At 40.6% G+C, this 288358-nt stretch overlaps 10 protein-coding genes and 1 pseudogene across 20 annotated transcripts in view; 3 read left to right on the top strand and 8 right to left on the bottom strand.

Moving 5' to 3' along the window:
- The window catches only part of osbpl3b (oxysterol binding protein-like 3b), a 147950-nt gene extending 145661 nt beyond the window's left edge, over positions 1 to 2289 (top strand). For all 3 annotated transcript variants that reach the window (XM_034174991.1, XM_034174993.1, XM_034174992.1), the window contains one exon: positions 1938 to 2289. In XM_034174991.1, the coding sequence (XP_034030882.1) occupies positions 1938 to 2034 (97 nt within the window). In that variant the 3' untranslated portion in view covers positions 2035 to 2289. The remainder of the gene's footprint in view (positions 1 to 1937) is intronic.
- Positions 2290 to 4630: 2341 nt separating this feature from the next.
- On the top strand, positions 4631 to 16970 carry LOC117514498 (gasdermin-E-like). Of its 2 annotated transcripts, none has more exons than XM_034174989.1 (10): positions 4631 to 4762; positions 4983 to 5212; positions 7058 to 7250; positions 8103 to 8274; positions 11421 to 11541; positions 11633 to 11752; positions 16062 to 16189; positions 16273 to 16429; positions 16516 to 16589; positions 16679 to 16970. In XM_034174989.1, exons 2-10 carry the CDS (start codon positions 5008 to 5010, stop codon positions 16889 to 16891), a joined length of 1383 nt encoding a protein of 460 aa, XP_034030880.1. In that variant the 5' UTR covers positions 4631 to 4762; positions 4983 to 5007; the 3' UTR covers positions 16892 to 16970. The 2 variants fall into 2 exon arrangements, with proteins under 2 accessions (XP_034030880.1, XP_034030881.1); XM_034174990.1 differs by having other exon boundaries at positions 4651 to 4762; positions 4971 to 5212.
- Positions 16971 to 18348: 1378 nt separating this feature from the next.
- Positions 18349 to 23185, bottom strand: LOC117513491 (MAGUK p55 subfamily member 6-like; the record flags this gene model as incomplete). The annotated part of the gene is given in 7 exon segments (XM_034173666.1): positions 18349 to 19295; positions 19297 to 19386; positions 22507 to 22592; positions 22595 to 22634; positions 22738 to 22880; positions 22883 to 22939; positions 23020 to 23185. Coding segments are annotated over 7 exon segments (669 nt in total), but the record flags the coding sequence as incomplete, so codon positions are not given.
- Positions 23186 to 29349: 6164 nt separating this feature from the next.
- LOC117513490 lies at positions 29350 to 41617 on the top strand (annotated as a pseudogene).
- A 1381-nt stretch (positions 41618 to 42998) lies between these two features.
- On the bottom strand, positions 42999 to 72491 carry LOC117514497 (MAGUK p55 subfamily member 6-like). Of its 3 annotated transcripts, XM_034174987.1 has the most exons (14): positions 72368 to 72489; positions 66965 to 67044; positions 62100 to 62213; positions 60702 to 60820; positions 59034 to 59186; positions 58321 to 58470; positions 57863 to 58090; positions 48355 to 48486; positions 48117 to 48219; positions 47945 to 48016; positions 47675 to 47836; positions 47392 to 47594; positions 47160 to 47288; positions 42999 to 44031 (listed from the first exon to the last, which is right to left on the bottom strand). In XM_034174987.1, the coding sequence occupies exons 3-14, from the start codon at positions 62128 to 62130 to the stop codon at positions 43855 to 43857; spliced, it is 1659 nt and encodes a 552-aa protein (XP_034030878.1). In that variant the 5' UTR covers positions 62131 to 62213; positions 66965 to 67044; positions 72368 to 72489; the 3' UTR covers positions 42999 to 43854. The 3 variants fall into 3 exon arrangements, with proteins under 3 accessions (XP_034030878.1, XP_034030877.1, XP_034030879.1); XM_034174986.1 differs by lacking the exon at positions 66965 to 67044 and having other exon boundaries at positions 72368 to 72491; XM_034174988.1 differs by lacking the exons at positions 62100 to 62213; positions 66965 to 67044; positions 72368 to 72489 and adding an exon at positions 60213 to 60262 and having other exon boundaries at positions 60702 to 60777.
- Positions 72492 to 79195: 6704 nt separating this feature from the next.
- Positions 79196 to 80272, bottom strand: LOC117514496 (peptide YY-like). The gene is made up of 4 exons (XM_034174985.1): positions 80140 to 80272; positions 79773 to 79955; positions 79598 to 79687; positions 79196 to 79331 (listed from the first exon to the last, which is right to left on the bottom strand). Coding segments are annotated over exons 1-4 (300 nt in total). The 5' UTR covers positions 80142 to 80272; the 3' UTR covers positions 79196 to 79306.
- A 7443-nt stretch (positions 80273 to 87715) lies between these two features.
- On the bottom strand, positions 87716 to 94339 carry malsu1 (mitochondrial assembly of ribosomal large subunit 1). Of its 2 annotated transcripts, none has more exons than XM_034174983.1 (4): positions 93942 to 94339; positions 90598 to 90776; positions 87979 to 88060; positions 87716 to 87896 (listed from the first exon to the last, which is right to left on the bottom strand). In XM_034174983.1, the coding sequence occupies exons 1-4, from the start codon at positions 94246 to 94248 to the stop codon at positions 87742 to 87744; spliced, it is 723 nt and encodes a 240-aa protein (XP_034030874.1). In that variant the 5' UTR covers positions 94249 to 94339; the 3' UTR covers positions 87716 to 87741. The 2 variants fall into 2 exon arrangements, with proteins under 2 accessions (XP_034030874.1, XP_034030875.1); XM_034174984.1 differs by having other exon boundaries at positions 90598 to 90773.
- A 4248-nt stretch (positions 94340 to 98587) lies between these two features.
- smpd5 (sphingomyelin phosphodiesterase 5) lies at positions 98588 to 105543 on the bottom strand. The gene is made up of 8 exons (XM_034174982.1): positions 105385 to 105543; positions 100496 to 101715; positions 100335 to 100410; positions 100108 to 100248; positions 99583 to 99672; positions 99443 to 99506; positions 99175 to 99334; positions 98588 to 98948 (listed from the first exon to the last, which is right to left on the bottom strand). The coding sequence occupies exons 2-8, from the start codon at positions 101594 to 101596 to the stop codon at positions 98859 to 98861; spliced, it is 1722 nt and encodes a 573-aa protein (XP_034030873.1). The 5' UTR covers positions 101597 to 101715; positions 105385 to 105543; the 3' UTR covers positions 98588 to 98858.
- A 1276-nt stretch (positions 105544 to 106819) lies between these two features.
- Positions 106820 to 129834, bottom strand: grinab (glutamate receptor, ionotropic, N-methyl D-aspartate-associated protein 1b (glutamate binding)). 2 transcript variants are annotated; one of them, XM_034174980.1, is made up of 7 exons: positions 129692 to 129834; positions 120867 to 121160; positions 120659 to 120771; positions 119486 to 119686; positions 114097 to 114225; positions 113864 to 114007; positions 106820 to 107543 (listed from the first exon to the last, which is right to left on the bottom strand). In XM_034174980.1, exons 2-7 carry the CDS (start codon positions 121156 to 121158, stop codon positions 107394 to 107396), a joined length of 1029 nt encoding a protein of 342 aa, XP_034030871.1. In that variant the 5' UTR covers positions 121159 to 121160; positions 129692 to 129834; the 3' UTR covers positions 106820 to 107393. The 2 variants fall into 2 exon arrangements, with proteins under 2 accessions (XP_034030871.1, XP_034030872.1); XM_034174981.1 differs by having other exon boundaries at positions 107394 to 107543; positions 120888 to 121160.
- Positions 129835 to 140726: 10892 nt separating this feature from the next.
- On the bottom strand, positions 140727 to 160510 carry rbm24b (RNA binding motif protein 24b). The gene is made up of 4 exons (XM_034174979.1): positions 160212 to 160510; positions 159861 to 159984; positions 155904 to 155958; positions 140727 to 143467 (listed from the first exon to the last, which is right to left on the bottom strand). Exons 1-4 carry the CDS (start codon positions 160377 to 160379, stop codon positions 143104 to 143106), a joined length of 711 nt encoding a protein of 236 aa, XP_034030870.1. The 5' UTR covers positions 160380 to 160510; the 3' UTR covers positions 140727 to 143103.
- Positions 160511 to 165216: 4706 nt separating this feature from the next.
- LOC117514491 (kinesin-like protein KIF13A) lies at positions 165217 to 286545 on the bottom strand. 4 transcript variants are annotated; one of them, XM_034174974.1, is made up of 40 exons: positions 286222 to 286545; positions 285924 to 286014; positions 233726 to 233738; positions 228040 to 228100; positions 223739 to 223831; positions 222256 to 222436; positions 217291 to 217378; positions 209929 to 210063; positions 209710 to 209822; positions 209498 to 209609; positions 207851 to 208063; positions 207645 to 207755; positions 207410 to 207544; positions 200693 to 200823; positions 200208 to 200294; positions 198769 to 198944; positions 196926 to 197145; positions 195550 to 195712; positions 195258 to 195401; positions 192732 to 192881; positions 192419 to 192583; positions 189655 to 189828; positions 189414 to 189565; positions 189196 to 189328; positions 188966 to 189112; positions 184882 to 184914; positions 182392 to 182491; positions 181946 to 182072; positions 181805 to 181860; positions 178910 to 179034; positions 177839 to 178015; positions 177634 to 177726; positions 177360 to 177512; positions 177197 to 177265; positions 177035 to 177085; positions 175635 to 175722; positions 175393 to 175544; positions 172056 to 172208; positions 169173 to 170352; positions 165217 to 166748 (listed from the first exon to the last, which is right to left on the bottom strand). In XM_034174974.1, the coding sequence occupies exons 1-40, from the start codon at positions 286274 to 286276 to the stop codon at positions 166615 to 166617; spliced, it is 5934 nt and encodes a 1977-aa protein (XP_034030865.1). In that variant the 5' UTR covers positions 286277 to 286545; the 3' UTR covers positions 165217 to 166614. The 4 variants fall into 4 exon arrangements, with proteins under 4 accessions (XP_034030865.1, XP_034030866.1, XP_034030868.1 ...); XM_034174975.1 differs by having other exon boundaries at positions 169173 to 170349; XM_034174977.1 differs by lacking the exon at positions 172056 to 172208.
- Positions 286546 to 288358: the final 1813 nt, after the last annotated feature.

Below are 288358 nucleotides of genomic sequence, written 5' to 3'. Positions count from 1 at the left end.
ATATTACCTCCACCGCATGCAGCAGTTTAATTTGATGTCTGCTGTAAATTCACACAATGCACCCAAAAATAGACACACTGCAAACAACCACAACACAACAGAGATATTAATACCACCAAAAAAAAAATTATAATAATTTCTGCCCGAAGGACTTTTCTGACTTCTACTGTTCAGTTTATTGCAAACAAATAAAACACAAAAATGTGGCCTTCTTAAGTGTAAAATCATCAATAAAGTAAATGAAAAGTCAGTGGTACATTGACAAGTCTTGTCAAAAGGTCTTTTTGGTCTTTTAGTTTCAGTTTTCACTCCTGATTCATGTCACAATCCAAATCCTTAAAAATTATATCCATTTTGCTCCGTGACAATCATTACTTTGGACAGTCGCCTTTCTAGCATAATTTGCCACCAGATGGCCTGATGTCGATTAAAACAAGGGTAGAAGTCCCAGCCTGACCGGAAAATCACTAAGGGCTCTTGAGCAAGGTCCTTAATCCCCTAGTTGCTCCCGGTGTGTAGTGAGCACCTTGTATGGCAGCACCCTGACATCGGGGTGAATGTGAGGCATTATTGTAAAGCGCTTTGAGCGTCTGATGCAGATGGAAATATATAAATGCAATCCATTTACCATTTTACCCTAAGAGGCCTTTTGATTTGGGGGTCCAAAGGTCAAGGTCACTGGAGCGTACATTGTAAAAATCTTCTTTCCTAACTATCTTATTGTCACCAACCTTGGTTTATGACACCAAGAAACCTATTGTTCCTGTGATAGATTGGAATCCTGTCCAGGGTGTACCACACCTCACGCCCTATGACTGCTGGAATAGGCTTAAGCACCCCCGTGACCCTTAAGTGGAGTAAGTGGGTATAGAAAATGGATAGATGCATGGAAGCCTGTTCTCTTAAAAGATCAGTGGTCAAGCTCACTGGAGTGTAGTTTGTAAAAATCCTGTGAGTGCAGTCAGTTCTTGGTATATTCATTCATTCATTCATTCATTCAATCGTTGTCTATACCCACTTCCTCAAAAAATAATAATATGAAGCCTGGACTGGAGCCTATCCCAGCAGTCACAGAGCGAGAGGCGGCGTACACTCTGGACAGGATGCCAACTTATCACAGGGCTGCATATACAACCCCAATTCCAATGAAGTTGGGACGTTGTGTAAAATGTAAATAAAAACTGAATACAATGATTTGCAAATCCTCTTCAACCTATATTCAATTGAAAACACCACAAAGACAAGATATTTAATGTTCAAACTGATAAACTTTATTGTTTTTGGGCAAATATTTGCTCATTTTGAAATGGATGCCTGCAACACATTTCAAAAAAGTTGGGACGGGGCAACAAACGACTTCCAGCTTCATTGGAATTGGGGTTGTAAACAAACAATCACATTCATACACTCCTACAGTAAAACTTGTAAAACTTGTAAAGTTTCCAAGTCACCGATCATGCATGTCTTTGGAATTTGCACGTGGAGGGAACTCACACAAACATAGGAAGAACATGCAAACTCACTAAAGAAAGGACCAGGGGCTAGTGATTCCAGGACCTTCTCACTGTGAGGCAACAGTGCTAACCACTAAGCCACCATGTCACCCCTAAACATGTGTTAGGTGTAATGACACAAAGATGCCTATTGGCTTTGGGATCCAAAGGTCAAGGTCACTAAACTGTACTTTGTAAAAGCCTTCAACAAAAGTGCCACTTGTCACCGTTAGACTATCAATGTTTGCCTATGGCAGCATGGGTTAGTGCAGACTACACACTTGTTTGTATTCATAAGTGCTTTGTGTTAGTGTTGTCTTCATGTGGAAGTGGTGTGACCTCTCTCAGCCACCGTAATTTCTGAGCATGCAGTTTGTGTCAACGAGATCTCTCCTGCTCACACCCATCACTGATTCACAGTTTGTATCACTCTTGCCTCCACAGAAAGTCAAAGAACGACAGCTGGGTCAGTAACAACACATACTGGGAGCTGAGGAAAGACCCCGGCTTCACTCACATAGACTTTCCTGTACTGTGGTGACGTCTGAGCTGTGACTCATCCAGGCTGGTTCTGGAGACAATGACGCCGATGATGATGATGATGATGCCTTTTTCCAGACTTTTACCATTCACATTCAGTACCGTTCTTACCTATTGCAATTCATCAAAGCTATGCCTTAATTGCGAGCGCTTATCTCGGTTTTGAAAGCATGTTTATGCAAGTGTATTTTGTGTTTACCTGTTACTGTACACCGTACTATTAAAAAAGTGACTGTCTGTGTAATAGAAAAGGAAAACCTTTTGGTACTTGCTCCACGGTAGCTTCAAATGTACTGAACAACCGGTTACTTTAGCTGTTGACTTATAAGGAACATTTTCTACCTCTGAGAAAGCTTTGATATAAGTGTATGCCTCCGACATTTCTGCACCTGCCTGATGCCTTACAGGTTTAATTTATTTCTGTTGCGTCTTTTACATGTTTTTTAAACAATATCATTTTGCAAGGACTTCTTTACAACATGAACTGCTGCAATGATCCTGAATTCCTTGCTGGAATGTTTGTCTCATAACAGTGTAATTAACATTTTTCACTATGATTGGGCAACTTTTATCGACAGCAGAAAATTGCGAGTCCAGCTGTCTTTCTCTGTAACTACTGCACCATTGTCTTTTGGTCACAGGGCTTTCTATTCTATATTCTAAAGCATTCTATTCTATTCTATTCTATTTTGGGACACATGTATCCAATATTATGCTCCATGAGCTCTAATAAAACGTCTAATCCTTAGTTTTTGTCATTATCATTGAGCCACTTATGTCTGTGTCTGCAAAACAGTGACAGATGGCAGGTGCACACCATTTGTCTAATAAAGGTGGTTGAGAATGACTGACCTCTTACCAGAAACTGAGGTAAAACGTCTCCACAGAGCAAGAACCTTCTGGTCAAGTATTCTTACAATGAAAAGTGGAAGATCTGGTTTACCAGTGTATGTGATCTACAGTACTCTATCTCTCAACAGAGGTTTTACCTGCCATTTATATGATTCTAATATTTTATAACATGAAATACATCAAAGTTAAACAGGAAGGGACACTGAGACGGCGTAACACCCGCACATTACATGTTTGATGTACAGATGTGATTCAGTGATGCCATCGTATCTGGTTTTGTGTGGCATTGAAATTTGATCAATTCTGTCCAAACCTGAATCACTTTATCCTCAACACACAACCCATCCACCGTGTTTAAACGTTTTTGGTTCCAAACTGTTTGAGATAAACATTTATAACCTTGAGTTTCACCCTTCAAGGTCACCTAGTGTCAAAGACTATGTGATCAATAGAAAGGTTAGATATATGGCTTTATATTAGAAATCTAGGTATAAATTTCCTAGAAGGCACACGGGTAAGTTTTTATATAATGCTTTTTTCTCATTTTATTTAGTAATAAGTTACACTGCTTGACATTAAAAAAAAACTTTTCACTTTATTGTATTTTAAAAAATGGATTTTCATTTCCTGTCACAAAACAAAACAACAAAGGCCAGCTTTAATATGTTTTATATTGACATAAAGGTGAAAGATCAGTTATGGAGTGACGTGCTGCAGGTTTATGGTGTGCAGTGTTGGCCTGCCCGTACAATCACAACATGTTACTTTGCTCTGTAAGTCCAGCGTTTGTTGCTCTGGGTGTTGGTTTGGCTTTGATTTGTGTGTCATGACACTTTGATAACGGCGGTTTAATTGCTGACATGCACTCAGTCAATTAATAAAGAACTTTAAAATTCTTTATTTTAAATATTTTAATAAAATATTAAAATTAAAATTATAACAATAATTTAAATAGAATTCTAAATATAGTTATAATAGTCTAATTTATATTATAAATTAAATTATATTTATATTATACATTTATGATACATCTATATTATAAATATAGTGTAATAATAATTAATAATTTAATAACAGGATTTAAATATAAATATGTTATTTAAATATAAGTATATTATAATATAATATATAAATATTCTAAAAAATAAAATGTCATTATTGGGAGGAGGCCCCGGGGAAGACCCAGGACACGCTGGAAGGATTCCATCTCGGCTGGCTTGGGAACGCCTTGGGGTTCCCCCGGAGGAGCTGGGGGAGGTGTGTGTGGATCAGGAGGTCTGGGCGGCTTTGCTTGAGCTGCTGCCCCCGTGACCCGACTCCGGATAAAGCGGAAGAAAATGGATGGATGGATGGAAAATATCATTATAAATTATAATATTTCATGTTATAATAGTTTAAATATTCATTAGTTTATGTATTTGTTTGTTTTTTTATTTATTTTTGTTTTGTTTTTGTTTTTTGTTTTTTGTTGTTGTTTTTTGTTTGTTTGTTTTGTTTTGGTTTGGTTTGAGGTTTTTTTTTTTTTCCCTCATTTTTACTTCTTTGTTCTGAAATAGCCTGTTCTGGCATTATGTTAAACTGGAGAACTAACTTTTGTTTACGCCATATTTTGTTGTAAATGTTTATTTTGCATAATTAATTAAGTTTTAAAAAACATTTCTTCTTCTTGATTTTGTGTAGGTGAATTAAATGGCAGCGCCTTCTCTGACCACGCCCCTAAAAATGACTGCCTATATGTTGTGGGAGGGGCGTCATTCTCAACAACTTCCGTCATTTGTCGGGGCATGTTTGTTTAAAAGTTGTTAAAGCAGATGCAGCTCGTAAACAAAGTTTTTCGTCCTGGAAACACGTCGCTAAAAGAAGAAGTCGAGGAAGCGGTAATAATTTTATTCATTTGTTTCTGCCATAATGTTGAATTGTATTGTTTAAGCTAGCTGTTATGTAGCAGAAGAACCTGCGTTAACTTTTTCAGTTTGCAGATGTTTTTCCAGTTTGATGACTTTTCTTTAAGATGCAGATTTGTGCTATGATGATTTTATCTTGACAGCTTTCAGCCCCCTGACTCGTCCTTTCTTTGCTGATTAGTATTTTTATTAGGTTCCTGTGGTCCTGCTGCACCATCATGCTTTCCACAGCCACCAGAAACTTTGTGGAGGAGGTGGATCGTGGTGGGTTGTTGGTCCCAGTTTGCAGTCTCAATGACACTATTAACCTTCTGACAGTGGTGGTGAAGCGAAAGCGTAAATGGGTCTGGCAGAAGCCCAGGTATCTTCCCACTGACTTTAGCCTCAATGATATACTGAAAGGAGATCCACCCATAAAACCAGGTAAACCTATTGGCAGCTTCTATATTGTTACGACGAGTCATAGAGATTATTTTCTAGCTATTTTTTAGAACATGATGATGCATGTAAATTCACGGGCCGTACTTCTGCAAAACAACATGGATGAACGGATAGAAGATGATGAGATTGCAAATCTTGAATTACTACATGAAGCTGCATAGTTTGAGTCTTTCTAGTCCTTAAAAGTTGCCGAAGCTGAATGGGAGGACCAAAACTATGTAAATCTGTATAAGAAATGTTCGCAAAAGAAAAGGAAAAAAAAAAAAAAACAACAAAGTGGCTATTGATACGGTACCACATTCTGATACTTCGTACAGTATACAAACAATGAATGTTTATGAGTGCAATGGTAAGAACATTTCATTCGCTGAAAGATGAAATGTTCGGAACATTTCATCTTTCAGCGAATGAAATGTTCTTCCCATTCGGTACTTTAACGTTTCCCATAATGCCCCTGCGCTTCCCAGAATGCTCCGTGGTGCCAGCAGCGTCCTGGCATTTCAAAGCCATGTAAGCAGTGGCTAGCGAGGATGTGGTTGGTGCCAATTCAGCGAGTTCATGAGCGATTATGATGATGACACATTCTCTCACATTGAGTGGGTTTTCTAGAAGAGGCGTAGCACCTGTGATGAACTGCTGCTGTGCCCTGATGTTGTCTTGTCCATACTTCACGAAGTGTGTTTACATTGTGCCCTAAACCAGAACTCTGCTGAAACCGACCTCTCGCATGAGTCACAGACCGCGAGACAGCATGAGAATCACAACTGTGAAACAGTGAATTACACAAATGAAAAAACATTCATTATTTGTTTTATATAACTCCTTAAAACAGATCCTTGTCATTTGATATTTTATTACTTTATAAACAAGAGAAAAGGGACTTACCTTTTGGTGTGCGTCGCTGGTCCTTTGAGGTTAAGAGGTTCCAAATAGCCCAACACGAACTTTAACAATCCAAAATTGTTCTCAGTCAAGTTGCAAAAACAGTCAGATAGTTCAAAAACAATCCTGATGATGCAGTCCATATCTGATGCCGTGCACTGACTTCTTTGTGTACAGACTGCCGTCCGCTTTCCTCAGTCCAGCGGAAAGTCACAACAGAAATTCGTCGAACTTTTTGTCCATCTGCGCTTGTACTTTAGCTACAGATGTAAATACTGCAAATGCCTCCAGATGGTTTACTACGTCCTAATAATAATAATAATAAGCTCATTCAAATTGCCATCAGTCACCAAAACAAACCCCCCATGCTTGTTTTTAAGCTAAGGGCCATCGCCGCTAGTGTGAGTGTGCCCGGTGATCGCAGCATGCAATAGCACAAAACATATAGTATCAAAATGGCACACTAAATAGCACCACAATTGCATGGTAAATGGAACACAATGGCAAATGGTATGAATAATCCATGTCACGGGACACACACACCACCAGTCAAATGACAAGAATCTATTCAGGCATTATCTAATATCCAGTAACAAACTGCTGTGTTCATAATCACAGTGATTATCTTACAGCAACATGCACCCCCTGACCACCAGCGATACATGAACACAGCGATTGCTGAGTGAAATAACATCAGCTGTAAATAAAATCACTGGGAACTGTGATATTTGTAAGAAGGCAATTACAGCATGTTCTTCTAAAAGTACTCTGCGCACGTGTCTCCAGAACTTGCCCCATGTCTTTAAAGATAGCTAGAAAATAATCTTTGCAGCTCATTGTAAGAAAAGCCACTCCCAAACCTTTATTTGTTGGATTTCCTCCCAATTCATTAGGCTTTTTAAGCGTGACATTCTGCTTCACATCAAAATGTGTGACTGTCCACAGCTGTCACAGAGACAGACTTCATCAAGTACAACGGGACATTCGGGGGCAACCTTCAGGCGAGCGTGGATGCAAGTTTTGAACATTCCACTGTGAAAATACAGGGCAAAGAGTCTTCCAAACTGCAGTCATCCTTTGGTAGTTTGAAGAAACAAGAAGTGGACGTACCGTCGCTCCTTCGAGATACCAACGACAGGTAATGCCCCCACGTGTGTGACAGAACTACACACTGCAGCGGTGATCTTTGTCCAACCATAAAGTTGGACACAGCAGGAGGTGAGGTTGAATATTAACGTGTTGTTTTGATGTAATTCTTACTATTTTTAAAACCACATTCACAAAATACTTCAGTCTGTTGTAGCATTTCCTGACCAAAATAAATATTCCACTTTTGTTTTACCTTTTATAGTCTTAACAGAGCTGTAATAATTAATCAGTTATTAAAGTAATTGTCATCTATTTTGCGAATCAATTAATCATTTTGAGTCTTTTTTAATGTCCAAATTCTCTGATTTCAGACATTTAAAGACATCATTCTTTCCTTTGGGACGCACTAAAAGATATTTTGACATTTTTATGGACCAAACAACTAATGGATTAATGCAGAAAATAATCAACAGATTATTTAATAATGAAACTGATAGTTCCCTGCAGCCCTATGAAATATGTTAGGATTGTATCTTCTGTGTTTTGTGTCTCACAAATAGGCAAATCTTCCATGTTTTTGCCATCTTTCTTTCTTTCTTTCTTTCTTTCTTTCTTTCTTTATACCCTTTATATATTGATATTTTTATTACTATTATTGTAAAAACACGTTTTATGACAAAATATTTGAACACAAGGTTGAAAGTTATTGATAGAAATTATGGTTATGATTTACTGGTATATTAACCAAAGGATAATTGATTAATCAGAAAATAATCAATAGTATTTTTAAAAGTTAGATTAATTGATTAATCAAAAATAATTGGGAGATTAATCAATTTAAAAATATTGCCATTTGCATACCTAAATATAACCTTTGCTGTTTTCATTAATTCAATCTCAGGATGCTGGACATGTCCCACTGTCTGATCCAGCAGATGAAGGAGAAGCAGAGGCAAGTGTTTGGTGTTGTGAAGGAGCGTATTGTGACCACACAGCCCTGTTCTGTCATAGAGGACATGCAGCTGGGAGGACAGTGTGGAGGAGGTCTGACCTGCGGGCCCAAGATCACTAAGGTATTATTACTTTTTATGTTGTACTTTGAGTGTCACTTTTGGAAGAGAAAGTCTCCTGTGATATCCTCATTTCTCTGTTGAAAGGGGTTGAACATGACTGACATCTTACCAGACTTTGGGGCACCATTTCTCCAGCACACAGCAATAATGTACTTGAATAGTCTGTAATCTAGTTTGTTCTTGTTGCTGCTGAAAGTGTAAAAAAAAAAAATTATAATAATAATTTTAAAAAATTAGCTTTTAGTGTCACGCACCCTCACAATGTGCCAGTGGCACTTTCTTGGCCAGAGGTGGTAGAATTCTCTTTCATCTTCATTGAAAACAATGGATTAAACAGTTTACTGTACTGCCAGCATTTAGTTTTGGTAGCGTGAGTACTTTTTTGGGATCGTTTATGCTGTGTTTGTGGAGAAGAGTCTATCAGCTCTCCTGATCATCTACTAATCTGTAATTCTGCTGGAAAGTGGAATTACCTCTAAACCTGTACAGTAAGTTACTCCTTATTGTTAGCATTTTGTAACCCATATTTCAGCCCAGCAGAATGATCCCCAAATGGATTAATTAACCTTAGAAATTTGATTCTTCATAGTCTTTAACCATATGACGAATGTTTCTTGTTACGCAAACACATTTAACAAATTGATTCATTCAGCTGATGTTTTGTTGAATTATTTGTCTGACAGTCATGTACTTTCACTGCAATAACTCTGTACCTCCTAGTTGAAGAGGATTTGCTGGTGTACAGCATCGCAAAACAAGACCTCATCCGGTCATATAAGGGAAGCTTTGCTGAAAACATTGTAGCAGATGCTAGCAAGGGGAATGCAGACTTGAGAATTCCCTGTGGATGTGAGTTTGCAAGAGACTGGTGTCCTGCTGCAAAAACAGCAGTTTATGCTGCTTCGCTGAAATTAGCCTATGTCAAACAATCAAAATGTGTGCCTTATCCAGAACCAGAAAATGCAACACTAATTCCTTTATCAGTTTTCGTAATTGTGGCAGAACATCAATATTTTGCAAACTATGATGTATCTGGGTCTTCAGCCTTTGAGATCAGAAGATGCCTGGGAAGAGCTTCTGGGGTCATGAGGTCACTGGATGTCTTTGGACCTAGGTCTCTTTGGTGAATCCTTTGGTACTGTTGGAATGACTTTGTGTCAAATGAGTGGTTACTTAGAGAGACGCTGATGAGGAGCTTCACTTGTATTGTGAGGGAGTGTCAGCTATGTCATTTTGGTCATGAACATTTTGCCTTTAGGTGTAAGAGAGGCACCATCATTGGCCATTTTTAGGCATCATCTTAAAACCTATCTTTTTTCCTTGTCTTTCGACCGCACTGAGACTTAGATTTTAGATTTTTGGGTGGATTTTATAGGTTTTTAAATTTTATAGGGTTTTTTATTGTTTTATTTTTAATTTATTAACTTGTTTAAATATATGTCTACATGTTTTAACTTTATGTTTTAGTGTACAGCACTTTGGGTCAGCTCTGGCTGTAGTAAAATGCTTTATAAATAAAGATGGTATGTGGCATGTTTCTCTGTGCATAATCCAACAATGAGGAACAAGGTGCCCCAGTGTTGAGGACCCCGGTGGGCAACCAATGGGACTGATGCCCACATTTCGTCCAGCTACAGTACATAGATGTGTACTATCAAGAGGTTGAAATGGACTCGTCGTCTGCTTGATGATTACCAGCCAGGACCCAGACTGAACATTCTGCCCCTAAAAATTGGTTCACCCTGCCTCCACTCCGCATGCGTCATTTCGGACCACAGCGGCTCGTCTAAGACGTTCTCTTCACCCAAAGCAAAGTCAGTTTTAAGCAGAAACGAGCCGATAATCGGTGACCCTTTGAAATGACAGATGCGCAGTGAATGCAGCAGCTAGCAGCTCGTCGTGCTCTGATCACTTCCTCCTTCTTTTATTATGATATAATGCTGAATTTATCAATCAATCAATTTCAATCAATTTTTTTTATATAGCGCCAAATCACAACAAACAGTTGCCCCAAGGCGCTTTATATTGTAAGGCAAGGCCATACAATAATTATGTAAAACCCCAACGGTCAAAACGACCCCCTGTGAGCAAGCACTTGGCTACAGTGGGAAGGAAAAACTCCCTTTTAACAGAAAGAAACCTCCAGCAGAACCAGGCTCAGGGAGGGGCAGTCTTCTGCTGGGACTGGTTGGGGCTGAGGGAGAGAACCAGGAAAAAGACATGCTGTGGAGGGGAGCAGAGATCGATCACTAATGATTAAATGCAGAGTGGTGCATACAGAGCAAAAAGAGAAAGAAACAGTGCATCATGGGAACCCCCCAGCAGTCTACGTCTATAGCAGCATAACTAAGGGATGGTTCAGGGTCACCTGATCCAGCCCTAACTATAAGCTTTAGCAAAAAGGAAAGTTTTAAGCCTAATCTTAAAAGTAGAGAGGGTGTCTGTCTCCCTGATCTGAATTGGGAGCTGGTTCCACAGGAGAGGAGCCTGAAAGCTGAAGGCTCTGCCTCCCATTCTACTCTTACAAACCCTAGGAACTACAAGTAAGCCTGCAGTCTGAGAGCGAAGCGCTCTATTGGGGTGATATGGTACTACGAGGTCCCTAAGATAAGATGGGACCTGATTATTCAAAACCTTATAAGTAAGAAGAAGAATTTTAAATTCTATTCTAGAATTAACAGGAAGCCAATGAAGAGAGGCCAATTTATGTGGAAATGATTGTTGTACAAAAGCTTCAGATATCTGTTGCTGAGATAGATGATGACTGGAGTGCAGTTTGAAGCAAAAATTAGGTGATAATCGGTGAACCGCTGCTGATGACGCATGCGCAGTGAAGGCAGGGTGGAAAAATTTTTAAGGGGGACCATTCAGTCTGCAACACCTGTTCCAGATTTGATTTGTAAACACTCTCTCCTGTTTGTTGTATATGTTTTTATTTTTCTCTCTGTCTCTCTTTCACACATATGTGTGTCTTGAAATTAGCCCAGCAATTTTTTTTTAATCTTCATCCCCAGAAGGACAGGGATTAAACCAACAAAAGATTCATTGTGACCTGTGGCTAATCAGCAATTCAGCAGTGACTACATCTGGTTACTAACATGTTTATTGGAGTTCAGTGCAATTAATATTGTGTCAATGTTCTGCAGATTTCCTTGAAAGAAAATGGAAGCCTGAACAATGACAGTAATGTTACCATGGAGATACCCCCTCACACTACCATCGCCTATGGCCTCGTCGAACTGGAGGTCAAAGCTTGTGGACGGTTTGGTGAGAAAGAATTTATGTTTCTAGATTAAAAGTCTTTTCTGAGTTTCATGAATGTGAAATGGGATTGTAACAGATGAAGTGTTGTCCACAGAGCTGTGCGTGATGTCGGGTATAAGTGGGGGTTTTGAGGTTGATGGATCTGCAAAGGAAGTGGGCGTGAGTGCCGTGGATGCTGGTGTGCATGCATCTGAAGATAGCTGTGTTACACATGGTAAGCGAGTGTTTTCAGTTTTACGCTCTGCTACCACCAAACTCTTGACACAAACTGAACAAATGTATGTTGTTAAGTTAAAAAGGCTTCTCAGTGCTCCATTCTGTCATATCAGAATGTGAGCCTCCATTTTTGTATATTTATTTTTTCACTTTTTTGCCTCCAGTGTTCAGATTAAATTGATAAAAGTGATCAAATTTGGGGGTTTAATTTTTTCCCACTGCAGTAAGCAGGGCAAGCATAAATTAATGGAGTCAGTCAGTGGCCATTGAGTGGGTCCTTAAACTTTCTGTAAATAACTGTAAAAAATGCTGCATATTTCTGCATATATATACAGTAGTGTTCAGAATAATAGTAGTGCTATGTGACTAAAAAGATTAATCCAGGTTTTGAGTATATTTCTTATTGTTACATGAGAAACGAGGTACCAGTAGATTCTCACAAATCCAACAAGACCAAGCATTCGTGATATGCACACTCTTAAGGCTATGAAATTGGGCTATTAGTAAAAAAAAAAAAAAAAAGTAGAGAAGGGGGTGTTCACAATAATAGTAGCATCTGCTGTTGACGCTACAAACTCAAAACTATTATGTTCAAACTGCTTTTGTAGCAGTCCTGTGAATCACTAGTGTTTAGTTGTATAACCACAGTTTTTCATGATTTCTTCACATCTGCCTCTTCTGCACATGTCTTTTATTTAACAGAGGGAGTTTGCGGGGGATTCTTGCAAATAAATTAACTTCACACAGGCATCTTCTAACTGTCACAGCACTTACAGGTAACTCCAGACTGTCTTTGATCATCCTGGAGTTGATCAATGGGTGAGCCTTTGCCATTCTGGTTATTCTTCTATCCATTTTGATGGTTGTTTTCCATTTTCTTCCACGCGTCTGTTTTTTTTTTTTTTTTTTTTTTTGACCATTTTAAAGCATTGGAGATCATTGTAGATGAACAGCCTATACTTTTTTGCACCTGCGTATAAGTTTTCCCCTCTCCAATCAACTTTTTAATCAAACTACACTGTTCTTCTGAACAATGTCTTGAACGTCCGATTTTCCTCAGGCTTTCAAAGAGAAAAGCATGTTCAACAGGTGCTGGCTTCATCCTTAAATAGGGGACACCTGATTCACACCTGTTTGTTCCACAAAATTGACGAACTCAGTGACTGTATGCCACACTACTATTATTGTGAACACCCCCTTAATTTCATAGCCTTAAGAGTGTGCATATCATGAATGCTTGGTCTTGTTGGATTTGTGAGAATCTACTGGTACCTTGTTTCCCAAGGTAATCTTTTTAGTCACATAGCACTACTATTATTCTGAATATATATATATATATATATATATATATATATATATATATATATATATATATATATGCACATTTTAATATGAAAAATGACCCTAAAATTAAAACAGTGGTGTTGTTCTGAATTGCAGTGTCCTGGTGGCCGTTAAGGCACCTGTTGCTTGCTGGATATTGAAGAAACCGCAGTCAGCACTGATGTCACTTGTGTGAAAAAGTAATTACTGTACCATAAAATTAATGTTGTGACTGCCTTCTACAAACATTTCTGACAAGTTCTAGCGAGTCATCCACAGTCCTTGATGGACTGTAATGGCATATGCATGTCCGACTGAGCAGCTGCAACGTGGGAGTTTAAAGACCTTATAACTGCTAAAAATTCCAACTTCAATTGACTAGAGTATTCAGATTGTCTCCTACAGTACAACTGGATACAATCTGAATGTCGTATCACCAAATTCATCTGCATATAATCGTGATCTGGTTTATATTTGCTTTGAATAACTGTGACTCAAGAGATTTGTGCATTGCTGTGAACTGTACCATTACACACACTGTTTCCAATTCAATGTTATATAGTGGTGAGAGCTTATGAGTAAGAGGAGAAACATCATAATGCAAGCAGCAGTGGCCACTAGGATCCAGGTGCAACCGACCCAGCAACAAGGCTTCATAAATCGCATGCCAACAAAAGGCCTACTTTACAGCCCGAAGTCCATACATGTCCCACTGTGCCATCGTTCTTATTTCTTATAATAGTGTATAAGAGTAGCTGCAGATTATGTGAAAAGCTGCCAACATGGCCTCAAACAGGAGGTTCACTAGTCCTCACCTTATCAATCAACACAAATGATTACTTAATCTACTAAAACACTTCCTACAAATTACAATAAAATCTCCCTTCATACAAAATTATAATCTACATAATACACTAACCAATAGCTGGACAATTTTAAATGGAATTAAATACAAGATCCAAGAGAACACTATTTTTAATTTGTTTTTATGCATTTAGCCACTAGATGTCACTGTGGTGAGATGTTTTGATCAGTTCAAAAAGATCAAATAATTTTCTGAATACTTTTAATTTGATTTTTACAAACATTCCATTTCTTGCCGTCACTAATAGTCATGTTTGTAACTGTCAATCTGTGAAAAGACCGGTCCATTGGTCAATGTACAGTAAATATTTAAACATTTTGGGTAGAATCTTCAGGAATGCATTTAACTTATTCTTAGTAGCCCATTAAATAGAAAAAAAAGCTTGTTAGCAGTTTTTCTGAAGGGGTTTGGCATATTTCAGGAAAAAAGGGTTGAATCAGTTTATTTTAATGAATGATATGTTCAAATTTTTGTCATGATGTTTATTTATTGGCATAATTTTCCATCATCACTAAATTGCAGTCTAATTATTTTAGTGATAATATTTTCCTTTCCTCTTGTCCTTTATAAGGCCTTTTAACTCATGTTAGTTCTCCTCATCGCCTTCCCTCTTATCCTCTGATAGTAGGAAAGTTGAATTTGCACAAATATCCTCTTACAAACCAGTATCCAGCTGGTACAGTTTTCATTGATATTTGTTTGCAAACTGTCAGAATATTATTTGAGTAATGTACGAGGTCTGTGAGAAAAGTATCGTACATTTTTATTTTTTTCAAAAACTATATGGATTTGATTCCTATGTTTTTATGTCAGCCAAGCTTGAACCTTCGTGTGCATGTGTGAGTTTTTCCACACCTGTTGGTTATTATTGGTATACCTCGTATTAATCTTTTCCCCCATTTGAAGCACACGTGTGGAAGATTTTGACTTTGTAATAATCCAGTTGAATTCAAAATGAAAAAAAAAAATTGAAATTATCAGCAAACCATGAGAGAAAATTGGCATCATGGCATTGGCGTCTTCATGAGAGAAATTGGCAACATCAAATTCTGTGTTCTGTATATTTCCAAGGATTTACTGCTGCCAACATTTTACCCAACAGTTTTTATCTGTACTTGCATAACATTAGCAGATGGGCTCGACAGACACATGCAAATATCAATCTTGTTGTAGTATAACTCAGGAACGCAGTATACACTTCATACTTAGAACATTTGTACATTCTGGGGAGAAGGTCATTAGATTTTAAAGTTGTTTGGTGCGTATGTTAGCATGCAGGGGTCGTGGCCAAGTGGTTGGGACGATTGGTTTCAGTGCGGAAGGTTCCCAGTTCAAACCCCACCCCGCCATATTTCTTCATATAGTGTGGAGTTGAGTCAGGAAGGACATGCTGTGGCGACCCAGAGTGAAAATAAGGGAGCAGCCAAAAGGACTTTTTTTGGCACATATAGAGGAGGAATCTTTTTTTTTTTTTTTTTTTTGCCTGTCAGCTATTACTTGAGAATGCCATTTGCCTGAGAATTTATTCCCTGTGCTGGCGACAGTGTGTGGCTCGTGGTGGGTTAGTCATTCTCAGGTTTGTGTAAGCAACAACTCAATAACAGTAAATGCTATTGTTTTGGAACTCACAAACTTAAAAAAACATATAATGAAGACAAACTGATTAGATGGTAAACTTATGATGCTCCAGATCAGCTGGAAAAAAACAATTCTGTTTTGCCTGTGTAATATCTCATAGCTGCATTCACCACCTACTGGATGATCGGTGGCTGCTGGTTGGATTATGAAAAATTAGGAACCACTGTGGTTGAACTTTTCTTCTGTACTGTAAATTAGTGATGGAAAAATCAAAACGCTTTTTTCAAAACCTTTGCAACACTCGTATTCCAGCAAAGACATCACTTGCTGCAATTGTTATTGTGTGTTGAAAGATATGACATGTATATATTAATTAGGCTCCTCAATTACAAATACATTTTTTATCAACTTTCTGGGATGCCTAGAACTTGGTGGAACTCTCATGTAGTCTATTTTATTCATCTTGGTGAATGAACGTATTTAGTTTTTTGGAGGTGAATTGTGTCACATTCTTTTTGTGATTTTTATTTTCCATTTGCAGAACTGGAGCAGCTCAATCATCATTTCCAGCTGCTCTCAGACCTTCCGGCCTCCACGCGCTCCTCTCTACTCTGTCAGCTTACGATGCTTATGGAGGAGCAAGGAGCCATTAGTGCGCTACAGAATGTGGTGGGTGAGACCAAGATCTCAAATCCGCACTCAAGAGTTGTTGTACTGTGGTGTTAGCCCTTGCACGTCTCCCTCTGCCTCAGCTGGAACGAATGTGCCTGAGTCCGAGTGCTGCACCGGTTGACGTTAACGTGGTGTCCGAGAAACAAAGGTTCAAGGACTTTTTGAATCTTGTGGAGTCGGCTGAGCCAGACCTGTCGGTTCTCGGGGCCGTGCACCTCCTCACGAGTGCTTTGGATGGTGAGAACGCTCTGTCTTTAGAGATTTTAATTTCTGTTTTGAAGTCTTTTTTTTTTTGGCACCATGTAATATGGACACTCTTTCAGAAATGACAAGCGATGGTCTTGCTGTTTTGGCCAAGTGCTGTCGTCCATCTGTCTTACAGATCCTGGAGCTCCTGGTTGGTAAAGTCTGTGTTTACATGTTAACTGCGAGTCTTCACAGTGATTGAGTTGGGCTGCATGTTTCTGTTTTGAACACCTGTTTAAGGTGCAGTGTGCGGTGGGAAAAGGACAGAAGCCTGTGAGCAGCACTGTGCTGACAGACCATGACTCTGGGATGATCGAACATCTGTTGGTCTCCTCTAACATGTCCCTGAAGAGAGACGGGGACACAGTGAAGACAGAAATACACCAGCAGCCAGGAAACCTTCATCTAGTCTGCTGCATCGCTGTCAGAGGTCTTAGCACATTGGCACAGTGAACTTGAAAGACTACGGTGACCAAGAGAGGGCACAACAGTAGCAAATGTGGAAAACACCTGCAGCAGTTTGGCAACAGGTATTAGTATCAAAAGATGTCTTCATTGTTCATTCATTCTTCATTCATTGTTTGCTGCAAATTCAGTCAGTGCGCTTTGCAAAGCTCCACAACACAAGCACTACCCACACAGTTTTCTGCCCAGAGGAATTTTAATGATTTCTGCAGTTCAGAAGTTCAGTTCAGTCACAAATAACATCAGGAAGAAAACAGTTTGTCAGTCAGTCTCCCATTGCTGATTTTTGACCCCACTTTACATCCTGATTTCATCATTGAGGAACTTGGGACAGATTTTGCTTTATTTCAAAATTCATATTACCTACTATTTTATGTTCACTTAGATATAAGACTGATTATTAATACACTTGTATGTACAATTCCCATTTATCAATTGCTTTGCACCCAACACTACTATGAGCCCCCCCCCCCCCTTTCCAAAAAGCCATGCAGTCCTGTTAACATCTCAAAAATGTCTTCTGTTGAAGAGCACAACATACTTTTCATGAGTTTCATGCTGCAGATCAGGAGGCTTCTGGTCAGAGTACAGGTGGTCCCAGTTACTTCAAACTGTACCCAACTGTCCACTTTCACCTGCTTTTACACTAGATTACTCCCCTGCAATCTATACCAATTTAAAGTTCATGTGGGAATAAAGATCTCAATTTTTTTGTAAGCATTTAAAACTTTTTCCAATTGCTGTTATTCAATGCTACTTTTACCATTGATTAAAGTTAAGACCGTTATTGGGTATCTCTCCCCATCCATATTTTTTTCATGACTGTGTGGACAATCTGATATCAAAAATCCATTATGGCACACTGTTTTCAGAGTAAAATTGCCAATAGTTATTCATCTCTGCTGACCTGCACTGGGCAGAAACCTTCACTCTCAAATTGTTGCATTTGCTGGAAGTTATATTCATGTTCTCTGATTACAAACTTTTTTCATATTTGCAAGGTAATTTTTATGCAACCATCTGCAGATGAATTGATGCAGAAGTTTTTTTTCTGAATTTGCTGTTGTCTTAATTTGGAAACATAGTGGTCTCTATCAGCCACCATATAAGACATCTTTATGCTTTGCATAAGTGCTCCAGTATTGGTGGTCAGAGTGAATTTCAATATTGGTGGTCAGAGTGATGAATTTCTTTTTGTTTGTGCAGAAAAATGTCCTGTAGAAACTTTTAATGCAGTTTGTGTTTGAAGAATTACACCCCCAAAAATTCTTTAAATCTCTGTAATGTGAACTCACCTGCACCAGACTCATTTTTAAAGCACTTTGGTATATGAATTTTAAAGAGACATAAAAGTTGACCAAGAAAAATTCACTTCCTGGTCCACCATTCTTCTTCATTGAGCAGCAAAACCGATTTGGGAAATGTAATAGAGTGATCATGAATCAGATCGTTACAAAACATGTTTATTTGACCTCTTAAAATACATGTCTGGAATATTGTAAAATATACCTTTGAATTAAATGATTTTTAAAGGTTAGGTGCTAGTAATCACATCAAAAGGGATATTTTTACCCTGTTAGTCCTGTGGAAAAGTTATTTCTTAGCACGGCAGTGACGGCTCTAAACAGTCATAAATGTATGAAGTGACTTATGATAATACAAGCCTGTGGTGCCCCAATTGGCATTAGATAAATCGTATAGTATTTTCTTGTATATCTGTGTGATATTTTCTCTTCCATCATTTAACTAATCCATGTGCAAGGAACCATTTTTCCCTTAAGGGAACAGAGAACGTGTCTCCCCTGTTGTTTTCTCCAAGCAGTTATGTAGTGAAGTAATACTTGATGTATATACACTGTAAACTGTAACACTGAGGTATTATTCTTTTGTGGAACAAGCCCTCATTTTTCCAGAATAAATATGCTTGTCCTATCTTGCATACAAATGTAAAATTAAAAACATAGCAAAAAAAATTTTTTTTTTTACTCTTAAACCTTCCTGACATAATGGTAAGTTGTTGTTTCCAGTCACCCTGAATCAAAACCATTTGCTTAAAACCATTTTTCCAATAAATAAGTACACTTTTTTTTGTTTTGATTTGCATAGTATGCTAGAACGTATCTGGAACGTCAGAGCAAAGTGACTCAGCTGCGGGTTGGAGTGGAACCCACATTCTCGCTGGTTTGTCCCCCACTTTGTCCTTGTGTGCAGCAGGCTGTTGGATCCCTGTTCCCTCTGGCTGCCCCATCTCTTCCCAGGCTGAGCATCTTGGGACACTTCAGTCTGACCAGTCAGGAGCAGAGCATCAGTACACCCAGCTGACGGGTACCCACTGCGGCTCTATGAACAATCGCTCGACGGCCTCCTGCAGTTTGTCAAAGGCCTTGTCCAGAATTGTCGTTGGTAATGGTCAGGTCAAAGTAGTGGCTGTACGCCCGGCGGATCCTGGCACTCTCATCCACGGTCTTCTTTAGGTCGTTCTCCTGTTGCATAAACAGATTGTGCTCGTGAGGATGGAGATGGCACCATGTTAGTTCCTAACCCCATGCGAGACAGTTCCAAAACACTGTATCTGAGCTGTCCTTGTAGCTCATTTTAAAAGAGAAATGTAGAGTAGTGATTTTTAACAAATAAATGATTTTAAATGTCTTTACTGGTTATTTTCCTGGCAGAAGCATTCAATGCACATGGTTAACTCAAGGACTGTCAAATGTGAAAACTGTTTTTACAGTTTGAGTATGATAAACTGTAATTTATAAGAAAACATCCGTTTCAGATTCATCGACAGGTTGTGGAGCTCAGAGGGCAAAATGTTAACTGGCTGTAAACCACTAACTGTAGACCAGTGGTTCTCACACCGGTCCTCTAGGACCTCCTAACCTACACATTTTCCATCTCTCCCTGCTCTGTCACAAGCTGATTAGTTTACACTTAATGATTTCATCAGCTTGTGGCACAGCAAGGAGAGACGGAAAATTTAGGTGGTCCTTGAGGATGTGTTTGAGAACCACAGTATTTTAGACATGGTAACATTTTAGACAGTCAAGTATTTTAGAAGTTTGAGTCATAGTGTAATCCTTGGTACTGTTTAAAACTAATCAACACTTTAAAAGAAACAAAAGGAGAAAAATTCCCCCCATTTGGAGGCTAGAATCCTCTTGGTACTGAAATCATTTATCACAATGTTTCTTTGTGTGTAGGCTTTCAGTTGTCCAGGTGGTTTCCATAGTAGAGAAGCTTGAATCTTCGACTGGACTGGGTTGCTTGACGCAAGGACGTTTCGCTTCAAATCGCAGAAGCTTCCTCAGCTAAAATTCTTGCTCTGGAAGTCCTGACTTCTGTCTGACTCTTGTAGAGAAGAATAAAACAGAAGCCAACAAAACTCTCTACCTCTCTATTCTACTCTCTACTCCTTTCAAGTCTCTACTTGAAAGGACCAAACTCAAACCAGACCACATCTGCCAACTCTTGGAGATCTGCCTCAACACCACGTATTTCCTGTTTAGGGGGAATTACTACAGACAGATTCATGGTTGTGCGATGGGGTCTCGGTATCCCCCATTGGGCCAATCTGTACATGGAGTGAGTGGAGAAGACAAGCCTTGACATCTTCACTGGCATCTCTTCCCAGTCACTGGTTAGATATGTTGATGACACATGGGTTAAAATCAAGCAACAGCAAGTTGAGGATTTTACAGAACACATCAACTCGGTGGACGCCAATATCATGTTCACACATGAGGATGCCAGAAATAACCATTTAGCCTTCTTGGACTGTGATGTTACGATTGGAGAGAACAGGCAGCTCCAGACAGGGGTTTACAGAAAACCAACTCACACTGACCAATATCTGCTCTTTGGCTCAGACAGAAGTCAGACTTCCAGAGCAAGAATTTTAGCTGAGGAAGCTTCTGCGATTTGAAGCGAAACGTCCTTGCGTCAGGCAACCCAGTCCAGTCGAAGATTCAAGCTTCTCTACCATTTATCACAATATGTATTTTTCTATCCACTGACTAAAGCCCCTTTCAAACCCAGTTGCTTCCTGTGGTGTCATGACGACGCAGGAATATCTGCGTCAGGTCCGCGCACCAGGAGGCAGACAAGTGAGGATGCAGTCTGCAGGTTCCCTGAACACAGAAGTCAGAGTGCACAGTTTGGCTGCAGACAGTTTGGCTGCTGTTCTGTTATACAACCCCTGGCAAAAATTATGGAATCACCGGCCTTGGCGGATGTTCATTCAGTTGTTTAATTTTGTAGAAAAAAAAAAGCAGATCACAGACATGACACAAAACTAAAGTCATTTCAAATGGCAACTTTCTGGCTTTAAGAAACACTGTAAGAAATCAAAAAAAAATAAAAAATTGTGGCAGTCAGTAACGGTTACTTTTTTAGACCAAGCAGAGGAAAAAAAAATATGGACTCACTCAATTCTGAGGAATAAATTATGGAATCACCCTGTAAATTTTCATCCCCAAAACTAACACCTGCATCAAATCAGATCTGCTCGTTAGTCTGCATCTAAAAAGGAGTGATCACACCTTGGAGAGCTGTTGCACCAAGTGGACTGACATGAATCATGGCTCCAACAGGAGAGATGTCAAATGAAACAAAGGAGAGGATTATCAAACTCTTAAAAGAGGGTAAATCATCACGCAATGTTGCAAAAAATGTTTGGTTGTTCACAGTCAGCTGTGTCTAAACTCTCGACCAAATACAGTAGTTTCTTTCCTCCCTTGACCGTGAGATGCACGCGTGTGAACCATCCTTGAGCAAATGTGGAGATGTCTGGAGTTCTACTTGATGTTGACATGTCCTGGACTTATGTCCTTTTCCTGTGATGAGAGAGTCTGAGGAGAGAAAGGAACTAACTGCCTGAAGACAATTTTTTTCCTTTTCTTTCCTCCTTTGACAGCGAGATGCGTGCGCATGCGTGCGAACGAACCATCAAGCAAATGTGGAGATGTCTGGAGTTCTACTTAATGTTGACATGTCCTGTCTCAGGACTTATGTCCTTTTTTTTTTTTTTAACTGTGATGCGAGAGTTTGAGCAGAGAACAAGGAACTAATGCCTGCAGCCAGACTTTTTTTTTTTTTTTCTTTTAACTGTTCACATGTGCGCGCGTGAACGAACGTCCATGAGTGGACTAGAGATGTCCAGACTTTTTACTGGATATTTCTGGCAATCAGTTCTGAGGTCTTTTTTTTTTTCCAATGTGTAGTTTTTACTGCATTGAGGACACGGTATAAAAACAATCCTGTGTGATTTATACTGCGGGAACAATGGAACACAGCAGGAATCATAAATTGGCTTTGAGTCACACTGGGTAACGCCTCTTTGTCCCGACTTGCCCTGGAACCACTTCCTTTCTGCGTCGAGCACAGGACGCCACAAAAATTAAACAAGTTTAATTTTTCGGCGCCCGACTTGCTTCCTCCTTTGTGTCGCCGAGCTGCATCGTCTCGGCACTGAGTTGCTTCCACGCGGCGTCGTCATAATGATGCACGGCGCAACCGGGAGCACCCCCGTGGGTGTGAAAGGGGCTTAACAGACTAATTATTTTGGCTTTTGTAGGCTGGTTTATTATGCCAACTATAAAACCTACTGTGAGCAGTTTGGTGGTCAGTCCAGCGTCGACCACGGCTTTGTGCATAGCTCTTAGTGTGTCCAGTTCAGGAGCAGCAATAAACCCACAAATGGCATGAACTCAGCAGTCTTCAACATTTTCAGGGCCTGGACAGAAAACATCAAGAGCATATCACCGAAAGGTTTAAGAAGGGAGGGAAGAAAAGAAAAACAAAAACTAAATCTTGACCGTGTTCAACATTCAACTCACCTGAGGATTGACATCGAGGATGCAGGTCCGGCTCGTGTCCACCACTTCATGGATGGAGTCTATCTTGGTGCCATAAAGGTTGCCGTCGTATTCGCCGTGCTCCAGATAACGGCTGTCCTTGATATCCTTTTCCATCTCCGCCCCGTCACAAAGCAGTAGTTCTGTCCGTGTCTTTCCTCTTCCCTCGGAGGCCGTGAGGTGACTGGAGGGAAGATGTGAAGAAACGTGTTACATGCGCTCTGGCAGGACATCTGGGAGTGACCTTTGACCTTGCACACTCACAGGGTACAGTGGTTCCATATCGCAGTGGGTTCATGACAATCAGTCTGTTCTTCAGGCTCCGCCTACCAACACCCTGGGCTCCGATCAGTACGAGCGTTTTCCTCTGAAACGGCGGCATCTTTGCTACCTCTTCATAAATCTGCAGCTCGTAACGGTCAAATTCTGTTCAGAGCAACACACGGGCTGGGTGAGCAGCAGAATTTCATCTGTGTCTGATTCACTGCAGTGGCAAAAAACTACGAGCGACGGCCATTTGGAACTCTATTATAAGATAACTTACTTCTCCCTCGTATTGATTCTGTTGCAGGCAAACGTGAGCAGGCAAAGTGTACGTGCATGTGAACCTGCTTATGTAAGGTGCATTTGAGTGTTGTGCTGTTTATATGGCACTAGTGCTGGACAGGTTTTTGAAGTTTTAAGACATGAAAGCTTTTTGGTGATGTGATGTGCCAGCTTTTTGCCGGACAACACATAATTTTTTGACCAACATGTCCACATGAGCTCAAATGGCAGTCTTATTCAGAGTTTGCGAGCCCAGAGGGTAAAAATGACAATGATTCTTACACTGGACTTTGCGCTGCTTTATGCCGGATGTACGATTGAACCCCATTTTCTTTCTGTTCAAAACATCAGGCAGACAAACGGGTATTTTCATGATACCTGAAATGGGGTTTTTAGTGTCTCTGAGGTACAGTATTTTATCTGCAAAAATTACTATGTTTTTAGGACACCTGATGGTCCACAATAGTTTTCTTAGCAGATGTATAATAAGACCTCTTTCAAGGTTTAAATTTCTTCAAGTGTGCACCTGTCACTATCAAGGGGCGAATCCAAATCCAGATCTGAAGTTCCAGTGAGTTTTATTGCAGCTTCCAGGGGAAAGAGAAATAGAAAGCAAATGACCTGAGGAGATCTGCCACCAAGGCACTGAGCAGGCTTTGCTGCACTCATCTTCTGAAGGTGACTAGAGTTGCATGTGTGATTACATGGCTGACTGGAAAGCAAACAGACCAACGCAGAGGGTTGAGGGATGCTGGAAGTGGACAAAGCAGGAGTGATACTGAGGTGGAGGGCAGAGCTGTAGGTGTGGCTAAGCAGCAAGGAAACAGGTGATCATACAAGCATCCAAACAGATGGAGACAATGACCTGGTGATGAACATGTGAAAAGCCTGAGTGGAACTCCTGTTTGTTTGGCAAGCAGGTGTGTGGGAGAGATGAGCAACACACATGCCACTTTCTGCTCTGCTCCGTCTGCTTCTCGCCACGTTTAGCTGGTTTATTCATAAATTATCTTTAAAAATCTAAGTGAAAATTACTCTGCTGTATGTCACATTAATGTTTTAGCATGCTTTCCAAAGTAAATGTGCCTCACTGGCAGATTGCTGGAGGAGGGGAACCTGGAGGCTGCTGAGCTGCAGAAACAGAGGATAGAACAGTTGCAGAGAGAGAGGAGGCGTGTCCTAGAAGAGAACAACGTCACACACCATCCAAAATTCTTCAGGTGACCTAAATTTCTGACACCATTTTAAAAAGTGAGAGAGATTACTATGGTGGCCGAGAGAGGCCACAACACTTACACATGAAGACAACACAAGCAAATGCAATAAATACAAACACACAATCACCTGCATCAGTTCAACCACAGGTAGGTGCATCAAAAGCATATTGCAAATTCAGAAAATTCTTGCAAACATGGAGGACACAAATATTACCTCCACCGCATGCAGCAGTTTAATTTGATGTCTGCTGTAAATTCACACAATGCACCCAAAAATAGACACACTGCAAACAACCACAACACAACAGAGATATTAATACCACCAAAAAAAAATTCTAATAATTTCTGCCCCGAAGGACTTTTCTGACTTCTATTGTTCAGTTTATTGCAAACAAATAAACACAAAAATGTGGCCTTCTTCAGTGTAAAATCATCAATAAAGTAAATGAAAAGTCAGTGGTACATTGACAAGTCTTGTCAAAAGGTCTTTTGGTCTTTTAGTTTCAGTATTTCACTCCTGATTCATGTCACAATCCAAATCCTTAAAAAGTTATATCCATTTTGCTCCGTGACAATCATTACTTTGGACAGTCGCCTTCTCTAGCATAATTTGCCACCAGATGGCCTGATGTCGATTAAACCAGGGTAGAAGTCCCAGCCTGACCGGAAAATCACTAAGGGCTCTTGAGCAAGGTCCTTAATCCCCTAGTTGCTCCCGGTGTGTAGTGAGCACCTTGTATGGCAGCACCCTGACATCGGGGTGAATGTGAGGCATTATTGTAAAGCGCTTTGAGCGTCTGATGCAGATGGAAATATATAAATGCAATCCATTTACCATTTTACCCTAAGAGGCCTTTTGATTTGGGGGTCCAAAGGTCAAGGTCACTGGAGCGTCCATTGTAAAATCTTCTTCCTAACTATCTTATTGTCACCAACCTTGGTTATGACACCAAGAAACCTATTGTTCCTGTGATAGATTGGAATCCTGTCCAGGGTGTACCACACCTCACGCCCTATGACTGCTGGAATAGGCTTAAGCACCCCCGTGACCCATTAAGTGAGTAAGTGGGTATAGAAAATGGATAGATGCATGGAAGCTGTTCTCTTAAAAGATCAGTGGTCAAGCTCACTGGAGTGTAGTTTGTAAAAATCCTGTGAGTGCAGTCAGTTCTTGGTAATTCATTCATTCATTCATTCATTCAATCGTTGTCTATACCCACTTCCTCAAAAAATAATAATATGAAGCCTGGACTGGAGCCTATCCCAGCAGTCACAGAGCGAGAGGCGGCGTACACCTCTGGACAGGATGCCAACTTATCACAGGGCTGCATATACAACCCCAATTCCAATGAAGTTGGGACGTTGTGTAAATGTAAATAAAAACTGAATACAATGATTTGCAAATCCTCTTCAACCTATATTCAATGAAACACCACAAAGACAAGATATTTAATGTTCAAATTGATAACTTTATTGTTTTTGGGCAAATATTTGCTCATTTTGAAATGGATGCCTGCAACACATTTCAAAAAGTTGGGACGGGGCAACAAACGACTTCAGCTTCATTGGAATTGGGGTTGTAACAAACAATCACATTCATACACTCCTACAGTAAAACTTGTAAAACTTGTAAAGTTTCCAAGTCACCGATCATGCATGTCTTTGGAATTTGCACGTGAGGGAACTCACACAAACATAGGAAGAACATGCAAACTCACTAAAGAAAGGACCAGGGGCTAGTGATTCCAGGACCTTCTCACTGTGAGGCAACAGTGCTAACCACTAAGCACCATGTCACCCTAAACATGTGTTAGGGTAATGACACAAAGATGCCTATTGGCTTTGGGATCCAAAGGTCAAGGTCACTAAACTGTACTTTGTAAAGCCTTCAACAAAAGTGCCACTTGTCACCGTTAGACTATCAAGGTTTGCCTATGCAGCAGGGGTTAGTGCAGACTACACACTTGTTTGTATTCATAAGGGCTTTGTGTTAGTGTGGTCTTCATGTGGAAGTGGTGTGACCTCTCTCAGCCACCGTAATTTCTGAGCATGCAGTTTGTGTCAACGAGATCTCTCCTGCTCACACCCATCAATGATTCACAGTTTGTATCACTCTTGCCTCCACAGAAAGTCAAAGAACGACAGCTGGGTCAGTAACAACACATACTGGGAGCTGAGGAAGACCCCGGCTTCACTCACATAGACTTTCCTGTACTGTGGTGACGTCTGAGCTGTGACTCATCCAGGCTGGTTCTGGAGACAATGACGCCGATGATGATGATGATGATGCCTTTTTCCAGACTTTTACCATTCACATTCAGTACCGTTCTTACCTATTGCAATTCATCAAAGCTATGCCTTAATTGCGAGCGCTTATCTCGGTTTGAAAGCATGTTTATGCAAGTGTATTTTGTGTTTACCTGTTACTGTACACCGTACTATTAAAAAGTGACTGTCTGTGTAATAGAAAAGGAAAACTTTTGGTACTTGCTCCACGGTAGCTTCAAATGTACTGAACAACCGGTTACTTTAGCTGTTGACTTATAAGGAACATTTTCTACCTCTGAGAAAGCTTTGATATAAGTGTATGCCTCCAACATTTCTGCACCTGCCTGATGCCTTACAGGTTTAATTTATTTCTGTTGCGTCTTTTACATGTTTTTTAAACAATATCATTTTGCAAGGACTTCTTTACAACATGAACTGCTGCAATGATCCTGAATTCCTTGCTGGAATGTTTGTCTCATAACAGTGTAATTAACATTTTTCACTATGATGGGCAACTTTTATCGACAGCAGAAAATTGCGAGTCCAGCTGTCTTTCTCTGTAACTACTGCCACCATTGTCTTTTGGTCACAGGGCTTTCTATTCTATATTCTAAAGCATTCTATTCTATTCTATTCTATTTTGGGACACATGTATCCAATATTATGCTCCATGAGCTCTAATAAAACGTCTAATCCTTAGTTTTTGTCATTATCATTGAGCCACTTATGTCTGTGTCTGCAAAACAGTGACAGATGGCAGGTGCACACCATTTGTCTAATAAAGGTGGTTGAGAATGACTGACCTCTTACCAGAAACTGAGGTAAAACGTCTCCACAGAGCAAGAACCTTCTGGTCAAGTATTCTTACAATGAAAAGTGGAAGATCTGGTTTACCAGTGTATGTGATCTACAGTACTCTATCTCTCAACAGAGGTTTTACCTGCCATTTATATGATTCTAATATTTTATAACATGAAATACATCAAAGTTAAACAGGAAGGGACACTGAGACGGCGTAACACCCGCACATTACATGTTTGATGTACAGATGTGATTCAGTGATGCCATCGTATCTGGTTTTGTGTGGCATTGAAATTTGATCAATTCTGTCCAAACCTGAATCACTTTATCCTCAACACACAACCATCCACCGTGTTTAAACGTTTTTGGTTCCAAACTGTTTGAGATAAACATTTATAACCTTGAGTTTCACCCTTCAAGGTCACCTAGTGCAAAGACTATGTGATCAATAGAAAGGTTAGATATATGGCTTTATATTAGAAATCTAGGTATAAATTTCCTAGAAGGCACACGGGTAAGTTTTTATATAATGCTTTTTTCTCATTTATTTAGTAATAAGTTACACTGCTTGACATTAAAAAAAACTTTTCACTTTATTGTATTTTAAAAATGGATTTTCATTTCCTGTCACAAAACAAACAACAAAGGCCAGCTTAATATGTTTTATATTGACATAAAGGTGAAAGATCAGTTATGGAGTGACGTGCTGCAGGTTTATGGTGTGCAGTGTTGGCCTGCCCGTACAATCACAACATGTTACTTTGCTCTGTAAGTCCAGCGTTTGTTGCTCTGGGTGTTGGTTTGGCTTTGATTTGTGTGTCATGACACTTTGATAACGGCGGTTTAATTGCTGACATGCACTCAGTCAATTAATAAAGAACTTTAAAATTCTTTATTTTAAATATTTAATAAAATATTAAAATTAAATTATAACAATAATTTAAATAGAATTCTAAATATAGTTATAATAGTCTAATTTATATTATAAATTAAATTATATTTATATTATACATTTATGATACATCTATATTATAAATATAGTGTAATAATAATTAATAATTTAATAACAGGATTTTAAATATAAATATGTTATTTAAATATAAGTATATATAATATAATATATAAATATTCTAAAAAATAAATGTCATTATTGGGAGGATGGCCACGGGGAAGACCAGGACACGCTGGAAGGATTCCATCTCGGCTGGCTTGGAACGCCTTGGGGTTCCCCGGAGAGCTGGGGGAGGTGTGTGTGGATCAGGAGGTCTGGGCGGCTTTGCTTGAGCTGCTGCCCCCGTGACCCGACTCCGGATTAAAGCGGAAGAAAATGGATGGATGGATGGAAAATATCATTATAAATTATAATATTTCATGTTATAATAGTTTAATATTCATTAGTTTATGTATTGTTTGTTTTTTATTTATTTTTGTTTTGTTTTTGTTTTTTGTTTTTTGTTGTTGTTTTTTGTTTGTTTGTTTTGTTTTGGTTTGGTTTGAGGTTTTTTTTTTTCCCTCATTTTTACTTCTTGTTCTGAAATAGCCTGTTCTGGCATTATGTTAAACTGGAGAAACTAACTTTTGTTACGCCATATTTTGTTGTAAATGTTTATTTTGCATAATTAATTAAGTTTTAAAAAACATTTCTTCTTCTTGATTTGTGTAGGTGAATTTAAATGGCAGCGCCTTCTCTGACCACGCCCCTAAAAATGACTGCCTATATGTTGTGGGAGGGGCGTCATTCTCAACAACTTCCGTCATTTGTCGGGGCATGTTTGTTTAAAAGTTGTTAAAGCAGATGCAGCTCGTAAACAAAGTTTTTCGTCCTGGAAAACACGTCGCTAAAAGAAGAAGTCGAGGAAGCGGTAATAATTTTATTCATTTGTTTCTGCCATAATGTTGAATTGTATTGTTTAAGCTAGCTGTTATGTAGCAGAAGAACCTGCGTTAACTTTTTCAGTTTGCAGATGTTTTTCCAGTTTGATGACTTTTCTTTAAGATGCAGATTTGTGCTATGATGATTTTATCTGACAGCTTTCAGCCCCCTGACTCGTCCTTTCTTTGCTGATTAGTATTTTTATTAGGTTCCTGTGGTCCTGCTGCACCATCATGCTTTCCACAGCCACCAGAAACTTTGTGGAGGAGGTGGATCGTGGTGGGTTGTTGGTCCCAGTTTGCAGTCTCAATGACACTATTAACCTTCTGACAGTGGTGGTGAAGCGAAAGCGTAAATGGGTCTGGCAGAAGCCAGGTATCTTACCACTGACTTTAGCCTCAATGATATACTGAAAGGAGATCCACCCATAAAACCAGGTAAACCTATTGGCAGCTTCTATATTGTTACGACGAGTCATAGAGATTATTTTCTAGCTATTTTTTAGAACATGATGATGCATGTAAATTCACGGGCCGTACTTCTGCAAAACAACATGGATGAACGGATAGAAGATGATGAGATTGCAAATCTTGAATTACTACATGAAGCTGCATAGTTTGAGTCTTTCTAGTCCTTAAAAGTTGCCGAAGCTGAATGGGAGGACCAAAACTATGTAAATCTGTATAAGAAATGTTCGCAAAGAAAAGGAAAAAAAAAAAAACAACAAAGTGGCTATTGATACGGTACCACATTCTGATACTTCGTACAGTATACAAACAATGAATGTTTATGAGTGCAATGGTAAGAACATTTCATTCGCTGAAAGATGAAATGTTCGGAACATTTCATCTTCAGCGAATGAAATGTTCTTCCCATTCGGTACTTTAACGTTTCCCATAATGCCCCTGCGCTTCCCAGAATGCTCCGTGGTGCCAGCAGCGTCCTGGCATTTCAAAGCCATGTAAGCAGTGGCTAGCGAGGATGTGGTTGGTGCCAATTCAGCGAGTTCATGAGCGATTATGATGATGACACATTCTCTCACATGAGTGGGTTTTCTAGAAGAGGCGTAGCACCTGTGATGAAACTGCTGCTGTGCCCTGATGTTGTCTTGTCCATACTTCACGAAGTGTGTTTACATTGTGCCCTAAACCAGAACTCTGCTGAAACCGACCCTCTCGCATGAGTCACAGACCGCGAGACAGCATGAGAATCACAACTGTGAAACAGTGAATTACACAAATGAAAAAACATTCATTATTTGTTTTATATAACTCCTTAAAACAGATCCTTGTCATTTGATATTTTATTACTTTATAAACAAGAGAAAAGGGACTTACCTTTGGTGTGCGTCGCTGGTCCTTTGAGGTTAAGAGGTTCCAAATAGCCCAACACGAACTTTAACAATCCAAAATTGTTCTCAGTCAAGTTGCAAAAACAGTCAGATAGTTCAAAAACAATCCTGATGATGCAGTCCATATCTGATGCCGTGCACTGACTTCTTTGTGTACAGACTGCCGTCCGCTTTCCTCAGTCCAGCGGAAAGTCACAACAGAAATTCGTCGAACTTTTTGTCCATCTGCGCTTGTACTTTAGCTACAGATGTAAATACTGCAAATGCCTCCAGATGGTTTACTACGTCCTAATAATAATAATAATAAGCTCATTCAAATTGCCATCAGTCACCAAAACAAACCCCCCATGCTTGTTTTTAAGCTAAGGGCCATCGCCGCTAGTGTGAGTGTGCCCGGTGATCGCAGCATGCAATAGCACAAAACATATAGTATCAAAATGGCACACTAAATAGCACCACAATTGCATGGTAAATGGAACACAATGGCAAATGGTATGAATAATCCATGTCACGGGACACACACACCACCAGTCAAATGACAAGAATCTATTCAGGCATTATCTATATCCAGTAACAAACTGCTGTGTTCATAATCACAGTGATTATCTTACAGCAACATGCACCCCCTGACCACCAGCGATACATGAACACAGCGATTGCTGAGTGAAATAACATCAGCTGTAAATAAAATCACTGGGAACTGTGATATTTGTAAGAAGGCAATTACAGCATGTTCTTCTAAAAGTACTCTGCGCACGTGTCTCCAGAACTTGCCCCATGTCTTTAAAGATAGCTAGAAAATAATCTTTGCAGCTCATTGTAAGAAAAGCCACTCCCAAACCTTTATTTGTTGGATTTCCTCCCAATTCATTAGGCTTTTTAAGCGTGGACATTCTGCTTCACATCAAAATGTGTGACTGTCCACAGCTGTCACAGAGACAGACTCATCAAGTACAACGGGACATTCGGGGGCAACCTTCAGGCGAGCGTGGATGCCAGTTTTGAACATTCCACTGTGAAAATACAGGGCAAAGAGTCTTCCAAACTGCAGTCCTCCTTGGTAGTTTGAAGAAAACAAGAAGTGGACGTACCGTCGCTCCTTCAAGATACCAACGACAGGTAATGCCCCCACGTGTGTGACAGAACTACACACTGCAGCGGTGATCTTTGTCCAACCATAAAGTTGGACACAGCAGGAGGTGAGGTTGAATATTAACGTGTTGTTTGATGTAATTCTTACTATTTTTAAAACCACATTCACAAATACTTCAGTCTGTTGTAGCATTTCCTGACCAAAATAAATATTCCACTTTTGTTTTACCTTTTATAGTCTTAACAGAGCTGTAATAATTAATCAGTTATTAAAGTAATTGTCATCTATTTTGCGAATCAATTAATCATTTTGAGTCTTTTTTAATGTCCAAATTCTCTGATTTCAGACATTAAAGACATCATTCTTTCCTTTGGGACGCACTAAAAGATATTTTGACATTTTTATGGACCCAAACAACTAATGGATTAATGCAGAAAATAATCAACAGCTTATTTAATAATGAAACTGATAGTTCCCTGCAGCCCTATGAAATATGTTAGGAATTGTATCTTCTGTGTTTTGTGTCTCACAAATAGGCAAATCTTCCATGTTTTTGCCATCTTTCTTTCTTTCTTTCTTTCTTTCTTTCTTTCTTTATACCCTTTATATATGATATTTTTATTACTATTATTGTAAAACACGTTTTATGACAAAATATTTGAACACAAGGTTGAAAGTTATTGATAGAAATTATGGTTATGATTTACTGGTATATTAACCAAAGGATAATTGATAATCAGAAAATAATCAATAGTATTTTTAAAAGTTAGATTAATTGATAATCAAAACTAATTGGGAGATTAATCAATTTAAAAATATTGCCATTTGCATACCTAAATATAACCTTTGCTGTTTTCATTAATTCAATCTCAGGATGCTGGACAGTCCCACTGTCTGATCCAGCAGATGAAGGAGAAGCAGAGGCAAGTGTTTGGTGTTGTGAAGGAGCGTTATTGTGACCACACAGCCCTGTTTCTGTCATAGAGGACATGCAGCTGGGAGGACAGTGTGAGGAGGTCTGACCTGCGGGCCCAAGATCACTAAGGTATATTACTTTTTTATGTTGTACTTTGAGTGTCACTTTTGGAAGAGAAAGTCTCCTGTGATATCCTCATTTCTCTGTTGAAAGGGGTTTTGAACATGACTGACATCTTACCAGACTTTGGGGCACCATTTCTCCAGCACACAGCAATAATGTACTTGAATAGTCTGTAATCTAGTTTGTTCTTGTTGCTGCTGAAAGTGTTAAAAAAAAAAATTATAATAATAATTTTAAAAAATTAGCTTTTAGTGTCCCGCACCCTCACAATGTGCCAGTGGCACTTTCTTGGCCAGAGGTGGTAGAATTCTCTTTCATCTTCATTGAAAACAATGGATTAAACAGTTTACTGTACTGCCAGCATTTAGTTTTGGTAGCGTGAGTACTTTTTTGGGATCGTTTATGCTGTGTTTGTGGAGAAGAGTCTATCAGCTCTCCTGATCATCTACTAATCTGTAATTCTGCTGGAAAGTGGAATTACCTCTAAACCTGTACAGTAAGTTACTCCTTATTGTTAGCATTTTGTAACCCATATTTCAGCCCAGCAGAATGATCCCCAAATGGATTAATTAACCTTAGAAATTTGATTCTTCATAGTCTTTAACCATATGACGAATGTTTCTTGTTACGCAAACACATTTAACAAATTGATTCATTCAGCTGATGTTTTGTTGAATTATTTGTCTGACAGTCATGTACTTTCACTGCAATAACTCTGTACCTCCTAGTTGAAGAGGATTTGCTGGTGTACAGCATCGCAAAACAAGACCTCATCCGGTCATATAAGGGAAGCTTTGCTGAAAACATTGTAGCAGATGCTAGCAAGGGGAATGCAGACTTGAGAATTCCTGTGGATGTGAGTTTGCAAGAGACTGGTGTCCTGCTGCAAAAACAGCAGTTTATGCTGCTTCGCTGAAATTAGCCTATGTCAAACAATCAAAATGTGTGCCTTATCCAGAACCAGAAAATGCAACACTAATTCCTTTATCAGTTTTCGTAATTGTGGCAGAACATCAATATTTTGCAAACTATGATGTATCTGGGTCTTCAGCCTTTGAGATCAGAAGATGCCTGGGAAGAGCTTCTGGGGTCATGAGGTCACTGGATGTCTTTGGACCTAGGTCTCTTTGGTGAATCCTTTGGTACTGTTGGAATGACTTTGTGTCAAATGAGTGGTTACTTAGAGAGACGCTGATGAGGAGCTTCACTTGTATTGTGAGGGAGTGTCAGCTATGTCATTTTGGTCATGAACATTTTGCCTTTAGGTGTAAGAGAGGCACCATCATTGGCCATTTTTAGGCATCATCTTAAAACCTATCTTTTTTCCTTGTCTTTCGACCGCACTGAGACTTAGATTTTAGATTTTTGGGTGGATTTTATAGGTTTTAAATTTTATAGGGTTTTTTATTGTTTTATTTTTAATTATTAACTTGTTTAAATATATGTCTACATGTTTTAACTTTATGTTTTAGTGTACAGCACTTTGGGTCAGCTCTGGCTGTAGTAAAATGCTTTATAAATAAAGATGGTATGTGGCATGTTTCTCTGTGCATAATCCAACAATGAGGAACAAGGTGCCCCAGTGTTGAGGACCCCGGTGGGCAACCAATGGGACTGATGCCCACATTTCGTCCAGCTACAGTACATAGATGTGTACTATCAAGAGGTTGAAATGGACTCGTCGTCTGCTTGATGATTACCAGCCAGGACCCAGACTGAACATTCTGCCCCTAAAAATTGGTTCACCCTGCCTCCACTCCGCATGCGTCATTTCGGACCACAGCGGCTCGTCTAAGACGTTCTCTTCACCCAAAGCAAAGTCAGTTTTAAGCAGAAACGAGCCGATAATCGGTGACCCTTTGAAATGACAGATGCGCAGTGAATGCAGCAGCTAGCAGCTCGTCGTGCTCTGATCACTTCCTCCTTCTTTTATTATGATATAATGCTGAATTTATCAATCAATCAATTTCAATCAATTTTTTTTATATAGCGCCAAATCACAACAAACAGTTGCCCCAAGGCGCTTTATATTGTAAGGCAAGGCCATACAATAATTATGTAAAACCCCAACGGTCAAAACGACCCCCTGTGAGCAAGCACTTGGCTACAGTGGGAAGGAAAAACTCCCTTTTAACAGAAAGAAACCTCCAGCAGAACCAGGCTCAGGGAGGGGCAGTCTTCTGCTGGGACTGGTTGGGGCTGAGGGAGAGAACCAGGAAAAAGACATGCTGTGGAGGGGAGCAGAGATCGATCACTAATGATTAAATGCAGAGTGGTGCATACAGAGCAAAAAGAGAAAGAAACAGTGCATCATGGGAACCCCCCAGCAGTCTACGTCTATAGCAGCATAACTAAGGGATGGTTCAGGGTCACCTGATCCAGCCCTAACTATAAGCTTTAGCAAAAAGGAAAGTTTTAAGCCTAATCTTAAAAGTAGAGAGGGTGTCTGTCTCCCTGATCTGAATTGGGAGCTGGTTCCACAGGAGAGGAGCCTGAAAGCTGAAGGCTCTGCCTCCCATTCTACTCTTACAAACCCTAGGAACTACAAGTAAGCCTGCAGTCTGAGAGCGAAGCGCTCTATTGGGGTGATATGGTACTACGAGGTCCCTAAGATAAGATGGGACCTGATTATTCAAAACCTTATAAGTAAGAAGAAGAATTTTAAATTCTATTCTAGAATTAACAGGAAGCCAATGAAGAGAGGCCAATTTATGTGGAAATGATTGTTGTACAAAAGCTTCAGATATCTGTTGCTGAGATAGATGATGACTGGAGTGCAGTTTGAAGCAAAAATTAGGTGATAATCGGTGAACCGCTGCTGATGACGCATGCGCAGTGAAGGCAGGGTGGAAAAATTTTTAAGGGGGACCATTCAGTCTGCAACACCTGTTCCAGATTTGATTTGTAAACACTCTCTCCTGTTTGTTGTATATGTTTTATTTTTCTCTCTGTCTCTCTTTCACACATATGTGTGTCTTGAAATTAGCCCAGCAATTTTTTTTTTAATCTTCATCCCCAGAAGGACAGGGATTAAACCAACAAAAGATTCATTGTGACCTGTGGCTAATCAGCAATTCAGCAGTGACTACATCTGGTTACTAACATGTTTATTGGAGTTCAGTGCAATTAATATTGTGTCAATGTTCTGCAGATTTCCTTGAAAGAAATGGAAGCCTGAACAATGACAGTAATGTTACCATGGAGATACCCCCTCACACTACCATCGCCTATGGCCTCGTCGAACTGGAGGTCAAAGCTTGTGGACGGTTTGGTGAGAAAGAATTTATGTTTCTAGATTAAAAGTCTTTTCTGAGTTTCATGAATGTGAAATGGGATTGTAACAGATGAAGTGTTGTCCACAGAGCTGTGCGTGATGTCGGGTATAAGTGGGGGTTTTGAGGTTGATGGATCTGCAAAGGAAGTGGGCGTGAGTGCCGTGGATGCTGGTGTGCATGCATCTGAAGATAGCTGTGTTACACATGGTAAGCGAGTGTTTTCAGTTTTACGCTCTGCTACCACCAAACTCTTGACACAAACTGAACAAATGTATGTTGTTAAGTTAAAAAGGCTTCTCAGTGCTCCATTCTGTCATATCAGAATGTGAGCCTCCATTTTTGTATATTTATTTTTTCACTTTTTTGCCTCCAGTGTTCAGATTAAATTGATAAAAGTGATCAAATTTGGGGGTTTAATTTTTTCCCACTGCAGTAAGCAGGGCAAGCATAAATTAATGGAGTCAGTCAGTGGCCATTGAGTGGGTCCTTAAACTTTCTGTAAATAACTGTAAAAAATGCTGCATATTTCTGCATATATATACAGTAGTGTTCAGAATAATAGTAGTGCTATGTGACTAAAAAGATTAATCCAGGTTTTGAGTATATTTCTTATTGTTACATGAGAAACGAGGTACCAGTAGATTCTCACAAATCCAACAAGACCAAGCATTCGTGATATGCACACTCTTAAGGCTATGAAATTGGGCTATTAGTAAAAAAAAAAAAAAAAAAAGTAGAGAAGGGGGTGTTCACAATAATAGTAGCATCTGCTGTTGACGCTACAAACTCAAAACTATTATGTTCAAACTGCTTTTGTAGCAGTCCTGTGAATCACTAGTGTTTAGTTGTATAACCACAGTTTTTCATGATTTCTTCACATCTGCCTCTTCTGCACATGTCTTTTATTTAACAGAGGGAGTTTGCGGGGGATTCTTGCAAATAAATTAACTTCACACAGGCATCTTCTAACTGTCACAGCACTTACAGGTAACTCCAGACTGTCTTTGATCATCCTGGAGTTGATCAATGGGTGAGCCTTTGCCATTCTGGTTATTCTTCTATCCATTTTGATGGTTGTTTTCCATTTTCTTCCACGCGTCTGTTTTTTTTTTTTTTTTTTTTTTGACCATTTTAAAGCATTGGAGATCATTGTAGATGAACAGCCTATACTTTTTTGCACCTGCGTATAAGTTTTCCCCTCTCCAATCAACTTTTTAATCAAACTACACTGTTCTTCTGAACAATGTCTTGAACGTCCGATTTTCCTCAGGCTTTCAAAGAGAAAAGCATGTTCAACAGGTGCTGGCTTCATCCTTAAATAGGGGACACCTGATTCACACCTGTTTGTTCCACAAAATTGACGAACTCAGTGACTGTATGCCACACTACTATTATTGTGAACACCCCCTTAATTTCATAGCCTTAAGAGTGTGCATATCATGAATGCTTGGTCTTGTTGGATTTGTGAGAATCTACTGGTACCTTGTTTCCCAAGGTAATCTTTTTAGTCACATAGCACTACTATTATTCTGAATATATATATATATATATATATATATATATATGCACATTTTAATATGAAAAATGACCCTAAAATTAAAACAGTGGTGTTGTTCTGAATTGCAGTGTCCTGGTGGCCGTTAAGGCACCTGTTGCTTGCTGGATATTGAAGAAACCGCAGTCAGCACTGATGTCACTTGTGTGAAAAAGTAATTACTGTACCATAAAATTAATGTTGTGACTGCCTTCTACAAACATTTCTGACAAGTTCTAGCGAGTCATCCACAGTCCTTGATGGACTGTAATGGCATATGCATGTCCGACTGAGCAGCTGCAACGTGGGAGTTTAAAGACCTTATAACTGCTAAAAATTCCAACTTCAATTGACTAGAGTATTCAGATTGTCTCCTACAGTACAACTGGATACAATCTGAATGTCGTATCACCAAATTCATCTGCATATAATCGTGATCTGGTTTATATTTGCTTTGAATAACTGTGACTCAAGAGATTTGTGCATTGCTGTGAACTGTACCATTACACACACTGTTTCCAATTCAATGTTATATAGTGGTGAGAGCTTATGAGTAAGAGGAGAAACATCATAATGCAAGCAGCAGTGGCCACTAGGATCCAGGTGCAACCGACCCAGCAACAAGGCTTCATAAATCGCATGCCAACAAAAGGCCTACTTTACAGCCCGAAGTCCATACATGTCCCACTGTGCCATCGTTCTTATTTCTTATAATAGTGTATAAGAGTAGCTGCAGATTATGTGAAAAGCTGCCAACATGGCCTCAAACAGGAGGTTCACTAGTCCTCACCTTATCAATCAACACAAATGATTACTTAATCTACTAAAACACTTCCTACAAATTACAATAAATCTCCCTTCATACAAAATTATAATCTACATAATACACTAACCAATAGCTGGACAATTTTAAATGGAATTAAATACAAGATCCAAGAGAACACTATTTTTAATTTGTTTTTATGCATTTAGCCACTAGATGTCACTGTGGTGAGATGTTTTGATCAGTCCAAAAAGATCAAATAATTTTCTGAATACTTTTAATTTGATTTTTACAAACATTCCATTTCTTGCCGTCACTAATAGTCATGTTTGTAACTGTCAATCTGTGAAAAGACCGGTCCATTGGTCAATGTACAGTAAATATTTAAACATTTTGGGTAGAATCTTCAGGAATGCATTTAACTTATTCTTAGTAGCCCATTAAATAGAAAAAAAAGCTTGTTAGCAGTTTTTCTGAAGGGGTTTGGCATATTTCAGGAAAAAAGGGTTGAATCAGTTTATTTTAATGAATGATAATATGTTCAAATTTTTGTCATGATGTTTATTTATTGGCATAATTTTCCATCATCACTAAATTGCAGTCTAATTATTTTAGTGATAATATTTTCCTTTCCTCTTGTCCTTTATAAGGCCTTTTAACTCATGTTAGTTCTCCTCATCGCCTTCCCTCTTATCCTCTGATAGTAGGAAAGTTGAATTTGCACAAATATCCTCTTACAAACCAGTATCCAGCTGGTACAGTTTTCATTGATATTTGTTTGCAAACTGTCAGAATATTATTTGAGTAATGTACGAGGTCTGTGAGAAAAGTATCGTACATTTTTATTTTTTTCAAAAACTATATGGATTTGATTCCTATGTTTTTATGTCAGCCAAGCTTGAACCTTCGTGTGCATGTGTGTTTTTCCACACCTGTTGGTTATTATTGGTATACCTCGTATTAATCTTTTCCCCCATTTGAAGCACACGTGTGGAAGATTTTGACTTTGTAATAATCCAGTTGAATTCAAAATGAAAAAAAAAAATTGAAATTATCAGCAAACCATGAGAGAAAATTGGCATCATGGCATTGGCGTCTTCATGAGAGAAATTGGCAACATCAAATTCTGTGTTCTGTATATTTCCAAGGATTTACTGCTGCCAACATTTTACCCAACAGTTTTTATCTGTACTTGCATAACATTAGCAGATGGGCTCGACAGACACATGCAAATATCAATCTTGTTGTAGTATAACTCAGGAACGCAGTATACACTTCATACTTAGAACATTTGTACATTCTGGGGAGAAGGTCATTAGATTTTAAAGTTGTTTGGTGCGTATGTTAGCATGCAGGGGTCGTGGCCAAGTGGTTGGGACGATTGGTTTCAGTGCGGAAGGTTCCCAGTTCAAACCCCACCCCGCCATATTTCTTCATATAGTGTGGAGTTGAGTCAGGAAGGACATGCTGTGGCGACCCAGAGTGAAAATAAGGGAGCAGCCAAAAGGACTTTTTTTGGCACATATAGAGGAGGAATCTTTTTTTTTTTTTTTTTTGCCTGTCAGCTATTACTTGAGAATGCCATTTGCCTGAGAATTTATTCCCTGTGCTGGCGACAGTGTGTGGCTCGTGGTGGGTTAGTCATTCTCAGGTTTGTGTAAGCAACAACTCAATAACAGTAAATGCTATTGTTTTGGAACTCACAAACTTAAAAAAACATATAATGAAGACAAACTGATTAGATGGTAAACTTATGATGCTCCAGATCAGCTGGAAAAAAACAATTCTGTTTTGCCTGTGTAATATCTCATAGCTGCATTCACCACCTACTGGATGATCGGTGGCTGCTGGTTGGATTATGAAAAATTAGGAACCACTGTGGTTGAACTTTTCTTCTGTACTGTAAATTAGTGATGGAAAAATCAAAACGCTTTTTTCAAAACCTTTGCAACACTCGTATTCCAGCAAAGACATCACTTGCTGCAATTGTTATTGTGTGTTGAAAGATATGACATGTATATATTAATTAGGCTCCTCAATTACAAATACATTTTTTATCAACTTTCTGGGATGCCTAGAACTTGGTGGAACTCTCATGTAGTCTATTTTATTCATCTTGGTGAATGAACGTATTTAGTTTTTTGGAGGTGAATTGTGTCACATTCTTTTTGTGATTTTTATTTTCCATTTGCAGAACTGGAGCAGCTCAATCATCATTTCCAGCTGCTCTCAGACCTTCCGGCCTCCACGCGCTCCTCTCTACTCTGTCAGCTTACGATGCTTATGGAGGAGCAAGGAGCCATTAGTGCGCTACAGAATGTGGTGGGTGAGACCAAGATCTCAAATCCGCACTCAAGAGTTGTTGTACTGTGGTGTTAGCCCTTGCACGTCTCCCTCTGCCTCAGCTGGAACGAATGTGCCTGAGTCCGAGTGCTGCACCGGTTGACGTTAACGTGGTGTCCGAGAAACAAAGGTTCAAGGACTTTTTGAATCTTGTGGAGTCGGCTGAGCCAGACCTGTCGGTTCTCGGGGCCGTGCACCTCCTCACGAGTGCTTTGGATGGTGAGAACGCTCTGTCTTTAGAGATTTTAATTTCTGTTTTGAAGTCTTTTTTTTTTGGCACCATGTAATATGGACACTCTTTCAGAAATGACAAGCGATGGTCTTGCTGTTTTGGCCAAGTGCTGTCGTCCATCTGTCTTACAGATCCTGGAGCTCCTGGTTGGTAAAGTCTGTGTTTACATGTTAACTGCGAGTCTTCACAGTGATTGAGTTGGGCTGCATGTTTCTGTTTTGAACACCTGTTTAAGGTGCAGTGTGCGGTGGGAAAAGGACAGAAGCCTGTGAGCAGCACTGTGCTGACAGACCATGACTCTGGGATGATCGAACATCTGTTGGTCTCCTCTAACATGTCCCTGAAGAGAGACGGGGACACAGTGAAGACAGAAATACACCAGCAGCCAGGAAACCTTCATCTAGTCTGCTGCATCGCTGTCAGAGGTCTTAGCACATTGGCACAGTGAACTTGAAAGACTACGGTGACCAAGAGAGGGCACAACAGTAGCAAATGTGGAAAACACCTGCAGCAGTTTGGCAACAGGTATTAGTATCAAAAGATGTCTTCATTGTTCATTCATTCTTCATTCATTGTTTGCTGCAAATTCAGTCAGTGCGCTTTGCAAAGCTCCACAACACAAGCACTACCCACAGTTTTCTGCCCAGAGGAATTTTAATGATTTCTGCAGTTCAGAAGTTCAGTTCAGTCACAAATAACATCAGGAAGAAAACAGTTTGTCAGTCAGTCTCCCATTGCTGATTTTTGACCCCACTTTACATCCTGATTTCATCATTGAGGAACTTGGGACAGATTTTGCTTTATTTCAAAATTCATATTACCTACTATTTTATGTTCACTTAGATATAAGACTGATTATTAATACACTTGTATGTACAATTCCCATTTATCAATTGCTTTGCACCCAACACTACTATGAGCCCCCCCCCCCCTTTCCAAAAAGCCATGCAGTCCTGTTAACATCTCAAAAATGTCTTCTGTTGAAGAGCACAACATACTTTTCATGAGTTTCATGCTGCAGATCAGGAGGCTTCTGGTCAGAGTACAGGTGGTCCCAGTTACTTCAAACTGTACCCAACTGTCCACTTTCACCTGCTTTTACACTAGATTACTCCCCTGCAATCTATACCAATTTAAAGTTCATGTGGGAATAAAGTTCTCAATTTTTTTGTAAGCATTTAAAACTTTTTCCAAATTGCTGTTATTCAATGCTACTTTTACCATTGATTAAAGTTAAGACCTTTATTGGGTATCTCTCCCCATCCATATTTTTTTCATGACTGTGTGGACAATCTGATATCAAAAATCCATTATGGCACACTGTTTTCAGAGTAAAATTGCCAATAGTTATTCATCTCTGCTGACCTGCACTGGGCAGAAACCTTCACTCTCAAATTGTTGCATTTGCTGGAAGTTATATTCATGTTCTCTGATTACAAACTTTTTTCATATTTGCAAGGTAATTTTTTATGCAACCATCTGCAGATGAATTGATGCAGAAGTTTTTTTTCTGAATTTGCTGTTGTCTTAATTTGGAAACATAGTGGTCTCTATCAGCCACCATATAAGACATCTTTATGCTTTGCATAAGTGCTCCAGTATTGGTGGTCAGAGTGAATTTCAATATTGGTGGTCAGAGTGATGAATTTCTTTTTGTTTGTGCAGAAAAATGTCCTGTAGAAACTTTTAATGCAGTTTGTGTTTGAAGAATTACACCCCCAAAAATTCTTTAAATCTCTGTAATGTGAACTCACCTGCACCAGACTCATTTTTAAAGCACTTTGGTATATGAATTTTAAAGAGACATAAAAGTTGACCAAGAAAAATTCACTTCCTGGTCCACCATTCTTCTTCATTGAGCAGCAAAACCGATTTGGGAAATGTAATAGAGTGATCATGAATCAGATCGTTACAAAACATGTTTATTTGACCTCTTAAAATACATGTCTGGAATATTGTAAAATATACCTTTGAATTAAATGATTTTTAAAGGTTAGGTGCTAGTAATCACATCAAAAGGGATATTTTTACCCTGTTAGTCCTGTGGAAAAGTTATTTCTTAGCACGGCAGTGACGGCTCTAAACAGTCATAAATGTATGAAGTGACTTATGATAATACAAGCCTGTGGTGCCCCAATTGGCATTAGATAAATCGTATAGTATTTTCTTGTATATCTGTGTGATATTTTCTCTTCCATCATTTAACTAATCCATGTGCAAGGAACCATTTTTCCCTTAAGGGAACAGAGAACGTGTCTCCCCTGTTGTTTTCTCCAAGCAGTTATGTAGTGAAGTAATACTTGATGTATATACACTGTAAACTGTAACACTGAGGTATTATTCTTTTTGTGGAACAAGCCCTCATTTTTCCAGAATAAATATGCTTGTCCTATCTTGCATACAAATGTAAAATTAAAAACATAGCAAAAAAAATTTTTTTTTTACTCTTAAACCTTCCTGACATAATGGTAAGTTGTTGTTTCCAGTCACCCTGAATCAAAACCATTTGCTTAAAACCATTTTTCCAATAAATAAGTACACTTTTTTTTGTTTTGATTTGCATAGTATGCTAGAACGTATCTGGAACGTCAGAGCAAAGTGACTCAGCTGCGGGTTGGAGTGGAACCCACATTCTCGCTGGTTTGTCCCCCACTTTGTCCTTGTGTGCAGCAGGCTGTTGGATCCCTGTTCCCTCTGGCTGCCCCATCTCTTCCCAGGCTGAGCATCTTGGGACACTTCAGTCTGACCAGTCAGGAGCAGAGCATCAGTACACCCAGCTGACGGGTACCCACTGCGGCTCTATGAACAATCGCTCGACGGCCTCCTGCAGTTTGTCAAAGGCCTTGTCCAGATTGTCGTTGGTAATGGTCAGGTCAAAGTAGTGGCTGTACGCCCGGCGGATCCTGGCACTCTCATCCACGGTCTTCTTTAGGTCGTTCTCCTGTTGCATAAACAGATTGTGCTCGTGAGGATGGAGATGGCACCATGTTAGTTCCTAACCCCATGCGAGACAGTTCCAAAACACTGTATCTGAGCTGTCCTTGTAGCTCATTTTAAAAGAGAAATGTAGAGTAGTGATTTTTAACAAATAAATGATTTTAAATGTCTTTACTGGTTATTTTCCTGGCAGAAGCATTCAATGCACATGGTTAACTCAAGGACTGTCAAATGTGAAAACTATGTTTTTACAGTTTCTGAGTATGATAAACTGTAATTTATAAGAAAACATCCGTTTCAGATTCATCGACAGGTTGTGGAGCTCAGAGGGCAAAATGTTAACTGGCTGTAAACCACTAACTGTAGACCAGTGGTTCTCACACCGGTCCTCTAGGACCTCCTAACCTACACATTTTCCATCTCTCCCTGCTCTGTCACAAGCTGATTAGTTTACACTTAATGATTTCATCAGCTTGTGGCACAGCAAGGAGAGACGGAAAATTTAGGTGGTCCTTGAGGATGTGTTTGAGAACCACAGTATTTTAGACATGGTAAACATTTTAGACAGTCAAGTATTTTAGAAGTTTGAGTCATAGTGTAATCCTTGGTACTGTTTAAAACTAATCAACACTTTAAAAGAAACAAAAGGAGAAAAATTCCCCCCATTTGGAGGCTAGAATCCTCTTGGTACTGAAATCATTTATCACAATGTTTCTTTGTGTGTAGGCTTTCAGTTGTCCAGGTGGTTTCCATAGTAGAGAAGCTTGAATCTTCGACTGGACTGGGTTGCTTGACGCAAGGACGTTTCGCTTCAAATCGCAGAAGCTTCCTCAGCTAAAATTCTTGCTCTGGAAGTCTGACTTCTGTCTGACTCTTGTAGAGAAGAATAAAACAGAAGCCAACAAAACTCTCTACTCTCTATTCTACTCTCTACTCCTTTCAAGTCTCTACTTGAAAGGACCAAACTCAAACCAGACCACATCTGCCAACTCTTGGAGATCTGCCTCAACACCACGTATTTCCTGTTTAGGGGGAATTACTACAGACAGATTCATGGTTGTGCGATGGGGTCTCCGGTATCCCCCATTGTGGCCAATCTGTACATGGAGTGAGTGGAGAAGACAGCCTTGACATCTTTCACTGGCATCTCTCCCAGTCACTGGTTCAGATATGTTGATGACACATGGGTTAAAATCAAGCAACAGCAAGTTGAGGATTTTACAGAACACATCAACTCGGTGGACGCCAATATCATGTTCACACATGAGGATGCCAGAAATAACCATTTAGCCTTCTTGGACTGTGATGTTACGATTGGAGAGAACAGGCAGCTCCAGACAGGGGTTTACAGAAAACCAACTCACACTGACCAATATCTGCTCTTTGGCTCAGACAGAAGTCAGACTTCCAGAGCAAGAATTTTAGCTGAGGAAGCTTCTGCGATTTGAAGCGAAACGTCCTTGCGTCAGGCAACCCAGTCCAGTCGAAGATTCAAGCTTCTCTACCATTTATCACAATATGTATTTTTCTATCCACTGACTAAAGCCCCTTTCAAACCCAGTTGCTTCCTGTGGTGTCATGACGACGCAGGAATATCTGCGTCAGGTCCGCGCACCAGGAGGCAGACAAGTGAGGATGCAGTCTGCAGGTTCCCTGAACACAGAAGTCAGAGTGCACAGTTTGGCTGCAGACAGTTTGGCTGCTGTTCTGTTATACAACCCCTGGCAAAAATTATGGAATCACCGGCCTTGGCGGATGTTCATTCAGTTGTTTAATTTTGTAGAAAAAAAAAAAGCAGATCACAGACATGACACAAAACTAAAGTCATTTCAAATGGCAACTTTCTGGCTTTAAGAAACACTGTAAGAAATCAAAAAAAAATAAAAAATTGTGGCAGTCAGTAACGGTTACTTTTTTAGACCAAGCAGAGGAAAAAAAAATATGGACTCACTCAATTCTGAGGAATAAATTATGGAATCACCCTGTAAATTTTCATCCCCAAAACTAACACCTGCATCAAATCAGATCTGCTCGTTAGTCTGCATCTAAAAAGGAGTGATCACACCTTGGAGAGCTGTTGCACCAAGTGGACTGACATGAATCATGGCTCCAACAGGAGAGATGTCAAATGAAACAAAGGAGAGGATTATCAAACTCTTAAAAGAGGGTAAATCATCACGCAATGTTGCAAAAAATGTTTGGTTGTTCACAGTCAGCTGTGTCTAAACTCTCGACCAAATACAGTAGTTTCTTTCCTCCCTTGACCGTGAGATGCACGCGTGTGAACCATCCTTGAGCAAATGTGGAGATGTCTGGAGTTCTACTTGATGTTGACATGTCCTGGACTTATGTCCTTTTCCTGTGATGAGAGAGTCTGAGGAGAGAAAGGAACTAACTGCCTGAAGACAATTTTTTTTCCTTTTCTTTCCTCCTTTGACAGCGAGATGCGTGCGCATGCGTGCGAACGAACCATCAAGCAAATGTGGAGATGTCTGGAGTTCTACTTAATGTTGACATGTCCTGTCTCAGGACTTATGTCCTTTTTTTTTTTTTTTAACTGTGATGCGAGAGTTTGAGCAGAGAACAAGGAACTAATGCCTGCAGCCAGACTTTTTTTTTTTTTTCTTTTAACTGTTCACATGTGCGCGCGTGAACGAACGTCCATGAGTGGACTAGAGATGTCCAGACTTTTTACTGGATATTTCTGGCAATCAGTTCTGAGGTCTTTTTTTTTTTCCAATGTGTAGTTTTTACTGCATTGAGGACACGGTATAAAAACAATCCTGTGTGATTTATACTGCGGGAACAATGGAACACAGCAGGAATCATAAATTGGCTTTGAGTCACACTGGGTAACGCCTCTTTGTCCCGACTTGCCCTGGAACCACTTCCTTTCTGCGTCGAGCACAGGACGCCACAAAAATTAAACAAGTTTAATTTTTCGGCGCCCGACTTGCTTCCTCCTTTGTGTCGCCGAGCTGCATCGTCTCGGCACTGAGTTGCTTCCACGCGGCGTCGTCATAATGATGCACGGCGCAACCGGGAGCACCCCCGTGGGTGTGAAAGGGGCTTAACAGACTAATTATTTTGGCTTTTTGTAGGCTGGTTTATTATGCCAACTATAAAACCTACTGTGAGCAGTTTGGTGGTCAGTCCAGCGTCGACCACGGCTTTGTGCATAGCTCTTAGTGTGTCCAGTTCAGGAGCAGCAATAAACACCACAAATGGCATGAACTCAGCAGTCTTCAACATTTTCAGGGCCTGGACAGAAAACATCAAGAGCATATCACCGAAAGGTTTAAGAAGGGAGGGAAGAAAAGAAAAACAAAAACTAAATCTTGACCGTGTTCAACATTCAACTCACCTGAGGATTGACATCGAGGATGCAGGTCCGGCTCGTGTCCACCACTTCATGGATGGAGTCTATCTTGGTGCCATAAAGGTTGCCGTCGTATTCGCCGTGCTCCAGATAACGGCTGTCCTTGATATCCTTTTCCATCTCCGCCCGCGTCACAAAGCAGTAGTTCTGTCCGTGTCTTTCCTCTTCCCTCGGAGGCCGTGAGGTGACTGGAGGGAAGATGTGAAGAAACGTGTTACATGCGCTCTGGCAGGACATCTGGGAGTGACCTTTGACCTTGCACACTCACAGGGTACAGTGGTTCCATATCGCAGTGGGTTCATGACAATCAGTCTGTTCTTCAGGCTCCGCCTACCAACACCCTGGGCTCCGATCAGTACGAGCGTTTTCCTCTGAAACGGCGGCATCTTTGCTACCTCTTCATAAATCTGCAGCTCGTAACGGTCAAATTCTGTTCAGAGCAACACACGGGCTGGGTGAGCAGCAGAATTTCATCTGTGTCTGATTCACTGCAGTGGCAAAAAACTACGAGCGACGCCGGCCAATTGTGAGGACACACCTGCATTCTTTGAGGTGAGGTACATCATTTTTTTCTTCTTTTTCTTTAAAGTTTGAGTTCCACAGAGCATTCCTGGGACAAACACAGGGGGATCACTTTCACCACAAGGAGGCGCTAAAGGCAAATACTTCACAGCTAAACAATGGATGGTTGTGAGGTACAACGGTCTGACCTGCACCAGACGTATCACAGTCTCTTCTCACAAAAGCTTTCCTCTTCTCCTCCAAGAACTGGCTGGGGATCAGACCAGTGGCTCCTCCAGCAACGTTACGTGCCTACAGGAGAAGTCAGGGTAGCTGAGAAGTGCTTGGCTGGGATATTTCTACCCCGCTGAATAAAATGTTGCTGAATAAATGCAGTCCATGTTTCCATTTTACACAGCCTGCTTTCTCAGTGCCCTGCCTCCTCACTTGCCACCAGTTGGGGTCCTCCTTGTTAACGACGTGAAGAATGTCTCTCTTGGAGAATGCCAGCCCCGCCTCTTTACACGGGATCAGGTTGTCTGTTGATGGGTTGTAGTTGAAATGAGCCTTCAGATAAACCTACAATTTGTGGTTTGAACAAAATATGAAGCAGGCAAATTATACTGACAATCCAAACACTAGGACTGAACAGCAACATTTTAAATCCACATTAAGATATAGCCTCACATTCAGTTTAGGAATGTTATCAACCATCAGCCATCCCAAAGGTGATTACTTACTTTATTTACAACGTAGTGCCTTGGTAAACTGTTGCATCGCCAGTCTTAATGGTTTAGATGATGTATCGGTCATTATATGTTTATTACAGCTGTGACAGCCCGTTCAGCAGCGTGCGCTGATCCACGGCTGTGTGATGCATATGGACTCACAGCAATACATGGTATTTTTGGTATGACTGCGCAATGTTCACATCTACTTCACATCTGCGTGCCACAGACTTTGCACATTACATTATTTCCTTTGCGCACCGCAAACGGGATGCACGTGGGTGCAGTCCGGGACATGTTGGCAAGATTAGACGTGCCTAACCATGGCAACTTTCCCCTCAAACACGATCAGACTGTTTTGAATGCTGTTTTGACACCGTGTGAATAGTTAGAACATAGTCAGAGTCCACCTCGACTGTTTTGAACATGAGCTAAACATTGGGGCCGGCCACATGAAGTTGCCGACTTTAGAATGCACGCAGAATGCTGTTGGAGGGTTTCGATTGCGCCTCAACTTTGCCCGTTTGGAAGAATTTTCATTCGGACGGCATTTGGGCTGATTTGGCCTCTAGTGTGACGGGAATGGGTGCAATTTGGTGGGGGGTGGGGGGGGACATTTCCCCCCCCACTAGGGCTGTCCCAAACGATTATTTTTTTAAACGATTAATCTATCGATTATTTTATCGATGCATCGATTAATCTAACGATTAATTTTTTGATTCGATTTCGATTAACGATTATTTCACCATTACTTCACTAATATAACCATTTATACATGTTGATTTAAATGTCTGAATGAAAAAACACATTCCTTAACATTGCAAAACCCAAAATTACCCCCCCCCCCCCAACACCACCTGCACGACAATGTTTGAATTCTAGAAGCTCTGAAATGCAATCTAGGACTATTCCAGACGATAAACTGGAGTGAGTGCAGCATCCATTTAGGTGAGAAAAAAACAAAACAAAACAACTTTCCTTATTCAAATTCATTCCAGTAGTATTCTGCTCTTAACTAGGATGCAGCCGTTTTCTAGCTTGGCAGATAGTTCTGGAGGAAAACACTGAAGAAATTAAACTGAAAATATGGTTTGACCAAAACAAACAGTCATTAAACTTAAATAAGACAGGGATGAAATGGAGGTGTAAGAGTCACTAGGTGTTCACAGGAAACATTTATTTCTGTGTGTATTTATTTATTTATTTATGTTCATTGTTAGATGGTTTTATGTTTTCTGTTGTGTTTGTATTCAGGTTCTTTTTGTCTCTTTCTCTAAAATTGTATATAATAAGTATATATTGTATATAATAATCATTAGATTATTAATATATAAACAAAACTTTTAAAAAAATATTACAATTTGAAAACAAATGCATCCGAACGTGATGACAGCTGCAACTGCTCAAAGTTAACTTAACATTGAAAATGCCATAGACATGCTAACGCATTAGCATCGCTCCCGTTTTTAAGTTATAAAATACATCTATCAACTGTTTCAGAAGACCATAACAGGTCGGTTTAACATAAAAAGGTAAATAATACTCAGATGTATGCTCTTTAGGGTTTTAGCGGGGGGAAATTAAGCGAAGGAAAGAAAGAATAAACAAAGCAACAGGTCGAAGCACTGTTTCAATCTGCGAACCACTGCTTCGATTGGTTCAAGGTTCAAAGCAAAGCCGCGCTGCAGAAAACCTGCTGCAGTGTCTGTAATCAATGTAGAGAAATTATCATTTTCCTGACAAACACCACCCAAAATAACGGCCACTCTGAAGGACCGATAACAGAATCATTAAGCAAAAAGCTTATTGATGTCGGTGGATTGAATCATTTCTTAACGATACCCGAGAGGAACTGGTTCTCAATACCCATCCCTAAGCGCAAGTTATCTTTTCAGACATTCAGTAAACGACTACATAATTACACAGAAAATCAACAGTAGCCTAAAACACTAGGTGTAGACAACGTATTGTAGGGTACGTGCTTCAGAAGAGCCACTCGCTGCACTACTACCACGACTCTCCGGGGCCACCATCTTTGTTGTTGATCCGTCGACGCGTCGGCATGCAAATTTTGTGTAGATGCATTTTTTCACCGATGACGTCGATGTATTGCCCCACCTCTACCCCCTACCTTTTCAACCAGGGGGGACAGAATATGGTATGTCCCCCCCACCTTCTGACATATGTGTGTACTTGAAACATGCTATGCCAGTCTTATGTGCAAACCATGTCAGAATAGTATCTTTGTTTCTGCAAGTTTGTATTTTTAGCAGCATTAACTTGTGTACAACACCTGTTTCTTGTTTGTCACATTCAGAATTTTCTGGGACTGCATTTGCCCAGATTTGAAACCAAAAATAGTTGCCTCTAGGGACTAGCGTCTACACATAAGTATCAATAGACCGTATGCTAATTTACTCAATTCTGAAAGTTAGAAAAGGAAATCAGAAAAGCTATCTGGGACCTCAGAAAGCCCATCTGCAATTATTGCTTGATCTCCAAAATCAGTCTATGCAAGCGAAATTATGTTCAGTATGAGTGTTGTCATTAGTGCCACTTCAAAAATTAAATTCATGATAAGTAATTTATCCTAAACTTATTATCTGTTGTTTTTTCAAACTTATTCAAAAACAAATCTTGAGGAAAAAAAAAATACAGTATGCGACAGTTAATAATTATTAAGAGCCTGTTCTTTCATCCATCCACCCATCCATTTTTTTCCGCTTTATCCGGAGTCAGGTCGCGGGGGCAGCAGCTCAAGCAAAGCCGCCCAGACCTCCCGATCCACACACACCTCCCCCAGCTCCTCTGGGGGAACCCCAAGGCGTTCCCAAGCCAGCCGAGAGATGTAGTCCCTCCAGTGTGTCCTGGGTCTTCCCCGGGGCCTCCTCCCAATGGGACGTGCCCGGAACACCTCTCCAGCGAGGCGTCCAGGGGGCATCCGGAAAAGATGCCCGAGCCACCTCAACTGAATCCTTTCGACGTGGAGGAGCAGGGGCTCGACTCCGAGCTCCTCCCAAGTGACCGAGCTCCTCACCCTATCTCTAAGGGAGCGCCCAGCCACCCTGCGGAGGAAACTCATCTCGGCCACTTGTACCCGCGATCTCGTTCTTTCGGTCATGAACCAAATCTCATGACCATAGCTCGATCGGTAAATAGAGAGCTTTGCCCCCCTACTCTGCTCTCTCTTCACCACGACGGTCCGATACAGCGACCTCATCACTGCAGAGTGCTGCACCGATCCATCTATCGATCTCATGCTCCATCCGTCCCTCACTCGTGAACAAGACCCCGAGATACTTAAACTCCTCCACTTGAGGCAAGGACACTCCACCGACCTGAAGAGGGCAAAGCACCTTTTTCCGGTCGAGAACCATGGCCTCGGATTTGGGGGTGCTGATTTTCATCCCGGACGCTTCACATTCGGCTGCAAACCACCCAAGTGCACGCTGAAGGTCCTGATTTGACGAAGCCAACAGAACCACATCGTCTGCAAACAGCAGAGACGTAAACAGTGCTGGTGGAGAGCTGCTTCCGCCTCCTGAGGCGTCGGACGGTTTGCTAGAATCTCTTCGAGGCCGACCGATAGTCCTGTTTTTTCATATTTATGAAAACATTTTACCACATTGCAGTTTTTTTTTTTTAATGGAGAACTCAACCTATCATTCTTTTTGAGTTCTACACGTGGTGATACCTTATTTACACCAGGATGTTAATAAAATCAATGCTGGCTATTCTCAGAATAAAGTACTTATATCCACAGTTTCAAATTGTGTAAGTCAAATGGTGCCCACTTTATGGTCTTCTCAAAACATTAAAATTACTGTTCTGGATGCTCAGAATGCATCTGAGCTTATCTAGAAAACGTTGGCTTCTGGGGCCTGAAGCGGCCCCCAGACCCCCGGCCTATGGGCCTTGGCCTCGCACTTTGTCCCCCCCCAATTTCTAGTTCTAAATTGCGCACTTGGACAGGGGTATAAGTTACACACGCATAATCAGTTAATTACCAGTTCACATACTCCTGTTGCTTGACAGAAAAACAAAAACAGCACAATTCTCATCTTTCCTGGTGAATCAGCAAAAGAAGTCCATATAACATGTTTTACTCCAATTTAGGGTTTTTTTTTTGGGGGGGGGGGGGATACAAAGAGTTTGTTGCTAGTGCGCACCACACAGGCTCTTTATGTCACTCCACAAACTATTAACAAATTAACTGTAAGATGGCACAAACTTCCCATGCTTATTGGTGCCTGCCAGTAAGGAAAATCTGCAGAATGAGGTTCCTGGAAACACCAACCACCCAGCAAAACCTCAAAGAATATTATAAAACTATTTTACTGAGTCATCGTTGATTTTGGTTCCCACTGCTCAGGGCCACTTAATCTTTAAGACTTTTTCTTCTTCCTTTTTTGTTTTTCTTTTTGTTTTAAACTGTTAATTACGTCCCACTGTCCTGACAATGAGCGAGTAACAGGGGAGAAGCACCAAAACAGAAAACATGGTTGCAAAAATCAAAACTGTCAATTTATTTCAGGTCCACAAAAGAATACTGACCATACAAGTTGTACCTGTCAAAAAAAAAAATGCCTCTTGGAGAAGAAGAAGGAAAAAAAAAAAAAAAAAAAAAAAAAAAAAGGCATGCAAGTCAACTTTTTTTTCTGTATTATCAGATCTGTAATTTGGGATTATTAAGCATTGTTATGTCCACCAAGGACGTAATTTATGTCTGTCTGCCTGTCAGCAAGATTATATCAAAACTACTGCACGAATTTTGACAAAATTTTCACCACAGATAGATATTAGACCATGGAAGACTCCACTGAATTTTGGAGGTAATCAGAATCTGGATTCTGGATCAAGATTTCATTTTATATAGACTTTGAAGGATTACATCAAAACTACTGCATGAATTTAGATGAAATCTTCAGCACAGATAGATATTACACCATGGAAGACATCAGTAAATTTTGGAGTGGATCGGGATCAAGATTGTGATTCTGGATCATTTCTTAAATTTTCACCATTTCAATGATCATCTCAAATCTGCTTGATGGCTCTTGACAAAAATTTAAATCACATGTGGCTATTTGGGGTTTTCACATATCCCATAATCCCTTGCGCACCAGAGAGTCGCTGCAGTCAAAACAACATAGAGAATCCACATGACAGTTGTAAATGAATATTATACTACTACTTTTTTTATGCTTTTCGTCACGTTAATAAGAGACTGCATGCATGATACCCTGAAAACTTGCTAAAACAATTATAACAAATAATCCGTGTCTGTTACGTTTAATCTGCGTGGAATTTAATAAGCGCAAACCAAAATTTCAGACATATTATATATATTAGTCTGGAACAAAGAGGACAAACACTGTTGTAAAGAACAATAATCAAGACGTTAAAGAGCAAACTTCACTTTCCTCCAGAACGACATGATCAGGAAGCGAGCGTAGCTCACAGCAGCTCCCATTGAAAATAACAGAGAGACAGCCTGTGATTGTTTCATGTTTACATAAAACGAACACAATAACGTCTATAAACCCAGAGGAGAGTTTTAGGCACAATATAAAAATAGTTTTATGTTGCGATGTTAATGCTGTTGTCCGTGTGCAGCGGTTCAAGTGAAGCCCGATTAGAGCGTCTCAATGCAGTTCTCAATGTTACTAAGATCTCACAGCGCGGCGACCTCTCCGAGGTTTTGCGGGATTTGAAACCTGAAAAGCCTCAATTGAACAAAAGAAGACCTTATTAGTGTTGGATGTTGGGAGTGATTCAGATCAACAAGCAGGTTCTGCAGCAGAAAGATTAATTAATTTTGTTTCATGCTTTGACTCTTGGGAAAGCCCTATATACGAGGTCTGTCAATAAAGTATAGGTCCTTTTTATTTTTTTCAAAAATTATATGGATTTCATTAATATGTTTTTACGTCAGACATGCTTGAAACCTTGTGCACATGCGTGAGTTTTTCCACACCTGTCGGTGACGTCATTCGCCTGTGAGCACTCCTTGTGGGAGGTGTGGTCCAGCCCCCTTGTCGGAATTCCTTTGTCTGAGAAGTTGCTGAGAGACTGGCGCTTTGTTTGATCAAAATTTTTTCAAAACCTGTGAGACACATCGAAGTGGACATGGTTTGAAAAATTCAGCTGGTTTTCGGTGAAAATTTTAACGGCTGATGAGAGATTTTGAGGTGATACTGTCGCTTTAAGGACTTCCCACGTAGTGGGACGTCGCGCAGCGCTCTCAGGCGCCGTCGTCAGCCTGTTTCAAGCTGAAAACCTCCACATTTCAGGCTCTATTGATCCAGGACGTCGTGAGAGAACAGAGAAGTTTCAGAAGAAGTCGGTTTCAGCATTTTATCCGGATATTCCACTGTTAAAGGAGATTTTTTTAATGAAAGACGTGCGAACGGAACGCAGCCTCTGCGACGCTCCGCCACAGGAAAAACACCTCTGTTGGAAGCCTTAAGGACAAGTTGGAACATGCCCAGCTATTAAACAATTTCTCAGATACTCACTCCACTGAAAGCCATCAAAAGCCGCCTGGATTTTACAAATGGTTATCACCACGGAGGTGTTTTTCCTGTGGCGGAGCGTCGCGGCGGCTGCGAGCCGACGCTGCAATCCGTCCGCATGTCTTTCATTAAACAAATCTCCTGTAACAGTGGAATATCTGGATAAAATGCTGAAACCAACTACTTCTGAAACGTCTCTGTTCTCTCACGACGTCCTGGGTCAACAGAGCCTGAAATGTGGAGGTTTTCAACTTGAAACAGGCTGACGAAGGCGCCTGGGAGCGCTGCGCGACGTCCCGCTCTGTGGGAAGTCCTTAAAGCGACAGTATCACCTCAAAATCTCTCATCAGCCGTTAAAATTTTCACCAAAAACCAGCTGAATTTTTCGAACCGTGTCCACTTCGATGTGCCTCACAGGTTTAGAAAAAATTTTGATCAAACAAAGCGCCAGTCTCTCAGCAACTTCTCAGACAAAGGAATTCCGACGAGGGGGCTGGACCACACCTCCCACAAGGCGTGCTCACAGGCGAATGACGTCACCGACAGGCGTGGAAAAATTCATGCATGTGCACGAGGGTTCAAGCATGTCTGATGTAAAAACATATGAATGAAATCCATATAGTTTTTGAAAAAATTAAAAGGACCTATACTTTATTGACAGACCTCGTAGATAGTATTATTATTATTATAACAAATAAATTACTTTTCAGTATACATGTCACACCAGCGTGTACCGTACATCACAGGACCTACCGAATAAGTAAAAACACCATATCATATACTGCGGAAAATATGGTACTTTGTTAGGAGTGCCATGCAGAGTAAAAAGTCATTTTTCAGACATTTTTCCCCCATCCTCTACAGATGCATTCGCAAACAAAATCATCTGAGAGTGGAGCCATTGTTTACAAATAGAATTATTCAAGTCATCTGCTGAAAATTTCAGAATATTTTTCATATTCATATTTTCCCCGTTTTCATGTAGTCTTCCTACAAATTGAGCAGGATCTCCCAACAGAGGAATGAGGCAATCTGATCCAGCACAAAGGTCACTCTGACATAACCCGATATAGTGCTCCTCAGTGTCAGCTACAGGGAAGATGGTCCTGGGGGCCCATAAGTAAAGTGATGTATGTCCCCAGATAGTGTGTGCAAAATGTTATTAATAGAGCTTCACTGGGCTCAAATCCAGGGGTCTGGCATTCTGAAATCACCCAGGTCAGGTGGTATACCACCAAACTCTATGACCCATTAACATACTTAAAATTGACAGAACACAGCCACACATGTACAGTTTAAAAAGTGAGTAAAGCTCAAAATCCTTCAACTAGCTTTCATTTTCATGCATTGGGAACACTGCACATTATATTCCAAATCAAAACATGAAGAAAAAAAAAATCTAATTTGTTATTACTTCACAGAAAGTGAGAAGAAAAACTAATATTTTGTTTAACAAAATACTTCTGTTTAAAAAATAGTGTCCACACTTCTTTCTGTGACCCTTATTTGAGGACAAAAGCAGCAAATGTTGTTGCTGGTTGTGCATTTCTTGCTGAAAATCTGAGTAAAATGGGTTGTGCCAAACATTGTTCAGAAGAACAGCATACTTTGTTTAAAAAGTTAATTGGAGAGGGGAAACATATGGAGCCACTGTGAATTCTCTCAACTGCTGTTGTTTGGTCTCTGCTTCTTTACTGCTGAGCAGGAGGAGTAGAGGGGATGTTTTCTGAAGCCGGGCTATTTGAGAGAGCCCTCTTCTGCCCAGCACTCAGCTTCAAATTGTCTGTTCGTCGAGCGCGGAGTTTCTGAAAAATTAATTGAATTGTTGCTGAAAATGTGTGCTAAAAAGTTAGTCGCTTCACTGTCCCGAGGCTGTAAAACACCAGCTCAGCGTGCAGCTGAGGAGGAGAAGCCAAACACAGATACTGTCCGCTGAAAGGGGAAAGTCTCCATTAAAATCTTGCGCGAGCGTCAATGGTGATATATTTATTTTACAGTTGAAAGGCTTCATGTTTCCAAAAAGTTTGAAGTTTGCACAGCACTTGAACAGCAAGAGAGGAAGAAAAAAAGAGAGAGAGAAAGACAGAGGGAAAGAGAAAGTGAGCGAAAGAGAGCAAGTGAGAAACAGAAAGACGGAGAGAGAGTGTTGTCGTTTCTCTTTAAGTCTATAAAAATAAAAGTAATTAATTCTTTCATCAAAACATCAAATCTAGGCTTTCATCTTAGATACACCTTTTGGCAAATTGTAGCTCAACTTTCAGGTTTCCTTTTTAAGAAAATCATATAAAATCAATATTAAAGCAAACAGAGCTCTAGTATCAGATCGGAAAAGTATCGGTATCGGCAGATATCCAAATTCAGGTATCGGGATCGGATCGGAAGTGGAAAAATTGTGGTTCAGTGCATCCCTAATGTAGTCCTATCATCCTGGTCTGGAATACCTGTTCAGAGGTCTTAGAAGTTGGTCGACTCCATGCAACACAGATGTGAAGCAGGTTCTGAGAAACAGTAGTTATACAACAAAATATTAGTTCTTCAAGTTTTGTTTGAAACAGAATGTGCAGTGTTCCCAACGCACTGCACTTATAAAGCTATTATAAGGATTTTGAGCTGTACTCACTTTTTAAAAACACAATGCTATTATTTTGAACACAACTGTGAAGCTGTGATTCCCCACAAAAAAATGCAACGATAGCATGCCTCTTCCCTCACCTGTGGAGGTGCAGGTGTCTCCTTGTAGCTGGGCAGGACTTTGAGTGTGATGCTCCCACTGCAGTCCCTCAGCAGCTCTTGGAGCTCTTGTGGATTACTGCTGACATTGCAACCGTTCACCTCCTGGATTATGTCTCCTGCGTGCAGCGTGCACTGTCTGTCAATCGAGCTGCCATGCAGGATCCGTGCAATCACCATTTCTCCCCGCTCCACTCGAAACGTCACCCCCTGAAAGCGAGCCAGTGCAAGCAGAGTATCATAAATCTGCACTCCGGAAATCTGAAGGATTTATGGGCTCCTGGCTATGAAAGAATGCAATTCAGCTGCCGGGCAAATTAAGAGGCCGTGTACTGACAGACTGTCGATATGAGAGGACACGCGTGAAGCACTTCTCAGATGACACTGCTACACGATTCCTGTGCAGAGCTGCGGTTGATATAAACGCCTAGCTGCCTTACCAGTGGTTCACCGGCTCTCTTCTGGATGCCAATCATCCTGACAGCATTGATGGGCATGAGCAGACTCGTCGTCGGGGCATCGCTGTTCAGCGTGACATGAGGCATTTCGTAGCACTTTGCGGCCACTTTATCGTGAGCCTCAATCAAAGACTGAGACAGAAACCACAGAGAGACAGACACACACACACAAAAAAAAACAAACAGGACAAAATGTAACTCAAAGGAGCAACAAACAAGCTTTGATTTCTGGCTCCTTACTAATCACAACTACATCAGTCACTTGACACAGTTACAAAGCTGCAAAGACAAATTACCAAGTTGTACATATTCCTTAAACACAAACCTACTTCAGACATTTTAGCTTTACACTGATAAAGGAATAATTTAATGAGTACACAAAAAAACCAAGCAACATTACAGAATTAGAATGACTGTGAGACTAAAAAAAAAAAAAGCATCAGTAAACCTCAGGATGACATTCTTGTCTCCCTCACTTTACCACCACAGCTCAGCTCGGTACTGGCCCAAGGAACTACACCCCCAACTAAACATGCAACAGCTTGTACGAGGTGCAAGATGTAACAAGGTTGATGAGGAAACGAGACTGCCCAACAGGCTCCACTCATGTAAAGTTAGGACAATAATTAAACCCCTCAACCTGCATGACTAGTTGTTTCAAGTGGAAATGTGAAAGAGGAAAAAGCCTAAAATACCTTAAAATGTGGTTCTTGGAGGATTTTGGAAAGCTCTGCTGCGGCAGCATCTTTCTCCAACAGGGTGTTCAGAGAATCCACGATCTCCTTCACCAGAAGAACGTTATCTTCCTGTACGGGCTGTAGCTTCACTTCCTCAAGACGTTCGTGAGCCTACACACACAAAAACACACACCCAAAAGAAGAAGCAATTAGATTGTTGGCTAAAAGCTTACATTTACTGACAGCCACTCAAATTATTATACCATAACCAAAACCAAATAATTACAGCACTTGAACAGGAATCTGACTCGTGTTTGAGCACGTAAGAGTTGTTTTGCTGTCGTTGCACAGGTAACAACACTCAGTGTTGGTATGAAATACATTTAGTGATTCTGTTCTGCACACGCAGGACAGAAAGCAAAGATCAAATACAAAAAATACCAAACAAGCAGCGTCTGACCACATCTAACCCAGTCTGTCATCATTCTGTATGTCAAAATTTAAGAGGAACAATTACTTCATAACTAAAGAGTTTTTTTAAAGCTCCTAACAGTGTCAGTTATTGCATTTTTAAATTACTGCATTCTGCAACCTGAAACCTCAAGTTTGCTGATTTACTTAGAAAGTAAGAAAGAATTTAACCGCAGAAACCTCATAGGGAATTTTTTTTTAAATTCTCATCTTATATGATGCTAATTCAAGGAGACTCGGTTTGTTAATATTTTTGCTAAAATGAACCATTATTCATACATAACTGATCAGTAAATATCTCCTCAGTGGCGTTCATGTTTTTGTGTCCTCAGCCTTTGACATCGAGAGACACTTGTGAGCAGCTTAGTCAAGAGGCTGCTGGACAGACGTTCTTGGTGATACTGATGTCTCTGCAGCAGAGCAAAGGTCCAAGTCTTTAGGATCCTGGTGCTTCCTGTCTTACCCTACAGTCAGATTAGCTACAAATAAGGGTGACAAGCAGTTAGTGTTTGTTGCTTGATGGGCGTTCCTGGGGTGTGCCCAGATCATGGTTACTTGGTGTTACTGTGCACAATGTTAGTAGTCAATAGTTTAGAAAGGACGGGGAAACTGGACACTATCAATATGAGCTTTTCCTCCATGTTTGACTGTTTAATAGAACCAAAGTTCGATTCATTTGTTTCAATAAAGCGTGTTTCATGGTGATGTTCCTGTATCACTAGTTACCTTGCCAATATCTCACAAAGATCTCTTGCAAATAATCTCAGAGGTATTATCTGGTTACAAAAACAGGGGTTGTAGGTTTATTAAGTGTTTATTTTTCATTAACGTTTACAAAATCTAAGAGGAAAAAAAAAAGCTTAAGAAATTTATACAAAAATACAGCTCATCTGCAAGTGCATTCTGCCATCTTGGATGATGTTACTCAAGCAACCAACTGGCGTACCTCATACTGCCATCAAGAAGCCTTCACTTGGGTTGATAATCACCGTATCATGTCGCTCAGCATTTGCATCAGACTTCTTGTCCATTGTGGCCTCACCTGGTTGGGTGGCATAGCGACCACTTGTCTCTTTGTAAATCATCCACCATGATTGAAAATGAATGCAGCTGGTTGCTTTTTCTCTGCCTCTTGTCACTAACCTGACCCTTTGGCTTTTTTTGTTTTTTATTTTGTAACAGGCATGGAACTGTAGGAATGAGTGCATTTGTTACCTTAGCGAGGGAGCGGACAATGGGGCTCTCCATGACACCCCTGAGGAAGATCAGGTCAATATCTTTGGCTCCTGTGCCTGATGGCAGATCTTTCAGATTGTCCAAGACCTGCTGCATGACTGAACAGGAAACAAATGTAAATAAAAATAATCAAAATGCTGAGCCAGTAAAAATGGCGACAAATGTTTTAAACCCCACAACTTGCCGATGGGTTTAAAAAGCATATTTTCTTGTGTGTGTGTGTGTGTCATTCAGCAGTTATTCACAACCACTTGGCACCAAACTGCATTTTCAAATTTCCGATAATCCAAATACTAATATCGTGCCCTGCCTGCTTCTGTCAGGGAAAAATAACAAAAATCAAAGTTTTACAAAAGCAAAAAACAAAACAAAAAAAAACACTTCATCAAAAATCACTGTTGCATATGGCTCATAAAAAATGCCCAAACATAAAGTTTATAAAGATACTGTAAAAAATATAAAAAAAAAATCTGTAGCCTGATGCAGACAGCACACAGAAAACAACATAAATATTGTCACGAAAGACAGTACAACAAAAAAACAAAACAGGTATAGCACACTACATGTATGTACATCATATGTATAACGTGACATCCCCACTACCTTTCCCCAACATTGGTGCATATGTAGATTCCATCTTTTTACATTTTTGTAAAATAAATAATTAAAAGAAATTTTCCACGTGTTTTTTTTCCTACATTTAGACATTTTTAGTTTTACCTACTTCTTCCCATGACTGTGCCTTTTTCCGCACAGGTGCAAGACTTGCAGGTACAGTAAAAAAAAAAAAAAAAAAAAATAAGCCCATAGTGAGTAAAACTGTGACAGGAGGAAAATAAAATGGCCAGGAACTGCTTGTGGTCTAGTGGGTTCGCAAAAACAATGCAACTACAGTAAGAGCTTACAATGGAAGAACAAAAAGGGGGCACAGTGTCAACAGGCCATTTCACAGAGAAGAATTTCTCACTGGACCAGCAGAAACAACAAGAGCCCAGAGTGACAAAGAAATGCTTCTACAACCAGATCTGCCTGGTACTGGCTATGTGCAGCCACAAACTGAAATCAACTTATTTTGCAACTAGGCCAACATACACAATACTCTACATGTCAATAATAAATACTTTGATACTATTCTGGTACTTTAGTAAAATAAATAAATAAATAAATAAAGCCACTCCATTTTGTTTTTGTTTTGGGAATAGTCAGTTTGGCTTTTTCCCCGGAGATATAAGATGGTCAAATGAGAGGCAGCACAGATGCCCACTAATCTATCTCAGCCAGAGAAACAAGAGTATTGAAATGTTATGGAAAATGCCAAAACTTGCATGCAACATTCAAAGTGACTACATCCACAAGCAGCCTTAGTTACAGCTTTACCTGAACCAGACTTTGCACTGGCCACAGTCATTTCTTTTTCAATTCTCAGCTCAGGGTGAGGAACCTCAAAAGTCAACCAACTGCTAGTTTGCAGAATCCAGTGCAACTGGAGGGCTGAAAGAAAATAAGTAAACCATTTGAGGTCAGAATTTATGCCAGTATCACCACACAAGCCATGAAAACAAAAATTAAAATCCAGGATTCAGTTATTTGCCAATTTTTGTAATTAAGTTACTGTATCTGTAGATGAGGGATGTCCCAAACTAATCAACATGATCGAAACTGGGCGAGATTAAGGATTTTTGATTTTTAAGTGATCGGTAGTGGATAACTTAAACCTGAGTTACCAAACCATTGCAGGTTTCCTCTCACTTTGTTTCATATGCCCGGTGCCAGTGGAGAGAGCAGCCAGTCAGCGCTACTGCTGCTTTATCACAGTGTCGCAGTGCACATTTTAAAAGTACACTAACACACTCATTCACTTTAAATATGCAACAATTCTATTATATTCACACAGATCATTAACAGTGCGTGTCAGTCTTGCTCTGTTTCCTAGCATGGCAACATAGTAGTAACAGGCAGTACACGTGGTGCAAGTTTCTAAAACATATTTCGCTGTCCTTTCCTTCAAACACACACCAAGTCTGTTTATGATGGATGATGCATGTTTCTGTGTAGGCTCTCAGTTGTCCAGGTGGTTTCCATAGTAAAGAAGCTTGAATCTTCGACTGGACTGGGTTGCTTGACGCGAGAACGTTTCGCTTCAAATCACAGAAGTTTCGCAGAAGCTTCCTCAGCTAAAATTCTTGCTCTGGTGGTCTGACTTCTGTCTTGACTCTTGTAGAGAAGAATAATCAAGAAGTCACAAAAGCTGAAGTTTTAAACCTAACCAGACCCCTCCTACCGAGAGGCAGACTGCTATAGGCCAGTGACTAAACAATAGCTCTAATTAGCACCTATTGTGCTCTAGTTAGCACCCTCCTAATGACAGGGCAGCTGTCCCTCCTAATGATGGGACGGACCCTCTCTTGATGGCACCCTTGACGACTCTACTGATGACGTGAATGACTCATTACCATGAACAAAAGACTGAAACTGCTTTGACCTGAGTACCCCATTGTAAACAGGGGATAAAGCGTGTCTCAGACCCCCTCCCTGGTTAAGGCTGGGTTTCAAACGTTTCACAAAGAATGCCTCCTTGACCCCTCTCTCAAACCATTTCTTCTCTCTGGCTAATATTTTAACTTCCTTGTCCTCAAATGTGTGGTTAGTGTCTTTAAGGTGGAGATGAACTGCAGACTGAGGTCCACTGGCTCCCTCTCTGCGGTGCTGGTATAGCCTTTTGTGTAAAGGTTGCTTAGTCTCACCTATGTAGTGTTTGTTACAGTTTTCCTGACATCTGATAGAATACACTACATTGCTCTCTTGTAACGTCCTCGCGTCAAGCAACCCAGTCCAGTCGAAGATTCAAGCTTCTCTACTATGGATGATGCATGTGATACAGCCTTCTTACAAGTCAATAAGGGTGCACTTTCTGCATAAATAAGTTTTTTTTTTTCTCTTACTGTGTCTGTTGTCCTCCTGCTCAGAGACTACACAGATGTGTAGCCAGAAGGAAATGGTGTTGGAACATCCCACACCACCCCACACCCACCCCATAAAGGTCCACTTTTGAAGACATTTTAAAGACGTTTTTTGCAGTAAGGTGAAGTTTACATTTTCCTATGAGGGTTTACTTTTATTTTGTTTAATTGTTGTTTTGAATACAATTTCATTGTGTATACAAGTAGGGTTTATGTGTGCTTTGAACCCAATTACATAAGCCGTGTTACGATACACCATCTTTGACTTCAGAGCAGGTTTTGCTGAGCTATGGTGCAATTGCATTAGACTGCCAGGCAACACTTATGTACCAGTGTCACAGACCAAACAGCCCCCCCCCTAAAAATTGGTCCCCCCTGCCTGCACTGTGCATGTCATTTCAGACCACAACCACACATCTGAGATGGGCTCTCTCCATCCAAAGTGATCAAATTGATTAATGGGATTATTAATAATCAGATTATAAAATAATACCTCTTAAATCATTCTAAAGTCAGTTTTAAGCAGAAATGAGGCCATTTTAAGGAGAAACAAGGCGATAATTGTCGAGTCGTTATTGGTGCTTTGAAATGACACAGGCGCAGCTGCGGCGCTTTGATCGGTCTGCTGTCTTATTATGAAATAATGCTGAATTTATGTGGAAACAATTATTGTACAAAAGCTTCAGATATCTGTCACTGAGATAGATGATGACTGGAGTGGAGGTTTAAGCAGAAACGAGGCGATAATCAGTGAATTGCTGGTGACGCTCATAAATGACGCTGCTGACACTCAGGAAAGACCACAATTTATGCAACACTCATTTCTTTAGATATCTCCAAGTATGCAGTTTCACTAAGAAAGTGTTCTCCTCATCCCCTTACCTGTCACCTAATAACCAATTAGACAGCATCTTGGAGCTCGAGCCCTTTGAGAAGAAATGGGTTTCAGCGATATACTTTGATAAGGGGTTTAATAAGGCATCCTGGGAGAAAACTAAAACTGCATGGGAGAGTGATTTGGGGGTGGTGCTCTCAGAGGAGGCGTGGAGGGGGAGCCTTTCTCGAGTACACACCTCTTAACTGTGAGTACGCCATGGATTAATTCAATTTAAGGTGCTCCATCGTCTCCACTACTCTACTTGCCAGAATTTTTCTCACTACAAACTCTGCCTGCCCGAGATGCAGTAACAGCCCAGCTTCAGTGGGGCATATGTTTTGGGCCTGCACCTCTCTAAACAGTTACTGGGTCAGTATTTTTGAGGTATGCTCTCATATGTGCCATTTTCAGCATAGCGCCCCCCCACCCCCCAAAATTGTGAGGTTACAAATTTACAGGCGAATGCTTTGGCATTTGCTTCATTACTTGCTCGCAGACATTCTTTTTAACTGGAAGGCAAAGAAACCCCCATTGTTTCTACAGTGGTTGAAGGAGGTGCTTTCCTTTTTGCCACTGGAAAAACTCAGACACAAGACAAGCAAAAGAAGCAAGGACTTTTCTGCGACCTGGAATTCTTTTGTGGACTACATCGAACTTTGGTGTTCAATGTAGTCGATGTTGGTATGTTATGTATGTTCAGTTAAATGTGAAAATAGGAAAATAAAGTGTTTAAAATAAATAAATTAATTAATTAATAAATGACACTGCTGAACTTTGAAATGACGCATGGACAGTGTAGGCAGGGTGGACTGATTTTTAGGAGGGACCGTTCAGTCTGTGACACCGGCACTGTGCTTGACCACACCTCTTTTTTGGACCAACATGCCCATAGGTGCGCATATGATTCTCCTCTGTATTTACAGTTGTATGCAAAAGTTTTGGCACCCCTGATAATTTTCATCATTTTCCTTTATAAATCATCATTCCATTATAATCATCATAACAATGGAGAACTTTAATCCCTGCATCTTTATCCTGGATGGATGATACAGCCTTAGAAATACAATTTTATTTTAAAATTTATTTAACAAAAATACTATAAACAACTACATCAAAACAGACACTGATCACGCCTAACAAGTTCAGAAAAGATGCCAACGTCTCACTCAGAAATCTAACTTCAGCAAGTGTTTTCTTTGGATGCTCTGACATGAAATTAGAAATTTCCATTTGCGACTCAATCATTAACACACCAAGATTAACAATTGAGAGAGACGGCCATTGAGAAGCTGTTTCCTTTTCTTTTGGGCTAAAGGTTGTAACAGCCACACAGGGTTACCATGACTACAAACGTTGCGTTACAAACACAGTCAACAAAAACAGTCCTACTAGGGCTGAAATGATTAGTCGAGTAACTAATAATTCGATTCGTTTGAGGCATTCTGTGCCTTGAAGTGCCGTTTAACGTTGTAGTACATATGCCATTGTAGTACATATGCAAGGCCTGTGTGTGGCACTGTAACATCCCCAGGAAAAAAAAAAACAAAAAACAGAAGAAAACTAGAGCATGCACATAAGCTGTGTAAGAGCTAAACAATGTAGCACCAGAAGCTACAACTTTCCAACGTGATACACAGAGTAAAATAAAGCTTTTAAAGATAAAGAGGGTCCATGCTGATCATCTGAAATAGACTTACTGCGCATTTAAAGTAAAGCAGCGTGTTTGTGTATTTTTAAAAACACGGTCTGGTCCACTGGTTGCTCTCCGCTCTACGTGCACTTTAAGTCAATCAAGTTTATTCAAAAACTGCCTTTATTCGGATTTGATCAGAGTTTTGATCGACAGGGTGGAGACTGGATTTATCAATGTGGATTTTGTGGAAAAGCTGCACTCCAGAGCCCAGTTTTTCACAGGCTGTGCTCACGTTCACATGCAGCCTGACTGAGTAGATTACACCGACCGCCTGCACTTACGGTCCGGGAAAGATCCAAAACTTGTAAAGATGTGAAAAAAATAAATAAATAAATTACCCAGGAAAACACAAAGGGATACCCTAAATTTCACAATCTGCTTGATGGCGCAGCAACATTGTGCCATTGCTGAGGGAGAGCCCTGTACTATTGATGTTGTTTAAAAACAAAAAAGTACTTTTTATCCCATTACTCGATTAAATAATAATAAATAAATAATAATACTCCATTTCAAAAATATTCTATAGCTATAGCCCTAAAACCTACCAATACATGAGTATGTAGTTGACAAAACAGAGGTACAGCATGGACAGGCTAGTTTAACTGTGCAAACAAATGCACCATTGCACTCTATTCACACATATGATAATAATAATAATACACAAAAAACAGTTATTCAGAACCACAAAGTGTAATGAAACAAAAGAGCTCACCTTCACACTGTTCAATTCATCAGTGCAGCAGTCCAACACGGAGTCCCACTCTCACCAAACACATATCTGGGACCTCTGAGCTAAGAAAGAAAAAGGAGAACATCTGCCTGATTCCAAATGACTTCAGTTCAAATTAAACAGTAATTCTTATAATGGCCCAATAAGTACTTTCACATGTCTCTTCAGTGAATGCTGTGGCCCGTCACTGCTGCTCCTGCTCAGTCATTTACATGATTATGCAGCCGTTCTGACTGGCTAAGTTAACCACATGACCAATGCCATTTTAAGAATCACTGCCACCAGCAAAACACAGAAAGCAAATACAGAGTATCTGTAGTAATAGTAACAGCATTGTTGCTATACCCTGAGCTGTAATAATTTAGTTGTCTGTTAAAAACACCTTTAAACAACAACATTTTTAGCAAATATTTTTGCAATCATAAAACATTTTACAGTAGGTAATATCTTTGACATTTTCCCCTGAAGAATTATTTAATAAACAGTCACCTGTCTGCTAATTTTTATTCCAACCAAACAACAAAAACATACTACAATTTACATGTCCTTTTGTCATTTTAAAATTTTCTAGCCTCCGCAATATTAATTTTAAGGAAGCTGTGATTTGAGGGTGAAAAAAGTTTTTAACATTGCAAAGTTATCAAATCAGGCCTGAGGTGAAATTGTGCACAATCCACCACACTACGGTCACTACACTACACTATACTACAAATGCTTGATCAGAGTTGGCAACTCTCCAGGCAGACAAACAGTCCATCCCCACCTCCTGAATGTGTCCATCTATCTGTGGAAGCCAGATGATACGTTGGCGACCCCTTGGCCTTCTCCAGTTGCTGCAGAAGGCCAAGGGGTTGCACTGCACACTGGATCATGCTCAAGCAAGCTGATCATGTGGCAACATCATCAAAGTTGACATACACTGCATCCGAGTCTCCCTAAGTGTAACTTTGAAAAAATAAATAAGTATTAAGTAAGAGTCCTGCAGACACTCTGCTTGTTTAACCTTGAGGCCAAAACTTGTGCAAGGTATTTGAAGGCATCATCATATGGATATTTGGATATGTCATTCAAAGCGCATATTAAACAAATATGTAGGACTGCTTTTTTGCATTTACGCAATATCTCTAAAATCAGAAAGGTCTTGTCTCAGAGTGATGCTGAAAAACTAATTCATGCATTTATTTCCTCTAGGCTGGACTATTGCAATTCATTATTATCAGGTTGTCCTAAAAGTTCCCTAAAAAGCCTTCAGTTAATTCAAAATGCTGCAGCTAGAGTGCTGACGGGGACTAGAAGGAGAGAGCATATCTCACCCATATTGGCCTCTCTTCATTGGCTTCCTGTTAATTCTAGAATAGAATTTAAAATTCTTCTTCTTACTTATAAGGTTTTGAATAATCAGGTCCCATCTTATCTTAGGGACCTCGTAGTACCATATCACCCCAATAGAGCGCTTCGCTCTCAGACTGCAGGCTTATTTGTAGTTCCTAGGGTTTGTAAGAGTAGAATGGGAGGCAGAGCCTTCAGCTTTCAGGCTCCTCTCCTGTGGAACCAGCTCCCAATTCAGATCAGGGAGACAGACACCCTCTCTACTTTTAAGATTAGGCTTAAAACTTTCCTTTTTGCTAAAGCTTATAGTTAGGGCTGGATCAGGTGACCCTGAACCATCCCTTAGTTATGCTGCTATAGACGTAGACTGCTGGGGGGTTCCCATGATGCACTGTTTCTTTCTCTTTTTGCTCTGTATGCACCACTCTGCATTTAATCATTAGTGATCGATCTCTGCTCCCCTCCACAGCATGTCTTTTTCCTGGTTCTCTCCCTCAGCCCCAACCAGTCCCAGCAGAAGACTGCCCCTCCCTGAGCCTGGTTCTGCTGGAGGTTTCTTCCTGTTAAAAGGGAGTTTTTCCTTCCCACTGTAGCCAAGTGCTTGCTCACAGGGGGTCGTTTTGACCGTTGGGGTTTTACATCATTATTGTATGGCCTTGCCTTACAATATAAAGCGCCTTGGGGCAACTGTTTGTTGTGATTTGGCGCTATCTAAAAAAAAAATTGATAGAAAAAAATTGAAAAATTGAAATTGATTGATTGATCATCTCAGTCACTGTAAAAAAATAAAACTGACATTTTTGAACACTTTCTTACATTTTATGGACTTGACAAATAATCACTTCAGTGATTATTGATTTAATATTAAGGATTAATCAATTATGAAAAAAATTATTAGTTGCATGCTCCTGCCAAAGCTACAGTCCAAATCCCTACTACCGTGGAAACATGTTGGATTGAAGATCAACGTGACAGGGGTGACAATTAATGTGACTGAGTCACTATCAGTGTTGCCAAGTCTAATAACTCAACTAAGCAACCCCCATCTTAAAAAAAGAAGCCAAAACTAAAGATCTCTGAGCAAGCTCACAATATGATACCCACCCCTGCTCTGCTATACTAGATGGCTGTATTACAATCAGAGGTAATAAATCATTTGTTGTGAAATACCTGAATTAACAAACTGGTCAACCTCTGCATCACAACTTCAAATGGTGCGCTGTTTGAACTTTCGATTATGGTGTTTACATGAGTTGTTTAAAGAATATTCCATCCATATTCCTGTTAAGATGTTGCAAAACATCTTCTGATTAATGACTAACAGCCACATTATGTCCTCATGATTTATGTGTTACAAAATGCTGTTAAAAGTCCACCAGAAGGCCAAAGTTGAACTGAGGTGTTTATATGACACTGGACAACGCACAGATAATCTGACTAAATTCAGCACACACCAAGTGTTAATCAGATTATTGCTAACTCTAATCATGACTTTATCTGGGTTAAGGTAATCAGAAAATACTATTTAAATGCCAGTGTCTCATTCATAATGTGATCTTAATAGGATTAAGGTCAGAATAATGTCCATATAAATGCATATACTGTAATCCACAAACCGGTTTAGGAGGAATTCTGGGGGAGGTCCACTAGAGTCCTTTGATTGAGAGAGTAATGACATGACGAGTCGGGGGGAAAAAAAACGGTCATGTGACTCATAGTGCCATCTTGGGTTCAAAATAGCATTCAATGTTAATCTATCTGCATGTAAATCCAGCTATTTTATTTATTTATTGGCTGAAAATGCCAGGTTGTTGTGCATTTGGATGCACAAATAGACATAGCAAGGGCTTCAAGATGTACAAATCCCTTCAGATCTGAACAGAAGAAAAATTTGGGAAAATAAAGTCAGCCTTGTGGGATGGAAGCATCTTCATTGTCAATGTTTTGCAAGGTAAATTTATTATTCAGTCCTATGTGCAGTAAAACTCACCTAAACCGTCATTGTATAAACCAGATATTCGCTGTCAATAGACAAAAAAAAAGTCCCAAAGTTTTTGTATTGTTTTTCATGTAATACGAGTAAACACCGTATATAATGGATTTTGTTTAACGAATTTTTCACTCACATCAGATAAAATGTCCAGTCTGATCACAGTAACAGAGGTACAAATTAAAGTTCAGCACTGACACTTGCCAATTCAAGGAAATCGCGACCGGAGTCATTTCTGTGATTAAAAGACCGGCCATTTATTTTTTTCACACCATGCTCAGACTCGGACCTGCAGCCTGGACGTGCAGCTGTTAAATCAGACACAAAAGGCTGTGGTCTGACACTTTTCTGCTTTCATTCCGTCATCTGCCATCATATTTTAATAATTTTTGCAGTGCGCACGCTGATTACAAATGGATCAGAGTCAGAAAAAAGAAAACTGTACACCTTACCTTTGAATTGGTGGCAATGATTGTAGAAAGAAAAGCTTGAGGGTCAAATTAATCCATAATAAATCATAATCCAGCGACGGAGAACTTTAAAACTGTCACACACGCCATTGCATGACACGAAGTTACAGAGCTTCAGAAGCATAGATCAGCATTTAAATTAATTAAATAAATAATCATAAATTGTAAATTTAATAGCTTAACTATTTTTATATTTATTTTGACAGTACCTGGACGTGCTGCTGTATGTGGTTAAATGATTTAAAAAAACGTTGAAACATAAAAGGTTCATTCAGTAGTTTGGCGCAGTCAAAACCAAAATGGCGCCATGTTCTAAGTTGATGTTACTCTTCTCGATCAAGGGACTCTAGGGTCCACTGGTCCTAACCTTTATATATTATTTGATGGTATATATTACAACCCCAAACTGAGTTTAAAGTTCACAAATAAATGTAACACTTTCAAATAGCTAACAAACCAGATCCAGTTTAGATAAATTTACAAAACATCATTAGTCACCTTTAACTGTACTGTTGTCTATAAATCTGTTGATTTGAAAATTAATAAATAATGGCAATTCACCACAATTAAATGTTTTTTTTTTAAACTGTCACACTTTTGCAAGCCTACCATAACTGTATAAACTTCAATGGACCCCAGGACAAGGGCCACAATGGAAAATAGTGCTCGCACTTGTGTGTATCCTTTTATGATCAGGTTTACTGCATCTATTTTATACAATACAACATAATAATGAATTAAAACAAATAAAATTGCGCTTAGATGAACAAGGTATAAATACCACCCACATTTTTGTTTAAGGGGGCAATTTTGAGAGTTAAACGTACAGGTTTCCACTCGCCTCCAGCAGCTAATTTTAGCTCTCCCTTACCAAAAAGTAGTATATGCAAGTATGTTTCAAGTATACTTCTAGTTTACTTTTTATATACTTATCAGTACTATTTTTTGATAAGGGCTGCTTCAGAACATAAAGTCAGCTGGTGACTTTATAGAGATTTGAGAGGAAACCTGCAAGCTGCTGGTTCTCTGTGTCACACGATTTTCTATCCTGAATGAATTCTATTTAATAGCGTAGAGAAAAGCGACCCCGTGGAGAAACAGAAAGGAAGAAGGCGAAAGAACTTACTTTAGTTAGCGTCATGCTACATGTTCTGTGGGCACGTGTTACCATTCATCTACAGCTAGCCATACGTGGTTAATTTAGCAGCGTTTATACAAACTGTACCGGCTTATAAGCAGATAAACATGGAAGTTGTTCGAACGCCAGCAACGTTTTGTCAGGTCTTCATTATTTCTTTGTCCTGTGTTATGGCTCACGCAGGGAAGCTTAACTAGCTTAGGTAGTCCGCTTGCTAGCGAAAACTTAACACACGTTACATATATGCCGGTGTAACGCTTCCTAATTACTACAAACTGAGTGACGTTAGATAAGATGGCTAAAGCAGCAAAACAAATGTTAACTATTTTTTTGTGTGGCGGACGTAGCTTGCGATAGTTAGCATCAAACAAGCTAACAGATGACGACAGCATCAAACAAGCTAACTAATCGGACATCGCCGCTTATCAGCTGATGGAACAGATGAACTGATATCTTACCTGATTTTCTCACTCTGATCCAGTCACACAGCAACGCTTGCTTTCGTGAAAGGCACCGATCGTTTGCGCAACAGTAGTAGAACATTTCCAGTAGGTGTTTGCGCCTGTTTCTCAGCGTCTCCGTGCGCGCCCACACACAAACACACTCATACAGTTGTATGCAAAAGTTTGTGCACCCCTGATAATTATCATGATTTTCCTTTATAAATTATTGATTGTATCACAAATTTCAGTTAAATATGTAGCAGACGAACACACTGAGAAAGTGTGCAATAATTATTTAAAGAAAATTAGGCAGGTGCATAAATTTTGGACACCCTTTAGTCCATGAGCCAAGCAGGTTTTCGGTACCACTTAAGGGGAATAAACAACACTTTGAATCCAGCCTCAGTGTATCATGGCCTACAAAAAAATGTATGATAGCCATCCCACGGTGGTAGCTGTATCCATGTAGGGGTCAGTGCAGAATTACACAGAAGTCAAACTTTAAAAATGCTCCATTCATATTGAAAGATAGTCCATATTATTTGTCTGATCATAAAGATTCCAAAAAGGTATAGTTTGGACTATCTGTGAATGAATGTTATGGAGTTATGTGGTTAAAAACAGCAAAAATGGTGACAAAGGTCAGTTTCAGTTTGTACAGGGGTCAAAAGTTAAAGTTTCTCCAATTTCAGTACAAAATTATGCAAATTATTGGCTGAAGTAAAATGATTAATAAATAGAATAGTTTTGACTGTGTTGAATGTTTGGTCTCCAAGGTAAAGGTCAAACAAGTTTAACATCTGTTGGATTCTATGACGTGTGACATATATTGCCCTGTAATATGATAACTAAGCATGACAGATGGTGCAAACTATTCCTTATTAGAACCCCATTAACCCAAACAATAATTTGCATCATTGTTTTACTGAAATTGGAGCAAATTTAACTTTTGACCCCTGTACAAACTGAAATTGACCTTTGTCACCATTTTTGCTGTTTGTACCCCATAACTCCAGACCATTCCATCAGAGATAGTCCAAACTATACCTTTTTGTAATTGTTATGATCAGACAAGTAATGTGATATAGTTTTAAGCATGATTGGAGCATTTTTAAAGTTTGACCTCTGTGTAATTATTCATTGACCCCTACCTGGCTAGAGGAACCACCCTGGGATGGCTATCATGCATTTTTGTGTAGGCTGGATTCAAAGTGTTGTTTATTCCCCTTAAATGGTACTGATTTGGTCAAAAGTGATGAGTGGCTCATGGACTACTTGTCATTCTATTGATTTTAATACATTTAGGACTAATTATTGGAACAGAAAATTGGTTTGGTAAGCTCATTGACCCTTGACAAAGGAAAATCATGAAAATTATCAGGGGTGCCCAAACTTTTGCATACGACTGTATCTGATTCCATGATCATCTATTAGAAAAACATAAATAAGCCTTCAAACCGGTTAGTAAATTCTTCTAAGCATACGTTTATTGACTGGCCTCAAGAGGAAATCTGTAAATGAAACATAAACAGAGGATTTTCCAAAAGAACAATTGATATAATTGATATTCTACAAAATAATTTAAAACAAGAGTTTTGGGGGGTTTTATCGTCTTGGTTTGTGTGCAGTCGTAGTGTTTGGAAACAACACAAAATATTTGTCATTATCAAAATGTAAATTTGCCCTTGTTAAGACAGATCAAACAGCTTTTCGGGTGTCCTAGCAACAGATATCAGTGTGTATGACTTATAGCATATATAGCTGTATAGCATTTATAACCATCTGGTCATTACTGCATAGTGAATCAGTGTGTTTTAATACGTTTAGATGGAGCTTTTCCTATCTGCAGGGGAGCGGGGCCCCCTCATGGACACCACTATGTTGATAAAGTAGCCCAAAGCGGACATACTAAATCCATCTTGACACTTACAGGAATTTAATCCCCACACTGCCGTGCAATTCGTTGTGCCAGTGAGTCCCACTTTGTGCCACTGGACGCTGCCGTATATAAAATTATTATTTTGTAGCAGATGATGCATTTGCTCTCAGAACTTGGCTGATGAAACTATCTCTCATCACTGCTGGTGTGAGGGGCTCAGTACTCCCCCTTCTCAGCAGTCCCGTGCCTTCAATGCACATGCGTCATTTCAGAGCATCAACAGCGATTCGCTGATTATCGCCTCATTTCTGCGTAAAACTGCACTCCAGTCATCTATCTCAGTGACAGAACTCTCAAGCTTTTGTACAACAATCATTTCCACATATATTCAGCAATAATTCATAATAAAAGATGGGGGACCAATCAGAGCGTGACACCAGTGTGTCTGACACTGGCTCGCTGAGTCTGACTCTCTACCCATCAAAGGGAACAATGCGATTATAAACCACCAGATGACAAAGTAAAATCTCTTAAATCATTCTAAAGTCAGTTTTAAGCAGAAACGAGGCGATAATCTGTTAATCGCTGCTAATGCTCCGACATGACGCATGTGCAGTGAAGGCAGGGCACAGATCAGACTGCGACACAAGGTTCGCACATGCGCAGACTAGTGTAGGGGAGTGCTGAGCTCCTCACACTGGAATCACAGAGGAATTATCTGCAGTGCAGTTTTTCTTGTGTGCTTCATGAGGTGGAGAACGCATTTGGAATCATCTCAAAGGTAATTATTTATAATATTTATATTGTAATGGCTTGGTAAAACAGTTGTATTTTCATTCCTTCTTATGAGTTAGCTAATGTATCTGTAAAATTATGTTTATTATGGATTTAGCATGTCGTCATAATTGTTCAGATGCGCTGCGGCAATGAGACGCGTTGACTTGCGGTGAGACAGTGTTTTCGAATAGATCGCGCAATGTTCACAAAATGAATGCTTGCTGGAGATTTTGAACATTTCATTTCTTTGCGCACTTGCACGCAGACGGACATGACATGTCCAGTCTTCAGGAGGCAGAAAAACTACACAAGTTCAGTCACAGCTGTTTCAAATTTTTTAGTTTATGCAGCATTCACTAACCATCCAGCAGGTGGCAGACACATCTATGGGATATTACATAGGCAACACAAAGTCGCTCTTTTAATTGGTGCATCAAAAGTTAGTAAAATATGGCATTTCTTGTTTTTGACTTGTTATCTACACAAGTTGGCGTAGTTGAATTAACTCATTCACTCACCCACTCATCTGCATTTTTGATGTCTAAGACTGCACTGTTACCAGGGCACTGAAAAAAAGCCCATTGTACACAATATGACACCTTTAGTAAAGGTATTGCTGGTCCAAATCAGCTCAAATAGTGTTTTCTTCCATACAGTGAACACACACACACACACACACACACAAAGTGCTTGATTAATACAAGAAACACAGAAAATGAACTGTTAAAAATACCAATATCACATTGACAAACCCTGACCTGCAGAAACTATACCCAGCCACTGAAAATTTTCAGAAGAATAACTACAACTACAAATACAACTACATGCAACTGAAAAAGTGGAACAGACAGTTTTGAAATCAAAATCCACCATACTGTATATTTGCAGGGACCAATTGTCTTCTATCAGTTACTGACTGACCAACATTTGATACATTTCTTATACAAATTGAAATTAATGCTGCTGTAAAATTGAAGATTTACTGAAATGTTTGTCAGTTCAGATATAATAGACCAGAGATAGCTCTTAGAACCAATAATGATGTCTGAATTTACAAATTATGGCTACAAATTTTACTCTGCAGTAGATTATAATGTAACTAAACATCTCCCATTCATGACAAATGCTCATGCAGCTACATAAGGCACACGTTCAGATGACATACGTTTAAGGCCTTTAACAAGATTGTGTAGCAGTGATATATTTCAGTTACCCTGTTATAAAGAAACACTGAGAGTGCAATACTAATGCCAATTAATTATTTGTCATTTAGTGATACCAGACTATATTGTTCTGTGTGACCTTGACATTTGATCAATTCTGTACAAAACTTTTAACTATTAGAGAAAAAATTATTCATAACCATCCCAAAGACATATCTTTATGTTCGGATGCTTTCAGTAATGCCAGTATTTGGTTAGACTCTTTCTCTCCGATTGTTCTGTCTGAGTTATTTTCATTAGTCACTTCTTCCAAACCATTAACATGTCTATTAGACCCCATTCCTACCAGGCTGCTCAAGGAAGCCCTACCATTAATTAATGCTTCGATCTTAAATATGATCAATCTATCTTTATTAGTCGGCTATGTACCACAGGCTCTTAAGGTGGCAGTAATTAAACCATTACTTAAAAAGCCATCACTTGACCCAGCTATCTTAGTTAATTATAGGCCAATCTCCAACCTTCCTTTTCTCTCAAAAATTCTTGAAAGGGTAGTTGTTAAACAGCTAACTGATCATCTGCAGAGGAATGGTCTATTTGAAGAGTTTCAGTCAGGTTTTAGAATTCATCATAGTACAGAAACAGCATTAGTGAAGGTTACAAATGATCTTCTTATGGCCTCAGACAGTGGACTCATCTCTGTGCTCATCCTGTTAGACCTCAATGCAGCTTTTGATACTGTTGACCATAAAATTTTATTACAGAGATTAGAGCATGCCATAGGTATTAAAGGCACTGCACTGCGGTGGTTTGAATCATATTTATCTAATAGATTACAATTTGTTCATGTAAATGGGGAGTCTTCTTCACGGACTAAGGTTAATTATGGAGTTCCACAAGGTTCTGTGCTAGGACCGATTTTATTCACTTTATACATGCTTCCCTTAGGCAGTATTATTAGAAAGCATTGCTTAAATTTTCATTGTTACGCAGATGATACCCAGCTTTATCCATCCATGAAGCCAGAGGACACACACCAATTAGTTAAACTGCAGGAATGTCTTTCAGACATAAAGACATGGATGACCTCTAATTTCCTGCTTTTAAATTCAGATAAAACTGAAGTTATTGTACTTGGCCCCACAAATCTTAGAAACATGGTGTCTGACCAGATCCTTACTCTGGATGGCATTACCCTGACCTCCAGTAATACTGAGAAATCTTGGAGTCATTTTTGATCAGTATATGTCTTTCAATGCACATATTAAACAAATATGTAGGACTGCTTTTTTTGCATTTATTTCTTCTAGGCTGGACTATTGTAATTCATTATTATCAGGTTGTCCTAAAAGTTCCCTGAAAAGCCTTCAGTTAATTCAAAATGCTGCAGCTAGCGTACTGACGGGGACTAGAAGGAGAGAGCATATTTCACCCATATTGGCTTCTCTTCATTGGCTCCCTGTTAATTCCAGAATAGAATTTAAAATTCTTCTTCTTACTTATAAGGTTTTGAATAATGAGGTCCCATCTTATCTTAGGGACCTCATAGTACCATATCACCCCAATAGAGCGCTTCGCTCTCAGACTGCAGGCTTACTTGTAGTTCTTACACAGTAAAATCACCAGTGTTAAATTAACACTGACAGTGAACATGTGGTCCCACTCTGGCCAGAGTAGGACCATATGTACACTGGCAGTGTTAAATTAACACTGCCAGTGTTAGTTTTACACTGGTGATTTTACTGTGTAGGGTTTGTAAGAGTAGAATGGGAGGCAGAGCCTTCAGCTTTCAGGCTCCACTCCTGTGGAACCAGCTCCCAATTCGGATCAGGGAGACAGACACCCTCTCTACTTTTAAGATTAGGCTTAAAACTTTCCTTTTTGCTAAAGCTTATAGTTAGGGTTGGATCAGGTGACCCTGAACCATCCCTTAGTTATGCTGCTATAGACTTAGACTGCTGGGGGTTCCCATGATGCACTGAGTGTTTCTTTCTCTTTTTGCTTTGTATGCACCACTCTGCATTTAATCATTAGTGATTAATCTCTGCTCTCTTCCACAGCATGTCTTTTTCCTGATTCTCTCCCCTCAGCCCCAACCAGTCCCAGCAGAAGACTGCCCCTCCCTGAACCTGGTTCTGCTGGAGGTTTCTTCCTGTTAAAAGGGAGTTTTTCCTTCCCACTGTCGCCAAGTGCTTGCTCATAAGGGGTCGTTTTGACCGTTGGGGTTTTTCTGTAATTATTGTATGGCTTTTGCCTTACAATATAAAGTGCCTTGGGGCAACTGTGTGTTGTGATTTGGCGCTATATAAATAAAATTGATTTGATTTGAAAACTGACCCACTTTCTCCTCAGCTGACACATAACTCATGTGAGCAACAGAAAGGTGACTATGACCTCATATTAGCATTTAATAGTAACTATAGGTTTGTCTTTTACCACTTCCTCAGAAAACCCATTCTAATGTCTGCCATGTCTTGGGCACAAAGTTTGACTACGGGCAATTAACTTGATTTAAATCACAATATAACTGATAAATTTCCCTCAATCATTCCACCAAGTTTGGCCCAAATTGGATCAAAACCTTTTCTATTATTTTGTTCAAACACCCCACATGTAGTACCACTCTGTACACGTGTGATGAATGAAATACCATACTTTCATTTCATAACAAATTTACAAATGACCTGTTTTCACCTTGCCTGAGTTCGCCAGTAGAGGGCACTATTGCTGTTTCAGTGAGAACACTAATACCCATACAGTCTGTGGTAAATGCCTTTGCAATAATTTTACAATAATGCAATTCTGTAAAAATTCATGTAATTCTGTAAAAAGTGATTTAGGGTTGACCAATAACGCATGAACATATCAGGAAAAAAGTATCCAGGAGCATGTGCGGAGAAAATACATTTCACTTCTGTGACATATGCAAAAAAGCACTATAGTGCTCAATACAACCACACTGAAATTATGCACCTATGTGTCAGAAATATGTGCAGCACTGTCAATATCACAGACCAAAGGTACTTGCATGACACTATTTATTCAATGGATTACAATTTAATTTTAGGACGTTGGAAACACACATCGCAGACGCGTTGTGTTGGGGTCATTCTGGATGTGACAAGTCCAACAGCATCACCACACTGGTAACATATCATATCTGCAACATAAGGAAGGTACAAATGGAGTAAACGGCACATTTAGGCAAACATCAAAATCCATTAGAATTGCACATCAATATGATCCTGTTCAATTTAAGTTGCAACAGTGACGTGATTTATCACAGAGCTCCTCTGGCGTTTTATTATACAATACATATCTGACGTAGTCTTTGCAAATACAATATGGCATGGAGATATCTATGTATAAAAAAAGCTTTTCAAAAATTGTAACAAGTAGAAATCCACTGTAATTGTAATAACCTACCTGAGATAGTTGGGTCCAGCCATACTCTCTGCACTTTCACTCACCAGCAAGTCTGAAAAGACTGCATCTGGACCGGACCTTTTCCCGTACCTATGCATTAAACATAGCCCAGAAACATTTTGGTAGATGTTAGCATGAACTTTTATTATTATTGAACAAAAAGTCAAGCACTAACCTCTGTCTTGTAATGAGGTTGATGTAGTGTCTGAGTGCTGAATAGTATTTGGCGAGCTCCTCAGGCGGTGCACCTTCCCCGGGATTGGCAGGTTTGGCTGGATATGCATTTGTGCCAGAGTGAAAACAAGCCAACAGGCAAAGAGCCACAATACTCAGTGACACCACAGCACCAGAGCGAGTCCTGGACCACAGGGGACGGTAAACAAAAAATATTATCCAAACATTCAGGATTTAGATCAAAATCACAAATAGAAATGCAGCTTCATATTAGATTAATACTCCAAGCCTCATGTTTGTGACCTATGACAGAAATCTGATCCATAATTATGTATTTTAAAGAAAAAGGAAAAAGAAAAAAAACTTACATTCTAATTTTGTACCTAAAAACACGGCTGTAGACAGATTCCCACGCAGTTCTCGGCCTCTCTGTCTGATTCCAAACACGGTCCAGGTTTTATACAGTGTGAGCCTGCTGGGGAGGGAGGAGGGTTTGTAACGACAAAAGAGCAAGGCAATAAAAGGAAAATACTCAAATACAGGGTAAAAAAAGGACAGAACATTAAAATACTCCTGTGTTAATCTGTGAATGACAGCTCCAGGAAATATTCTTTTGTCACCACTGGTGTGATGTACGCCATGACAAATGTTTCAGTTTTTGCATGTTTTAGTAAAAATAAACTAGAGCACCTCCACCAACACTAGTTTTCAATTCCACAAAATTTTACCTTGGAAAAAAAATTTTCAAGGTAAAAGTCCTGTTAGAAGTGGCTTTTCATAAGCTAAATTAGATGTGATCAAATGTCAGGAGTATTTATTTAGTTCATGCACTTGAATCAAAGTTGTTTTTGTGTGTGTGTATTCATTTTCAGACAATTTTCACACAACATCAGTTATCTCTGCTTTGCACAATTTGTCATTAGTTTTTGGCATTTAACTGTTTTCTGACTGATAACTGGAAGATAGACAAACTGGCATTGGAACCTCCATCCAATTTTGGTGGTGTAGGTAAATCCATGAGAAAAAAATGAGTGATTGAGATATTTTTGATTGAGATATAACGCAAAATGTTCACCAAATGGGCTTTTCAAGGTTCAAATAAAATTTCTGCTAAAGGCGCAGTCTGGATCAGATCCAGATCAAACTTTGTCAGGCGATAGTGAGTGTCAGTCTGCACTTCACTTTCAAATATGAGAGTGATTGGGGGACGTTTGATTAAGATATAATTTAAAATATACATTAAATGAAAGAAATGTGATCTTTTTTTGACAGAGGTATGAATTTTTCAAAATTCGTTCAGTGTTAAAGATAGGGATTTGTCATGACTTTGACCTTTGACCTTGAAAATTCAACCAGTTCTTGCGTATCAGGATATGAATCTTTAGTAAAAATTTCATAATGATATATGAAAAATTGTGGGTTCCAGGCTGTTCACAAACAAACAGACAAACAAACGGGCAAAAACATATCCTCCTCTAACTTCATTGGTGGAGGTAATAATTTTTTAAAATGCACTGTAGCACTGATTGGAAGGTTGAGTGAACTTGACAAAGGAGCACCATCCAACCCAAACTCCACCGAAACAGTTTTTCAATTAAACCAATGATGCTTAAACTCAAATGGGTGACAGTGGACATCGCCATTAAGACTCCCCATGTGTTTAAAGAGCTTTTGGTCTACAACCCCTGGCAATAATTATGGAATCACCGGCCTCGGACGATGTTCATTCAGTTGTTTAATTTTGTAGAAAAAAAGAAGATCACAGACATGACACAAAACTAAAGTCATTTCAAATGGCAACTTTCTGGCTTTAAGAAACAGTATAAGAAATCAGGAAAAATAATTGTGGCACTCAGTAACGGTTACTTTTTTAGACCAAGCAGAGGGAAAAAAATATGGACTCACTCAATTCTGAGGAATAAATTATGGAATCACCCTGTAAATTTTCATCCCCAAAACTAACACCTGCATCAAATCAGAGCTGCTCGTTAGTCTGCATCTAAAACGGAGTGATCACACCTTGGAGAGCTGTTGCACCAAGTGGACTGACATGAATCATGGCCCCAACACGAGAGATGTCAATTGAAACAAAGGAGAGGATTATCAAACTCTTAAAAGAGGGTAAATCATCACGCAATGTTGCAAAAGATGTTGGTTGTTCACAGTCAGCTGTGTCTAAACTCTGGACCAAATACAAACAACATGGGAAGGTTGTTAAAGGCAAACATACTGGTAGACCAAGGAAGACATCAAAGCGTCAAGACAGAAAACTTAAAGCAATATGTCTCAAAAATCGAAAATGCACAACAAAACAAATGAGTAACGAATGGGAGGAAACTGGAGTCAACGTCTGTGACCGAACTGTAAGAAACTGCCTAAAGGAAATGGGATTTACATACAGAAAAGCTAAACGAAAGCTATCATTAACACCTAAACAGAAAAAAACAAGGTTACAATGGGCTAAGGAAAAGCAATCATGGACTGTGGATGACTGGATGAAAGTCATATTCGGTGATGAATCTGCATTGGGCAAGTTGATGATGCTGGAACTTTTGTTTGGTGCCATTCCAATGAGATTTATAAAGATGACTGCCTGAAGAGAACATGTAAATTTCCACAGTCATTGATGATATGGGGCTGCATGTCAGGTAAAGGCACTGGGGAGATGGCTGTCATTACATCATCAATAAATGCACAAGTTTATGTTGATATTTTGGACACTTTTCTTGTCCCATAAAGTCCCATGACTTTAGTTTTGTGTCATGTCTGTGATCTGCTTTTTTTCTACAAAGTTAAACAACTGAATGAACATCCTCCAAGGCCGGTGATTCCATAATTTTTGCCAGGGGATGTATAATGTAATTCAGATGGGCTGTCTAAATGGAAGACATTACATTTTTTTTAAATAAAAATCTTAAATCAAGTGGTAGAATCCAAATGGGAAATGGACAGAAACATCACAAGATGTTTCATGTCATGACCAAAAGATTTTGCTTTTAAACAGAAGGAGAAAACAGCTTATAACATTTTATTCAATCTAATTACAAAAGATTTCCAGTGTCACCTTGTCACCAATCCTGACCGTTTATTAAGCGTCTTCCACATATTTCCACAGTCGTCTCACTAAAACAGGCCTGACTGGTAACAGCTGCCGTCAGATGCTCACTGTGTGAAGATGTGAGCCCAGACAGGCGAGGACAGCTCCAAATTGCATCAATTCATACAAGAAAGGACACTAAATCACACAGCTGCAAACTTTCAGTTCTCCTTGATAGAGGACACAAAATAAGCTTTCAGCCTCTAAATGGGAAGAAACATTTAATGGCTCCTCTTTTCTTTGATGAACAGCCTCCTGACATTTGACAGGAGATTTGTGCTTTTGGTTCCTAAGAGTCACATGGGAACACTATTCCCGCTTCCAGGACACACGGTGCAAACACGGTGGCCTACATAAGAATTTGAAAACTACAGCTTCACGTCACACGCCACACTATGGCCCACTTTGTTCAGCGGAATGGCGGTTATGAGAGTCTGACCGACCGCGTCTTAAAAATCAAGGTACAATCATAAAAGAGTAATGTTGTTGAACTCTTTAAAAAAAAAAAAAAAGTCAGACATTCACATAGCACCAAGATCCAAAGCTCCTGTTTCCATATCTACTGGCATTTTATCATTTATCACGTTTTTATTGAGCACTAGTCCTCTGGTATTCTTTGATCCTGATTGTCTTGGTTTCTGATTCCTCACTGAGCTTTCATTTTGCTCACTCACTTTTGTTCCCGATTCTAATCCTGAGCTTTGCTGCTGATCACTGACCTTTGATACTGATCATCAAGCATTGATCGCTGAGTCTCTGACCTGCCAAATACATAATGTTTTCTATACTTTGTCTCTTTCTTTGGTCCTATAATCAGGTTCAAGGGGCAGATCCTGACCTTTGATCCAAGTCGTTTTACTAAATTGTAAACATCATTAGAGGATTAAAAGAATCAAGATCAAAGGTCAATAGAAATATCCCTCTAGTTCTGTACTTCTGTTTAATTTCATTAAACAATTACAGCAAAACAAATAAGGCAATAAGATCAATGATAGATGTTTTACGATACACCTTACATACTGGTATATCATACACCAGTGAGTGCAATCACTTGTTTTACCGGATAAGCAATCATTCATGTTTTATTTGAAGAATTCATGAATGCACAGGGAGCTATAAATGCCTGAAATCCTCATTAAGTAACTTTGTCACATCAGCCTGCAGGCTGTTTTGCTGAAAAATAAGGACAAGTGGGTAAAACACAGAGAGCCTTGAGGGCATCATTTCAAATGTTCTTGATGTGTTTTCTGGTATTACTCCCCAGAAACATCCTCCTCCGAGGGAAGACGAAAGCTGGAGACAATTGCATATCCTCCTGAACAACAGATTTATATTACAGAACCTAATTTTTTTCCAAAGCAATACTATTACAGTAATGTGAATGTACAGTGAGGGAGGGGTAGAGCAACGTGCACTACAGGGAATATGATCTCTTTTTTTTAAATCTGTCATGTTGTTTTCTTGCAGCGATTTCCCCACAAGGCAACCCTGAGCATATATTTAAAAAGTGGTTACATATCAAACAAGACAGAGCAGCCACAGTGACGTTCAAGTCCATTTGCTGTCATTTCACCCGTATTCACAGCGCTTCATTTTCTCCACATTTTGTTGTTACAGCCTTATTCCAAAATGGATGAAATGAATTATTTTCCTCAAACTTCTAGACACAATACCCCATAATAACAATGTTAAAATGTTTTGAGAATTTTGCAATTTTCTAAAAGAAAAATACAAGTTTTTGGAACCTTATAACACCTCTGGAGCAAAATCGATGACGTGAGCGTCCATGCTTTCACTAAATCAAATATAACTTCCTATGGAGTTACATTTGTGTCATTAATACCTGCAAATGCACAGAGGGTGATCTACAAATATTCCTTGATTTGCACAACTTCTGCTCTTGTCAAAAAGTCATGTGTACACACACACACACACACACAAGTCCACATGCAGATGCCATTAAAACATAAATATTGTTTTTGATTGGAGTGGCTTTATTGAACATGTACAATCTGTACATGTTCAATAGGACAATAGGATCTCAATAATTAATTAAACAACTGCAAATTATAAAGAACAATGCTCATACGGCCATGAGTATTTTAGCATTGGGTTGTATTTTTTACTAAATTTGCAACAATTAAAAAAAAATCATGTTGTCATTATGGGGCGTTGTGAGTATAATTTTAAGGGGAAAAATTAATTTACTCCATTTTGGATAAGGCTGTAACATAAAATATGGAAAAAGTGAAGCGCTGTGAATACTTTCCTGATGCACTGTTGATTCAGAAAAATGGTAGTGATCTACATCAATTAAAATTATTTTTAGTACTTATGTCTTATGATGTCATAAAGTCATGTATACCAAACTATAAAACTTTCCTACATTGGTTGGCGGATGTAATGATAGCACTGGACAGTAGGGCTCTACCAGAGGTATCCACCCACTGAGTCCCATTCTTTAGTTTTCCGACTCACTGGATATATCACAGGCTTCACTAGAACCTAAGAAACATTGGTATCTCACCTCAAACCTTACAGACGTATTGTTCTCCAAATCCAACACTGTCAAAAGCAAAAATATTTTTACAACTACAGAATGCTAAATTTAGAATTATTGGAAATCAGCAGTCTCATAATGTTAAAGAAAGTGACTAACTTTTCTGTGGTGCATCAGTTAGTAATTTTCCATTTTCTGCAAACTGATTAATTACATATTACCTACCTGTTGTAGTGGATTTGTTTTATACCAAAGCATCATCTCTGCAAACCAGCTGCACAGTTACAAAAAGCTTGTTAAACTCTGTTTGACTCGTCATCTCCATCAGAGTACTGCAGCACAACATTAATGGCCACACAACAGTGGGTAAACGGACTGTGCAACTGATGAGCACATTAGCCACAGCAGTGTTTGTGTCAGACACAGAAATGACTTGTTTCAAGTCAAAGAAAAAGATTTCACTTCATCTTTAGTGACATATTTTGCATATCCACTGGAAAGCCTTTGTTTTTATCTATTTTGTAACAATTATTTAACATGCATATTTCAAATAAATCCAGAGCTGTGCTGCACACACACACACACACACCGACTGAGCCTACCCCCATTTGTGTGCCAGGTTCTTTGCAAGCTGAAGTTCAAACTAAAACTTTGATCTTTGACCCCAACAGCTGACCTTTACCAAATTTGGCCTTGCTTGGGCAAGTCCAGAACTCACCTACATGTGTGTGCCAAGTTTGTAAACATCGGAGTGAAAAAATAAAGACATGACTCCAATTACCTTGACCTTTGTCAAAAATGTTTAAAGGCAATTCTGTGGCTGACTGTTTTCAACATATCAAGTTTGGTGGAAGTCAATCAATGGACCTGAGAGAAGTAGGGGAGGTAGATAAAACCAAATTTTGACCTTTGCCAAAACCCCTTAAGGGAAATTCTGGGGTAAAACTACATATACAGCAAGCACCTAAACATTTAGTTTGATGATGATGAAGTTGGATTTATTTCTTGGCTTCATAGCTTGAAAAGCAGTTGCGCTTTGGAGAGTCATTCCTACTTTTGGACATTATTATGAATCACATTCTTCATTTTCTAACCATGTAATAAACAAAGCTTTAAAACACCAGGCCCCATCAAACGGCTCTCACTTCATTACATTTTTACATTTAGCTAATGTTCTTATCCAGCAGGACTTACAAGGAGTCAATGAATCGTAACGGTCATTTACTATGGAAGGCATTAGGATACAGTGCACGTACCTACGCACGTAGAAATGCAGGACTCTGTTTTGGAAAGTTTCATTCTGCTTTAAAAGTCAAATTTCTGTGAAAATCAACACATTTGGCAAAGACCTGAAACAACTACAGCATCTCAACAAAATGTCAGGGAACCAACGGTCTGTCGATTTACACGCTTCACGATAATTCATTCCGAAACACTAACTTATGCATTACAAATATTATTTTAATTGGTGCAGAATGCTACCACCGTCACAGGCTAATGGGCTACATACTGTTAGTACTGTATGGAACAAGTAAAAAAAAAAAAAAAAAAAAAGACAGAGACAGTAATCAGTTTCTTGTTGGCACTGAACAGGCAAAAATGTCAGACATGTGATAACATGGAGAGGATCACTGCGAGATATTTACCTCACAAAATATAAACTTTTTAAGACAACCGATTACGCAGTTAGCCGTTTACCTTAGCCTGCAGCATATTCAGCGGCACTGCCCTCTGTGGAGTCATTAAAATTCAACTGTCAAGAGCCCTTCTTCAACATTCTACTTGTAATGAGTTCATGGAGGGCAGCGACAGCCGACTCCTAACATGCTAAGGTAAGCAGCTAACTCCACAATCAGTCACGTTAAAATGTTTATTTACACTTAGTGAGATAAACATGAACATTTACATCCACAGGGATCCTCTACAAGTTGTCACACATTTCTAATGTTTTTGAGTGTCACAACCCCTAACATGAATTTGCTGAGAAACCCACAGCTATTTGTTTTCTAAATCAATAATGCACTGATTAAAATCAATTTGGTAGCCAGTGAAAAGATAATCCCTAAAACATCAAAAAGTAGATCTTAAGTTGAAAAATATCAGAGTTCTCCTTTAATTTCTGACCTCGACTATACCCTATGATGGGGCAAAGATTACGAACAGTGCAAGCAGCAATTGCAATTCAGAGATTGAATCCCATTAATGAATTTTTTATTATTTATTTATTTGTTAAAGTAAATTCAGAGCTTACTGAGTTGATGCTGATTGTGAAATATAATTAAAAATATATTTTCTCTCCTCACAAGGATCAGAAAAGATGCAAAAAACAAACAAACAACAGTCTCTTCACTTTGGGTGATTTATTTTCTGCCATTACTTTGGGTCATCAAGGTCATATATGAAATCTTCTGGTACCGTCTCTGCAGGAATGTTTGTCAGCTGTTCATCATAGGTGCGGAGAGTCCACAGCTTCTCCAGTTCATACACGTCTCTGGTCTCTGGCAGCATGAAGTGAACAATCATTTGCCCTGAGACAGAGAGGAGGAGCAGGATGACCACCAGACATCACGATTTGCTCATGTAAAAACTGGATGTGGAGGATTTACATACCAAAATCAATGCACATCCAGTCTTCTGCATCCTTCCCTTCAATCTTAACATGTGGCTCATCACCTTTCTTTAGAAATTTATACTGCATAGAGAGATTGAGAGAAAAAAAAAATGCAATGCTTTAAAATATTACAAGCTACGAATACTTTACTTACCCCTTGTACACACCATATTTGTCTACATTCCACCATTGCTACAACACATTGATAGCCACTGCACTAGTCAATGTGCACCACTACTACAGTGTGCTCATCACTATGCAGGGGCATGTTTCAGAAGCATAACTGTGTCTATGCTCTGCTTCACTTCCAATATGTAGCAAGTCTATTTTTGACAGGTGCACGGTCTCACACACACACATCTGACCAGCCAGTCAGGAGGCACTTCTCCTCTGTAGCCTTTCAAGTAGGAGGAAAAATGCTAGTGTTTTCCTCTTGCTAATAGGCACTGTGTGTGTAAATGAAGAGGAAGAGTTCAGATGCAAAACCCAGTAAGTGTTCTTCTCTTTAAATGGAGAAAAATGCAGTTGAAAATGGAGATTTAAGGAAACCATATTCGGAAATGCACAGACTTTTATCAATGAAATGAGAACAGTGTGTTCAAATTCTTTCATATTTTGCACTGGTGGTCCCCTTGACAGCCAAGTACATGTTGGCCTCAACTAAAAATTTATGGTTTTGGAGATACTGGGTTTTGCATCTGAACTCTTCAAATATAGATATGAAAAAATGATGGTAACTCCAAAAACACAGCCACCAGTCTTTGACCCATGTAGTTTAATCTGGATTTACAGTGCCCTCCAAAAGTATTCAGCCCCTTGGTATTTTACACATTTTAATTTGTTTATACCATTTCAAATACAAAAAGGAAATCGGGCTTCTCAATATGAACGTTTCTAAAATGATCTTCCTTAAACTCAAACTTTGGTATAGATGAGGATTTTCTTAAAAAGAAGAGCTGAAAGTTCTGCTTCAACTTGCCAGAAGGTACATCTGAGATACAAGCCTAGATGTGATATTTTGGTGAAAGAAAATCCTCCTCTGTGCCACTTCATCATGAAATGGTAAATGGACTGAATTTAGGTAGCGTTTTTCCATCTGCATCAGATGCTCAAAGCACTTTACAATGAAGCTGTATAACTGAGGATACAAAATACAAAACATGCACAATTGTACGATTTTTTTCTGTACAATTTCTCCAATCACAGCCACAGAAGCCTATAACTTCTTCTGGGTTGTCTGGGTGTCTTGGTGGCTTTCCTCACTCTTCTCCTTCTTGCACAGTCACTCAGTTTTTGAGAACTGTCTACTCCACAGAGACATACCATAGAGTGCCATACTGTTTGTATTTCTTCATAATTGATGTAAATAAAGTCCAAGACATATTCAGTGACTTGGAAATGTTCATGTATCCATCCCCTGACTTCTCTGAAGAAAACTGTCAATGAAACTGATTATTCACAGGTATTATACCAAAGGGACCCATTACAATGCAACCCATCATCTTGGCTTTTATATTTTTAATTAATTTATATCAACTTGTAGAGATTTACTTTCAGTTTTAGTCTAAGATGATTCAGAAATTTTATATTGAGAAGCCTAATTTAATGTTATGGAGTTATGTGGTAAAAACAGCAAAAACACTGAGAAAGGTCAATGTCAGTTTGTACAGGGGTCAAAACTTAAAGTTGCTCCAATTTTGGTAAAAAGTGGTGCAAATTACTGGTTGAGCTAATAGGATTAATAAATAGAATAGTTTTGACTGTGTTGTGTGCTTGGTTTGCAAAGTAAAGGTTAAACAATATCAGCATCCATTGGATTCTATGACATGTGACATATGCTACCCTGTAACATGATAACTAAGCATGATGCAAACTATTCCTTTTTAAAACCATATTCACTCAACTAATAATTTGCATCACTTTTTACCAAGAGTGGAGCAACTTTAACTTTTGACCCCTGTACAAACTGAAATTGACCTTTGTCACCATTCTTGCTGTTTTACCCCATAACTCCAGAACATTCATTCACAGATAGTCCAAACTATACCTTTTTGGAATCTTTATGATCAGACAAATAATATGGACTACCTTTCAATATGATTGGAGCATTTTTAAATTTTGACCCCTGTGTAATTCTTCAACTGACCCCTTCTTGGCCGCCTATTGAAAGTTCATGTGGCCACTCTGCATTTTTAAAAGAGTAATGTCTAAGGAATACGTGTGCCAAATTTGGTGCTTGCATCACCATTTAAAGCATTTTTTCAGTTATCCACTGCACTAAAATACCAAGGGGCCCAATACTTTTGGAGGGCACTGTAACTGTAGGCTTTGTTTGTAGGCTACGACACAACAAAGTAGGGAATAACAAATACAAACACAAAAAAGAAAAGCATTCTACATAGAATATCTACCCTTTGTAGGCACACCAAAAAAAAAAAAAAAAAAAAAGTGAGGAAAATAAAACAACTCAACACCTGCTTCTGATACGCACTCAGTGGGTAATGATGATGCACAAGTGAGTACAGAACAACAATGTGTCACTTCGGCAATGCCACAGATCTGGGCCTGGTGTGTTTCAGGGTTTACAGCTGACAAAGTCAAAGGCAACGGCTGCTTACCACTTTGATGGCATAAAGAGCCATAGCACGGATGTGTCTTGGTGATATGCCACTGACAACAATGAAGTACTCTGCGTATGTGATGTTTTTGGGAACTTTAATCACACAGATATCCACTGCATTTTCCTGCCGCAGCAGAGACACCAAAACATCCAGGGTGAAACCCTCAGAGGAGCCTGCTGGAGAAAAGGTAGAAATATTATTTACAATTCTGAAATATTCTACAAGGACTATTCTGCACCTTAGTGTGTAATGAAGCCCACAACAACTTCAGTTTTCATTATTGTATTTATTGTACTCGTATATGTCTAACACCAGAGTTTTATTTCAGTGATTACACAAATAACATCCAAATACAGGCGCCCACATCAACCAGTGAACAGAGCCCCACAGACTCAATCAGATCACCGACTGGATGCCTCCCATTTTCCTTCATTTGTATAACAGTGATTGAGTCCAAGAAAGAAAAAACAAAAATCTCCCTCTCTGATGAACAAAAACCTGATAGTGCAGCAAATAACGGAAACAGTCTTTCAAATGGGGTTACAAGCACCAAATTCAGCTCAAATACTCCTTAGATATTACTCTTTTGAAAAAGCAGATCAGCCACTTGAATTTTCAATAGGCAGTCAGGTAGGGATCAAAATTTAAAAATGCTCCAATCATATTGAAATGTATACCACATTATCTGTCTGATCATAAAAAGATTCCAAAAAGTTATATAGTTGTCCTCAAAATTTACACACCCTGGCAGAATTTAGATTTTTTTTTTTTTTTGGCCATTCTTCAGAGAATATGAATGACAACACAAAAACATTTTTTTCACTCATGGTTAGTGGTTGAGTGAAGCCATTTATTGTCAGACAACTGTGTTTACTCTGTTTAAATCATAATGACAACAGAAACTACCCAAATGACCCTGATCAAAGGTTTACATACCCCTGTTCTTAATACAGTGTACGAGTATTGCCCCTTTAACATCAATGACAGCTTGGAGTCTTTTGTGGTAGTTGTGGACGAGGCTTTCTGATGGTAAAGCTGCCAATGAACATGTCTTGGACTTTATTTACATCAATTAGAAAGAAATACAAACAGTATGGCACTCTGTGGTAAATTTGCATGGAGTAGACAGTTCTCAAAATTGAGTGACTGTGCAAGGAGAAGAGTAAGGAAAGACATCCAGACAACACTTTGTCCCACTTGATACCACACTATATAAAATAATCATTTTGTGACACATATGACATGACACATCATGACATGAGACATTTGCTCTCAGAACTTGTCTGATCTAACCATCCTCTCATTGCTCACAGATTCAGAGAAATTATCTACAGCTGCAGGTTGTCTCGTGCTTGTCATGTAGTGCAGAACGCATTTGGAATCTTCTCTCAAAGGTCATTATTTATAATATATATATATATATATATATATATATATATATATATATATAGTAATCGATTGGGAAAACAAGTGCATTTTCATTCCTTCTCATGAGTTATATAATGGATCTGTAAAGTTATATTTATTATCGATGTAACATCTTGTTAGAATTTTAATTCCAAGTACAGATGTGCTGCCTGCATTGACACGCAATGTTTTCAAATAGGCTGCGCAATGTTCACACTAAATTAAATCAATGCGTGCCAGAAGTTTTGAACATTTCAAAATTTTCTTTATGCACTGGCACGCAGCCGCACACAGTATACACACAGTTTAAGATGGCTTTATTCACTGGCACACAATCTGGTGTGCCAGTGCGGGGATCAAATTTGAGCAATTTCATAACCGCGTGCGCGAGTCAAGGGGTGGCACGAAGCCCTGTGGCATAATGAAAGTGAGAGGTGTGTAGTCATAATCCCACAGACGGTATCTTCGCACCATTGGCTCCCCAGCCAAGAACATACAGGGTGGGCCAATAAAATGTTAACACTTTTTGATCATACACAAGCTTTTGAAATGAGAACTTGTTCGAAAATTTTATTTACAGACTTGTAACAGAAGCATCAAATTAACATTTGATACCAGAGTTTTTCTACTTTGTCTCTTGTTTTCCGTACAGTTCAATAATTGATGACATGTTCAATCCACACTCCTCTTCTTTGGATTACAGCTGCAACGTGCACATTGAAGTTTTTGATGACATTGCCACACATCTCAAGAGGGATTCTCCGAATTTCCTGACAGATGCTGAAAATGAAAAAGACATCTTTGTTGTTTTGAAAATTGTACAAATGAAAAAAGTGGTAACATTTTATTGGCCCACCCTGTACACAAAATTGTGAAGAAATTCCTGTTTTACGAGACCTGCGTTCACGTTTTTCGGGTGATTTTTTTTTCCAGTATGCACGTTTAGCGTGATAGTAGAGAAGCTTGAATCTTCGAGACATGCTTTATCCCCTGTTTACAATGGGGTACTCAGGTCAAAGCAGTTTCAGTCTTTTGTTCATGGTATTGAGTCATTCACGTCATCAGCAGAGTCGTCAAGGGAGCCACAGCTGCCCTGTCATTAGGAGAGTGCTAACTAGAGCACAATAGGTTCTAATTAGAGCTATTGTTTAGTCACTTGCCTTAGCAGTCTGCCTCTCGGTAGGAGGGGTCTGGTTAGGTTTAAAACTCCAGCTTTTGTGACTTCGGATCATTCTTCTTGACAAGAGTCAAGACAGAAGTCAGACCACCAGAGCAAGAATTTTAGCTGAGGAAGCTTCTGCGATTTGAAGCGAAACGTCCTCGCATCAAGCAACCCAGTCCAGTCGAAGATTCAAGCTTCTCTACTATGGAAACCACCTGGACAACTGACAGCCGACACAGAAACGTTTAGCGTGATAATTCACAATCTGCAGCTGATTCCCATTTTGGGGGCTAACATGCTCCAAATGGTATGATTTGTTGGCAAAATAGGCCTCCAGGCAAAACGTCTTTTCCTGGGTTGACCATGACATGTCATCTTCCCCAACATGTCTTGGTCGGGATTAAACAATTTCCTTTGGGATTAATAGAGTTCTTTCTTATTCTTGGTCAGCCAAGTTTACTATACGAATACGGCTACGTACAGATAGCCACCGCCAACTTTTAAACACTGAAACAGAGATTACCTACCTCTGTCATAAAAGCATCTTTATGAATCAATACATGCTAGATGTATTATTAGTGAGATATTTTATTGCTGCCATTATATGAGCGATTTTGCAGTGATCACTATAAATAAGTCATACAAAGGAGCTATACGTGTATTATTTTTCTATTTTGTTGTTGCCCATTTATGATGTTCACACATGGCAAATTTGTATATGCTAGGACTATCGACAAGTAGAAAGTGTCAGTTTTTTTTTTTTTTTACTCACTCTGAATTTCAGTCTGCTGCGATTCGTCTTCAGCCACTCCAACACTTTGCTCCGAGTCGCTGTTTTCACCGCGCTGATGTGAAAAGAACATTTTTGGAGCAAAGTGGCAGCCGGATGATGAAGTTATTGCTTGTTGCCAAAGAAGACATGAGCTATTTTCTCTCCCGCAGCGAGCCAAAAATCGACTATAACACCGACTTCTAGTGACCGAACACACGCTTTTAGAGACACTAGTATATTCCATCAGAACGCCGCTTTTAAATATTGATGAAACCAGCTGCTTAGAGCGACTAAGAACATTATTCATGATTTCAATTCTGCTAATTATTTTAACCACACTACACGAGTCAAGCAAAGACTAAACACAGGAAATGACCTCCAAACTCGCCTGTTGATTGGTTCTCTGGGGTTCTTCGTTAGTTACAGTCTCGGATAAAATAAAAGTGCGCCACCTACCGAAATTAAAACTTTTTAGTGCTTCAACACTCCGGCGGATGTTTTTAATGTTTCTTTAAAACCTGTAGATTCTTGGTTCCATTTCCCCACCTCGAAATATTACCACTCCTCCTGCTACTTTTTTTTTTTAATTTAACCCAAAATGGCCCTAATATGCCCACATACTTATGTAATTTAATTGCTGAATCAAGCTACTGGTAGAGCCACAGAAAATAACTGTTTTGCTAATCAGTTTACAGTGACGGCGCCAGGAATTTTTTGTTGGGGGGGGGGGGGGGGGGGGGGCTGAGGTAAAAGTTGGAGGGGCTCCACAAAATGTCATTGAAATGAACAATATATGGTAAATTGCTTTATAAATACCAAGGTATATGTTTTAGTCACCCGTGCTCCTCTAAAATGTGGTATCAATGCACACACACACATCACTTAGAATGATTGCAAGTTCAGTAAACTTGCACATAGGTAGAAATGAAGATAAGTGAAGTTTTAAGAGTGGCCGTAATAAATATTTAGGAAACCTAAACTTTTGGAGTATGGAGTTAAATTTGTCTCATTAATACTTGCAAATGCACAGAGGGTGATTTACAAATATCCTTTGATTTGTATGCGTGCTTTGTGATCCACAAAGACAAATTTCTGATTTGTAACGTGTGTGTGTTTTTACAAATAAATGTTTATTTGCAAAACCGAAAATCCTGTTTGTGAAGGGTGATTCAGCATTGGTGGATCACCGAACACACACATTCATCACTTTGCTCAGTTACGCAATATTGAGACATTCTCAGCGCAAAACTGCAGTTGAGATCCACAAATATGTCAGTCGCTATTCACATTATTGGCAGAATTATTGGGGGGGGGGGGCTTGGCTCATTATTGGGTGGGCACCACCAGTCAGTTTATCATTTAAGTATTAAGTATCTTAAGGATGTTTTGCTGATACTGTACCAGTGTCGGTGGTGAAGGAAGAACTGAGCCACAATAGGTAATGTCTAAAAGGACAAGGTCACAGAAACAAGCCACAGAAATGAGAGTCCTCCATGAGGTGGTTCGGGTATCTGTTTGGGATACCCCTTGGTTACTTCCCTCGGGGGCACATCTAGTGAGGATGGAGCCAGGAAGACCCGGGACATGCTTGAAGGATTATATTTCCCAGATGGCTTGGGAATGCTTTGGGATCCCCTGGAAGAGTTGGAGGACTTGGCCAAAGATAGGGAAGTGTGCTTGGTCTACTGCCACTGCAACTCCGACCCGGACAAGCAGCAGAAAATGAATGAATTTACCATTTTAAGTTAGCAACAAAAAACCCACCAACTATTCATTGGTTCTAACATTTTAAATACTTAGGATTTGCTTATTTTTTCTTTAATCATTGCAAATTTAATATTTTTACTTTATGTTAAAAAATAAATATTTTGAAGATGCCCCTTTATTATGTAGGAAACCGAAATGGGCATTTGTTTGCTACCAAGTACCAAGTTTACTACCTGTTTACTACAAGTTTTCTGACGACACTGCTCTGCTGTCCCTTCTTCAGGGAGCTGAATCAGGACATGGGGAGGTCCTCGATGATTTTGTTTCATGGTGTGAAATAAATTATTTAGACCTAAATGTGTCTAAAACGAAGGAGCTCATAATTGATTTCAGACGTAATAAAATTTCAGCTACAGACAGCATCATTCATGGCAAAGCTGTGGAAAGAGTTCCTGCATATAAATACCTAGGCACCTTTTTTGACAAGAAGCTGAAATTTGATGTGAAGAGTGCAGATATTGTGAAGTGAGGGCAACAGAGAGTCTATCTCTTCCGCAAAGTGAACTTTCTCTGTCAGCCCTATTATTATGTGTCGTTTTTATCAGGTTTTTTTTATTGAAAGTCTCCTGTGTTTCTCTTTCATCTGCTGGTTTCCCAGCCTCGCACTGAAAGATAAAAACAGCTTGTATAGTATTATAAAAACATGTTCAAAGATCACTGGAGTGAAGTTTAGGGATCTAACCAGTTTTTGTGACCAGCAAATTCTGAGGAAAGCAAATTGTATTTTATCTTCTCTTGGTCATGTGCTGGCAGGTGAATTTTCCCTGTTGCCTTCAGGTCGTTGCTTTGTTTCACCTGTCTGTAAGACAAACCATTTTTTTTTAAATCTTTTATTCCCTCTGCTATTCGTCTTTTAAACTCTTTGTAGGTTTTTTAATCAAATTGTTGTGATGATACGGTATCCCATGGTATTTTTTTTTTTAATGCCTAACTTATTTTCTATGTATCTTTTGTATTGGGTGGTTACTGTGTTTTGTGTGCCAGTATGCAAGCTGCTGAAACTAATTGCAACTGGTGGGATGAATACAGTTGTCTAAGTCTACCAAAGTTATACTTTACATATAAAATGATGCATTGATTAATCTGAAAAATAATTAACAAATTATTCATCAATGAAAATAATTAATTGCCATAATGAAAGATTTGAAATATTTTTCTTACAACTGTGATGTATTTTGCTGATGATGTTATTTCATATACTAGCGTGTTGGGGATCTACGGGCTCTAGATTGGGTAGTATTTATAAAATATGTAGCTGACATTTTTCAAGGGTGGTAATAAATAATGCAAAGTTTCTATAACAATTGTAAGTGGATTAAAATCCAGAGGTGGGAGTAAGTCACTGTTAAGTCATTCTCAAGTCATAAATCTGCAAGTCCCAATTCTCAAGTCATAATGACCACCAAGTGTTTGACAGCTGACTTGAGACTTGACTTGGTACTTGCTGATTCATGACTTGAGCAAGTTGATGGTGACTTACTCCCACCTGTTAAAAACACTGGCATACGTCTTTTAAGCTACTTCTGTGCCATTCTGTGCATAATTTTTTTTTCTTATCATCATGGTTGGTCGAAGGGTGAAGGCATCGTCACCGATGAAGAAGTAGGGAAGGGGAAGGGGTCAGGGAAACTTAAGGTACAGTTTTCAACGCATTCCTTCAGCTCACTATGATTATATATCTGCGCATCTGATGCTGATCCAGTACCACTGACATCTGCCCAAATTAATTTATAGTAAGCATCCACAAGTGCCAATAGAACAATGTAGTAGAATCCTTTCTAATTGAAGTATTGGGACCCACTCTTTGGAGGGCAGCTGCATGACATGTGCTTCCCATGAAGTGCCCCACAAATACCAATTCCAAATACACAATGTATCTCTATAGTAAAACACATCGACAGCCACATATTGTCATGCCAGCGATTGATGTGATGCGGAAGTGAAACTGGAAGTGACGTTGCCACGAGCACATCAACTCTTCCCCCACACTATTTTGGATTACATCATATGACCATTCAAAATGGTGATGCCATTCGGTTCTAGGGGTCCTCATGGCAGATGAGGCGGACAGCAGGTGAGCATTCAAAATTATGGCGCCCTTCGGTTCTAGGAGTCCTCATGGGAGATGAGGCGGATACCGATTGACGCTGAAGCAAACTAGAAATGATGTTGCAGTGACTGAATCAATTCTTCCCCACACTATTTTTGTTCACATCATGTGACCATTCAAAATGGCGGCGCCCTTCGGTTCTAGGGGTTCTCGTGGTATAATTTTCCGTATGATTGGACCATTTTTTAATTTTGACCCCTCTGTAATCCTTCACTGACTTCTGTTTGGCTATAGCTACCACCCTGGTATGGCTATCATACATTTTTGTGTATCCTGTGGTATGATGAAACTGATTGTAAGTATTGTTGGATACTGTGATACCAAGTAGGTCAAAATTGGCTTTGGGTTCATAAAGGTCTAGAATACTTAAATGGCGCATGGAAATAGAAATAAAAATAAACTGCAAACCTGCTTATCCCACTTTATAAAATGTCTTTATCATACAAAGTTTAATTATGTGTTTTTACTTTATCTTTCTTACATGTTCCTGTTCTCCTTGCAGTTACAAACCACTAATAGTTTTATATTAAACCCATTTTGTATTTTGTTGTGTGTTCCTTGAAACCTGCACTTAAACAGTTTTGTAATACACCCTGTAATCTGTGAATAAAATTATTCAAATTCTGTTCAGCTGTAACTGTGCTTAGTAATACAGTATAATTTATTATAAAATACAGTAGAACAAAATGATGCATGTTTCACCAACATGTCAGTCTAGTGCAAATTACCATATGGAACAACGAAACATTATATCGCAATTAACTTATTTTCCATTTATTCCATTTGGACAGAAAAACAATTCAGAATTAAAAAAAAACAATATATCTGGAATGAGAAAACCCATTTACAGTACTTTAATTATATAAACAGTTTCAGAATAATTAATAAATCATTAATTTTACTTGAGGAATTGTCATTGGTCACTTTTATTGCAATTGTTACAATTAAAATCTGAGTGCATTGTACCCGTGTAAAGTAGAAATATGTACATTTTGTTCCCATCTTATGTTATTATACATTTTAATCATTCATCAGGACAGTCAGTCCGAGATTACGCGAAGCCTCAAGCCCACAGGAATATGGTCCGTAAGGCCAGCCAGCTGGGTTATGAATGTCACCTTTTCAATTTCCTAGATGGACACAAGAAGAGTGTAGATTTTATTGCACATTTAATACTGAAGTTGTACTTCAGATCTTTTCCATTAGAGCTCAATGTGAACAATTTTGTGCCATCAAGTCAAAGACTGAGGAACTACTTGACCAGTGCCACACAACGTTTGTCTCTTCACTTTGAGGAGACAGTTTTCAGTGGACAGGTTTGACAAGAAATGAGGCAGAACAGGCGGGGACATGTACCGTTCGGTAGCGCTTTGCAGTGGAGCTCTCGCGGTACAAGATGTAGTCGATCCGACGTCCAATCCAAGGGTTGCCAGATTCGGGGTAAATCAACGGACGGCCCTCAGCGGGAACAGGGGGAGAGATGTACTGCTTTCTGAGCTCCTCGGTCTCCAAAGTTCTACATAAACACACAGAAAAGTGGCTCTTCAGTCTCTTACACCGAGCTGTTTGAGAACGTCTGTTCATTCAGCATTACTTGAGGGTTGAAAAGTGGAAGTGAGTGTACCTTTGGAGACATTCTGGGGTATTTACATCCTCATCATACAGCGTGGGCTGCTCCAGCAGAGTGCCTGTGGATAACAACACAAACCTCATGAATTGTCACCAATTTTTATACAAATATTCCGCAGGTTTGATCATACTCACCAGTGACCCAGGGTTTATCTTTTCCAGGCTCCGCCCTGCAAGGATCCCTGTATTCCTCAAACAGACAGTGATTCTGTTCCAGAGCGTCGTCTAGACAAAAGAGGAAAACGGAGGCTGTATTTCACAAATGACATCACAACAGGAGCTGCAACAAACTTTTATTTTTGTCATTAATCTATCAATTGTAACTGTTGGATTAATTAAAAAAAAAGATTCATCTATTGATTATTTTTCCAATTAATGTAAACATTTTTCACAACTATAAGTTTCTCTTGTCAAGAGGAACTGCTGTTCTTCCATCTGTCAAAACCTTCCATGTCCTAAACAAACATGGGGAGAACATGCAAACTCACACAGAAAGGCCACAGGTGGGAATCGATCCCACCTTCTTGCTGTGAGGCAACAGTGCTAAGCCACCGTGCTGCCCGATTAATTTAATAAATGATTAATAATTGATTAATTGTTGTATTATAATAGTTCTAATTTTGACTGAAAAAAATTTAAGTCTATGAGATGAACACAAACCAGGTGAACAGTTGTCAAAGTTGAAATCCCCACAGAGCACGTCAAAAACAACATTTTCATCAGGCTGTTGGTTTTCAGCTTGAAACTCTCCAATCCACTTGGTCACCAAGTTCAGCTGCTCACACCGGACTTCCCCTTCACCTGATTACACAGATCCAAGCAAATCACACTTTGATCCTGAGAGAATAGTTAGTGTGAGCAGATCAAACCTTCTAAATATGACTTGCCTTCTGGTGCATGAAGGTGTGTGCAGTTAAAATAGCCAATCAGTCTCTTCTGATTCTCATTCTGTGCTACTAGCACCTGAGAACATAAAACAACAATTACACATTCCTTAAACGCATGACTAAACTAATATGAACTCTACATTGAGAAACTGATGATGCACCTTAGCAGATAGGAGGCCCTTAGCAGCCAGTGCATCTTCCCCACGGCTGTTGGGAAACCAGTGGAACTGGGCCTCGAGTACAGGGAAGCGGCTGGCTACAAACATGCCACTGTTAAAAAATTTGAAGTGGGAACAGCTACATGGCGGCTGGAAGGCATACACTCCAATGTCATAAAGTATATGTCCAAATGCCGGACTTAGGGCTTGGGTGAGCCTCTGTGCAGCTCTCTTATCAAACACCTCCTCCAGGCACAGTATGTCCACATTAGCTGGAAACAAAGGTGACACTTCCCAAGGTACACCATCCTTTTGGTGGACTCCATGTGAAAGTAAAGCTTGAGGAGCACTCTGGACATCCCTTTGGTCCTGTTGGTTGGAATTCTGATTGGAATTGGTGAGGAGAGTGGGTGACCCAGCAGACAGCTCAACAGTATCATCACATGGTATAGAAATCGTAAGACTACTGGACATTGAAATTGGAGTATGACCTTCAGGTGAGGCTCTGTCTGACTGGTGGATTACTTGGGGATGGATCTGGGAGTCTGTAGTCCCATATGCAGGCAATTTACCTACAGCAAGTATGCTTTTGTTAGGGGATTCAACAAAAATGTGACTATGGGATTGAGATAAGCCTTGCACAATGCGCTGGCCAATGGCTGTTGCCCTGCGTTGGGTGTCCCCGAGGTTGTTGAAACGGGCCAAACTGTCAGGCAAAAGACAGAGGTTGGATGTTGCAAAGCCAAATGACATTTTTCCAGTCGGCTCAAAGCCCTGGTCTTTCTCTGTCGGAGGGGACGGTGTCACATAGTGGTAGTAGAAGGGTCTGCGGCAGGCCTGAAGAGGGGCCCATAGCAGAAAACCCAGCAATGCCAAAGGGGTTGTAACCAAAAATAGAATAAAGAAGATGACAGAGCCAAAGAAGACCTTGAGAGGATGTAGATAGCATTCCTGCTCCAGTCGCTGGCGTCGCTCCAGGGTAGTGGACATGCAAATCGCAATGAGGCGATCAAGAAACCAGAAACAGGGCAGGACTAATGCCCATCCCACAGCATGGGCGCCCGCAGCACATCCATTAGGAAATGGAGACGCCTGAAGAGCCATGGTTCTCACCCTTCTTTAAGGAGAAATCAAGAAAAGCAGCGACAGGACGCCTTGTGCCAGCCTCATTTCTGTGGCAAGTCTCTTTTGTCTCACTTGGGCTCCTCTGAGAACTGCGATAGCTGAAAGAAATTAATGGAATAACTGACTCACACAGAGTGAAAACAATGAGAAAACTATGAAGCAACAATCAGCAATAATGACATTAATGCAATACACTCAAATTAAAAAGATAAAACAAAATTACTGCAAAGAGTAAAGAACACTACCTGTCACCATCTGGTGTGCTGTAATCAATGACATACAGCGAGGAAACTGGCCTGAGCACCGCACCTCTGTGCGTATTTACACTACAGATTAAATACCATTATTCACTCTGCCAACTGACAGAGGAGGGGCAGAGGTTAGGTCATCATCCTTCTGTCTGACTGAGGGAATGATATCTTTAAAAAAAGGATAAGAGGATGGATTTTAACAGAGAAGGTGAGGAAAGGCAGTCCTGAGGAAAAGAGCTGGTTAAATTTTAGCGATCGACCAGATTGGCCCTAAAGTGCAACTGACATGGTTTGTTACGCTTTAGATAACAAGAGTGTACATATTGGACTATGTCCCAAATAAGACACTAAAAATGCCATAAATGGACAATTTGACAATTTTGTAAGATTTCAAATTTCCTGTGCAAATTTCATTTTCCAACTTCCCATGAAGGTGCAAAGCACACGTGACATCACTCCATCCAGTCTTCGCTTCATTCCTATATGAACGCACAGACACCTGGCACCTCTAATATTGATAAGAAAAGGCGTCATTTAGCACGGAAATACACTGCAGTTGCGTTGTGGCTGAATGTTCAAATGAGAGAGACGACAGGCAGAATGCGAGCATCACACCGAACATGGAAGAAATACAAAATGGATCTAAATTTGGAGCATGCATTTTTCAGAGGGTTGATTCATGGAAGGGCCTATGCTTTCATCTGAAATAGAAATAAATATGACCTGAAAACATGTTAAGGCCAGAGCAAATGCATTCTGAGGATTATCATGAAATAACATTACAGAGAGGAAAAGTACCTTGTAAGTCATTTACATCTCCGATAAACTTTCTTTTGTATGTTTGTTGTGTTGAGAGAGAGAGAGAGAGAGAGAGAGATAAACCAAACAAATGAATGAGGTCAGATCAGGATACACACACACCTCTGCCTTACAGACATGTGCTGGGCTGTGACAGTTCAACAATGACAGAAGAACATGGCGAGTACAGGCACTTTTAAAGAATTGCGCACTGATAAAGATCAGACCTGACCAACCACCACACCTACCAGCCCCCACTGGCTACATTTCACCGGCGGTCATGCACTGCTCCGGCTGCCCCCTTTGGAAGACTCTGCCCTCTGAAGCAGGCTGTCAATTCTCGAGCAGGCTCTCTGATGTTCAGTTCACTGACACTGAATACCAGAATTGGCTGGAGCGTGACGCTCAAAGTGGTAAAGGCCCGATCTGACGCACCAGCTTGGAGCAGGACTGTACGGCCCTGGTCCACGTAAATACCTGTTGCTTTTCATGTGAATAGAGGCATAAAAAAAGGAGTACTTGTACATAATGGATTTATTTAAAGAACTAAAGGTGGAAAATCACAGTTTAAAAAAGAAAACAAAAACACTGTGTGCATGTGGACCAGCCCAGTGTTATTTTGGCAAAATCCTGGGATTTTACATATAATACGAGGGCTGTCAATAAAGTAACGGTCCTTTTTATTTTTTTCAAAAACTATATGGATTTCATTCATATGTTTTTACGTCAGACATGCTTGAACCCTCGTGCGCATGCGTGAGTTTTTCCACGCCTGTCGGTGACGTCATTCGCCTATGAGCACTCCTTGTGGGAGGAGTCATCCAGCCCCTCGTCGGAATTCCTTTGTCTGAGAAGTTGCTGAGAGACTGGCGCGTTGTTTGATCAAAACTTTTTCTAAACCTGTGAGACACATCGAAGTGGACACGGTTCGAAAAATTAAGCTGGTTTTCAGTGAAAATTTTAACGGCTGATGAGAGATTTTGAGGTGATTCTGTCGCTTTAAGGACTTTTCACGGTGTGAGACATCGCGCAGCGCTCTCAGGCGGCGTCATCAGCCTGTTCAAGCTGAAAACCTCCACATTTCAGGCTCTATTGATCCAGGACGTCGTGAGAGAACAGAGAAGTTTCAGAAGAAGTCGGTTTCAGCATTTTATCCGGATATTCCACCGTTAAAGGAGATTTTTTTAATGAAAGACGTGCGGACGGATCCGCGCGTCGGGACACAGCCGACGCGGTGCGGCGGAACAGGAAAAACACCTCCGTGTTGATAACCATTTGTAAAATCCAGGCGGCTTTTGATGGCTTTCAGTGGAGTGAGTATATGAGAAATTGTTTAACAGGCAGGACATGTTCCACTTTTTCCTGTGGCGGAGCGTCGCGGCGGCTGCGTCCCGACGCGCGGACCCGTCCGCACATCTTTCATTAAAAAAATCTCCTTTAACAGTGGAATATCCGGATAAAATGCTGAAACCGACTTCTTCTGAAACTTCTCTGTTCTCTCACGACGTCCTGGATCAATAGAGCCTGAAATGTGGAGGTTTTCAGCTTGAACAGGCTGATGACGCCGCCTGAGAGCGCTGCGCGACGTCTCGCACCGTGAAAAGTCCTTAAAGCGACAGTCTCACCTCAAAATCTCTCATCAGCCGTTAAAATTTTCACTGAAAACCAGCTTAATTTTTCGAACCGTGTCCACTTCGATGTGTCTCACAGGTTTAGAAAAAATGTTGATCAAACAACGCGCCAGTCTCTCAGCAACTTCTCAGACAAAGGAATTCCGACGAGGGGCTGGACGACTCCTCCCACAAGGAGTGCTCACAGGCGAATGACGTCACCGACAGGCGTGGAAAAACTCACGCATGCGCACGAGGGTTCAAGCATGTCTGACGTAAAAACATATGAATGAAATCCATATAGTTTTTGAAAAAAATAAAAAGGACCGTTACTTTATTGACAGCCCTCGTATTTCATTTAATAATATTAAGCCAGAGAAAATCATGTAGAACTCTGTTCACAAATTTGCAGTCCAGAAAGAAAGGAGAGCAAAATTTCTGTTTAAATAGTGCCTCTGAATGGTGTTGGGCAGCAATAAAGTAGGTTGTGTTGTGATTTTGATTAATCTTTAACTTGTTTTTTGTTGCCCCCCCTTAAAATTTTAGCACCAGCAGCCAATGCTGAAAAGGCTTACTCTCCAAGGGACCGTCTGACAATTACTGGCACCCACTGAAACGCAAACTGTATTAGCAAATACACATTTATTTGAACAAATTGGGTCGTCTGTGCACGTGATTATGAACTTCAAACATTAAAAGTTTTTTTCCTCATTCTAATGACTGTATAACCGAAATTATTTGCGTCACGTTGCATTTAAGTGAAATAAATAAAATTAACAATACATGCAATTTGGAGTTATTTCTGTCACCCCAAACAAAAAATATTGCACATATTTCATGTGATCGGTTCACAGTAAGAGGATTTTTGCTTTAAAACGTTATTCAAAAGGTAAAGTAAATGGCTTTACTTTGCAGTGCCCTCAGCAGGTATGCTAAGCTAAAACTAAGACTGCCAGGTCCGGGAGGACTTTAGTAAGTAACCCTGTAGTGTTTTATTCTCATATGTTAGGTACGCTTTATTATTACACTGTAAGGAATGATCACAAATCAAAGCTGTCACTTTGAGTTCGGTTCCAGCTAACGAAGTAGTGCAGAGGAGCCGACTTACCTTTAGCGCTGAAACTACAGTTCGTCTGATATTCTCCACCAAAAAACAGAATCAGTGCGTTTGTTTATATAACTCTCAAGTTTTCAAACGAAACCCAGGTTCGACACCGAAAACAGATTAAAATAAATAAATAAAAAGATTATGACCCACCTTAACGTACACCCACACCGCTCAACGGCAAGATAAGCCACGCCCTGTGGGCGTTATCATAATTATCACGTGACCTTACCTGAGCCTACAGTGACTCATTTAGGCGTTTACTGTGCCGTAATTTTTTTTAAGAAGCCAATATTTGTAAATAACTATGCAAACTGCGTTATCAATATAACATATACAGTATACAAATAATGAATGTTTATGAGTTCAATGGCACGAATATTTCATGCGGTGAAATTAAATATTCGTTCCATTGAAAGAATGTAAAAACATTCATTATTTGTTTTATATTTGTTTTTTGTTTTATAAAATGGATCCTTATCATTTGATATTTTATTAATTTATATACAACTGAAAAGGGACTTACATTTTGGTGTTTCACTGCTGCTGAAGTCCAAATTGTGACGTGTAGCCCAGTGATGCTGTGCAGTGACTTCAAGCTTCCATAAAAAAAAAAAAAAAAAAAAAAACTTTGTGCAGCTCCCCAGTCCAGCCAAAAATCACATCAGCATTTCATGCATCCAGATGGCTTACAGCGTGGATTCTGTCAGTTAGTTCAATCAACTCATCATGCCGTTGTCCACCGCGCATGCACGCAAGTGGGTCGGCACTTGTACTATCAAAAAAAACAAAACAAAAAAAAAAAACTATGCGCTTAGCAGTTAAAAAAAAAAAAACTCGTCAAAAATGACGTGATTTCATTCCAACTTCCTGCTAGCAGCCTCCAGACAGCACGCTGGATTTGTTTTGTGTGTGCGTGCACGCGTTGTGTGTGCACGCGCATGCACGAGGAAGTGTGCGCATGCACAATCACGTGTGCGCGCAGAGTGCAATGGTACCAAATGTATGGAACCAAATTTGCACTCTAAATGCAATGCAACACAAATGGGATGAATTAATCCATGTCATGTGACATACAAAGCACCAATCAAATGACAAGGAGCCACGCAGCCGTTATATAATTTCTTTTAGATGGTCTGCAATATCTAAGACCATTTAATTACACAGAGTCATGTTTTGGCAATTACTTTATTATTGAATAATCATCAGCAACTGTTTGTCATGTATTGTGTAATCCAATCCCATACAACGTTTTAAAAATAAAATCCATTTTTTGTAAGCTGCCCACGATTTAGTATTATTATTAGCAGTTCAAGTCATTTAATGTGCTTAAAACCTTTGCTTGGTACAAGTAATAAAGAAACTGCAGGCTAGCAGATGGGGAGGAAAAGATTTAAAATTATTTTGTACTCCAATTAAAAAAAAAACACACAACAACAACAATCTATTCTTTTTTATGTTATTCTCCTCCAATGGAATGACAAAATTTAACCAACACCATGTAACAGTGAGAGAAAAAAAAAAAACCCTGGTCAGATCAAGAGAGAGAGAGAGAAAAGACAATGTTCACAGTAAAACAATGGCTAAGCCAAAAGGTTGTTAACCTTAACCCATTTAAGCCTCTTAGATCCACGTGTTTTTTCACATCATCTTACTACCCATAATGTTGATTGTCCAAAAGCAAAGCAATAACATATGTTCCATTACACCATGTATATTTTGTACAGTGACATAGTGAAATAAAAGTAATCAAAGGAAGCTATTTTCAGGTACTGTGATTACATACACGTTTTATGCATGTTTTCATGTGTCAACAAGACAGGCCATTTACATTTCCCCCAAAAATCACGACATATGACATTGACAGCAGTTCATTTTCAGATTAAAACAATCATAAAAAAGATAAAGTGTGTGAAGAATAAGAAAGTGATGCACACGCCAAGAAAAGATTATATGAACTAATTTCCATACATGAAGTCAAAACTAGACTTTGGGCCGGCTGCTCCTCCTGCTCAGCCCCGTACTTTTCCAAAAATAGCCAGAATGTACAGGAAGATGTTGATAATATCCATGTACAGATTCAGAGCTGCAAAAACATATTCCTCTGGACTCAGGGACAGTTCCTTGTTGCCGAGTAGCAGCTGCGTGTCCACCGCCAGGAACTGTCACAAATCAAAATAAGTCAAAACACTGGAAAACATGCTGTTTCTTTAACTGCAGAAAAATTTACAATCAGACTTATCACATGGTGGGTTCAGCCGACTACAGGAAACAGAAATGTGCACGGATGAATCTTTCCAGCAAGTGACATCTCATCCTTCGAACGTTCGTCAAAAGCATGACATGAATAATTGCTAAACTGTTTTTCTACCAAGGCAGTCAGTTAAAGGTAAATGTCCTAATTTTTTTAACCACTTAAGTAATAAAAAATAATTTTACTGTTTGTGAATCCTTTATTTGAATGCTAATCCTGCAGTATAATACTTGGAAGGGCCTGGCAACTTCATTTTACGGTGCATATGGAAAGTATTCACAGCGCTTCACTTTCTTCCATTTTGTTATGTTACAGCCTTATTCCAAAATGGATAAAATTCATTTTTTCCCCTCAAAATTCTACTCACAATACCCCATAATGACAATGTGGGGAAAAAAGTTTTTTTTTGCAAATTTATGAATAAAAAAAATGAATAAATAAATAATCACACGTACATAAGTATTCACAGCCTTTGCCATGAAGCTCAAAATTGAGGTCAGGTAGATCCTGTTTCCACTGATCATCCTTGGGATGTTTCTACAGCTTAACTGGATACCACTTGGGGTAAATTCAGTTGATTGGACAGCTGTGGAAAGACACACACCTGTCTACATATGAGGTCCCACAGTTGACAGTGCATGTCAGAACACAAACCAAACATGAAGTTAAAGGAATTGTCTGCAGATCTCTGATTCAGGATCGTCTCGAAACACAAATCCGGGGAAGGGTACAGAAACATTTCTGCTGCTTTGAAGGTCCCAATGAGCACAGTGGCCACCATTATCTGTAAATGGAAAAGTTCGGATCCACCAGGACTCTTCCTAGAGCTGACAACCCATCTAAACTGAGCGATCGGGACAGAACGGTCTTAGTCAGGGAGGTGACCAAGAACCTGATGGTCACTCTGTCAGAACTCCAGCATTCATCGGTGGAGAGAGGAGAACCTTCCAGAAGGACAACCATCTCTGCAGTAATCCACCACTCAGGCCTGTATGATAGAGTGGCCAGACGGAAGTCACTCCTTATGCACATGGCAGCCCACCTGGAGTTTGCCAAAAGGCATCTGAAGGACTCTCAGACCATGAGAAACAAAATTCTCTGGTTTGATGAGACAAAGATTGAACTCTTTGGTGAATGCCAAGTGTCATGTTTGGAGGAAAACAGCACCATCCCTACAGTGAAGCATGATGGTGGCAGCATCATGCTGTGCGGATGTTTTTCAGTGGCATGAACTGGGAGACTAGTCAGGATTGGGGGTAAAGCCTGGGTCCCACCGAATAATAAGCACTTGCACACGCATGGGTGTGTCAGCAATTATTCGAAGAATGACCCACGTTTTCATCTATCATGTATCCACTATGAAGGTGCCTCTATGTGCCTCTCTGTACCCCGCATGTGCCACATAGCAGCCTCTAGTGAGCCACGATCGACCTGTCATTAGAGCCTCGAATGGCTCACATCAGCCACACTAAGCCACGTAGCGCCATGATAACGCAATGTTGGCGCATTTAGGCATGATGGTTTGGACCAAAACCTTCAGCCTTCCCACACCTGGTCTCTTTAAATTGTGGGTTTTCAATTCACAGATTCACAGCAGCATTTAAAGATGTCACATTTTTTAAACAGTCCAAAAATAGACGCTCCAGTACAGTCCCGCGGTTGTGCACTGTGCGCCAGGCTGCTGTCCACCTGTAATGCACCATACCAGCTAGAACTGAACCAAGGGCTCCTGGACAGCCACCTCTGTGCTCCTCGCTGGGTCCGTGGCTCGCTGGCTTTATTTTTTCCCTGGCTTTAAACACACACACACACACACCATAATCCCACTTTAAATTTTATGTTTGTCCGTTTATTTCTGCAAATCACTCTTTTGCGCGCGTGCTGCTGTTCTCCATTGCTGGATAACTGCCTCTGAGCTCCTTCTCACTGGCTTCCTTTCCATCTGTGGCTTGCTGGTTTTATTTTTTCCCTGGGTTTAAACACAGTCATTTCACACCGTGATCCCACTTTAAAGTTTGTGTTCGTCCATTTATTTCTGCAAAAATCGCTCTTTTGCGCGCGGTGCCGTTCTGCATACAGAATGAGGTGGCCGCTTTAATTATATACACCTGTGGATCACGTAAAAAAAAAAAAAAAAAAAATATATATATATATATATATATTTCTTCCACAGCTTACAAGTCACAGTGATACAACTTTTAACTTTGTGGTTTGTCTTCAAAATCTGCCTTTTGCGCACTCGCCTGTGTGGCTGCACAGCTCTGCTTTTAGCGACTTCACTGGCGTTATTCCTTCTGCAGCTTTAAACACACATCCACTTTCACACAGTCATCCTAATTTTAACTTTGTGTTCGTCCAATATTGAATGAAAAATCACTCTTTCGTGAGCTGGCGTTCTGCCTAAATGCTCCTTTGGAGCATGATGAGTCACTGCATCAGTGTGCACACACAGCAGAGCTCATGTAATCCATTAACAAGATATTAAATCAACTATAGACATACTTTTACAGCTAGGAACTGCTTTATCAAGCTATAAAAACATTAAAAATAGTTACCTTAAGCTGTTCAAAATACATTCCATATGGAGCAGGAAAGAGGAAAAAAGCATCCAGATGAAACAGTCTTCTGTGATTCCAGAAGCGATTAGAGGCGTTTTCAGCATCCAAGGTTTGGCAGAAAATGATTAATCCGCTACAAAATATTTATTTTATATACAGCGTCCAGCGCACAGAGCAGGTGGAATTGTGTGCGCAAGAGGGCAGCCGCTCAGGTCCTGCGTGGCTGCCAGATGCACGGATAATGGGCTTTTAGCAGCCTCATAAGCATCACGCAAATGCCTCTAAGTCGTTGCAGTAACTTGTACACAAACTGCGCCATGCCGTTGTTGCTAAATTTTGAACTTAGAGAGGAGCCTCGTTAACTGAAGATAATGCCTCTAAGAGCCACGAAACTCCCACGATAGTTGAAGAAACCCTCCCCTAGCAAAGAAAACATGCTGTGTGGCTCATTATTCATCCTTCATTATTCGGTGGGACCCAGGCTTTAGAGGAACGCAGCAATGTACAGAGACATCCTGTATGAAAACCTGAGGAATGGGTAAAATTGCTCAAAGATAGGTGCACCAAGCTTGTGGCCTCATATTCAAGAAGACTTGAGGCCGTAGTTGCTGCCAAAAGTGCATCAATGAAGTATTGAGCAAAGGGTGTGAATACTTAAGCATATGCGATTTCTTAATTTTTTATTTTTAATAAATTTGCAAACATTTAAAAAACAAAAAAAAGTTTTCATGTTGACATTATGGGGTTTGAGTAGAATTTTGATGGGAAAAAATTAATTTCATCTATTTTGGAAAGATTGTAACATTAACAAATGTGGAAAAAGTGAAGCGCTGTGAATACTTTTCAGTCGCACTGGATCCCTAAGTGTGTACAACAAAGTTGCATAACTTTATCAGATTTTGTAACTATGAACACTCAAGAGAGGAAGCTGTGGTGACTGACTACAGCAGGTGACTCTGAGCTTAACAGCAAAATTGTGGTGAGGACAGACTTTGAAACAGTTAGTGCTACTAACTCTTAATGCCTTCTGTATACTTACTGAGTGTAGTTGGACAAATGAAAGAATCAAGAAACATTAATTTGCTGATTGGCTCATAGACATTAATTGAAGCTTTCAAAACGCGCACAATATCGTGTGAAGCCCAAAGTAGCTGTGTGCCACTTCTCCTGAAGCCGATAGTTCTATTCTTGATGTCAACAGCAGTGGTGAGCACAGTTCCGCTAATCTGCGGACTGCTAGTTATCAAAGCTAACATTATCATTAGCAGATTAGCTCTTGAGATAACTTTGAAAAGCATCAGCGGACCAATTAGCTTCAAATAATTTTATTTCTGATAACCTTTAGACCGCTAACATATTTTTATGGGCATAGTGAATAAAGCTTAAGTTAAAAACATTTGTCTGTCTGAAATCACAGATTTTGGTGCCTGCATGTTACATGTTTTGTAGCAGACAGACAGCTATGAGTGGCAGTGCTCAATCCTCTGCTAGCAGAGCAGAGCTGGCTACCAGAGAGAAAGTAAAAGGGAGAATAAAAAAGATCTTTCTTTTTTTTTCACACCATACAGACTTGCAGGCATATCACATGAGTCATGCACAGGCAGACAGTTTTGAGTTATGGTTAAAATTTTAAACAAACTAATTCTGGGCAAGTTATTGAAATTAACATCATCACCTCTGTCATTTTACAAAGTGAAAATATCCGCTATATGTTTTAGTTAAAGTAATGCACTAATTTTGAAGGTTTTAGTGTTTAAAGACACACATGCCGCAATTTATTATGGGAAAATTAGTTTCCTGACATCAGTGGTTGGTCATATATAACACACGAGTGTAACATGTGGTGGGTTTTACAAATAAATCTGTATTTGTAAGTAATTCAGCACTTTTAGCGAATGTGTGGCAATTGCTGTTCACAGTGCCATGAACACTGCCATCTACTGGATGGCCAGTAGATGGCAATTTCCCCATAATGCACTGTCTGTACTCTGTAAACCAAAATTAGTTTGCTTAAAAAATGTACTGTAAGTCAAAACTATCTGCCTGTGCATGACTTGTGTGATAAACCTGCAAATATGTATGGTGTGAAAAATAAAAGATTTTTTTTCTCCTTTTCTTTCTCTCTTCACTTCTCTTTTCCTTCCTTTCTTTCTGGTTACCAAGTCTCTGACAGAAGGCTGATCTGAGACAGAAGCACTGACTCGTTGTGTCAGTAGCTGCCAATGTACTTGAGGCAATACTGAAAGTTACTGGTTTAGCTTGTAGCTGTAACCTCTGCTAATTTTTTAAGGTGTTTATCAGTTTGGCTTTATAAAAGTTAACTTTTCAGTTATTGGATTAAAGGCTGTGCCCACCACTGAGGAAATGTGCTGATGACTGCCAGATGTTTACTGACCACCCTGTCAAACTTGTACAACTTTGAAGTATTAAAGCAGACCAAGCCGTTTGAAGCCCGAGCCCGACCCCCAGAACAATCTCCTACGTGGTTGCTGTGGGCCACTTCAGGAGAGAATGCAACTGTGTTGCAAGGTACAGCGCTCTCCAAAAGTATTCACCCCCTTGGTATTTCATGCATTTTAATTTGTTTTGCCATTTCAAATACAAAAAGTAAATCAGTAAATCAATATAAAAATTTCTAAACAATTTGCCACAAGATACATCTGGGATACAAGCCTAGATTTGACATTTTGGTGAAAGAAAATCCTCCTCTATGCCACTTCATCATATGTGTTGTGGGTAAATGCAACAGCATAAGGTTGTCTGTAAATGTGTTACATTTGTCATGGAAACCCCCCAAAATAAATACTTTACCACCAATAACATTCACTGTAATTTTTCTGGTATCTTTTTCAGTAGTAATTACATTTCAAAACAAAGTAAAAATGGTCAAATTTGTACAAAAATCACCTTTAAATTTAGGTGTGAAATAACGCAGATTTTATGCTATTTGGATTTTTAGGCTTTCCCATTTTAAATTAGTTAGTTATATATTGGGCAGTACGGCTGCTTAGTGGTTAGCACTGTTGTCTCACAGCAAGAAGGTTGTGGGATTGTTTCTAACCTGAGGCCTTTCTGTGTGGAGTTTGCATGTTCTCCCCGTGTTTGCGTGGGTTCCCTCTGGGTGCTCCGGTTTCCTCCCACATTCAAAGACATACAGGTTAAGTGAATTGGAAACTTTAAATTGTCTGTAGGTGTGCGCATGAATGTAAATGTGTTTGTCCATCTATATGTGGCCCTGTGATAGACTGGTGTCTTGTCCTGTCCAGGGTGTACCCCGCCTCACGCCCTATGACTGCTCGGATAGGCTGCAGCGCCCCCGTGACCCTTAATTGGAGTAAGCAGGTATGGAAAATTGATGGACAGTTATATTTAAAGGTCTAGAAGTTTATGCTACTGGAATTGTATTTCAGAAACCAAAGAAGTCACTTGGATGAGTCCAAAGATCAACATGAACTGCAGTCATCAGCGTAAACATCTGAAATACCAAGAGCCATCATACCATCAAAAAGTCACTGACACAGCCATTACAGGCTTTGTATTTAAGACTGCAAGAACCTCATTAGACTGTTTACTTCGCCACAGTGGCCACACCGAAAATTTCTGACGTGGACCTAACATCATGTAAACAGTTGTTCACATGCTATTGGGAGGGTATTGTCTATGAACTTACACAGGTGAAGAGTAATGCTCCCAGTCCAGCATAGACAATGTGCACAATGTTGTTCCGGATGATGATGCAGAGGATACCGAAGACGATCAGGACGATTAAACACACGAAGAGCACACCGTAACAGGAGGTGAAATCGTACTTCGTCTGTGGAAGGAATCACATTAACGTGACCAAAGCAGTATGACCTCCATCCTCTGTGTGGATAAAACAAGCAGGGCTGAGCAGTTACAAACCTGCATCGAGAACACCACCACTGTAAAGCACACAATAGCTGTGATGCCCACTGCCATGATCACAGAGTCAGTGTCATGGAAGCTGGCGATCATTCCCACCATGTACGACATACAGAGCGTCAGGATGGCCTGGAAACAAGAAACAAATGGCTCCTTACTTCATCGTTATAATCATTTTTAACTCTCCAAATCGTCACTTAGCATAAATGAACTACAAAGTACATTTTTGTTCATGCAATTTAATATCAAATCAATTTTATTTATATAGCGCCAAATCACAACAAACAGTTGCCTAAGGCGCTTTATATTGTAAGGCAAGGCCATACAATAATTACGGAAAAACCCCAATGGTCAAAACGACCCCCTGTGAGCAAGCACTTGGCGACAGTGGGAAGGAAAAACTCCCTTTTAACAGGAAGAAACCTCCAGCAGAACCAGGCTCAGGGAGGGGCAGTCTTCTGCTGGGACTGGTTGGGGCTGAGGGAGAAAACCAGGAAAAAGACATGCTGTGGAGGGGAGCAGAGATCAATCACTAATGATTAAATACAGAGTGGTGCATACAGAGCAAAAAGAGAAAAACACTCAGTGCATCATGGGAACTCCCCAGCAGTCTATAGCAGCATAACTAACGGATGGTTCAGGGTCACCTGATCCAGCCCTAACTATAAGCTTTAGCAAAAAGGAAAGTTTTAAGCCTAATCTTAAAAGTAGAGAGGGTGTCTGTCTCCCTGATCCGAATTGGGAGCTGGTTCCACAGGAGAGGAGCCTGAAAGCTGAAGGCTCTGCCTCCCATTCTACTCTTACAAACCCTAGGAACTACAAGTAAGCCTGCAGTCTGAGAGCGGAGCCCTCTATTGGGATGATATGGTACTATGAGGTCCCTAAGATAAGAAGGGACCTGACTATTCAAAACCTTATAAGTAAGAAGAAGAATTTTAAATTCTATTCTAGAATTAACAGGAAGCCAATGAAGAGAGGCAAATATGGGTGAGATATGCTCTCTCCTTCTAGTCCCTGTCAGTACTCTAGCTGCAGCATTTTGAATTAACTGAAGGCTTTTCAGGGAACTTTTAGGACAACCTGATAATAATGAATTACAATAGTTCAGCCTAGAGGAAATAAATGCATGAATTAGTTTTTCAGCATCACTCTGAGACAAGACCTTTCTAATTTTAGAGATATTGCGCAAATGCAAAAAAGCAGTCCTACATATTTGTTTAATATGCGCATTGAATGACATATCCTGATCAAAAATGACTCCAAGATTTCTCACAGTATTACTAGAGGTCAGGGTAATGCCATCCAGAGTAAGGATCTGGTTAGACACCATGTTTCTAAGATTTGTGGGGCCAAGTACAATAACTTCAGTTTTATCTGAGTTTAAAAGCAGGAAATTAGAGGTCATCCATGTCTTTATGTCTGTAAGACAATCCTGCAGTTTAGCTAATTGGTGTGTGTCCTCTGGCTTCATGGATAGATAAAGCTGGGTATCATCTGCGTAACAATGAAAATTTAAGCAATGCTGTCTAATAATACTGCCTAAGGGAAACATGTATAAAGTGAATAAAATTGGTCCTAGCACAGAACCTTGTGGAACTCCACAATTAACCTTAGTCTGTGAAGAAGATTCCCCATTTACATGAACAAATTGTAATCTATTAGATAAATATGATTCAAACCACCGCAGCGCAGTGCCTTTAATACCTATGGCATGCTCTAATCTCTGTAATAAAATTTTATGGTCAACAGTATCAAAAGCAGCACTGAGGTCTAACAGAACAAGCACAGAGATGAGGCCACTGTCCAAGGCCATAAGAAGATCATTTGTAACCTTCACTAATGCTGTTTCTGTACTATGATTAATTCTAAAACCTGACTGAAACTCTTCAAATAGACCATTCCTCTGCAGATGATCAGTTAGCTGTTGTACAACTACCCTTTCAAGAATTTTTGAGAGAAAAGGAAGGTTGGAGATTGGCCTATAATTAGCTAAGATAGCTGGGTCAAGTGATGGCTTTTTAAGTAATGGTTTAATTACTGCCACCTTAAAAGCCTGTGGTACATAGCCAACTAACAAAGATAGATTGATCATATTTAAGATCGAAGCATTAATTAATGGTAGGGCTTCCTTGAGCAGCCTGGTAGGAATGGGGTCTAATAGACATGTTGATGGTTTGGAGGAAGTAACTAATGAAAATAACTCAGAACAATCGGAGAGAAAGAGTCTAACCAAATACCGGCATCACTGAAAGCAGGCAAAGATAACGATATGTCTTTGGGATGGTTATGAGTAATTTTTTCTCTAATAGTTAAAATTTTATTAGCAAAGAAAGTCATGAAGTCGTTACTAGTTAAAGGAATACTCGGCTCAATAGAGCTCTGACTCTTTGTCAGCCTGGCTACAGTGCTGAAAAGAAACCTGGGGTTGTTCTTATTTTCTTCAATTAGTGATGAGTAGTAAGATGTCCTAGCTTTACAGAGGGCTTTTTTATAGAGCAACAGACTCTTTTTCCAGGCTAAGTGAAGATCTTCTAAATTAGTGAGACGCTATTTCCTCTCCAACGTACGGGTTATCTGCTTTAAGCTGGGAGTTTGAGAGTTATACCACGGAGTCAGGCACTTCTGATTTAAAGCTCTCTTTTTCAGAGGAGCTACAGCATCCAAAGTTGTCTTCAATGAGGATGTAAAACTATTGACAAGATACTCTATCTCACTCACAGAGTTTAGGTAGCTACTCTGCACTGTGTTGGTATATGGCATTAGAGAACATATCTCACTCACAGAGTTTAGGTAGCTACTCTGCACTGTGTTGGTATATGGCATTAGAGAACATAAAGAAGGAATCATATCCTTAAACCTAGTTACAGCGCTTTCTGAAAGACTTCTAGTGTAATGAAACTTATTCCCCACTGCTGGGTAGTCCATCAGAGTAAATGTAAATGTTATTAAGAAATGATCAGACAGAAGGGAGTTTTCAGGGAATACTGTTAAGTCTTCAATTTCCATACCATAAGTCAGAACAAGATCTAAGATATGATTAAAGTGGTGGGTGGACTCATTTACATTTTGAGCAAAGCCAATTGAGTCTAATAATAGATTAAATGCAGTGTTGAGGCTGTCATTCTCAGCATCTGTGTGGATGTTAAAATCGCCCACTATAATTATCTTATCTGAGCTAAGCACTAAGTCAGACAAAAGGTCTGAAAATTCACAGAGAAACTCACAGTAACGACCAGGTGGACGATAGATAATAACAAATAAAACTGGTTTTTGGGACTTCCAATTTGGATGGACAAGACTAAGAGTCAAGCTTTCAAATGAATTAAAGCTCTGTCTGGGTTTTGGATTAATTAATAAGATGGAATGGAAGATTGCTGCTAATCCTCCGCCTCGGCCCATGCTACGAGCGTTCTGGCAGTTAGTGTGACTCGGGGGTGTTGACTCATTTAAACTAACATATTCATCCTGCTGTAACCAGGTTTCTGTAAGGCAGAATAAATCAATATGTTGATCAATTATTATATAATTTACTAACAAGGACTTAGAAGAGAGAGACCTAATGTTTAATAGACCACATTTAACTGTTTTAGTTTGTGGTGCAGTTGAAGGTGCTATATTATTTTTTCTTTTTGAATTTTTATGCTTAAATAGATTTTTGCTGGTTATTGGTGGTCTGGGAGCAGGCACCGTCTCTACGGGGATGGGGTAATGAGGGGATGGCAGGGGGAGAGAAGCTGCAGAGAGTCTGTAAGACTACAACTCTGCTTCCTGGTCCCAACCCTGGATAGTCACGGTTTGGAGGATTTAAGAAAATTGGCCAGATTTCTAGAAATGAGAGCTGCTCCATCCAAAGTGGGATGGATGCCGTCTCTCCTAACAAGACCAGGTTTTCCCCAGAAGCTTTGCCATTTATCTATGAAGCCCACCTCATTTTTTGGACACCACTCAGACAGCCAGCAATTCAAGGAGAACATGCAGCTAAACATGTCACTCCCAGTCTGATTGGGGAGGGGCCCAGAGAAAACTACAGAGTCCGACATTGTTTTTGCAAAGTTACACACCGATTCAAAGCTACCTTGGTCCGCACCGACTACAGGGGCCTGGCTAGCTGTAGAATTACTTAATTAGTAATTAATTACTTAATTAATTAAGTAATTAACATGAATGTCAGTCACTGAAATATGTAAGTGTGAAACGACGAAATGTTCACAAGAAAGTTATGCAATTCTATGCAAACACCATGTGTATTCAACAGTCCACATCAACTCAGACAACACGGGATTTCCTTAAGCCTCTTTCACACTGGCATATTCGTAGAGCTGCGCATTACAGCGTTGTGTTTCATTTAAATCCGCCCAAAATGCGTGCGTACTCAGCCTTTTTCCGTGTTTGTGGATCTGCTTGCAGCTGCATGTGTTCGCTTTTTAATGTGTGCACACAGTCGCGTGTAGTCCTTGCCGCTATTTAAAACCAGTTCACTCCTGCCGGCTGTGCAGAACACATCACTCCACTTGGAAAACAGTGGACTGTATCATTAGGTTTTTACAGTTTAATTACTGCCACGTATGTAGCCAAAGCTGCTATTTTCTGCCTCTGTGGAAGTGCGCTCTGTTCTCTCCTGCACGGTGTGGTTCACGTCAGAAAGAGCCATTTAACATTATTATTATTATTATTATTATTTGTTTTGGTGGATGGTTTTCATTGTGTACAGATGCTGCTGAGTCTGGCTGTGGTAAAAGCTGCCGTGAATGAAGTGCTGTGACTTCTTAAACTTTTAAAGCTCCGGTTGCTCCGATCAGGTCCGCTGATTTGATCAGACCTGATCGATCAGGGCGTCTGATGAGCACACCGACATGCAGCGACAAGGCTTTTATTTTAAAGTCACAGGTCTGATCAGACACACACACAAAGCGTCCACGTCAGAGCTGTTTCTGGATTTCTGAGTTGAGGTTCGATTCCATGTTCTGAACACACAGGTGCTGTGGGCTGTGTGATCATGTTCTCATGTTCTCAACTGATTCCTCTGGATTCATGCACTCAGTTTTTGGTTGTGTACAGGAGCGCCGTGTTGCACAGACTTGCATGCAGTAACGCTGCGCTGCGCAGACCTGCTTAAAACTATGTCCAGCACTCTACGCCAAAGAAAATTAAACATGTTTCATTTCTTCCATCCTTATGCGCGTAGCCCTCAACATACTGCTGCGTAGGGAGAAAAACTCAGTGTAGAGCTGCTAAAAGTGGGCGTAGAGCTGCTCAACTCGGCGTAGACGATACGCCACAATGAGCAGCTCTACGATTACGCCAATGTGAAAGGGGCTGTAATGTTCCTGTCTTTCGTTTCCATTATTAAAAAGGTACAATAATAATAATAATATCTGCACAAGCTTACCAATGCAATCAGGTTCCAAGGATGCATCCGGCGAAAGCTTCCACAGCAGCTGAGTGCAATAATGCACACAAAGAACACTGCATAGGACACGTAGTAGGTCCAGATGTGATTCGCAACAAACAGCTTGACATCGTACGAAAAGGTGAAAATAGCCACAAAGCCAAATGTGACCAGCAGCTGAGCTGTTAACACCAGGTATACCTGGAAGGAATAGCAAATTATTAGCAAGCAGGAAAATACTTTTTAATGATGCTGCAACTAATGATTATTTTAAGTAATTATTCTTTAACTTTTAGTCAAATAATGAAGTAACCTAAAACAAAATGTAAGGCAGTGTAAAATAAAAATCCCATCAGTGAACCAGAAAAAAAAAAAAGACAGCTTCGTATTTAATGCTGTATTCAATGGAAACTAGAAATTTCTAACTCTCGGGGGGGGGGGGGGGGGGGGGAAGCAAACTAAATACCGCCAGAGGTCAGAATCCCTACTTGGTAACTTGGATGTTTCTCAACTCCAACTTCTGCATTTGAAATCATTCCCCAATGACAACTGCTCTGAAGCTTTTTCTCAAACTTCCATCCATCCATTTTCTTCTGTTTCATCCGAGGTCGGGTCGTGGCAAAACATTGTCAAGTTGAATTAAATGAGGGGTTTAGTGTTAACTGCCAGTAGAACGAGCATTTATGATTCAACATTTGAACCCAATTTCAAGTGATTTCTGTGTTTTGGGAGATCAGAACAGGAAGGAAAATAGTCGCTCAAGTAATCCATTTAATTAGGGTACCTCTAGTTCAGATTTTGTTGAACTGTGACATGCCAGTTGGTTTTGATGCTGCTGAATTTAGAGACTGTAACTAAAATATAAACACGTTAAGCTCGTTTAAATGAGAATGTTTTGGGGTTCTTTTTTGGTGTGCATGTGTATCTGTGGAAGAGACTGTTGTGCCTAAGAAACTGCCAATAAATTTAGTTATCATCAATTTTACATTAAAATGGGTTTTTTCCAATTATCACTGCATTTTCTTAAACACTGATGACCCCCCCCCCCCCCCCCCCCCCCACTCAGGCCTGTATTAAAAACTGAATTATTCTGGAACATCAAAATGAGCAGATTATTGTGTCGCTCTTTTAAAAAGCAATTAAGAACATTCTTCAACCACACTGCCAACTTGCCTTCCGAATAAAGGCACGTCTGATGGTCTTGTCGTCTAAACTATGACCAAAGTCTTGATTCTCGTAAAATGGTGGAGGATCCTCAGCATGGTAACCAATATTGGCCCCAGGATCTAAAGTAAAATCAACAACATACAAGAAATTATATAAAACGTCTTCATAAATCTAATAACATTGATATTATCAAATGCTATATTATGACAGATACCGCTGATGTTGTGATACAAACCCTGGTTAAAGTATCCAGGATAAAAGTTTGGGTTGGTAAATCCTGATGTGCCTTGATTGTCCATGGGTGGACCAGATGAGCCTGGTTTCTCCTGAGAATATGCAGGCTGTCCAAAAGCACCTGGTGAAGGGAAAGGGAGACCGCCAGGGGCAGGACCACCATATAAGTTTGGATCAGGCATGGGCATCCCCATTACTGGAACAGCTGGCTGCCCCGGTTGTGGAGGGGGTCCCTCTTCCAAAGAGGTATATGCAGATTTCTCCTCAGACATCTCTAAAGTGGAATTAGAGAGCAGATGGAATGACTATGGCAGCTGCAAACAGCCAAGTAAATAAACAAAATGTTATAAGATAAAATAACACAACACTGGTTACATGGTGAATTATTATCTTACGAGTTTGACAGCTGTCAGAGCTGTCACAGCTGGGTCACATGATGATGCCAGTTAATGCTGCATTTAAAACAACTAAGAAACCAAATTATTTGTTGTTTTTATTGATTTATTTAAACTACTTCAATAATGTTAGTAACTTAAGAACCCAGCGTTTCACCTAGCAGAAACACAGATCAAAAATCATCTCGTATACATGCAACTTCACTGAGAAGCAGCATCTAGCCTATGATGTCACTGAATCATGTGATCGAGACTGCAATTTCAAAAAGTGGAATCAGCTTCAAAAACAACTGTTTTGAAATATTTGAAAATGTACTATTTCGACGGCTGTGCACAAATCAGTATGAGCACAGCATCTATTATGAAAGAGTATAAATCAAAGCGGACAATATTACTGACACGTCTAAACACCACGGTGAACCTGGTGTTGAACCCTGCGGCATGTTTGGCTGTTGAAACTGGAATTTCTGAAACATGGACAACAGCTTGGAACCAGTTACTGAACAGCAAACATTTTTTTTCCTGTATGACATGATAAACAATTCAATTATTGATGTTATGTTTGATACACGCTACGAGGTATGTCACTAAAAACAAATGCAATGCACTTGACTTGGTTCATGAATGAACGTTTTGTTGCACCATAATCTTGGTGACAAACAATCAGCACAGTGTTTTGACAGCTGAATCAAAGTTTTCCAGTGTTTATCATGACAGCAACTGTTATTTTAACTAAATCAAATGTTTCAAATGAGTCTTTGTAAAGTCATATGAGCACCTCCCTTTCTCATTCAATAAAATATCAAATGCTTACACAAACATTCAAAATACCACGATTTATGATTCTTTTTGGTGTTAACTTTGAAAATCTTACAGTCCATATTAGCTTAATAACAATAAGAAGCACATCTACAATTTGTTGCTAAATTACATGAAATGAAAAGCTGGCTAAGTTTTATCCAGGAACTGATTCCTTGTCTAATAGATGTATGTCATTCACACCTTCTGGGCATGCTCTAAACTGCATAACTATTGGACATCCATATTTAAGACATTTTCAGAAATATATAATGTTAAATTTTCCCCTTCTGTTCTGACTGCAATTTTTGGAGTCATACCTCCAGACGTCTTACATCCAAAATATAATTCAAATTCGATAGCATTTACTACACTGGTTGCAAGACACCTGATACTTTTGAGGTGGAAACAGGAAGTCTCTCCCACACATGAGCAGTGGCTTGCAGAGCTCATGAGATTTTTGTATTTAGATAAGATGAGATATGCCCTAGCAGTTTCAACTGAAAAATCTCTCAAGGCAAGGCAGCCTTTTCTGACATATATGGAAACATTTAGAATGATCACCTTACCATAACATGAAACCAAATCACTAATATACTATTACAGTTAGCTGTGAAGTGAATCGTTCTGTGTATTCCATTTTATTTTATTATTATTATTATTATGTTATTTATTTTTATTTATTTATTTTGATGTTGGTTCTTTATGTATATAGTTTTATGGTTCTCCTTCTCTTTTTGTCATTTGTTGGGGTTTGGTGTTTAAAAAATGAACAGCACAGAATAGTATACTGCTGGAATGTTTTCTGAATAATGTATTGTTGAAAATGATAAATAAAATTGTTAAAAAATACATGAAATGATTGTTGCTGAAAGAAAAGAAGATGCTGCATTCCCATGAGCATTTTTTTTTAATTCAGTTTTAGTTCCACAATTAACCAAAACCTCATCTGAAATTTCAAAGCATTTTTTAATGCAGAGTTCATATATAGAAACCTACATAAACACTGATGACCAGTGAAACAGCGTAAATGTGAACTCTGTACATTTATATGAAAATTAATAATAGATGATAAAACAAATAAGAGGATTCTATTTAATGGTATATATTTGTTTCTTAATTAAACCCTTCATTAATTCATGATCAAATATCCAACTGACATCTTTAACAATAACGTTATTCTTTAACATTCTTCAAAACATTTGAAACAGCCAGTGTTTATGTCAATATTGCGTTATATTTTGTATTGTGTTGTACATTTTAGTTATTCTAGTTTATTCCAGCAATTTTATATTTTTTGTCATTTACATATGTCATGGATGTAGGGTGGCAGCCAAAAGGTTGAGTGCACTTGCTTGTAATGCGGAAGGTTCCTGGTTCAAGGCCACTCCTGCCCATTTTCCATACAACACGTCAGGATGGCATCTGGTGTAAAACTTGGGCCAAATTAACATGCAGATGCACTATGGATCTGCTGTAGCAACCTCCAGTGAAAACAACAGAGAAGCCGAAGGGACTTATTTTATTTACATGTCATGTGTCTGCTGTACCTGTAATTGAGTAAGAAAATGGATGGACGAATGTGTCTGCTGTCTGTTTCTGTCATCTGCCTCCCTCTAGTATCCTGTGGTGTATTGCAGTTTTGGTTTAGCTTCTAAATGTCATTTTAGTTCTTGCATACAGCCATTCAAATTTCCCTAAACTGACAATACTTAGTTTCTTCAGAAATATAGCTTTTTTCCCCTTTATACAGCACCGCTTGGTCACATATTGTGGCATTTTGGGATTACCTTTCACTGCTATGCTGATGATACTCAGTTATACATGCCGATAACTGCTAGTAATCTCATTCAAATAAAATCCTTAGAAGATTGCCATGCATCAGTAAGAAGTTGGATGTCTAGAAACTTCCTACTTTTAAACTCTGATAAGACTGAAATGATGGTTCTTGGTCCAGTGAGACATCGGCATCAATTTGACCAGTTAACGCTCAGCCTAGGCTCATGTGTCATACATCACACTGACAAAGTGAGGAACCTTGGGGTCATTTTTGATCCCACATTGTCCTTTGACCTCCACATTAGAAATATTACGAGGACTGCTTTCTTCCACCTGCGAAATATAGCGACACTCATCCCATCTTGTCTATGGCTGATGCTGAGACCCTGATCCATGCGTTTCTCTCTTCTAGATTGGACTACTGCAATGTTCGATTTTCTGGTTTACCACGGTCCAGCATTAGGGCTCTCCAATTGGTTCAAAATGCTGCAGCCAGACTTTTGACACGAAGCAGAAAGTTCAACCACATTACACACATTTTGGCATCCCTTCACTGGCTTCCTGTCCCAGTGAGATCAGATTTTAAGGTTCTTGTACTAGTCTATAATATTGTTCACGGACTGGCACCTCCCTACCTAGCTGACCTAATTAAACCTTACGTACTGGCCCGGGCTTTGCGTTCTCAGGGTGCAGGACTACTTTGTGCCCCTAGGGTGAATAAGAAGTCTGCGGGTCACAGAGCTTTCTCTTATCGTGCCCCTTTTCTGTGGAATGATCTCCCCGCGTCAATAAAACAGTCAGATTCTGTGGAGACTTTCAAGTCCAGACTTAAGACGCACTTATTTTCTCTTTCGTATGGCTAGCATACTGGTATAGTTTTGTTTGACACTTTTTACTCTTTTAATTAATTTTATTAGGAAACGGAGCGTGCTGCGGCCTCAACTTTACCTAAATTCTGGGTCTTTTAGTGAAGGGCTAGTGCCCGACGATCACCTTAGTGTTTCTTCTGTTTTTCTTATTGTTTTTCTTAATGCTGGCAAATTATACAGTATTTCTTCTCTTTCTGATGCCTGATTCTGTTTTTTTTTTTAATCTCTGTTTAAGGTGCAGCTCGATCTAGAGATGGGAACTGTATATGTGCTGGCGACCCTCCTGTCCTGTGCACCAACAGCATTTCCTGTATATTCGTATTATGAATTGTTCTGTAATTTATGTCTTAGCTTCTGGGGAAAAGCTGGTCTTGTTAGGAGAGACGGCATCCATCCCACTTTGGATGGAGCAGCTCTCATTTCTAGAAATCTGGCCAACTTTACTAAATCCTCCAAACCGTGACTACTCAGGGTTGGGACCAGGAAGCAGAGTTGTAGTCTTACACACCTCTCTGCAGCTTCTCTCCCCCTGCCATCCCCTCATTACCCCATCCCCGTAGAGACGGTGCCTGCTCCCAGACCACCAAAAATCTATTTAAGCATAAAAATCCAAAAAGAAAAAATAATATAGCACCTTCAACTGCACCACAGACTAAAACAGTTAAATGTGGTCTATTAAACATTAGATCTCTCTCTTCTAAGTCCCTGTTAGTAAATTATATAATAATTGATCAACATATTGATTTATTCTGCCTTACAGAAACCTGGTTACAGCAGGATGAATATGTTAGTTTAAATGAGTCAACACCCCCGAGTCACACTAACTGCCAGAACGCTCGTAGCACAGGCCGAGGTTGAGGATTAGCAGCAATCTTCCACTCCAGCTTTTTAATTAATCAAAAACCCAAACAGAGCTTTAATTCATTTGAAAGCTTGACTCTTAGTCTTGTCCATCCAAATTGGAAGTCCCAAAAACCAGTTTTATTTGTTGTTATCTATCGTCCACCTGGTCGTTACTGTGAGTTTCTCTGTGAATTTTCGGACCTTTTGTCTGACTTAGTGCTTAGCTCAGATAAGATAATTATAGTGGGCGATTTTAACATCCACACAGATGCTGAGAATGACAGCCTCAACACTGCATTTAATCTATTGTTAGACTCGATTGGCTTTGCTCAAAATGTAAATGAGTCCACCCACCACTTTAATCATACCTTAGATCTTGTTGACTTATGGTATGGAAATTGAAGACTTAACAGTATTCCCTGAAAACCCCCTTCTGTCTGATCATTTCTTAATAACATTTACATTTACTCTGATGGACTACCCAGCAGTGGGGAATAAGTTTCATTACAGTAGAAGTCTTTCAGAAAGCGCTGTAACTAGGTTTAAGGATATGATTCCTTCTTTGTTATGTTCTCCAATGCCATATACCAACACAGGGCAGAGTAGCTACCTAAACTCTGTGAGTGAGACGGATTATCTCGTCTATAGTTTTACATCCTCATTGAGGACAACTTTGGATGCTGTAGCTCCTCTGAAAAAGAGAGCCTTAAATCAGAAGTGCCTGACTACGTGGTATAACTTACAAACTCGCAGCTTAAAGCAGATAACCCGTAAGTTGGAGAGGAAATGGCGTCTCACTAATTTAGAAGATCTTCACTTAGCCTGGAAAAAGAGTCTGTTGCTCTATAAAAAGCCCTCCGTAAAGCTAGGACATCTTACTACTCATCACTAATTGAAGAAAATAAGAACAACCCCAGGTTTCTTTTCAGCACTGTAGCCAGGCTGACAAAGAGTCAGAGCTCTATTGAGCTGAGAATTCCTTTAACTTTAACTAGTAATGACTTCATGACTTTCTTTGCTAATAAAATTTTAACTATTAGAGGAAAAAATTACTCATAACCATCCCAAAGACATATCGTTATCTTTGGCTGCTTTCAGTGATGCCGGTATTTGGTTAGACTCTTTCTCTCAGATTGTTCTGTCTGAGTTATTTTCATTAGTTACTTCCTCCAAACCATCAACATGTCTGTTAGACCCCATTCCTACCAGGCTGCTCAAGGAAGCCCTACCATTAATTAATGCTTCGATCTTAAATATGATCAATCTATCTTTATAAGTTGGCTATGTACCACAGGCTTTTAAAGTGGCAGTAATTAAACCATTACTTAAAAAGCCATCACTTGACCCAGCTATCTTAGCTAATTATAGGCCAATCTCCAACCTTCCTTTTCTCTCAAAAATTCTTGAAAGGGTAGTTGTAAAACAACTAACTGATCATCTGCAGAGGAATGGTCTATTTGAAGAGTTTCAGTCAGGTTTTAGAATTCATCATAGTACAGAAACAGCATTAGTGAAGGTTACAAATGATCTTCTTATGGCCTCAGACAGTGGACTCATCTCTGTGCTTGTTCTGTTAGACCTCAGTGCTGCTTTTGATACTGTTGACCATAAAATTTTATTACAGAGATTAGAGCATGCCATAGGTATTAAAGGCACTGCGCTGCGGTGGTTTGAATCATATTTATCTAATAGATTACAATTTGTTCATGTAAATAGGGAATCTTCTTCACAGACTAAGGTTAATTATGGAGTTCCACAAGGTTCTGTGCTAGGACCAATTTTATTCACTTTATACATGCTTCCCTTAGGCAGTATTATTAGACAGCATTGCTTAAATTTTCATCATTACGCAGATGATACCCAGCTTTATCTATCCATGAAGCCAGAGGACACACACCAATTAGCTAAACTGCAGGATTGTCTTACAGACATAAAGACATGGATGACCTCTAATTTCCTGCTTTTAAACTCAGATAAAACTGAAGTTATTGTACTTGGCCCCACAAATCTTAGAAACATGGTGTCTAACCAGATCCTTACTCTGGATGGCATTACCCTGACCTCTAGTAATACTGTGAGAAATCTTGGAGTCATTTTTGATCAGGATATGTCATTCAATGCGCATATTAAACAAATATGTAGGACTGCTTTTTTGCATTTACGCAATATCTCTAAAATCAGAAAGGTCTTGTCTCAGAGTGATGCTGAAAAACTAATTCATGCATTTATTTCCTCTAGGCTGGACTATTGTAATTCATTATTATCAGGTTGTCCTAAAAGTTCCCTAAAAAGCCTTCAGTTAATTCAAAATGCTGCAGCTAGAGTACTGACGGGGACTAGAAGGAGAGAGCATATCTCACCCATATTTGCCTCTCTTCATTGGCTTCCTGTTAATTCTAGAATAGAATTTAAAATTCTTCTTCTTACTTATAAGGTTTTGAATAATCAGGTCCCATCTTATCTTAGGGACCTCGTAGTACCATATCACCCCAATAGAGCGCTTCGCCCTCAGACTGCAGGCTTACTTGTAGTTCCTAGGGTTTGTAAGAGTAGAATGGGAGGCAGAGCCTTCAGCTTTCAGGCTCCTCTCCTGTGGAACCAGCTCCCAATTCAGATCAGGGAGACAGACACCCTCTCTACTTTTAAGATTAGGCTTAAACTTTCCTTTTTGCTAAAGCTTATAGTTAGGGCTGGATCAGGTGACCCTGAACCATCCCTTAGTTATGCTGCTATAGACGTAGACTGCTGGGGGGTTCCCATGATGCACTGTTTCTTTCTCTTTTTGCTCTGTATGCACCACTCTGCATTAATCATTAGTGATCGATCTCTGCTCCCCTCCACAGCATGTCTTTTTCCTGGTTCTCTCCCTCAGCCCCAACCAGTCCCAGCAGAAGACTGCCCCTCCCTGAGCCTGGTTCTGCTGGAGGTTTCTTCCTGTTAAAAGGGAGTTTTTCCTTCCCACTGTAGCCAAGTGCTTGCTCACAGGGGGTCGTTTTGACCGTTGGGGTTTTACATAATTATTGTATGGCCTTGCCTTACAATATAAAGTGCCTTGGGGCAACTGGTTGTTGTGATTTGGCGCTATATAAAAAAATTGATTGCTTGATTGATCTCTGCTCCCCTCCACAGCATGTCTTTTTCCTGGTTTTCTCCCTCAGCCCCAACCAGTCCCAGCAGAAGACTGCCCTTCCCTGAGCCTGGTTCTGCTGGAGGTTTCTTCCTGTTAAAAGGGAGTTTTTCCTTCCCACTGTTGCCAAGTGCTTGCTCACAGGGGGTCGTTTTGACCGTTGGGGTTTTTCCGTAATTATTGTATGGCTTTGCCTTACAATATAAAGCGCCTTGGGGCAACTGTTTGTTGTGATTTGGCACTATATAAATAAAACTGATTTGATTTGTAGCATGGCCCAAGCAGAGGGTCACCCCTTTGAGTCTGGTCTGCTTGAGGTTTCTTCCTCAGAGGGAGTTTTTCCTTACCACTGTTGCTCTGGGGGTTAGTAAGGTTAGATCTTACTTGTGTGAAGCGCCTTGAGGCAACTCTGTTGTGATTTGGCGCTATATAAATGAAAATAAATTGAAATTGAAAGCTTTTTTAAAAGCATTTCTTAGAAAAGCTTTGGCTTGTATAAATACAATAAATTTAGTCACGAATATTAACTGACTTCAGAATATGTTGCTAATATTTCTAGTTGGCGTACATCTTTTAGCAACATTCCTCACGCTTTTTATTTATGACGCAAATTCCCACTCCTGTGAAGTCACGTTGGACGCATCGTTCACTTCCCGGAAACCACTTCAAAAAATACATTGTTTTACACGTTTTATGTATGTTTAATATAAAACATCTACTATACTATAATTATAAACTCCAATTTGATACGAAACGCGCCCGAATTTCTCCAAGGTTGCCGTCGTTACCCAAAACTTACCCAAGAAATGACCAGCTCACAGTTTTCGCTTCGATGATTAGAGACATATAACGCAATAATAGCGATTTCTGCACAAACAGGTATATTACGGTCAAAGTCTGGCCCAAAGTTTAGAGACAAACAAAACCACGGCGTAAACAGGAAGAGCGCAAAAACAGCACAAGTTATCAAAGTTTAATGCCTGAAACTACTTACTTTATCTGCTACCAAAGACGAAGAATCTCAGCTGCACTGAAAACGTCCCAATTAGTTTTTGTTTCGTTTTTTCTTCTTCTTCTTCTTCTTTCTTCTTCAGTCCACCGAAACAACAAAGTACGTCTGGCTGGGCCCCGCCTTCTTTTCCGCAACAGCGGAAAAGAAGGCGGGGCACACACCGGCTATTCATTTATTTAATTATTTGCTGCTCTGTTTTAATTATGAGTGTCAATTAAAAAAAAAACACTTCGGCTAAAAACTACTTATGAACAGAATTTTAAGCAATGAAAAAATAAATGTGCATACAAATGAGCACAGTACGAAAGAGAGAGGCGGGAACCAACTTGCGATGCGTCTGTGTGAGCCAATCAGAAGCGCTCACTGCAAAGAGCTTTCCAGCCAATGAAATTAAGGAAGTGGCTGCTGGTTGCGGCTCCCACCATAGACATAGACCCCTTATTACTTGCTGCAACGTAATCCAGCGTCGCCGCCATATTGGCTGGGTCTCTTCACAACAGGCTCGCACCAGTCAACCGGAGTCGGTGGAGAGAATGAACAAATTTTGTGCCGCTTACGGTTGCAATAACCGACGCAGTATAGAAACCAGATTCATAAATAAAATTGTACAATAATTTTGGTTATTTTACCATTTGTAATATTATGTCATGGTAACAAACGGCGAATGACCTGGAACTTTCTTTTCCTGGCCTTGAAAAAAATGTTCATCTTTGTAACCTATATTAAAGCAAAAATACGCACAGCCCAAGCTTTTTTTGTTTGTTTTTTTTGCATGGGAGCGCTTGGGCTGTGCGTATTTTTGCTTTAATATTTGTCTCACTTTGATCCAGCACGCCGTTTTACACATCTTGAATGTGCGTGTCCTTTTGAGTCATCTTTGTAACAAAACCAGGTGAGCGAAGCAGAGGAAATTAAAGTGATGTCCCTTGTGTGTTTGTGTGTTTGTGTGTGTGTGAGTGAGAAATAAATTCAAATGAACGATCCAAACTTGTTTCTTTACAAAATTCTAAAATTAATTTATACATTTACCTATATGTCTTTGTTAAAGATCGTAAGACAAAATCTTTCAGCAGGAAAGTACGTATTTTTAATGTGTGACAGCATCCTGTATCGTAACTGAATGTCTGCTGTTTCTAACAAACCAAACCGTAGGAAAATCGGGTAAAAATTCGGAGTTAAGGCATACAACTGCTTCAATACAAATAAATGCACTGGGGGCGCAATAGGGACCCATCCAAGATGGCGGCCGGGCAGCGGTGGTCCATGAGGCGTAATGTCTATGTTTCCCAGGCTGCTCCTTTTCCGCGAGAGCGGAGGAGGCGGGGACTAGCCAGCAACTATGTGCAGTTGCAGCGCCCCCCTTCTGTCAAATGCGACTTTTCAGGAAGTCTCCTCACCACTGGCTACAGTAAATGCAAAAGTGAAAGTTCCAAGTACAGTGACAACAAATAAACCCAATCCCGAAACGCAGAAGGCGGAAAAATGAGTGATACTGAAAAGTTTATTCTATTTCTTGTATGCTTTCTGATGTAAATTGTAAACTACTGGTGTATGCTGACGATTCTGACCTCTTTGTAGCTGGCAAAAGTCCTGTTGACGTTCAACAAATCATCCAAACTGCAGTCTGTTACTGAATTATTGATAACGAGTTTTCTCTGCACTTGGAAAAGATAGAATCCATACTGAATGGTTCAAAAAAGAGACTTGACATTTGTGAATCTATTAATGTCATCTGTAATCGTCAAACCCTTTCTAGTAAAACCTGTTAAGCATTTCAGCCTACATCTTCACCAATTATTATCTGGGACTAGGAGCCAAACACTAGACACTTTCATAAGTAAATTTAATGAAAGACTGTCGTTCTTGTATCAACAGACCAGACATTTAAAGCATCATTTCACTACTATAGACCAGTATCTTGTTTATTACAATTTTCAAAAATTTTAGAGAAACTGTATTGCAATAGACTGGACAAATTTATTGATGAACATAATTACATGATAGTCAATATGGTTTCAGGCAAAACAAATCCTCATCACTTTTAATGGATTATATTGAAGAAATAACACATTGCATTGATGAAAAGAAAATAATTGCAGGGTTGTTTTGGATCTTAAAAAAAGCATTTGACACCATAAATCATGATATATTATTGGGTAAGTTAGAGAGGTATGGGATAAGGGGGTGGCATTACACGGGTAAGGAACTACTTAGGAAATAGGAAACAGTTTGTGAAGCTGGATGATTTCTGTTCTTCGTGTACGGACATGGTGTGCGGTGTCCCACAGAGGGCAGTATTGGGCCCCAATTTATTTATTTTATATGTCAATGACCTGTGTAATGTATCTCATGTTTTCAAATCAGTCTTATTTGCTGACGACACAAACTTTAGTCCAAATCACAACTTAAGAGAGTTAATCAGTCACACTGAGATAGAATTTGGTAAGTTAGGACAGTCTTTTATAGAAAATAAATTATCATTGAATCTGAACAAAACAAAATTATTTTTTTTTTGTGGAAATTGTAAAGAGACAGAAGAGGTCAAACTTAAAATACAAGGTGTTGAAATTAAAAGAGTAAAAGAAAATAAATTTCTTAGAGTCATAATTGTTGAGAAATTAAATTGGAAGAGTCATATAAAACACATACAAAATAAAGTCTCAAAGTCTGGCAGTTTTATATAAAGCAAGATATATGTTAGATAAAAAAAATCACGAAAAACCTTATACTGTTCACTAATATTACCATATTTTAATTACTGTGCTGAGGTTTGGGGCAATAATTACAAAACTGCTCTAAAACCACTAATCAGTTTGTTAAAAAAAAAAACGGCAATAAGAATAATCAGTGATGCTGGATACAGAGACCACACAAATCCATTATTCACTGAAACAAAAATTTTAAAAATTCAGCATTTAATAGAGTTTCAAACTCTTCAGATATTGTTTAAAGCTAAGAATAAACAATTACCTGTAAATATTCAGAATCTGTTTATTGAAAGGGAAAATCAATATAATCTGAGAGGTTTGTATTGTTTTAAAATTCAAAAATTTCATACAACATTAAAAAGATTTTGTGATTCTGGAGTAAAACATTGAATAACTTGAATCAAGAACTTAAACAATGCCAAACAATTCATCAGTTTAAAAAAAAATTTAAAAGAATATATTTTTTCCAAGTATGTCAGCAAAGAGATTTAAAGACTGTGTTCACAGCTGAAACTTTGAAGCAGCTTTTGAAGGAAGCTGAAATATGTTTTTGTCACTTAAGGACAGATTTGCAAAGAGGGGTGGGGTTCTAAAAGTGATTTGCTTCTTCCCACTCCTATTCAGACATGTATTTTTTGTTGATATTCTTCTTTCTCTATTGTTTTGTATGAGGGAAAAAGGTGACTGTGATGTGATGTTTTGTTGACAGAACTGATGCTCAATGTCTGTGTCTGTCTGAATAAATTCATGCATTCGTTCATTCATTCATTTTAATTTGGACATGAAAATCTGTTAGTTTCTTTAATTCAGTGTCACTTCGATTAGGTTAGTGCTGTCTGGTGTTTAGGTCTTACAGAGAGAAATCAAAATCATCTGCACATAATCCAGAAGAAAATAGTAAAGTTTCGTTTAAATGTCCCTCCTCTGACTCACTTATTAGGCTATGAAGAATTTGTACAGGTCAGGATGTTAAGTCTCAGAGTTATAGGACTGCAACTTGGTCATATGCATAATCTCTATTCGTCCATCTGTTTGGATGAAAACCACTTTGTCATCCAAGGGTTGTTGGGGAATGGGCCTACCTGTGGGCGCGCAAGTGGCTGATGAGACCAATCTGTGTGTGGAAGGTGTGGGGGCAGTGGGGGGCATTGGATGAGGGGCACGGTAGGAGGCTTACTGGCTCTGTCTTTCCTGGCTCACCTCTTCTGTTCTGCTGCAGCAGTTCTGTTTGCCTCACACAACTGGGCACCCCTGTGGACTGAGGAGCGCCATCTGGTTTGATCCATGGCAGTCACCTCCCAGGAGTCAGGGCTGATGTCAAACGCTTTCAGTGATGCTTTCAAAGTGTCCTTGAAGCGTTTCTTCTGTCCTCCCTGGGAAAGTTTGCCCTGCTGGAGCGCAATATAGAACAGTCTCTTTGGTAGCCCATCGTCAAGCATGTGGGCTACGTGACCAGCCCAGTGCAGCTGGGTCTGCATCAAGATGGTGTAGATGATAGGCATGTCTGCTTGTGTGAGTACCTCAGTGTCTGGAATCCTGTCTTTCCACTTGAAGTTGAGGGTTTTACTGAGGCACGTTGTGTGAAAGTGGTTCAGCTGTCTGGCATGGCGTTGGTACACCGTCCAGGTCTCACAAGCATGTGTGGGAAGCACTGCTGCTCTGTAGGCCTTCAGCTTGGTCTGCTTGCTGATGCCATTTCTGTTCCAGACGTTGGCACGTAGTCTGACAAAGTTGCACTGGCCTTTGCAATTCTAGCATTCACCTCATCATCGATGGTGATGGTCTGGGATCGTATAATATAGGATAGGACAGTAATGCGCCTCAGTATTTCACTTCATTTGTATTAAATCCATCTCAACATGACACCCACCCAGGTCCCCTTAGCCTTGTTATTCCATCTGATAAATCTTTTGGTCAGTTCCTTTTAACTTTTGCTGTTGCCAGGCTGTGGAACAGTATATTAAAACTCAGTCCGAGACCTGTTTTAAATGTCATCTTAAGTTCTCTGCTTTTAGCATTTTCTATTAGATATGTGTGCTTGTATAATTGTCATTGTCATTGTAGATTGTACACTTTTAGTTTTTATGTATGGACCAGAGTGGAAATATGTTTTCACTTTACTGTGTTATCCGTGTATTTTTTAATGCATATACTTTGGTATGTGTATTGAATTGTATTAAATAAATTCACTCATTCATGACTAAACATACAGCAGCCATTTATCTAAAACATCATACCTAAATTTGAATTTAAAAATAAACCTTTTATGTTTTATAATAAATTGTATAATTAGGGTGGGCAAATTTCAAATACACAAGGCAATATTTTCATAGTTATTTCAAAACTTGAATATATTCATGATTTAATATTTACACTGATACTTTAAAATTTCTGATAAATAAAAAGGTGAAGGCATCTGTAAGGTATCTGTAATCTTCCATTAAATTTTTGCTCATATCAATTTTATTTTAATATTTTATACAGTATTTATCTGTCAAAATGGGGTTTGTTAACTTTATTATGTACTTAATTTACTTTTGCCAAATACTGGTGCAGCTGTTTGCTTGTTTTAACACTGACTGCTGTGTTGCTAACTGCCCTGGCACTGTTAAAGTAAAAAAAAAAAAAGACAGAATCAAAGGAAGTTTTAGAGGTCTAGACATGGTAATTTACATTTGGAACAAATCTCTATATGAAGCCGAAAGAACTGTCAATGCCATTGAATCTACCCATCAGAGAGATCATGAGAAATATTTGGTGTGAGGAAATCAAATATTTGTACATTCTTGATGACCTCAAGAGCATCAAAAGGTCTGGAAGACCACAGATCAAAAATTCAGCAGAAAATACTGCAAGTAAACTTGATCAAGAACATCCTGCAAGAGAACTGGGTTTCATAGCCAACAAAGAAGAGAAGACATCACCAAAGTGAACCAGGAGAGCAATCAAAAGCCATACAGGAACCAGTCTTCAAGTGTTCAGTGCGGCCAAAGCTATGTACACCACTGACGTGTAAATTAAGATTTAGTACACTCCTATTTGCACCACCCTCATCTCAACAAATTTAATGTATAATAAATGCAATATCGCTTCCTCTGCTCTTTCCGGGTCAAATTCGAAAAGCCTTCTAAAAAAATTAGATTTACAGTTAAATATTTGATCCGAACTAGCAATACTTTGAAGTTTCTTAACGCATAAACTGCCCACACCATCACAAATTGCAATATGGCTGCCTTGGGTGGTGCATCTTGCATGATACGGATGAGTAATATACAACAAGTGGTGCAAATTATGCATCAATATATGCACCACATGGTGCATCCATATCTCGCAATATGCGCAGCCCATTGGTGTATGTAGCCAGTCCAATGTAAAACAAACCACTGGTTAATCTTAAAACAAGAAGGTCAGGTTTGTATAAAAAAACAAAAAACAAAACAAAACTGCAATCCAGGATCTGCATGCTTTTAACAGGTGAGACTAAGATTAACATGTGGCAGAACACGAACAGATCAAGCTTCAGATAGAGAAGCTTGGGGGCCCAGGGGCACATCCCACTAGAGAATATTAACAATCCTTTTTCCTGCATTCTATGGCAATCTGGGAAGCTAAATACTGACTCTCTAGTCATCGCTTTTAATACACTTTTTATTTTAAACACGACAAACCTTCTCATGCTGCAGTGTTCATCAATCATGGTCGAGGTGATGCTATGATGGACGTGTATAAGCTTAGCAATGAAACGTGCTCTTTTATTATTGACGATGTCACAGCTGATCCTGAAGCCCACAGGGATGTGACATCTACTGACATTCAACAACAAAATCATTCATATTATTTTAATCCATTACTTTTGGTCCTTTTCAAATGGGTCTATAGTTTGAGCTTATATTCACTATTTGTAATCAGTTCCAATATGTCATAGTAAACAGGTAATTCATACCATCGCTGTAGTTATGTGCCCATACACATACTGATGAAGCAATGATGGAAAATTGTTATGGAGCTGATCAACAACAACTCAACATTAAACAAAGGGGTTCAATTCTCAGTTATAAATAGATTTCAGCATATCATGATCTTACAGACGATGCGTATTGGTCATTGCAGTGTCATATGATGACATCACAGTGATATCACACATTCAGTAGAATATGTCATTCTATTTTCTGACTCACATGTACTCCAGATCATATTTTGTACTCTTCTAGTTTCAGGTTTAGTGGCAAAAGGTGGTTTATAGACCACATACGGTCATATGAAAGCATATCATGACATCACATCCAAATCAACATATGGCAACCTGTTTGCTAATTCAATACACTTGAGATCATCTTTCTAGCTCTCTTTAATTAGAGGTTATTATAGACAATGTGATTTTATGATCATTTGGTGATGTCGTCTTGCCATCAGATCAATAGATGGTATTGAGTTTCTGATTCATATGCACTTGAAATCTTTATTCTAGCTCCATTAGCCTCGAAACTACTGCAAAAAATCAGATTTTCAGACTATTCAGCGAACTTGACTTTTGACCTTAATGTCATCGTGGAAGGTTGTCATGAGTAATTCACATCAGCCAAGTGTTTCCTAAGATGTTTGACACACACACACACACACACACACACACACACACACACACACACACACACACACACACACACACACACACACAAATAAATTCTGGCTGGTGACAGATCTCAATATATGGGTGATGATAAAATTATTGTCCAAATATTTACGGACCTATTTATTTCATACACGTATCACAACAAAGTGTGTTGATTATTTATGTGTTGGTTTGTGGTTCTTTTTTTTTTTTTTTTAGGTGGCACATATGAGACAGTAGTTGTGTAATGTGGGAACTGGGAAGAGGTGCATCACATCATATTTTAAGGTCCACACCAGATTCATGTTCCACGTAAACATCTGTGACTGACCTTCATCGTCTCAACGAGGCCACGCGTGACACTTCTGTTTTCCTCTGTCAGTATGGAAAAGTTATGGACAATTTTTCAGGGTTTTTTTTTTTATTATTTTACTTTATTTTTTAATTATTATTATTACTATTTTTGGTATGGCCAAATCACCACACTCCAATATACTGGATCTGGATTTTTTTTTTTCCCAGAGCAAAATAATTAATTAACCCTTTAATTCATAGACTTCGGAATTCAGGGACACAGTATCTATTTTGTGTGTGTGTATGTTACAACTGAGTGCACATGATTAATAATAAAATGATGTTTTAATACTTGGAGTATGCATGTTTTTTTATGTACGTTAAATATTACAGCATCTATTATTATCACTGTGTGTGCAATCGTGTCTTAATGTTTTTTGTTTATTCATTTTTGCACATCCAATAAATCAATACAGTGAGTTGAAATAACTGTTGTCAAAAAAAAAAAAAAAAACTCAGCAACATGCTGCATATGTGGAAAAGCACTCACTGGCCACTTCATTAGGTACACTTTAAAACAAGTATTCATCCAACCATCGACCAGTGGCGGTGCCAAGGGGGAGCTTGGGGAGCTTAAGCCCCCCCCCCCAATAATTCTGCCAATAATGTGAATAGCAACTGACATATTTGTGGATCTCAAATGCAGTTTTGCGCTGACAATGTCTCAATATTATGTAACTGAGCAGTGATGAATGTGTGTGTTCGGTGATCCACCAATGCTGAATCACCCTTCACAAACAGAATTTTCAGCTTTGCAAATAAACATTTATTTGTAGAAACCCACACACAAGTTACAAATCAGAAATTTGTGTTTGTGGATCACAAAGCACGTGTACAAATCAAAGGATATTTGGGCTAGATTGTATACAAATTTCATAAAGAATTACTTTTTTGTATATTGTTTACAACTAAGTTTCTCATACTATATCTTTTACTTACTTTTATCAAATGGTTATGACCTCGGTGTTAAATTGGCAATAAATCTTTGATATAGACAATTTGTGTAAGGTTAATTCCATGCATTGTCTTGAGCACCATTTCAATTAATTCAGTTGGTATACCTATGTGCAAGTTTACTGAACTTGTAATCATTCTAAGTGATGTGTGTGCGCACTGATACCACATTTTTGAGGAGCACGGGTGACTAAAACATATACTTTGGTATTTATAAAGCAATTTACTATATATTGTTCATTTCAATGACATTTTGTGAAGCCCCTCCAACTTTTACCCCTGCTCCCCCAACAAAATTTCCTGGCGCCGCCACTGCATCCAACCATGTGGCAGAAAGTCAGTGCATTTAATCATATAGACATGACAGAGGCTCTGCTGTAGTTCAACTCAACCACGAGGACAGGGCAGAAAAGTGATTTTAGCAACTTTGAAAAGTGGCATGGTTGCTGTTGCTAGAATGGTTTTAGAATTTCAGAAACGACCTGATATACTGAGATTTTCACACGCAACCATTTGAAGGGTGTAGAGAGAATGTCCCCACAAAGAAGAAGCATCCAGTGGACTGTGGTTTTTGGGTGGAAATACCTGGTTGATGATGAGTCAGAGAAAATTGGACAGACTGGTTTGAGCTGATAAAAAGCTATCAGCAAGTCAAATAAGCACTTGTTACAACTAAAATTTGCAGAAGAGCAAATTTAAACACACAACACACCCAACCTATTGGGCCACTTCCTGTCTGCTAAGAACAGAACACTGAGGCTAAAATGGGCAAAAGATCACCAACATTACAGTAAGACTGGAAGAAAAAAAACAAAAAAACATTGGCTGGTCTGATGAGTCTCAGTTTCTGCTGCAACATTCAGGTTTATGGACAAAAAGGAAGTAAACAACATGAAAGAATGGACACGTCCTGCCTTGTTCCAATAATTCAAGCTGCAGCATGAAGGTGGTGTAAAGGTGCGACAACTGCATGATGTGTCACTATAGACTAAAATGACTGAGGAATGTTTACATGTTGAACCTATGGCTTAAAGAGAAGTAAGTCCGCTATAGGCACTGAAGTCCACTGGTGTCGATGGTTGTCACTGGATTCCGTAGCGTGAAGTGGATGAGAGTCCACCTCGCCGCCTGAACCGGAGGCCAAGCCATCACAGGATACTTCCCCAGCCAAGGCTGGTACCTACTGACACCTGGGTGGACTAAGACAGTGTAGATTAAATGCCTTGTCCAAAGATACAGACATGCAGCATAACTGGGACTGAAAGAAAGGTCTACACACTGGGTCAGCAACAACCTGCGCTATTCCACGAAGAATTACAGTAATTTGGAGAGCAAAAGGTGGTGCATCCTAACAAAGTGTCCAATGAGTGCACAATACTACCATCAAAGTACTGTTTACATTAGCTGCAGAGATGTGTATGTTCAATTTATTAAACTGCTCAGACAGGATTATGCTCAGAGTTGCAGTATGAAGGGTTTAGGGCTGTTTATTAGCAGAAATGATATATAGCATTCATACCCATCTGTTTATTAGTAGGGATGGGATGACTAGTTGTAATAGTCAACCACAAGTAGCTAACATCCAACTAGTCAACAATTTATTATTAGCTGACTAGTCGAAAGCCATTTATTAAGTTCATTTAACCCTTAAAATAATAGACCTGCTGGAGCTGCCACCACTTCTTCACTCAGTGAATAAAGTGTGTGATCCTCTGCAGGTGAATTCCTCAGCTCAAACAGGTCGTCTATGCCTAGTAAATGAATGCAGGTAGTCTTCAAGCTAATGCTGCTTTTTTGCATTTGTGATTTTGTGCTTATATTTGTTAAAATAAATGTTACGTTTGAGTTTCACCATGAAGATTTGAAATGGCGTCATTGTTTGCGAACCTTTCTTTCTGGGTTACAGAGGATCATACACCTTGGTTATCAGAAGAGAAGGTTAGGGAGCATAAATTTGTTGACAAAGACTCAAAAAACGTGAAGGGAAATAAAATTGTGACCGGTAACAGCATAATGCAATCTGTAACCTCACCACTAGGTGGCATTAAATCCTCCACCCTGTTGCTTTACGTTTGGAAGAATAAAGAGGAGGGATTACGTGAAAGGTTTTATAGTGTAAGCAGAAGCGTTAAAAAGTGTCCGGCAGTTCTTCAAGTGCAGATCAGCTTGCAGTTGCTGGCAAATCTACTGAGGTCTGGGTCTGCTGAGGAGGAGGAGGATGCTTTTCAAGCCGCTCCAGATGAATAGATTAGATTTTTACATGCTACAAAATAAACAGGGAAAAAAATATTTTGTACTCCTTGTCCACAACTGCAACCATCCTAAAATATACAGTTATTAGTTGCAAATATATGAGCAATCCAACATTCATGAGCACAGAGGCACAAAAAAGTGAAGGTAAAATTCCTTTTATTTCACGTATTAAATGTTCACATTATTTTTAGTCATGCAGAACAAAATGAAAGGTGAAATTAACAACGTCCTTGCATTAGAAAACACCAGGCGTCTAAAAAGACGTCACATGAGGTTTTAAAACGCCAACAGCGCTCACGTTTATCAAACCGGTCAAGTATAAAAAGCAACATTAAAAGATTTGAAAACAAATTTTAGCATGAAAAACAAAAAGGATGTTTTTGAACTTGTCGGTACTTTTTTGCTTATGTTTTGTTCTTTACCACTTCAGGCCCACTTTTAACCTCATCCCGTAAGTATGCGGCCCTTGGAAACACATCGCAACATCTTACAGTTTACCATACATTCTACACTAACACACGCAATAAAAGGGTTGTTTTTTTTATTATTGGTGTTGTAAGGCTGCATAATAAATACATAAATATAATAATTTAAAGGCACATAATGACAAAGAAAGAGATTCACATTCAACGATGCCTCTCCCCTTCAACTTAGTCGAGATGCAGTTTAAAGGGAAGATTAAACGAGTGCTTCAACCAGCGTCAACATTTTCTATCATCTACTGCTAAAAAACAAACAAACAAAAACAACATTAACTAGAAAAGTGACTAATCTATTTCACAACACAAATTATACACTAAATAATGAGAATGATAGTAAAAAAAGAAATCCCCCCCAAAAAAAAGAAAAAAAAAAGTTTTTCCCTTTATGATTGCATAGCGTTGCCAAATTACTGGTCTGATCAGAGATCAGTTTGAGATGTGCTGGTGGGGATGACGCTTTCAGCATCACTCACCATTAAGTTTTAGAAATGTGATTTTTTTTGGGGGGGGGGGGGGGGGGGTATCCGGAGAACCACTGCTGCTGCCAAACAAAATTTTATCCGCCATGATCAACTTTCTTCTTTTGTATTCAAAGTGGTGGCAATGGGGCGGTTGGGGGGGGGGGGGGGGGGGGTGCTGATCATAAAAGCATATACAGTCAAGTATTTAAGTGTTATGGACCACGCCACACTTTTCATAATTTTGTTTTGTACACCATCAAAATAGAGATGAGATGAAGCAAGATAAGATAGTGTAGACTATTAGATTCAACTGAAGAGGCTTAAAAAACACCACAGCAACCAATTGGAATTAAAGACATTTGTCTACATAGTGCAAATATGTTTAGCCTATAATTGGACAAACTCAAATGTAAAATTAATAGAAATTATCAGCTATAGAATCATTTTTCTTTAGACAAGTCAGGGGATGGATACATGAACATCTTCAAGTCACTGAATATGTCTCAGACTTCATTTACATCAATTATTAAGGGATATGAACACTTTGATACTGTGTGGTAAATCTGTCTCAAGTACGCATTTATCAAAATCTGAGTGATGTGCAAGGAAACTAGTCAGTGAAGCCATCAGGACATCCATGACGATACTGAAGGACTTATAGGCTTCTGTGGCTGTGATTGGATAAGATGCGTTGCGGTATCATTTATACAGCATCACAGGAAAGAACTTTCTTAAAAAGATGGGACATTTTAGCAACAGTTTCACTGAAGGCAAATCGGAGACACAATCCTAGATTTGATCAGTTTTCTTGTATTAAAATCTTTAATAATGAAGCCTATAATGCCAGAGTTCTTACATCTTAGTGGCTTCCCTCACTAATCACTTTCAGCAGAACAGATTTACCACTGTTTTTTTCTGGACGAGACATAAATGAAGTCCAAGACATATTCATGACTTGAAAGTGTTAATGTATCCATCTCCTGACTGGTCTAAAAGAAAGCTGCCTAAGAAAGTGATGATTTATAATAAAAACAATAATTTCTCCCATGAGTTATGGTCTCTGCAAAAAAGAGGGACTGTTTATTAAAACTGTCTTAATTCCAAAATGGTTACTGCAATAGTTTTTAAACCTCAAATTAAAACTAGCAGTCCACATTACAAGTACATCTTGACTGTTCCATTTCAACTAAAGGGCAAAATTACCAAAACTGCATAACTGTCCAAATACTTATGGACCTGTCTTCTGTATGCTATTGACTGCAAGTGTGTGTGTGTGCGCGCATATGCCATATGCACAATTCCAGCAATGGCTGATATGAGGTTCAGAGTATACTTGAATTATTATTTGACATTACCCTGCAGAATAAATATTAAATATTCATACATATTCAACAGTGGAAAAATACTGATCTCACTTGAATAAAACGTAACGTACAGTAACTCTGCATGTGCCGCCACATCTCCCGTGGTTTTTGTCATGCTCTTTGATGGAGAGGCTCATTCCCTTACTATACAGCTTGGTGGGAGGATACAGACTTCCCAGCTTCCCTCCTATAAAGCAGTTTTCACATTCTCACTGCATTCGATCGGTCTGGAGCTGCTGAGGTTGGTACTGGCTGAAGGCCGCAGCAGCAGCGGCAGCGGCAGCTCCTGGGGTGGCGGCGGTGGCAAGCGGCTGCTGGACGGCATAGCCGTACCCCGCTGTAGCCATGTAGCCCGCTGGTGCTGGGGAGGCCGCGTATGGATACTGCTCGTAGGCGGCAGCTGCTGCAGCTGTGGCGGCCGCCGCAGTGTACTGAGCGTATGCTGCTCCAGTATAGTCCAGGTACGGAGACGTGGCAGCCGCAGCCGTAGGTGTGGTAGCAGAAGGTTGCACGTGAGGGATGACCACACTAGGCTGGACAAAGGCCTGTGGGTAAACGTAGTGGGCCGGTATCCTATAGGACAACACACACACACGCACGCACAGTGTCAAACCTGAGCGGCCACCAATCGTCGGCCGTACTGGCACTAATTTCTGGAAAACTGAAAAGCAAGTGCCATAAATAAAAATCAATCCAGTCCTCAGTTCAACACAGCAAATCCATTCATTAACAACTGAAGAAAAAAAAAAAAAAACCCTACCTATAAATTAAAAGTTAAGGAAGCAGCAAAACCACAAAGAAAGACAAGCGAAGCTTTTAATTAAAAAAAAAAAAAAAAAAGCACCTGAGTTTGAAACAAAGTGTGGCATTAAAAGGAGACACAGCCTCTGCCCCACAACCGATGTAATGGACAACTGTTTGTGACAAAAGGCGAGCTCATCGCACAACTCCACAACAAGTCAAGAAAAGAAGTGAACACTGTCCACAGTACTGTCACATCAACACCGCAGATATAGGCATGCCCACACGTGTTAATAAGTCCTTAAACACAAACATCAAAAATAAATAAATAAAATAAAGAGCCAGTGTTGCCGACCAAATGGTCCCCTTTAAAAATTGGTCCGCCCCGCCTTCACTACGAATGCGTCACTTTGGACCACAACAGCACATCGGAGTCTGATTCTCCACAGTGATCAAAGGGAATAATGTGATTATTAGCCATCAGATGACAAAGTAAAACATCTTAAATCATTCTCAAGTCCGTTTTAAGCAGAAACGAGGTGATAATCGGCGAGTCGCTACTAGGGATGGGTATTGTTAAGATTTTATCGATAGATGCGATTATCGATTCCACTTATCAACCCGATTCCTTATCAATTCCTCTTGTGAATTTTCTGTGTACTAAAAGTAGGCTTTACAGGTTTTCTATGTCAACATTTTAAATTGGTCACTAGATCCTTGATCTCTGGACATAAATAAAAATAAAATCTGTAGTTTTTGTCAAAAGCATTTCCTTTCAGACATTTTGGCATGAATGTCTCTCCATACCTCTGAGCTGAGTTCAGCTGGCTGCTGCACATCAGCGCAGGATGTCTAGTTTTGGGAGGAAAAACCATTTTGTTTGATTGCAGTTTGTTTGTATTACAATGTTTGGAAAGAGGTGTCATTTGATTTAAATGGCGTTTCGCCTTAAATTTATTAATTCCAACTGGACTATCATTCTAACTTGACTCGGCAGAGAGCCGCACAGCGTTTGGAGCTGTGTGAACAGAATGGAGGAGTGAGTCACAATTGACATATTCAGGGATGAAGTGGTGAAAAACAAAAAAGATGAAACCCAAAATTACCCCCAACACCACCTACATGGAAATGTTTCAATTCTAGAAGCTCTGAAATGTAATCTGGGACTATTCCAGACAATAAACTATAAACTACCCAACTTTCCTTATTCAAATTCATTCCAGTAGTATTCTGCTCTTACTAGGATGCAGCAGTTTTCTAGCTTGGCAGAAAGTTCTGGAGGAAATCACTGAAGAAATTAACAAATTGAAAATATGGTTTGACCGAAACAAGTCATCATTCAACTTAAATAAAACAGGGATGAATTCGAGGAGTAAGAGTCACTAGGTGTTCACAGGAAACACTTCTTTATTTCTATATGTATTTATTTATTTTCATTGTTAGATGGTTTTATCTTTTCTGTTGTGTTTTGTTTCATTAGGTTCTTTGTCTCTCTCTAAAATTGTACTGTAACATTATTAGTCTATTATAATTGACTATTATTGTCTATTATGTAGACTATTATTATTAATATATGAATAAAAATAAATTTAAAAAAATTACAATTTCACTCTTTTACGACAACGAATGCTGAGCCATTAATTATACAGAAAACAAACACAAACGTGCTGATGCGAACAGCTTAATGTTAACTTTAACATTGAAAACGCCATAGACATGCTAACGCGTTAGCATCGGTCCCGTTTAAGTTATAAAATACATCAACTGTTTCAGAAGACCATAACAGGTCGTTTAACATAAAAATATTAAATATTACTCACAGACATATGCTCTTCAGGGTTTAGGATAAAGCAAAATAAAACAATGAATCCAGGAATCGTAGATTGATTACAGACCCGCTGCAGGTCTGTAATCAATGTAGAGAAATTATTTTCCTGACAAACACCCCCCAAAACAACAGCCACTCTGAAGGAGCGGTAAGGGAATCGTTAAGCAAAAAGCTTATTGATGTCGGTGGATCGAATCATTTCTTAACGATACCCTAAAGGAACCGGTTCTCGATACCCATCCCTAGTCGCTACTGACGCTCTGAAATGACAGACTCAGACGCGCTGCTGTGGCACGCTGATCGCTTCCTCCATCTTTTATGATGTAATAATGCTGAATTTATGCAGAAATGATTGTTGCACAAAAGCTTCAGATATCTGTCGCTGAACTGGATGATGACTGGAGTGCAGTTCGAAGCAGAACCGCTGCAGACGCTCAGAAATGATGCTGCTGACGTTCTGAAATGACGCATGTACAGTGAAGGCAGGGCGGACCAATTTTTAGAGGGGACCGTTCAGTCGACGACACCGCTGCCTGTGAAACAGAGCAGCTAATAAAAAGGTTCACCAATGCAAAAAAAAAAAAAAAGTGTGTGTACAGGTACATTTGGTGCTGCAGAGTCCCCTGTTCATTTTCACTTTTAACAAAACAGATTCAGAAATTAACTGTGGAAGAATATAAACATCTGAGCAACATCAGACCCTTTGTTTGCTGTAGGAATAGAAATTAACCAGGTGCTTTCTAATCTACTGAAAGTCATTACCTCCACCAACCAACACAGGAAGGAAGTCAGTTGATGGCAAAACTCAAAAAAAGATGAATTTTGGAATATAATGAAATTTTGCAGAGAGATGTTGAAATCACAACAAAAAAGATGAGCATATTTTGGTGGTGATTCAAAGCTCTCGCAAAATATTTTTTTCTTTTGACTGTACTTTTATTTGCAAGAGTTTCTCCATTCTCTCTCTCTCTCTGACATCACAAAGACCTGATTTGATAAATCTCAATGTTTTGTTTCATACACTGGCAGAATGTTGCACTCTCCGTGCACACTTTCTCGTTTCTACACCTGGTTTGTAGTCCACCTGTTCTAAATGAAATAAAGCGGAACGTCTGGATTTTTTTCCCCCCTCCAATCCATATTTTTCAGTCGGCACAAATAAATAAATACATAATTGGTCCTTATTGTAGAGCCTAACTCATGGGGATATTTTTTTTTGGGGGGGGGGGGGGGGGGGGGGGGGGCAGATATGATACACTTATTACAGATAAAAAAAAAAAAAAAAGACACCAATTCACACAAGATGGTAATGATTCCGAACATTTCATTAACAAACCCTAATGACAAAGAAATGTAATTGAGAACTGATGTTTTACAGTTTAAACATGAAACCTGGAGAGGTGTGATTGGATCTAAACTTGAGCAGTTGATTGTTGTTGGACTTATGTGCTAGTCATGGACTGTCCACAACAAACACCATGTTCAAACATAAGGATGCTCATAAGTGTACACGGTACCAGAGCACCCTAGGCCAAAGGTCAATGATTGATTTTGTAATCGGATCATCTGATGTGAGGCCGCATGTTCTAGACACTTTGGTGAAGAGGGGGCAGAGCTGTCAACTGATCACCATCTGGATCTGAAGCTGCAGCAAAGAGCTGTGGACTGAAAATCTTTGGTATTTCAAGGGGCCATAACCCTCGAATACTGTGGTGAACACCTGTGGTCAGGGAAGCCGTCAAACTGAAGGAGTATTTCCGAGATATGTTATCACGGAGGACTCTGGAGGCAGTTACAAAGTACCGACAGGCCAGAAAGGCAGCAGCCTCTGTTGTGGGGGAGGCAAAGCAGCGGATGTGGGAGGAGTTCAGAGCAACAATGGAGAAGGACTTTCGGTCTGCACCAAGGTGCTTCTGGAGTACCATGCAGCACCTCATGAGAGGAAAAGGGGAACATCCAAGTTGTATACAGTAAGGATGGGACTCTGCTGACCTCAAGTGAGAAGGTAATCCACCGCTGGAAGGAACACTTTGAGGAACCTTGCATCAAACTGGAGCGCCCTCTATAGTAGGGGCAGAGCTGGAAGCTGATGAGGAATCATCATCAATTTTCCTGGTGGAAGTCACTAAGGTAGTCAAACAACTCTGCAATGTCAAGGCCCCGGGGGTTGATCCATGCAGAAATGCTGAAGGCTGTGGAGGGACTGTCTTGGATGAGACAGTCTCTTCAACACTGCATGGAAGACTGAGGCAGTGCCAATGGAGTGGCAAACTGTGGTGGTGGTCTCTATATTTAATAAAGGGGAACAGAGAGTGTGTGCCAACTACAGGGGCATCACACTACTCAGCCTCCCTGGTAAAGTCTACTCCAGGGGGCTGAAAAAGAGGGTCGGCCGACAGTTGACCCTCAGATTGAAGAGGAACAATGCAAGTTCCTTTTTGGCCATGAAACAACTAACCAGTTCTGCACTCTCACAAGGATCCTGGAGGCAGCCTGGGAGTATGCCCATCCAGTCTACATACGTTTTGTGGACTTGGAGAAGGGTATGGTCGGGTACCCCAGGATATGCTGTGGAAGGTGCTGTGGGAGTATGGAGTGAGGGGGTCCCTTCTCAGGGCCATCCAATCTCTGTACTCGACAGTAAGTCGGACTTGTTTCTGATGTAGGTTGGCCTCTGCCAGGGCTGCACCTTGTTACAATGCTGTTGGTGATATTCATGGACAGGATATTGAGGCGTAGTGGGGGGGGGAGGTGGTAAATGGACTGCATTTATATAGCGCTTTTCTATCTGCATCAGACACTCAAAGCACTTTACAATACTGCCTCACATTCACCCTGATGTCAGGGTGCTGCCATACAAGGCGCTCACTACACACCGGGAGCAACTAGGGGATTAAGGACCTTGCCCAAGGGCCCTTAGTGATTTTCTGGTCAGGCTGGGATTTGAACCAAGGATCCTCTGGTCTCAAGCCCACCACTTTCTGCCTGATGATGTGGTCCTGTTAGCATCACCGGCCTGTGACCTCCAGCACTCACTGGGTCGGTTCACAGCCAAGTGTGAAGCAGCTGGGATGAGGATCAGCTCCTATAAATTTGATGCCATGATTCTCAGCAGGAAACTGATGGACTGCCTACTCTGGGAAGGGAATGAGGTCTTGCCCCAAGTGAAGGAGTTCAAGTACCTCGGGATCTTGTTCAAGAGTGACGAGACAATAGAGTGCACGATTGGCTGGAGAACTGGTGCAGCAGGGACAATATTGCATTTGCTTTACCGTACTGTTGTAACGAAAAGGGAGTTGAGCCAAAAGGTGAAACTCTCAATCTACCGGTCAATCTTCGTTCCTACTCTCACCTATGGTCATGAGGGTTGAGTCGGGACTGAAAGAACTAGACCGCAAGTGCAAGTGGCCAAAATGGGCTTCCTTAGAAAGGTGGCTGGTGTCTCTCTTAGAGACAGGGTGAGAAGATCAGTCATTTTGTCAGGAACTTGAGTAGAGCCATTGCTCCTTTGTGTTGAGAGGCGCCAGCTGAGGTGGTTCGGGCATCTGGTAAGGATGCCTCCTGGGTACCTCTCTAGGGAGGCGTTCCAGGCACGTCCAGCTGGGAAGAGACCCCAGGAAAGACGCAGGACTACATGGAGAGTTTATATCTCCACACTGGCCTGGAACACCTCGAGATCCACCATAAAGCGGTGATAAATGTGGCCTGGGAATGAGAAATTTAGAGTCCCCTACTGGAGCTGTTACCCCCACAACCCAGTCGCAGAAAAGCAATTGAAGATGAGATGAACTATACATATAACAACCAACCATCCAACATGCTTATTTTGGGCCCACTTAGCTGGCGGCATAGCAACTCCTTGTCTCTTGTTGCTGTAAAATACCCACTCTGGTCAAAAGTGAAGGGCAGCTTGTTGTTTTGGGTCTATATTTTGATGTTAATGTGACCAAGGGGTGATGGTGTCCAAACCATGCTTCAGAGAATTATAAACAATGCTGTCAGAGCACCCTATGCAGGACAAGGTATGGAGCACATTTTCCAACAGCCAAAGTGTTTTTCTGCATCATTTATTTGGTAAAATAAAATTTCATATCTGCAAAAATAATATGAATACTGATGTGTTAGCAAAAGGCTCATATCAGCTGATATTATAAATCAACTGATGCATCGATTGGGCTCCACTGTATTGAATCCTGACATTGCCACAGGCTAAACAGCTCTACATTTTAAGCCTATAGGGCAAGCTCAAATCCTCAGAGTAAACTGGTGTGAACCAGTGGATCTGCGAAAATGTCATGCGTGTCTGGGAGCATGGGGATGATCCCTCCAGAGGTGCGTATCACTCCTTCATGTTGTAAGCAGAGGAATGTGCCTCTCATCAACAATCAACCTGTAGGAATTTAGTGAACAGCAGCAGTACCAAACAGAAAAAAGGCTAAGGCAAGCCTCTATCTGTTTAATCAGTCATGTTAAAAAAAGTTTCTTTAAATTTACTGAGGTAAACATGCATATGTGTACCTCTGTAGGAATCTTTTGCATGCTACCAGTCACATCACATGACATGCATCCTTATTCATCTGTACGAGGAAGCAGCTTACTTTTTAAGTGTATGGGACAAGCTAAAGACCTCACTGTACAGCTGTTTAGCCTGTGACCATGTTAGATTTCTAACTCAATACTGGATGGACTGCCCTCATTTTTGTTCCACGTTAAAGCTGAACCTATAGGCCTTAATAACAGAGCCTTGATTGAAAATACCAGGGTGCCTCTTTAAAGCACACCAAGTTAATTTGTGTCAAAGCAAAAAAAAAAAAAAAATCAAGTCATGAAATAAAGGGAACTCCCCAACAGATCATCAAGACGGGAGCCAGTGAAAAACGGCAAAATAAATAAATAAATAAAACATGAAGAGTCCCATGTGAAATGGCCTTAATTTATTTATTTGTAAATGGAACAAATTGTGTATTTCAGTGAGTAGAGACTTCTGTCTGGCCACTGTGCTATAAAGCCACCATCAGTGTAGTGATGGCTGTTCTTCTCCATGTTCCCACATCTCCAGTTACGTAGGTTCTCTGAGGCTCTTGGTCACCTCTCTATTACGATGTGAAACACTGTGTTAGTGGAATGTTTTTTTGTTTTTTTTTAATCGTTATATGTTGTAAATTGTTTAGTCAATTGTGTCTGTAGCATGGCCCAAGCAGAGGGTCACTCCTTTGAGTCTGGTCTGCTTGAGGTTTCTTCCTCAAATCATCAGAGGGAGTTTTTCCTTACCACTGTCACCTCTGTGCTTCCTCTTGGGGTTGGTAAGATTAGATCTTACTTGTGTGAAGCCTCTGGGGCAACTTTGTTGTGATTTGGCGCAATATAAATGAAATAAATTGAAATGTCTAAATTTCTAGAGGTGGTGGCCAAGTGGTTAGTGAGTTTGGTTTCAGTGCGGAAGTTTCCCAGTTCAAACCCCACTCCTGCTACATTTCTCCATGTAGTGTGGGGTTGTGTCAGGAAGGGCATCCAGTGTAAAACTTGTGCCAAATCAACATGCAGTAGCTTGGATCTGCTGTGGCGACCGCGAGAGAAAACAAGAGAGCAGCCAAAGGGACTTACTTACTTGTTAAATGTCTAAATTTCTGTTTCAATTTGTCATCTAAATGTTGGCTGATGACAAAAACAAACAAAAAAATTAAAGTATAAGACTGCAACACAACAAAATATGAAAAAAAAGACATCTGAAGACTGAATGCCAGCATATAATGCAGACATAAAATACTAATCTCCTTCAGTTTATGCATTTTTTAAGTTGTTTAATTTAATGAAATAAAATTTGAAAATTTTGCTTTACACCATATAAATAAAAAAAGCTTCATTAATGTCAAAGCAATAAATATAAAAATGTGATCAAAATTAAATTCATAACATTAAACAATAACAATTATTTGAATTTATATTATATCAATTTATATTCTATCAAACATTGGTTTGATATAAACAGATTGTCACTAAATATTAATAAGACAAATTTTATATTGTTTAATGATAGAGCGAAAAAAAATAATGTGTCATTACAAATAGATGGAATGATATACAAAGGGTAAAAGAAAAAATTTTAGGAGTCATGATTGATGAAGATCTTACATGGAAGTTACACATAAATTACATAAAAGGAAAAATAGCGAAAGCCATTGCTGTTTTGCATAAAGTAAAATATTCATTAAATAGTTATGGTTTATTACCATTGTACAATTCATTGATTGTCCCATATTTACCTTATTGTGTAGAAATCTGGGGATCCACATATACAACCTATATACAACCTTTATTTTGTAGAAAAGAGCTTTAAAAGTGATTAGTAACAGTGGTTTTAGAGATCCATCTAATCCATTGTTTATTAAGTATAGGGTACTTAAATTTCATGATTTAGTCGATTTGAAAATATTACAATGTACCAAGTTAATAAAAAATACTTTATCAACAAACATTCAAAATATGTTTGAAAAAAGAGTAAGTAGTTATAAATTGAAAGGAATAGAAGTCTTTATAAAAAAAAACAAGATTTAGAACCAAAGTAAAGGAAAGGAGTATTGCAGTAAATGGTGTCAAATTATGGAACAATCTTAATAAAGAAATTAAAGAATTAAGGTTGCTTAAATTATTTAAAAAAACATATTAAATTAGATGTATTAAGTAAGTATGAAACTATGAAATAAGCCAGTGGGCTGCAAGAAAGTAAAAAAAAAAAGGTAAACTGTTAATAATGTTTGGAGTGTCTTAAGTTTAAATATAACCTGTCAGAGATGTAATCTATTAATTAATGGTCATAGTTATGAAATGGGTCAGTGGTATGTGACAAGTTAAAGAAATGCAATCTGTTAAATAATGTTGACTATGATGCTGGATATTGAAAGATTGTATTGTTAAAAGGGGCAGAAATCATAAGACTTGTTCTTCTTTCTGCTCCTTTTCATTCTGGTATTGTGGTGCTTTGTTTTCTGTTTTTCTTTTAAATGAATGAAATAAATATTAAAGAAAGAAAGAAATTTCAGTCTAAGTTATTCAAGTCGAAGCTTTCTTGCCTGCTGAATCTGGTTTCGTCCACAATTTGTGTGTATTTTACTGTATTCATGTTACCTTCAGTCTGAACAAAATTTCCAGAGCCTTCAGCACAGAGGCATGGTGATGCTGCCACCACCGAGCTTCACAGTCAGGGAGCTGTCATGTGTAGAAGCTTACACCAAATGTGGCAAATGTGGGATTTCATCTCTTGCCCAAAAAAAGACCTGCCAGCTGTTCCCTGTCACCCACATGTCATTTGGGAAACTTGAGCCTAATTTTCACTTTTTTTGTAAAACAATAGGTTTTTCTTGGCCACAAAGCTGTTACTGGTGAAGCAACAGGTTGACTGAACAGTCTTTCAAATCCCAGCAAGTGAAGCTTTTAACCCTTTTAGAGTAGGCATGTCTTTGTGGCTTCCCTCACGGGACTCCTTTGTGCGTGGTTAATTACTTTTTGAGGATGGGTGTTCTTAGATTTAACATACTGTCATGCACATTTCCTTTCTTTAAAAAATGTTTAACTGAATCCAGAAGGATATAAAGTGGCTTTGAATGTTTCTTGTACCATCCTCTGTCTTGTGTTTTGTTTTTTTGCTCGGAGCATTCTGTCCTCATTCTGTAGGCTTCACCCCATCACAATTTGGACCTTCCAGATCTGCATTTCACTAATTATGTTACTTTTAAAGCCAACTGGCTACAAAAAAGAGAGAGAGAGAGAGAGAGAGAGAGACACTTTAGCAGTGTCATATTACAGAATGTATGCAATTATAAAATTTGCTATTTTGCATATATTTTTTTTTTTATTAAATGTACACCAGATGTAGTAGATTTAAATTAGACGAAGTAGAAATTTGTTTTCACTTTGAGAATTAAGAGTGATGTTGAAATTATTGTACAAGGAAACAACTTTTCTCCCTTTCTTGGCTTTAGATTTGTCATCTTAAAACAACAACAAAAAATTAAAAGCCAGGGGGCGTTAGACTCTGCATAGACATGACTGTGTATCTGGGTAAGTCTGTCCCCATTTTTATTTATGTTGCAGTCACTCTGTAAATATATCAGGGGCAAAGGTCAAACTTCTGACTTCATAGACAATTGTCCCCTCCCCCAGCATAGACTCACACACCCCCACACAAACATCGGCATGCCAACTTGACTGACAGGGGAGGCTGGAGGGCGGCGTGCTATTTTTGCTGCTCTTGTCAACTTTAGAGGACAAGCTGATCTCTTTCAGTCACACGTGGCTCCCGGTGTCGCTCCACCGTCACCTTCTAGAATTTGACATTTATTCACTGATACTCTTTTAACCAATGTAGCAGTTAAAAATATAAATGAGACACTTCTGTTAAACACGATGAGTGTCTCTGTAATTTGATTACAGCCGACCTGCCTTTTCGTCACAGCAGGCCTCATTTAATAATTAAATGTTCCTGTGCCCGGCGTGGGCTGCCGTATTCTTGACGGAGATGGGGTGAACATTTTGTGGTGGTGCTAAATAAAGGGGCCTTGTAAATCACCAGGACACATGGGTAATCCCAGCACAGAACCAAAAGCCTTCACGGGCACGTCTGGGCCCACCTGTTGTGCACAGCCGAGCAGCCCCGTCTGCACCATACATTATTAACAGCACTGCTGACTGACTCCTATTTTCCATCTGAATTTGAGAGGCAGAGGAGATCACTGTAGCCGACAGCTGCTGCCTGAGACAGTGGCGAAGATCTCTGTCTCCACGCTGCAGTGCAGAGAACACGTCTATATTTAAAAGATGAGCGGCTGTCTGCAAACTTATGAGGGCATCTGTAATAACAAATTGGGAAATAACCTACACTGTGCACACAGGTTTTTAAAAGGATTCGTGCTCATCGTGTCTCAGTGGGGACAATAATTCATATGTGCAGTTTTATGTTTATGTTCGACTTGAGCACTTGCTTGTTATTGTCTTTAATTGCAATCAGAATTATTTGTTTCATTTAACAACAACAACAAAAAAAGTTAAGCCTGGCGTAGATATAAAGCAACTCTCACACTTGACCAAGTTGGACACTGTTTCAGATCGAGTTACACCTCAGATTATTTCCTCGCACAGCTCTCACCTGGCCGCAGAGTCCTCCTGGGCAGGTTGAGCACTTGGGATACGTTAAAAAAAAAAAAAAAAAAGTTACAGAGCTTTCTGGAACTTGGTTAACCTCCCAACCACCTCAGTTCAGCCTGCACTCAACTCAGGACAGTCCAGAACAGTCCTGGCGCACCTCGGCGTGACTCAAGGAGAACTTGGTGGACATCCTGGGTGAACTCGTACTCATCTCATGATAGCTCTATCTGTACTCACCATGAAAAATTGATGATGAGTTGCCCCGAGTCTACACCGAGCTGTGCACAGGTCAAGCCAAGGCAACCAGGACTGCCGGGAGCCAATTTTCAACATGTTAAAAAGTGATACAGTTAACCCCCGAGCCATTCATGACTAGTGCCAAGTCGCCACCTAACTCAAACAGGTGTGCGAGCTGTTTAAGGTACAGGTGAAACAGAAGGGTTAATTACAGAACTCCCCCCCAAAACAAACAAACAAAACACCCAACACAACATCATGGGTAAGGCACAGAAAAGGAACTCCCACATGCAGTGTTTGTTTTGTTGCAGGGGATAGATTTTGAGATGAACACATGGTGATCGACAGCCCCCTTTTGACAACAAAACACGATCATCGTGTTAGCTAGAAAACTATAATAGAATAAATCACAGGCTAATAAAGCACGATCAGTCATTAAGAAGAAAAAGAATCACCACCCCATGGCAGAGTTATCATCACCTGTCAAAACCCACAAAATCCGCACAAAAACTTCCTGTTGCATCCCCCCCAACCCCCACCCCCACTGCAAATTGAAATAAGCACACAGTTAAGCTGAACACCACATCATACTGAAAACAAGGCACACACCAATCTAAGTACTATGGAAAACTGGGAAAACAAAAGGAAACAAAAGACTTCCATGCATCTAATCACCATTTCAGTTTGTTTTGCGTATGTATACGGGTAACACTTTAACGCAGACTCAGCTATTCCTCAAACCATCCTGTCCCTTCATCATCAGCTATTTTAACCGTTACGGAGCCTGTCAGATCAGAGAGAGACAGACAACATGAAGTCAAGTCTGTTGGTGGCTGAGGATCAATTCCTTCACAATCAACGCCACGCAGAGGTGCACACATCAACACTCACATGTCCTCATTCAGGATTAAATTGATGGAGGCACATAACATGTATACAACAATAACAATCATTTACATCATATATATACTACTACAATGCATCAATTATTCAAAGAAAATTACTTTTAAATCAATAAGAGACATTTAGCTCAAGAAATGTAACTGCTGTAGTGTAACATACCCATATGGTCTCTGGATAAATGCTGGATGAATCTGAGGTACACCAAAAGCAAATCCTACAATAAAAAAAAAAAAAAAAGGATAGCCGTTAGAATTTTGTTAAAAAAATTTTGATGCTTTACTAATACAGTTGTTTGAGCAGAGTGTTGAGATACCATTTTTAAAACAGAAGTAACCAAGGTTATGTTGGGTATTTGTGTATTTTGGTCCTCTATCCTAATTCATGTCCTACGGCTTTCAAGACAGAAGCTGCTGCTGCCACCACCAAACTTTAAACCTCGACACTGGGGAGGTGATGGTCTAGTGGCTGGGCTTGAGACCAGAGGATCCTCGGTTCAAATCCCAGCCTAACCGGAAAATCACTAAGGGCCCTTGGGCAAGGTGCTTAATCCCCTAGTTGCTCCCGGTGTGTAGTGGTCGCCTTGTATGGCAGCAGTCTGACACTGGGGTGAATGTGAGGCACTGATGTGTAAAGCGCTTTGAACATCTTTTGCAGATGTAAAGTGCTACATAAATGCAGTTCATTTACTATTGTATGTGTGCAATGACTGAGTTGCATCAAAATTCCAAGAGGAACTCTTGATGCAGTTGACAAGTGACGCGACTGTTGCCTGTTGGGTTGTGTATAAAATAATCAGATGCATTTTTATAAAATTTGTGAAGAATTTCAGAGCTATAATTTGGGTCCAGCATTTTGTTTTCACTTTCTTTCAGAAAGAATTCAGCATTCTAGAATTTTAGAATCCTGGATGATAAACAAAAAGGGTGTTATTGGAGGAAGAAATTCATTAGCTAGCCTAAAGTGTATATCTAAATATCTGCTGTCTGAGTGCTTTCTGCGAGAATACAAAGTCAGGAACAAAATGTCACAGGTAAAAAGAGGTTCACATTGTCATAAGGTGCTTTCACACCAAGGACTCAGTCCCAGATCAAAGCACACTTTACACCAGAGTCCTGTCATGTGAACACTGTGTACTATACTCGAGCACGGACCAACAGACTGTACCAGTGTCCACTTGAAAAGATGGGTTTGAGTTCAGTTCATGTGTTCTTGGGTTTGGTTCGCATATTCACTAATATTCAAGCTGTGAGGCAATGACTATGTGAGGCGTTTCAAACGTGGCAATGAAAGGTTCTGTTGAAGAAGTTAAATGCTTTGTGGAAATGTGGTCTGACGAAAGCGAACGGTCACAAATGGATGGGAGAAACAAAAGCTGATTTTTTTTAATTTTTTTACATTGTGCGTATGTTCATAACAAATGTCTCATAATGATGAGATATGATGATCCAAGTGTACTTGGGTCATCGTTGTTGATGCAATCCCTCTGTGACAAGGAAGATAGTCTCTTAATCAATTCCCAGATAGGTTATCTATATCCAGGGTTGATCTAGGGATGCCTGTGTGTGGGTTTGTTTAACATGGAAATGTCATTGCACGCCAACAGATTCTTAGTCTGGTCTAATGGCTGGGACATCCAAGACGATTGGGGTCTGATGGCCTGCTGCAGACTTGATCCACCTTCACAGGTGTTGGGTGACAACCTATCACCTCCTCTGCCTGAGCTACCATTAAGAACATCTTGTTTCACCAAACCCCCGTTAGCCATCTTGTGTTCAGGGTTGGTGTTTCACGTTCGTGGTTGCCGTAGTGCCCACGGGGCACACAAGGTCCCCACTGTATTTCAACCCAAAGAGGCATTCCTCTACTTCATCCCTTACCCAAGGTGTTACAAAACAAATTGGAGGGGTTGGATTTTGACACCCCAATGTACTCAGGTACAGAACATTACAGTGTGAAAGGGGGCAACCATGAAAACACCCTTAAACCAATGAAAAGTCAAACTACCAGTTTGAAATAAGGAATATATTTTAATAACTAAACAATCATACAGTAGTGTTCAGAATAATAGTAGTGCTATGTGACTAAAAAGATTAATCCAGGTTTTGAATATATTTCTTACTGTTACATGGGAAACAAGGTACCAGTAGATTCAGTAGATTCTCACAAATCCAACAAGACCAAGCATTCATGATATGCACACTCTTAAGGCTATGAAATTGGGCTATTAGTAAAAAAAAGTAGAAAAGGGGGTGTTCACAATAATAGTAACAACTGCTGTTGACGCTACAAACTCAAAACTATTATGTTCAAACTGCTTTTTTTTAGCAATCCCGTGAATCACTAAACTAGTCTTTAGTTGTATAACCACAGTTTTTCATGATTTCTTCACATCTGCGAGGCATTAATTTAGTTGGTTTGGAATCAAGATTTTGCTCGTTTACTAGTGTGCTTGGGGTCACTGTCTTGTTAAAACACCCATTTCAAGGGCATGTCCTCTTCAGCATAAGGCAACATGACCTCTTCAAGTATTTTGACATATCCAAACAAATCCATGATACCTGGTATTCGATATATAGGCCCAACACCACAGTAGGAGAAACATGCCCATATCATGATGCTTGTACCACCATGCTTCAGTCTTCACTGTGAACTGTGGCTTGAATTCAGAGTTTGGGGGTCATCTCACAAACTGTCTGCGGCCCTTGGGCCCAAAAAGAACAATTTTACTCTCATCAGTCCACAAAATATTCCTCCATTTCTCTTTAGGCCAGTTGATGTGTTCTTTGGCAAATTGTAACCTCTTCTGCACGTCTTATTTAACAAAGGGACTTTGCGGGGGATTCTTGCAAATAAATTAGCGTCACACAGGCGTCTGCTAACTGTCACAGCACTTACAGGTAACTCCAGACTGTCTTTGATCATCCTGGAGCTGATCAGTGGGTGAGCCTTTGCCATTCTGGTTATTCTTGTATCCATTTTGATGGTTGTTTTCCATTTTCTTCCAAGCGTCTCTGTTTTTTTTTGTCCATTTTAAAGGACTGGAGATCATTGTAGATGAAGAGCCTATAATTTTTTGCATGTGCATATACGTTTTCCCCTCTCCAATCAACTTTTTAATCAAACTACGCTGTTCTTCTGAACAATGTCTTGAACATCCCATTTTCCTCAGGCTTTCAAAGAGAAAAGCATGTTCAACAGGTGCTGGCTTCATCCTAAAATAGGGAACACCTGATTCACACCTGTTTGTTCCACAAAATTGACGAACTCACTGACTGAATGCCACACTACTATTATTGTGAACACCCCCTTTTCTACTTTTTTTTTTTTTTTTACTAATAGCCCAATTTCATAGCCTTAAGAGTGTGCATATCATGAATGCTTGGTCTTGTTGGATTTGTGAGAATCTACTGGTACCTTGTTTCCCATGTAACAAGAAATACACTCAAAACCTGGATTAATCTTTTTAGTCACATAGCACTACTATTATTCTGAACACTACTGTACATGCAGCTGAAAAGTTGGGGTAAATCTGTTCTCTGCATTTACCAAACTAGGTCACACTTTTTTTTTTTTTGCACTTTTAAATCTGACTACAATTTCTTGAACGTGCTGCACAATCTGGTGTCACAACACAGATGAGGGGTTGGATTTTGACACCCCAATGTACTCGGGTACAGAACAACATTACAGTGTGAAAAGGGGCAACCGTACTCGGGCACAGTGCGAAGCAATCGTACCTAATGTGAAAACAACCTTAAACCAATGAAAGGTCAAACTGTTAAATTGAAATAAGGAATATATTTTAATAAATAAACAATCATACATGCAGCTGAAGAGTCGGGGTAAATCTGTTCTGTGCATTTTCCAAATAGGTCAAATCTTTTTTTTTTTTTTTTCCCCACTTTCAAAGCTGACTACTATTTCTGGAATGGTGCTGCACAATCCGGTGTCGGAATGAGGATCTAAGATTGATGTATCAGAAGCAGCATTCGGATATAAACAAATTCTGGATTATTTCCGATTCGCATACTGTGCGTCCAGCTCTGCCTTGGAGCACTGTTGCGCTCCTCTGAGTGCCCCTTAAGTTTAATATCCGACCTGCAGTCCTGCACTCACCTGGCTGTATGACCCGGGGTTTGGCCCCCAGGTAGGCCAGGTTCACATTGGCCTTCCTGCCGTCTATAATGGGGTTGGGATCCTTGCAGGCTCGGTCAGCTGAGGCCCGGTCTGCCATGGTCACCTACGAATGACACCAGAGTTTACACGTTTTCCAGAACTTTCTATGACGTTCGATCACACTGATCCACAAGTTCAGCTCAGTAAGTGGGCCAGATCCATTAATTAGCCTGCTCCCACTTCTGGCTACAGCTAAACCTGGCTGTCACCTCAGAAAGCTTCCTTCTAAATTTATCGAGCGGATCGATCGATTTTGTTTCGATGACGAAACATACACGTGCGTTTACTTACAAATCCATAACCTCTGGATTTTCCGGTCTGCCGATCAGTGATGACGACAGCCTCTTCGATATCGCCAAACACTTCGAAGTATTTCCTCAGACTGGAGTCGGTGGTGTGATACGGGAGACCTCCCACAAAGATCTTGGTGAAAGTTGTGTCTTTTTGTGCCGAGTGCATCGTTTGTGCCGACAGTCAGAGCGACTCAAAGAAAGTGTTGGTGTCGGCGGGGCCCCGGCATGTGTCTGTCCGAGGACACCTGTTAGTTTGTCACAGGAGGGCTGTCAGTCCGTGACAGTGAAACTCCACCCAGAACCACACCGACACGCCGCTAAATACTCACTAAAACCAAGACGTATCTCACACAAAAAGTCCCGCAAAACGAATTATGTTAAGCTGGTATCAGTCCTTTTCAGCTCTGATAAAGCTCACATGAGTCAACATAAAATATTTACTTTGGGAAGTTTTTTTTTAAGGGGAATATTCTTGTGGTAAATTTAGTTCATTTTGCAGAACCGGTTCTTTTGGCTCCGTTGCGTCATACGAGCTGTTTCAGCAAAATATTTGTTATACAGCACAGACTGTATATAGACGTCACCAAGAGGTTTCCTGAAGAGCAGCTTCGAAGCTCATATGGGGCTGTTACCATATTTTCATTAGTATAAACTCGGCCCCCCCACTCCAGACACATAAGGGGCCGCATCCGATTTACTCGGAAAAGGGGGTACATTTTAACCGTTCGTCTCGAGAAGATTTTTCCGGAGAAAGTCGGGGTTGCTTTTTAAACCATCTCCTGAGATTTTCGAAAAAGGGGGTAGTTTTTCATCAGACCCCAGTAAAAAATAAAATTAGGAGTTTATAACACATTACAGGACCAAGGTTTTCCCTAGATAGGGGCTATATTCTCGAAATGGGGAACAAGCATAGGTACCCCCTTGAATTGGGGAGTGGGGAGGCCAGGAGTATAAATCGCACCTGCTAAACAATATGCCTCTTGAAGAGGCAAAACCCATATAAGTAGCACTGGAGTATAAATTACACCTTTTTTTCAGTATCATCAGTGCATTAATTTGGGATTTGGTGGATTGCAGCACTGCCAATCATCCCACATTGGGTGGGACAGTCCCAGTGTTGCTGACCGAACGGTCCCCTCTAAAAATCGGTCCGCCCTGTGGTAAACATACCACTACCCCAGCTTTTTTTTTAAACGTGTTGCAGGTATCCATTTCAAAATGAGCAATTATTTGCACAAAAACAATAAAGTTTATCAGTTTGAACATTAAATATCTTGTCTTTGTGGTGTATTCTATTGAATATAGGTTGAAGAGGATTTGCAAATCATTGTATTCTGTTTTTATTTACATTTTACACAACGTCCCAACTTCTTTGGAATTGGGGTTGTATAAAAGTCGCAGGACCTCCCAAACATAGTAAAAAAAAAACAGCGACTTACACTCCAGAAAATACGGTACAAATGTCACCATCTTGGCAGCACCTAACTCTCAGCCAACTCATTAATAGGTAAAGAGGTAGAGAGTGGATAAGACTGGCTAGAGGACTGGAGCCTGAACACATCCCCCATCTTGAATTGACCAAACAAGCTAAAGCTAACAGGCTAATCTTGGTTCAGGTTTTTGGTCAGCTGTTTGCAGGATAACTCAAAATGTAACAAACAGATTTCATTTACATTTGGTGAGTAGATAGATAATATTCCACAGTCAGTGCAGTAGGTTACAAGTTCAAACCCCACTGCCACATTTCTTCATGTAATGTGGAGTTGTGTCAGGAAGGGCATCCGGTGTAAAACTTGTGCCAAATCAATATGCAGGTCCACCTTGGATCTGCTGTGGTGACCCCAAGTGAAAACAAGGGAGCAGCTGAAGGGACTTTGTATAGGCAATATTCCAGGGAATAAGTGATTCAGTTTTAGACATGATTTGGAATATATTCTGGAACTCAGATCCAGAAGAATCTTTGGCACTCAAAAGGTTGTGAGAGGATTTTCAAGAAATTTGGTGCGCAGATGAATCATTCATTTATTCATTCCTTTTCTGCCACTTATCCGGGGCCTAATCTAATGGCCTAAGCTAATGTCATACCTGCTAACCATGCTAAATACAAATTAAATACTAAAATTTCACTTGATGGAAATATTGAAACACACAGACTTCTTTGATGACCTGTTAATACAATTAACCACACAGTAAGCCACATTATATTATCTGAAATACTTGTAATAAAATGCTTACAAAGGACAAACACAATTGAGTCCACAGCAGCTAGCAGCCACTGCTAGTTACCTCTGCTAGCGCCTCCCTGGACTCATCTGTAGATTAACAGTCACTCAAAGCGCCCATGGCCCTAGTTATTCATAATTTTATGCTTAAAATGTCTTAAACTGATGAGCTGTATAAAAATGTACCCTGCCAGTTCTCATGAATGGGGAAATTAGCTAGTTATAGAGACAAAAATTGTTTTTTTGTATGTTAAGAAACATGTTTAGTCCAGGTTTAAAGTTGCAGATTTGAATGTGGGGTTCTATGGGCAGTGACTCACTTTTGAAACCAGCCTCAAGTGGAGATTCAAGGAACTGCAAGATTTGGCACTTCTGCATTTGCTTCATTTTTCAGCACTAAAGTTGCTGCTTGGTACTCAAGCGTCTTACAAGCAACCTCTGTTGACTGTAGCTTTTAAAAATAAAATTAAAAACAACAGGATCTTGGTTCTTTCATTTAAAAAAAAAAATTGTAGCACGGAGAGAAAAGCAGTTTTCAGAATATGTTTCAAAGCAGTTGTTTCATAGTGTTGGGAGGTAGGTGAACGATCTGATCCTTTTCAACAGCTCTTTAGTATGAATGAAGGAAACTGAGTCCTACTAGGGAGCCGTTTCCTTTATCAGTGCACTAAAACTTCACTGCCTACTTAAAATTCAATCCACCCGCCATGTATGAACAGTAGCAGTAGTTCTGTGAGTGGAAGGAAAAGGGGGAAGCAGTACTGAAATAACGTCTGTCGTTATGTGGCATTGCTTACATTTGGACACAAAGAGAGTGTGGTTTGTAAATGTGTAGACTCTTGGTGCTGAAGGGCTTTAGAACCAACACCCTCTTAAGACAGACTGGTTTGTTAAAACACTTCATATGGCAGACACTCCAAAACTTCCATCAGATAAACAGATACAGAAACATCAGGAAAGTGATCAGTGAATAACGGAAAGTTCTTCTGAAAGGAACAGAATCATAAGGTCTGCTTCACTTTAAGGAACCATTTAGCACAGCTTGTGACTTCTTTTTGGTACTTACCCATAACAGTTTGAAACAAGTTTCAAAACACAGCAGTGTTTTGAGTTACTTATCACTAATTTGCAGTATAGATGAAAATGTTTTTGGCACCATTCCCAACCACATGTTCTGTTGTTTATTTCAGGTATTATTATCCTGTTGTTGTATATTTTGTCCCAGATTTGTCCAAGAAGTGAGCCCCATGTTTCTCCCTGCAAATGCTAGCTTGTTATCTGACAAAGCGGATGGACAAGTAGGACGGGCCCAGTGTATCAACAGTGTCCATAAATTATTTGTCCAGCATCCATAATCTATCCAACAGCTGGCAGACACATCTATAGGAAATTACATATCAAAACAAAGCTGTTTTTTTCATTGATGTGTTTCACCCGAGTTCACCAAACACAGTAGCATTTGCATTATACATTATTTTAATGTGCTGAGTTACAAGTTGATGGCATTCATTGTTTTTGAGTTATTGCCCACACAAGCTGGCTGTGTTGAACTAACTTACCTACTCTACATTTTGTTACTGGTTGGCAAGATGCACATCAATGCATTAAAAATTCACACACCACCCATATTTGCGTGAGCCAAAAGTTATGCAATACGCAGGCATGCCACAGCATAGCAATGAAAATCAAAACAACCCATTTTTGTATCCGTCACTTTAAATATAAAGGAGCTGCTGCTGGCCCTGTCTCTGCATTGACGGTGTACTCACATTTGACTGCACAGGTCTTCAGCAGTCCAGAATTTTCAGTGATGCAATACTGTTTTACGTTGCCCCCATTGTGAAGCACTGCTAGCATTAGCTCTGTTATTAATGCAACTGCATTAACTACACTTAGGACTTTGAACTTTAAGGCAGCTGCATTTTAAATATGACATTTCCCCATGCAGATGTTACAGTGTAAATAAGAAGCAAAATTTCCAACACGTTACTAGCATTAGCCTCTCCTCTGTTGGTAGTAGTTTTAGTGTTGCTCTACACTCATTGACTGCACATATAATTTGAATTGTCACACAGGTGCCAAAAATAGCATGTGTCCACTTTTAGGCTATTCTTCATAAAAAAAAAATCTTAAGAACAGAAAAATTTAAAATCGCTGTTACTGCCCAATATGGCCGCCCTTTCTGATAGTGCATATTTTCACACATTAAAGTGGACTGATTTTCTTGATTTGAATATTAAAATTTTAAGAAGCTAACTTAAAAAAAAAAATGCATATTTTATTGGAAAATGTACAAACTTTCAGTTGCAGGGATCTTTATACCTGACAGTGATAATAAACATTTGTCTCCCCAATTGAGAAATCAAGATATGAAGGATATAATGCTGCTGCTGTGAGTGAGGACATATATGGCTAAAACCATTTATTTGGCACTGACCTTTGCAATATTTCTTAGTGATGCACAGCTCCTCATAATTTCATGTTGGAGATTTTGGGGAAAACAAACAAACAAACAAAATGATTCAATTTCAGTTAGGAATTGAGTTGATGTTTGTGAGGGTGTATATGCCATTTGTCAGATATGATCTAAAATCTGAAATTTACATGGAAAGGACTAGTTCATAAGAATATGTATTCACACACACACACACACACACACACACACACACACACACACACACACACACACACACACACACACACACACACACACACACACACACACACACACACATTTGCCAATACAATCACAATTAAATAAAAATGAAGAAGCCACACATATTCTCAATGTAAATGTTCTATTCTAGAACAATTTGTACCAATTAAAACAGGATGATATACATTATAAATACAACTCTGTACATTATAATAGTGTAAATACTATATTCAAATACATTTACAACTCCTTATAAGGGAGAGCAGCTTTGATATCTTCGTTAAAGTAAGGTCTTGGGCTTCTTTCGTTTGCTTTCATTTACAGCCTGAATAACTATTTCTAGTCAGTTCCACAGTTCAGCACTTCTTACGACAACTTCTCTCCAAAACTAAACCAGTTTTGAATCATCGTTTGTAGCGTCACACTATTAACCACCTGTGAAAATATTGCATTTTTAAGTACCTTTTAAAATAATGTGCTAGTGTTATATCTTCTGCCAGCTAATGTAGATAATAGGTAATAGGTTAAAAGGCGATTCAAGCAAACAGTCAGCGAGGTGTGATGGCATTTTGAATGCCTTGTTGCATCACGTTACACACAGGTTTCAGGTCCACACAGCTTAGTGTCACGTAAATCTCAGTGAATGTCTTTTGGGGTGTTTGTTGTACACGGAGTAGTCAGGAATTTACGTGCCTGCCTCTATAGAAGCAGGGCATTTAGCCATCAGAATGTCCGAGCTTCAAACAAAGCATAACTGCTTTGTTGGTCAACGTACACAAAAAAGCTTCATCAGTCCGATATGGAAGACAGTTGGTGAACTCTCCAAGAATCCTTTCCAGTGCAAACAGCAATGGCATCAGTTAACATACTTAATGGTGACCATTTCCTCCACAGTGTTACAGTACTTCAACAGGTTAATTTAACATAAAATCTGCACTTAAAACACTGAAAATAATTCAGGTTCTAGACTTGTCCACTGTTCAGGGTACATGGGATTACTCCTACAGATATGGCACTAAGCTTTAGTTGGACACACATACTTGGTGGAGGCCTCCATGTGTGTTCATAAGAAAAACAGCAGATACAGAACCGCAGTTCTTTGGTTAACCCTGACACACACTGATGTAAAAAAAAAACCCCAAAATATAACACCTCAATATTATCAACAGTAGTACATTCTTCATATCCCAGACTTCTCCCATGCAATCCTCGCAGAAGGATGCATTGTTTTACAAAAATATTATGTTCTGAAATCAACATAAGAAAATGTACAGTATGTAGGTAATATATCTACATGGACTTTTTCCAAAAATACCACCATATAAAAGTCAGATATGTGCATAGAGATTGTTCAGTGGACAGTAGGATATACTTTCATTAAATGCACAGGTCAGCTATGCTGTATCAAAGCAGACAGAATACAACAGCCTGGTAAAACTGGAGCCACACTGGAGTCAGTTTGTGGTTTTCAAATAGGCACTGGATGTGATGGCCACCCTTGTGTGCTGGTCCTTCTTTGGGTCCTATCTGATCATAGTCTGGGCTTCTGGGTCTTTTGAGGGGGGTCCTCGGGTGAGACGAGATGGCTTCACAAACACTCCGTGGCCCGGAGGACAGCGGAAGTACACTCTCCCCTGCACAGTGCCATTATGCTTACCTGTGGGAAGGTAGAGGAATGGTGATGTGCAAACCAGGTGAATTTTCCTGACAGTGCAACACTCATTACATCGCAAGCCCAAAATACATAACAGTTTCTGTTCTGTATTACATCATCATATGCAACTGTGATTCTTTACATTCCGTTAAGTGTTTGACTTCAATGAAACAATGAGATTGACATGTTCCTCAATTATCATGAGGGATATCAGGGTCAAAAGTCAAAACTGGTATATTCAGTTCTTTCACAGGGGAAAAAGTTTATTTAGATCAAACAGAAACTTTGGGTTCCTGCATCCAAAGTTAGTTCTTACTGAGATCTGAATAGTGGGTGAATTTTGTTGTTTTTGACCATTGCTATGGTTACAGTGATGCATGGGGTCCCTGCACAAGCAACCCAAATTCACCCAGTGTTTTAATTTCAACCAGACTGCGACTCAAACCACAGATACTAAAAAAGATAAAATGATACCCAACATCACAAACAATGCACAGAATATAACCAGCACTGCTGCGGTCTTCATGACCCTCTCCAAATATTGCCCACACCTTACTTTTCTAGGTGCGCTTTTATATTTTAAAGGAAAAGAAAACCCACTGATAACTTACGATTGGGATGGTAGACTATGCTATTGACAGCCCATATGAAAAGCATGTGTGATCACTTATGTTAAAGTTATGAGCGTTTTTGTATGGCTGGTCTAAAGCCACCAGCAGGCGGCCATGACGACTGCTATAACAGCGATGTGTGACGTCACATGGCCACAGAGGTTCAACACTCCGCCAGTGTTGTCCTGCAGCATAGAAGGGGCAAAGATGTTAGAGGTCTCAAACTCATTCCAGAAAGGGCCGAGAGGGTGCAGGTTTTCTTTGCAACCACCCACTCCACCAGGTGATTTCACTGATTAACATCACTTTGAGCATGTTTATAGCACAGTCTATCTTCCTAGCTGTATTTTATCTGTGAGTTTTCTTTTCCATTAAATTCTCCCATATTCAACTTCTCCCACACAGTCTCCATGTCCACTCTCCAATCTGCGGTCAGTACGTGTTGGAGTTATTCAACCAATGTTTCAGAATACAAGTACTTCTTATACACTATTATTAGCCTTTAAATTATATCAGATTAGATTAGATAGAACTTTACTGAACCCTTGGGAAGACTCCCTCAGGGAATTTGAGGTTGTAGCAGCATTGTATAGCAGCACACAGGGTAAGAAGCACAGAGTATCAAAAGTGAAAGTAAAAAAGACAACAAGGTTGCAAATATGAATGTAAATACACAATATAAAAACCAGACATACTGATCAGTACTGGTTTACCGGCTACAACTGTTCCTCTCATTCCTGACTTCTGTCTTCCTGTTACTCCTCCTCCGAGTCAGGAGTTGTACAGTCTGATGGCCTGAGAGACAAAGGGGTTTTTCAGTCTGTTGGTCCGGCACTCGGGAAGGAGCAGTCTGTGGTTGAAGAGGCTCCTCTGGTTGCTGCTGACAGGTTGTAGAGGTTGACTGGCATCGTCCATAATGCCCAGCAGTTTGTCCAGTGTTCTCTTCTCTGCCACTGTCACCAGAGTCCAGCTTCATGCCAACCACAGAGTCAGCCTGATCAGTTTGTCCAGCCTGGATGTGTCCGTCTTGGGTTTACCTTCTTTAGGTAATATTTGACAAATATCCTTCGATTTTTTTGTACTGACCCGCCACTAATGACCCAAATATTAGAAATATGTTTGTTTGACTCAAATAACTTTCTGAGAAAGTCTTCTATTAAACCCTACAGAAACTTGTATTTTACAATTAATCTGACAGGATTACCACTGGTTCTTGAGACATGGTGTGATGTTCACAGAAGAACAAACTGACAGATGGACAAACAAAATATAGACCCTGCCTAATTGACATCACTAGATCACCTGATCTCCATCTTGGTTGGCAACAACGTTTCACTATGACCATTAATCCTATTCATTAGCATTCTCTCATTTTGAGCCTTCTGGCACAAAGGACACATGGTGGCTTCATATTCAGCATATGGCTACACTAATCAGCACAGACAAACAAAGGATATTTTGTTTTACAGATTTCCATCAGATCTTAAAAGACAAACTATATGTATTTAAAAGAGGGGGCACTTAGCCACAGGTTGTGTTGGGCTGGATTTTGGTACCGGTACTTATACTCGGATTCCAAAGTGTGAAGTGACTGATAGTACTGGTATACGTACTAAGACCACTATGACCCATTTCTGGTTGGTATGTCCTACCAGTGCTGTAAACACTTTGTGTTTGTAATGAAAACACAAATTCAATTTTGTTTTTTTTTTGTGTTCTGGCTAATGGGAGAAGTTTTTAGCTTCCAACATGGCATGTAACCAAAAACATTCTTAGAACTACTACTCAATACAACAAAGAAAGACTTTGGACTCACCTACTGCTAAGTCCAGCTTCACCCCAACCCAAATCCCCTTGGCAAATTCCACCCCTCCAACGTAGTGGACCGTTCCTCTCCTCTTCCCCACCCACACCTGCTCGCCAGGAGCCATCCAGTCAGGTAGCTGAGCTGCAGGGGAACTCTCATCCCCGCTGGAGTCCCCTGAGGGTTCAGCACTGCTGGGGTTTGGGCTAGGACAAGGACTTCCATGGGGTAAATCTCCCTGGGCTGGCTCTCGGATAGGAGGTTCTCCTCCCCGCAGAGCTGGAGAAGCTGGAGTTACAGGTAAGGTTGTGATGAGGGGCGATGCTGGTGATGGGACTGCGTCAAAGGGAACTCTCAGGACTGGAGCTGAGACTGGTTCAGGGACTGAGACGGAGGTGCAAACTACAGGGGTGTTTGGACAGGAAACAGCAACACTAACACATTTATCTGTTATGACATTTTCAAGACTAGCTGTTTTAATGGCATCCACACCAGAGGTGTGTTGATCATCTTCATCACATGTTTGTAAGTGTTCTGGGTTTTTCTGCTGTTTAGGGGATAAATCCAAACCTTTCTGCTCTCTAAAGTGTACTAAATCACCCTCACCAATACTGTCATCAACCCCTTTAAAGTCAGTAAACTCCTGGCTGGCACTGAGAACACAGTTGTGTTGCAGAGATAATGCCTGCTGCTTGTCTTTGCAGTGAGGAATACTGATCGGTGAAGAAGCCGGATGAATACCCAAATCCTGAAGGACACCTGCAGAAACAGTAGGCTGATGAGTATCGTTCCCTGATGAAAAACTTTTGGTTTGGCTGCAACCTCTTTCCGCAAGAGAGGAAAGAGGGTCATGGGGGTCTCTGGTTGTACAGCTGAGGTGGTCAGAGCTCTCGCTGGTGCTGAAAGGCATGTCGGACAGCGTGGCGTTGGAGGCACTGTGTGAAAAATAGCCACTAGTGCAACTGCTGGCTGTGGGGCTTCGAGAAAACTCTCTCTCACCACTTCCACAGCGGCTTCCCTTCACCTCACAGCAAGCGGACAGGAAACCCTCCTGGCTCTCCAGCGTGGCGTTGTAGATCTCAAAGTTAGCAAACTCTTCCGGGACGTAAGGCTGGTTGTTGGTGTGATCCTGAAGGGCCCGGTCCAAATTCAGCGTCATGTCCACATCTGTCTCCTCATCCTCTGAGTCCTGCTGTTTAAAGCAACACCAGATGGAGACAAAATAAAGCCCGTCAGATACTGAGGGAATTGTATTTTGTTCCGTGTGCTCCGTGCAAAATAGTGAGCAACAGAGACATTACTGAAACTAAGTTAAGTAGAATTGTTAGATTAATAGGTATTAAATAGTCAAGGACTGGGTTCAAATGATGAATAAAATAGACATTAATATAGATAGGACGTGAGAGAAAGTACACAACAGTACAAATACACAATGTAAACAGGATGTGGAAATGAAAAATGAGTCAGTCTGTACAATCAGCGTGTGTGACATTCAGAGGGAGGAGTTATACAGTTTGATGGCCACAGGCAGGTTTCCTCTGGTGCTTTTAGGTGGAATGAGTCTGTCATTGAAGGTGCTCCTGCGTTCCACCAGGAAGTTGTGTAAGGGGTGGGAGCTATTGTCTAATACTGCACGTAATGTGGACAGCATCCTCCTGTCCAGCACAGCTGACGAAGCGTCCAGCTCCACCCAACAACATCACTAGCCTTCCTGATTAGTTTATTGAGTCTGCTGGCATCCACTAATCTCAGTCTGCTGCCCCGGCACACAGCAGCAAACATGATAGCACTGGCCACCACAGCCTCAGCATGGTCCGGCAGTGTTTTTAGCCCAGTCCACCTTATTGTATGTAACTGTGCACCTCCAGATATTTGTAATCCTCAGACATGTCCACTATGCCCCTGAATGGAAACGGGGGTCACCGGTGCCTTGACGCTCCTCATGTCCAAAACCAGCTCCTTTGTCTTGATAACATTTAGCTGCAGATGGTTCCACTTGCACCACGAAACATAGAGCCTCATGCTGCTTATGTAAACACTTTAATAGTTGATGTAAATAAGGGAAAATGTTGTAAGACATGATAATGGAACACAATGTGCTTCTCTAGTACATTCATTCATCTGTATACCTGCTTGTGCTAATTAAAGGACACAGGGAGCTGGAGTCTATCCCAGTGGTCACTGGGCGAGAGGCGGGTAAACCCTGGAAGGGCCACCGGCCTATCACAGGGTCCCATACAGTAACTGGTCTTTATTTTGAATCATCTTACGAAAAACATAAACACGGTTATGGCATTGAAAAGTATGATTTGGGGGCCCTGTTCTAGTCACTGCTGTTTTACAAAATACGATACATGTAACCCAGAAGTACATCGACATTCAGTCGTTAAGTAAGGAAAATATCCAGTAGTCACCATAGTACAACATCAGTCTCCATCTCACCCTGTCCTCAGCATCTTCCACCAGCCACCTGCATGTCCTCCCTCAGCACACCCATAAACCATCTCTTTGTTCACCTTCTTCTCCTCCCTCATGGTGGCTCCATCCTCAGCATCTTTATCCTTGTATAACCCGGGTCCCTCCTCTGCACACCATCTGAATCTCACCTCTCTGACTTTGTCTCCAAACCATCCCACCTGTGTTGTCCCTCTGATATGCTCATGCCTAGTAATGTCCATTTCATGTCACTCCCAAAGAAAATTGCAGCATCTTCAGCTCTGCCTCCTGTCTTTTTGTTAGTGCCACAGTGTGAATGTGTGAACAATAATGCTGACATAAATATGAGTGTGGCAGACCATCGGTGGCTTTATATGTGCATGTAGCTATGTGGGGTTTGGAGAGGTGCAGCAGTGCATCACTGCTGCAGCAGAGTGTGCCCGTGTGTGTGGCACTTACAGCAGTGTGCGGCAGTGTGTGGTTGAGCTGTCTGCTGGTGGGGGTGAAGGTGGAGGTGGAAGGCTTGCAGTGGCCCTCGCTGCCTGCCCTGGGCCGGTGCCAGGGGCAGGGAAGGGGGAGGAGTGCAGGGCTGTCCACACATGAGCGCATGCTCTGCAGATGGGTCACAACAACAGCACACACAGCATGCATGGAGCTGGGCCAGCCACTTTTTACAGTTAGTGCCATGCAATTTAATATTTAATAAATAAAAAAAAAATACTGTGCTTGAAGTGTCCTATGTTTTCAGAGATAAACTGCAACACCTTTTAACCCTCAAGCGACCAAGTTAGGAGACTAATAAGACCAAGTGGGGTTATTTATGACCCTATTGACATTATATTGGAATTCTTCCATATAAATGATTGTTTTATTGTCCATCATCCTTTTCATCCTCACTCTGGGCATCAAGCATCAGTCTCAATGCTTGTGCAGCTGTAAATTGTGCTATTCTAGGTCTGCTGGCCATGCTTCCTTGCAAAAAAGTAAAATATAATGATTAAAGTTGGCAAATTACAACACCATCTGAAGCTATAATGTCAAAAACCTCATAGATCTTCCCTCACAGGTTTGGATTATACTTGCCACATGGATCAGCCAATTCTTGCAAAATTCTATGAACAAATGCAGGACAAAAAGATTAACAAATTCATGGTGGAAACTTTATTCCATTTAAAATAAGAAAAATGGTGCCGAAAAATATACGCCTTGGGTCATAAATGGCCCCACTCGGTCGCTTGAGGGTTAATGCAATAGCTGGTTCCCACATTTACAGTCTGTTAAAAGATCTTTTTTTTTCTACTTTCTTGCCAGCATCTGTTTGTTGGCTGGCTTGATTACCAGACTCATTCAAGAACTGAAAAAAAGAAGGTTGTCAGAAAACAAACACTTGTTTAGAATGAAGCACATTCAGCTTTGCAAAGATATGATTTGGATTTTATTTTTATGAAACTCAGAAATTCATTACTTCTTCCACCTGAGATCATTTAATCATGTTTGTCTGACTGAGTCCAATGTATCAGAAAAAGTGCTGGATGGATTTTGATGAAACTGTGTGGTGAGAGGGTCCTTGGGTCAAGAATGACAAATTTTGGCACTTCTCTGATTTTAAACATTTGCCTTTGCTCGCTTTAAATTTTTTTTTTTTTTGCCTTCACCATTCTTACCTGCAACTAAATATTTCCATTTTTGTCCATTTTTTTGTCTGTGCTTCATTTGTTTGCCTCATCAATAATATCAAATTATTCTTTTTAATTGTTAAGTTTTTGTTTGATCTGTTCTCATCATTTTGTTTTTCCTTGTATCTCTTTTTCTTTATCAGATGTTTCCTTAGTTGTGTGACAATTCCACATTAATCACACCCATATTTTCTATCCTATGGTACTTTTTCACACTTTACTAAAGCAGCATGCAGGTGGAATCAAACATATTTTTAAGGCCCTCACACTGAAACTAACTCTAATCCACAGCATCCTTACAAAAGGACTTCAAGTGAAGATTTAGTCCAATTCAAGCACAGACAAAAATAAATAAATAAAATAAAAAGGCAAGGTTAGTAAATGGATGAAACAGCCACAAACTGTGGAAAAAATAAATAAAAATACAACTGTTGCAAACAGTAAAAAAAAAAAAAAAAAAAAAATGCAATACTGTTTTAACTGTTTTATCTGAATCGAATGTACATAAGTATTTAAAATATGCGGAATTACAAAAACTCAAATTCATGCTCCTATAAGTTAGGCTGATCAAGTTAAACACAATGATAAAATGGAGATGATGTCACAGGTCGAGATTATGAAAAAAATCATCAAACAACTCTGAACTTAAATAATTTATATACGAGGGGTGATTGAGACGTTTTGAGCCCGACCCCCAAAAGGTAGGGCGTGGTTCTCCTTCTGTTGCATTCTGAGAAACCAACATTTCTCAACATTGCACCCAATTACTCAAAATTTCACACAATCTCGAGAAATGTTGGGTTCTCAGAATGCAAAATGTGTATACCGTACATCAGTGTTGCCACAGTTACTTTGATAAAGTAATCCAATTACTGATTACTCCTTGAAAAAGTAACTTAGTTACTTTACTGATTACTCAATTGTAAAAGTAACTAAGTTAGATTACTAGTTACTTTTTTAGTTACTTTCCACAGCTGCCGACAACAACCCTCTGCCACCTCAACATGACAATGATACCTGTTTTGCCAAAACTCACTTTATAGTCACCCTTTCTTGACTTCAATGAAAATAAATACTTGTGTTATAAAAAGTAAAATAATCTTTCTTGACCTCATATTTAACTGTTGACAGCACTGTAACAGTAAAACTTGCAATTTCTAACCTACATTGTTTATAGATGTAACTATTAAATTCTAACATTTTTCTAACATTTAAATTCTCTATAAACATTTTACTTGTCAAAATTATTATTATTTTAAGTAGTATTAGTAGTTGTAGTAAAAAAACGGCTTCAAAACTGGACCTTTAATCTAGGGGAGTTGTGAGGGGCACATCCTTGCCCCACACCCCTATTCCATCTGGATTCGCCCCTGCTTTGGCGTTTGAGCACAAAGAATGGATAACATTTATTTATGCAGAAAACATGACCAGATTTACAGGTAAGAAAGTTTTATTGTGTTTTCACATCATGTGGTCCTCAGAAAGAGAGTTTAGGTGCATTTGAGTGGAAAATAGTGTTAGTTGTTGACGCATCGCGGAGGATCAGCTGTTTTTAACGAGACGATACGGAGCAGCTCAGCTCAGAATTCTAAATAAAGGAGAAAAATAAAGCATAAAAATGACTTTGTAAAGCTCAGTGCAGGTGTGCTGTTTTCACCGCGCTTTAAGAGGTGAGGACGAGTCGTAGCTGATGAAAAGCTCACAGCTCGCTTAAAGTGGGCAGTTCAGTCGAACCCCGACCCCCTGCCCACGGACCAAGTTTAATGCTGCTGTCGACCCACAATGCAAAAATAATAGTCACGCACAGTGACTTGGAGAAGTAACTTTAATCTGATTACTCATTTGGAAAGATTAACACGTTAGATTACTCGTTACAAAAAAAAGTGGTGAGATTAGAGTAACGCGTTACCAGCATCACTGCCGTACATATATGTAATTTTTCTGTGGTGTTGAAAACACAGAATGAAATCTGACATGACAAAAAAGTTGACAGAAAATAAAAAACAAAACACAACAAAACTGTAAGTTTTGAATTAAAAAAACAAACTGTGGAGATGGACTAAAATGTCAACAACAAAAAAGCAAACCGCTCAAATACGACAGAGAACTTGTCTTCTTACCTCTTGCCCCAGCAGCGGCCGGGCTTCCAGGACCTTCTTGGTCTTGTTTTCCTCTTTCACAGGCAGCAGGCACTTGAGGAATTTTGGAGGCTGAGGGGAGAGGACTTTGAAAGGACTGGAGTTGAAAAATGTTGGACTCTCCGATACCAGGCCTGTGTGGGATCATTCAGTTTTTCACTCAAGGAGAGTTGGCAGATGGCAGAAGCGCATTTATGTGTGTGTGTGTGCGTGCGTGTCGTTACCTTGGCTGTCTTTGCTCTTGATGGGTGTACTGCAAAGGGAGCCATCGTGAGGATTGCAGTTGGAGCCGTCCACACGATCACAGTGACCCTACAGAGTTAACGTAGAAGACACTCTTTAGGCGCCCTGTCCAGTTTATGTTTAGTGTACAGGCTCAGGATGAAGTCAGGACCTCTTGCCATTGTACAGAAAATCTCAATTGTAAAAATAAAAGTACAGCTTTATTTTTATTATAAAAGTCGCTAATTAAGACAAAGCCACAACTCTGAGAAAAGTTTCAACTTTTCAGTAAAAAAAACAAGCAAAAAAAAAAAAAAAAAGAATAACAAAAACATTGTTACAATTAACAAAATTCCCATTACTGATTTTTGTCCCCAATTTCTTTTAAAATTATAGCCAACATTCATACAGAATAGCAGTTCTTAGTATTACTTACGATTGTAACTAATTATTCTTGATTCCACCTGATTCTGTACATATATGTATATGTATCTGTATATATATGTTTTATTTGGGCATGCTCCATCACATGCACCAAACACAACTTCCTCTTACCAAGTTTATCCCACACTTTTCCAAAAAGCTTAAATTTCTCTCTTAAAATCTCAAAGCTGTCTTCTGTTGAAGAGTGAAACGTGTTTTTCATGGGTCTCATGTTGCGGAGGAAGATCAGAAAGAGGCTTCTGCTCAGATAAATCTAATTATTTACTTTTTAAGATCATGACATCACAATAAAATAAAAACATGTAAAACTTTCCTAACTGCTTACAATATCCTACAACACTACCTTTACCATAACTTGCATCCATCAATGTACACGGATGAACAAGATAGGTGATGTTTCATATAGCAAGTTTAAACGTATCCCACCGGTCCCCACAAATCAGTAACACAAAGTGTTGGGGATCTCCTAAGTACACCTTGATGCTAAATATGAATTAAATTGGTCAACTAGTTCTTGAGATATTGCACTAACAAGGGTGGCAATGACAATATCTTGAATATGTCGCTGTGGCCTTGAAATTGACTCCAAGGTCACTGTAACGACCAGTGTCGGGGAATCACCCAAGTACACACTTGTGCTAAATATGAATGAAATTAGTCAAATGGTTCTTGAGATATCTCGTGAACCAGCGAAAATGGACAGACGGGTGGACCGTCTCGTCCACAGAAATACACAGATAAACTTTAGATGGGTGTGGAACATTATATGTAGAAAGCTGTTAATAACAACAGCTTTTCATAGTCACTGAACAGGTCACATGACTAACTTCATTTCCTCTTCTGTAGTTATAATTTTTCTCTGTATTTGTTATTATTTTCAATTTAAAAGTGTGATTGCACCTGAACATTTTGAGTTCACCCACTTATGAAAAACATGTTTAACAAACACGTGACACACCTTACAGTCTTCATCTTCACAACTAGTCAGGTCTGTTTTACTGCACAGAGACTGAGGAGCAAGAAACAAAATGTTAGAGTCACAGATAATAATAATAAAAACATTTCAGATCAATAAAAAAGTCTCCAGTGCAGACAGCGATGTGCCGGTTACAGGCTGTACATTGGGGGTGCTGATGCTCCTCCGTAGGTGCCTCCCCTTCATCAACAGCGCCTCCTTCACTGTCACTGCCTTCAGAGAAAAAACCAAAACCAAAACGGCCATTCAGCTCTTACCTCACATTTAAGAAAATTCTTGGGTTTGGTGACTGAGTGTGTGACAGTACCTGTCTCAGACGCTCTAGACTCAGGATGTTCTCCACCTCCAGAACTCCACGAGTGTACTTCTCTATGTAGGTTTCTCCATTCTGAGTCTCCTCACTGTCAGCGCGAGCAGCCATGAGGGCCAAGGTTTCTCTCTCCTCGGGCTCCTCTGAGGCCTGCCAAGGTGGGTAAATACAGGCTGTTATGCTGATCTTACCAACCAAAAATTGGCAAGTTCCAAATATGTGACAGAAGAGTTTGTCGGTTTGAGTATTTAAGGCAGAACCGGAGCTGTACCTTTGGAATGTTGGAAACAATCTCATACGTAACGCCGCAGGAGTAAAGCATGTTCTTTAAGGACATTCTTCTCTTGAGACTCTGGGTGAAGCTCTGTATGACAAACCCAAATTAAGAAAAAGAACCCGGTGTTGATCATTACATTTAATTCCAAAGCTCAAAACCCCATTTCAGCTGGGGCCAGCCTGGACTCCGGAACATGAACCTGTTTGTTGTAAATGTTGACAGCAATCCTCTTGCGGAGCACCAGCTCCACGGAGGCGGGGTGGCTGAGCTGCACGGTGACTTTGACGATCAGGTAGATGCGTTCGTTAGGAGACGTGATCCGGTTGAGGTGCACAGAATCGTGGATGGATGAGTCCCAGGAGCACACTGCCGACACCTGGTGAAGCAGAAGAATGACGTTTTATTGGTGCGCTCCCACAGGTGTGTGCAGGGACGAGCTCTGATCCACAAAGCTGTTAATTTTCTGGGTGGAGATTCATACAGGTGGGCTGCTTTGGGTTTTCAGCAGTCAGGTAATGAGCGGAAAAACACGTGTCCCGACACTTAAGCACATTTAAAGGGTTAGTGATTACCGCATAATTAGTGTGGCTGCTCAACATCAAAGCACAAGAAATTAAGAGGACTTTGGTTGATTCAAACCCAACTGCTTGAATTAGAACAGCAAGAAAAAAGTCGGCTTCAAGGGTGACTGCCTGCGCGGGATTATCCAGGAACACAAACATATAGCAACAGTTAAATCCCGTAAACAAAACATCTGTTGATAAATCAACACAATTTGGCATGGATAATGTATAAGTGCAAAAAATATACTGGAAGTAATAGCAGAAAAACAGTTCAGACCAACAGACCACACTTAATATACGCATTTTACTCACTCATCTTCAACTGCTTACGAGGGGGCAGGAGCCTATCCCAGCAGTCAAAACCCAACTCCTGTCTGTGTTGGTTTTGCATGTTCTTTTTGTGTGAGTTTTCTTTGGGGACTCCCACCATCAAAACATGCATGTTACTTTATACGTACTCCCAGAAGGGTTTGATGGCAGGATTGGCATCCCATTAAAAACATCAACCCAGTTCAAAACCATAGACTGGTGTCAACCTCCCATGTGTGGGAATATACACATCCCCATATTTGTGTTTGCATGTCTCCATCATTCTGTATGTTAGATTATTTAAAAAACAAAACAAAAAACAAATTCTCCATACAGTATATGGCTGCAGGTTCTCTTCATGGCCACAGGATGGCAGTAGATTCAGAGCAATCACTCACCTCTTCCTCACTGTATCTAATGATGGGGAGATAGAAGAACTGGCTTCCATGCTCCTTGGGCAGAATGGAGTTCACGCCTGCAGCATGTGGGCCGGTCAGCTGCTCATTTACAGTCAGATTATCCGCTACAGCAGGAAAAACAGTGACAGGGATTAAAAGCTAAATAAATAAATAAATAATTCCTCTGGCTCAATTATTATTTTTTTTATAAAAACCCTTTTGCGATCACGTCCTAGGATTTAAGGTAAAACAAGGTGGAGACAGCTAAGAAAACAATCAGAATCAATAGAAATCTTTTAAAATACAAAAGATTATATACAAGTTGTGCTTCTTTTTCCTGGTCAAAAAAGGATGAGCAGAAATGTTTTAAATGGTTTGATTTTCACTTCATATTTCGGAGAGCCTAATAAAAAATAAAGTCACTGGCAAACAGAAAAAATAAAAATGACCTGTTTTCTCTTATTCCAGACATGCAAGCAGGGTGAGGTAAAAAAAAAAAAAATCTGAAATTGGTGGACTGCAAGCACCAATACAGGGGAGGGTTGAAAATGAGGTACCAAATGGTGCATTTTAAGCACAATTTTTAGGATGAATAGAACAAAAACAAGTCCATATTTGCTCACAAAAATTTAATTTAATTTAATTAGCTTATAATGCGCCGAATCACAGCAAAGCTGTCTCAAGGCACCTTACATGAAACAATTCAACATAAAATTTAAATAATTAAAAAAAAAATCAAATACATGATTAAAAACAGAAGTAAAAGAATAAAACAGATTCAAAATATGTAAAATACAAACAAAAATGCTTGTATTTTACATATTTTAACAGTGAGGGTCGTGGTAGCAGGAAAAATGTGTTCATTTCCATTATAAGAACTTCCAATTCATGAAAAAGAAATCAAGCCACAGAGAGGACACAATTATGCAAAATTTGAAACTGCACAGTAATACACAGTAAACTGATTGAACAATATTCAATTAAACTTATTTGAACTGATATTCAATAAATGGAATTTAACTGTTTCACTGTCATTTTAAGTAGCTCACAGTCATTTCCAGGTTGCTCACAGTAAAATCAGGCTGCATTAAGCGAGCTGGCGACCAGCGTTTTAAGCACAGAGTCAACACATGGAAAACACATGAGCTATCTTTCAGCAAAAACCCAGAATTAACGGGAAAGCGATCACTTCACAAAGAAATTTGGGAATTTTTCCCCCCAGAAAATGAGTTAAGCTTTGCAAAGAACTGACCGTTGATAGCTTTCTTTGCGGCGAGAAACATCGCTGAAAGTTGTTTTGTTGATTGCACGGACTTTTGGGAAACTCTGTGTTTCACCGTTTTGTCGTGCTGACGGAGGCTGTTTTTTTCACATGAAGTGTACTTCAAGTGGTCATGACGGAAGCATTCAGCTTCCTCATGTAGTCTGAGAAATAATCTTCTTCCAGCCATGATCATTTAAACTTGTTCTTGATTACGCCAGCAGTCAGCACAATGTTTAAGGTCTTCTTATTAACCTATAAGGTTGTTCATGGCCTGGCGCCTTCTTATGTGGCCGATTTGTTGAAACCCTATGTGCCGGCCCGGGTTTTGCGGTTCCAGGATGCAGGACTATTGTGTGTTCCCAGGGTGAAGAAGAAGTCAGCGGGTCAAAGCTTTTTCTTATCGTGCACCCGCTCTGTGGAACAGTCTCCCTGCGACCATGAGGCAGAGTCCGTGGACATTTTTAAGTCAAGACTTAAAACGTATTTTTATTCTCTTTCTTATGAAAAGCTTTTATTTTTAATCTGTTTTATTATTTTACTTGTGTTTTTAATTATGTATTTGAATTTTTTTTAAATTTACTCACTTATTTTAAATTTTATTTTGAACTGTTTTGTGTGAAGCGCCTTGAGACAACTTTTGTTGTGATTTGACGCGTTATAAGCTGATTAAATTGAAATTGCTATCATGTCTTTACTGTGTGGACAAGGCTGAAATCTCACTTTTGCTCAAAATGCCAATGTCTGAACATTTCATCCTACCTACGAAACATGGCACCGCTTCAAAACATATGTACATCCAAACACTCAAACCGTCTGAAAACGCTAAGCGACACAACTTATGGCAATTTAAGTTAAATATGATACAAATGTCATATTTCATTATTTTGTTACATAACATGACCCCCCTCACCACCACCACCACTCTCATCCGCTCCTCCTCTTACACCCCCTCCTCCCTGTGCAGCAGCAGTCGGCTTAAGCCACACCTCCAACACACGGAACACAGAAGGAAACGACCTTTAATCTGTAAATAAACCGTTCATTTCTCAATGTAACAGCAGTAACGGACACAGGAGGATTTATTGTTTTAATCACTGCTCTGCTTTTCAGACTTTTTTCCTCTTTGTTCAACTTTGCTCTGAAATTTGAGACCAAATGCAGCTATGCTCAATTCAGAGAAAGAGAAAGAGAGAGAGAGAGAGAGAGAGAGAGAGAGAGAGAGAGAGAGAGAGAGAGAGAGAGAGAGAGAGAGAGAGAGAGTGTTGTGTGTCTGTTCACTCCGACACCACACAGAGATGGCGTGAGGAAGAACGTGCACAATTAGAGAATCTGGTTTATTTATCCTAAAACAGTCGATCAGAAAATGCTTCTGCTGTTGTTGCAAGAACGTCACTGAAATCCGTTGATTTTTCACCATACTTCATTCAAATTGCGGATGAAAATTAACTTGCCATGACGGGCAAGTGAGGAGCGTGAAACACGAGTACGACAGCACCATTCATTCACCAGTGTCGAGCAGGCAGGCGTTAATGTCGAGCCTTGTCACATATGGCCTTCTGGCAGCCGAACTGATGTTTGCCTGAAAGAAACCCGGTGAATACCAGAGATCACAGTGAATGTGTCTCTCTTACCATTCAAATCCAGGAAGAGTACAGGGACGTGAGCCTCCATGCCAGCAGGTGGAGTCCTACAAACATTGAAGATGGAGGTGAAAAATAAAGGCAGAACGGCAGGTGCATGAAGGTGTGTGGGGAATGCTGTGTGAGTCTCACCAGTTTGCAGGAGCTCCAGGGATTCCACTACCAGGTGCGGGCACCAGCACAGCGTTTCTCTCTTCAGTCAGACCGACCCACTGTTCCACCAGGCGAGCTTCACGCTCAACATCCTCCTCTGGCTTTTCTGCAGACAAACAGGCAGGGTGTGTGAGAAGTAATTACAAAAAACCCCAAGCAGATTTTCTGGACTGACTCCATAAACTTGATTTAGGTGTCAAACTTTTCCCAATGTACAAAATCAGTCTTGAAATACGACATCAGTGCAAATCCTTTATAGTATGCTACTCAATCCTCATACCTCATACTCCTCATACTTTCAGAAAGGTGGGTTGGTGAATTAGCCTGGCTGGCTTAGTCAGGTTCATATGAGTCGTGCAGCTGAGTTGTTGCGGCACATAGGAGCCACTGCACTGTTCTGGCTGCACGCGTTACTCAGCACTCACCGTGTCTGTTAATAATTTTCTTGATTTGTTCATCAAGATACTCCCGGCGTTTGATCAGCGCATCTGACCATCGCTCCCGGACACAGTTGAGATCTTCCTCCTGCAACCAGACAGAGGCCAGTATCAGTGTCAGCTGGCAAACTGGGTCACAAGACATGTTGCAGAAAAGAGCAGTTTAGGTTAGCCTGTCTGTGAGACTACAGTACCCTGTAATGACACAATTTAATTGCTAATATGCAATCAATGGAAGCCAATCATGAATAAAGTTAGTGTGAAAACCCTCCATGGCATTAAGTTTGTCTTTGAAAAAGAATATCCAGTAATTTTATGCACAAATAAACCAGGCACACATGCATGCACTCACATGTACACCCACTCACACTCATTAACATGCCTCTCATGCAGCCACAGCTGCACTAAGTCCTATCCTTGTGCACAACAGATCAATATGTGACAATCCACAGAGAAGAGACTCTGCGCAACATCCAGAGTAACCGATTCAACCTCAGAGCCAGCCGGATTTGGCTTCAGACGTTCATCATGCACAGTACTCATGCAGCCATGCAGTGCCCGCGTGAATACGTAATGTTTATTATTCCTGCAGCTCTTCGGTAGTGACAAGCAAACAGCATTAGTGTGCAAAGCCTGCGAGGAAGGCAAGAGAGAGCAGGGCAAGATCGCTGGCACACAGAGGACTGACTGGGAGCTCAGCCATGGGTGGAACTGTGTTCTGCACGCATGGCTGCCAAAGAATGGTTGGTGCGATCGATAATTACAGCACCAGGAATCATCCACATGTGCAGCTGATGTTTAATAAAGCTGTCTTTTAGTTGGGAGTTGCCTCATGCCCTCACGAACAGCACCGGTTGCAAACATACAACCCCAATTCCAATGAAGTTGGAACGTTGTGTGAAATTCAAATAAAAACAGAATACAATGATTTGCAAATCCTCTTCAACCTATATTCAATTGAATACACCACAAAGACAAGATATTTATTGTTCAAACTGATAGACTTTTTTGTTTTTGTGCAAATATTTGCTCATTTTGAAATGGATGCCTGCAACACATTTCAAAAAAGCTGGGACAGTGGCAACAAAAGACTGGGAAAATTGATGAATACTCAAAGAACACCTGTTTGGAACATTTCAAAGGTGAACAGGTTAATCGGAAACAGGTGAGTGTCGTGATTGGGTATAATAAGAGCATCCCCCTTTGTGAACAACTGCGTGAAAAAAATAGTCCAACAGTTTAAGAACAATGTTCAACTGCAAGGAATTTAGGGATTCCATCATCTACAGTCCATAATATAATCAGAAGATTCAGAGAATCTGGAGAACTTTCTACACATAAGTGGCAAGGCCAAAAACCAACAATGAATGCCCGTGACCTTCGATCCCTCAGGCGGCACTGCATTAAAAACCGACATCACTGTGTAAAGGATCTTACCACGTGAGCTCAGGAACACTTCAGAAAACCATTGTCAGTTAACACAGTTCGTCGCTACATCTACAAGTGCAAGTTAAAACTCTACCATGCAAAGCGAAAGCCGTACATCAACAACATCCATAAATGCTGCCTCCTTCTCTGGGCCCGAGCTCATTTGAAATGGATAGACACAAAGTGGAAAAGTGTGCTGTGGTCTGATGAGTCCACGTTTCAAATTGTTTTTGGAAATCATGGACGTCGTGTCCTCCGGACAAAAGAGGAAAAAGGCCATCCAGATTGTTACCAGCACAAAGTTCAAAACCAGCATCTGTGATGGTATGGGGGTGTGTTAGTGTCCATGGCATGGACAACTTACACATCTGTGATGGTACCATCAATGCTGAAAGGTACATCCAGGTTTTGGAGCAACACATGCTGCCATCCAAGCAATGTCTTTTTCAGGGATGTCCCTGCTATTTCAGCAAGACAACGCCAAGCTACATTCTGCACGTGTTACAACAGCATGGCTTCATAGTAAAAGAGTGCGGGTACTAGACTGGCCTGCCTGCAGTCCAGACCTGTCGCCCATTGAAAATGTGTCGCGCATTATGAAACGCAAAATACAACAACGGAGACCCCTGACTGTTGAACAACTGAAGTCATACATCAAGCAAGAATGGGAAAGAATTCCACCTACAAAGCTTCAACATTTCTTGTCCTCAGTTCCCAAACGCTTATTGAGTTTTGTTAGAAGGAAAGGTGATGTAACACAGTGGTAAACATACCACTGTCCCAGCTTTTTTGAAACGTGCTGCAGGCATCCATTTAAAAATGAGCAAATATTTGCACAAAAACAAAAAAATTGATCAGTTTGAACATTAAATATCTTGTCTTTGTGGTGTATTCAATTGAATATAGGTTGAAGAGGATTTGCAAATCGTATTCTGTTTTTAATTTACATTTTACACAACGTCCCAACTTCATTGGAATTGGGGATGTATGATCAGTTGGCTTCCTTCATGCTGCACGGTGAACTACAGGGGTAACAGAATGAGACGGTACCTGATAACTATCCATATCGTCCTCCGCCTCTCTCTGGCAGGAGAGAATACAGTCACATGTGGGGAACCACAAAAAGCCCTGACAATACAGCTCACAACAAACCAATCATGGCTGACGCAACTTTTGAAGAATCTCAGTCAAGTGGCAGCACAACAACCTGTGTTCATACATGGGCTTCAAACCTACAATGAGTGTGTACATCCTTTAGACAGATGGGTAAACTAAATGAAATCCATAAATAATTGGGCACATTTACTAAAAAAGCTTTGATACTGTACAGTTTTGAAAAACAATGTAATTACACATGGTTGTACAGTGTATAGACGTTCCAAAATATGGTGATTAACATCAGAAGATTGAAAGATAAATCACAGATTTGCGTTGCTGCAACCTGCCAGATTTTGCTGAAATTTGCACAATATTTATGGATTATTTGGGACCAATAGCTAAGAACTGTATTTCTGTTGAATTTTGTGAATTTCAAATATTCACTCCTGGAGAATTCTTTATTTATGCTTGATATACAACTCATTAGCATGGGAGGTGTGTGTGTGTGTGTGTGTGTGTGGGGGGGGGGGGGGGGGGGTATATGTCCAGAAATATAATTTGGATAAGAAAAAGCAAACAAATGTCCGAAATGACTGAGAGGCCAATAATTATGGGCCAGTCAAAATGGAAACAAAGTGCAAAAATTTCAAAGAAACCTTGAGTCTAGAGTCTGACTGATTTTACAGTAGTTTTTAAGATCTCAAACATCAACAAAATTTGAGTTGTTGCTACTGTAGCAAATAAATAAATAAACAAATAAATTAATTAAATCACAGAATCTTTATCATGCTAACATAGATAACATGGAAACAGTATGTAACTTCTCATATGAAATCTCATGACGGCACTTAGTCCAACAAATGAGTCCATATTACCATTAAGGTGCGTCAAAATATTTCTCTCTCTCTCACACAAACAGCCACACGCACGCGCGCGTACACGCACGCACGCACGCACGCACGCACACACACACACACACACACACACACACACACACACACACACACACACACACAAAATGCTCATATCAAGTGAGAGTACTGGCGACTATACATTCTGGAATTTAAACCATGTTTTGTTTTTTATTTGTTTTTTAATAATCTGCATTATCCTCATATACATGCAGAACATGCTGCTCCTGTATACTGATTTGAATGAGGTGCTTTCTGAGCCACACTTTGGAGCCAAAAGTGGAAATAATGCCCAATTAAGATGGATGGCAACCACTGTAAAACAAGATGAAGAAGAAGATCTGAATGAGAAGGATGTGCTAGGTCTTGGAGACCAGGTAAAATTAATAAATCATTCTCTCAAACTGAAAGATAGAATTCTTGACAAAAGAGAGGGAATAACCTTCATAACACTTGCCACTCCACTTGTTTTCACTTTGTAGGACAGCTGGAGGACAACAAGGAAGACAGCTAGGCTAAAGCAAGGCTAAATATAATGTTTTAAAAATGCATGATGAAAAAGTTTATTTACATTTAGTGAGGTAAACATGCATGTTTCACTCCACTTTGACAATATTGTCTGTTCGCTGGCGACAAGAAGCAGTTTACTCTTGTGTTTTATGTACTTTGTACAAGAACATTAATTAGCCCATTAGCTTCTGTTCGTTTGTGTTATGAATACATAATGTGCTGTTGAAAATAATTCTGCTTTTTGGATAAACCATTAGCACTACCCTACAAAATAAATGTGACTTACAGACTGATGTGACTTACATAATAAGTTGCGCTCTGCTTATTTCTTATCTTGTAAAATAAAAGATAAATAAAAGCAAATAAAAAAAAATAAAATAAAAAATAAAATAAAATAAAATAATAAATAAATAAAATAAAATAAAACCAAATAAAAGCAGATGGTCGACCCACTGAGACTGGTCTGCTTGAGGTTTTTTTCTGTAATTAAAAACACCTGTGGGAGGTTTTCATTACCACAGTTGCTGAGTGGTTGCCATCCTAGACCCAAAGCAGTTCTATGGTGCTGTGGATGTGGCAAAGTGCAGCACTGGCACATGCTCCAAGATTTGAATTGTTGCCAATGTGCTTGCTCAGAGGGTGGGTAAGGTTAGGCATTTATTCTTGTGAAACACCTTTGGGTGATTTATGTTTTGATTTGTATGGGTTTGTCCATGTACATATGGCCCTGTGATAGACTGGCGCCCTGTCCAGGGTGTACCCTGCCTCTCGCCTTATGACTACTAGGATAGACTCCAGCCCCCCGTGACCATTAATTGGAATAAGCAGGTACAGAATATGAATGAATGAATATGTTTTTCCGCTGCATGACACATTTTTGGACAGATGCAACTAATACGTTGGTGCAACATATAGTCCACATAATATAGCATATGAAAAGTCCATGGAAAGGTACAGTGGAGATGTTTCCACTATCTGTTATGTTCTGGACCCAAAGACCTCCAGCGGGCTGTTATCAAAAGGTTTAGAGAGAGTATTTATCCAAATAAATAAATGAACCCACACACTGAATAAAACTGTATGTAAAAATCACTGTTTTTCAAGTTGGCACAACTTATGCCCAAAACAGAACAAATATGATCTCTGAGGTCATATATGATGTGTGTTCTGAAGCTTTACATCTGTAGGTTTGATACAGAAACACAAGCGCAGTAGGACTGGAGTTGAATGACATATACGAGGGCTGTCAATAAAGTATAGGTCCTTTTTATTTTTTTCAAAAACTATATGGATTTCATTCATATGCTTTTACGTCAGACATGCTTGAACCCTCGTGCGCATGCGTGAGTTTTTCCACGCCTGTCGGTGACGTCATCCGCCTGTGAGCACTCCTTGTGGGAGGAGTCGTCCAGCCCGTCGTCGGAATTCCTTTGTCTGAGAAGTTGCTGAGAGACTGGCGCTTTGTTTGATCAAAATTTTTTCTAAACCTGTGAGACACATCGAAGTGGACACGGTTCGATAAATTAAGCTGGTTTTCAGTGAAAATTTTAACGGCTGATGAGAGATTTAGAGGTGATACTGTCGCTTTAAGGACTTCCCACGGTGCGAGACGTCACGCAGCACTCCCAGGCGCCGTCGTCAGCCTGTTTCAAGCTGAAAACCTCCACATTTCAGGCTCTATTGATCCAGGACGTTGTGAGAGAACAGAGAAGTTTCAGAAGTAGTCGGTTTCAGCATTTTATCCGGATATTCCACTGTTAAAGGAGATTTTTTTAATGAAAGACGTGCGGACGGGTCCGCGCGTCGGGACGCAGCCGGCGCGGTGCGGCGGCACAGGAAAAACACCTCCGTGTTGATAACCATTTGTAAAATCCAGGTGGCTTTTGATGGCTTTCAGTGGAGTGAGTATATGAGAAATTGTTTAACAGCTGGACATGTTCCAACTTGTCCTTAAGGCTTCCAACAGAGGTGTTTTTCCTGTGGCGGAGCGTCGCGGCGGCTGCGAGCCGACGCTGCAATCCGTCCGCACGTCTTTTTATTAAAAAAAAATCTCCTTTAACAGTGGAATATCCGGATAAAATGCTGAAACCGACTTCTTCTGAAACTTCTCTGTTCTCTCACGACGTCCTGGATCAACAGAGCCTGAAATGTGGAGGTTTTCAGCTTGAAACAGGCTGACGACGGCGCCTGAGAGCGCTGCACGACGTCTCGCACCGTGGGAAGTCCTTAAAGCGACAGTATCACCTCAAAATCTCTCATCAGCCTTTAAAATTTTCACTGAAAACCAGCTTAATTTTTCGAACCGTGTCCACTTCGATGTGTCTCACAGGTTTAGAAAAAATTTTGATCAAACAAAGCGCCAGTCTCTCAGCAACTTCTCAGACAAAGGAATTCCGACGAGGGGCTGGACGACTCCTCCCACAAGGAGTGCTCACAGGCGAATGATGTCACCGACAGGCGTGGAAAAACTCACGCATGCGCACGAGGGTTCAAGCATGTCTGACGTAAAAACATATGAATGAAATCCATATAGTTTTTGAAAAAAATAAAAAGGACCTATACTTTATTGACAGACCTCGTATGCACATACGTTATTGTGTACGTGTTCCTCAGACCTGATAGCTGTCGAGGGGTCTCTGTAGTTTGGTGCACCGAGCCGACACACATCCAATTGACACGGACAGCACAGCCTCCACCAGCAGAGGCAGCGTGCCTGAATTCTGGACTGGCTTCACCCACACCTGCAGCCTCCTGGAGTGACCCTGCATGGACAAATACTCATAAGTCCAGACCATTGTGGCCTGATGGAGCACCTGTGGGGATCTTCTTCGTAGCTTTCTCTGACCTGTCGGAGTTGGAATACTCCTCCCGTGCTGATGTCCTTTCCAGGATGAAGCTCCACAGCTGAGTACTCCCCCTGCTCGTTCAACTCCTGGATGGAGAGCCACAGCTCGATCCTGCGAGACACCTCACTCCATCTTACAAATGCAGCAGAAGCAGCGTGGTGTGAAATGTCCATTTTTCTGACTGTTCCGAAATCTGAGTGCAACATCCGACACATACCTGTCTCGGAGCGTCTGCGTTTTGGCCTCTAGTGCATCCAACTCCCAGAGTGATCGCCCGTTCCCTGCACAGCGATGACCCCACACCTCAATGGCCAACACGCCGTCTGAGATGAACTCCAAAAACTCATCCGTCACATGCACAACATAGTCCTGCATAAACACAAAACGATGAAGCTAGCTTGCAGTTCATGCTCAAAGTGCTCATCCTATAAAGGTCAGACAATAATCTTTCCCTTTACCTTGCAGTGATCAAACTGGACAGTGAACTGGGTGTCTGGGCTTCGAGGGAACGGTCTGTCTGGGCTGACCATGGGAGGAGCCACAGTGGGCTCGCTGTGCTCCCAGAAGGTATATTGACAGAACACAAAGTTTGACAGGTTGAGAGGCAGCCCGGTGGCCTCCCTGATCCGCACCTGCAGCAAAAGCAAAGATGTCAAAGAGGAGTCAGTGTCTGTAAACTTTATGTCTAACAAAGACAGATCCATCGCACAACGCTCCACCAGAGCTGATGGAAAAAAACTTAATAAAGTACCTTACAAATTAGTTCAATTACTAGGATGGACAAGATTAGAAATGAACATAACCGAGGGACATCACAGGCAGGACAGAACAAGTAGGACAATTTGGAGACAAAGTCAGAGAGGTGAGAATGAGATGGCTTGAACATGTGCAGGGGAGGGTCCCAGGATATGTAGGGAGGAGAATGGAGAAGATGGAGCCACCAGGCAGGAAGAGAAGAGGGAGGCCAAAGAGGAGGTGTATGGATGTGCTGAGGGAGGACATGCAGGTGGTTGGTGTGACAGAGGAAGATACAGAGGACAGGGTGAGATGGAGACAGACGATCTGCTGTGGTGACCCCTAACAGGGACCCCCCCCCCCCCAAAAAGAAGAAAAATACAAATTAGTTCAACTGATCAGTCTTTGGAGGTTCTTTATTTTCTTGAACACTTACTTCTTTCGGGACACCTGAAAACAGTGGCTGTTGACTTATTTCACACCAACAACAATAATCTTACTACACAGTAAAATCACCAGTGTAAAACAAACACTGACAGTGTTAAATTAACACTGCCAGTATACATATGGTCCTACTCTGGCCAGAGTGGGACCATATGTACACTGGCAGTGTTAGTTTAAGACTGGTGATTTTACTATGTACAATGATCGTAGTGTACGATGATGTACATATGTATGTTACAATGCCCCATGCACACATGCCCATGGTTTTTGCTAGTAGTAATAATACTACAAGTGACTTCACAAACAACCCAAAAGTAATTTATATTAAGAGGACGGGTTAGACGTTCACATGTGGCTCCTGTGCACGATGACTTAACTAACACATACCAAATTCCATTTTCCATTTACCAGAATGCAGTTAGTGGATAACTTGGAAGTATGAAAGTCATCACCGTGCCTCCAAATAAACGTCTGAAGAAAAATGTGTGTGCACGTGTATTTAAAATAAATATGCAAATACAAAATGGATTTAACAATCTGAAGCATTACGTTTCCAAGAGCACTGATCAGAATGAATACATATCTTCACCAATGACCAAAATACACATCTCAGTGTTACAGAAAAGAAATTCCTGGCTGTTGACCCGGAATATCCAATAAATAACTAAATAAACAAATAACCAAGCAAACAAACAGATAAGTCCTTAATTTAGGGATTGAACTGTTTCACCTTGCCGCCCCTTAGCAAAAAGAAGTTTATTCAAGTGTACTATGAGGATATTTATTTTCTACTAAAATTGAGGAAGTATACTTGAAGGTGATTTTTTATAAACTATATTTTATATACTTAAGAATAGTATAGTGAAGTATACTTGGCTTATACTGAAAAGCATAAACAAAAGTCTAAGTCTAAGTACATTAATACTTTAGTATACTCTTTACATCTTTCTGCCACAAAGTACTAACACTTATTATGCACTTAGAGCAAGATATACTAAGTCAAGTCATTGACTCAAGTAACTGAAAAGAAGTCATAAAAGTACAGCTTTTTTTTCTATGTAGTTATTTATTTTTGGTTCCAAAGGTTCGCACTTTTGTTTTACCTTTTTTGACAAGGAAGGACTTTAGTTCTCAGTTGAAGATGCTATATTTACATTTTTACAAATAAGGACTTGATCTTGGAGAGACAATTATGTTTACATTTTACATGCATTTTTTTCCTTTAATTTTCTCCACAAAGGAAGGACTTGATTTCATAGGTCTTTGTTTTTGAAATGTTTGAAAATATATCAAACTTGTTTTCAACATTCTGTCTTGTGATTTTTTAAATGCATCACACTCTTGTGTACATACAGTATGAGTAAACTTTAAGAATACTTTAAGGAGTATATTTTCAGTATATAAATAGTAAGCTACAAGTAATATGCCAAGCAAAATTAAAGTATAAAAAGTAACAGTGAAATAACCAAAGTGTATAACAGTATACTTTAAGTATACAATAATAAACTAAAAATAGGCACTCAAAGTATACAACTAGTACAATGTCAGTATATCGATAAGTGCACTTGTGGTATACTTTAAGCATAGGAGAGGGATATATCAAGTACATTGATAAGTGTACATGTGGTATACTTTAAGCATACAAGAGGGATATACCAAGTACATTGATAGTATATAGATGAGTGTACTTGTATACTTTAAAGTGTACTTTTGCAAACTTAAAAAAAAAACTTTAAAATATACTTTTATAAACTTGAAATGTTCCAGTTTAGCCCAAAAAAGTATTAAATTTGTGTACTTTCTAGTATACTAACAGTACATGGTCTGTAGTATACTTGCTATACTTATACTTATACTGAAGCATACTTAAAATGAACTTTAAGTATACTACTTTTTGCTAAGGGGTGTCTTCTGCCTTGATTTGGTGTTGTATTTTAACTGAACTGAATTGAATATGCACACAGAACAAATTAAACCAAAACATCCACAGAAACTTTACACTGTGTGTACACTGGTTATAATCCAATAAAAACTGGGCCATACCCTGCAGGTGAGCCTCTTGGACATGTGGACAATGTCCCCGTTGTTGTCCATCACCTCGTAGCAGCTGCTCTCACTGGAGTTTTCTGAGGAGTCGTCTCCCCCTGATAAGCGCTCTGGCACAGCCCCACTCACCCGCATCAGCTCAATGTGCAACCTGCCCGCCACCTGTCCACATCCCGAGCGAGAGACACGATCAGTGCCACAATGTCCACAATATTTCCAAAGGTATGCCACCTTCAGGAGTTTACCATATAGTTTATATTTCTGGGATTGGCATACTGTACACGTGCACTGTGTGACGATGAGATGTTACCTCTCCCTGCTGGCTGATGATGGGGACGGCATACTGCAGTCTGACGTCATGAAAAAGGCACTCCAGAAAAATATTGGCCACACCGATCAGGTTATGATTTTCCTGGGCCTCATAGAACGGATCACAGATCTTGCTGTTTGCCTTGTTGCTCTTAAATGACACAAAATAGACATAAATACATAAAATGTCAGTCAACATGTAAGATTACCTGAAGATAGGCAATAAGATTTTTCTTAACAAATTCCATTGCTCACAATGGAGGCTCTCAATCAGCTCATGCTAATGTTAGCATCATCACGTTAGCATTGTGCTATGGGATGCTGGTGAATTTTCATGCTAACTTTAGCCTATTATTGAGTCTTCGTGATAATGTTAGCCCGTTGGCATCATGGAGTTTTCATGCTACATTTAGCCTGTTAACAAGTTTGTATGCTAATATTAGCCTGTTAGCATAGTGTTATGTAATGCCAGCAAGTTTCCATGTATGAGTTCATGTTAACATGTAAGTCCATAGAACTTAGTGCTACATGGGACAGTGCTGCAACACAATGACAGCATTTATCAATCATGAACTCCAACTGGATTAAATTTTGGAGGACATTGTAACATGTTTAGCAGTATTTTCTGAATAATTGCCCAAAGGAAATACTATTGAGTTGACAGATTATAGCCACATTTCTTGGCTGTGACTTTGATAATTATAAAGCATATTTTATTTATCAAGTCATACACCATAATACTACTAAAGATACCTACTAAAATACTTAACTATATATATATATATATATATATATATATATATATATATATATATATATATATATATATATATATATATATATATATATATATATATATGTACACACACACACACACACACACACACACACACACACACACACACACACACACACACACAGTGAGGAAAATAAGTATTTGAACACCCTGCGGTTTTGCAAGTTCTCCCACTTAGAAATCATGGAGGGGTCTGAAATTTTCATCTTAGATGCATGTCAACTGTGAGAGACAATCTAAAAAAAAAAAAATCCGGAAATCACAATGTATTATTTTTTAATAATTTATTTGTATGTTACTGCTGCAAATAAGTATTTGAACACCTACCAACCAGCAAGAATTCTGGCTCACACAGACCTGTTAATTTTTCTTTAAGAAGCCCTCTTATTCTGCACTCTTTACCTGTATTAATTGCACCTGTTTCAACTTGTTAGCTGTATAAAAGACACCTGTTCACACACTCAATCAATCACACTCCAACCTGTCCACCATAGCCAAGACCAAAGAGCTGTCTAAGGACAACAGGGACAAAACTGTAGACCTGCACAACGCTGGGATGGACTACAGGACAACAGGCAAGGAGCTTGGCAGAAGACAACAACTGTTATGATTATTAGAAAGTGGAAGAAACACAAGATGACTGTCAATCTCCCTCGGTCTGGGATTTCATGCAGGATCTCACTTTGTGGGGTAAGGATGATTCTGAGAAAGCTCAGAACTACACAGCAGGACCTGGTCAATGACCTGAAGAGAGCTGGGACCACAGTCACAAAGATTAACACATGATGCTGTCATGGATTATAATCCTGCAGGGCAGCAAGGTCCCCCTGCTCAAGCCAGCACATGTCCAGGCCCGTTTGAAGTTCACCAGTGACCATCTGGATGATCCAGAGGAGGCATGGGAGAAGGTCATGTGGTCAGATGAGACCAGAATAGAGCTTTTTGGAATCAACTCCACTTACCATGTTTAGAGGATGAGAACAACCCCAAGAAAACCATCCCAACCGTGAAGCATGGGGGTGGAAACATCATACTCTGGGGGTGATCTTCTGCAAAGGGGACAGGACGACTGCACCGTATTGAAGAGAGGATGGATGGGGTCATGTATTGAAAGATTTTGGCAAACAACCTCCTTCCCTCCGTAAGAGCATTGAAGATGGGTCACGCCTGGGTCTTCCAGCATGACAATGACCCCAAACACACAGCCAGGGCAACTAAGGAGGGACTCCGTAAGAAGCATTTCAAGGTCCTGGAGTGGCCTGGCCAGTCTCCAGACCTGAACTCAATAGAAAATCTTTGGAGGGAGCTGAAACTCCAAACATGAAAGATCTGAAGATCTGTATGGAGGAGTGGACCAAAATCCCTGCTGCAGTGTGTGAAAACCTGGTGAAAAACTACAGCAAACGTTTGACCTCTGTAATTGCAAACAAAGGCTACTGTACCAAATATTAACATTGATTTTCACAGGTGTTCAGATACTTATTTGCAGCAGCAACATACAAATACATTTTTTTAGATTATGTCTCTCACAGTGGACATGCACCTAAGATGAAAATTTCAGACCCCTCTATGATTTCTAAGTGGGAGGACTTGCAAAATCGCAGGGTGTTCACCTAGAGTGGAGTGGATTTGTCCACAGGACTGTGCTAGTTCCTATGGCTGCTTCATGTTCTGTTTCTGCCTTTATTTTCTGATTTTGTTTATTCATTTCTATAGTTCTTTGCTTCGTACCGTCTCCTCCGTGCCTTCCTTCCAGTCCCTGTAGTGGTCTCTCATGTCCACCAGTTTGTTCTCCAGCTTCTCAATGGTCCACACTTGGGTTCCTTTCCCTTTCCTCCGCACCTGAATGGCTGGCTCACTCACTATCGCTCTATGCTACATAAAAACAGATTTACAATTTTCACAGCTTTGTATGCTTATGTTTTATGGTAAAAACCCTAATCAGACAACAGCAAAAGCATTAACGAGAAGCTACATCATCTCTGGCGGCTGTGTGGTTTCTGGTGAGGTTCAGGGGTCTGACCTTGCGGTTGGCGCTGAGGTTGGCTGCTGGAATCTGAAGGGTGACCTGATAGTCAGTAAGTTTATTCATCTCCTCTGCCAGGAAGTTCGCTTCTCGCACCAAAGTGTTTGCTTTCACAACCTGCTCCCTGAGTCGTGAGAGACTCTGACGAAACAGCTCGTCCCTGGCACAAATGGACAGAGGAAAAGAACATTTACAGTCACGTCCGAGAGTATCTGGACGGATTTTTGGAATTTTTTGCGCAGCACCACAATGGAGTTGAAAATAAACAGTCAAAATTTGCTTGTAGTGTCGACTGACTTTTAGCTTAAATTTTTTTCTTTCTTGGGGGGGTGCTAAAGGCTTCTGTGGCTGTGATTACAGGAACTGTGCATCAACAATTATATAACATCATGCTGAAGTGGTGATTTGTATTCATGACAATCTTATATTTACTTTGTCCCATCACTTATGATCTCTGAAAATAGCCATTAACCATTTCTATAATTCAGAAATAGTTTATGTGATATTTCTATTAAAAGATAAAATTATACTCTACTGGCATATTTTGACTGTTCATTTTGCAACTCGATTGTCAGGCAAAATTACAAAAACTGTCACTGTCCAAAAACCTGTGGATCTTCCTGCAATCCACGTAAGAAAACAGGAGAAGAACAATGGCTGTTGGAGGAGTTAATTAGTAAAGAGACACGGGGTGATTAGATGACGGTCTCAGCTGAACAACGTTAATTATTGATTACAGCTGAGTGATGTGCAGAAGAGAACAGTTCCTCTCAGTCAAACCAAAGAGCTGAGGCTGACTGAGGATGTAGACCGGCATTTCTCAGGGTTTACGCAGGGTGTGGCGCCGTCATAGCGCTGGATGCTCTCTTGGGACCTTTAAACTATCTTGGAACACATGAGGATACTGTGTGAATGCCACAGTAAACCACAAGACTCCAACTCACTGCGTCTCCTCACTATAGGCGGTTTCATAAGTAGACTTTATGCAGCATTAATGAAACAGCTCAAGATGATGCGAGAAAGACAACAGCAATTTTAATTTGAGTCTTTATTAACACCATGCTTTCTGACGTCAGCAGCACCATCTTTAGGGTGAATGCAGAACACAATAGGCACACAAACTGAAATTTCTAAAACGCTTCTGGGATAATACATCTGTTGCAAATCTTTTTGAGTGGTTTCCTATCACTGTCCTAAGATTTTCAAAACCATAATAGTTTTTATTCAATTAAAAATACCAGACCTTGAATATTTTGTTTAATTTTCAATTTCATTTTTCCACCATCCAGTATATGTGCATTTCTTGCACACTTCCTGCATGTTTCCCAATCTTCCGAAGGTGTGTGTTTTGCGCCAGTGTGTGTTCTCCTCACCGCTCCTCTGTCCACAGTCGCAGCTTGCCGTGTGCTGCTTGCGTTGGGAATGCGATGTGATCACTGCTGCTGCGGTGGTGCTGTGGTGTTTTCTCGGGGAACAGCTGTTGCCGTAGTGACTCCAGTTCTCGTTCATACATCATCTTTTGCTCCTCCAGAGCCGTCCGCTTCTCCTCCAGGTACTGCTTCTCCAGTACCTGGACCACATTCTGCATGGGGTCTGCACACAGAAGACACCACATTTTTCACTGAACCCTGTCTGCAGCACTGATCACCATGTTCACAGCAAAGCGCAGCTGAAGGATAAACTAGCAAGACAGCTGGACTGATGGACTTCTTCCTTTAGCTTCTCTCGTTACGAGTCACCACACCAGATCAACCATTTCTATCTCACCCGTCTTCTGCATCTTCCTTTATCACAAAAAACAACCTCCCTCTTCTTGTCCTGTCTAGTCGCTCCATCCTCAGCATCCTTCTCCCTATATGCCTTGGGTCCCTCTTTTGCACATGTCCAACCAATCTTAGTCTTGCCTCAATGACTTTGTCTCCAAATCATCCTACCTGTGCTCTCCCTCTAATATGTTAATTCCTAATCCTGTCCACCCCGGTCACTCCCAAAGAAAATCGTAGCATCTTCAGCTCTGCCTCCTGTCTTTTTGCTAGTGCCAACAAGAAAGGGCTCAGAGCCGATCCTCTATGTAATCCCATCTCCAGCATGAATGCTTCTATCATTCCTGCCAAGCATCTCACCGCTGTCACACTGTTTTTGCACATGTCCTGCACCGCCCTCACATACTTCTCTGCCACTCCAGACCTCTTCATACAATACCACAACCCTTCTCCTCCTCTACACTTAAATATTAACCCCTTAACGCCTATTGTCGCATATATGCTACAATATTTGACTCAAATATGCAACATACCAAATTGACCAGTATGTCTGTTGTCGCAAATTTGCAACATACCATTATTATTATTATAACATAAATTATTACCAAATTACCAAAATTACTATTTATTTTTTGTGCAAAAGTGTAATTAATAATCTCAACATTATTTACCATCTACTTAAAGGCAAAAACACACACAAAACATTTTTTTATATACAGCTATATAAATTCAGGCGTTAAGGGGTTAAATTCACAGATTTAAGATTAGATTTGGTTATTTTTCCTGATGAAAAGTGTGGATGCACATGGTTAGTTCAAAGACTGTTGGAAATTTGATAACACTATGAAAGCATTTCTTATTTTTACAGTCTTTGGCGGTGGTAAACAATGCTATTTTGGCAATTTTGTAAAAGAAAACATTTCTTTCAAACCCACTGGTCGGTTGTGGTATTTAGAGGATTAATGATTATGTAACTCTGAAATCAATTATCTAACTACCTACCTACCTAACTAATGGCACCAAGTTGGATAAAAAATTTAAGATTAGAGACATTATGAAATAAAAAGGCCAAATATTTTATACCTCCAACTACTTATATACAGTTTATACACATCCTGTTCCTCTTCTATTTTATATATAAATCTAAAATGACAATCAGGCAAAAATGTTGGTCTGACAAAACAAGCAATGTGAGGAGATACCCTTAGCCTCTGAGTAAGTCTGATAACAGTAACTGGGTTTGTGTTTTCTACACTAAACTGGGTGAAACAGTTTCATATTGTTTTATAGTGATAGCATTTATAAAAACATACTGTGAAGTGAGAGTTCCTGTAGCACAGCCTGATTAGTCAAAGTAAAATAATTCACACGTACTGGCATATACAGTATGTCGCTGTGTCCTTAAAAACATCATGTACAGTAAACTCAGCATTCCAAATGAGCCTCATCATACCGTTGGTTCCCAGTGTCTTCATTATGACCTCCATCTGGGCAAATTCGTAGCTGTAGTCCTGCTCCGAGGACGCCTCACTGGCCGTCTCCACATCTGCCTCAATGAAGCTCTCTCTGGGAGAAGCTCTGTCTAACTCCTTCAAACGGTCCCGCCGCTTCCGTTTAGGCAGATTGATCCTGCAGGACAAGAGTTTCTCACATCAGCAAATATTTTACCATTTTGGTGATATTTAAATTGTGCAAGTATTATGACCAATGTTACGTGCAAGGACTGCAAGGTTGTTGTGTATGTTCTATGCCAATTATTCGCACGGCACCCCATGGTATTTGCACCCCAAACAGCACCCCATGCTATTTGCACCCCAAATAGCACCCCATGCTATTTGCAAATGGATTTAAATATATACACTAAATTAAAAACAAAGTGTAAAATACTACTTTAGACAAATAATTGTAATGTAAGTAATGACACACAAGGTGCATCTCAAAATGATGTGAAATTTTAATGTAGATGTAAATGACTGAGTTTTTTTTTTTTCTCAAGCTGCATTCACATGTTGGCTGTAAGCTGCAGAGTGTAAACTGGATGTGCTATTATTTTCAAAGAGAGGATGGGAGAAAATTTTGCTCGTCTGTTAGCATCACAATGGCACTTCAAATTAAAAGTTTAAAATTTTCAACTTTCACTACTTTCAGTAGTGACAAGGAGAAACCAGGTGCTGCTTTGTCTTTAACAATGATTGAAGTGCTTGGTGTCACCCATTTTTACTCATCTAAAAAGAAGTATTTGTGTGATTTGCAAAATTAAGCTGTAGTGTCACAAAAGTTTACTGCTTGAGCAATCATCAAAACTCTGTTGTACCTTTAATTATGTCCACCAAGGACATATTATTTATTTGTCAGACTTTCAGCAGGATTACATCAAACCTACTGCACAGATTTTGACAACATTTTCACCACAGATAGATATTAGGCCATGGAATACTCCACCAAATTTTGGAGGTGATCTGGATCCAGACTGGTGGACATCAGAAATCTTGGTTTGCTCTTGTTTAAGTATATTATTGCCCGTTCTTGTTCACACTGAAAAATGAGCATGCTTCAGATCTTCAACTGCTGTCTGCAGCTGCAGACGGCAGTATTTCCACTCTAATGACCGCTATGATGGTTTTCATTCAATCGGTATGTAAAGGCCAGCATGAGCGGTGGTACATTCCCATTAAGTACTGAATGTGCACTTGAGAGACATGGGTTTTCAGTATACCTTTGACAAAAATAGGATTATCTTGTTTTCTTGCAATTATCTTGCAATCCCTGATTTGAATTAAACTCCCACACATTTGTGCTCATCTGCCCTCTGCACTAGCACAAAAAATACCAATTCCACATAATGCATCCATATAATTCAACCTCATGACTTTTCACACATTGGAGTCATACCTGAAGAAGTGATTATTGCCCCATAAGATACGGTCCCCATGCCACAGGTGCACCAAAGAGTCAATCATGGTTCCATTCACACAGGTCCTGAAGGGACAAAAACAAACAATAAACGTCTTCTCAAAATACTACAGTTTGATAATAGTCATCAGCTTTATACAGAATAAAACTAAATGAGAAGAAACAATCTATTTGTAGGTGAAGGGAGACACGGCCATGGTATCAAAGTGAGAAGTTCAGATCCCACATTCTTTTACTGTGAGGTCATGTGAAACACTGACATCCAGTCATCCATGAAGCCGAGAGAAAGCTAGATAACAGACAGAGAGAGAGAGAGAGAGAGAGAGAGAGAGAGAGAGAGAGAGAGAGAGAGAGAGAGAGAGAGAGAGAGACAGAGAGAGAGAGAGAGAGAGAGAGAGAGAGAAAGAAGAGAGGTGATAGACAGGAGAGTCGGCATGCTGGAGGATTTTGTTTCAGTATCTCACCTGGCATTCCCTATGGGTATCAGAGTAACGTCACCATCTGAGCCGAGCTCCAGCACGCAGTGCTCCGGCTGGATTCCGATCCCAAAGAGCTGGATATCCTGAGATGTGTCTGCGCCCACGCGGGTGTGCTCCTACACACAAACAGAGAGGAGATTAAGAAAAGCTACCACAGCGGAATTGACAATGCAACATTAGGAGTTAGGAATGGTTATCTGTTAGCCAATTTGCACAACACAACTGTAATTTCCAAAATTGTAACTCAGAAATTCTTTAATTCGAAGAAAATAAGGTGTTAACTGAAGTAACTGGTGTCTCATTGCAGTGTGGGCGTTTTAAACAAAATTCCCAGCTTCTACGTACAGGATGTCAGATCCCACACAGAAAAATAACTCACTTCAATCACCATCATCATTCCACACTGAAATGCCCCGCTGGCCCACAAAACACAAGACAAAAGCCTGTTGTTCTGTGCGCCATGCAGGCTGCTTCATCACATGCCTGTGCATGTACTGGTCCAACAAATCTGCACTAACTGACCTCCAAAGTGTCCTCACTGCCTCAGTCGATGATGAGTTTAAGTGCTGTGGTACAGAGACAGTGTCAGGTGGAGGGCTGCACTGGATAATATATTGTTTGAGCAGCATCACTGAAACGTATGCATGTCCAAAAGTCCCATCGCAAAACATGCATCAAGAAAATCAAATTAAACTAAACATGTCACCCTATAACTATTTTGTTAAAGCACGCAGTTCTCATTTTCTGTGACTAATCCACAAGAGAAGTCTGTCTGAGGTGTGATATCCTTTACTCTGATTTAAGGGTTCTTGGATACACAGAGGTTTTTGTTGGTGAGAGACATGCGGTGCAAGCTGCCCCAAACGTCCAGTGCTAGTCCGTGCCTGTCAGCAGTAAACTGTAGGAAAGGTTTCAGAAACGTAACCTTGCCTGCTAACAAGACTGACTTTAAAAGTACGATACTGAAAAATATTTTATTAAGGTACTTATTAGCAAAATCCACTGAGCTGATTTAAGCTTCTTCTGGTCAGCAGTAACATATGTAAAGGACTTTTATTTTGAAAGGTCAAAGCAGAAGGAGTGTAGCGTCTCGTTGCGCTGGGTTTGACTGTGAAAGAAGCTCTACTACCTTGTGTGAACCAGAACAGTGAAAATGAGGTGGCAGCAGAAGAATTCCACCAAAATGGAAGATGTGGTTGATTAAACAAAATTAATGCCAGCTGTTTGGAATTGAATTGTGGGCAGCAGGGTGGATTAGTGGCTAGCCCTGTCGCCTCACAGCAAGAGGGTCATGAAATCGTTTCCCACCTGTGGAGTTTTCATGTTGTCCCCGTGTTTGTGTGGGTTCCCTCAAGGTGCTCCGGCTTCCTCCCACATCCAAAGACATGCAGGTTAGGTGGACTGGAAACTTTAAAAATTGTCTTAGGTGTGGATGTGAATGTGTTTGTCTGTCTATATGTGGCCCCGTGACAGACTGGCGTCCTGTCCAAGGTGTACCCCGCCTCACGCCCTGTGACTACTGGGATAGGCTCTAGCTCCCCCCACCTCTGTGACCCTTAATTGCAGGAAGCGGTTGAAGATGAGTGAGTGTATGGAATTGTGTGGCGTACAGAGAGGATGATGTTGACCACAAACGTATTTTGTCGAGTGTCCTGCAGACTAAAAACCAACTTTTCAGCCTACTCCCCCACCCCCTAAAAAAGATGGAGAAATGTGGACAAGGTGGGATTTGAACCAGGAACATTCCACACTAAAACCAAGCACACTAACCACTTGACCACCACACCCACCACAGGAACCCTAATTGTTCAAGTACTATGGCCAATTCTTCATAAATAGCCATATTCACAATATTGTGTGAAAATTGCTTTCTTTTTTTGTTTTTTCTTCACAGTACATATTACAGGGGAAAACAACATCGCAGTGTCAGCTTTTACCAGTATCGTGCAGCCGTAGTCAGGTTTTTTTTTATTAATACACTATAATACCAGTGTAATCCTAAGAATGAGGCAGAGAGGTTTTAGCTTCTGTGCAGACTTAAAGCTATTAGAAGGTCTCGTGGATTTGTGACTGTAGACACCCTGCTGTTACAAGCATGATCAGCATTGCCTCTTGTGACCAAAATGTTCACACACGTGATCTTTATCCATACAGAAAAACAAATCAATATATAAAATGAGCAAATTGGAGACGTGTTCATTTCACAGCTAGCTATTTTGACTCATTTACTGATCAACCACTGATCAACAACATAGAACATGTATGCACGTAAGTATAATCCATACCTAAAGATTCTGACTTTGGAAGGATGGGGAGGTTCACATTACAATTATGTCTCGTGGTTGTCACCATGTGACCTGCATCTTCCTTTGCTTGTAATTGAGTGGTTTATAGAGGGATGTGTTTCTGGTGTCAGCTAGTGATGGGGAGAAGACCACCGATGTCAGGTCCAAGCAAAGACCCAGATCTTATAGGGTCGAATGAGAGTCAAGACCAAGGCTTTGAGACTTTGGAGTGGTCAAGACCAAGTCAAGACCGAGTTGTTGGTGGAGGTAAGACAGACAGACACACACACACACACACACAAAAAAAAACAAAAGTCTGAACTAACAGAACTTACATTCTGCATTATGCTTCTTTTTAAATTTTATTCATGCTGAAAATTAAGTTTTTGTGATTGACGAAAGCAAATTTAACAACAGCAGATTGTTCACTCATTCTTGGGGCTCATTGGGGCCAATGGATTCAAGACAGCAATGTCCTATAAGATCTATAAAATATAGCACCAGTATACACAGTGTGAATTTATATTAATTCAGTTATTGCAATTTTTTATTAATCTGAAAATTTATTCCAGTCTGAGACCGAGCCAAGATCGAGTAGACCTTATTTCAATTCTGAGATGAAACAAAGACGAGGCTTGAGAGCTCTACAACACTAGTGTCAGCGTCTTATCAATTCCAATCACAGTTTGAATCAAAAAGGAAAGTAATGTATATGTAGCATAATTTGTTTATTTCGTTACTCCTGTAATTATTATAATCCTGTTATTATTATAATATTAATAAGATTTATTATTATTATTATTATTATTACAAGATTTATTAATATATTATTATTATAATATGAATAAGATTTATTGATCTAAATCTGGCTAGACTTTAAGATGAGACTGTTTCACGGGGGGTGTATGCAGAGGACATGCGGACATGGACAAAACTAGTGACTCAAATAGAATGTCAGAGTTCTTCAATGACCAGACCCTGAATGTTGCTGGGAATTGCACTGGAGTTGCCATTGTCAACAGGGGGTGTTTTTTTTAATTATCTGGGACCACTCTGAATATCATCCAGAGAAGTTGTAGTGCATGGCATGATGGAAATTCCAGGCTATACGGCGAGCTGAGAAAGGAGGCTGTGATGCCCGTGAAGTTAGACAAGGAGCTGTTTGACTGAGGAATCTGTGAGCAGGTGACTCACCATCTGTGGTCCAGTGACCCTCAGCCTGCTTACAGAGGAATCAAAGCACTTCATTCTTTAAAGCCTACACCTCATCTCATTGCAATCATGGCCAGCGATGAAGCTGCATTGCCCCATTGGTCCGGCTACTTTGTACAGTTGTACAACTGATCCACCTGCTGGGTTGTTAGATATCTTCAGTGCCAGGGTTTTGTGGCTGATTCACCAGTCAACTGCGAATCACCCAATGATAGTGAAATACGAAATTCTGTGAAGCAGCTGAGGGTGGAGTAAGCTTGATGGATCTGTGGTATTGGAGCTAAACTTGTCGTGTGGACATGTTGTTCTCCTGGCATTGCAAACAGTCTCTGTTTTAGTCTGGGATATGGGTATCATCCCTGTGGACTAGAAGAAAGGTCTTGCAGTCCCACTGTGGAAAGGAAAGAGTGACCGTCTGGGTTGCCACAACTGCAGGGATATATTACACTGCTTCCTGTGCTGGGAATGGTGTTTGCAAGCTTTATTCTTAACAGGATTCAGTTCCAGTTAAAAGCTGCACAGTAACCACAGCAGTCTGGCATCACACCCAAGAAGTCAATTATCAACCGTATGATTGCTCTGTGAGTACTTATTGAATATTGGCAGTGCTTCTTTTTAGCTTATGTTAATTGCTGTAAAGCGACTGATTTGGTTGTCTGGGCTGGTCTCTGAGACATGCTGAAAATTTGTGGCATCGCAGTAAGGTGCTGGACATCATAGCCAGCCTACACACAGGTACAGTAAGAGTCATGTAGAGTAGTGGCAGAATTTCTGACTTTTCCCCAGTGAATACCTGCCATTATGAGGGATGTGTTCTGGCTCAGATGCTGTTGAGTGCTTGTATGAACCAGGTGTTAGCTTGGGTTGTGAAAACCAGCAGCCTTAGGCGCCATTGTTGGTGAGGAAAGGTTTACTGACTTTGACTTCACAGATGATGCTGTGAGCTTTAAAGAATCAACAGATGCCCCGATTGCAGCCCTTGAGAAAGTAAGTGAGGAATCAGAGTTTCTGGATTTATGATTGTCCTGGATCAAAATTAAGAGGGGGGGGGGGGGGGGGCGAGGTGATGAGATTTATTTCCCATAATGCCTTTTGGCGCTTGTGTCGGTCTGACGCTCAAACCTTCAGAATTAGTGCATTACTTTAAAAGTGTGATATTTCCACCTTGTAAAAATGACAGAGTTGCTGTTAATGTGTTGATAAACTGTCCGGAATTAGTCTGTTTATTAATGAAACCATGAGCGAAAGTGCCTTGCGTTGGATCTACACTGCCACTGTGAAAGGTAAGTGAGATATCTTTGCAGTAGCCAGTGGGGTGTTTAAAGACAAAAGTCCTGGCTTGTTGTTTTGAGCTTGGGATTACTTCGCATTGAATTTACTCAGAGACCTTTGCGGTGCTAAAAATCAAAACTGGTTTATCAGTCACTGACAGTGTGCTGAGTCATTACTAAAAGTTAACGGTTAACTGTAACATTTGCAAATTTTTTTAGGAGTTTATCGGTTTAGCGTTCTAAAAGTGAAGTTTTCAGTTAGCGGATTAGTGGTTATCGATGCAAATTTTTCGGTTAGCTGCGCCCACCACTGGATCTTTCTACTGCAAGGTGCTGTCTAGAAGCATGGACAGACGTAAGCGTGGAATTTATGCATCAGTATGTTAAGTACAAGCTTGAAAAACTCAATCGAGTGGGAAAATTATCCTGAAAACTCCTAGTATTGTTGGAAAACTTAAAAAAAAAAAAAAAAAAATTGGAATGTAAGAGCCATACTGGATTATACTGAAAGAAAACAGTTAACATTTTGACTGTTTAACTTACCAACATTACTTCAAAGCTAACAAATGTGAAACAGTTTTGTCAAACCATTCCTGAATGCAGAACTAAAATATGAGGCTGGAAAATCCCCTCATCAGTCACACTGTCTGTAATGATGGATTTTCCAATTCAGGACAGGGACAAGTTGACTCTCTTTTTTTTTCTTTAATTTCCTACCCGAATGAACTGAAGCTAATTACAACCAGGAAAGCCACATAAAACAGCTTTAAATATGTTCTTTTTCATTTTATTGTTTATGAAATGGTTTCCAGAAACTTACTCGTATATACGTATGGACTGAGGCCTATTGGTGCTTATCTCCGGATTCCTTTGCATGCAGCGGATGAGATTATGACCCCTCCTGGATGGGATGCCAGTCTGTAGATTACTTCCTCAGCCAAGGCTGACACCCATTTACAAGTGGGTGGACTGAGACAAGGAAGATTCAGTGTCTTGTCCAAGGACACAGACAGGTAGCATAAGCAGGATTCAAAGTCAGGCCAGCTCCTTATCCACTCAGCTACCTGTTCCACTTACTGTGTATGCTCCTTCTATATTTATATTGGTTCTGTTGAGGAAAGCTTACTATATTTTTTAGACAATATGTCGCACCCACGTATGAGTGTCCAAAAATGTGTTACGAAGAGGAAAAAACATATATATAAGACCCACCAATCTATAAGTCACATATATTTTTTAAATATCCAGAACAGACAAAAATGTGAATGCAGAGCTAAACGTGTATGTTTACATCATAAAATGTAAATAAACTTTTTAAAATTACATTACATTTTTAAAACTTTACAAATGACCTTACCTTAGCCTCACCATCCTCCTTGTTGTGGATCTGGCTGTCCCACAAAGTGCAAACAAGTCAAGTGCCAAGTAGTATGAAGGTTATTCCCTCTCTTTATTCAACAATATGGTCTTTTAGTTTGAGAGCATGATGTATTAATTTTGTACATTGTCTAAGAACCAGCATGCCATCCTCATTCAAATTTTGTTTTTGTGATCTACGACAGATGGCATCCAGCTTAATGGTGCATTACCACTACCTTCTGTTCTGGAGTGTGGCTCACACAATACCTCATTCAGATACGTATACATAACAGCTTGTGACACCTGCATACGTTGCCATTTTGTGGCTACAGATGATAATGCAGTATTTCTTTTTATTTTTTTTTTACATATAAGTTTCCTTAAAATATAATTCATAGGACCAGCCAGTCAAGTAAGAAAGAAACAAAAGTGTGACTTATAGTCCAGAAAATATGGTAATCCCAAATATATAAAGATCCTTTGTTCTTATTTAACATTATTTACCAATTCATGTGCTTAGAAGACAAGAGAGGCAAACATTATTGCACTGAAAGAACCATAAGAATATACACTACCTTCAGGTAGTAGACCAGTAGTTCATTCAGGGCAGGGTCAGCATTCAGATTGACCAGAAAACACTTGTCTTCACCCACTTTAATTCCAGATGTCTCTAACGAGATGCCCATGCTCTCCAACTGTTTCTGACGCTCCTGTAACAACAGAAAATGATTACATCAATGCTGTTTATGAATAAAAACAATGAATCTAAATATGACCTTTTGGAGTCTTTTTTGTAATCAGTGTACGCACAGTGGCAATTTCCTCTGTCTTTCTTAGTTTTTCCTCCCAGGTGACAGTCATCTCCTGAATGAGCTTCTCGGACTCCTGCAGTTTCTCTTGCAGCTCTGGTGCCTTCATGGACTGTAGCGGACAACAGAGAAAGTCAATAAGCGTGAATCCAAACCACTGACTGACTTTGTCATGGACACATTCAGAGGCTTTGGTCTTCTTTTCACCTCGGCTTGAGACAGCTGTACTTTAAGTTTCTCCACCTCTTCCCTGAGCTCTCTGATGATCCGAGCATTGGGGTCTTCATTCACCACGGCATGGTTGACGATTCTCTTGGCTCTGTCAGCATAACGTAGCGTGGATAGCGTCTCCTCGTAGTTATCAGCTGCTGGGCTCACCGTGGCTATCATGGCCGTCTTGCTGTTTCCACCCAAGTTGTCCTTAGGATAATTACATGCAATCAGGTCCATAAGTATTTGGACAGTGACGCATTTTTATTTTTACATGAAGTGAAACAATCACTTTAATTGAAAAAAAAAATAATTGAAGGGATTTAACAAAAATACTGCAATAACTATTTAGGAATTACAGCCATTTTTGGACACTGTTTCTCCTTTTTCAAAAGTCATAAGTACTTGGACAAAGTAAACTTAAGAACTATTTTTCATACAAATCATTATTTTTACAGCCAGGTTTCTCTAGGTAAGTCAGGGGGATGGATACATGAACATTTCCAAGTTGCTTAATATATCTTGGACTTCATTTACATAAATCATGGAGAAATGCAGTCTGCCACGCTATGTAAAATCTATCTCCAGTAGCCAGTTCACTGAGTCACCGTGCAAGGCGGGTAATGAGGGAAGCCACCAAGACACCCATGACTCCTCTGAAGGAGTTATAGGCTTATGTACCTGTATCTCAGGAAAGCTGCACAGTGCAACTTTTGTCTGTTGCATCAGTGTCACAACTTCATTATGGAGCGGCACAGAAAAGGGTTTTCTTGAAAATGTGATTGGCCAGGAGACACATGGAAGAGTCAAGCGTAGATTTGATCTATTTTTTTTGTATGAAATTTCTTCTGTGTACCACTCCACTATGAAGCTGTGACGTTTTTCCAAATGATCTGCCGTGTGATTTGACAGTTTGCACAGAACATCCATTTCTTAGCCAGATAACCTCTCCCTTATGTCACCTACTTAGTCTGCCATCTACATAGCGATGCGCCAAATTGAAGCACAATGACAAAAGACAACATAGCCTTCTTGACAGCCTATGTTGATTTTCGCAGAGAATTTATGGGATCCCAACAATTCACTTGTCAGCATAGCTAGCACATACACAGATACTGACACAGGTACTGTGAGTGCTGCTGTATGGAGTGGAGGCAGAAAGTTTTTCTCATCGAAAGCTGTTTGTCATGATGTACCTCCTATACTGTTCAATGCTTGGTTGGGTTGTGGAAACCAGCAACATAGGTGCTTTTGTTGGTAAGGAAAGTTTTACTGACATTGACTTAATGGACAAAGCTTTGATATTTGCAGAATCAAGCTCAAGGCAGTTCTGACAATCTGGTATAATTCATGTTATGCCCATGGCATGCCTGTAATTAATAAGTGACTAAATACAACCTCCTGGCACCCTGCACCTTATTGTGCACTCAGATTATGCACTGTGTAAATTGCAAAGTGGAGCTGTGCATGTCTCAAATGTACTTGCACTATGGGCTTTATATCTTGTGCTATATGATAGCCCATAGTATCAAAGGGACTTTAATATTTTAGTTAGTGTTGTGTTTCCAACCATGTCAACAAACCCACAGTACAAATGCTAATTACTATAATAATACCTAAGAGAAAGTTTTAAATATATGAGACCTTGAGTAGCCAAGTAAGGACCGAGTCTCTGTAAGGCACAAACTTGCCCTTCCCCTTTCCTGCTGACTGGTCAGCGAGAGCCGAAATCACACAACCTAAGGTGGTAAGAGACCTAAACCCAAAAAAATAAACAGAAACAAATAAATAATCTCCATTTGAGTACTGCCAAATGATAAACTGGACTCCATGGGTGTTGAAAAAGCTTTACCCACTTGTTTATATTGCTGCCTTCTTTAAGTCTCTCCCCAGCAGCACCTGTCTTGGAGACTCGTTCGCTTCCGGCCAGGTCAACTAGACTCATCTTGCTCACCTTCTCTCCCGAATTCTGCTCACAACACAAACTGTTAGCTGGCATACTCTGGATGAAACAAGTTTATGTGGCATACAAAATGAGCTGCTGTGAAGGAAAGTGCCACGCAGGAAGAACTCACCCCTGACTGTAGATCATAAAGTGTTTGTGTGACAATAATACTGAAGACAGCGTGTGACCGACTGCTCTCCTCGTTCATGTTGGTGGCTGCAACTGTGCGAGACTTGTTCCCCTCAGACATCAAAACCTCAATGTCCTAAAAAACAAAGCAGGCGGAAAAGGGTTCAAACTACTGCATGTAATGTAAAAACCAAAAAGAGGCTTTAAATGACTGACACTAATTAATTTATTCTTTATGCTTCAGTGACACTTTACCATGTGCTTCTGTGTGGCTTTGACATTTGATCAGTTCTGTCCAAAACTCAGCCAAGAGTTGCAAAGGGATTGAAAATTTCCGGAAACTTTACTTGGAAAGTTTAGCTTGGGAATTTAGTAAATTTTTATAATTATTTTTAACAGTTTGCAAAACTCCAAGCAGGAAACTTTTCATGGAAATTAATGGAGTTTTTTTTTTTTTTTCTTTTTACAAATTTACAGAAATTAATGGGAATTGGCTGAAATTAGTGCAATTTATTTGGGAATTCTGGGTAATTAATACAAACTGCATCATATACAAATAAATTTTGCTATGTCATATGCAGCCATTCATGCACATTTCTAAAACAAATTTAAAAATATGACATTGATTTATTTGTATGGCCTCATTAGCCCTGCAGTAAGTACTGTGGTATGTGCATGTGCTTGAGGAATGCACAGTGCAGAGTATATATTCAACTAAATTTGCATTAAAACTGGTTGTTTTAACAAAGCTTATCCTGCAAGATCTTTTTGTTAAATTTCCTGTTCTTTTGGCTGTTCCCGTTAGGGTTCGTCACAACAGATCAATCGTTTCCATCTTACCCTGTCCTCTGTATGTCATATGCAGCCATTCATGCACATTTCTAAAACAAATTTAAAAATATGACATTGATTTATTTGTATGGCCTCATTAGCCCTGCAGTAAGTACTGTGGTATGTGCATGTGCTTGAGGAATGCACAGTGCAGAGTATATATTCAACTAAATTTGCATTAAAACTGGTTGTTTTAACAAAGCTTATCCTGCAAGATCTTTTTGTTAAATTTCCTGTTCTTTTGGCTGTTCCCGTTAGGGTTCGTCACAACAGATCAATCGTTTCCATCTTACCCTGTCCTCTGTATCTTTTTCTGTCACACCAACCACCTGCATGTCCTCCCTCAGCACATCCATAAACCTCTTCTTTGGCCTCCCTCTTCTCCTCCTGCCTGGTGGCTCCATCTTCAACATCCTTCTCCCTATATACCCTGGGCCCCTCCTCTGCACATGTGCAAACCATCTCAGTCTCTCCTCTCTGACTTTGTCTTCAAACTGTCCCACCTGAGCTGTCCCACTGATCTGTTCATTCCTAATCCTGTCCATTCTCATCACTCCCAAAGAGAATCACAACATCTTCAGCTCTGCTTCCTGTGTTTTTGTTATTGCCAATATCTCTAAGCCGTACTGGTCTCACTACTGTCTTGTAAACTTTCCCTTCACTCTTGCTGATATTCTTTGGTCACAAATCACTCCTGCCACCTTTCTCCACCCACCCTGCCTGCACTCTCTTCTTCACTTCTCTACCACACTCTCCATTATTTTGGACAGTTGACCCCAAGTATTTAAACTCATCTACTTTCACCACTTCTACTCCTTGTAACTGCACTATTCCACTGGGCTCCCTCTCACTCACAAACATGTACTCAGTCTTGCTCCTACTGACTTTCATTCCCCTTCTCTCCAGAGCACATCTCCACCTCTCCAGGCTAGACTCAATTTTCAATTTCAATTTCAATTTATTTTCATTTATATAGCACCAAATCACAACAGAGTTGCTTCAAGGCGCTTCACACAAGTAAGGTCTAACCTTACTAACCCCCAGAGCAGCAGTGGTAAGGAAAAACTCCCTCTGAGGAAGAAACCTCATGCAGACCAGACTCAAAGGGGTGACCCTCTGGTTGGGCCATGCTACAGACATAAATTACAGAACAATTCACAAAACAAATACACAGGAAATACTGTTGGTGCACAGGACAGTACTCAACCTGCTCTCTACTCTCACTACACATCACAATGTCATCTGCAAACATCATAGTCCATGGAGACTCCTGTCTGATCTCATCCGTGAACCTGTCCATCACCATTGCAAACAAGAAAGGACTGAGAGCTGATCATTGGTGCAATCCCACCGCCACCATGAATGAGTCTGTCATTCCTACTGCACATCTCACCGCTGTCACATTATCCTTGTGCATGTCCTGCACTACACTCACATATTTCTCTGCCGCTCCAGACTTCCTCATACAGTACCACACAACTCTTCTCTTGGCACCTTGTCATAAGCTTTCTCTAAATACACAAACACACAATGTAACTCTTTCTGTCCTTCTCTATACTTCTCCAACAGTATTCTCAGAGCAAACATCGCATATGTAGTGCTCTTTCTCACCATGAAACCATATTGCTGCTCACAGATCTTCACCTGTTTTCTAGGCCTAGCTTCTACTACACTTTCCCATAACTTCATGCTGTGGCTGATCAGCTTAATGCCTCTGTAGTTGCTGCAGCTCTGTACATCACCCTTGTTCTTAAAAATTGGAACCAGCACACTTCATCTCCACTTCTCAGGCATCCTCTCACTTTCCAAGATTTCATTAAACTATCTGGTTAGAAACTCCACTGCCATCTCTCCTAGACATTTCCATGCCTCCACTGGAATGACATCTGGATCAACTGACTTTCCAATCTTCATCCTCTTCATAGCTGCTTTCACTTCATCCTTACTAATCGCTTGTTCTTCCTGATTTACTCTCACCACATCATCCAGCCTTTTGTCTTTCTCGTTTTTTCTTTCATCAGCTGCTCAAAATATTCCCTCCACTTTCTCAACACATTCTCCTCACTTATCAGAACATTACCATGTGCATCTTTTACCACCCTAACCTGCTGCACATCCTTTCCAGCTGTCCCTTTGTTTGGCCAATCAACACAAGTCCTTTTCGCCTTCTTTCATATTCATCTTCTTGTACAGCTCACAATATGCCTTTTCTTTAGCTTTTGCCACTTCTCTTTTTGCCTTACACCACATCTCCTTGTACTCCTGTCTACTTTCGTCATCTCTCCGACTATCCCAAAACCTTTTCGCCAACCTCTTTCTCCTTATGCTTTCCTGGACATCTTTGTTCCACCACCAAGTCTCCTTGTCTTCCTTTCACTGTCCAGATGTCATACCCAGTACTGTCCTAGCTGTCTCCTTCACCACATCTGCACTACTTTTCCAGTTGTCCAAAATTGCTTCCCCTCCATCCAGTGCCTCTCTCACCTGCTTACTGAATTTCACGTCTTCCTCCTTCAGGTTCTACTATCTGATTCTTTGTTGAGCTCTCACTCTGTTCCTCTTCTTCACCTCTAAAATCACCCTACAAACCACCATTCTGTGCTGTCTGGCTACACTCTCCCCTGCCACCACCTCACAGTCTCCAATTTCTTTTAGCTTGAATCTCTTGCAAAAAATGTGGTTCACCTGTGTGCAGTTTTCAACTCATTGAACCACTTTTTTTCTCCCCCTCTAGCTGCCACCTTATTGTGGTGGGGGAGTTTGTGCACCCGGATGATCCTAGGAGCTATGTTGTCGGGGGCTTTGTGCCCCTTGTAGGGTCTCCCAAGGCAAACAGGTCCTAGGTGATGGGTCAGACTAAGGGCAGTTCAGAACCTCCATGACCAGTAAAAAATCAAGGACCGAGACGTCGCCCGGTATGGCGGAGCCGGGGCCCCACCCTGGAGCCAGGCCTGGGGTTGGGGCTCGCGTGCGAGAGTCTGGTGGTTGGGCCTTAGCCCATGGGGCCCGGCCGGGCTCAGCCTGAAAGAGCAACGTGGGCCCGCCCTCCTGTGGGTTCACCACCTGTAGAGGGGGCCATGGGGGTCGGGTGCAGAGAGGATTGGGTGGCCCGGCGGCCTGGTCCATGCTCACAGCCCCTGGTTGTTGGGACGTGGAATGTCACCTCGCGGGGGGGGAAGGAGCCTGAGCTTGTGCGGGAGGTTGAGAGATACCGACTAGAGATAGTCGGGCTCACCTCCACGCACAGCTTGGGCTCTGGTACCCAACCCCTGGAGAGGGGCTGGACGCTTCATTTTTCTGGCGTTGCCCACGGGGAGAGGCGGAGAGCCGGGGTCGCAATGCTTATTGCTCCCCAGCTCAGTCGCCATGTGTTGGAGTTCACTCCAGTGAACAAGAGGGTCGCGTCCCTACACCTTTGGGTCGGGGGCAGGTCTCTCACCGTTGTCTCGGTCTACAGGCCGAGCGGTACCCGAATTCTTGGAGTCCCTGGGAGGTGTACTAGATAGCGCTCTGACTGGGGACTCCATTGTTCTCCTGGGGGATTTCAACGCCCACGTGGGCAGCGACAGTGGGACCTGGAGGGGGGTGATCGGGAAGCACGGCCTCCCCGATCTGAACCCGAGTGGTGTTCAGTTGTTGGACTTCTGTGCTAGTCACAGTTTGTCCATCACAAACACCATGTTCGAGCACAAGGGTGTCCATAAGTGCACGTGGCACCAGGACACCCTGAGCCGGAGGTCGATGATCAACTTTGTAGTCGTATCATCTGATCTTCGGCCACGTGTCTCGGACACTCGAGTGAAGAGAGGGGCAGAGCTGTCGACCGATCACCACCTGGTGGTGAGTTGGATCCGCTGGGAGGGGAGGAAGCCGGTCAGACCTGGCAGGCCCAAACGTATCGTGAGGGTCTGCTGGGAACGACTGGCGGAACCCTCTGTCAGTGAGGTCTTCAACTCCCACCTCCGGGAGAGCTTCTCCCAGATCCCGGGGGAGGTTGGAGACATGGAGTCCGAGTGGACCATGTTCTCCACCTCCATTGTTGATGCGGCCACTCATAGCTGTGGTCACAAGGTTTCTGGTGCCTGTCGCGGCGGCAATCCCCGAACCCAGTGGTGGACACCGGAAGTAAGGGATGCCGTCAAGCTGAAGAAGGAGTCCTACTTGTCCTTGTTGATAGGTGGGACCCCGGAGGCAGCTGACAGGTACCGGCAGGCCAAGCGTGCCACAGCCCGTGAGGTCGCAGAGGCAAAAACTCTGGTCTGGGAGGAGTTCGGGGAGGCCATGGAGGAGGACTATCAGTTGGCCTCAAAAAGATTCTGGCAAACTGTCCGACGCCTCAGGAGGCGGAAGCAGCTCTCCACCAGCACTGTTTACGGTGTGGGTGGGGAGCTGTTGACCCTGACTGGGGATGTTGTCGGGCGGTGGAAGGAATACTTCGTTGATCTCCTCAATCCCATCATCACGTCTTCCGAAGAGGAAGCAGAGACTGGGGACTCAGAGGCGGACTCATCCATTACCCAGGCCAAAGTCACCGAGGTGGTTAGAAAGTTCCTCGGTGGCAAGGCTCCTGGGGTGGATGAAATCCGTCCTGAGTACCTTAAATCTCTGGATGTTGTGAAACTGTCTTGGCTGACACGCCCCTGCAACATCATGTGGCGATCGGGGACAGTGTCTCTGGATTGGCAGACCGGGGTGGTGGTCCCTCTGTTTAAGAAGGGGGACCGGAGGGTGTGTTCCAACTATAGGGGGATCACACTCCTCAGCTTCCCCGGTAAGGTCTATTCCAGAGTACTGGAGAGGAGAATTCGACCGATGGTCGAACCTCGGATTCAGGAGGAGCAGTGTGGTTTTCGTCCTGGTCGCGGCACACTGGACCAGCTCTACACGCTCCATCGGGTGCTCGAGGGTTCATGGGAGTTCACCCAACCAGTCAACATGTGTTTTGTGGATCTGGAGAAGGTGTCTGACCGTGTCCCTCGGGACACCCTGTGGGGGGTGCTCCGGGAGTACAGGGTCCGGGGTCCTTTGCTAAGGGCTATCCGGTCCCTGTACGACCACAGCAGGAGCTTGGTTCGCATTGCCAGTAGTAAGTCAAACCTGTTTCCAGTGCACGCTGGCCTCTGCCAGGGCTGCCCTTTGTCACCGGTTCTGTTCATTATTTTTATGGACAGAATTTCTAGGCGCAACCAGGGTGTAGAGGGGTCTGGTTTGGGAACCACAAAATCTCGTCTCTGCTGTTTGCGGACGATGTGGTTCTGTTGGCTTCGTCAAATTAGGACCTTCAGCGTGCACTGGGGCGGTTTGCAGCCAAGTGTGAAGCATCCGGGATGAAAATCAGCACCTCCAAATCCGAGGCCATGGTTCTCGACTGGAAAAAGGTGCTTTTCCCTCTTCAGGTCAGGGGAGTGTCCTTGCCTCAAGTGGAGGAGTTTAAGTATCTCGGGGTCTTGTTCACGAGTGAGGGACAGATGGAGCGTGAGATCGATAGACGGATCGTGCAGCATCTGCAGTGATGCGGTCGCTGTATCGGACCGTCGTGGTGAAGAGAGAGCTGAGTAGGGGGGCAAAGCTCTCGATTTGCCCAAATTTTGACACTGGCCTGTAATTGCTTTGCTGCCTTGGTGTTTGCTCTGCTCCCCCTCCATTCCTGTATCTCCAGAAGTTGCATCACAGAGCTAATTGTCACACCTGTCTTCAATCAATGCCACCTGTAGATAAACCTCTGTCCTGCCTCTCCACAATCTCCAGAAACCCAGCTCTGTCTAGTGGTACCCGGCCTCCGTCGTCTGTCTTGGATGTTTGTTCTTATGTTTTTTCATAACTCTATGTTTCACTGTTTTTGATTACTCTATTTCCTGTGCCTCCAGCATTCCAGCCTCTTTTCAGCTCTGTCGTGACCGTCTGGTCCTGGTTCTCAATCCTCAAACCATTCTGGTCAAGTCTGCCTGGTTCTTAGTCCGATCATCTTTCTGGTCAAGTCTGTGCCTCCCTGCTTTGGTGTCTTCACCTCCATCATTGTGCAGTACTCATTCCTCTATTGTCACAATAAATTGTTACTTTGTTTCATTCAGTCTCCCTGCATCTGGGGTCCTAAACGTATTTGATTCAACCGTAACGATGTTGACTTTTAACCAATTTTTCTGTAAATCGAAACAGTTTGCACTTGCATGGCCCTCAATATTCCACCAAATTTAGCCCAAATTGGATCAAAACTCTCTATTTTGTTCACACACTTCATGCCACATGATTTAGCTGAGTCAAAGCAGGCGATGGGTTTGGACTTATATCAGGGAATTCAGAGCAGAGACGAAGAGGGTGGAGAAGTTTAAATTTAATTTAAAGAAGGCTCTGCCAAAGCCTAAAACTCCATGACGACATAAGTGACTGTTCCAAATATAAATCACTGATTTGACACCAGGGCATATAACAACGCTACAACTCATGTTTCACCATGCATGATGATATGATGAAACAGTGGGGCACTTTGGGTTGAGCGCACTCTGTGGTTATGCCCCTGACGGACAAGACACACCTCAAAGTTGGTCACAGCCAGCTGAGAGAGACCATCCACGTATGGACCCAGGACTTTGTGTTCTCGAACCTTCAGGGACTGTCGGCTCCTAAAACATGGAGAGGACAATGCGGTGAAAGAAGAAAAAAATACGAGGAATGTGTACCCTTCATGATCAGAGAGACGCATAAAAATTGAAGAAGCTTATGTCTCTAATGTAGGTTTAATTTAAAATACTGCTACAAATACTGTCTAAGGATAATCTAAAAGGATGTCTTGGGATCGTGTGAAGCTCATCTGTCTTTTTTTTTTGTACACACTACTGGCTGAAGTGACCTGAATTTTATTCAAATCAGATGAAACACTGCAATATAAAAGGTGCCGCGCAAATTACTTGCTGAACTGACACAAATCAGATTTTTCTTTATGTATTTTGCTAGATCAGATCAGTCAGACTGCAATGGGATGAGACACAAATCAGATGTGCATCAAATCATCAGAGGGAGTTTTTCCTTACCACAGTCACCTGTGTGCTTGGTGACAAGTTGGTAAGGTTAGATCCACCTCGGATTCACTGTGGCAACCCCAAGTGCAAACGAAGGAGCAGCCAAAGGGAGTTACTTTTTTATCAGATTATTAAGTGGTCATGTAAATGGCAAAATTCAATATCCTTTATCTGATAACAATCATTATCTTTCCAGACATACAGTAGGACAAATTGCTGTCTCGCCGCGCCTCGTAACATTCTTCATCAGATCAAAAAGTTGAAGAGAGTCTGTTGTGTGTCCAAAAAATAATTTGACAGGACGCCCAAGTGTCCTTGAATAGCCCTGTGTGTTGTTTCAGCATCCTAACGAGCAAATTTCTTAGTGATCTATGCATTTTATCAACAAATATATTAAAGTAAATGCAGCTTCCTAAAACTATGACATCATATTTCGGGCACGAGGACATCAGCGAACCTCCCCGCTGAGAGAGAGAGAGAGAGAGAGAGAGAGAGAGTGTTCTTTTTTCAGTTTATGGTTCTTCTTCAGGAGCTGTCCTTTCTTCTTTCTCCACTTCCAAATAAATCCAACCAGTGAACTGAAATCATGTTAACCAGGTTTTTTCCAATTATCAGATCACTAAAGTGCATGTAAACACAAGAGATCAGATTATTAGTTGTCTGATGACTAACAGTTATCTGATTACTACAACCCCTGGCAAAAATTATGGAATCACCGGCCTCGGAGGATGTTCATTCAGTTGTTTAATTTTGTAGAAAAAAAGCAGATCACAGACATGACACAAAACTAAAGTCATTTCAAATGGCAACTTTCTGGCTTTAAGAAACAGTATAAGAAATCAAGAAAAAAAATGTGGCAGTCAGTAACAGTTACTTTTTTAGACCAAGCAGAGGGAAAAAAATATGGACTCACTCAATTCTGAGGAAAAAATTATGGAATCACCCTGTAAATTTTCATCCCCAAAACTAACACCTGCATCAAATCAGATCTGCTCATTAGTCTGCATCTAAAAAGGAGTGATCACACCTTGGAGAGCTGTTGCACCAAATGGACTGACATGAATCATGGCTCCAACACGAGAGATGTCAACTGAAACAAAGGAGAGGATTATCAAACTCTTAAAAGAGGGTAAATCATCACGCAATGTTGCAAAAGATGTTGGTTGTTCACAGTCAGCTGTGTCTAAACTCTGGACCAAATACAAACAACACGGGAAGGTTGTTAAAGGCAAACATACTGGTAGACCAAGGAAGACATCAAAGCATCAAAACAGAAAACTTAAAGCAATATGTCTCAAAAATCGAAAATGCACAACAAAACAAATGAGGAACGAATGGGAGGAAACTGGAGTCAACGTCTGTCACCGAACTGTAAGAAACCGCCTAAAGGAAATGGGATTTACATACAGAAAACCTAAATGAAAGCCATCATTAACACCTAAACAGAAAAAAACAAGGTTACAATGGACTAAGGAAAAGCAATCATGGACTGTGGATGACTGGATGAAAGTCATATTCAGTGATGAATCTCGAATCTGCATTGGGCAAGGTGATGATGCTGGAACTTTTGTTTGGTGCCGTTCCAATAAGATTTATAAAGACGACTGCCTGAAGAGAACATGTAAATTTCCACAGTCATTGATGATATGGGGCTGCATGTCAGGTAAAGGCACTGGGGAGATGGCTGTCATTACATCATCAATAAATGCACAAGTTTACATTGATATTTTGGACAGTTTTCGTATCCCATCAATTGAAAGGATGTTTGTGGATGATGAAATCATTTCTCAAGATGATAATACATCTTGCCATAGAGCAAAAACTGTGAAAACATTCCTTGCAAAAAGACACATAGGGTCAATGTCATGGCCTGCAAATAGTCCGGATGTTAATCCAATTGAAAATCTTTGGTGGAAGTTGAAGAAAATGGTCCATGACAAGGCTCCAACCTGCAAAGCTGATCTGGAAACAGCAATCAGAGAAAGTTGGAGCCAGATTGATGAAGAGTACTGTTTGTCACTCATTAAGGCCATGCCTCAGAGACTGCAAGCTGTTATAAAAGCCAGAGGTGGTGCAACAAAATACTAGTGATGTGTTGGAGCGTTCTTTTGTTTTTCATGATTCCATAATTTTTTCCTCAGAATTGAGTGATTCCATATTTTTTTCCCTCTGCTTGGTCTAAAAAAGTAACCGTTACTGACTGTCACAATTTTTTTCCCCAGATTTCTTATAATGTTTCTTAAAGCCAGAAAGTTGCCATTTGAAATGACTTTAGTTTTGTGTCATGTCTGTGATCTGCTTTTTTTCTACAAAATTAAACAACTGAATGAACATCCTCCGAGGCCGGTGATTCCATAATTTTTGCCAGGGGTTGTATAGTCATGCAAACACGGCCACTGAGAGGCAACCTAGTCTACTGTAATCCATTTTTGAAGCTATATGGTAACTACCTCTCTGCAGTCTTAATGAGAAATAAGTTTTATTGGCATTGATAAAAGGGTGATGAGCATTTCTGACAGCACTGTAAACCAATTTCTCCCAAGCCGTACGAACTCCTCTAAGTACATACGGGGCTCTAAAAAAAGAATATATGGTTGTATGTTTTCTTGGGAATGGGACCATTTTGGATGTAGCCAGGAAAGCAAACCATTACTTTGTTTTTTTAGATAGGGGAAACTGTGGCACGGTGAATCAGTAGCTATATCTGCAAAACTACATACATATTTACAGCAATTATGCCATATTTTTATGCATAAAGACATCCCCCTTACAAATTAGTGTTCTGTCTTTGTATACATTAAGGGTAAAACTAAGTGGCAAGTGAAGTCACTTTTTTCCTATGGAAAGTAAATGTTGTGGATGTCAGTGTCTTTGTATTTATTTCTCACAACAGAGATGTGGCCCAAAAAATTGTTATTAGTTAGAAGACTACCCCGTTCAACTGATGAGCATGTGTTATGTCTTCTCCAGACTATCAGCTATTTGATAACATGACTTGTGTGTCACATGCACCCGGGGCACAGTGAATCGGGACACAGTGAATCAGTCTACAAAGTGATTTACTAACCTCTAGTATCAAGTGGATGACACATATTACTTGTTGAAGCTTATACATTTATTTTTCCATGAATTATTTGTATAATTTGTGTATATAAACAACTGTTTTCACGTTTGAACAGAAATTATGACAGTTGCATTTATAATCATTTCTAAAGGACTTATCACTACATAAGGCACTCACACATTACATGGCTGGTTTGCTGGATTATAGTTTGTATATGCATCAGCATATATTTAATAATTTTGAAGAAATCTTTATAACCATGCGTTTTGTCATTATATTCTAAGTTGATTCATTGTGCACCGGACACTAATTCACAATTTCAAAATCGATTTGAAGCACCTGTAAATTACACTTGGGGAGACATAAATAACACAGCCTTATAAACAATAACTTGCTGTATTAAATCCACAACAGAATGACCTAAACCTATGCATAATGTGTTTATGCTGCCACAAAACAACATTTCTGATCCACTGTGCCCCGGCTTCCCCTACACATTAAGAGGTGGAGCAAAAACAATTTAGCAGGATTTGTTTAAAAAGTGTGTCAGAGCATTTTAGACTTTTAAAGAGGAATGTGACTCTGTAGACCTTGTACTTAAGATATGTTAGCGTGCCATGCAACCCAAAGGTAGACACGTTTCACTCAGCGGGGCAGCTGAAGTTGATCTTCACGTGGTTGCCCAGCAGATGTTGGAGAAAAAAACATTGAAGAAAAGTCAGTGATTCCCTTTCTCTGACAAGTACAACAAATTCAATTCACTGCAGAAAACCAGAAAGAAAGAGCAACTACCAAATCTTGATTCCACGTAGAACATGTTCACTCTTCAAAACAGTACAGAGTTTACATGTCTGAGATGCAGAAAATTAGTCGATGTTTTGTAAAAAAAACCAAACAAACAAACAAACAAACAAACAAAAAAAACAAATCAGAGGTGGCTCTGAGGGGAAAGATCAAGAGAGTCAGAGAGTCAGAGAGGAAGTCGCAATCACAATAGTTCTGGCTGTATGGTCGGACATCTGCAGTGCACAGAGCTCTCTGCTGTAGTCCCTCTTCTTGGGCTGAGCTCACAGGCTGCCCGATTGCACTCCTGCCTTATGGTCCTCGAACAGATGTCTCTGAAATCAACTCTTTCACAGCTGGCCCTCCCCTGCAGTCTGTCTGCCAATCTACACCAGACCAAGCTGGCAAAGAATACAGCAGTGTCAGAGGATAACACTGGCTGCCATCCTGCAGGAAATGACTGGATCCAGCTTCCTACTAGTTCTGTCATTGTGCCTGTTCAAGCAGCGAGACACAACAGAGCTGCAAACGCAGACGCAAGCTGACACAAAGTGGGAGCTCATGGCGGAGCGCCATGATCATAGTATGACACAGGTCACAGGTGCATGTGCTGCAGACCAGAGAGTGCACTCACCCTTTGGGATCTAGCAGGTCGCGGACTTTCTCATTGTAGATCTCCATGTAGGACACCTCCACCTTAAATGAGTGGGCCTCATTTGTCTCCCTGTGGACCCTCTCAAACAGCGAGCAGCAGAGTCGGGGGATCAAACCGGGCTGTTCACTGTTTCCCATCATGGAAAAGGATTTGCCTGAACCTAGATGAAAATAGCCACACATAACTATCAACTTTTAAATGAGAAACCTGAATGATTTTGAACCCTCCTGAGGAAAATTTTTGCTGAAACATATTAGGGCCTTCTCAAAAAAACAAAAACAAAACAAAACAAAAAAAAAAACAGAAACATGATAAAGACATCAAGTGTCATACTTCTTTCACCAAATAAAAAGCAAATTCTGATCTATAAAAAGCAAATTCTGATCTTAATGGATGCAAAGAATGCCTAGCACAAGTTTTTACTCAAACCTGTTAAAATACTGATATTACGGTCAAACAAACTTACGATACTAATATATCTTCTAATACGAGGTCTGTGAGAAAAGTATCCGACCTTTTTATTTTATGCAAAAAATATATGGATTTGATTCATATCTTTTTACGTCAGCCAAGCTTGAACCTTTGTGCGCATGCGTGAGTTTTTTCACGCCTGTCAGTTGCGTCATTCGCCTGTGGGCAGGCTTTGAGTGAGCACTGGTCCACCCCTCTCGTTTTTTCATTGCGAGGAAATGGCGGAATGATTTGGGCTTTGTTCCATCAGAATTTTTTCAGAAACTGTTAGAGACAGGCAGCTGGAAACCATTCGGAAAATTCATTTGGCTTTCGGTGAAAATTTTATGGGCTTGACAGAGATTAAGGAGTGTTACTACCGCTTTAAGGACGGCCCACAATGGCGCACGGTGCGCCGAGCGCGATCGACAGGCAGAAACGTCCATTTCATTTCTAAACAAATGGCTGTATGGATCCGGGACCATTGTGTGCAATTTCTCTGGTTATCACAAGAGCTGGACATCAGCCATTTTCCGGCAGATTTCACTTTTAACAAGAGATTTTGTCATGGAAAGCCGTGCGGAGGCTTCGCGCGTCATGACGGATTCGCTGATGGAGCGAGACAAAGAACACCTCCGTTTTGGAGTGTCAGAGGACAAGCTGGGACATGCCCAGCTCTCCACAATTTCTCTTATACTCACTCGACTGGCAAGCCACTGAAAGCCGAGATAGACATGTCTCAAACTCTGGTGTTGCTGTGTCGCTTTAAGGGTCAGAACTGGGTGAAATTAGACAATATGACCACACCTCAGGAAGGATATGAGTTAAGTGATTCACCAGCGTGATCAGAAATCTGATTCTTCCTGCTTTTGTGCAACCTGCACACGACTGGGCCTGCAGATATACTTAAATTCCAAATACACCCATACCAGTGATAAGTTGTTAAAATGGATTAACTGAAAAATAAATATAATGTTGAGCATGAATCACCTTCACCGGGACTTTGGGTTACCTGTTTGTCCGTAGGCAAATATGCAGGCATTATATCCTTGGAATGCATTTTCAAGTATTCCCTCTCCAAGGCACTTGAACACCACCTCTTGACCTTTAAAAGAAAGAAGCAGTCACCATGGGGATTATGGCTAACAGATAAAACATTTGCTAAAAAAAATAAATAAATTGGGCTTTTATGCGTTTTTCTTGCTTCAAATGTCAAATAAAAACAAGTAAAACATTCTTCTTTATACAAAATCTTAGAAATTAAACTTTCCAAGTGAAACATAAGTTAAATAAAAAAAATAAATAAATAAAAAAAATAAATTCACAATTGACTGTTTTAGCATCACAATTTTTAATGAAACATTGTCAGTATTACACAAATTGTTTTTAATTTAAAGAAGGAAGGATGGATACATGGGTAATTTCTGTTTTCAACACTTTGCAAATATGATTATGGTGGTTTTATATTAGTCCCAGTGCTTATGCAGGCCATTATTCTTTATATTTCTGTTTTGTTTATATCATGTTGTTGAGATTTCTGGTAGTTTTTCTTCTTTTATTGTAATGAAACAATAAAAAGCCAGGGGGGTGAATTTTAATGAGCACTCTATCACGAGTTGTCCAGTTGGTGTCCCATAAATGTGCGAGGTAAAACTGCGCAAAATGAAATTACACAACAGTTGTTAGAGAGCAAGAAACAATGAAGAAGATTCATGAAAGGTGACAGATTCCTGTCTGGTCGTGTGGAAAATGTGGGTCTGTGTGGAGCATTCGCGCATGTTGCTCGCTTTCGTGCTCCTGCTGCAAGGGACAGCTGCTTAAAGAGCTAAATAAAGCTCTGGCCCGAGTCCTTGAGGCAACTCCTCAGTGAACAGACTGCCTTGTCCGTTCAGCACAAAAGCAAAAGTGTTTCATTTCTAATACAATATGGGAGAGATAAGAGGAGCAAAATGTAAATCAGTCTTACACTAGTCGCAAGAGTTGCTTTTTAATAGACAACACAAAACTCTTGCTTTAATGTTTTGTGCGCAAGCTGAAGAAAGCTTAAGTAATTGGATTGATATTGTAAGTGGATGCATGATTCAAGTACATCAGTACATAAATACACTCAACAAAAATATAAACGCAACACTTTTGGTTTTGCTCCCATTTTGTATGAGATGAACTCAAAGATCTAAAACTTTTTCCACATACACAATATCACCATTTCCCTCAAATATTGTTCACAAACCAGTCTAAATCTGTGACAGTGAGCACTTCTCCTTTGCTGAGATAATCCATCCCACTTCACAGGTGTGCCATATCAAGATGCTGATTAGACACCATGATTAGTGCACAGGTGTGCCTTAGACTGCCCACAATAAAAGGCCACTCTGAAAGGTGCAGTTTTGTTTTATTGGGGGGGATACCAGTCAGTATCTGGTGTGACCACCATTTGCCTCATGCAGTGCAACACATCTCCTTCGCATAGAGTTGATCAGGTTGTCAATTGTGGCCTGTGGAATGTTGGTCCACTCCTCTTCAATGGCTGTGCGAAGTTGCTGGACATTGGCAGGAACTGGTACACGCTGTCGTATACGCCGGTCCAGAGCATCCCAAACATGCTCAATGGGTGACATGTCGGGTGAGTATGCCGGCCATGCAAGAACTGGGACATTTTCAGCTTCCAAGAATTGTGTACAGATCCTTGCAACATGGGGCCGTGCATTATCCTGCTGCAACATGAGGTGATGTTCTTGGATGTATGGCACAACAATGGGCCTCAGGATCTTGTCACGGTATCTCTGTGCATTCAAAATGCCATCAATAAAATGCACCTGTGTTCTTCGTCCATAACAGACGCCTGCCCATACCATAACCCCACCGCCACCATGGGCCACTCGATCCACAACATTGACATCAGAAAACCGCTCACCCACACGACACCACACACGCTGTCTGCCATCTGCCCTGAACAGTGTGAACCGGGATTCATCCGTGAAGAGAACACCTCTCCAACGTGCCAAACGCCAGCGAATGTGAGCATTTGCCCACTCAAGTCGGTTACGACGACGAACTGGAGTCAGGTCGAGACCCCGATGAGGACCACGAGCATGCAGATGAGCTTCCCTGAGACGGTTTCTGACAGTTTGTGCAGAAATTCTTTGGTTATGCAAACCGATTGTTTCAGCAGCTGTCCGAGTGGCTGGTCTGAGACGATCTTGGAGGTGAACATGCTGGATGTGGAGGTCCTGGGCTGGTGTGGTTACACGTGGTCTGCTGTTGTGAGGCTGGTTGGATGTACTGCCAAATTCTCTGAAATGCCTTTGGAGACGGCTTATGGTAGAGAAATGAACATTCAATACAGGAGCAACAGCTCTGGTTGACATTCCTGCTGTCAGCATGCCAATTGCACGCTCCCTCAAATCTTGCGACATCTGTGGCATTGTGCTGTGTGATAAAACTGCACCTTTCAGAGTTTCCTTTTATTGTGGGCAGTCTAAGGCACACCTGTGCACTAATCATGGTGTCTAATCAGCATCTTGATATGGCACACCTGTGAGGTGGGATGGATTATCTCAGCAAAGGAGAAGTGCTCACTATCACAGATTTACTGGTTTGTGAACAATATTTGAGGGAAATGGTGATATTGTGTATGTGGAAAAAGTTTTAGATCTTTAAGTTCATCTCATACAAAATGGGAGCAAAACCAAAAGTGTTGCGTTTATATTTTTGCTGAGTATAAATAATGTCATGATGTACTTAATGGCCTGATAGACCACCACCATTTACACAGCTGCGTACCTTTTTCTTACTTTTGCAGGAGAAACATTATTATGACTTCTTGAACTGTCATGTTTGATGTCAGAAACTTCCAAGAGGGTCTGCAGTGGCCTCTAGTGGGCATTTTTCTTAACATCCTTATCAACATAAAGGGAATACGAATGCATGCAGACAGTGATAATTACACTGTTTGATACAAAGAGATCGATGCACATATACAACTAGAGTAGTGTGTTTATAGAGCACAAATCTAGTTTCCAATTCCGAAAATTTTTACCTTAGAAAAAGTTTTCAAGGTCAAAGTCCTATTAGAAGTGGCCTTTGATAAGCTAAATTAGATGTGATCAAATGTCAGGAGTATGTATTTAGTTCATGCACTTGAATCAATTTTGGTGATGTAGGTAAATCCATAACAGAAAAATAAGAGTGACTGAGGCACTTTTGATTGAGATATACAGTGGTCCCTCGCTATAACGCGGTTCACCTTTCGCTCATTAGTCTGCATCTAAAAAGGAGTGATCACACCTTGGAGAGCTGTTGCACCAGGTGGACTGACATGAATCATGGCTCCAACATGAGAGATGTCAATTGAAACAAAGGAGAGGATTATCAAACTCTTAAAAGAGGATAAATCGTCACGCAATGTTGCAAAAGATGTTGGTTGTTCACAGTCAGCTGTGTCTAAACTCTGGACCAAATACAAACAACACGGGAAGGTTGTTAAAGGCAAACATACTGGTAGACCAAGGAAGACATCAAAGCATTAAGACAGAAAACTTAAAGCAATATGTCTCAAAAATCGAAAAATGCACAACAAAACAAATGAGGAACGAATGGGAGGAAACTGGAGTCAACATCTGTGACCGAACTGTAAGAAACCGCCTAAAGGAAATGGGATTTACATACAGAAAAGCTAAACGAAAGCCATCATTAACACCTAAACAAAAAAAAACAAGGTTACACTGGGCTAAAGAAAAGCAATCGTGGACTGTGGATGACTGGATGAAAGTCATATTCAGTGATGAATCTCGAATCTGCATTGGGCAAGGTGATGATGCTGGAACTTTTTTTGGTGCCGTTCCAATGAGATTTATAAAGATGATAATGCATCTTGCCATAGAGCAAAAACTGTGAAAACATTCCTTGCAAAAAGACACATAGGGTCAATGTCATGACATAGGGTCAATGTCATGACATAGGGTTAATGTCAACAAGCAGATCTGATTTGATGCAGGTGTTAGTTTTGGGGATGAAAATTTACAGGGTGATTCCATTATTTATTCCTCAGAATTGAGTGATTCCATATTTTTTTCCTCTGCTTGGTCTAAAAAAGGAACCGTTACTGACTGCCACAATCTTTTTTTCTTGATTTCTTATAGTGTTTCTTAAAGCCAGAAAGTTGACATTTGAAATTACTTTAGTTTTGTGTCGTGTCTGTGATCTGCTTTTTTTCTACCTAATTAAACAACTGAATGAACATCCTCCTAGGCCGGTGATTCCATAATTTTTGCCAGGGGTTGTAATATGACTCCTTTATCACTAGTGACTCACCAGCATATTTGGGAACATTAGACTCATCCATGGACCAGAAACAGTGGTCAAAGGCGAACACCTGCAGCAGAGACAGAACAGGGAGTATAAACACACACTTTTCTTCCTTGTCCAAGCATGTACAGTACCAAACACCCTCATCTGGCCCACAAATGCAGGAGACACACACAGACAAACAGGATTATTGTGCTGCCGCCCTGCAGTAACTCAGCAGGATGGAGCTTGTCTGTGTGGTTACGATGAAGTCTAACAGAGCATTGTTCGAGGTAACGCGAGTTAAGGCAGCGGCATTACTGTCTGCACAAATCTGCTGCTCACTAACCCGTGTTTTTTCACAGTGTTCGACGTTAAATGAATTCATAAATCAGGGTCAGTGCTCCACAGAAGAAATTCCAGCACCCGGTGGCCCTTGTCTCCAGGGAAACAGAGCCGGAGCGGTTCCCGGAGGTGTGGGCTGGCACTCGGCCCTCAGCGTTTGGTCGTACAACAGAGACTTCAGCACCTGCAAACGCTCTGGACAGATGGGGAAAGATGTACCCTGAGAATGTCCAATGTCCTCTGTCCTCACAGACAGAACTGCTCCTGTTACTCTGTTTAATGCACCCCCACATTCTTAAAGTAACCGATTACAGCTGCTTTAAGTACATTTTTGCACACTGATACAAACATTCGCCGATTTTACATCGATGATTGATATTCAAATTGAAGGTTTCTTGAATTGTGGGTGAAGCCATTATTATTTTAAAATGTGGTCAAATAAACAATAAAATAATCATAGAATAAATGTAAAAGACAAACTGTGCAGGAGCTATAACATATGGAAGCGTATTGCATTCACTGGATAAAAAAAATCAGATTGCTGATCTTGTAATTACGAGAAAAGACCTTATAATTATGAGATTCAGCTATTTTCTTTTTTGTTTATTTATTTTTTTGTTTGTGTGTGTGTGTGTGTGTAATCGCTTCCATACGATGTGCTTCCGTATTTCCAATCCCTCAGTAAAGACAAGCGTGAGAATTCCTGTCATAATTGAAAATTGGACAATTTGTAATGTCCGACACTGCACTGTGATCGCACACCATGCACACACAAAGTTCGGATTTTCCCCTAAACTGTTCCTGAATAAATGAAACTCCTCCAGCGATGTGGGGCACCAAGACTGACATGCGCCCAGCTGGGAGTGAGCCCCGCTTCGTCCCTCAGTGGTCGGTGGGGCTGTGAGAGTGAAAGCTTGAAGTCTGGAGGGGAGCGAGACACGGCTCATTTTGGTGAGTCGCCACCTGAACATTCATCCAGGAGCACCTGAGGGTAAGGATATATACGAGATCCTGATCTCATAATTACAAGATCTTTTCTCGTAATTATGAGATCAGTGGTCAATTTTTTTTTTTTATCCAGTGAATGCAATACACATCTGTAATAACAATATACCAACAATCAAAAATCATCAGCTGCCCACAAAATAAACAACAAAAATATATACGCACCACTAATTAAGCAAAAGAACAAGCCTCTCATCAGCAATTGACTTGTAATGACTCGATGGACAGCAGTGCTACTGTGGGGGCAGGAGGCTAAGATAAGGGGCTACGGACATTTTTGCGAGATCGCCACATCTGTTACAGAGACATCTTAATCTTAACAGGATGAAAAAAATAGTGGACAAACCACAATTCTCTGGGGCAGCTAGATTACAGCAGGATCACTGAAATCGGTAACTGGTGTGACAGTCTCATGGAATTTCCCATACCGTCATTTTTTAAAAATTTCTTAACATTGATTGAGGTGAATAATTCACACATTGACCTCCATAAGAATTCTCTTCACGCCACCACAACCTTCTAATGACAGTTTCACCTGTTCAGTCATGACTGTACATGATTTTAATTCTCTCTGTTATGGCCCAGTCACATAGCACTTAACGAAGGGCAACGAAGCCCTGACGAAACAAGAAATCTGGACTTTCGTTGGCATCATTTAACCTTCGCGCAGCTTCGTTCCTGCAGCTGGCACTTTGTCAGGATTTTTAAACTGTTGAAAATTTTGAAAGAAAGGCAACGGAAACCTCAATTCATCCGTGTTTCGTTTTGCTGTCGTTCTTGATGTTTTTTAATTGTTTGTTTAGTTTTTGTAACGTTACTGTTTAATTTGACATCGTTCGACCAGCTGAGTGTTTTCACACAGTGCAGAAGCTGGTTTGTGAGCACTGAGGCTGCTGCTGTGTTCATGTACCGTCGAAACGTACAGGGCAAACCCAGCCTGTTTGCTTGGATTTTTTTTTATCTGGGTGGAGAGTCAGGTTCAATGCGCTCAGGCACCTTATATAGGCCTAATTAGTCTTTTGTGTGATTACAATTAATTATTTTGCCACAAGCAACTGCTGAATTTGAAACAACAAAAAAGTTGTGTAAATTCCGACAGTATTAGCGGCAGCAGCTGCTGCTGCGTGCGCTTAATTTTTTTTTATTAAATATAACAATATGAGTGTAGGAATGACAATCCGTCCCTTACGTACATATGGCAACGGGTAGATAATTTAAAAGATTATATAAAGAGCTGTTCTGGAAGACAGAATTCACGTTGTGGTTCAGCTGCAACTGGTGGAATAAACGCACATGCAGAGTCAATGCGCGGCGTTCACAAGCACTGATCAGTTTACTGCTCTGATATATTCAATCATCTTTACACTTATATTTATTCCCCCCTTTGAGAGTTTTCTGTCATAAATCTATATACACTCAACAAAAATATAAACGCAACACTTTTGGTTTTGCTCCCATTTTGTATGAGATGAACTCAAAGATCTAAAACTTTTTCCACATACACAATATCACCATTTCCCTCAAATATTGTTCACAAACCAGTCTAAATCTGTGATAGTGAGCACTTCTCCTTTGCTGAGATAATCCATCCCACCTCACAGGTGTGCCATACCAAGATGCTGATTAGACACCATGATTAGTGCACAGGTGTGCCTTAGACTGCCCACAATAAAAGGCCACTCTGAAAGGTGCAGTTTTGTTTTATTGGGGGGGATACCAGTCAGTATCTGGTGTGACCACCATTTGCCTCATGCAGTGCAACACATCTCCTTCGCATCATCCGTGAAGAGAACACCTCTCCAACGTGCCAAATGCCAGCGAATGTGAGCATTTGCCCACTCAAGTCGGTTACAACGACGAACTGGAGCCAGGTCGAGACCCCAATGAGGATGACGAGCATACAGATGAGCTTCCCTGAGACGGTTTCCGACAGTTTGTGCAGAAATTCTTTGGTTATGCAAACCGATTGTTCCAGCAGCTGTCTGAGTGGCTGGTCTCAGACGATCTTGGAGGTGAACATGCTGGATGTGGAGGTCCTGGGCTGGTGTGGTTACACGTGGTCTGCGGTTGTGAGGCTGGTTGGATGTACTGCCAAATTCTCTGAAACGCCTTTGGAGACGGCTTATGGTAGAGACATGAACATTCAATACACGAGCAACAGCGCTGGTTGACATTCCTGCTGTCAGCATGCCAATTGCACGCTCCCTCAAATCTTGTGACATCTGTGGCATTGTGCTGTGTGATAAAACTGCACCTTTCAGAGTGGCCTTTTATTGTGGGCAGTCTAAGGCACACCTGTGCACTAATCATGGTGTCTAATCAGCATCTTGGTATGGCACACCTGTGAGGTGGGATGGATTATCTCAGCAAAGGAGAAGTGCTCACTATCACAGATTTAGACTGGTTTGTGAACAATATTTGAGGGAAATGGTGATATTGAGTATGTGGAAAAAGTTTTAGATCTTTGAGTTCATCTCATACAAAATGGGAGCAAAACCAAAAGTGTTGCGTTTATATTTTTGTTGAGTGTATATGGCTTAGAATAAAATACAGTGATAGATAAGTGACCACGGCACACCATTTTTTTTTTTTAACTGGAGCAAGACAGAGCGCGCAGCGTGTCCTCAGACAGTGTGGATTCTGATGATGAAGGAGATGATCCCTCTTTTGTTCTGGATGAGGAACCAAAGCAGGTGGGTCCACAGACGTGCACACAGATCTCCACAGCTTCTGTTTGCAGTTTCTCCAGGACTCAGGTGCTATGAGCTCTGTCCCAGCGCTGAGTCCTGGACCTCAGAGATGCAGACACACACTACTCCAGCTGTGGCTCCAGGCGTGTTTCGTTTAAAGCATCAAGATTGTCAGCTTCAGTTTTGTTAAGTTCCTATTTCGTCCCTTTTGCGCTCTTGCTTCGCAGGCTGTTCGGTGATGAAGCTCTTTCAGCCACCTTTTCTCAACGAATAGTGACTTTTTTTTTTTACTTTTTCCCTTCGTTCAGGAATCGTCGTGCGCTGTGTGACTGGGCCATAAAGTGTGTCACTGTGTTCTAAATCAATACAGCACCATTTAAAACCATTTCATCCACAGTGAGAAGATGAACTCAAAAATGTCTAAAAATAGAGCCTGGGATGAAAAATGTTGGAGTTCCCGATCAAAACCCTCTGATAAATTGTAAGTATTCTTATTACTGCTGATTTCAATGCAGCGCCTGTTTGCCAAAAACACTTTCCCAAACACGAATGCCTGAATGAGTGAACCATAAAGAGGGCGGCCGGCCAGGGAAGCTTGAGCTGTACAGTCAGCACGGGAAGGCCTGAGATCACCAAGACCTCTTCTTGTTGTGTGGGCCGCTGAAGAGGAGGTACTGCTGGCCCACCACCACCAGATGGCGCCCTGCTTGGAGTGCGGGCTCCAAGCACGAGAGGGCGTCAGAGCCGCTGGGAGTGACAGCTGTCACTTAGCAGCACCAGCTGTCACTCACTACATCACTACAAAGGCCGGACTGCAACTCCACCTTCCCAACACTTCTTGTGCCTTCAGATGGTGACATTCAGTGGAACAAAGGTGCATCATCATTTCCAATGAGGGCTGAATTGATAACTCGGACTCAGATGTACTTTGGTCTGAGTCTTGGGCAACAAACTGTTCGGAACTGGACAATCACTTGCAATCAGAAGCATAAATAATAGTGAAGCCCAGAAGCACAAAACCCCTTTTTTGTTTCTGTGATGGAAGTGTCAAACAGGATTCAACGCAGGGAGGCTCATGTGAGTTTTGCTGAAGCTCAGCAGACAGCCACCTGCTCGTCTCTGTAAAGGGTATTACAGGGTAACTCAGGTTCATGGGCCCCCCAAGACCACAGATGACTGTGGCTCAGCTCTTTCAGCGGCTAAGGGTCCCGGGGTATTGAGCACAAAACCCATCCCTGGTCTGTCACCCAGCGTGTTATCGGGCAGAGGTGGAAGGGCTGGTGGGCTGCGAGAGCGCTCTCCAACAATGAAGCTTTGAATGCGTGCACACACACACACACACACACATGCTGCCCCAGTGTCCGCACTCATCCCTCTTTCATTGTGGAGCCATTGTGGGTGTTCACAAGATGGAGAGAGCTGACACATTCACACAGACATCTATCTGACTCCTGCTGACCAACCAAATGACTAAAACACACTCAGTCATGTCCTTAGAAACTGTGTGACAACGGTACACTTCCAAAGGTACAGTGGAATAATGTGTTACTGGATCATTTCAGGATCTGTGACAGTGCCAACATGATCAGGAGCCGACACACTGAAAATGAACGTTCCTGCAGACACCGTGTGCATAAACTGAGCAACAACAAAGGCAAATGGAATAAACATACCTTAGATTGTTTCCTGGTTTTAATAGTCAGCCCACAGGAGGACAAACAGAGGAACACCACAGGTGGATCCAGAAAGACACAGAGTAGAAATAACATGGTTAGCAGTGAGATTTTGAACGAGTGCACATGCATGCAGAGTAAAGGCCCTGTCCCACTGGCGTTTAGGATGATTTGCATATGAATTGCGCACAGAATTGGTTCATATTCTCTAAACGTCCGCAATATCTGTGAAACATGCTTGTATGAGTCGGCCGACATCCGCACACGTCTGCAATTATCCGAAAAGGCTTGTTTTTCCGTTGCCAGGATTTTTGAGCTGCACAAAATTTTGGCTGTGGATGACATCCGCCTTACATACTCAATACATACACAATCTATGCTCTGTATATCCGCCTTTATCCGCAACTGACAGGAATCTGCGGCTTGGCAGCGGAGTGGGACAGTGTATAAAACGGAAATATAGCGTGCCTATCACGTCCACATCACGGACTAAAATAAGATGTAGTGACTGCATACAAAGTGGCCACGAATAAAGCGTTTGTATTACGTCAGCTTTGCATCTGATTTGCGGACAATTTGCGAATACACAACAAACACTCCATGTAAACCCAAAGTACCATGGCAGACATCGACATACCTGCCAGTCAGTGCCAGTCCAGCTATGGAAACGTACAGACGTAGTTATGGATCCCCCAAAATGCCATCCAACAACATAAAGGCGGACTGACATGAGCATGTTTTGCTTCACGCAGCAGCACGACCTGTGTCCCGATGATCCCACCAGCTGTATTCACAGCTGGACGCCGTTCTTTGTTCTACCGGCTGCCACGTGCTCTGCGCTGGACGCTGCATATATAAAATAATTATTTTGTAGCGGATTAATCATGTTTTCTGCAAATTCGCTGTTGAAAATGGCTCTAATCACTTCCTGAATCACAAAGGAGGCTGCAGCCCGAGCCATTCATGCACACGCGTGTCTAACAAGCTGCAGAAAGCATTTTGAGCCGTCTTGACTTGTTTACATTGTCAAGGCTTGATAAAACAGCTGCATGTTTTTTTCCTTCTTTTCTGCAGCTGTTACAGTATTTATTCCCATGTTTATAACAGATTTAACTTCTTGTTATAATCGTCCAGACGAGCTGCGCTCTGATGCGATCCGCTGACGTCACCACTCGCCCTGTTCACTGCTTGTTTACGCCAATCAACTTGTCCAAGTCCAGCAATTGCTCCAGAGGCTGTGGTGTTGGTGTGAATAGTGATGCTGAAAGGCCCAAGTGCACTTCATTTATGACCGCAATGCAGATTCCGTTCATGCACAACACGTGCGCAATGCATTGTCAATACATCTGTAATACCTTCGTGATAATCGCAATGTGTTCGATCTGTTTGCCCAATACATGCTTTATTCATCCGTGACTGTCTGTCATATATTCGCTGTACATTATTAATATATCCATAATTCATACTGAGACATCTGCCATTTTTGGCCACTTTTGTTGCGGACGACAATGAACACCCAACATTTGTATACTCAATTCATGTGCAATTAATCACCTCCCCAGTGGGACCGGGCCTTAAAACACAGTTGCACCTATCACAGCTGGAAACCTTTCACAAAACAATAAAATGACTTTCAGCCTGCAGTTGAAATATCTGCACTGACAACTAGAGTTCTAGTCCTGTCAACTAGAGCTCAGGTGGAACAGAGATTTTAAGTAGCCGTGGTCTAAAAGTCCATTACAATAACAGGAAATATATATATATATATATATATATATATATATATATATATATATATATATATATATATATATATATATATACATATGTGTGTGTGTGTGTGTGTGCGCGTGTGTGTACACGTTACAGCCATTACAGCCAGAATGGATGGAATTCATTTTTTTCCTCAAAATTATACACAATACTCCATAATGACAATGTGAAAAAAGTTTATTTTAAGATTTTTGCAAATTTATTAAACATAAAAAAACTAAGAAATCACATTTACATAAGTATTCACAGCCTTTTCCATGAAGCTCAAAACTGAGCTCAGGTGCATCCTGTTTCCACTGATTATCCTTGAGATGTTTCTACAGCTTAACTGGAGTCCACCAGTTGATAGGACATGATTTGGAAAAGCACCCACCTGTCAACCTATGAGGTCCCACAGTTGACAGTGCATGTCAGAGCACAAAGCAAGCATGAAGTCAAAGTAATTGTCTGTAGACCTATAAGACAGGATTGTCTCGAGGCACAAATCTGGGGAAGGGTATAGAAACATTTCTGCTGCTTTGAGATTACCAAGGAACACAGTGGTCTCCATCATCTGTAAATGGAAGAAGTTCAGATCCACCAGGACTCTTCCTAGAGCTGGCCACCCGTCTAAACTGAGCGACTGAGGGAGAAGGCCCTTAGTCAAGGAAGCGACCACGAACCTGATGGTCACTCTGTCAGAGCTCCAGCATTCCTTTGTGGAGAGACGAGAACCTTCCACACAGTAAATTTTGCTGAGTAACATTTAATCTGCTGGGATAACATTTGATCCCAGTCCAAATAGAGTAAAAAACACTTTATTGTAGAGTGAACTCATTTTTACTGGTGTCGCCGACCGAACGGCCCCCCCGCCCCCCGCCCCACCCTGCCCTGCCTCCACTGCGGATGCATCATTTCGGAGCACAGCCGCTCTGTGGATGGACTCTCTTCACCCGAAGCAATCAAATGGATTAATGGGATTATTAACCATCAGATGATAACGGTAAAACTTTTTAAATCATTCTAAAGTCAGTTTTAAGCAGAAACGAGGCTGTTTTAAGCAGGAATGAGGCGATAATCCATGACGCTTTGAAATGATGGACGGTTATGCGGTGAATGCAACAGCTAGCAGCCATGTAGCTGTGGCGCTGTGATTGCTTCCTCCACCTTTTCTGATGAAATAATGCTGAATTTCTGTGGAAATGATTGTTGTACAAAAGCTTCAGATATCTGTCGCTGAGACAGATGATGACTGGAGTGCAGTTTGAAGCAGAAACAAGGTGATAATCAGTGAACCGCGGCTAAGGACGCATGCACAGTGAAGGCAGGGTGGACCAATTTTTAGGGCAGACCGTTCAGTCGGTGACACCGTCTATTCAATGCAAGTGGTTTTACTCCAGTAAGAGTTGATTTTACACTATGCTGATTTGATTTAGCCCTGTGGTAGAGTATATTTAACTCTATTTATACTGGGATCAAATGTTATCCCAGCAGAGTAAATTTTACTCAGCAAAGTTTCCTCTGCAGAAGGACAACCATCTCTGCAGCAATCCACCAATCAGGCCCGTATGGTAGAGTGGCCAGACGGAAGCCACTCCTTAGTAAAAAGCTCATGGCAGCCTGTCTGGAGTTTGCTAAAAGGCAGCTGAAGGACTCTCAGACCATGAGAAACAAAATTTCCTGGTCTAACGAGACAAAGATTGAACTCTTTGGTGTGAATGCCAGGCGTCATGTTTGGAGGAAACCAGGCACCATCCCTACAAGTGAAGCATGATGGTGGCAGAATCATGCTGTGGGGATGTTTTTTCAGCGGCAGGAACTGGGAGACTAGTCAGGATTGAGGGAAAGATGAATGCAGCAATGTACAGAGACATCCTGGATGAAAACCTGCTCCAGAGCTGTGGGACGGTTTATCTTTCAACAGGGCAATGACTCTAAGCACACTGCCAAGATATCAAAGGACTGGCTTCAGGACAACTCTGTGAAAGTCCTTGAGTGGCCCAGCCAGAACCCAGACCTGAATCAGACTGAACATCTCTGGAGAGAATGAAAATGGCTGTGCACCGACGCTCCCCATCCAACCTGATGGAGCTTCAGAGATGCTGCAAAGAGGAATAAGCAAAACTGCCAAAAAAAAAAAAAAAACGTGCACCAAGCTTGTGGCATCATATTCAAGAACACTTGAGGCTGTAATTGCTGCCAAAGGTGCATCAACAAAGTACTGAGCAAAGGGTGTGAATATTTCAGTCCAGTCTCATGCTTTTTTTTGTGCTCGAAATGAGTCACTTTTTGTGGCGTGGTTATTTTTTTATTTTACTATTTCCAGCCCTACTCCTTCCCCCAACCATAACCTAACCCTCTCCCTTCCCCTAACCATAACTCCAGAACCCCCCCCCCCCCCCCCCGCATTTTGTGCTCCCATCACGTCATGAAAATGTTTTCATGACAGTACCACAAACCATAGATTAATTTACTTTTCGTGATGCCATCATGAAATGCCGTGAGATATGGCTGGAATGTGATTTCTTGTTTTTTTATTTTTAATAAATCTGCACAAAAATGTATTTTTAATAAATTTGCAAAAATGTAAAAAAACAAACAACAACAAAAAAACAACGTGGTGGTGTGAGTAGAATTTTTTAGAACTTTTTAAGAACTGTTTTAAAACATCTTTCACAAATAAATAAATAAATGAAAATAGACATGTTTATATTGCAAAATCCTCCTATCTTTACATAGTAGTGACGATGGGAAACTTATCAGTTAGCTGTTTCGAATAGTCATGCTAACACATATGCATAAAAGAACAGAGAACTACTTCCAGTTGCCACAACACAGCTTAAAACCATCACTGCTTCAAGCCCTTAATGTCAACTGAAGTTCAGCTCCAAGTGGACAAGGAAGTTGTCCGAACCTACGTACATGAAATTCTTAATGCAACAACAGGCCCTTGGGCAAGGCCTTTAATCCCCTATTGCTCCCGGTGTGCAGTGAGCGCCTTGTATGGCAGCACCCTGACAACGGGGTGAATGTGAGGCATAATTGTAAAGCGCTTTGAGCGTCTGATGCAGATGGAAAAGCGCTATACAAATGCAGTCCATTTACCATTTACCAACAATGAGATTGGGTTGGGTGAGAAGCAGGGTGTTGTGTGTTGGGGGGTGTGGCTGGATGTTTTGGTGTTCTTTTCTTTTCTTTGCTCTTCAGGTGGCATGGAAACTGATTTGTCTGTGGAGAAGGTGCTGGCTGAAGAGTCCTCACCCTCATCAACATCATGTGTAGCACCTGTGACTGGTGCTCACATACAACCTTAAAGACTTTCAGCTGAAGCAGATAATTGGATGGCGTTCTGCATTTAAGGCATGTGTGATTCAAGCAGAACTGCCGGGAACTCGACCTTGTGATGTCCGTTTGTGAGACGCTGAGGACCGCACCTGGGTTTGACACATCGAGCCCGTGAAGCAAGGAAGGGTGAAGCAAGGAATGTGTGCTGACTTGCTGTCAGCACACATTAAAGGTGATTAAGTGTTTGACTAATTGTTGATAGTAACTTGGTGTTTTGTTACGCAGTATACTGGAATTGTGATAAGAATTGTACAGTTTGCTTCTCACTGCTGTGGCGTGCAGGATAAGTGATCCTCCACTTGTTGTGAGAAGCTGCTCATTTGCATAAAGTTAAAAAATACAGACCTGAATGTGTTGCTGATAGCGTGTGTCTTTTGGAAGATATTGTTGTAACTGCTGACTTACCTCACCTCTTCTTTGCTTCACAGAGAGTCAGTTTGTCGTGTCCACCTGGGGGGTGTTTGTCTGGTGGTAGTGGGTCCAGGAACGCCGGGCTTCTATCCTTTTGGGCGCTTAAGAGCGTGCCAACAGTCACTCCACCAGAAGGACGTTGTTTTTGTTTTGTACACATTATTATGCACAGGTGAAAAATAAATTGTTTCTGTTGTTGGAACCGCTTTCTGGTTATTTTTAGCGCTGGGTTCTGTCTGACGCAGGTCCACTCCTCAACCCGCGTCGACACATAACACAGGGTTCACCCTGGACAAGATGCCAGTCTGTGTCACAGGTCCACAAAAAGACAGACATACTCATCCACACCTATGGCCAATTTAAAGTTACCAATTCAACTATCCTGCATGTCTTTGGATGTGGGATGAAGCCGGGGCACTCGTGGGGAACCTACACAAACACGGGGAGAACAAACTCCACAAAGAAATACCCAATCAGGAAGTGATCCCAGAACCTTCTCACTGTGAGGCAACAGTGCTAACCACTAATCCACCCTGTCGCCCTATTCCGTTTATTCATTCAGTTATTTATTTCCAATTATGGCTGGTATGGTCCACCACTCAAATTTTCAAGACAACTGGTTCAGTAGCTTTTGTGTAATCCTACTCACAAACAAGCTGCAAACAAATGGACATGGATGAAAACATAACATCTTTGGCAATGGCAAATAAAAATTAAAAAAAAGCATTTGTAAAGTGCTAATATAAAAAAGTGAGATTTGAGTTGTTGGCTGGGGAATGTGCTCTACAAGTGTCGTTCTAGTTATTGTTGATTTTACTTCTGTGTGGAAAAATCTGTCAGTTTATACAGTGAATATTTTCCCTGAATAAAATGTGCATGAGTTCCACAATCACATGAATCTGTGTCTACAGAAATCAGTGTAAACTGAATTCCACTGCACTTTCCCCCCACAGACATCCGTGCACTCCATGTGGGGGTGCAGTAGCCCTCCAATGTGAAAGCCAGGACTCTAATCACTTCTGAGGCAGCCCGGTCTAAACCCGGCTCTATTTGTTCTCTCGTCAGTTTGTGACAAACATTCTGGAAGCAGGAGCTCAATTAGGAGCCGACTTATGATCAGAAAACTGCTTTTTGAGATGTTTTCATCAACTTTACCCTGATGTCAAACAAAGTACGTCACAATAAAACAGTCACAGAAAACATACTCTGAGGTGTTCATTGTATTTTTTGTTTTATCTCCTTGATAACCAGACCGGATTCTACAGTTAATGGACTCCTGGTGTGATTACTTCCTTTTGTTCTTGCCTCATTCCTCTCTTTTATGCACTCATTCATTCACTCCCATGCAGTGGTATTTCCTGGCTGTAGGTGCTGCTGTTATGGGGTCTATAGCTGGCGCAGCGGAGCGTTAGCAAGGGAAGAGATTTAGCATCCAATGTTCCACTGACTCTTGAGTAAACAGCTCTTACATCTGCAGAATTAACGGAGAGGCCGGGTCGGGGAAAGCTGGATTCGGCAATACCAGCTGCCGGAACTACAGACAAAAGAGTTACATGTTCTTCAAAGTACACAGATAATCTTTTGTTTGTTTGTTTTTTAAATGGCACTTACGTGTTAACTGTCTTAAAATAATCTTTCAAAACATTTTTTAAGTGTTTGGGCACTAAATGGACTGCATTTATATAGCGCTTTTCCATCTGTATCAGACGCTCAAAGCGCTTTACAGTAATGCCTCACATTCACCCCGATGTCAGGGTGCTGCCATACAAGGCGCTCACTACACACCGGGAGCAATAGGGGATTAAAGGCCTTGCCCAAGGGCCCCTAGTGATTTTCCAGTCAGGCGGGGATTTGAACCCATGATCTTCTGGACTCAAGCCCAACACCTTAACCACTAGACCATCACCTCCCCCAACTGGTAATAACTGTTTGCAGAGCCGCTCAAACAATTCAAGTTAGGAACCAAATGCCTTCATTCCTTATAGCTGGCAGGAACCTATGTTGCAGTGGCCTCTTGCCTCTAGTGTAGTGGATTTTGAAGTCAACTGGTCAGAGATGAAACTTAAAAGTGCATATCACTGATAAATGAAATGCTAAATAAGATGACTATTCTAAACAAATAAAGAATTATGAACATTTTGTTTTAATGTGTTTTATTTTTGGTGCCATATGCCCTGAGAAATTAAGTCATGAAAATGCTTCTGGCATTTTTACATAAAACAAATGCAGTAAGAACGTCTAAAAACCCAGTTAAACTATCCAGGAGAGTTTTAGGCACAATATACAAAGAGCTTTATGTTGCGATGTTAATGCTGTTGTCCGTGTGCAGCGGTTTAAGTGTAGCCTGATCAGAGTGTCTCAGTGAAGTTCTCAATATTAATGACGGAGCGCCTTTTTTTGTTTGGACCCGGAGGTTGAAAATCACACGATGCGTTACATCACACTTCATTTCATTTCATTTCATTTCTTTATGGGTGATTCTTTAACTACGGGCACTACTGGCCTTGCAAATGTAATTTCCACCACACCATTGCCTTACAATACAGGAAAAGGTTAAAAAGCACAATTACACATTACCCCAGGCCTGATTCAGTAACACTGTTTTACAGCAGGTTCCTGTTTTACACACAAACCTACACACAAACAAACATTTCATTCAATCATTTGGAAAATAGACCTAACATGTACAGCACACATTCATAAAGTGATCAGTCAAGTAGGAAAGGTAGGTCAGTGGTTACACGAGTAACTATTCATTAAATCGTGTCTGTAAGTTTTTTAAATAGTATCTCTGAGCTGATTGATCTAGTGCCCAGAGGGATATCATTCCACACCTTAGTGTAGATGTAGAAGAATGATCTTTGTTCATAGGTGTTTTTATAAGGGACTTGGAGCTGTTCCGCCGATGTTGATCTGGTGCTCCTCTGAGAGTTTGTAGTTGGTACTAGAGCCAACAGAGCTGGTGGGAGGTTGAAGTTTTTTAACTGAAAATAAAATCTAACAGCAATACTGCTTATATAGTTGTTAAAAGTCAGAGCATTTGATCTGGACAGGGCTATACAATGGTGGGTCCAGCCTGGAAGTTGACAGTGTATTTTGAAAGCTCTGTTGTACAGTCGAGCCACAGGATCAAGAACATCATTTGTGGTGAGAGACCATATAGGCAGACAGTAGGAAAGAGAGGAGAGGACTACGGCATGGAGGTACGTGTGAGAAACAGAGGTTGTCAAATATGGTCTGATTTTGTTGTAGACATACAGTTTTTGTTTAAATATTTTTTTCCACATTTATCCAACAGCTGTGCTACTGATGGGGTCTGCATTGTTTTGTTTTGCACTTCATCATGTGCTGCACATTCTCAATCGGAGACAGATCAGGACTGCACGCAGCTGTTGTAGCACTACCCCGAGTTCATGTAGCCATTCCCTTTTAAGAGTGGGAGAACATGGTTTTGTACTGCTGTAAAATGCAGGGCTGTCCCTGATAAAGACATGCCTGGATGCAGGATATGTTGCTCTAAAATATGCATATATATTTCTGCTATGAGCACCGACACCCCAATACTGTCAGAGATGCTCTTTGCAGAATCAATGGATTCTGCAAAACACATCAATCACACTTGGTTTGTGATTGTCCTGGATCTCAAGGACTTCTTGGGCTCAGCGATCAGAAGTGTATCTGAACATGGAAGAAGTGTTGAACTTGTAGAAACATTCACTTATCTCAGCAGTGACATCTCATGTACCTGGGTCCTAGGCCTTTGAGACTGGGATTCATCTAGGCACATCACAAAGAGTCCTGCGGTTGCTGGACTGATGTGTTTGGCAATGCCAATATACAAGTCTTTAGGGTCCTGGTGCAACCTGTCAAACCTTATGGTTGTGAGACTTGGCCAGTAACCAGTGACCGAAGATGGTGACTAGGTGCCATTGGTACTATGTCTCTTCAGTACCTCTGTAATGACTTTCTGTCAAACAAATTTTGACTTCAGGAGACTCTGAAGAGAAGCATCACTTGCACTACGAGGGAAAGCCAGCCACAAAATCTGTGGCATGTTTCATTTAGGAGCCCAGTGGCTGAACAAAGCCAAGGACACGCCCATATTTCACATGGCTGTGGCAGATAAGTGGTTATTTTCGAGAGGTGGGGATGGATCTCTGCCTGGGTGGTTGCAATCCAGCACCCAAAACTATGGCAGCTGAGTTAGCGGTGCATTCATGACCAGTATTGTATTAAGTATCATAATGAGAGTTATTACAAGCTGTCTCAATGAGAAATATGCAAAGAGATTTGCAATTTTTTTAAAGTTATTTCAACTTAACTTGAGAAGTCTTGTGGCATTAACTCAGTTGAAATTTGAAATAACTAAGTTGAAATAACTTTTAAAAAATGTATGCAAATTATTACATCAGTTTTCCTGAGACAGCGGTTCCTTTTTTAGAGTGTAGAAACACACACATACCACATCTTGTTATTTCAACTTGTCTCATTGCTTCCAGTTCAAAAAAACGCAACTGTGCCAACTTTTTTTTTTTAAATCTATTGCTGGCATCGAATTCAAAATGAGCTTAAAAAAAAAACAATAAAATTTCTCCAACATTTGATATGCTGTTTCTGCTCTATTTTCAATTAAATATGGGGTTTGAATTATTTATTAATTATAATGTTGTTTTTATTTATGTAAATGCATTTGCATTTTACGCGGTGTTTCACATTTTTTGGAAATGTGGATGTCTGATAAAATTGTGTCACATAAATTCCTACTGACAGCAGTAAGGTGATCGCCATAAGAGTGAGACTTGAGTGTAACTTTCCTTTGCTAAGCTGGAAGCAGATTCTCATGAGGGCTTTAACTAGCCAATGACATTATAATGAGGCACAGCCAGCGAACGAGCTTCAGACGAAATGAAGAGGGCCTCACTTGGGGTCATCTGAATCTGGGCCACTGACAACCACAAGGACTCAGTCTTAATAAGAGCAGACAAATTAATCAATCAATCAATCAATTTTTTTATATAGCGCCAAATCACAACAAACAGTTGCCCCAAGGCGCTTTATATTGTAAGGCAAGGCCATACAATAATTATGTAAAACCCCAACGGTCAAAACGACCCCCTGTGAGCAAGCACTTGGCTACAGTGGGAAGGAAAAACTCCCTTTTAACAGGAAGAAACCTCCAGCAGAACCAGGCTCAGGGAGGGGCAGTCTTCTGCTGGGACTGGTTGGGGCTGAGGGAGAGAACCAGGAAAAAGACATGCTGTGGAGGGGAGCAGAGATCGATCACTAATGATTAAATGCAGAGTGGTGCATACAGAGCAAAAAGAGAAAGAAACAGTGCATCATGGGAACCCCCCAGCAGTCTACGTCTATAGCAGCATAACTAAGTGATGGTTCAGGGTCACCTGATCCAGCCCTAACTATAAGCTTTAGCAAAAAGGAAAGTTTTAAGCCTAATCTTAAAAGTAGAGAGGGTGTCTGTCTCCCTGATCTGAATTGGGAGCTGGTTCCAGAGGAGAGGAGCCTGAAAGCTGAAGGCTCTGCCTCCCATTCTACTCTTACAAACCCTAGGAACTACAAGTAAGCCTGCAGTCTGAGAGTGAAGCGCTCTATTGGGGTGATATGGTACTACAAGGTCCCTAAGATAAGATGGGACCTGATTATTCAAAACCTTTTAAGTAAGAAGAAGAATTTTAAATTCTATTCTAGAATTAACAGGAAGCCAATGAAGAGAGGCCAATATGGGTGAGATATGCTCTCTCCTTCTAGTCCCCGTCAGTACTCTAGCTGCAGCATTTTGAATTAACTGAAGGCTTTTTAGGGAACTTTTAGGACAACCTGATAATAATGAATTACAATAGTCCAGCCTAGAGGAAATAAACGCATGAATTAGTTTTTCAGCATCACTCTGAGACAAGACCTTTCTGATTTTAGAGATATTGCGTAAATGCAAAAAAGCAGTCCTACATATTTGTTTAATATGCGCTTTGAATGACATATCCTGATCAAAAATGACTCCAAGATTTCTCACAGTATTACTAGAGGTCAGGGTAATGCCATCCAGAGTAAGGATCTGGTTAGACACCATGTTTCTAAGATTTGTGGGGCCAAGTACAATAACTTCAGTTTTATCTGAGTTTAAAAGCAGGAAATTAGAGGTCATCCATGTCTTTATGTCTGTAAGACAATCCTGCAGTTTAGCTAATTGGTGTGTGTCCTCTGGCTTCATGGATAGATAAAGCTGGGTATCATCTGCGTAACAATGAAAATTTAAGCAATACCATCTAATAATACTGCCTAAGGGAAGCATGTATAAAGTGAATAAAACTGGTCCTAGCACAGAACCTTGTGGAACTCCATAATTAACTTTAGACTGTGAAGAAGATTCCCCATTTACATGAACAAATTGTAATCTATTAGACAAATATGATTCAAACCACCGCAGCGCAGTGCCTTTAATACCTATGGCATGCTCTAATCTCTGTAATAAAATTTTATGGTCAACAGTATCAAAAGCAGCACTGAGGTCTAACAGAACAAGCACAGAGATGAGTCCACTGTCCGAGGCCATAAGAAGATCATTTGTAACCTTCACTAATGCTGTTTCTGTACTATGATGAATTCTAAAACCTGACTGAAACTCTTCAAATAGACCATTCCTCTGCACATGATCAGTTAGCTGTTTTACAACTACCCTTTCAAGAATTTTTGAGAGAAAAGGAGGGTTGGAGATTGGCCTATAATTAGCTAAGATAGCTGGGTCAAGTGATGGCTTTTTAAGTAATGGTTTAATTACTGCCACCTTAAAAGCCTGTGGTACATAGCCAACTAACAAAGATAGATTGATCATATTTAAGATCGAAGCATTAAATAATGGTAGGGCTTCCTTGAGCTGCTGGTAGGAATGGGGTCTAATAAACATGTTGATGGTTTGGATGACGTAACTAATGAAAATAACTCAGACAGAACAATTGGAGAGAAAGAGTCTAACCAAATACCGGCATCACTGAAAGCAGCCAAAGATAACGATACGTCTTTGGGATGGTTATGAGTAATTTTTTCTCTAATAGTTAAAATTTTGTTAGCAAAGAAAGTCATGAAGTCATTACTAGTTAATGGAATACTCAGCTCAATAGAGCTCTGACTCTTTGTCAGCCTGGCTACAGTGCTGAAAAGAAACCTGGGGTTGTTCTTATTTTCTTCAATTAGTGATGAGTAGAAAGATGTCCTAGCTTTACGGAGGGCTTTTTTATAGAGCAACAGACTCTTTTTCCAGGCTAAGTGAAGATCTTCTAAATTAGTGAGACGCCATTTCCTCTCCAACTTACGGGTTATCTGCTTTAAGCTACGAGTTTGTGAGTTATACCACGGAGTCAGGCACTTCTGATTTAAAGCTCTCTTTTTTAGAGGAGCTACAGCATCCAAAGTTGTCTTCAATGAGGATGTAAAACTATTGACGAGATACTCTATCTCACTTACAGAGTTTAGGTAGCTACTCTGCACTGTGTTGGTATATGGCATTAGAGAACATAAAGAAGGAATCATATCCTTAAACCTGGTTACAGCGCTTTCTGAAAGACTTCTAGTGTAATGAAACTTATTCCCCACTGCTGGGTAGTCCATCAGAGTAAATGTAAATGTTATTAAGAAATGATCAGACAGAAGGGAGTTTTCAGGGAATACTGTTATGTCTTCTATTTCCATACCATAAGTCAGAACAAGATCTAAGATATGATTAAAGTGGTGGGTGGACTCATTTACATTTTGAGCAAAGCCAATAGAGTCTAATAATAGATTAAATGCAGTGTTGAGGCTGTCATTCTGAGCATCTGTGTGGATGTTAAAATCGCCCACTATAATTATCTTATCTGAGCTAACCACTAAGTCAGACAAAAGGTCTGAAAATTCACAGAGAAACTCACAGTAACGACCAGGTGGACGATAGATAATAACAAATAAAACTGTTTTTTGGGACTTCCAATTTGGATGGACAAGACTAAGAGTCAAGCTTTCAAATGAATTAAAGCTCTGTCTGGGTTTTTGATTAATTAATAAGCTGGAATGGAAGATTGCTGCTAATCCTCCGCCCCGGCGCGTGCTACGAGCATTCTGACAGTTAGTGTGACTCGGGGGTGTTGACAAAGGGCCTCATCCAGAAGGAGCTGGGATCTGGATCTGCAGCAGACAGCGGGAGGCAAAGACGTGAGACTTCCTGAGGGCTCATGGGAGAATGGAGAATAAAACTGATCCTAAATCAGATCCAAGCTCCAAACAACAATGCTGCTCAAGGAACAACATGGACGGCATCCAACAACAGACACCAACAGCTACAGCCCTCTGACAAAGGAGAGGACTACAGACGTAACAATAATAATGACAAAAATAAATATATAAATACATAATTACATCAAAAATCAGAAAAGTATAAATAAATAAACAAGTCAATAAATACATCAAATGATCATAAAATACATATGATAGATGACATCTTATATCATATATATATATATATGACCCACTTATTTACAGCTACATATGAGTCATGAGTTGTGGTGTTACAGCTATATTATAATTATACTAACTACTCAAACTGTAATTATATCATAGTTGTGATTTTAAGCTTGCTCTTAACTTGTTTATTTTGAATTGTTTGTCGTGCAGGACAATGTCTAATAGTAACCAAAGGTGTATCTTTAACAAATTCCTCCAAACAGCCATTCTAAATACCCCGTACGTACATATAAGCACTGGTCCAAAATGTTGACCTTGGCTTGTAACTGTGACTTTTAACCAGTTTTTCTCAAAATCAAATCACTTGTCCTCAACTGACCCTCAAACATTCAACAAAGTTTGGTCCAAGTTATTTTTGTTCACACACAGCCGCACAGACAACACACAAGGGCTAAAAACAGAACCCATGCCTGAGCATTAAATACCATCACAATGGAAACATTTTGGTGACACAAACTCACGTTCTGTAAAAACATTCTTAATATCATTCCGGCTAAATGATGAGCAGCAATCCAAAGTATAGGTGCATGAAGCTCACGGGTCACTTAATCCTCTTCAAGCATGTCAACTTATGGTTAGAGAGCTCATGACAGTCTGTGCCACAGCTGCACCAGCGCGTGAACGTGCACATGCCACACAAGTGCCAGAGCGCCTTATTCCCATAACTTAAGCTGCAGTCAGACACTGCAGCTTAAGTAAGAGCACATCTGTTTTTGTGTGTCAGGACCTTGACTCCAAACAAGGGAGCAGCCAAAGGGTCTTACTTTTACATATGTGTGCCACAGAGGGAACACTCGGATTCCTGCACCTCCAGCAAGCTGAGTCATCCGTGACTTACGTGGAACTGACCTCCCTGACCCCTTTGTGTCGACACTGTGTTGTGGCCAAACAATTACAGAGCATGCATATTTAGACTTCAATAATAAATCCATCCATTTTCTATACCCGCTTACTACAATTATGGGTAACCGGTGGGGTGGAGCCTATCCCAGCAGTCATGAGGCGTGAGGCGGGGTACACCCTGAACAAGACGTCAGTCTGTCGCAGGGCCACATATAAACAGACAAACACATTCACACCCGCACAGTCAATATAAAGGTTCCAATTCACCTAACACGTATGTCTTTGGATGTAGAAGGAAGCCAGAGCACCCAGAGGGAACCCATGCAAAGATAGGGAGAACATGCCAACTCCACACAGAAAGCCCCAGGAGGGAAGCAATCCCACGACCTTCTTGCTGTGAGCCACCTAATATTAAAGTTTTATTTTATTTTTTTAATAATCACCCCAAGTTGGAAATGATTCCTCCATAGATCATTTTGATCCATTACTGTTGGCAAAACACTGGCGGATCACACACTGAGATGTCTCTCCCAGCTCATCTGCCCCAGAGGAAGCTGTGCAGAGTACGCGAGCAGGAGTGGACCCCCACCCGAAATCCTGCGGAACAAGGATTAAGGCCACTGGGCTATGATGCCACTAAAAACTGTCCTCTTCTGTGCAGACGAGAGTAACAGAATGTGCCACTTGCTGAAGCATGTATCTGCTCCTGAAAAAGCATGAAGTTGCTTACAGAACAAGCCTAACCCAAATATCCACATACCATTTCATTTGAAGCTACATCACCCAAACCCATCTGCAAACTGGCAGCGTGGTAGCAGATCTCCACCACCACCAATGCTGCCGCCACATCAACTTCACTCACAAATTGTATTTATTTTTCTCATTTTTCCATTAGCATTAGCATGCTGAAACAATTGAAAATTTGATCATTTCCATGTCAGAAAACGAGAAACCAGATCTTGGTGGTCTATACATTTTCCTGTCAGAAGGGTGACTGTCATGATTTTTAACCAACTTTTGCTATTGTTGGTTCTAACAATTGTATATGATACAACGTCTAAATAGATCCTTGTCATTTGATTGGTGTATCGCATGTCACGTGATACTGATCATTCGTCCCATTTGCCATTTTGATCCATTTACCATGCAAATTTGGTTCTATACATTTTGTACCTTTGCACACGGTGACCACCGTGCGCTCACACTAGTGGCAACGGCTTAGCTTAGCTTAAAAACAAATACATATCTGTTCTAATGACAGACGATGATTTGAACAAGCTTACTGACGGTACTAATTCTTCTAACACACACACACACACACACACACACACACACACACACACACACACACACACACACACACACACACACACACACACACACACACAAAACCAAAACAAATCCACTACATGATAAGACGCCTGGAAGCATTTGCAGTGTTCGCTGGGATGACTGTAGCTGAAGTAGAAATGCTGTCGGATGAAGAGCCTGACAAATGTCTGTCATGATTTTTTATTGGACTGAGGAAAGCAGACGGCAGTCTGTACGTGAAGAAGTCAATGCACATCATCAGGTACAGACTACATCGTAATTTTAAGGCCATGAGAGATGTTGATATTACCAAAGTGTATACAGTAGTGTTCAGAATAATAGTAGTGCTATGTGACTAAAAAGATTAATCCAGGTTTTGAGTATACAGTGGTCCCTCGTTTATCACGGGAGTTACGTTCTAAAAATAGCCCGCGATAGGCGAAATCCGCGAAGTAGTCAGCGTTATTTTTTTACAATTATTATAGATGTTTTAAGGCTGTAAAACCCCTCACTACACACTTTCTCAAACAGGCATTAACATTTTCTCACTTTTCTCTCGTGTGTAAACACTCTCAAAGTTCAAACCTTAGTAGAAAAATAAGTCCAGTATTATAGAATGAAACCAAAGATCAAAACCTGTTTTCAGGCCCAAACATTTGTTTGAGAAATAAATATAGAACATTTTCCTATAAATAATTATGATGGCTTTTAGAACTAACGAATTTAATTGTAATGATCAACCTACGAGGTTGGACACGTAAGAAATTATTAATAGTGACTCACCAGTATTTCACAGTTCTGCTGATCGTGCCTCGGGGTCATGGCGCCGCTCCGCAGCGTGTTTTTCCACTAGTCACACCTCGGTGCAGGTGTCTTTTTCCGAGTGAAGAACACAGTTATGGGTAGTTGTTGGCGCTCTTTTTTTCTTCTGGGCGAGAAGATTCTTATAAACAGACACACGCAGAACACAATGTGCGTGCTGTTTCTTCGCTCACTGCCTCCGGTGTTACCGTTGCGGACGGATGCGGGACCCGCAAAGAATCCAAGTCATTAAAAAGATACAAACCTCTCTCAGTGGCCACGGAGCTCTGCAGCTGCGGTTACCGTGACCATGCAGCGCTGCGGTTTTTTCCGCAAGAATTCTATCCTTGCGGGCTGCTGGAGCGCTCTGCATCAAAACAGCGAGCGTAGTCTCTGGACCTGTTGCCAGATTTTTGCCACAAGTCCGCACAGCAGATAGTGGGTCGGTGTGAGTGGCCCGCTGCAGCGTAAGCGCATCGGAGGCAGTGTGAGCAATCGCGGTGATGCCAACCGGCCCGCCTGATGAGGACGCAGAACACAATGCGCTGTTAAAAAAAAAGAAGAAGCATGCAAAATTGCACTAACAAAATCTGCGAAACTGCAAGGCCGCAAAAGGTGAACCGCGATATAGCGAGGGACCACTGTATATTTCTTATTGTTACATGGGAAACAAGGTACCAGTAGATTCAGTAGATTCTCACAAATCAAACAAGACCAAGCATTCATGATATGCACACTCTTAAGGCTATGAAATTGGGCTATTAGTAAAAAAAAATCATGAAAGCTTGGTCTTGTTGGATTTGTGAGAATCTACTGAATCTACTGGTACCTTGTTTCCCATGTAACAATAAGAAATATACACAAAACCTGGATTAATCTTTTTAGTCACATAGCACTACTATTATTCTGAACACTACTGTAAGTTTCATCGTTTGGATTATATTGGATTGCTATTTAAAGTTCGTGTTGGACTGTTTGGAATATAACTGACCTCAAAACACCAGTGACTCACAACAAAATGTAAACCCCTTTTCTCTTGTTTATGAATTAAAATATCAAATGACAAGGATTTATTTTAGGCGTTATATAAAATGAATGTATTTTCATTCGTGCAATTAAGAATATTTCATGAGGTGAAAGATGGAATGTTCCATTCAACAAGGCATTCCATGTTTCACCTCATGAAATACTCTTAATTGCACTAATAAACATTCATTATTTTTATATTGGGATGGTTATAGTAAAGATTTTATTTTTATATTCCATATGCTTATTCTATCACACTAAATGCTTTTTTTGCATTTTGTGAAGTGTACATGTGCACATTAACATCTGTAGGACTCTTGATTATGCCTCCAGATACTTCTACTAACATTTTTGTCTTCTCAGTGGCAGCAAGAAATGGAATACTCTGTTTTTAGCTTTCATAGCGCTGTTTGTGTATATAGCTTACATTATGTAGCCAGTTACCATGTGATGGTGTTTGATGAGTTCAAAATCAATACTGCAACAATTAAAATAAATTTTGTTCCGAGTAAAAAGATGAACCCTGTAATGTCTAAAAATATACCTTTCAGTGAGCATTAGTTAATGCTTTCAAGAAAATCCGTCGATGTTTCAAAATAAATTTCTTTGACGGTGTGTAGCCTAAACTGCTGTGGCAATAAAACACTTTTATTGTGTTGTTTGTTACAAATGTAGGAGATACACAAATGTGTAAAAGAAAGGTCTGCTAAAGAAACATACAGGATATGTACATGTTAATGCTGCATTAATACTGATTACTACCTGATTCAGAATAGGCAGTGACATAAGCAGATAGCAAAATAGTAATAGAAGAGTACTGGAAGCTAGGCTTAGAAAACAGGGGAAAATTTTTGAGCAGCAATATGGTTTCATGCCGAGAAAGAGCACTACAGATGCAATGTTTGCTATGAGAATAATGATGGAGAAATATTCTGTGCTATTCAAAAATGTTGCTGCTCAAAAATATCATAAAATGGTGAAAAATGTTAACTGACATTTTCCAGAGCCCAAGATGATGCCTTCACATATCTAATTTTTTTCCACCACCCAAATAAATTCAGTTTGCTGACAATGAGGAATACAGAAACATGCAAAATAATCAAAAAAATATTTGACGTGAAGAAACTGAAATAAGACCATGTTGATATTTAAAAAAGGACACACAGACACAAATAGGACGGTTCCCAATGCCCTCACCCTGCCCTTCATCAGGACGAGGATAATAATAAACAAATTAATCAAACTCAGGAGACAAGCGTAACATGTTCTACATTTCTGCACCTACAGTTAGATGCAGCAATCTGAGTTCAGCTTTGTGACAGTCTGTGAAGACATAATCCTCCTGACTCATAGAATCTATGAAACAGAAGATGAAGTTCATACCCCCGACCACCACCACCCACCAATGGGACACGCCCACACAGATCCGCTTATCCCACCCCACCCCAACAAACACAAAGATTCAAACTATGCGTCCCCACCCTATTGGCCTCCATTTAACCACACACACGGTTCTTTCCGCCGTTTGGCTGCAGACATGATTCAGACACAATTACAATTCAACAAGCCCCAGAGCCAAGCACAGCACGCACAGCTCTCTCCCTGTGAGCGTTGGGTTACAGCGCTCTCTGCTCTCATAGGCTGCAACCTAACATTTCAAACGCTTTTTCAGTATGTTTAGAACAGAGCACGCCGATCCCCACCCATGCAAAGCAGAGGTCACCCTGTGCAATGTTGCACAGACAGGAGCGCAGGAAAATACCAGCAGGAGGTGGGGTTTCTGTCTAACCAATAGTCATGATGAACACAAGGAACCACACGACTTAACTCCAAGAACCATGCTGTCACTTTTGTTGGCTCGAGTGATCCATGAGTAAACACAGCAGGTGGTTGAAGTCAGCGTTTTGCACAGAGCACATTTAGAAGTTGTCTTTCCAAGGCAGCACTGAAGGAAGCTGACTGGTGGACGCTGATGACAGAAACAGACCTGCAGGTCTGCAGGACGACAGCTCCAATTAAAAACTCAGCTTCCCTGCAAAATATGCAACATCTCTTGAGTTGTTACGTGCCTGAAAGAAATTCCTCCAGCGGCTGTCGTTCTCCATTCTAAAGTTAGCTTCCTGTATGAAAATACTCAGCATGCCTGAAGGAGATCGCTCATCAGATCAACAACACGACTCCAGAACTTTGCTGTAGCTTGGCAACTGATGTTCCTTAGCAACCATGGTAAACATGGAGGCATCCTTGTGAGTCAAACTTCCAATAAGAAAACCAAACTCAACCTTAATGAACGCCACTGCCATCAGGAATCCACATGACGCTGAGGCAGACGTCTGAGTAAACTTCGAAGTTTCCACAACAAACTTTTCAAAGACAACAAGTGATGCAGCAAGGGTCTAATTTAAACTTCTCTGGGATTTCTGACACGACTGTGACAGACTCAGCCAGTGGATGGTGGGATGAGATACAGTGCATCCAGAAAGTATTTAATATGCTTCACTTTTTCCACATTTTGTTATGTTGCAGCCTTATTCCAAAATGCAGTAAATTCATTTTTCCCCCTCCAAATTCTAACACCCCATTATGACAACATGAAAAAAGTTTTGTTTTTTGTTTTTTTTGTAATTTTTGTAAATTCATTAAAAATAAAAACCTAAGAAGTCACATGTACATAAGTATTTACACCCTTTGCTCAATACTTTGTTGATGCACCTTTGGCAGCAATTGCAGCCTCAAGTCTTCTTGAATATGATGCCACAAGCTTGGTGCACCTATCTTTGGGCAATTTTGTCCATTCCTCTTTGCAGCACCTCTCAAGCTCCATCAGGTTGGATGGGGAGCGTCGGTGCACAGCCATTTTCAGATCTCTCCAGAGATGTTCAATCAGATTCAGGTCTGGGTTCTGGCTGGGCCACTCAAGGACATTCACAGAGTTGTCCTGGGCCGGGTTTCATAAAGAAATCTAATCTTACAGTCTACTAAATTTTCTTAGTCGACTACAGTTAGTCGCCCAATATTATCCATATAATCACTGTTTCACATAGACAGTCAAACTTGTAGCTTGGCCGTCTTACCTTAGTCAACGGTTTTCACGGGCATAATGGTCTCACCGTGCCATTGCCAAGAGACAGCTCCAATGTGTGACAGTTTTGTTTACTTCTGGGTTGGTCTTTGTCATGAAGTATGTAGCGTTTGTTTCGTTAATTACTTTTATTAACATTTATGTACCCATACAAATAGCAGAATGACATGCTTAGCACTTAGCCTAGCAGTTTCACTCTCCAGTTTGTGTTTTTACATTTCCGTCAAGCCTTTTTTGTGCACACAACATTGCTCAGCGTAACAGCAACGCCTGGTGGCTTATTTGAGAACTGTCACAAACACATCATGATAGTCGTCTGCTGCAGAGGAATCTCTCCTTTTGAAGGAACACGAGCGACGTGGGGGTGTTCTTGAGTGTTCCATCAAGTGTTGGTATATGATATCCACCATTTTTTGAGGTAAGACAATGAGGTATTGTCAACTAAAATAAGATTAGCCTCCTCTGTAGCAGGCTAAAAACTATAGTCAGGTAACGTGAAACTTTGGCCAACTAAGCGCTTTGTGCAACAACTAATGTCAAAAAATTACACCAACTTAAATACCCTTTCTTGTGATTGGATTCACCTGTTTAAGGAGGTCAACGGTCAATGAGCTTACCAAATCAATTTTGTGTTCCAATAATTAGTGTTAAATGTATTCAAATCAATAAAATGACAAGGGTGCCCAAATTTATGCACGACCCAATTTTGTTTCAAGAATTATTGCACACTTTCTGTAAATCCTATACGGCTGAAAGAATTCATCAAGTAATCTGAATAATTCGATTACAAAAAATGCTGTAGTACATACGCCAGGCCTGTATGTGGCGCTGTAATGCTCCCACAAAAAACAGAAGAATACCATAGCACTAATCAATGCAGCCGGCGATGCTACAAGTTTGCAAAGCCACACGCTGAGTAAAATAAAGCCTTTTAAGAGAAAGGGTCCGCGCGGATCGTCTGAAATGGACTAATTGCGCATTTAAAGTGAAGCAGTATGTTTGTATATATTTATTAAAAAAACACGTTTTGCTCCACTGACCGTTCACCTCCACAGATGAAGCGAAAGGACGCGCGCTTTAAATGAGTCATGTTTAATGATTAAAAAAAAGCTTTAATTCAGATTTGGTAAGTTTTTATCAACAGGCATTTTTTGTGGAAATGTTGCACTCCACAACCGTTTTTCAAAGGCTGTGTTATTCGCCAAGTATCCACAGAAAACAAAGAATTTGACTTTGGTTTAAGCTACACTGTACGGCATGTATAAATATACACTAAACACTAAATAAATCAGTAATAAAAAGTGCAAATGAAATATGCAATAAGAAAGGAAAAAAATGCACACTGAAAATTTCACAGACTGCCTGGGCTTATGGTTTGGCAAAGCTCTAAAACTCTTAATATGAAAAAATTAATAACCCGGCAAAACAGAGAGAGGGAATACCCTAAACTTAAAAATCTGCATGATGGCACAGAAACATTGTGCCAGTGCTTAGGGAGAGCCCTGCCACTACTGATATTGTTTAAAAATACAAAAGTAGTTTTTATCCGTTTACTCGATTAATTGATAAAATAATCGATAGAATATTCGATTCCAAAAATATTCGATAGCTGCAGCCCTAAAATCCAATAAACTTCATTTCACTTCTCAAATATCACTGTTTTTGTCTGCTATATTGATATATTTAAATGAAATTGCTGATCCAAGCAACCAATGATTTATAAAGGAAAATCATGGAAATCATCAGGGGTGCCCAAACTTTTGCATACAACTGTAGATAGTTCATGTTGCTCGCTCCGTTTCATAATAAAATGTTTAATGCCAGCATCCTAGCAAATACTTTTACTGTGAAAATCAGTGTTCCTTGCAACAGAGTTTAGCTTGACAACACTGAGAAGACGTTAGCTAAAATCTGTTTTTTGATAACGCTAACAAATTACCCAACATTTGTATGTTTTGGTAAGTACATAAGCTGAATAAAATCTAATTTGTACAACACGTCATTAAGTACATAAGCTGAATAAAATATTTTGTTTGCCATGAGTTCAAGTTTAAATAAACTGTGTTAAGGAGGTGGGATACTGATTTGCTGTTTCAAATATTCTAAATGTTTTGTTTAATTTTGTCTGACTCTCCTCCAATAACCTGTTTAATAGGAATGCTTTTACTTTCATATAATTGTTAATAAAACTGATTTTTTTAAAACAATATGAAATACTATATTCAAATAATAATATAATATAACATAAGTACAGCTCTTTGTAGATCCCAGCTTCAAACACAGCCTCATATGACTATCCATGAGAAATCTACTTAAGCTCCCAATTTTCTATAGGAATACAAATTTCCTACAGGCACTGCACTAGTTTTTAATAAATTTGCAACAATCTCAAAAAACCTTTTTCACATTGTCAATATGGAGTACTGTGTGTAAAATTTTGAGGAAAAAAATGAATTATATCCATTTTGGAATAAGGCTGTAACATAAAAGGTGGAAAAAACAAAGCGCTGTGAATACTTTCCAGATGCACCCTACATGATTTGGCCAACAGATGTCAGGCTGAGTGGAAGGGGCTTCCACTTTTACTGCTATCACTATTCTGTGTTCGTCATCGGACATTTTTTTTTTTAAATATATGCCAAATTCCATCTTCCAAGAGAAGCTAAACGGTCAAATCTTCATCCTATTTCTAATTCTATTCACCTTTAATTTCTATTAAAGCTGGTTGTTCTCAACATTTTGATTTACTTCACATGTGCAGTATGTTAAAAGAAAGCACCTTAAGAGGAATTTGTTAAGGTATGGTAAAATCAAGAAAATGCCCTGAGGGCTCTTAGGGTTAAGTATGCAGCTGTATATGTTTTTGTCCTTTGTCCAATGGAAAACTTCCAGCTGAACATGAAACTGCTTTGTCCCGAGCACAATGGTGTATAGCTAAGTTCCATGTTAACAATGCAGAGTAAATAAAGAATAGTGCCAAACTACACAGTTGTGACTGTCTGATTTGTACCATATAACACAGTACCCCTTTTGCCAGAACAGCATTTCTATTTGACCTGCATAATCACATAAGCATTCAAATCAAACCCTGTATACATGTTGATGAGTATTTCTTTTCAGAGACTTTTTTTTAGATTTTGTTTATATTCTTTTGTGTCCTTTTAGAATTTCCAATTTCTAGTCTGTACAAAGTTCATAATGTGTTAAATCACTAATGCACTGCACATTCTGTACAGTCCGACTGATGTTTATGACATGAACTACTGTCAAGAGATCTGAGGAACTGCTTGTAAAAAGTGATATTCACACACAAAAAAGCAACAAGAATTATCAACAAGAGCCACTACAAAGAACCTTCAAAACCTTGTTTTTGCAGATAATAAAATCCTTGTTGATTATAAAAGACCTTGTTGATTATAACAGCCAAAATAACATATAGAGCTCATGATGTCTTATAACTGAAAAATGACCACAAATGTTTCTACCAAGAAATGACCAATATGATCTTAAAGGAAATAATTTTCAAGCAATGTTCAAAAAGTCAAAGGTCTGAAGAACTGATTTCAAAACAAAATGTCACCCAACTAAAGAAGTCAATATATAATAGAAAACTAAAGCCAACCCAAAAAAAAAATCCTTCTGAAAGCATTGCAATACTAAAACAAACAAATAAATAAAAAAAGAGAAAAACATTTAAGTGTGCAATAACTTGATGTTAGAGAATTAACATCCTATTATATTAATCAAATTTGTTTTTACATTAATATGTTCTGTTCTGATTCACATTAAACTGTTTGTTGATTATCTGACAAATGAATACATTATTTTTTAAAAATGTGTAATTTTGACTCTTGTACAGACTTGTATAAATGTTACCAAACTTTAGATTTTGTCAGTTTTGTTGTGTTTTTACGCTATCATTGTCATACATGTTTTTAATCTGTGAAATGTCCTAATGCGGTTTGCTGTTAATATTCTGTGCTATTCAAAAATGCTGCTGTTCAAAAATATCAGAAAATGATGAAAAATGACGACTGACATTTTCCAGAGCCCAAGATGATGTCTTCAAATATCTTATTTTATCCACAGCCCAAATAATTTCAATTTACGGAAAGTGAGGAGTAAAGAAAAAAGCAAAATAATCTAGAAAATATTCAGTTAAGCAACTAAACTAAGACCATTTTGATATGTTTTTAAAATATCCTAAATTGATTAACTGATTCTCAAAACAGTTGTTGAATAATCTAATAGTTGATTAATAACTGATTAATCATTTTATCATTGTTTTCAATTGTATCACTGTTTGATCTTCTTTTGTTTGTTTTTTAAAATTCAAACTGAGCCTTTTTCAGGTTTTTACTATTACGCTGCTGCACATTAGCACAGTCTTTTCTGACATGAACAGGTGTTGCATGTCTCCCGGTCTTTTGTTCGCCACTGGGGTTAGTACACCACAGAGAACCAGAAAGTGAGTCAAAGTTAGTAAACAGACAAAACATCTTAAATGAAAATATAGCTTGATCTAATTTAAGTGTAATTTTATTATAAAAATGCTAATTACAAACACAACAACAGTAATGTCAAATCTGCATGTTGCGCAGGTTATGTCACCTCCAAAACGTTAAAACAAAAAGGCTCCATTTTAAAGAATCACGTGAGAAGGAAAACCAGCCATTACGGAAGAAAAGTCTCGCTAAAACAACGACCATGGCTCTTCTATCAGCTGCTTTCAGAATACGAAGCTACATCTGAGATTAATAAGATACAGGCCTGACAAAGAGGGAGGGCACCATCCTTTCTCCATTCCCAGATCAAGATGGAAACATCGTCCCACCCCATAAACAAAGAACAGACCTCAAGGAAACGGCGTCGTTTAATCAGCCACACGCAGCACTTTCCCCAAATAAACACCTTCATAACAACTTAAGGACAAACTGAGAAAAAAATAGTGAATATGAACATTCATTATTTGCACATAGGGAGCAAAACACTGAGACAATAGAACATTCCTGACATCCACTACTGGACAAGGCAACGCTATACATTAATGAAGAATCCTTTTGGAAAATAGTATAAGAAAACAGTTGTCATCTTCTCATCTATTTAACTGAGACAGGGGAGGTTTTGGGTCTTTTCACAAATGTACCATCAGGAATCGCAAGCAAACGCAACATTAGTGGTCAGCTAACACATGGTGACCATGCTGGGTTGACCCATGGCACAAGAGAAGTTGACTGAGTTATCGGAATGTCTGTGTAACAATACTCGAGGGATAGAGGTGGAACAGCACAGCCTCAGCTCAACTATCTCTGTTAAACCGTTTTCAAAAAAACTGCAACATTGATGAACGCATTCAATAATAATAAAGTATCATGAAAGTAACACGTGTTCTTCTGCTCACTCAGAGCGCAATAAAAAAAACAAGATAAGCCAGATAACAGAGTCAAGTGAAAATAAGAATCAAACCTAATTGCACTCTTGCAACCATCTGCGATAAGAAAGAGATCATGGAAGAAATTACAAGCTTGGATAAAGACATTATCAGACAAAGACTCACGCTAACCATTTTGAAATGATGGACCTAAATACCTTTGTCCAACCATATAAATCTAAGGGCCCCTTCACACAGAGTACGAATAAGTACAAATAAGGGCGAATCACGGCGGAACAGCTTGTATGAGCGAACCATGAAAACATCGAGCCAACGGGCAGGAGTGAACGAACCTGCTAGGACAGTTTTGTGCATGCGATGGTGTTGTGCACAAGTGTACACGAAACCATCACAGCGGGAACACAGTGCGAGGGGTTGGTAAGGTTAGACCATACTTGTGTGAAGCCCCTTGAGGTAACTTTGTTGTGATTTGCTGCTATATAAATTAAATAAATTGAAACTGAGCAGCTGGAGCATGTGTAACCACATCGCGCAGTTGCTGTGAAAAAAAATACATGCCACCCACAGGATTAGAACCTGCAATTTACAAAAGCTCTGACTGCTATGCAGCCAGAAACATTACCACTGTGCTACCATCACTGGCTTGTGAAAGATGCAGGAAACTGCTCTGGCACGCCACATGTGTACTTGGCAACTTCACAGTCATGGGGGCACTCAGACAAATTTCACCGCCAGCTCGAAAGTGATTGTCTGCTGACTGTTTTCATGCTAACAACACGAATGGCCATGCATTTTCCAGGGTTCTCCTCAGACAATGGAACAACGCCATTGCGCTATTATACTGTTAGGACAGTGCCATTATACTGTGCCATGCTCTGATATTTTTTAATCCAGCCAGGCTGTTTGTGCTGAACGGACTGCTGCCTGCTCGCCTCTCCCCCGCTGGCAGAGAGCCGAGCCAAGCAGAGTCACAGTGCCGCAGCTCAGAGAGTGAAAGAACAAAAACTCAGTCAAAGTCTTCCAATAAAAAGAGCTCCTTCTGCCTGCGTAGCTAGTGACAATTTTAATCAACGATCATCTTCACCACACAGCCTCAGTGAAACAGTAAAGTGTGAAAAAGTGATTTAGAAAGTTTTTCCATCCAGGGTTTCATCTTTAAAAGAGCAAATTTACTTCTTTACTTCTTCCAGAAGTATTTTTTCGTTTTCTTTTTATTATTGTTGTTTATGCACCAATGACCCCAGATCAAATTACTTGTATGTGAGAACTTACTTTGCAATAAATTTTATTCTGATTTGACAATCAAATCAGTCCATCTTTAGCTCGTGTTCAAACAAGACAATTAGGGGTTATATTGTTTTTAAAAAAGTATGCAATCCCACTCAGAAATGTAAAAAAGAAAAAACTAAACTGTCAACATGACAGAAAAACTCTGCCTGTCTTACTCGACTAAAGGTACAGTGTGTCATTTTTAAAGAGGAGAGCAAATGTCATGTCCATCAAACATTAATGTGTTTTTTAAACTCTTCAATGTTATTTATTTTATTAACTTAAAAAACTTTGATATTATAACATAAGTGTAATTTTTTTTTTCTATTATTCTTGCTTTCAATGCATCTAAAACCAGTCAAAATGACTTGCAACGCGTGCCGCCTCGAGTGATAATTGCCAACAGCACTGCTATACTAAAATTTCTGGGGAGAACCCCGTTTTCTAAGTGTCAAGTGAGTGGTGTTAGATGTTTGTGTGTGTCACCTGGAATTTGGCCTTCACCTGCCGCGAGAGGGAACGAATGGGCTCTCACGGTGCCCAATGTCTTTCAGCTGCTGGTGTGCACTAATAGTTTTAGCAACAGGTGTACGAGCCGTTGGAGGCAGCTTCGATTTTACATGTATTGCATAGGATTCCTGCTTCATGCGCAATTCGACCACATTTTGTACTATGTGTGAAGGGGCCCTTACTAAGGTAAGGGCATATGTATAATAACTGACTACATTTACAAGCAGCCAATAACCCTTTCATAACCAGAATATTAGCAATAACCCGGTTGCGCACGGCCATGTAAACACCCACAAAAACCCGAATATGCTCATATTCCGGTTTTTAAAAACCCGCATATGACCCCTGGGTTACTCCTCTTCTAACCCGAATATCAGGTCATATAAACACGCATCGGAATATCCCCATAGAAAGGAACATTATTTTGTGTTCTGCGCATGTCCTATCCGCAAAGAATCTTGGTCTTTTGAGTATGGCAACTACTTGTATGCGGCGCACGCAACCCACTAAGACACCACAGAAGCAAAGGCAAACAAGCATGGGGAAATCCAGATGTGGCAGGACAGCACCAAACTTTTGGAGCGAGGAGGAAACCGAGTACTTCATTAGTATCGTGAAAGACAATATGTCTTTTATTGATGCTAGAAAGTACAGAGATAGCGACATTTACAAGAAGGTGGCTGAAAAGTTACGCGAAGCAGGATTTGCATGAACGCCAGACCAAATCAAGCACAGGTGTTAGACGTGCGTCGCTGTTTAGATGGGGATATTCCAAATGGTACCAATGACCATGTATACAGGAGTAACTCTGTCTGCTTAAGCATGTAAACGGGTTATTCCTAATGATACCTTCTCTGACAAGATCCCCGTCTGCCTCGTTAGCTGTGGTTAGCGTGCCAATACACATCAAAAAGGATTTATGTCAAGAATATTTTCTCAGACTTGATGGTCCCTGTCTTCAATTGTTCTGCGGTGAAGGACGTGTTGGGGCATGATAGCTGTAATACGGCCCTGTTGTGTTCTTGAAGGGTATTTTCTTGTCCTAATGCTCCACCACTCATCCCCTCGACAGACAGCAGCCTCAGGTATTCTTCAACCTCACCACCCCCCACCCCCACCCCACCCGCCTCTCTCATAGCACCTTTTTAGTGTTGCTAACCCCTAAAGAAGAGCAGACTCACAAGTGAAAACAAAACCACTTTCCCAGAGTCATCTTTCAAATATGCCATTTGTGTCACCTTTGGACAGGTGTAAGATGAACCTGAGAAATGTGACCATCAACGTAAGGAAACTTAAGCTTTTACCCTAAAGACACTTCATTTCTGCACTTTGATTATTAATTTCTCTGTGTAAAAGGAGAACAGCAACGAGGGTCACAAGCGGCGCCATAATGCAGAGTGGTGCAAAGCATGAGACTAAACCATCAAAGAAAGGCAAGAAATGTTGTCAAATTTTTTATGTGGCTTAAATATTTTCATGGCATTGTGTGGTTTGTGCTTTCTTCACATACTGGCATAAATGAGGAATAAAAACCATATTGCAATTGGCAAGTGTAATAAAATCCTGCTAAATATCTAATTTTTTAGCATATATACAGTAGTGTTCAGAATAATAGTAGCGCTATGTGACTAAAAAGATTAATCCAGGTTTTGAGAATATTTCTTATTGTTACATGGGAAATAAGGTACCAGTAGATTCTCACAAATCCAACAAGACCAAGCATTCATGATACGCACACTCTTAAGGCTATGAAACTGGGCTATTAGTAAAAAAAAAAGTAGAAAAGGGGGTGTTCACAATAATAGTAGCATCTGCCGTTGATGCTACAAACTCAAACCTATTATGTTCAAACTGCTTTTTTAGCAATCCTGTGAATCACTAAACTAGTATTTAGTTGTATAACCACAGTTTTTCATGATTTCTTCACATCTGCGAGGCATTAATTTTGTTGGTTTGGAACCAAGATTTTGCTCGTTTACTAGTGTGCTTGGGGTCACTGTCTTGTGGAAACACCCATTTCAAGGGCATGTCCTCTTCAGCATAAGGCAACAATGCCTCTTCAAGTATTTTGACATATCCAAACTGATCCATAATACCTGGTATGCGATATATAGGCCCAACACCATAGTAGGAGAAACATGCCCATATCATGATGCTTGCACCACCATGCTTCACTGTCTTCACTGTGAACTGTGGCTTGAATTCAGAGTTTGGGGGTCGTCTCACAAACTGTCTGCAGCCCTTGACCCAAAAAGAACAATTTTACTCTCATCAGTCCACAAAATATTCCTCCATTTCTCTTTAGGCCAGTTGATGTGTTCTTTGGCAAATTGTAACCTCTTCTGCACGTCTTTCATTTAACAGAGGGACTTTGCAGGGGATTCTTGCAAATAAATTAGCTTCACACAGGTGTCTTCTAACTGTCACAGCACTTACAGGTAACGCCAGTGTTGTGTGGGCCGCTGAAGAGGAGGTACTGCTGGCCCACCACCACCAGATGGCGCCTGCTTGAAGTGCGGGCTTCAAGCACGAGAGGGCGTCAGAGCAACGGAGAGTGACAGCTGTCACTCATCATCTGCACCAGCTGTCACTCATCTTCCACATCACCATAAAAGCCAGACTACAACTCCACCTCCCCGCCGAGAAATCAGCAACCAAGAGGTAACCGTCTCTATTGAGATTTCTCTGCTAAACTGAACTCTTCTTTGCAGCCGTTTGCCCTGTGGTGTCCTTATCGGAGCTGGAGTAAGGGCGTGACCGCGACGACTTCGCATCACGCTCCATATCAGATAAGTGGTTACACAGGAGCTGCACGAGTGTGTGATTGGAGGTGGAGGTGGTCCCTCCTTAAAGAACATTATCTGTGAGTGGACTACTGAGTGTGCGGATTCACACTCACCTGGATTTTCTCTGTTCTCTGCCAGCAGTACCAAGGTCGACAGCCGAAGGCAGAGGCCACCTGGGGACTCGGGACTTCACGGCTCCGGTGTTCTTCAGGCCCGTTGGTGGTGGAAGCTGTGTGGGAATCAGCTCTTCTCTCGCCAGAAGTCTTCTATCTTCGAGCCTGCCCACACGTCACCTGGTGTATAATTGGCAATCCATATGTCTGTCTGTATTCCGTTGTGTGTTTCCACAACATTAAATTGTTACTCGTTGGCTTATCCATTGTCTGTTCCTTGCCGCCCCCTGTTGTGGGTCCGTGTCACGACACCTTCCCAACAGCCAGACTGTCTTTGATCATCCTGGAGCTGATCAATGGGTGAGCCTTTGCCATTCTGGTTATTCCTCTATCCATTTTGATGGTTGTTTTCCATTTTCTTCTACGCGTCTCTGTTTTTTGTCCATTTTAAAGCATTGGAGATCATTGTAGATGAACAGCCTATAATTTTTTGCACCTGTGTATAGGTTTTCCCCTCTCCAATCAACTTTTTGTTCGAACTACACTGTTCTTCTGAACAAGGCTTTCAAAGAGAAAAGCATGTTCAACAGGTGCTGGCTTCATCCTTAAATAAGGGACAGCTGATTCACACCTGTTTGTTCCACAAAACTGACAAACTCACTGACTGAATGCCACACTACTATTATTGTGAACACCCCCTTTTCTACTTTTTTACTAATAGACCAATTTCATAGCCTTAAGAGTGTGCATATCATGAATGCTTGGTCTTGTTGGATTTGTGAGACTCTACTGAATCTACTGGTACCTTGATTCTCATGTAACAATAAGAAATATACTGAAAACCTGGATTAAGCTTTTTAGTCACATAGCACTACTATTATTCTGAACACTACTGTATAAGTAAAATTTGTGACCACGGTCCAAATTTAAAAATGCATATACGTAAACCTAATACATTCTTATAAAGTTTTTAAATTATTTTTTCAGAAATATACTTTAAGCTTTCAACACCAATATAAATAATAAACTATACAATAAACAGTGTTTGCCCTAAAACTGTTATTTATTTATTTTCATACCTGGTGGTACTCACTGAAAAAGGGTGAGGGGTGGGGACCAACAGACTGCGAGATGCATAGTGCGGAAAAACATCAGGTGGTCAGAAATGCAAAAGACAACATAAAGTTATGTGCTGATTATTTGTGTAATCCTACTATAGTTCTGCCAAACCTGGGAACTATAGTCCTTGTGTGGACAAGGAAAGCCATCATCAAGCATATAATGCCACAGCGAAAACAATGATATGCTACTTTGTTATAGGGGCTGAGGGAAGAGACAGTTCTTACATGTATCTCAGTGCAGATGTTGGACAAATGTGAATCGAGTCACAAATGTCAAAAATCTCTTATAAATGTTAATTGCGGGGTGGAAAAATGGCTGCTGGCCACCGTTAATAAGCTCGTTTCACATTCCTTCTATTAATCTGTATTTGTACTTTTATCTTCTGAGCCAGTGATGTCCTTTTTACTTCAGTACATTTGCCATGATATGGCTTTCTTTCAGCCACTCTGCCCCAAAATCTGGGGTAGACAGATGGCATGCGGTGCAGCTCCAGGTGCTGAGCTGCATGTGTGATGAAACAGAGAAACCCAATGTTTTTGGACTACATGCAACAAACCACATAGCAAGAAGCACCTAGCAACAAGTTCTGGCTACATCTGAACACAGTTTTTACTTCAAATTCTAAAAACAAACACAGTTCACAGAGCACTTGTCTGCCCTGAAAGTAGACTCATATGCTGATTCACAAAAGGCAAAGGAAGAATGTGGAGGTCTGTGGAAGCCTGCAAAACACCTAATTTTTTATAAACAAATATAAATAAGTAAAATATGTAACTGTTATTCAATTATAGTTTTTCTTTTAGGTTGTTGGCAATTGGGTTGTATTTAATCAGGTTTCTGCATGTTTATGATTTTTTTTTTTAACACTTGGCACTACACCAGTAAAGAAATCAAGTGTTAGTGTTTGTTAATTTTTCTTACATTTGAAAATGAGGTGCTATTTGATTAGTTTGTTTTAATGAAACAGAAAAAAATCACATTTAATTTTTGTTGGAATGCCTGCAATGTAAACATCAAGCACTAGTTTTTAAAATCAAAATAGAGTCCCTAAACCTAGGGCCCCTTCACACATAGTGCGAATATGTACAACTCAGGGCAACTCCCATCATAACAGCTTGTATTGAGTGCACCACGAAACATTGCGCTGACGGGCAGGCATGCACGATGCCGGTGCAACGGTTCGTCCACACAGGAACACAGTGCCAGCAGCCGCGCGGTGTGTAACCACTACGTAATGTGTAACCACATCGCGCAGCTGCTGTGAAGAAAAGATAAATAAAAAATACATGTTGCAATGGTTTTGTGCACGCGGGAATACAGTGCAAGCAGCAGTGCGATGTGTAACCACATCGTGCAGCTGCTGTGAAAATAAAAAAATACATGTCACCCACGCGATTTGAACCCGCGCTTTCCAAAAGCTCTGGTTGCCAGTCAGAAACTTTACCACTGAGCTACCATCGCTGGCTTGTAAAAGATGCAAGAAACTGCCTGATATCAAGAAGGACATGGACGTATTTAAAAATAAAAATAAAATCACACACCATATAAAAACACTGCATTACACTGAATCGCTCTTATCAAGCGGGCAATACAAATATGATCCGTCTGTTCCTCTGTAGATGACCCATGGTCACAGACGTATAATCATGAAATGACATGAACGAGAAGCAGTTCGCGCATCTCATCATGTCCACATCTGCTGAAGCATGTCCAGCCAGCCCGCACGCGTGTCCTGCCCGACACGCATCTTGTGGACAGCACGCCACAGGACTGACACAGCGTCATGTGGAACAGAGTTCACGTTGGTGACGTGACAGTCAGATCGCCCACTGCGTGTTATGATCCGATGGTCCGTTTCAACCTGGGGGCAGCCTGTCAATGGGCTGCAGTGTGCGCGCGCTCACTGCAGCCCGTCACCACAGTGATATATGTTTTTATTTATGTCCACGTGTTGACAGCAAGAAGACACATCGCATCACAATGGGCACTTGTTAGTCCATGTCCATCCAAACACAGCTGGGATGTCCAGAATGCCAGATCTCCAAAGCCACTTCTGTCGGTGGCCACACCTCCTGTCAGTTCAGCGCACACACCAAAGCCACACTCGTGGGACACTTAAACAAATTTCACTGCCAGCATGACAGTGATTGTCTGCTGACTGCTGTCGTGTTAATAGTGCGAATGGCCACATACTTTGTAAGTGCCATGCAAGCAGTGTTAGATGTTCATGCGTGTCACCTGGAATTTGGCCAACACCTGCCGCGAGAGGGTTACGAGGCAGCTGCGATTTTACAGTTTTTCACACGATTCCTGCTTTATGCGTACTTTATGCACAAACTGACCAAATTTGCACTATGTGTGAAGGGGCCCTTAGGAATTTTAAACACTGCATGCATAAAACAGTTCTTGGGATTGCATAATGTATCTTTTGTATACTGGGTCTCAACATGAACTGTTCATGTAAGTTAGAGTCCGCCAATACTGTATATCCTGTTGGCCGATATCACTGATCAATATGAGCCTTTCAAAAACCTATCGGTATCAGCATTATTTTTTCTGATATAATTTTTTTAAAACAATGTACAGTGCAGAAAAAGACTGGTTGTTAGAAATTGTGTCATTGTGTAGTTTAACCTGCAGACAGCTCTCTGAAGGCAGTGTTTACAATGCTGTCAAGTATGGCTGGGATCCCATCACCCTTTAGTCACATTAGCAGGGAGAAAGGCAAAGCGGTCAGTTGACATTCATTTTCAGTCAGAGTCGGCGTTTTACAGCGACATGAGAAAAGTAGTCGTTATACCACCAGCTAGGAGGGGCCAAAACAGATGAGAAATCTATTTTATGCAAATGTTGAGCGATGCGACACAGCGACTGCCAATCTGAGTGAAGACAGCCAGGGGTACGGTAGTTGGTTGTTGGTTATATTTATTGTTATTTATAATTAAGTTCATTTTAAACTGTAAAATCTCAAGCCTCAACATTTCATTGTCATGAGGGTTTGATAACAAACTGTTTGGAGTCACTGCCATTTGTTTATGTATGCTGCATATCTGCAGATATATCGGTATCATAATGGCCCCCAAGAAATCCATATCAGTAGGGCTCTAATTTAAATAATCATGTTTCCCTAAAATAACTACATTCAAAGGAGCCAAGTTTCCCTTGACTCCAAATGACTCACTGGAATTCCATGAATAACACACCTGAATACTGCTAGAGAAAACACTTAAAATGTGTATTTAAACATGCTGTAGTTGTTTCAGGTATTTGCTGCAGATAACCAAATTAAATTAAAATTTGAAACACAGATCATTCAACAACATGACACCTTCCCAGAGATTCGACACCCAGTTTCCAAAGGTATAGGAACACTTCCTATGTCGTACTATTGAGCCAGCTGGGATGTTAAAAATGCAACACATGGCTCCAATTTCAGCCACCAAATAATTTACGTATTTCAGCAAAGTGAAGTCATTCCAGTATTTTTAAGCACTGAACAAACTGCTGGACACTTACTGAATACCAATGTGTTAAGTCATTCATTTCCATCATCACACCCTCTGTTTAAACTCAAGAGCCAAAAATATAAACACGTTGCCTTAATTTAAAATGCGTCTCCACATAAATATTGATTATGACTGTGCTTGGTCTAAAGTGTGCAGAGCCTGAGCGTTCTCACGAGACACAAACAGCTCCCAGCATCTTGGTACTGCAGCTATATTTGCATGGTTAATACCCAGTAACACTGACACTTTTCCAACACGCAAGAACAGGTGTATACAAAACCAGGCAAAGTTTTAGCGATCAGGGTTTCCCCGACCACGGGAGCACAGAAGAAAATTACACGGTTTAAGAAAACCGTGGCAGCTTAAAGATGTAGACCCGACACACCAACAGCTCAAAATGGAATGTTAACAAGTAATTATAAACCATAACTACACCAAAGAATAGAAAAGCTTTATACACAACCTGAAAATTTTAGAAAAGCAATAACTGTTCAGCAGCGTCGTGTTTTAGAAATAAATCTTTCCACTTTATGCTAAACTTTTCCCCATGCGTTATACTGGTAGCTTAGAAAATCATTTGTAGGCTAAAACAAATGCAATCAGTCACCCTTGACCTTTAAACCTTAAGCAATTGGGTATGTAGAGCAGATGTTATCCTACTCCAAGGTCATTTGAGAGACGGTAAACAAGCAAACAAATAAACAACCTTACAATGATCCTGAGCTGTGGCTCCCTCACCCCAAATTCAACAGGGCTCTTGTAGTTAAGTAACATACACACCTAATTTTGTAACAAGCATGAATCGACAGCAAACATTATTCCTCTCCCATGCAATATATATATATATTTTTTTTTTAAATGAGTGACCTTGACCTTTGACTTCCTGGCTCCTAAATCAACAGGGATCTTGGAGTTTGGGTTTCCTAAGACACACACCTAATTAGGAAACAAGTTTGAATGTACAGCAGACAGTATTCCTTTCACAAGCAATATTTTCTCCAAAAATGCTTGCAGTGACCTTGACCTTTCACCTCCTAGCCCCTAAATCAACAGGTATCTTGGAGTTTGGGTTTCCTAACACACATACCTAATTCGCTAACAAGCTTGAATGCACAGCAGATATTATTACTCTCAAAAAATGCTTGCAGTTACCTTGACGTTTGACCTCCTAGCCCCTAAATCAACAGCATTCTTGGAGCTGAGTTTCCTAACCTACATACCAAATTTAGAAACACACTTGAAAGTACAGCAGAAGTTATTCATCTCATAAGCACTTTTTTGTTTGTGTTTTGTTTGTCTCGAGCAGATTTTTAGGCTTCAAGTGACCTTGAACTCTGACCTTCAGACTCTAAAAGCAATAGGACCTGATGCTAACCTGGCTTAAACATATCCTGAAAACTTGGAGGTGATCACTGAACCGGTTTTCTGCCAAATGTGTGGCTCGTGAAGGGCAGACAGACATATCAATCAGCATGAAGACAATCGCGCCTGCAGCCGCTGCAGGCTGAGGGCTAAGAACAAACAAATAAACATATTTTTAACGTCAAAGAAGCAACCCATTTCTGTGTCTGTAGCTTTAACTATGAGAGAAATGCTGCTGGTTCCTTTCAGAGAAGGAGCACCTTCCCACGGACCAGGAGGAGGAGGATGAAGCTTGCAAGCATTAAGAAAATTGGATTTTGACCTTGCATGTTTGTACTTGGTTCAAACACATTAAATGTAATTAGTGGGAAAAAAAAATGAAAGGATCACACGAACTGAATAAATTTCAGCATCAGATTTCTCTTGCGGGGATAATTAGGTCAGCTGTCGAATCACGCAGCGTGGACCAAACCGAGCGCAAAATCAAGATCTGCACTTCACTATGATTGGTGGATTTTAACACGTTGTGATCTGGTGTCACATCTCTGAGAAGCAGCAGCTTTTCTTTGATGACATTCAATCAGCCGTGTGAAATGTTAGAGCGCGCTGAGCTCTCGGTTTGTTGCAGCGCTCTTTATCGTTACCCGGACAATACGAGTGTGCCGCTTTCTTGGTTTTCTGTGTGATTATTATTCCAGCGTGTCGCTCTACATGGCCTGGACTTTGAAAAACGACACAACAAAACATATCAGGTGTGGTTTAAATCAAGATTTATTTTGGTCCCATGTGGCTGCTCTGTTGGTCATGTGACACGCATCAAAGATGTTCGATCACCTTTGACAACCTCGAAACTTAACATCAGATATGCAAAATATGGGGATATTATTGGACTGCGGCGATTATTATTGGAAAGTACATATGAATTGGAGAACAAAGTATCATGTTGCAGGAAGCTGGGTGAAGGCCATCATGTCCTCAGGTGCAGCAAAACCAAAGCCATCCACTGCATTCATTTAATGCCATATTTCTTTTTTTACCCGCCATCAGGTTTTGCAAAGGCTTTGCATCCATCTGTCCGTCTGTCTGTGATCAGCATAAGTCCAGTCCTATTACTGTCAGAGTCTTTGAATTCACAGAGAACATTCTTGGGACACAGACCTTGGACAAGTTCAAAGATGGGTAACCTTGACCTATTTTAAGAGGTATTTTAAGAGGTTAGAAAGTCACATTCTGTTTCAATCTGTTCAGTTTTGTTGAAGGGTTTGAAGGGCGTGACAGCCAATCAGGCTAAAGCTGCACCGTGACGTCAGTGGCTGGCCTCTCCAAAATTGCTTTGTTTTCTGTCCTTATATACATGTTTATCATATATTCTGTAAAAGCTAGCAAGAAATAAACATATCTAAAACTGAAAACGCTGTTTTTGGAACCTAATAACAACTCTGAACTTATTTACAAGATATTTCACGGACGTTAGCATGGTGATGTCACAGGCTGGTAGCTAGCTGCAAAACTCTGTTTTGTTTGTGTGTAAATATATCCTGTCTGTCATATATTATGTTAAAGCTAACAAGAAATAAACACTCCTAAAACTGAAAACGCTGTTTATGTGACCCGATAACACCTCTTGAGTCATGTATAAGACATTTTGCAGGCCTTAGTATGCATGCTAACTTCCGCTAACTCAAAGCTAACTTCCTATGCCTATGGAGTTACATTTGTCTCATTAATACCTGCAAATACACAAGTGGATGATCTGCAAATATTCCTTGATTTGCAGAACTTCCGTTCTTAAAACATAAATATTGTTTTTGACTGAGTGATTGATAGAGTGGCTTTATTGAACATGTACCAAATGTACGTAAGACACTAGGATCTTAATTATTTATTAAACAACCGTAGTGTGTTGTGTGGGCCGCTGAAGAGGAGGTACTGCTGGCCCACCACCACCAGAGGGCGCCCTGCCTGGAGTGCGGGCTCCAGGCACCAGAGGGCGCCGCCGCCTCACGGGAGCAGCCTCGGTGACAGCTGTCACCCATCACTTGAGACAGCTGACGGCAATCATCAGTGGGGTATATCAGCAGGACGGCATCTCCACCTCATTGCCGAGATATCGTTTTTACCGGAGAGGTAACGTATTGACGCTAACAGAGTGTATCTTTTTGGATTGAGCTAGTTATTTGGATTACTGTTCCAACGAGAGGTGGAGGTAACTTTCCTGCTGTTCGGAGTCCTGGGTGCAAACGCGCCCCCATCTGACTGTACTTTGTTTCCTCGCCAGCAGTACCAGGTCCAACACGCGGAGGCAGTGGCCACCTGGGAGTTCGGGACTTGGCGGCTCCAGTATTCCCGGGGTCCTGTGGCGGAGGAAGCCGTGTGGTTCCGGTCTTACCTTGGAGAGGCGTCTCCTATCTTCGAGCCTGCCCACACGACACTTTTGTGAATTGACTGTTGTCCCTTTCTGTGATTGGTTGTATTCGTTGTGCACATTCACAACAGTAAAGCGTTGTTATTTGACTTACTCCATTGTCCGTTCATTTGAGCCCCCTGTTGTGGGTCCGTGTTCCTACACTTTCCCAACAGGATATCTCGGCCAGCGTCATGGATCCCGAGGGGCGTCAACCGGCTGTTGAACGGCCAATGGAAGAACAAGGCGCACAGGCGTCCGCAGGAGGGGTAATCGGTGAGTTGCAGCGGATCCTCACCGCTTTCACGACTCGGTTAGATTTGATGACCGAGCAGAACGTCCTCCTGAACCGCAGGGTGGAGGCTCTCGCCGCGCAGGTGGAAGCACGCCCTCCGGGCGCCGCTGCGGCTCTCCCTCCCGTAGAACCTGTGCGTAACAACGATGTTCCACTGGTTGTCCAACGACCCCTCCCACCTTCCCCTGAAGCATACATAAGCCCCCCAGAGCAGTACGGAGGCTGTGTGGAGACGAGCGCGGATTTTCTTATGCAGTGTTCGCTCGTCTTCGCACAGCGTCCCGTCATGTACGCGACTGACGCTAGCAAAGTAGCTTATGTGATAAATCTGCTTCGTGGTGAGGCACGCGCTTGGGCTACAGCGCTCTGGGAGCAAAGTTCACGGCTCCTTCTGACATATGATGGGTTTGTGAGGGAGCTCAGAACGGTGTTCGATCACCCTAATAGAGGAGAGACCGCTTCAGCCGTGCTGCTGTCAATGAGACAGGGGTGCCGGAGCGCAGCTGCCTATGCAGTCGACTTCCGCATCGCGGCTGCGAGGTCCGGCTGGAATAGCGCTGCCCTCCGCGCCGCCTTCGTAAACGGACTGTCATTGGTCCTCAAGGAGCACCTGGTGGCTAAGGACGAACCGCGGGATTTAGATGGGCTTATCGATCTTGTTATACGTTTAGACAATCGGTTAAATGAGCGCCGTCGGGAACGAGACGAAGGGCGTGGCCAGGCACGCGTCGTCCCTCTCCCTTCCGGTTCCGACCGCGTTCCGCCCTCCCCACGCTCCACGGCCCCTGCGCTCCGTGCGGTTGCAGCCCCCCTGCTGACGAAGCTATGGACACGAGTAGGGCAACATTTAGGGCACCGGTCACACAAAGGAGGCTGGACCGCGGGGCGTGTTTTGTTTGTGGCTCGATTGAGCATCAAGTAAGGGACTGCCCCGAGCGGTTAAACACCAACGCCCGCCCCTAGAAACTGGGCTAGGGGTGGGCCGAGACGTTCACGTGGGACACACCCACATCGCCACACGACTCCCAGTTACAATCCTTTATGAGGATTTAACCCTGAAGGCCCCAGCACTGGTGGACATGGGCTCTGAAGGGAATTTGCTAGATAGCAAATGGGCTAGGGAGATAGGGCTCCCTCTGGTGGCGCTTACCTCGCCTGTGCAGGTACGGGCGCTAGATGGCTCCCTACTCCCTCCAATCACTCACAAGACACCACCAGTAACTCTGGTGGTGTCGGGGAATCACCGGGAGGAAATCGAGTTTTTCGTGACTCTGGCCACCTCCCGTGTGATTTTAGGTTTTCCCTGGATGTTGAAACACAATCCCCGGATCGATTGGCCGTCCGGGGTAGTGGTTCAGTGGAGCGAGACCTGCCATCGGGTATGTTTAGGTTCCTCGGTTCCTCCCGGTTCCCAGGCCAGGGAGGAGGTCAGAGCCCCGCCCAATCTAGGGACGGTGCCGGTGCAGTACCATGACCTTGCGGAGGTGTTCAGCAAGGATCTGGCACTCACCCTTCCCCCGCACCGCCCATATGATTGTGCCATTGATTTGGTTCCAGGCGTTGAGTTCCCGTCCAGTAGGCTGTACAACCTCTCACGACCTGAACGCGAATCAATGGAGACCTACATCCGGGACTCTTTGGCTGCCGGGTTGATCCGGAATTCCACCTCCCCGATGGGTGCGGGTTTCTTTTTTGTGGGGAAAAAGGATGGCGGATTACGTCCATGCATCGATTACAGGGGGCTGAACGAAATCACGGTTCGTAACCGATACCCCTTACCCTTGTTGGATTCGGTGTTCACGCCCCTGCATGGAGCCAAGATATTCACCAAGCTTGATCTTAGGAATGCGTATCACCTGGTTCGGATCCGGAAGGGAGACGAGTGGAAGACGGCATTTAACACCCCGTTAGGTCATTTTGAGTACCTGGTCATGCCGTTCGGTCTTACAAATGCTCCCGCGACGTTCCAAGCATTGGTTAATGATGTCTTGCGGGACTTCCTGCACCGATTCGTCTTCGTGTATTTAGACGACATACTCATCTTTTCTCCGGATCCTGAGACCCATGTCCGACATGTACGTCAGGTCCTGCAGCGGTTATTGGAGAACCGGCTGTTTGTTAAGGGCGAGAAGTGTGAGTTTCACCGCACCTCTTTGTCCTTCCTGGGGTTCATCATCTCCCCCAACTCCGTTGCTCCTGATCCGACCAAGGTTGCGGCGGTGAGAGACTGGCCCCAACCCACAAGCCGTAGGAAGCTGCAACAGTTCCTCGGCTTTGCGAATTTCTACAGGAGGTTCATTAAGGGCTACAGTCAGGTTGTTAGCCCCCTGACAGCCCTGACCTCACCAAAAGTCCCCTTCACCTGGTCGGATCGTTGCGGTGCCGCGTTCAAGGAGTTGAAACAGCGCTTCTCGTCTGCACCCGTTCTGGTGCAGCCCGATCCTAGTCGCCAGTTAGTGGTTGAAGTGGACGCCTCGGACTCAGGGATAGGAGCTGTGCTGTCCCAGAGTGGGAAGACCGATAAGGTCCTTCACCCGTGTGCCTATTTTTCCCGCAGGTTGACCCCGGCTGAACGGAACTATGACGTCGGCAACCGAGAACTCCTTGCGGTGAAAGAGGCTCTTGAAGAGTGGAGACATCTGTTGGAGGGAACGTCCGTGCCATTCACGGTTTTCACTGACCACCGGAACCTGGAATATATCAGGACCGCCAAGCGGCTGAATCCCAGGCAAGCCCGCTGGTCACTGTTCTTCGGCCGTTTTGACTTCCGCATCACCTACCGGCCCGGGACCAAGAACCAGAAATCGGATGCCTTGTCCCGGGTACACGAAGACGAGGTCAAAACTGAGTTGTCGGATCCACCGGAACCCATCATCCCGGAGTCCACTATCATGGCCACCCTCACCTGGGACGTAGAGAGAACCGTCCGGGAGGCCCTGGCACGAAGCCCGGACCCCGGGACTGGACCAAAGAACAGACTTTACGTCCCACCAGAGGCAAGGGCTGCAGTCCTGGACTTCTGTCACGGCTCTAAGCTCTCCTGTCATCCAGGGGTGCGAAGAACCGTGGCAGTTGTCCGGCAGCGCTTCTGGTGGGCGTCCCTGGAGGCCGACGTCCGGGACTATATCCAGGCCTGTACCACCTGCGCCAGGGGCAAGGCTGACCATCGCAAGGCTCCGGGACTGCTACAGCCGCTGCCCGTGCCTCATCGCCCCTGGTCCCACATCGGCCTGGATTTTGTCACGGGCCTCCCGCCGTCCCAGGGAAACACCGTCATCCTCACGATAGTGGACCGATTCTCCAAGGTGGCCCACTTCGTGGCCCTCCCGAAGCTCCCAACGGCCCAGGAGACAGCGGACCTCCTGGTCCACCACGTCGTCCGCCTGCATGGAATACCATCAGACATCGTCTCCGATCGCGGTCCCCAGTTCTCCTCGCACGTCTGGAGGAGCTTTTGCCGGGAACTGGGGGCCACGGTTAGTCTCTCATCCGGGTATCACCCCCAGACCAACGGGCAAGCAGAGCGGGCCAATCAAGAAATGGAGCAAACGCTACATTGTGTGACAGCTGTGCACCCGGCGGCCTGGAGTACTCATCTGGCCTGGATCGAGTACGCCCACAACAGTCAAGTGTCATCAGCCACCGGCCTCTCCCCCTTTGAGGTGTGTTTGGGGTATCAGCCCCCATTATTCCCGGTGGTTGAGGGAGAGGTCGGTGTGCCCTCGGTCCAGGCCCACCTGCGGAAGTGCCGTCGGGTGTGGCGTGCCGCCCGTTCTGCTTTGTTGAGGGCCCGGATGAGGGCGAAGACCCATGCAGACTGGCGGCGGACCCCGGCCCCTATGTATCGCCCCGGGCAGGAAGTGTGGTTGTCCACCAAGGACATTCCACTGCAAGTGGCCTCCCCAAAACTGCAAGACAGGTACATAGGTCCGTTTAAGATTCTCAAGGTCATCAATCCTGCCGCAGTGAGGCTTCGGCTTCCAGCCTCACTGCGGATCCATCCAGTATTCCATGTGTCAAAAATCAAGCCCCATCACACCTCGCCCCTCTGTACACCCGGTCCGGCGCCACCTCCTGCCCGGATCATCGATGGCGAGCCGGCTTGGACAGTGCGCCGGTTGTTGGACGTCCGACGGATGGGCCGGGGCTTTCAATATCTGGTGGACTGGGAGGGGTATGGCCCTGAAGAACGCTCCTGGGTGAAGAGGAGCTTCATCCTGGATCCGGCCCTCCTGGCCGACTTCTACCGTCGCCACCCGGACAAGCCCGGTCGGGCGCCAGGAGGCGCCCGTTGAGGGGGGGGTCCTGTTGTGTGGGCCGCTGAAGAGGAGGTACTGCTGGCCCACCACCACCAGAGGGCGCCCTGCCTGGAGTGCAGGCTCCAGGCACCAGAGGGCGCCGCCGCCTCACGGGAGCAGCCTCGGTGACAGCTGTCACCCATCACCTGAGACAGCTGACGGCAATCATCAGTGGGGTATATCAGCAGGACGGCATCTCCACCTCATTGCCGAGATATCGTTTTTACCGGAGAGGTAACGTATTGACGCTAACAGAGTGTATCTTTTTGGATTGAGCTAGTTATTTGGATTACTGTTCCAACGAGAGGTGGAGGTAACTTTCCTGCTGTTCGGAGTCCTGGGTGCAAACGCGCCCCCATCTGACTGTACTTTGTTTCCTCGCCAGCAGTACCAGGTCCGACACGCGGAGGCAGTGGCCACCTGGGAGTTCGGGACTTGGCGGCTCCAGTATTCCCGGGGTACTGTGGCGGAGGAAGCCGTGTGGTTCCGGTCTTACCTTGGAGAGGCCTCTCCTATCTTCGAGCCTGCCCACACGACACTTTTGTGAATTGACTGTTGTCCCTTTCTGTGATTGGTTGTATTCGTTGTGCACATTCACAACAGTAAAGCGTTGTTATTTGACTTACTCCATTGTCCGTTCATTTGCGCCCCCTGTTGTGGGTCCGTGTTCCTACACTTTCCCAACATAGTGTTATGGATTAATTTCCATATGTAAACGTCACGTGATCAAAGAAGCGCGTGCCTGAGATCGCCGTGGCTGCAGCTCTGCCTCTCTCTCAATTAGGGATGGGTATTGATAAGATTTTATCGATATCAATGCCATTATCGATTCTGCTTATCGATCCAATTCCTTATCGATTTCCTTATCAATACCTCCTGTGAATTTTCTGTGTACAAAAAATAGGCTTTACAGGTTTCTATGTCAACAACATTTTATTGAGTATTAAAGTAAATAAATATGAAATTGGTCACTGGATCCTTGATCTCCGGACATAAATAGAAATAAACAAAATCTGTAGCTTTTGTCAAAAGCATTTCCTTTCAGACATTAATGCATGACAGACTCTTCATTCATCTGAGCTGAACTCAAACGGCTACTGGAGTCTGCAGATCTGCAGCCATACAGTCTTGGGCAGCTGCACGTCAGCACAGCTGCCCAATGTGGATCGAAGCACTGCTTCGTTGGTTCAAGATTTAAAGAAGAGCCGCCCTGCAGAAACAGTTGATTACAGACCAGCTGCAGGGTCTGTAATCAACAAAGAGAAATGATCATTTTCCCGACAAACACCCTCAAAAACAATGGCCGCTCTGAAGGACAGATAAGGGAATCATTAATCAAAAAAGGCTATTGATATCAGTGGATCAAATCATTTCTTAACGATACCCGAAAAGAACTGGTTCTCGATACCCAACCCTACTCTTGATCGTGGCACGTAAAATAACGTCCATGAACTCCTGGAAATAATGTACTCTTGACTTTTTCCAATGTAACAAATACATCTCTGTGTCCAGGCAGTCTGTTAAAAACAGAGTCAGATGTCCCACGTCAATGTACACAGCTTCAGTAAACCAGCATCCACAAAATCCGACACTCTGAAAAAGCTTTTCGGGGTGAAGCTTGTCGTCTGCTCTCTGTAAATCTGAGCCATCACATTTGAACAGCAGCTCAGAAGCTTCTTTTCTGGATGGAGTAGGTTCTTTTCCTTCTGTCTGTCAATCATCGGGATGTTTCTGTTTTGCTAATTAGGACATCACACACTGAAAAATGCAGAGAATTGCCGAGTGAAACGTTTTCCGGAAATGCACCTGCTAACGCTCAGGTTAAGAGGAATAAAATACATCAGAGATCACTAATTATTAGCACATGTGTGCAGAGACACTTACAATTATGACTACTTTTATGCTGTCTTAAAGCCAGCCAGGCCAGAAATATTTTATTCATGACTTCAAAGAAAAATATGGCCAAATATCCATTAATCTGTATGTGAATGATCATTTCAGAGCATCCAGAGCCTTTTGATTCTGGCATTCTCTCACACAAACAATCTTCAATGGAGTAAACGCTATTTTTATAGTATTTTGGCAGTGTGTTAATCGCATAATGAAATAATAATAATAATAATAATAATAATAACCCCAATTCCAATGAAGTTGGGACGTTGTGTAAAATGTAAATAAAAACAGAATACAATGATTTGCAAATCCTCTTCAACCTATAGTCAATTGAATACACCACAGAGACAAGATATTTAATGGTCAAACTGATAAACTTGATTGTTGCGCAAATATTTGCTCATTTTGAAATGGATGCCTGCATCACGTTTCAAAAAAGCTGGGACAGTGGTATGTTTACCACTATGTTACATCACCTTTCCTTCTAAAAACATTCAATAAGCGTTTGGGAACTGAGGACACTAATTGTTGAAGCTTTGTAGGTGGAATTCTTTCCCATTCTTGCTTGATGTACAACTTCAGTTGTTCAACAGTCAGGGGTCTCAGTTGTTGTATTTTGTGCTTCATAATGCGCCACACATTTTCAATGGGCAACAGGTCTGGACTGCAGGCAGGCCAGTCTAGTACTCGCACTCTTTTACTACGAAGCCACACTGTTGTAACACGTGCAGAATGTGGCTTGGCATTGTCTTGCTGAAATTAGCAGGGACGTCCCTGAAAAAGACGTTGCTTGGATGGCAGCATGTGTTGCTCCAAAACCTGGATGTACCTTTCAGCATTGATGGTGCCATCACAGATGTGTAAGTTGTCCATGCCATGGGCACTAACACACCCCCATACCACCACAGATGCTGGCTTTTGAACTTTGCACTGGTAACAATCTGGATGGTCTTTTTCCTCTTTTGTCCAGAGGACACGACATCCATGATTTCCAAAAACAATTTGAAATGTGGACTCATCAGACCACAGCACACTTTTCCAATTTGCGTCTGTCCATTTCAAATGAGCTCAGGCCCAGAGAAGGCGGCGGCGTTTCTGGATGTTGTTGATGTATGGCTTTAACTTTGCATGGTAGAATTTTAACTTGCACTTGTAAAAGTAGCGACAAACTGTGTTAACTGACAATGGTTTTCTGAAGTGTTCCTGAGCCTGTCGGTTTTTAATGCAGTGCCGCCTGAGGGATCGAAGGTCACGGGCATTCAATGTTGGACTATTTTTTTCACGCAGTTGTTCACAAAGTGGTGATCCTCGCCCCATCTTTGCTTGTGAACAGCTAAGCCTTTTGGGAATGCTCTTTTTATACCCAATCATGACACTTACATGTTTCCAATTAACCTGTTCACCTGTGGAATGTTCCAAACAGGTGTTCTTTGAGCATCATCATCTTTCCCAATCTTCTGTTGTACCTGTCAAAGCTTTTTTGAAATGTGATGCAGGCATCCATTTCAAAATGAGCAAATATTTGCACAAAAACAATAAAGTCTATCAGTTTGAACATTAAATATCTTGTCCTTGTGGTGTATTCAATTGAATATAGTTTGAAGAGGATTTGCAAATCATTGTATTCTGTTTTTATTTACATTTAACACAATGTCCCAACTTCATTGGAATTGGGGTTGTAATAATAATAATAATAATAATAAAATAATAAATTTTTTAAAAATCTTACCTGCACTCAGCTGACTGCAGCGACATTGCACATGCTCTACAAGTGCCCTTTTTGCTTTTGTTTTTTCCTGTTTGTGAGCAAGATGATCAGCGTCATTACTTTAAAAATAATCACCGCTGTTGCTTTTTAAATAGAACTCTGTGGAAGCATTGTTATTTTTATAGGTAAAATAATCCACTTCAGTCTGGATGCAGATGTGTTAATCACTGTTTTTATTTTCACATTTCAAGAAGAATGCTTTGATTAGTTTTGTTCCTCATTAAATATCTCAAAAAAAAAAAAAACCTGGAGTGCATGTGTGTTACACCACAGACTTTCCACAAACACAATGTGATGTGGATAGAGATCCAGATCTGGTGGGTTGAACATCTGCTCTATTGAGTACCGCTCTAGTTTCTAGTTCCACTGCAGAAAATGTATCTCATAACACCATTTTCATTTCTACAACTTTTTCCTGCTGTCTGAAGCAAACAGTTATTTGCTAATTGACTCGTTTTTTGTGTCAATCCACATAACAGAACACTTTAGTCTTTGCTGTGTTATTTAAGAGCACATCAGTGAACATGCTGCTGGCACAGGTGGATACATCATTCCACCATTTGTCCCATGCAATCTTTGTTTTAGTAGTTTCTCTGATACTCTACTATTTAACATTTAATTGAGGCATCTGATCCACTACATGCAAATCTTAAATGTCATTTACTACATGGGAGGAATTAACTATAAATACAATGAGTCCATTTCAAATTACTTTGAACTTTCGTGCTAAAGGTTTTCCAAGTTGACCTGCAGTTAATCATTTTCATCATCAATTAACATGTTGAATATAAATTTTCTAACTTCTTTGTTCTGCTTATAGCTGCTCCCAGTTGCTTGGGGTCATCACAGCTATATCAACAGAGATCCACACTGGGATTTGGACAATCAGCAAACTTACGTGCTAAAAAAATTAAGCCAGCGCAGAAGTGGCAAAACATGCAGTTCCTTGAGTGGCCACTTGAAGCCAAAATGGAGCCAATCCCCACAGAACCCCATGTTAAAAGATCCAAATTTACAGAGGAAATCAACATGTTTACACCCTAATTTTTATACAACCCATTAGTTTAGACTATTTAAAACCACAAAGTTATGCCTATTTATGGGTTTGGCAGACTTGGCTGACAGCTAGCATCCAGGTGCTAACAGGCCACAAGCAGCCATCCATGAACAGGTCGGTAGCTCTGTTTTGAGCATTTTAATACAAATATGAGACAATATGGTTTGCTGCGTGGTTAATAACAGATTTTTAATAAGTCTGTGCTCCAGTATTTTTGGTGAGTGAAAGTTTAGCTTTAGTTAATTCAATTTATTTTCAATTCAATTTATTTTGTTTATATAGTGCCAAATCACAACAAAGCTGCCTCAAGGAGCTTCACACAAGTAAGGTCTAACCTTACCAACCCTTAGAGCAAGCACATGGGCGACAATGGTAGGGAAAAACTCCCTCTGATGATACTGAGGAAGAAACCTCAAGCAGACCAGACTCAAAGGGGTGACCCACTGCTTAGGCCATTCTAACAGTTACAAGATTTTGCAAAGTTTTACAAATTTGTAAAGTTTTCTATTTAATTTCTATGTTAGCGCTGTCAGCACGAGTTACTACACACACTCATCTTCAACCGCTTAGTCCAATTAAGGGTCGCGGGGGATGGAACCTATCCCAGCAGCCACAGAGTGCAAGGCAGGGTACACCCAGGGCAGGACACGAGTCTGTCACAGCGCCACAAACAGACAAACATATTGACACCCACTCGCACACCTACGGACAATTTAAAGATTACAATCCACCTAACCCGCATGTCTTTGGATGTGGGAGGAAATCAGAGCACCTGCAGGAAACCCACACAAACACAGGGAGAACATGCAAACTCCACACAGAAAGGCCACAGGTGGGAATTGAGCCCATGACCTTATCGCTGTGAGGCAACAGTGCTAACCACTAAGCCACCGTGCTGCCCAACACGCTTTACTAGATATTGCTAAATGGTTAACAGTCGCTATAGTAATATACTGCCACGGTTACTGAGGCTAATTGGGAGTCATAGTTTTGACAAAGCACCGCCCACTCAACAAAAACATGTACTAATAATAAATTAACCAAACCCAGTGTCAAGTTTGTAACCCTGAGCTAGCTCCATAACTTCAAGACAGGTGGGCGTGGCTTCATTTATCTCATCCAGGTTACGCCAGACTTTCCTACACTCCACTGCCTTTACCTACCCCCTCTTCAGAAAACCTATGATGGACATTACTGAGGATTTATCCAGAATATATAGGCTAGTTTACCCTGATTGCCCATTCCTGATGCAGTTCTAGTTCTACTTGGAGAAACATGCACTTCCTGGTGTTCCTACGTGGTCTCTCAGCCAAGAACTAATCAGAACATAAGTCTCGGTTGTGTGCAGAAGTGAAGAAGAGCAGCATGATAAAGATGGGCAGAGCACAATTTCTTAAAATGCAATGTGCCATTTTCCATTATCTTGGTTTGTCCAACAAAAAGTCTGAAATCCCCAAACATTCAACTGACATCTGTGGTCTTAAACTCAAATTAGCCTTGGGCCACTTATGAAATTCTGCTTTCCCAGTGTAAACAAACATAAAATAACATCATTTTTTAAAAGTATATAATTAAACATTCAAACACATTTAATGAGCTGTACTGTGATTTTATGAAATGATGTCTGTACAAATGATTAAACATGTACTGTCTTTGCAGCTGGTATGTAAACTTGTGCTAAATCCTTAATATGAGTAAAGAGTTAACAGTCCCACATTTTGAACCTGTCATCACATGATGAGCCATTAAGATTTCTTCATCTAACAGTACTAACACTAGGTGGCAGCATGGAATCATATAACTGACTAACAAAATGGTATCCAACAGAAATCAGTAGTTTATCAATATCTCATGATTGAATAAGACCACATAAACTAACTTCTAGTATGTTGATCGGCATATTAATATTCACTGGAATACTTGATTGAAGGTTTCTAGGTACACGCATTTCTGAGTTTGTCCAGTGGACTCACTCACTCACATTCATTCTAGCAGTTTACTCTGCACAAATAAATAGTTAAAATGAAATAAAACAAAATTAAAATATAAATTTAAAAAAGCAAAATATAAATGTGCACTGACTGCAATGGCTTGGCAGTCAGTGCATATGAAAATTCAGTAAGGTATATCTTATATATTATTTTTTAATTCTAAGGTGGAACTATGCCAGTATACAAAGGTATATCTAAATATCTAAAAAGGAAGAGTAAAATAGGAGAGTAGAAAAGAGTAGAGTAGAGCCACTTAGGTGCCTGGTCTTGAGAACCAGGGATGGTAGGTTGAAAAGCTTTTTTATCCCATGGGAACTCTCCCTACCCACCCAAACAGCTCAAGAAAATGGTATATATAATATAATAAATAATAAGACATAAGAAGGATAAGACATCACAGGAGAAGATTGTAGTATAGGTAATTAGTATTTAGACTAGTAGTAAAATCAAATATAGTTAGTAAGCTAAGCTGTAGAAGCAGAAGCTGTGAGTGTACTGGTATCTATCTAAAGTAACTCTGTTAGCATACTATAGGAAAATAAAAAGTATAATCATTATGCTATCAAATGGAAACCTAAGAACTTAGGTACTACAGTATATGTTGTCTTTAGAGGAACACATAAACTGATGAATCATTAAAAATCTACACCATGTAAAACAGAATTGTAAATGGCAAAAATAAGCTAGTGGAAGAGCTAAATTATCTGTGAATAAGCCAACCGTACCCAGCAAGCTAACATGATAAACAAAAATGGTAATTAGTGTATAAAGTGTAATAGCGTTGTTAAACCTACAGTAATGGTATTAACAAATACATATAAAATAAATGTGGGCAAAAGTGTATGAGTCACATCATATTGTACAAGTTCTTATATCAAGAGTACAAGCTTTAGAACTTTACAACCTTGTTCACTTTACTATCTGTCCCCTATCACCTAAGTCACTCCTTTCATCTGATGCTCCAAATCTGCTTTTCAGTTAGAAACTCTCTCTGCTATCTGACTGGCTGTAGCTGCACAAAGCACAGTGTGTACCTAAGATTGTAAAGAAAAGCTTAATTGCAACTATAGGATCAGATAATAGCAAGATTTATCCAAAACTTAGTGATGTATTTGTAAAATTGTCCCCAGGATTTAACAAATGTTATGGATAAATCAGTGCACACTTTTTTCCAGTCTAATGTAAAATGATAAGACGGCCGTAATCTATCGGACAGACCTCATCTGGCCCCCTCTCCCTGAGTTTGACACCCCGATTTGAAAGCACTAAATCCTTACGTTTTTCTTCCTCTCTCTCTCACTTTATAAAATCTGATAAAAAATACTATCTTTTTTCCCCCAACACTTTGTTTACCTGCTCTCTCCTTTAGCATTAGAAGGCGGCGGGTGCAGAACTGTTTGGTTATCCTCCATATCCACCACACATTTTGTCTTCAGCTCAATTTCTGCAGAAAGAAGTGCGTTGTGAAGGTAAAGCAGATTGGAGGAGTTTGAAAAGCCAAATCTAAGATGATTTATTTATTCTTCTTTCTCGAGCTCATACTTCGGGGCTGGGAGCCACAAATGGCGATGAAATGCAAACTTTGAAGACAGCGTAGCAAGAACGCAAGAAGAGACAAAAACAGCTCGGTAAGAGCTAAATATCTACTTACCCCTGCGGTTCATGGGCCGAACTCTCACTGCAACTTTTACCTTTGTATCCGACATTTTCGTGCACTTTTCACTCCCACCCTGCCCGCCCGCGCGCCGAGGAGTCACCGCCGTGCGTGAGCAGCGGACAAAAAGCGGCCGAGTTTAGTTCGACGGGCCCCAAAGAGTCCACGGCTCGAGGACAACACACCGCAACATCTCCATTTTACCCACTTTCACACCCACGCGGGGTTATTTCTTGTGCAAATGCGGGTCTGAGCTCCAGCCCCAGACAGCATCCCCACCGCCATCTTCCACTGGGAGCACTGCTGCTGTCCTCCAACCCACCCACGGACACGGACACGGACACGCCGTGGAAACGCAAGCGCGCGCGCACACACACACACACACACGACCAAAAATGTAATCAAATGTAAAAATTAATTATACCTATTTTCATGTCTAAAAATTATTTACACACACACACACACACACACACACACACACACACACACACACACACACACACACACACACACACACGTTTGTTAACATATTAGTAGGGGAGACCGGGGTACGGTGAATCGGTAGCTATATCTACAAAACTACAGCAGTTATGCCATATTTTTATGCATAAAGATATCCCAATTATAAATTAGTGTTTTGTTTTTGGATACATTAAAGGGTAAAATTAAATGGCAAGTGAAGTCAGTTTTTTCCTATCAAAAGTAAATTTTGTGGATGTCAGTGTCTTTGTATTTATTTCTTGCAAGGTGGCCCAAAAATGTTATTAGAAAACTACGCCGTCGAACTGATGAGCATGTGTTATGTCTTCTCCAGACTATCAGCTATTTGATAATATGACTCATGTGTGTCACATGCACCCGGTGCAAAGTGCATCAGTAGCTATATCTACAAAACTACAGCAGTTATGCCATATTTTTATGCATAAAGATATCCCAATTATAAATTAGTGTTTTGTTTTGGATACATTAAAGGGTAAAATTAAATGGCAAGTGAAGTCAGTTTTTTCCTATCAAAAGTAAATTTTGTGGATGTCAGTGTCTTTGTATTTATTTCTTGCAAGGTGGCCCAAAAATGTTATTAGAAAACTACGCCGTCGAACTGATGAGCATGTGTTATGTCTTCTCCAGACTATCAGCTATTTGATAATATGACTCATGTGTGTCACATGCACCCGGTGCAAAGTGCATCAGTAGCTATATCTACAAAACTACAGCAGTTATGCCATATTTTTATGCATAAAGACATCCCACTTATAAATTAGTGTTTTGTTTTTGGATACATTAACGGGTAAAACTAAATGGCAAGTGAAGTCAGTTTTTTCCTATCAAAAGTAAATTTTGTGGATGTCAGTGTCTTTGTATTTATTTCTCGCAAGGTGGCCCAAAAAAGTTATGAGGAGACTACGCCGTCGAACTGATGAGCATGTGTTATGTCTTCTCCAGACTATCAGCTGTTTGATAACATGACTCATGTGTGTCACATGCACCCGGGGCAAAGTGCATCAGTAGCTATATCTACAAACCTACAGCAGTTATGCCATATTTGTATGCATAAAGACATCCCACTTATAAATTAGTGTTTTGTTTTTGGATACATTAAAGGGTAAAACTAAATGGCAAGTGACGTCAGTTTTTTCTTATCAAAAGTAAATTTTGTGGATGTCAGTGTCTTTGTATTTATTTCTCGCAAGGTGGCCCAAAAATGTTATTAGAAGACTACTCCGTTGAACTGATGAGCATGTGTTATGTCTTCTCCAGGCTGTCAGCTATTTAATAACATGACTCGTGTGTCACATGCACCCGGGGCACAGTGAATCAGTCTAGAAAGTGAATTACTAAGCCCCAGGATCAAGTGCATGACAAATATTATTTGCTGAAGCTTATACATTTATTTTTCCATGAATTATTTCTATAATTTGTGTATATAAACAAGTGTTTACATTTTTGAACAGAAATTATGACAGTTGTATTTATAATAGCTTCTAAAAGGACTTATATCACTATATAAGACATTCACACATTACATGGCTGGTTTGCTGGATTATAGTTTGTATATGCATCAGCATATATTTAATAATTTTGATGAAATCTTAATAATCATGTGTTTTTTCATTATATTCCAAGTTGATTCACT

Source organism: Thalassophryne amazonica, chromosome 7 (genome assembly GCF_902500255.1).
Source record: "Thalassophryne amazonica chromosome 7, fThaAma1.1, whole genome shotgun sequence".
NCBI lineage: Eukaryota > Metazoa > Chordata > Actinopteri > Batrachoidiformes > Batrachoididae > Thalassophryne > Thalassophryne amazonica.
This window is presented reverse-complemented; position numbering and strand designations above follow the sequence as displayed.

What these genes read in the sequence shown, in the direction of transcription:
- LOC117514498 (XM_034174989.1), top strand. Translation starts at nt 5,008, where the DNA reads ATGCTTTCCACAGCCACCAGAAACTTTGTGGAGGAGGTGGATCGTGGT. An exon ending in AGATCCACCCATAAAACCAG is followed by an intron (nt 5,213 to 7,057) that starts GTAAACCTATTG and finishes GACTGTCCACAG; the next exon opens with CTGTCACAGAGACAGACTTC. An exon ending in TTAGTGCGCTACAGAATGTG is followed by an intron (nt 16,190 to 16,272) that starts GTGGGTGAGACC and finishes CCTCTGCCTCAG; the next exon opens with CTGGAACGAATGTGCCTGAG.
- LOC117514497 (XM_034174986.1), bottom strand. Translation starts at nt 72,452, where the DNA reads ATGTTCTACTACTGTTGCGCAAACGATCGGTGCCTTTCACGAAAGCAA. An exon ending in TTGTCCGCTCCCTCGCTAAG is followed by an intron (nt 59,187 to 60,701) that starts GTAACAAATGCA and finishes TTGTGTGTGTAG; the next exon opens with GCTCACGAACGTCTTGAGGA. An exon ending in TGACCACCAAACTGCTCACA is followed by an intron (nt 44,032 to 47,159) that starts GTAGGTTTTATA and finishes TTTATGCAACAG; the next exon opens with GAGAACGACCTAAAGAAGAC.
- LOC117514496 (XM_034174985.1), bottom strand. An exon ending in AACCTCATTACAAGACAGAG is followed by an intron (nt 79,688 to 79,772) that starts GTTAGTGCTTGA and finishes TTTAATGCATAG; the next exon opens with GTACGGGAAAAGGTCCGGTC. An exon ending in GCTGGACCCAACTATCTCAG is followed by an intron (nt 79,332 to 79,597) that starts GTAGGTTATTAC and finishes CTTATGTTGCAG; the next exon opens with ATATGATATGTTACCAGTGT.
- malsu1 (XM_034174983.1), bottom strand. Translation starts at nt 94,248, where the DNA reads ATGAATAATGTTCTTAGTCGCTCTAAGCAGCTGGTTTCATCAATATTT. An exon ending in GCAGCAGACTGAAATTCAGA is followed by an intron (nt 90,777 to 93,941) that starts GTGAGTAAAAAA and finishes CCTTTTCTCCAG; the next exon opens with CAGGCTCCTCTGAGGGTTTC. An exon ending in CTGGATGTGCATTGATTTTG is followed by an intron (nt 87,897 to 87,978) that starts GTATGTAAATCC and finishes TCTCTGTCTCAG; the next exon opens with GGCAAATGATTGTTCACTTC.
- smpd5 (XM_034174982.1), bottom strand. Translation starts at nt 101,596, where the DNA reads ATGGCTCTTCAGGCGTCTCCATTTCCTAATGGATGTGCTGCGGGCGCC. An exon ending in CTTTGACAACTGTTCACCTG is followed by an intron (nt 99,673 to 100,107) that starts GTTTGTGTTCAT and finishes TCTTTTGTCTAG; the next exon opens with ACGACGCTCTGGAACAGAAT. An exon ending in AGATAAACCCTGGGTCACTG is followed by an intron (nt 99,507 to 99,582) that starts GTGAGTATGATC and finishes TGTTATCCACAG; the next exon opens with GCACTCTGCTGGAGCAGCCC.
- grinab (XM_034174980.1), bottom strand. Translation starts at nt 121,158, where the DNA reads ATGTCTGAGGAGAAATCTGCATATACCTCTTTGGAAGAGGGACCCCCT. An exon ending in GACGTGCCTTTATTCGGAAG is followed by an intron (nt 119,687 to 120,658) that starts GCAAGTTGGCAG and finishes TATTCCTTCCAG; the next exon opens with GTATACCTGGTGTTAACAGC. An exon ending in TGGTGGTGTTCTCGATGCAG is followed by an intron (nt 114,008 to 114,096) that starts GTTTGTAACTGC and finishes TTCCTTCCACAG; the next exon opens with ACGAAGTACGATTTCACCTC.
- rbm24b (XM_034174979.1), bottom strand. Translation starts at nt 160,379, where the DNA reads ATGCACTCGGCACAAAAAGACACAACTTTCACCAAGATCTTTGTGGGA. An exon ending in ACCCCGGGTCATACAGCCAG is followed by an intron (nt 155,959 to 159,860) that starts GTGAGTGCAGGA and finishes TTTTTATTGTAG; the next exon opens with GATTTGCTTTTGGTGTACCT. An exon ending in TTTATCCAGAGACCATATGG is followed by an intron (nt 143,468 to 155,903) that starts GTATGTTACACT and finishes GTTGTCCTATAG; the next exon opens with GATACCGGCCCACTACGTTT.
- LOC117514491 (XM_034174974.1), bottom strand. Translation starts at nt 286,276, where the DNA reads ATGTCGGATACAAAGGTAAAAGTTGCAGTGAGAGTTCGGCCCATGAAC. An exon ending in GTCTAGAGCGTCTGAGACAG is followed by an intron (nt 177,266 to 177,359) that starts GTACTGTCACAC and finishes TTTTCTCTGAAG; the next exon opens with GCAGTGACAGTGAAGGAGGC. An exon ending in CAAGAGCAAAGACAGCCAAG is followed by an intron (nt 175,545 to 175,634) that starts GTAACGACACGC and finishes GATCCCACACAG; the next exon opens with GCCTGGTATCGGAGAGTCCA.